At 42.1% G+C, this 288358-nt stretch overlaps 2 protein-coding genes and 1 non-coding gene across 7 annotated transcripts; 1 reads left to right on the forward strand and 2 right to left on the reverse strand.

Moving 5' to 3' along the window:
* Positions 1 to 10509: 10509 nt before the first annotated feature.
* TSC22D1 (TSC22 domain family member 1) lies at positions 10510 to 132269 on the forward strand. 4 transcript variants are annotated; one of them, XM_033104067.1, is made up of 3 exons: positions 10510 to 13607; positions 129678 to 129729; positions 130900 to 132269. In XM_033104067.1, exons 1-3 carry the CDS (start codon positions 10762 to 10764, stop codon positions 131155 to 131157), a joined length of 3156 nt encoding a protein of 1051 aa, XP_032959958.1. In that variant the 5' UTR covers positions 10510 to 10761; the 3' UTR covers positions 131158 to 132269. The 4 variants fall into 4 exon arrangements, 3 of the variants coding, with proteins under 3 accessions (XP_032959958.1, XP_032959960.1, XP_032959959.1); XR_004422819.1 differs by lacking the exons at positions 129678 to 129729; positions 130900 to 132269 and adding exons at positions 41071 to 41240; positions 42130 to 43234 and having other exon boundaries at positions 10555 to 13607; XM_033104069.1 differs by lacking the exon at positions 10510 to 13607 and adding an exon at positions 128499 to 128594.
* A 29559-nt stretch (positions 132270 to 161828) lies between these two features.
* On the reverse strand, positions 161829 to 183712 carry SERP2 (stress associated endoplasmic reticulum protein family member 2). 2 transcript variants are annotated; one of them, XM_033103828.1, is made up of 4 exons: positions 183364 to 183712; positions 178659 to 178731; positions 169009 to 169108; positions 161829 to 163296 (listed from the first exon to the last, which is right to left on the reverse strand). In XM_033103828.1, exons 1-4 carry the CDS (start codon positions 183445 to 183447, stop codon positions 163239 to 163241), a joined length of 315 nt encoding a protein of 104 aa, XP_032959719.1. In that variant the 5' UTR covers positions 183448 to 183712; the 3' UTR covers positions 161829 to 163238. The 2 variants fall into 2 exon arrangements, with proteins under 2 accessions (XP_032959719.1, XP_032959721.1); XM_033103830.1 differs by lacking the exon at positions 169009 to 169108.
* A 33491-nt stretch (positions 183713 to 217203) lies between these two features.
* On the reverse strand, positions 217204 to 217332 carry LOC117021861 (small nucleolar RNA SNORA31). Its single transcript, XR_004422946.1, has one exon. It is a non-coding gene; the product is annotated as a small nucleolar RNA SNORA31 (small nucleolar RNA).
* Between the last annotated feature and the right edge of the window lie 71026 nt (positions 217333 to 288358).

Below are 288358 nucleotides of genomic sequence, written 5' to 3' on the forward strand. Positions count from 1 at the left end.
ATGTATAGACAATGGACTGCCATGGAATAAAAGCATATGAGTTAGGGACATAACTTTATTCTGTGCATGGTTGTTTGCTATTATGATGTTTATGAGGAAACAAGTAGCCTCAGAATCCTTGAGTGTGTTTTTCTTGTCCCTGTTTTCTACTGTTTGGTGTATTTTCCTGGTTTTATTAGCACTACTGTTAGAAGTTCTGCCAGGAGCACAGGGTCTTTTCTCCTCCCAAATGTCTGCCATTAAAAAACAAACAAACAAAAACCCAACAACAAAAATTAAGACAACCAACCAAGCTCTTACACTTATTCAGAATCAATGATTATACTAAGCAGTCATAATCGCCATTTTTTACATGTGTACGGGGCACTCACTACCTACCATATGCCCTATTCCCTAGCCTATGGAAGCACCAATGAGGCATCATGGTTTCTAAACTACATGGCTGCTCTTATTTCACATTAAAATTATTATTGTCTAATTTCCGGAGACCTTGTGCCTATATGTAATTGCTGGATGAACTGGTGTTTGCAATGATTTGGAAGTCTCTGGTTACCTTTAACCTGGAGGAAATATGTCAGTGGTGAAACTCAAACCCAATTGTCACCTGCTGCTTTCCGTTCATCCTTTGTTTACAATAAAGTTATATAAATACACCTTTGAGCTGGGGCTGAGGGCTGGGGGAAGGTTACCTCCTTTTGTGCCCTTGTTGATATATAAAAGACAATGGTACAGGCAATTCTGTCTGCTAAAGAACAGGCAGTAGATATTCAATTAGTGACACTGAAGTTGAATCAATCTTCTCTTTCCTATTCTTAGCTCTTCTAAGGAGAACAAAATTCCACATTTCCCATCTTCTAGTCCTTACCAATATAGTAACCGACAAATTATCATAAAATTTTAGTTAATAATATTTAAAGTACTTTTCAGGGAAAACATAATTTAACCTAATGAGGTAAAAATATCTGTCACAGAAATCAGATGAGAGCAGCCATGGTTGTGAATACGTATTTGTGACATGTTGAAAGATTTTTTTTTTCAATTAGTCAATGTCCTTTTGTTTGTTTTTGTCCTCTATGTTTTGGCAGCAGTACTATTCATGAAGTCCAACTCATCATGTACTTAGGATGAATGGAATGGCAAATAGTATTATTAGTTCACTGTTCCTGCACGCTCATCACAAAGAGGAAAACGAAATACTACTGCTTTGGGGATCATCAAAGGGAAGATGGTTGTAATTTCAATTTCTGAGGTATGGTGAGGAAAATGGGAATGGAGGGAGGGGTACGGTAGAGCAGTGAATGGGAAGGGAAGAAAAAGAGGGATGGGGAATGATGTTCATTAGAAAATCTATTTAGCATTCATAAAAAAATTTGACTTGCCGATCAAAGCTATTTGAAAACATGTTAAGGTCTGAGTCTTAAATGAATGACTCATGTGGTACAACTAAATTAGTAAGTAACAAGATGAATGTTAAGTTAATGTCTTATTAAGAACAGAATTTGAACAGAATCATTGGAAACAGTGCCAAAGACCATTCTCTTTGGACACTGTAATAGGCAAAGCTGGGTGGAAATGATAATTTGCCTCCTCTGAAGATCCTACAGATCTGAGAGGCTCTGGGGCCAAAATCTCCCTGTTCTTCAAAAGAAATGGGTGGCATAAAGAAGTCCTACTTTCAGTTACTTTTATTCATTGGGAATAAACTACAGAGTCATTATCATTAAAAAAGAATTTATTGAAGACTTGCATACTGTGTTAAATGTTATATACTTAATTTAAAAACATACCATAATAATCAGCATGGTGTCTTTATTCTAACCCTAGTTATATAACTGAAGGTGGTTTAGGGGAAGAAAAAGCATTTTCCCTCTACCCTTCTAAGTTCTTAGCTGAGACTCCCACAATAAAAGACAGACTAACAAGAGAAAAACAAACAGAAGCTTATTAACATGTGTACCTTATGCATAGATGGGAGAGGCCCAGGAAAAATGAGTAACTCCCGGGGTGGCTTAGAACTCAGCATTCAGTATCCTCTTAATAGGGAAAGGGGAGGGGGGCAGAAGCCTCTTTAGGGCGTGGAAATGATTTTAACGGAAGACTGACTGGCCTGGTCCTTATAAGAACAGATGAGAGGTAGGACAGTTGGTGACAAAGTTTGTCTGAGTGTGGAGTCCACTTGTAGTCAGTCTCTCCCGTGACTTCTCTGGTTGATGAAATTGTTAGGGAGGGGATCTATGACAGCTGAGTGCCTTCTGGAGGATCTGTCTATAGGCAGATAAGGACAGTTCAGAGACAGTCTCTCCCTGCATTTGCTGATTTTTAAGTGCCTACAGCTCAGCATAATCAAAATAGCAAAGGGGCATATTTTGAGGTGGATCCTGCTACCCTTCACAGTCCTAAATAAGAAGAAATATTTCATGTGAGGATAAATGAAAAATAATAGCAGGACTCTCTTTTGATATTACTACTTCAAAATGAGATTTTGACTAACAGACAGCTAGAAACCTTTTTAGACATATTTACCAATTCAAGCTTTAGAAAATGGATAATTTTATCTGAAATTACTCTATTCATTGTAGGCTTTGTATGAACTCTGTGACCAGTCATGACAAGTAAGTTTCTTAGAAAATAGTTCTGGAGCTCCTCTGACTGGAAGAAGTACATGAATTCCCCGTATCTTAAGCCAGGATGTAAGAAATGCATTTCCAGGATCCACAAAAGTTAAAGATTACAGTTCTAATCAGTATTTAGCATAATGCACTGTCCCTAAACATTTGCAAAGCTATCACAAAAGGAGATACAGATTCAACTCATATCTTCTTACCATTTTCACTGAACTTTGCTTCTTACCAAAAAAAAAAAAAAAAAAAGTTTTGGGCATGCTGTTCCATGAAAAAAAAGTAGTCAGCAAGTTGTTATAGGCTTAGGTTGGGCAAGGAGAATTTTACAGAGAGCAAGTAAAGAACACAGAAGGAAATTTAATGTTGTTGGATGCCCTTGACCAAAATTTTAATAATGACCTTGTTTCCTCATGTCACAATTTCCGAACTGAATGTTCTTAAGAACATCTTATGAAAAGTCCAGCAGTAAAGTTCATTTGTCAAATTCTGTTGACAATATTATTACATAATGTGAGGTTTAAGGAATTCTTTACAAGTACTTACCTAATTCCTAGTGTATGCTGACAGAATAAAGAAAACATAGCTCCTTTCTCAAGATGCTTTCATTGGAAGTATTCCTTTCAAAACTTGTTACTTATCAAATAATTTGAGATCAACATTGGGGTAAGAGTATGACCCCATTTTATTCAAAACACGTATGGATATCGGTGTAATTTAACAATCATTTTTGTATGTCAGTTATGACTTGAATAAAGAGAGTGTTTAGAAACTCTTTCGAAATATCGAAGTTAAACTACTGAGTTGGCATTATCATGTGATCGCATTCCTGTCTGTAAATAACTGGGGCAAGAGGGCACCTGGACCTTCTCTCCCAATTTTTGATGGAAAGCTTTGTTGGCATCTTTGCAATTAACTTTATATTTAACTCAGTGAGGAGGCTGAGTAGTTATATATTTAATTTTCTTGAGTTTGATAAGTGTATATATTTACTACATGTAATAAAACAAATTAATTTCGTTAGACCTTTCCTCCTAAATTCCATATCATGCTTTTCTTTGAAATCCCAACATTTCCTCATTAATTATTCTAATTTTATCATTCGTATAGAAAGTGTTTACCTTCCATATGTAAACAGTACTATTGCCTTTAATGTTCTGTGGTCATGATATTAACAAGATATCATCTCGTGTTTCTGACTCCAGTTTCGGGTGTATGCACCTAAGATTTTCTTTTCTTCTTTGTTTAAAAGGTATTAAAATCAGAAAAGATTTTGGCCTTTAAAACTAATGATTTCCTGTTTTTCTTCTGCCATGTAATTAACTGAAAATGTCAATTTAAGCATAAGTTACGAAAAACTATTTTACCAATTTTCTTCTCCTAAAAAATAAGCCAGAGCAGAGGGAGAAAAATGAAAGACCAAAGGAAAATTTCATACTAAGGAATGACTTCAGAATGACAGCCATTCCTTTTCCCTTGAGCCTTGAAATACAACTAAGTATTCGTGAACCCAATTTTTAAATACAAAGATTTAAAGATTATGGCTGCTATGATTTGTTTGTACTTCTTGACCTGGTTTTGGTTCAGGTATGGTAAAAAGATTAAGGTCTTAAAATGATCATACAAACAAATATGACAAATATGTTTATTTCTATAACTTTTAAGTATTCAAACAGATGTGCAAATATTAATACAAATTGGTCCTTAAAACATGTTGAAAAGACTAGGTTATTATTGCCTCTATTCTACAGGCTCTCATGTTCAATAAAAGCTAATTGCTAAACTGGGAAAACATCTATATAGACAGCGTTCCTCAATTATGTGTGATTTTTGCTTTTTTTCAAGCATTCAACATCTGTGTTTGATCAGCGAAGAATCATCCAACTTATCAAATTGTTCTGTTCATTGGGGTCCCATTCCTATAGTAGTCTCTGAAATGTACATTCTTTCTTACAATGTGTCTGTAGCAGGAGAAACTGGTGCTCCTAGATTCTTTTGAAATGTCTGATTACAAAATTAAAATATGAGTACTCTGTAGAAATTTAAGTTGTGAGCTAGAATTGGCAGGAGATTGATTTAACAACATGACTTGGAGGCAGCTGAGAAGGGATAATTGCATTGCAGGGATTTGCATCTTAGCCCCGCTTCTGGCCAAGGTGTAAGACTTCAACCTCACTGCACCTCACTTTCCTCATTTATAAAATGGGGTGATTATAGTTCCTATTTTACACAGTTGTGAGTATCAAGTGAGAGAAAACCCTTAAAGCATTCAGAACAATGTCATATAGAGTAGGCATTAAATAAATAGTAGCTACCATCTGGGGAGATTTGGAGGGTTATTTGATTATGGACTTTGAAAAAAATCTAAATTAACAAATTATTTCTTTTTTCAATGTCACTTCACAGTTCTGTAGCAGAAGTTAAAAATGATTTTTTTACGTTGTGAGAAAATTCCCCACATCAACACATTCGTAAGTCAGAAAAGACGGACTATAGAAGAATCTGTAACATTTACTTTGGTTCAAACAAGAGAAAACGTCTTTCATCCTTTTCCTGAAGAAGAAACGCTGTAAAAATTTGTGTGTGTGTAGCCTGTCTTCCTTGGCACTCAAAAACATTAAAAGAACACTCATTACTTTCCAAGAGGTATGAAAAATGCTAGTCCCTAGAGTTCAGACTGCTTTTCCAGAACACTCCCTCAACACAGAGGCATGGGATGTGAAATGAAGACAACCTGAGTACCCAGATTGAGGCATAAACCTTGGACGCATCCTTTAACCTCTCTGCGATCACCTACTTCTAAAATGAGAATGATAAGGCCATCTCTCTCTGAGGGTAGAATAAATGAGCATGTATCAGGGTGTCCTCTGAACCATAAATTCAAATTTCTGTACTTTTTTGTTTTATAAGTGTATCTGCTTTGAGGATATAAAATTGTTCAGCTACCAGAAACATACTTATATTGACAATTTAACAAACAGTAAAAAAAAAAATGAATCAGTTATAAGCTAAACTATACCCACCGACATTTGAATGAAAAGTTTCAAAGTAAGTATTTTGGCTATTACAAAAGTCAAATAGCACATACCATTCCTGGTCTCATTTAAAAACATTTTCTGGAGAGCAAATCGATTTATAAATACGCTGCAGTATCCTCGTGCGTAGTTTCTTCATACGTCAAAATGTGTGACTTTTTCGTGTTTATATAACTCATTGTTAAAGAGATAACCAAAGGCCCAAAATGGTGTTACCTGTGCTAAAGCCCATCACACTGAACCTAGACTTAATATATGACGAAATTGCAGCTTCAGCCTTCTCAAGGAATATAATCTTAATGGGTCAGTCTGGAATCTTCTGGTCAGTACCAATGAAGTACTGTCATGTGACTTTTAATACCCCTCCACTCCCAGGAAGTTGAGGCAATCTGCCTGATAAAAAAACCCCCCTTCCCCTAAGGGAAGGTAATCTTGCCTGAAACAATCCTGTCTTTTCTTTTGCTGATAACCGTCCCACCCACTTTCTGCCTATAAAAGCCTTCCATATTGCACAGCTTCTCAGAGCACCTCTCTATTTGCTAGATGGGATGCTGCCTGATTCATGAATTGTTCAATAAAGACAATTAGATCTTCACATTTACTCTATGGAGTTTTTGTTCTTTAGCATCGTGTTTAAAATTCTGACTTTTTTTTCAGATGACATTTGAAAGATCCAGATAAGGAATACGGCATAACTGAAGCTCTGGTTAGCCAGAATAATTACTGGAGTGGGACAGTGGCATATTTTCTGCACACAATATTCTTCAATGTCTATCTTTGCTACTCAGTCATTCTGAGTATAAGTATTCCCTTCCTACTCTTTGAGGGGATTACTTCCGGAGAATTACTTGGCTTTAAATACTGAGCTATTTCACAGTTCTCACACTAGGTAAATTATGTTATAATGCTCAGGAAATTTTCTATTTTACATTAGGAAAAAACCACTAAACACAGCCAACTCTACATGCTGGTTTGCAATGTTGCAATAACTAGATTTAAGTGAACAGTGCACTACAAGGTAATCTTTTAGTCAACAGAAATTCAGGACTACACCTTCAGAATGTGACAGGTGAAATTCAGTCTTTCAAAAGGCAAAGGATAACTTTAAATACTGGCTTCAGAGGATTTATGACTTCATTGCACATAGTAGTAGGCATTTAATATTAATATAAAAAAATCCAGTTTTCTTATTAAAAAGCAGTAACGTGGTAACACCTGGTTGTTTAAGAGCTTCTGCTTGTTTTAATGAACTTGTATTCATGTGTTGCTGGTCATAGAAATGCTGGCAATGAGAGCAGAAAGAGAGAGAGAGAGAGAAAGAGCCGTTTTTTCATACTCAGGTATCCATAATTGTAGAGTTGTTCTTTGTCTTAGTAGGATGGGATGTAGCTGAAACAAGAATTTGGAAGAGATATGGCAGACAAAAATGAAAAACACTTGAAAAGACCATATTTTCTTATGTCTTATGTTATCCTGGAAAAGTTTTTTTTTCCTTCACAAAACTTTCTTTTAAAAGAAATAATATACCTACCCCCAACATCAAAACAGCCAAAAACAATACCCTTTCTTAGAACAAGTATCTGCTTTTATAGCGTTATTCAACAACTCATTCTGTCAACTTTGGGTAAGACTTTATTATGTGTTTTTCTTCTGCTTCTAACCTTATCAGCAGGATCATGGAGGGTATTTAGGTGCCCCAAGGGGTGTTGAGCTGTTGTTTAGGGTAATTTAAGACTTTGACCTAAGGCAACATTTTGAAAGATCAAGAGCATTTTCTTTCACACTTTTGCCCATCTACATTCCACTGTAGTTTCAATTGGTTAGAATAGTTTCTATTTTCCATTCAAAACTGTTGGAAAAACATGTCAGATTTGCATTTCAACAATGGATGGCAGCCATTACAGGCATATCATTTGAAACAAAAGCTTTTGGGATATTAAAATAGAAATTATTATTTTTCTAAAGTACACAAATGGTCAGTTATACAAAAATACAAATCATTCACGTATTAATTCATGAGTATCATAAAACAAATGCGATCTTTTCAAATGCATTTGATTTTTATTATCATATCACTTACAACTTTTGTTGAGCCCTAAATTTCGCACTTAGCACGGAGCTCCACATTAGCAATACATTTTAAAATTTAAAAAAAAACCACGTAGTTCTGCTTTTTGGATTTAGTGGGGTAGTCCAGAAACAGTAACAATGAATCATAGCTTCCATACAGGATATTCATGGGATACTGAGGATGCATTTCTATTCAAAAGGGGATAGTGACATTAATTTTTGAGAAATGGAATGAGGGAAAAAGTTTAGAGAAACCTAAAGGCAACGTTAATGAACAATTAGACGTCTATCAAAACTCTGCAAAAGACTACAGCTGTTTATGCTTTAACAAGCTTCTGAAATAAGATTGTAGATCGGTCAGTCTGTGCGTTTCTGAATCAGAGAGGTCTACCGATAAACGTTTAGTCCCCCAACAACCTAAGTGAAAAAAATAAAAATTTCTCTCTAGGGTTTGCCATATACTTTGTTGTGTTTTAATTCCCGGGCAAGAAATACATTCTCGCTTAGTCGTCAAAAATGCCAGGAGCTAGAACGTTTTGACATGTAATGCCAGGGAAGCAAGTTCCAGTAAGCTGCCTCCACTCAAACCTAACGTTGCTTCGGTAGAACTGTGCTCAGACTCACGCAGGTGTTTGTTTTTCTATTGGAATTGCAGATGGTTCTTTCTCTTTTCTAACCCTAAAAGGTAGCCTTCACTCATCATTGCACTCGTGTTGCCACCCAGACTAGGCCACTTTGTCTTTTAAGTCAAACCTATGGGGGCGACAGCCTGGACAATGGAAAGAAAAGACAGCCCTGCTGGAGATAAGCTCCACCTGTTGAGGTCAGTCTGTTCGCTGGGCCCGGCGGCTTCTTCCCTCCAGGTAGGGACGCTGCAAGCACTCCCTCGCCAAGGGCCCACCCGGGATGAGCTTAGGCAGTTAACTGCAAATAGCTGCAACATCTGCCCGGCTAGCTCGCCACTGCCCGTCGAAGGGCGAGGGGACCGCATGGCAGCCACAACTGCACTGCACAAAAGGCAGCACCTATTGTGAGGAGCCACCCGCCTTCCGTGGACCCCGCAGCTCCGGACGCCGGGGCATCATCCTTCGACCCGGCCCCGGCGGCGCGGGCCGGGGGCGAGCCCAGGTGCGGCGAGGGGGAGGAGGGCTCCGCCACGCGCGGAGGAAGAAAGCCTGACTCATGTCGTGGCGGTGGCGGCGGCGGGCTCCTGGGAACTGAAACCCGTGATGCTGTTGCTGCGGAGAAAAGCCTCATTACCCATTCCGCAGGCGGGGGGACACCACCCAGGGCGCGCACACCCGAGATCCGGGGTTCCAGCAGCCCCGCCGCCGCGCACCTCCTCGGCCGCGTGCCCGCGCGCGCGCGCGACGGCCGCGTGTGAAAACTGAGCGGACACACCTAACCTGCGCGCGCCCCTCATCCTGCCCCACCCCCACTCCGGCAGAATCTTGCAGGCCGCCCCGGATTCGCTCCCCCGGCCGAAATTCCCCACCCCCCGGCGTCGGCGCCGCCGCCCGCCTTCGGCAACCTCCGTCGGGAGACCCGGCGCTCGGCAGAGCCCGAAGCGCCGTCGCCTCCTTCCTCGCCGGAGCCGGCTTTATGTCTGCGGCGCCGGGGCGCATGCGCAGACGCCATCTTCCCTCCTCCTCTGCTGGCCGCCTCCCCCCGCCGCCGCCGCCGCCGCCGCCGCCGCCGCCGCCTTCTCTCGCCGGCGGTCGTCCCTCCTCCTCCTGCGCTCGGGCGCTGGTCCCTCCTCTCCCGATGCCGCGAGAGACTGGGGGATACGGCGGAGCCGGAGAAGAGCGCTAGTAACAACCACCTCAGCCCCCTCCCCGCCTGCCGCCCTCCCTCGGCACCCACCCACTCACCCGCCCCGTTCGCCGACACCGACCAACCCCACCTCTCGTTCCTTTGAACGGCGTCGGCTGCAGTCGCTGCACCAGCCCGTCTGGCCACCAACGCCGCCGAGAAAGGAGCCGCCGCCGCCTGCGGCCCCCACCCTCCCTGGCCTCGGGAGCAGCGGGGTGAGGACGAGCCGGCTGCGGAGGAAGAGGACGAGAGCGGCTCGCACCGTCCGCGCTAGCGCAGGTCCCGCCGCCCTCCGGGGAGGCTCGGGCGCCGGCCCCTTCCTCCCCGAGGACGTGTGCCGAGCCGAGGCGCCTGCCCGGAGGGAGGAAAATGCTCGGGCTCCATGGCTGCCAGTGATGGAGCGGTCCCTGGGCTCCCGCTGCCACCGCCGCCGCCGCGCCCCGGCCGTGCTCCGCGAGGACCCGGCGTCTCTGCGCGCCCGCCCGCGCCTCGTTGCTGGGCTCACCGTACCGGGCGCCCCGCCGCCGCCCCGCTCGGAGCCTCGTCGCCCCGGCCCCAGCCGCGGCCAGCGTGTCCTCCCGGAGCAGCCGCCGCGAGCCCAGGGGGTTTGAAAGGGTCCGCGGGGCGTGGGGGGAGGGCCGAGCGGGGACAGCCGGGCCGGGAGGGAAGGTTTGAGCGACACTGAGCTCGGGGCTCGCCGGCGGCGGCGGCGCCGAGGGTGGCGAGGGGAAGGCGACACTCGCTCCGCGCTGCCTTCGTGCAGAGCGACCGGGAGGGCTTTGCAGCGGCCGCCGCCGCCGCGCGGGGAGGAGGGGTTGAGGTGGCTTCGGAGTTGTCCGGAGAAGGTGGGCATTTCTCGGTTTTCCCACCCCCTTCCCGGGTCTCCCCCCTCTCCTGGCCTCCCCCTCCCTTCTGCCCCGCACCCCACGTGAAGCGGGATATAAAGGGGGGTGTGAGACTAGAGGGGGAAAGTGAATGGCGAAGGACTGAAGGGGTCCCCCCTTCGGGTCCCCAGCCGCTCTGTTCACCCTCGTTCATCCTCCCTTCTCGAAGCTCGCCCTCGAAGGCAGGAGCAGCGGCGCCTTCGGCTGAGGAGGAGGAGGAGAAGGAGGAATCGCGCCGGGCGGAGCGTCGGGTCCCGTTTTCCTCCCCGGCGTCCTGAATACAAAGATTACGGTGCAGAAGGAAATTGCCCTCGCCTCCTCCGCCCCGCGGTACCCAACACAATGCACCAGCCGCCCGAGGCCGCCGCCGCCGCGGCCGCTGCAGACATTAGTGCGAGGAAGATGGCGCACCCGGCACTGTTCCCTAGAAGGGGCAGTGGCAGCGGCAGCGCCTCTGCGCTCAGTGCAGCAGGTACCGGTGTCGGTAGTCATGCCACATCTTCCGAGGATTTTCCGTCGCAGCTCCAGCCGCCACCTCCTGCAGCATCTTCTACGTCGGGACCACAGCCTCCGCCTCCACAAAGCCTGAACCTCCTTTCGCAGGCTCAGCTGCAGGCACAGCCTCTAGCGCCAGGCGGAACTCAAATGAAAAAGAAAAGTGGCTTCCAGATAACCAGCGTGACGCCGGCTCAGATCTCCGCCAGCATCAGCTCTAACAACAGTATAGCAGAGGACACCGAGAGCTATGATGACCTGGATGAGTCTCACACGGAGGATCTGTCGTCTTCCGAGATCCTTGATGTGTCACTTTCCAGGGCTACTGACTTAGGGGAGCCGGAACGCAGCTCCTCAGAAGAGACTCTGAATAACTTCCAGGAAGCGGAGACACCTGGGGCAGTCTCTCCCAACCAGCCCCACCTTCCTCACCTGGCACAGCAGAATGTTGTGATCAATGGCAGTGCCCACCCACACCCCCTCCATCACCACCATCACATCCATCATGGGCACCACCTCCACCATGGGCACCACCATCCATCCCATGCCGGTGTGGCCAGTACATCCATTCCTGGAGGGCCCCCCTCAAGCCCAGTCTCCAGAAAACTCTCTACCACTGGAAGCTCTGACAGTGTGATACCAGCTGCACCAACTTCTGCTGTCTCATCGGGCAGCTCGCCTGCTTCTGTAATGACTAATGTCCGTGCTGTGAGTGCGACCGGCAGTATAGGTATAAATTCTGTTACTGGCAGTAATACAGCAAATAACGTTAACATTACTGCCGTGGGCAGTTTTAATCCTAGTGTGACAAGCAGCATGCCTGGTAATGCTAATATAAACGCAAGCAATAGCCCCAGTGCTGCTAGCGGGGGTGTGGGGCCTGGAGTTAGCAGCAGTGTAAATGTGAATATCCTGAGTGGCGTGGCCAATGGGACTATGTCTTCCTTGGCTGTTAACAGTGCCCCTAATGCGGCTGCAGGGATGACTTTGGGATCAGTTTCAAGTCAGCAGCAACCACCGACAGTGAACACGTCGAGGTTCAGAGTTGTGAAGTTAGATTCTAGTTCTGAGCCCTTTAAGAAAGGTAGATGGACTTGCACTGAGTTCTATGAAAAAGAAAATGCTGTACCGGCCACAGAGGGTGTGGCGATAAATAAAGCGGTGGAAACTGTAAAACAAAACCCAACAGACGTGACTTCGGAGAGGGAGAGCACTAGTGGGAGCTCAGTGAGCAGTAGTGTCAGCACACTGAGTCACTACACGGAGAGTGTGGGAAGTGGAGAGATGGGCGCCCCCACTGTGGTGGTGCCACAGCCAGCTGTTCCAGGCGCGGCCCTTCCGCAGATGGATTTCAGCAGCACTGGTCCACAGGGCGTTCCGGCAGTTAGCACAGCGCAGAGTGTGCCTCCGCCACACCTCTCCCAAGTACAGTTGCAGTCTCAAGAACTGAGCTATCAGCAGAAGCCAAGTGTTCAGCCTGTCCCCGTGCAAGCCGCGCTCAGTGCTGCGACTGGTATCCAGCCATCACCTGTTCATGTGGTTGGTGTAGCTTCAGCTTTAGGCCAGCCGCCTTCCATTGCTAGTTTGGCTCAACCCCAGCTGCCATATCCTCAGACGGCTCCTCCAGTGCAAGTTCCCCTTCCCGGGGCACAAGCCCAGCAGTTACAGTATGGACAACAGCAACCGACTGTTTCCACACAGATGGCCCCAGGCCATGGGACCTCAGTGACTCCGATCCCTCCTCCAGAGTATGTCCAGCCGCCACCGACCCTGCCGTCAGCAGTGCCCTCTGGGCAGCCCACTCCTGCAGGAGTGGGAGCAGGAACCGCGCTGATTCCTATGGCTCAGCCACAGAGTGTCCAGCTGCCAGTGCCGCCCGCAGCAGTCCAGGCTCCACCTGCAGGGGCATCTGGCCAGCATGTTGGTCAGGCTCAGACAGCAGTACCTGCCGTACCTCCTGGCAGCCAAATTGCAAATATTGGTCACCAAGCAAATGTGCCCACTGCTGTGCAGCAGCCCTCTTCCCAAGTCACACCTTCAGTTATTCAGCAAGGTGCTCCTCCATCTTCACAGATAGTTCCACCCGCTCAAACGGCGATTATTCATCAGGGAGTTCAAACTAGTGCTTCAAGCCTTCCTCAACAATTGGTCATTGCTCCCCAAAGTACCCTGGTCACTGTGCCTCCCCAGCCGCCAGGAGTAGAACCTGTAGCTCAAGCAGTCGTTTTGCAGCAGTTGCCTGCACTTAGTCCTTTGCCCTCTGCGAGTAGCATTTCTGTCACCAATCAGGTTAGCTCATCTGGTCCTGGAATGCCTTCTGCCCCAACAAACTTGGTTCCACCACAGAATATAGCACAAAGCCCTGCCACTCAAAACGGTAATGTGGTTCAAAGTGTTAGTCAACCTCCCTCGATAGCAACCAATATAAATTTGCCTTTGGCACAACAGATGTCACTAAGTTCTACTCAGTCCTCTGCACAATCATTAGCTCAGGCAATCGGAGGCCAAGTTGAAGATGCCAGGCGCCCAGCGGAGCCGTCCTTAGTTGGCTTACCTCAGACCATCAGTGGTGACAGTGGGGGAATGTCAGCAGTTTCAGATGGGAGTAGCAGCAGCCTAGCAGCCTCTGCTTCTCTTTTCCCGTTGAAGGTGCTCCCGCTGACGACACCCCTTGTGGATGGAGAGGATGAGAGGTAAGACCTGCCATGTTTCTGCAGACATTCAGCAGAGTCAGCGTCAATCTTTTCAGTAGCTGTGTGTGCATACAAATATGTGCACAAGATTAGTCTAAAGCATTATATACTTTTTCATTTTTGTACGTGAAAATGCATTTCTGCGGTAAGTTTTTTTAGAGCAAGAGTGTCATGGAATGGTTTCAGAGTGGATAGGAAATGGTGTAAGTAATATGTAAATATTATTTGACAGAATAGTTAAGTGTTAAGAATAGTTTTGGGAGCACCAAGTGGTTTTTGTTATTTATAGGATGCTTTTTAGAAAGATTAATTACAAATAGAAACTTAAGTTTGCTAAGCAGTATAATAGTTAATCTTTTCTTTTGAATTACTAAAATCCATGTGAGCATCTCTTGGGAGGGGTGTGGTTCCACATTTTCTTTCTCCTTTACTAGACTGGACAATCCTTTTCAGTTCTACTGTGTTTGATCTTAGTCTATGAAAGATAATCTTACCTGCTTTTCCTAGTCAGACATAGGAAAGATGACCTCATCTGGGTTATATAGGTTGCCTTCATATTGTAACTGACCAACTTTTGTGTGCTTATTTCATGGTCATTTTATCTGAACAGTAAAAGGAATGGGAATCTTAAAGTTTTTTGTGGGGGAGGAGGGCATACACTATCAAAATAACCAGATTTATCTTTGATGGTAGTATGCTGTACATTTTTCCTTTTGCGTAGTAGATCAAGGTGGTAGCCATTTTAAGAGTAAAGAAAGTCTTGGAGGGTTGAATTTATAGAGGTATGAAAATAATACTTTGTTCTGTTCTGCTAATCTCCTCCACCTGTTCCCTTCTTCCCTTAACGAAAAAAATACATAAAGCCTGAAATACATTATTAGTGTTTTCTTAATTGAATTGGAAATAATGTACTAATCACGCTTATTGAATCAAGTTGTGTCTTTGAAGCTGACTGGCTAGAAAGTTGTGAAATCTCATGATTCTACATTGTTTTAAATTAAGTTGAATTTAAAGGAATGTTCTTTTCCCTGAGTTGCCAGTCTGATTAACCTTGATCAGGATAATATCAGATGAGTTGACAAAGGCTATTCATTTTCACTGTGGAACGTTGAATAAGCTTGAAAGATAATTTAACTATTTTAGTGTTAGTTGGAGATTTTTGTGATTGAACTTGCATCTAACCAACTGGAACATTTCTATTCTAAACGTATATGGTTTTCACTTTGGAAAAATTGAGCATATTTCAAAAGAACTGCAATTTTAGAAAAAGGCCAGATGTTTCAGTAAGTTTTTCATGATTTTTTTTTTTTTTACTTAAAAGATAAAATAAGGTAAAGGCATGGTTTATTGAAATAATTTAAAATCTTGTCTTTCAAGATTTTTATCAGTTTTCTAATATAATTAAAATCTTGTTACCTAACCAAATGTATTTTGTACGATGTGTACAAAACTATACTTTTAAAAGGCAGACTTCTTCCAGGAGGTAGTTTCCTTCATAGCCCTATTACGATTATTGTTAAACCTTTAATTTTATCATACCATGCTAATATTCATCTGTAATTACTAATACTCATCTATAATTTTAAAGAATTACTTTTCCCAAATATTAGTGTTCTCTAAATCTAAAGTGTGTGAATTGAGTGAAGCCCCTATAAAAACAGGTATATATTGTGTGGATGGTAAATGTAGAGAAATGAAAGACGGTGAAATATACAAAGGAAAACGACACATTTTGAATCCAAACCTGCCATGATTTTTGTTGATTACCATTTGTGGTCTCCTGGCTTGACTTTCTCCTTTTTTTCCTCCTGGTGGTATGGTATGGTGGAGCTTTCCACAACTTGCTGCTCCAGACAATTAAAGTCAGATGTTGCTACTTACAACTAGGTTTTCCACTGTAGGGGCAGAGTCTCAGTTTAAGATATTAGTACAAAATCAATGTTTCTACATAGTTCTGAGATGAAGATTAATTAGGGGCAAATTTGTAGAAAGGTTTGGAATCAAAGGGACAAAAAGAAATACTGAGAAATATGATTAAATGGTGGTATAAAGTAACTTGAGTGGACTGTACCTGTTTTGAATTTACTACTATATTTAAGCCCTTGTTAGTTACCATCAAAGTTAAGTCATCAAATCCAGAAAATTTTTGTTTCAGAGGTGTCCTTTAAATTCTGAAAAATCAAATTTCACCCCTAAAATACCTGTAAAGGTCAGAAAGCATAAAGATGTATATAGTTGATGTGTTTTACTGCACATTATTTCTTTTATCACTATAGAAAAAGAAACGTTTTATTTAAATTTGCCCTTAGAAAGGAATTTGAGAACATCTACAAGAGAAGAAAGTGACAATGATTTCAAAAAATTCTTTTTACCTTTTCTTCCCATGTTAGCTTCTGTGTCACTTGCATCTTCTGGGCTTGGTCACCTCTTAGGTCTCTCATGGGAGAAAGGGGTCCATTATCGTTTAAATACTATGATTTAGAAAACATGTTAGCAAACTTTTGGGTGGTAGGACAAATCAAGGATAGTTATTCTTTAGTCAATCATCTTTTGAAATAATACTCTTAACCCTTTACAAAGTTTTAAAAAGTTTATTCGACCTGTGGAAAATGCCTTCACTTGGCCACTGGGAAAGCCTATAAAGATTAGAAACATGGATCAGGCTTATTAAGATTATGTATCTTGTTTTTAAAAAAAATCATTCTCATTAAAAAGGTCTTAATGTCATCTAGTCTTTAGCATGAACTTACCGTTATGGGAAGATTCAGGTATTTCATACCGCTGTGTAATCTTTTGTGTTTTGTGATTATTATTAGCACAGCCTCTTCCATGAAATTGTTCAAACTTCTCACCCTTAAGACTCCGCTCAGATGTTCCCTCTGAAGCATTCCCTTCACCCAGAGAATGGTGTTTCCTTAGCATTTTTGAGTGTTCTCTGGCATGGCACACAGTCAATTATAATTATGTTTCCCCATCGTCCCCGCTAGGAGTTCCTCAAGGGCAAGAACTAAGTATTTTTTGGAAGACTTAATGATCAGAATTTCCTGCTTTTCTTACCATGATTTAAAGTTTATATTGTCTCTCATCTTAGGCACAACTGTTAAAGATACAGGATCATATAATTTATGCAACAAATTGAAAAGAAGTGATTAAAAAAGATTTGCTTTTTTTACCTCATGATTCCTTGAGGTGAATTGATACTGATCTTTTAATTGTAGTGCCTGTTATATAGTTGGCCTTCACATATTAATTAAAGAGAAATGAGAGTTTTCTTATCTATAAAATAGGAGTAACATTCATTTTGCCTACGTCTGAGGATGGTAGCATCACATGAAATACTGTAACTGTAAAATACTAAATTACAAGTTTTAGTTTTTATTCAGGTTTGTACCTGCACAGTTTAAAAGTCAAATAGTTTACATGATTATCAAAACAAAACAAAAGTTTCCTGCCCCTTCCTTTCCAGTTTCCTTTTCCCAAAAGCAGTGACTTTCCCTCCTAGATGACGGTAAGATTTACCTTGTAGTCTCTAAACAACATGCTTGTGTTGCTGCTAGATATGCAACATAGCTAGGAGGTTAGGAGCGTGGACTGGAATTAGACTGGTTAAGTTTGATCCTTCCTCTGTTATTTACTAGTTTTCCTTGTAACATTGGGGTGCTTGACTTCTCTATGCCTCAGTTTGCTCTTTTAAAAAAATGGGGATAATGGTACCTACCTCATAGGTTTGTTATAAGAATTAAAGGAATTTGGAAAGCCCTTAGAACTGTGTCTAACTCCTGTGCCCTATTTAAGTGTGTGTTTAAAAAAAACTACTTCTTGCCTTATGTTTTTGGCCTTAACTAACTTCCTAGATAGAAAATGAAGATTTAACTTTGTTGTCATCACCTACTCAGCCGGTCCCCCTTTCTTCCAGTACCCCATTCCTCTTAATAGTTATGATTATATCACTATTGATTATTCAAGATTCTTGTGAAATATGATTCCTTTTTCTACACTGTCCTGCACTCGCCTGCCTCCTTCCATCCCATCCCAGCCATCTAGTATATAAGTATACTAGTATATATGGTATATGTGTGTATATATATACATATATATACTGTTTAGCATATAGAAATGTTAGTTGTCCTCATCCCCCTCCCTGAAGTTTCGCGTATCAGGGTAGTCTGTTTCCTCTAAATTCAGGTCTTTCCCCCCATTTTTGCATGTTTTGGGCTTTACCTTTTGTGATAGAGCCTTTTCTCAGATGTCTGGTAATTCTTCGTTGTCTGCTTGCACTTAACTGCAGGAGACGAGACATTTTTAGTGTGACTTGACTGTTCGTTAGCTTTCATAGGTGATCTGGCGGAAGTTCATTGTCATTCACTGGTCCCCCTAGTCTTCTCTATAGTTATCACTAATTTAACTGTTCATCAAATGTCTCTCAAGATGTTCAGACATATCAGGTATTGTTATCAATTTTATCTTCCCGAGGAAATCTCTTTTATTCCTCCAACCTCTATTCTGGACTGATAGCCTTCTAGACTTCTATTTTCTGGTGACTCATATCATGTTCATTCTTGGTTTACTTAATGTTTTAAAATGGTTTTAGTTTATTTACCCTGATGCTTGTTGATTTTTTTTGGCTAGGTAAAGAATACCAGATAGGAAATTTTATTATCTTATAATTTTGCTCTGTTGCTTTCTAGCTTTTCCATATTGCTTTTGAGAAGTCTGAAGCCATTCTGATTCCTCATATATTATTGCATGTGACCTGTGTGTATGTTTGTTTTTCCTTTTCTTTCCCCTTGTTTACGCGCCCCTTCTTTCCCCTCTCTCATTCTTTCAGTGGTCTCTGAAAGCTTTTATCTGTTACCAGGGTTCTGAAATTTTACAATGAAGGAGATCCCAGTGTGGGGTCTCTTTTTATCCGTGGTGCTGAGTGCTTGACATGACCTTTCAGTCTGGAAGCATCTTTTAATCCTGGGACTTTTTTTTGAATGAGGTTGTTGATTATTTTTTTTCTATTTTCAACACCCCCAACCCCCATTTTTTTTCTTTCTCGAACTCCTCTTATGGGGATAATGGACCTTCTTGATTAGTCTTTTAATTTTCTTATATTTTCTCTCCTAGTTTTATCTCCGTTTCTTTTTTGCTCTACTTCTGAGTTTTCATCTGTTATCATATATTTAGTTTCCAAAAGCTTTTGTTTTTGTCCTTGCTCCTTTTAAATAGTATCCTGTTCTAAAAATGGTAGTACTTTCCCTTAGCTGTGTGAATATAAAACCCAGACGGTGTTTTTTTGAAGATTTTTTTTCTCCCTGTGTGATGTGTCCTTCGTTTTCTTTTTTCTTTGGGTAAGTTTTTTATTTTTAATTTTTTTATTAGTTTCAGGTTCTTTCAGTTTTTATTTGCCTTAGTCTTTATCTTTCATGTTACAGCCTTTCCTTAGATGTTTGGTGGTTGTAAGGGTAGGCCAGTAAAATGCTGATTAGAAATTATCAGAAAGTCTTGTTAGCTTCACTGTGTGACTACCTGGCTGGGTTGTTTGGTTGGAGGACTTTTGATGTCAGTGTCTTCACGTTTTTCCTCCTAGCTGGTTAGAGTCCCTGTAGAAGGCTCTTCTGACTTCCTGCATGGCGGTGAAGGCCTATCTACGTTTTGGGTAGGGCCGGTGAAGTAGGGTTAAAAAGGTCTTGGGGGAGTCTTAGCAGCCCCATATGTATGTTTCTTCAGTCACCCTGTTTTTAGTATGTTCTGCCTCCTGCTATACCTGATTTCCTCAGTCTTGTGATCTCTTGCTTCATATTTTCCAGACAATATATTTTCAATTTTTTGTTAGGTTGGGGAGGGGCATTCGAGACCTGTGAGGCTTGTTGCTTCTTAAAGAGACTTTTAAACGATCTTCCTTGTTTCAGCACCCTCTCTTTCCCACAGCCCACATCAGCTGTGTGTGGTACTGCCAATTCCTGAGTCTTTTGGGGATTTTACAGTTTAAATTGGGTTTATTCTTGGCTTTCTCTACTGTTTGCCAAAGATTTGATTTTCTAGTGTTTGCTAAGTCATTTGTCACTCAGCCATCTGTTTTCCAGCTTCTGAATTTTTGTTGCTATTGTTTTTTCACCTGTTCTCTCAAATTTTTGTGGCCTTGTGTCTTTATAGCTTAAAAAAAAAATTCCTTTTATGTCATTTTAGTGGGGTTTTTAGGAAGGGAGTGTAAAATAGATGTGTGTGTTTATTAACGATTGCATACCTGTCTCAGCTGTAGAATACTGCACTGTTAAATGTAAGAACAATTTGAATTTTAATAAGGTAATTGCTCCAAGATTTCATCTGTAAAGAGTACATACATTTTAAGAGGGATTGTTGGGTTTGTATCCAGCAGAAATAAGAACAGTGTCTAACTCGGTATTTTAATTCGTAGAAGTGATTAAAAAAGTTAGAATTAGATTCAGTTAATATTTATTATCACATTTAACCAACTCAGCAACTTTGTGAATGAAGTTTTTTCTGTTTTACTGGTGAATAAACTGAAGCTTAGTTTATTACAGAGGCCAATTCAGTTGCCCAAAGTTACATGCATACATAGCAGTAAAGCAGAGCTAGGATTAAAAGTCATTTTTCCAATTCAAAATCTAGTGGTTTCTACTACTTAGAAAGCCAACAAGAGGTGAGGCTGATGTCCATATATAATATTAGAGTCACTGAAAACATGAAAAAAGGCAGGCTTCATTGATGTGTATATTTGTAAAGATAATGGAATTATTATAGAACATACAAACATTTACCTATAAGTCTTTGGTGAGAAAAAAATGGGTAAAGTCATCACAGTGGTGTATCTGGAATGCAGTAGATATTCAAATGTTAAGTGAAGTAATGTTAACTAACATTTTTTTTATTTTGAAAGTTGTATGAAAATTATCTTTCCGGGAAAATCATTTTAATTTTCTAATAATTTAAGTCTTTGTAACATTGGCTTCAGATTTGCAAAACAAGTAGATTTCTTTCTTGTTTAGAAAGTTTAATTTAAAAATATGAAGCTGCAAAGCGTGACCCGTTGTGTATGGTCCTGCAATATTAGGAGCCTGGTGGCTGGTGTCTGTTTCACTGTGCTGTTAGGGTTGAATACGTCATGGTAGGAATAGGCTGTAATGGCCCGTTAAAAGATTACATGCGGGAAAAAAATTCAAAGCACGTTTACATTATTTTAAAGAACTAGCGAGTTTTAGATTCTAGGTTGACTTTGTTTCTAGTTCACATATCTTCAGATGTTGTCGACATCGTACCATGTGTCATGTTCCGCCCCCTGCCCCAGAATTTTTTCCTGACCAGTCAGTTTGACCTGGAAATCTTACTTGACCTTTTGGTGTCATTAGGCCAGGTTGATCTTTGTTCTTCCTGCCTTCCTGAAAGAAACACTTTTGCTTTCAGTGCTATTTTTCTTAATGTCTTCTCACCTTTCTGGCCACCCCTTTCCAGTCTCTTTCAGATTCATTTCTTCTGTTTGACTCTCAGTGTTAGGTTTTCTTTGGATTTCTGAGTCCTCGCCCCACCACCTTTGCCCTCGGTAGTCATCTGTCCTATGGCTTTCAGTGCAGGCTGGATGCTGTCAGCTCCTGAATGCGTGTCACCAGCCCGCCCTTCTCTGAGCTTGGACTGATGCCGGCTTTTGCCTTCAGAACTCTCCTCTGAGGCAGGCTCCTCAACCTCAACAGATCATAAACTTACTCTTCTTTACCTCCTAACCTCTCAAATTTTCTCCTTTAGTCATCCTCGTTTTTGTTTTTTTTCTTTTTTAAATTTTTATTGGGGAATATTGGTGAACAGTGTGTTTTTCAGGACCCATCAGCTCCAAGTTAAGTCATTGTTTTCAGTCTAGTTGTGGAGGGCGCAGCTCACTGGCCCATGTGGGAATCGAACCGTCACTGTTGGTGTTAAATGGGCACCGCGCTCTAACCAACTGAGCCAACCAGACACACCTGTCTTCCTTGTTTCAATGAATATTGTTTCTAACTCTAGTTCTTCACTTTCGAAATCTGAAGGTTATTCTTGATAACTTGTTTTTCCTCAGCTTCTTCATCCTGACCATTAACCTTCAAAATACGTCTTGAGTTCATCTTTTTTCCTCCAGCTCCAGTGCCACAACTCTAAGATAACACGTTCAGCTCTCTAAACGTCAGGTTCTGCAGTGGCCTCTCACTAGCCTCCTGCAAACGTTCTTGCCTTTCGCTAATATTATAGCTTGTAGTCAGAATGCTACTCTTAAAATCACTCTTAAAGGTCACTCATTCACCCCAGGCCCCTTAAAGCCTTCCCATTTCTTTTAAGTTGATTACTTTTTGCTTTTGCTGACTTCTGGCTTCACAGGTCATGTTTTCCCTTCACTTTCTGCATTCCCACTGCCTTCTTTCAGTTCCTCACGTTGCCTTCTAGTCTTACCTTTTCCTCTAGGCTTTCTGTTCTTTTAGCCTGAACATACCCTATGGCACCTCCCCTCCTTTCCTCCTTAAAGCCTGTCACCTTTTGAGAGGCCTTCTCTGACACATCAGTCTAAATCTAGCTTCTTTATTAATACTGTTTAATAGCACCCAGTTCTTCTACAATGCTTATTACAGTTTGTAATTAATAATCTGTTTGATGATTTTAAGCCTCAGTACAGGGATGTTTGGTTTGCTACATCCCTACATCTGGTATATTCCCAGATATGTTACTGTACCTGTTATGTTCAGTTTTGTCCATGCCGCACAGACAGTAGGTACTCAGTAAAAATCTGCTTAATGAATAAATTAAGAAAATCTATTTTTAATATTGGCATAAGGACAGCTTTAAAAACACTATTATGATATATTTGAAAGGTAAATAAGTTCTTTATATGTGATCATGTGATACTACTATTTTCTCCTTTAATAGAGATGGTTGAGAATTGATTACTTTTTGCTGTTTGTGAGCCAAAAAAAAATCAATGCTTAGTTGCTGCTTTTAATAAGCATTTTGTTTTATGTTTATGCTCATTTTGTATTTACTTATGTTTATGCCAATAAAATTTCTCCAACTTGAATAAAACAAAACAAACCCCATTTATTTCAAAATTAGAATATCAGTGTTCTTTTTCTACTTTTGAGTGGCTCAGCTATTTAGCACATAATGATTCGTAAATACCTAAGTATTCCCTTGAAGTCCTTTGGTGCAGTTTCAGCTGTTGAAAGTATAAACATTTAACTACTCAAATGCCACTTGTTTGTGTTAAGAGAGTTTTCTTTATTAAACTGTTTAGTCAGCATTGAGTTAATGAATTATTTAAAATTCCTAACTTACTTATTTTACCTATTGTCATTGTAGTTACTTGTTATGAAATCAGTAGGTTATGGATCATGTAAAGGAGGAGGAACCGTGGGAAAGGTTTGGCAGTGCTTAGAATTAGCAATACATTTAATTGATTATAGGTGGGTGTTAAGTGGGAGTGAAAAAAGCATTAAGAGATGAGGCCTTTTGGGCAGGGAAAATGAATCCCTTTACAGAAGGGAAAATGGGGAATCTGACGTGGTGCAGTGAGCGTCAGAAGCCGGGTCTGAGTCTAACGGTTTTCATATCCTTTTTGTGGACATATCAGTGTTAAACCTGGTTGCCTGACTTAAAACCATATTTGTGTCGACTGTGGAGGAGATTTACTGTGGCTTGATTTTATTAAATATTAACTTTAGATCATGGTGAGTGATATTGCCCGTCCCCATCCACGGAGCCATAGAATAGTTACTCTGAGCTTCATGTGGTGAAGACAGATGAGACAGCATCTTATTTTTCCAGGTCTCCCAGATTATTTTTGTAATAGCAGCTCCCTAGTAAGGTTGAGGAACTCCTGATACCCTGTGTACATGCCGGAGGATTCTTTTTTTGAGTAAATTGTAGATGGACAGATTATAAAATTGCTCATTGTTGTTGAGATTTCATTCTCTCCCAGGTCACCTAATTATCTAATTTCTTCGGCTATTAGGCTTTGTTATGTATCCACAGGGTGAGAAACAGCATATTGACTGTGGTTCGGAATGCTTTGTGGGTATAAATGTACAATTGAAATACTATCTAGCATTATATTTTTGCCATCATATGGTTATGATATTATATCTGGTGCTGATAGTAATAAAACCTTATTCCTGTATGATTTTGGGGAGGGGGATTGTGTTTAATGAAGTGCTTTGAAATAGATTATCTTCTCTAGAGCCCTAGCAGTCTAAAAGTTGATAAAATGCTTCTGTTCAATTTTCAGAGGAAGAAAAGAGTCTTTCGTTCATTTTTTTGATCAATAGTTCAATACTGAGTTCTTGCTGTGTGTTACGTATTGTTTTTAGCTTGTTTATAGACTCTACACCAATTTAGTAATAATAGTAGTAGTAGTAATAGTTGTAGTAGGAGTAGTTGAAAGGTTTGATACTCACTGTATGCAAGACTGTTCTAAGCTCTTTACATATATCAACTTATTTCATTCTCAGAACAACCTCATAAGGTATAAGTACTATTATTATCCCCATTTTGCAGGTAAGGAAACTGAGGCATAGAATGATCAAGTAACTTCTTCAGGGTCACATTGCTAGTAAGTGGGAGCTGGGACTTAAACTGGGGTTTAAGTCCCAGAGTTTGTGCTCTTCTCGGCCTTTGTGATCTGTTGTCTCCAGCATATGATCAGAACCCAGGTGTTCTGTGGTTTCCTCAGTGAACTGCAATGCATTGGAAGGCGCTGGGGACGGCAGGTGTTTCTCACCTCCTTCCATCCTCAAATCCTACTGTTTTGATCTGGAAAGTGTGGGTGGGGATGCGAACCTTGCTCTTGTATCCAGAATCTAAACTCCCGAGAGCAGGGACCTTCCCCGTCTAGTTTACCTGCATTCCCAGTGGTGCAGTAGTGCTTGGCTGTCAGTATGTTCTGAAATAGTTGTTGAATAAAATAAGTGAATTCAGACGTGGCAGAAAAACCCCTACGAATATCCAGGACAGGGATATAATTACTGTAAATACTTTGCCATCCTGTTACCATTACACCGTGTCACAGCTGTTTTTGTAGAGTAAGGTTCAGTCCTTCCCAGATATGTTACTGTGCCTGTCATGTTAAATGCTCTCTGACTCCCCTGCACCAGTCTGTCAGATGGGTATAGTTATTGAGTAGGTGTAAATCCTTCTGCCTGGTAATGGTGTAACAAAGACTGAATCAAACTCGGTTCTTGTCCTCAAGGAGGACATGTAACGAGTTATACGTGGGGAAATTACATGACCACGTAAGTGCAAAATAAGTTTTAAACTACATGAAATAGGAAATTAAAGAATGAGAAATTTAGTGCTGGAAATCTTCAGATCTCATTCAACCCTTGGTTTATAGTGTAGATGGAGGAACGAGTTCAGAGGGGCTAAGTGCATTCTCTGACATAGAGCTATAAAGTATTTCTCAGACTGTCACTGGAACTCTAGTCTCCAAACTGGCAGATGGAGTGGCATTCAAAGTTCACAGATGGGATAGAATTGACCTTTGATAGGCCAGGAAAGCAGTGTTATTTCAACTGACTTTTCAAAGTTTTGGGTTGAAGGAGAATGTTTCAGGCAGGAGAATAGTAGTAAAAATGGGAGGGAATAAGAAAAACATTCTGGACATGAGTAAGGAAACAGGTGGACTTCCGAGAGTAAGTTTGTCTCAGAAGTGACTGAAGGTTGACTTGGGGAGTGATTTGGCCCTTAACCTTGTTGAGAGATGATGTTCAAGGAAGATTAGTGTAAGAGGAGACTGTGGTTTGGGTTGGGGTGGTGGGGATGTGCCTAGAAGCAGGAAGGACTAGCTAGGACATTGTTTTTCTTTTATTAATGAATGAAGGACATACATTAAGGGGCTAGTGATTTCCACTGTAAAATGATTCAGTACAGGCTCCCTTTGGTTAGTAAATTTCTCTATGTATAAAAATACCATGTTTACTTTCCTGGCTTCTCTTACCTTAAAGCAGTATGTTTCTCTTTTCATTTTAAAAAAGAAGAAAAAAATAACTTAAGTCCCCAGAAAAGCTATTATCTATATCCACAGCTTTAAAGGTCTGAAGGATAAGTGGTTATACTCTTCAGGTAGGATTTTTGGCAATTTAATGTTTTCATAAGGTTTATCTGTGTCTAATCCAAAGCAGATGTGTCCCAAGTATATTTAGTAGTGAAAAGACATCCAAGTGAGTGTGAACTAATATTTTAGGATTGGTCTTTACATTAGTGGTTGTAGAGACCTTTGCCTGCTTTGTTTTCATACTAACCAGATTCCATTGCCACCCTCTTCCAGATAATGGAAAGAGGAGGAATTATTTCTTCCTATCCCCTGAGCACTCCTAGGTTTCTATCAAAAAGGAAATGGTATCGGGTCAGATGGGCACTTGTCTCAATAGGGAGACCACTTGAGGGACGGTGTAGATGCCTGACCACTACAGTGTACACCTGAAGCTGAAGCTGAAAAACAATGACTGTCAACTATAATTTAATATACATGTGGTCACAGGATGTGGAGTCCAGCATAGGGAATAAAGTCAATGGAACTGTAACAGCTGTATTCGATGTCAGAGGGATAGATTGGGGGAGAGGGGTTATCGCTTTATGAGGGGTGTAAATGTCTACTACATTGCTTTGTACACCTGAAACTAATAAAAAAATAACATATATACTAAAAAAAACAAAAAGGTAATGGTATAAGTTTATTTAAAATGTGAAAAGCATTAATGCTATCATTGACACTAATTGTGAGTAATTTGATTATTTTATTGACATTCAAAGTGCCACAAAACTAACTCACTCCTTTATATATTGGTGTCTTTTTTCAGTTTGCTTGCCATTTTTTAATTTTGAGAATGTATGCACATATCTTTGGGTATACATATAAAGAGATATAGTTTTTTAAAAGGACTTTGTGATGTTGACCTTAGATTACAAAGTCTCCTAGGTATTTGAAAGAATGTAATTTATTTAATAATTATATGTATAGCATTGTCTCTATCCTCAAAGAGAGCCTGCAGTTGAATTCAAGAATGACTGTGTGTGTGTGTGTGTGTGTGTGTGTGTGTGTATACACAAATATAAATACAATATGCATGCATATACATATACATATATATGCATATACAGAAAAAGATAAAAAGTAACTGATTTGTTTTATCTTGTAATATTTATATTTATCTTTTTTATCTTTATTAGATTTATTGGGGTGACATTGGTTAGTAAAATTATATAGGTTTCAAGTATACATTTCTATAATACAGCATCTGTATATTGCATTGTGTGTTCACCACCCAGAGTCAGTTCTCGATATTTATCTCTAAGCTGCTTGAAGCATTTTAGAGAAGTACTTGAGATAGCAATCCAATAAATGGGAAAAGTATGACAAAGTAGGATATGATATATTATGAGAGATAATAAAGCAGTATTGGGAGTCAGAAGATAAAGGTCCCTTGCTTTTGGGGAGGTGACATTTGAGAGAAGTTTAGCTCTAGGGGTTAGTAAGTCATGTTAGTGGAGCAAACTTACACCAAAAAGGTTCAAGGCATGGGGAGTATTTATAGAAAAGAACACAGGACGCAGTTGAAGTTGGTGGGGGGTTGTGTCTGTAGGGGAATGGAGAAGATAAGGCTCGCTTTGGAAAGCCGAAAGGCAAGATGGCAAAGTCTGGACTTCATGAGACGTGGAATGGAAGGCCTCTTTTAAGTTTTGTGCTGTGTAGTGGCCTGGTCAGTGCTGTGTTTTAGGGAAGTGCTGACTTGGGATGTCAGCACTCCCAAGTTGCTTCCTTCTGTACTGGAGGATGAGAACACTGATTCCTTTTCTGTCAGTGGTGGAAATGGAGGCACGTTCTTTCTGTGGTTGCAGTCTGAGATAATGGTTTGAATCAGTGACCTTGGCCTCATTAGGAAAGCGAAGGAGCTGAGGACCCGGTCCACGCATGGTAACACTGCACGTTACAGAGGTTGAACACTGGTAACCTAATCCTTTGGAACAAGTTCTGGAATGTAAAGGCCTCCAGAACTGCTTGAAATTGTTAGCACAAAATAAAGCCATGTGGAGTTTTTTTTTTTTTTTTCTTGGCTATTTTTGCATTGCATTTCTGGTCCTTTTTTAGACTTTTTTTTTTTTTAAGTCTTATGTTTGTTAGCTTTATCATCTTAAAGTAGACAAAGGAGGGGAAGGAAAATAAATGGGATTCTGAGGCATTTAAGGTAACACTTGGAAAGTAGCCGTTTTATAGCCTGACAGCAAAGTAGGAGTTACAAATTTTAAGAAAACTTGAAAGAATCACGATATAGTATTGAATGTTTACCAGTTGAAAGTTAGATTATGTTTGCTGTATTATTTTAAGGAAGCATAGACATAAAGAACAAATTCCAAATGTTGTTATTTACTGAGCTGTGGACAAGTATGAAGAGATAATCTTTTTAGTTCTACCTGCCTGCACTGTATCATTTAACTATCGACAAATCACTTTACTGGACCACGTTGCTTTTTTTTGATTCTAAAATAAGACCAGGGCTTCATATTTTCCCAGCTTTCAGGCTAGTAAGGTTATTCTATAAGAAATTAATAACATGTTTAAATAAAAGCTAGATCTCTACAGATAGAAATTGCAGAGAATATTTTCCATAGCAAAATGAAAAGTCCTTAATAGATGCCAAGATTTAGGTAATTGTTAATAATGATTTTTATTTTTAGTGAAATGACTGATGTATAAACGGCATCGTAGTTACTCTGCACAAGGTATTTTGTAGATAATTACTAATTTAAATATTTCACTATAATAAACATTATTCTTGCAATTTTTTTTGAGATTTTTATTACCTTTCTTAATACAGTAAATCAAATAATTGTATCAAGAGAAGCTGATTTCTGTCATTTAAGATGTTTTTATTCTCTTTTTTAAGAAACGGATAACCCAACCCACTTTCTTTCATACGGGAGTTTTTTATTTAATATGCTTAATGTTAAATTAATTTTGTTTTCTTGGTTGTGTGCTTTTAGACAGTTTTGTTGTGGTATTTTCAACAGTGAAGGGTTCTCTTCCTGTTGAGGAAATACTCTTATTTTTTAAAATTACTTTTTAAAGATAGTATTCAGTGAAACTTTATTAACAAATTTATTTTGGAAAACATGCTGCTTTTCTAAGTCACCGCTTTTGCTTGATTTTTGTTTGTTGAGGAGTTTTGTTTTGGGTGCAAAGTGAGTGAGGTGAATGGAGAAAAACCCCTGGTTTTGGTTGTAGTGCTGTCCACAGCTCAGGTGCTGATAAGCCACCAACTGTCCAGGTCTTTCCTTTCTTCCTCTCTTAAAGGCTTTGTCAGTGTAGTTTGGCTTAACTTCTAGAGTCAAGCATGGAGCCATGTCTTATCTTTGATGGATGCTCCATGTTATTGTAAAACCTCGGAAGAAGGGATTTGGCTGAATCCTAAGCTGTTCTTCATCTTCATTGTGTTATTTTCCACTTTGGGGGGATCCACCAAACATTATTTACCAGTTATTCTCTCAAGTGACAGCAGGATTTGTATGTTTGTACAATGGTTATATTTTATTATTAGGAATTTGACGTATTCTGAGGTTCTAGGGAGGAAGGCTGGATCGAGAATGAGAAGATGGGATTGGTCCAAACTAGGTAGTATTAGTTTCTTGCCACCATTCCTGAACTCCAGTAATAATAAACCATGACACCGCATCCCAATCCTTCTAGGAACAAATGTATTTAATGCTTATTAAAGATGCATAGTATTTGAACTAGCAACCTCGTTAGATCTTTTGTTTTGGAAATTTACATAAGATTTATGACAAATTCATAGGGTGCTGAGGATTGTGTGACAAATTCTAAAATTTCTTCTATATATTATTGGCTGTTATATTACTATCGATGAAGTATTGTCAGGTAACTTGGTCACATAACTGGTGCTCCATTAGGTGATTTGATTCCAAAGCTTACACTCTTAACCATTCTGGTGATTGCCCTGGCCCATGGAGAAGCTGCAAGAGGTAACAGCTGACAGTGATAAAAAGCAGTTTCTAGTTGACTAGTCTGGAGGCATTTGGCTTTGCAGATTTCATTCGTTCCTCGTTAGAGAGTGGACCGTGATGTTCCCAATGATGAGCCTTTCAGTCTCAGTTATTTTCTCTTACTACATTTTGAAAGCGTTTTCTACCCAAAATGATTACATTTTCCAAATTTTTACTGAAGAAGAAATTTTAAATTTGGAAAATTTGCTTAAGTAGGATACAGTTTCTGAATAATAAGTGAATAAAGAGAGAGTCTTGTGACACGAACATTTCAGTAGATTAGATCTGTAGCCTTCCATTGGTCTCAGTGAGCTTTTACTATATCAGCTGTTGAAATTTGGGGTTTTTTTTTTTATGCTTAATGTGATCAAATTACAATAAAATAACTTTTTCAAGTAGAAAACTCACTTTATTCAGTTGAATCATGATAGTATATTTTATGACTCAGATCTTTAATTTTGAGTGCTTATAGTTCATGTTGCAGATTATTACTGAAACAAGAAAATGCTAATTTATATGAACTCTTTTATGTAAAGTTGAGAAACAAGATTTACCTTTGTCTTTTTGCTCACGGGAATTTATTGTTTCCAATCTAAGGCAGTTGCATTAGGTATTGTTTTAATTCAAAGTTTTTACAAGTAGAGCTGCTTTCTGTTATTTCATTATGTTTTTCCTGATTGATTTATAAACATTGGAGCTTTAGAAGCAATTGAATTTTTTTTGTAGTTCACAGTAAAGATCTATTTTAAAGGACATAATAGTTTAATTTATCATTTAATAATAATGTAATATGAGTCTTAGTCACATGTTACATAATTTAAATTCAGTTATATTATGCTTGCTTGTTATTCTGTATGTGGTGTGTGTGACAGCTTCTTTATTAAGTTGATTCATCTAGGCTATAGATTAGTGAGCACAGAGCATAGTGAGGTAGATTAATGAGCGTTAGCCTTGGCATTGACCTGGTGACTGATCTTGTTTATGCTACCACTTCATCGTATGAGCTTGGTAAATGTAAATGTAAGCCCAGTTTCCTTCCCTGTTGAGTGGGAGTAATAGCTGCCCTTGGCACTGTGGTTGGGAGGAGTCAGCCGATAGCGCCTGGAAGGCACCTAGCCCAGTTCTTGTTTTGTAAAGGAGAGCTGCTCTTACTCCTGTGCCACAGGAGAATGATTCCTTTCTTAAGCACTGTAAGTTACAATTCAAAGCTTGCCTACATATTCAGAGACTTTATACATACTCGAGCCTTCTAAGCCAGTGCTTCTTCATCTTCCTGACATTTTTAGTACAGATTTTCTCACCTGGGGCTCTGTAAGAGAATTAATTCCTACAAGGGAAGAGGGACTATGTTCTCACTTCTCCTAAGGACGGTGTATACCTAGTACTGCCATTCCAGATGCGTAAGAGAAAGTGAATTTATTACGTATAATGAAGGCAACAGGGATTCTTTTGTGGAATCCCAGGCTGCTAGGACTATGTTGTATCTTGAGTATTTAAGAAATGCTTCAAAATTCTTCAATTTACAGAAACAAAAGTTGTCACAAAGCACACCTTCCTCTCTTTTTTAATTGGGGGCAGGGGGGGACTTAGAAGGAAATGGAATGTCGTGCAGCAGTTTGTTAATACTCCAAAGTAGAACCATTTCCCTGATGAAGTGATATTTAAACTTTTTCCTTGTAAAGATGGTTATAGATGGGCAGGATGCCCTTTGGACCTTCTGTTCATACTCAGTCCCATGTGGGACTGCAGATTACCTCCCTAGAATGAATGGAATTAATCAGTTTGTTTTTAATAAGATAATGAGTCATTACCTGTTTTTAAGTTTGAAGGATTCATTGAACTGGATTTTCAAAAGTAGTGTAAAAGTTTCAAAACTAGTGACTTTGGAATACGAATTCAAGTGAAAAAAAAATAGTTCTAGAGCCCAGGAATTTTGGGGAATGCTTTTGTTAAATACATCTTGGAAGTTGACATGGCAATTTAGTTTATTAAAGACTGAGAAATTCTGCAGGAGACAGTTTTCTTTATTAACGCCAACTCTCTTGATTGTATAACATCTATTAATGTCCTGCAGAGCCAGTGTTCCTTGGAACACACTTTGGAAAATGTTAACCGGCTTCATTTCATATATGAGAAATGTTCTGTGTCATATATCTGAGTGATGGCAGTCTTCAGTTGGAGCCCGTCTTTACATTTATTCTACTCTAACAGTTCCTTTTCTGCTCTCCCACCCTATTGCCCGTAAGTATTTGATTTATATTGGAAATAAAAGTATAATTGTTGTCATGTGAAAGTACAGTGGTACCTCGGTTTTCAAACGTCTCCGTTGACGAACATTTCGGTTTATGAACGCCGTAAATTTTATGGAACTATGGTATCATTAGATAGTAAAATTCATGCTAAATTTGCAGCTGTAGGGGTTGATTTTAAAGGTCTGGAACGGATTAATCCATTTTGCATTACTTTCTATGGGGAAACCGCCCCTTGGTTTTCGAACGTTTCAGAACTCGAACGGTCTTCCAGAACGGATTAAGTTAAAAAACCGAGGTACCACTGTATACACAGTGAACCATCTGCCAGAAGTTTAAGAACATGTTTTGAGAAGTACAGCATGGACATATTTGCAGCCTCGTTTCATTGGCTCTGTTGTCATAAATGGTTTGCAGACCTTAGCGATAGACTTCATTCTAGTTAATGTATTCCTGCGGGAAATCCTTAAATTAAATACCGTAGGAAAAACTAGTTAACTCGTTAAACATTCAAAGAAAGGGAAGCTAATCAGTGTTTGTTCTATGCTTTGCTTGGCATAAACACAGAACATTTTACTAACTTTGTATTTCTCATGTTTTAGTTAAAGCTTGACATTGCTGACAAAGTAAAGGAGCCATTTGAATGTGCTTGTCTCCTATTTATCCATTTCCTATGTTACACTTACTTGAGAGATGGAAACAGAAAGAAATACAAAAAGGGATGTCAAATTCTGAGGAAAATGAAGTCTTTTGGGGATTAAAGATTTATCAAATGGGTGAAATGAATGGTTATTGTAGATGTTTCTGAAGATACATCGGTATTAAGAAAGGGATCTTTGGCTCTTTTGGGAAAGTCTGAAGATAGACCATCCTAAAACTGCAGAAGTTAGAATTTTTAAAATACTAGCTGCATTTGATAGTTTCAGAGATTTGATTCAAGTTTTGAAGGAAGAATAGAAAGAGGTTTTTTTCCTACTTGGAAGTACTATAATCTAGTATTAACTTCTGAATAAAATGTAAAGGACTATAATCTAGTATTAACTTATTAAAATGCGAGTGATACACATAAATGTTATTTTTTAATGGCAGTATATTCACATGTGAAGTTTTCTCATTTGTTAAATTGAGGACTTGAGATATTGTAGTTGGGGGTTTAATCCAAGATTTGTTGTAGCTTTTACAGAGTTTTATTGATGGCCGGCCATATGATGTTAACTAAACTTCACGTAGCTCTTATATCAAATCATGTTTCCTAATTGTTAACTTGACGGTGGTAGTGGTCTTTTCCCTTCATAACTTTTCACCGTTTTCTCTTTGGCAGTATTTTCCTTTTCAAGATGTGGATTGTGACTATAAAAATCTTATTCCCAAAATATTTGGAAATTAGAATCAGCTATGAAAGCTGTGAATGGTCATTAAAATACCAGGATAGCATATGAGGACGGGCATTTTTCATTTTTCTGGTTTGCAGTCTCATTACTGTGTAGAAAGAAATGGACTTGCTGAGGAGTAGTTGAGAAACACAGGCTTTCTTAATTTCTGACAGTTTACTGACATGCGCCCTAAAGTTCAGGATGCCATCTCCAACACTTGTGGATGCTGTGGACGGTCTGGCTTTCTTTTTGACACTGTGGACTCTGGCCAGACAAGTTTCATGTAATAGATTAGATGAAAGACGTTATTTGTAATTACATATCTGTCCTGTCTTTTAAGAAATCTACCCATTTTATTGATAAAGAATTGGAAATTACCCTGTTCTTACATAAAGTGTTGGGTGCTTCTACTACCATATTTGCATTGATATTATATTTATATTGATTTTTATTAGACTCAAATTGAGATGAAGAAGAGAAGGACCTTCCTTTGGTCTTGTCTTTACGTAGAAGAATTCTAGTAGATATATTGTAAGCTATCTGTAAATAATTGTAAAAATATATTACAATTCAGGACAATTGCAACATCTATGTAAATAAAGTACTGTATACTCGGTAAGAAACTGAAGATTGTTCTCTGGGTAGCAGAATTGAGCACTGAATCGGCAGAGAATAAAATCCAGTTTGTTATTGCCAGATTATTAATTTAATCATGTTCATAACAGAATGATGACTTAAATTTGTAGATGTAATGTTTAAATTACATTAAGATAATTGAATTTATAAGATTTTTATAATGTAAGAATAAGCTATGAAGTTGTCATGCATTTAAAGGACCATCCTATATATTCCTCTATTAGGCAAGTCATTAGATATCTAATATATAAATTAGGAATTCTAATTAGGAAAAACCTGGTACCATCTTGGTTTTATGTGGTACTTAAAAGATGAGAGGGATTTCTGATTACCATTTCTACATACTTTCAGATACAGTCATTTCAGGTTTAATAGAAGCATGGGTTCCTAGATTATTTATGTTGTTGATACTGCTTTGCTATGGTTTACTTCTAAGTTTCATTGCTTTCTCAAACTTTCATAGGTTGATAGAAATGGCAAAGCACATGACTGTCAACTGATCTGTTCAAATGAAATTGAAGGAAATAATTTCAAAATTCTACTTAAAACAATATGTTTATTCTAGCATTTATCATATACTAACTATTAAAAAGAAAATATTTAATTGTTAATAAAAATAATATGATTTGGAAAAGTATAAAATTAGTTAAAACTCAAGAGTCCTAGTGACAAACTGGTATTGATTTTCCTGCTCTATAACTTGCTACGCGTATGTTCTTTGGTGAGTTACTTCACTACTTTGTGCCTTAGTTTCCATTTCAGCGCAGTTGGGATGCTTATAATATTGTATGTTATAGAATTATTGTGAAGACTGAATGAGGCAATATATATAAAATGCACAATACATTACATATAATAAACTCTCAATATATTTTAAAAATAAAACAAAAGGTTATGAATATTTATTTGTAACTAATTTTATAAGGTAAATTATTTGGGAATTTTACTATTTGTTTTTTAGTAAAAACAAGAGGGCTATTTGTGGCACTGAACTTTGTTTCCTATGGAAATTTTTAAAGAAAAAAGCAGAATTTTTTATTCCGTCCATTTTTATGATGCAGGAATAAAGATTCATACATGATAATTTGAATTTGAAGACCTTTTGGTTTTTTAATCTACCTACTCTATCATATGCTTGCTGTAGTCTAAAGTTAACTTCCACATTAGTTGTTTAACGGAAACATCATTCAGTTTGTGTGTTTGTAGGTGAGATTTTCTTTTTTCATCTCTCAACATACATTCTTCTGAATCCAAGCTCTCTGTATAGAGAACTATTTACCAAAGAAATTAAACGTAAGCAAAACGATTACCATCTGATTACTTTTTTGATATTAGTACAGAACATGAGGTAATGCTGTCGTTTCCACTAGGATTAGTTTTTAAAGAAAGATTGGAGTAAACTTTTCATATCAAAAAATGTCGATTTATTTTCTTCTCAGTGGATATTACATAGGTATGTCAAATATGGTACCTTACTCAGAACCTTTGGTTTTATTTTTTATTTCCAGCTTTGCTTTAAAATAATTTGACTTACCAAAAAGTTGGAAAATAGTACAAAAAGTTCCTGTTACCTTCACCCAGCTCTCCCTAATGTTCATATTTCACATAGCCATAGAACAAATATAGAAATCAGTGATTAATACTAAGCAGTCTGTAAACTTTTCATTAAATGACCTTTTTGGCCCAGGAGTCAATCTAGGATCTCATTGGTGCTTAATAGTCACGTCCTCTGAGTCTCCTTCAGTCTGGGCTGCTGCTGCACTCTCTTGGCCTTCCTGACCTAACTCTTTGGAAGTACGAGCTAGTGGGAATCAATGCCTGATGTTCTCTCATGATCAAATTGAGAGGAGCATTTTTTGGCAAGGACACCAGGAGTTGATGTGTCGTTACTAGTGCATCATATAAGGATATATGTACATGATAGCGATTTGTCCCATTACTGGTGATCATTTGATCAAAAGTTTTCTTGATCATTTGGTTAAGGAGGTGTCTGGTTAAGGAGGTGTCAGGTTTCTACATTGTTAAGTGGCTCTTTTTCCCTTTGTAAGTAGCAAGTGTCTTGTGGGGAGATACGTTGAGACTGTGTAATGTCCTGTTTCTCATCATACTTCCACCCATTAACTTTAGCACCCATCGATGATTCTTGCTTTAATAAGAACCTTTTAAGTTTAGTTCTTTAACAGCTTTTTGTTGTTGTATATGTTATATTTCTTGTCATTGATGGATAAGAATCACAAAGGAATTAATGTAAAGGAAGCCTAATTCATAAACTATTAATTCTTTTTATAGTCTTTTATATTCATCTTTATCTGAATACACTCAAGAATGTAGCACAACACGAGATCCTGGAATAAAAAGTGTGGTAGAAATATGACCTTTTTGTTTTTCAGTACTTTATGTGTACTTCAGTATATGTCAGTCATTATAAGAAAAAAGCCAGATATTTTATACTTTCAAAATAAACAGGTAAAATGATGCTAGAGAGGTAAAGATAATGGGTTAGGAGGTTAATTATGAAAAGAACTTGCCAGAGTAATTTCCTTGAAATTACTTTCATTAAGGTTTTATTTCTGTTAAATATAGAAACTTTTTTTTCATTCAAAGGAGACAGTGGCAAATTTAATATTTTTGTGTTTAGTCTTCTTAACCCTGAAGTTGTCCTCTTAAAGGCAACTTGACCCTGAAGTTGACTTTCTTATAGTTGATATATATTTTTATGATCACTTTTATCTTTTATTTGTAGTGGATTAACTACTATAAAAATGTATTGTGTATTTCTTTTTTATTTGTTTTACTACTTCATCTTATATCTCAGTGGTACCTGAAGATACACTTGGGTTAGCTTCTATTATCTATCTTGTAACAAATATTTGACACTTAAACCTAGTGAAATAACATTTTTGGATCCTAATAACATTTTTTGGTAATATCTTTTCCAAAAGATTGACAAGAAAATATATTGATCAATCTTGGAATTTGGTTAGATGTTGAGTTCCTAAAACATTACAGTAGGGTTTTTCATTCTCATTACAACTTGCTTCCATTTTAGAAAATTGCTTTCCATGATTGTGTATCCTCATAATGCTATGCATTCCGCAAAGCTCCAAGCTTTTCCCCCTATTTTATTGTTTCTAAGGTACATTCCACTTGTCAGTATATACTAGATTGTGGTTTAGAAATCATCTTCTTTTCCTCCAGAGCCAATGTAATCCCTTGGCTAATTCTAAGGAAGCTGGGTTTTGCTTGTTTGTTTGCTTTTTGGCAATATCATTCACTTTTTAAAACTGAAAATTTGAAATTGGATGTTCTGGCAGTACCTGGTTTGCTTTCTTACTAATTTTATATCTAGAAAGAGAACATTAGAAAATCTACACTGGATGTTGTAATTTAGCTACAATTGGGGTCATCTGAGGGTAATATCTTTGAAGTTCCTGCTGACTGTACTCTAAAATTAATCCTAGACGCTGACCCCCTAAAGAGATTCATGAAAGTAATACTTTTGATAGCTTTTTATTTTGTTTAGGGTTAAAACGTTGAATTTTTCAGTCTACTTTAGATACCAGTCAGCCACTTAACAAAGTTCTCCTTTTTGTTTCTTCATCAGTAGACTTCATGTATTTGTAAACATGCACTGGGTTTACCTAACTCGGTGTGCCAAGCACTCTTCTAGGACTGGAGATACAAAACTCATTGCTGCTGTGAAGGATGTTCTTTCATTTTCTTCTTAATGCCAGCTGGGGCTGTTCTGGACACTTGGAGGCATTTGTGAGAAATTCTTTTTCTTTATAGATGTACCTTAGAACCAGCAAGAATGAGTGATAAAAGATGAATAGGAAAAAGATACTACAACATGCATCCAATTTAGAGTAGAATGTCTTGTTTTATGAGTAATCCGCCAATCTGTAAATTAGCACACTCAACTTCAGATGAGTTGTAACACAAGTGAATAGAAATCATAGTCTCTGTAAAAATGTGTTACCTTCTGTTTCATTAAAAATGATTAGGTGTAGCTTTCCCTTTTTCTTTAGTATTAGAAAATTTTAAAACTAATTAGTATATGCTCATTTAATAATTTAGTCTTGAGAACAAATATTGCAAATAGTCTAGTTTGTACATTTCAGGAGAATTTCTCAGAGTGGTATTTATATATAAAATACTTAGATTTTTTGCTTCTGGTTTGAATATAACTAGATTTTCAGTAAGAATCTTCAAAAATTTAAGTACTTATGGAAAATGTTAAAATGATTTTATTCAATAAAAGATGTGTACTGGAACACCCGTTTGAGTTCCTTTGTGGCATTTCAGCATTGCTGATTTTGTTGGTTTCCATTTGGAATTTATTCCCTAGTGGAGTCCTACAGTGGCGTACTGTAGGCGTACTAAGTGGCGTTCTTAAGAGACCCCTTCAGTAGTCGCACACAGATTGCTCTTGTTTGAATAATGATCTTGTTTTGAAAGTGTGTTTACATTTTTCTATAGAAATGGCACAATATCAAATCCACAGTCTTCATATATTATTAAGCCCTAAAGCAAGAGAGATACCAGCTCTCCTCAGTGATTCAAAATAATTTCTATTTAGGGATATGTTAGCTTATTCATTTTTGCATATGAATATGTTGAATCCACAAGTTTTGGTACTTCAGGCAATCTCATGAAGTTATATCCTGAAAGTAATCTGATTCGGGAGAAGTTTCTATGTGGACCTGCTTCTCCAGCCGGCTCACTTGCCCTATTACCTAACCTAAGGACATTTGTTGTTTGAAATCTAAGTTTGTTGTATATTTAATTTATATATTCTGTGGAGTGTGACAATCAAGGGTTTGGAGCTCCTACTGAAGGAGAAATTGTAAACTTAGCCCAATATTCTGAGCAAGATATGATTTTTTGGGGGGCTTTTATTTTCAAAGTGAAGTGGGCCTGTAAACTTAAAAAATAAATTACCAGGTATATTTCTTGTTCCAAATGGAATATTTCCTTTTTTTGTCTGTATTTTCAATCAGATATATTTTTACTACTGGTTAGTAGTCAAGAAATGAGGGAAAACTGGGAAATTTGGAAAATCATATCTTGTTTATAGTTTCTGAATATATCTGAATCCAGGTAATTAAGTTTTACTTAGATCTCATTAATTTGGAAATCTTTACTAATTTTTATGGTTTATATTGAAATAATAGACAGGAAAAGGAATGATTTGTCAAGGCAATTGATTAGAAAAGACTAGAGGATGATCGTTCAATAATTTTAAAAGCATGTTTGCAGCACCTGTTTGCTCTGTTATAGGTACAGTGAAAACATAAATAGCATAGCTCTGGTGTATTAATTTTAAGCCTTTCTTGTCTGTTAAAGAGTGAACTCTTAGGAACTCCAGCTGCAGAGGACTTTGTTAATCTATGTGGGATTTTTGGATTCTTGAACATACCTAATTAGATTGCAGTTTTTGAGATACTCAGTATTCAGGTCTTTTTCTAATTTGTGCTCCTTTCCTCTCGTCATCCCTCATATTACTCCTCAATGTGATTATACTGTAAAATACTGTTTTAACCTACTGCTCAAAAAAAATAGTCTTTTCAAAACTGAAAAGACTTCAGGACTTAAAATCTATTGGAAACTTAAAAAATAGCTGGCACATAGGCTCATAAAATATTTTCGTAGTTACTTATTTGATACCTCTTGCTATATGACAGTTTTACCCCTCAACTTCTTTTAGATTTCTTTTTTTCATTTCTCTTTTTAATTTTTGGAAGTTAATAGATTTGATGGTTAAATTTGTAGTTCCAAACTATTTTCATTTCTCACTTGTACAGAATTGAATGTATTCCTAAAGCAGAAGTGTTAGCTCGCTCTTTCATCTTTAGGCTTTTAAAAAGGTTTAGTCTCAATGTCGTTAGGTAATGGAATAACCGTTCCTTTTCAGCTATTGGTATACCCAAACTGGCCAGCAGAGCCAGGAGGAAGTGAAGGCATTAAAACATTAACTTTGGTTGGTTGCTACATTCTTAGTGCTGAGACTGTAACCTTTGTTGGTTGATTGATAGAGAACAAGAGAGCACAATCCTCGTTCCACTAACAGGTAAGGAACCCTTGTGATAACCAGTTGGTGTGAGTGAGAGATTACTTGATTGTATTTTTTTTCTTTATCCCCAAATATAATATGTCCCTGAAATAGGGTAATGTGACTGACTGTGTCCATACAGCAGGAATAGGCAGCACCTTTCCATTTAGAATAAGATCTGAAATTTAATAGGGATGTGTCACTCTGTACCACAGAGTAGAATTGATCTGTTTTCCACAGTTTATCCTGCAGTCCCTATAACTTTAAATACATGTCTGCCTATCTTATTCTCCTTTTCAGCTTTTCCTTGATCAGATGCTATGTGCTTTGTACTTCCTTCTCTTATTTATCTTATTCCTATAATAATGCAAACTATTTTCCAGTATCTTTATCATCATCTATTATTTGGGTATATCTTACTGCTTTAATTTCTGCATTGTAGCCATTAATGATTATTTCCTGGTCCTTCTTGACCCAAAACCAAATGATCCTATGTTTTGAAAAGATTTTTAGTGTCCACTATTGTGCCCTCCCACTTTTAAATCTGAGTGCTTGAAGAATAAATCTTTTTCAGAGACGGTAGTCGTAGCTTGATAAAATTCAGGTTTAGCTTTGTATTGCTATAATATGGGACTATAGTCTGATTAATTCTTTAAATTACTGAAGACTTAAGAACCGAGAAATTCAGCTTCTTAGACAATTCCCAAGGTTTAGTGGTATTCCTGTTAATATGCTTGATTATTCTGTTTCTACTTTCCAATCCATCGTCTTCTCTTTGACAGAAGAATTAACTGGGACTCATCCTCTGGTACATCTGAGGTCGAGTGCCTTTCCCTGTCCCTTTAAGACAACCGTGATCTTGTTTCCAGTCGTAATTTATCATTTTCTGATTCGGTCTTCACCACTTGAAGTAGAGTGGTTTGTCACAGAGTGTTTGGCTTAGACCAAGATAGGTCCCTTCTTAATAATTACTGAGGAATTAATCATTTGTGGGACAGATTTCTAAAACTCAAATTAAGACGGCACTAAAGAAAGTATGCCCAAAGGTAGCTCTTTTATATCCTGAGGATAAGTCATTACAAACTCAAATGACCAGAGAATGTAATTTCTTAATAAGAATTTTTTCTTAAATCTATATTCAGCTCTCTATTTCAGTGCTTCTCTCCTACCAGAGGTGCAAGGAGTGATCCTAGAACCACAGATACAGCCAAGACCACGGAGAGCTTTTGACGTCAGGGGTCCACTTTCTCCACTGAACCCTTGGAGGCAGAATATCCAGCTTCTGGAGAGAGTGGGAAAGGATAATAAACAAGTGGGTGCTTTCCATTATTTACTTGGGTTTATTTATAGATTGGAGTGTCCTTCCATTGCCCATTTGATTCTACTGGTAAACTCCTTGGGTTCATATTAGAACCGAGTGGGGCTGCAATCTGTTTGTTTTGCTAAGAATGCTAACTAGTGCCCATTCAAAAAAGAGACCTACAATTTATTTCATTTTTCTCTCCAGAAAATTAAAGCAGTGGGTCATATGGGGCACTGGATTTGGTGAATGTCTGTGTAGTCCACAGGAATTTAAAAAAGGAGTATTTGCCCGTTTTAGCCTTTACTGGTATTAGTGGACTTCTGAGTGCTCTTTTATATTCCACTAATGAAGACGTTTCTGTATTTCATCTTTGGGCAAGCTGGACATTTGCACTTTCCTAATTTATACAGTCTGATGTCCAGGTGTTATCCACCCTGTCAGTGAGAAATTTTTGGTCTGTTTCCTACCTCAGACTTTAGGCCTTCATATTAATTAGACCGTTTAGAAGATGCAGTGATAGTACTGTTACAGTTTCACTGTCAAATTGAGGCTTCATTCTTTAAGAAGAGAAATATGAACGAATGTAAGTTTCAGGATATAGTGTCCCTGAAAGCTGTATTAAATGTACTCACAGTAGGTTTCCAGTCCCCAGGAATAACGTTATTTGTGGCCCAAGAACCTTGTCCTACATTCCCCATGGCATTAAGATGGTTTTCTCTTAGTTTCTTTGATGCCACGGGCAGGATTGGATCCCAGGAAGTTCTTATCATCATCTGCAGCGGGTAGAATGTGAACTTGGTGCCTTTGGCAAGTTTTCATTTTTCCTTGGTGGATTCCTTCTGTGACTCCAGGTATCTTGATAATGGGAGACTGGTTTATTTGTTCTCTAATTGCCCAGATTTCTTTCAACTGGTAAACATCATACTTCAGCAAAAGGAACTCTTCTAGCAGAGTCTTCATGGATGATATCTGTCACACATGCAGCACCTGCAGTTTGGAAGGCAGTGGTGAACGGAGCCATGCACTATGTCTAGAAGACACAAGGATGAGAGAGAGAGCCACCTGATCTTGTCATTTATAAACTTTTAAGCTTTACTCTGGCGTACTCTTGGTCTGGAAATGGAAAGGCTCAAATAATGAAATAAGTTTTTCAGATTGGAATTTTACATGGCCATGAAAGTATTCCTTTCTATTCAGAAGACTGAAATAGAGGAAGCACGAGAGACTTCTTTCTCTTAAAAGCAGCTCTCTGTATCTGTTTTATTTAAAAGATTTGTGGGATTGAAAAATCACCTTAAGCAGGCAGACTTTTTTTTAGTAGTAGAGGAGATCCAAAACACAAATTGTTTTTTGTTGCCTGACACTGAAAGGAACTAGAAATAAAGGGTGAACTTCTGAATTATTCCCAAATTACTTTTAAAATCAGGATACGCTCTTTTAGCTTATCTTTTTCTGGTCTTGAGCCTTAATTCTTATTTGTCAAATCAACATAGATTCCATATAGAAGTCGAAGAGACACCTTTTGAGATCAAAGTAGCTGTTCCTTCTTCTAAAGTAGTAAATACCTATTAAACCTGAGGTATTATCCTTCACTGAAGGCATAGTAAAATTTGAGTGATACTGAAACAGAGGCATTTTATAGAGCAAAGGAACTCGTAGTACCTATGAATGAGTGTTGCAAAATAGTTACCCAAACTGTCAATTAATTGATGGCAATAGTTATCAAAATTTTTGTTTCTCTTTTTGGTATTTATTAACTGGTCCATCAAAGCTATTAAAGAAGTTTGTACAAGTTATCTGATGCTGCCAGTTTTATTTGGTATACATTTTAAGAGTAGAAATTTGAGAATTATTAGTATGGAAGCATCTAAAATGTTTTAGGAATCTAGAAACACATTTGCTAAGTTATAACCTGGCCTTTACTCTTTCTTGGCTGTCTTGTTAGACCTGTTTTTTCCTCATTAATTATAAATAAATTTTTGTATGTGTGGTACTTAAAAGTTTAAAATATCAATCTAAACTAAAATTTCTTCAGAGAGCTCTGAATTTTCATAAACAATTATAGCTTTTTATGTTTGATTTGTTTTCGTTAAATGTTAATATGACAGTTTTTACAAACACATATAAATTTAAAAAATAGCTATTAAACGTTTTAGAACTTGGGATTCGAAAGTGAAATTTGCTTGGAAATTAAGTTAGTTGAACTCTTTGAACCACAGTATAAACCAGTTTATGGCCTGTGAGATTATTAGCCTTTTGTTTCAGTTTTGAAAGATGGAAAGTGATTTAATCTCTTAATGCTTTGATTAAATTTTAGCTCTGTTCCTTTAAAGTGTGCAAAAGAAATGTAAGTGCATTTCTATTTACCTCATGCCACTTAAAGCTATTTAAAAGTGAAAATTTTTGTATATTTAATGTGAACTGATTTGTTTATTTAAACTTTTATTTTGATACATTTTCCTTTCAGATTTTTTTACTATTTTATGTCACAATATGCAATCCTATATTTTTCAGTGTCTATTTTATGAATATTAATATAAGCTATTTTTTTCTAGAATGACTGTAATATTTGTATTATGTGATCATTTGAAAACTAATAAATATTTTCTCCATGAAAAAAATGCACTTACTGATAAATGGCTTATTTTTGTTTCAGGAGTAGAAAATGAAAACTACAGCAGTATTTTTAAATGTATTTAAATTTTATGTGTCTTCCTTTAAATATTTCTGAATATATATCCTGTCCTTGTGTATGTTAATCTTTTTTTGAGAAAACAGTTTTTTGAGCTATTAAATTAAAATGATTCTTCATTGGGCCACCCAGTGCCAAACTTATAAAATAGGTGATCTGTTTAATCTATTTTTGCATTTTCCTGATTAGCTTCATGTTAGCTTTGTTTCCAGAAGGATTTTTTTTTAGATGCCATTTTTAAATGTCAATTTTGCAAACCATTAAAACTCTTGAGTCAAAATTACAAATATTATAAATATTTATAAATATAAATACCACTATGGTCAAACCTTTTAAAGTGAAATTGATCAAAATATAACTAACTCCTTACAAAATAGCATGCAAGTGACAGTTTCCATACCCAGAAGAACACATCTGAAAATAATGGCTGATTGGAGACTACCCAATTTATAAGAGCTGTTAACAGGAGAAGAAAAATATTTTTGTAGTTTTCTGCTTGAACAAATAATTGTAGAAGGGGAAATAATTGACTTAAGAGTCTCTTGCTTTTAACCTGATATCAAGACGACATGGAGAAGGATAAAATTTGGTTTTAATGATTCTGGTCTTTATAGCTACCTAAATTTAATCGAAGCCACAATTTACCTTTTCTATGCAAAATCTGCTAGAAGCAAGAGGATTTCTCTTTTAGTTTGAAGAAAACTTATATAAGAATGGGAAGACTAAAAATAAGGGGACGACTCCAAAGACTAAAAATAAACATTATGATGGGGTCCTAGGCAAGAAGTGAAAAGTTTTATTAGTGATAACTTGTGGATTAAAATGAAATAATTTTGCTCCTCAAAGAAATTATACTTTGGGGGGAAAAAGAATTAGAAAAGAATGTTAAAATTTAGAATAGCTACTGTATTTGCGGGGTGGGAAAGGAAACTAAAATTCTTGGCTTTATTAGTCTGGTAAGTTTGGAAAAGATGAGTAAGGATTCTGTGGATAAAGTTTTGTTTTTAAAATTAAAGCTATTAAAAGGTTTAGAGACATAATATATTTCAATGGAGGGCTGTATTTTACTTCGATACAAAAAAGTCTAGAATCCTTAACTACATATTTATAAAAAGGTAGGGTGTGGGGTGGCGGTGGGGGGTTAAATAAAAGTTTTGTACCAGAAACTTCAAACATATTGTAAAAATAATGGCAAAATGAGAGTTTTAACTAATTTTTATTATATGGACTCTTCCTTACACTATCAATAGCTTTAAAATAAAAATATGGAACGTTGAACAATGGCTTTCCTTATGTCTTTGAGGTATGAGAACATAGGCTTATTATTTCATCATCACTGATTGGATTAACTATGGTATAGACTTTGTTCATTAGTTTTTTAAAATAACTTCTGGTTTTAAAAAAGTAAATGTCACATACGCAGTGTGACTTTATAGCTTATAAATATGTGCACAGATCTTATTTTGTTTTGCTACATTGAAACAATTGAGCAAAATATCAATGCTTAGATGTCTTAAGCAATTTCTTACTGTCTTTTTATTTAGGTATTTTTTATTTCCCATTAAAAAGACTTCATACTAATTTAGTCCCAAAATGTGAAAGATTTGTGTTTCCAAAAATAAGCATATAGGTGCTCTAAAGTTTTTTTCCATTAATATGTACATCTAAGGTAATTAGATTACTGCAGTAAAAATGCTAGGAAACTTTGAAGTGTGCATCGGAGTTTTCAGGAATTATGATCAAAGGGATCTCTACTCAAGAGGTAAGGTATGGCATAGGTAGAAAAATGTTCAAAATGTGTTCAATGTAATGTCTGATGATAATGGAAACTGCAACAGATATCCTTGGATTTTTCAGACAGATGTAGAATTAGGAAAATAAGTTTTCTTAAAAGTCTCTCCCAGAGAAGAGAGATGGATAAACCACAAATGTGTTTTTGTGTGACTGGAGTACATTTAAAAACATACACCCACATTGTACCCCGTGTGTACTTGACCTCCTCTGTTCCCAGGCATCTCCTGCCCTCGCTCTCTTAGTGTTTATGATCCACATTTCATTTAGTATTTCCTAGGCCCTGAGCTCTATTAAAATACTGTCCTTTGCACAGAAAGTTAAGTACATATTCCATGAGATTATTTCCTGGCTTCATTTTTGCTGTGAATGCCTATTGTATTTAGTATATCTTAGAAACAAAGGAAACTGCAATACTCAATGCAATGAGCTAGGAAAATGATGAGGTTTTTTCTAGAATTAAATTACTAGTATAATTGACTCAATAGATGGCAACGTAGAAAACACAGTGTTCCATCCCATCTTTTAATTCTTTTTATAAGAACACAGCTCATGGACATTTGGCTTTTACTTAAAATAGTTGGCTATCTATTCCAGTTTGGCCTTTATGTACAGCAAATGATAATGTTGATGTGAACTAATGAGAACTCACTACTTCATGAGGGAGCTGGTGCCTTTGTGCAGGGTGCTCTCATGTCAAGAGGTTGATCCAGAATTCTCGTCTAGGTCATTTTTTATTTGAAAATTACCTGAGAGATTACCTAGTTTAGCAGCCTCATTTTATATACAAGATAACTGGTATCCAGCAATATATTCTTAATACCACATATATTTCTACTATCACAGTTGATAAACCAAATGTCTGTAGGACTCAAGGCTTGACTGCGAGTTCAGAGACCTGTACTTGCCTGAGCTTTACTGCCTGTCATGTCGATCCTAGTTCTGGATAATACGGAGACTGTCTCTCTTCCTTCAAACATGGCAGCTGTCTGGAATTTTAAGATGGCTGTTTTATACCCCATCAATTCCAAGCCAAGTGTTTTGTTTTTGTTTTCCCCCTACAAGTTAAGCACCTTCACTTTCTTGCTCTTGTTCATGTAGCATGGTTTTGAGATCTTTAAAAATTTTATAGATCATCTCTGAACATACTTCAGTTTATCAGTTTCCCTTAATGTGTGACACTGAACCAAGACAATACAGGTGTGCTCGTCCTGTGTTTGGCTTTGCAATACGCGTGCCACTTTGTTTATCCTGACATATTTATTCATTAAGGTGCATGTTGAGATTCTGTTGAATAAAGAGAGTTACATAGTAATATGCAGTTTTTAAAAAAGGTTAGTAGTATGTTTATGCAAAGACAGATGTTCACAGTTTAGTGAAAAAGGCAAAAAATTGATCCAAGGTAATATCTAACCTTGAGAAATCATAGTCAAAATTCTCCATTTCAGTTACTTTTTATACTCTTGCTTAATTCTAACTCAAATAACTATAATTTCGATGGTAAATGACTTGTAAAATATTTTCAGGTTGTCCTTGCTAATTTAATCAGGTCCATTGGAGCTAAACTCTTGACAAGTGAGTGACATTGAGAAGAAACTGAATTTGTGTTTAGTAACATAATTAAAATTAGAAATGAAAAGCAGTGCTTTAGTGGAAAAGCTTGGGTTCGTACCAAATGGCAGAAGATGAAGTAGCCCTGGAAGCCTGAGGCCGGGGCCTAAGTTCCTTCCCATGTAAGCATCTTAATGCGGCCTCTTGAATACAGTGCAAATACTCCGCTGGAGCAGCGTTGTTTTGGTGTAACAGCATTTTAAGTGACCAGTTAAAATATTTAGCTTTTTTCTCCCAGATTTTAAATTGAACCTCAGGAAGATACAAAGTGTGTATATATAAATATATATGTATATATATATATATATATATATATATATATATATATATATTTATATGTGTATATATAAATATATATATATATATATTTATATATATATATATATATTTTTTTTTAATTTTATTGGGGAATATTGGGGAACAATATTCCCAAATATTGGGAATATTTGGATGTTTCTCCAGGGCCCATCAGCTCCAAGTCGTTGTCCTTCAATCTAGTTGTGGAGGGCGCAGCTCAGCTCCAAGTCCAGTGGCCATTTTCACAGCCCACCGTCACATGTGGGAATTGAACCGGCAACCTTGTTGTTGAGAGCTCATGCTCGAACCAACTGAGCCATCTGGCCACCCCCACAAAGTGTTTATTTAATGGTTGTGTGTACTTCTCAGGGTATAAGTACGATTGTTTGAGAAGCACTGGCTGGAGCTGTTTGGTATATTGTACCTTACCTGAGTTATTAATAGAATTTTAGGGTAAATGAGGGAGAAATTAGAAAGGAACAAACATTTACATGCCTACTCTGTGCACCTTTGGCTACGTGTATGTACGTGTATTTAATCCAGCTGACCTGTGAGAAAGGTAATTTTTCTCTTTTACACATACACTAAAGCTCAGAGGTTACAAAACTTGCCCAAGGGAATGTAATCAGTAAGCAATGCAGATGCCATTTGTAGAAAATCTGTCAAAATCCAAATTATATTGCATCACTTACTGCCAAATGCCTTTGCCCCAAAGTGCATATTCTCCGGAAAATTTCATATAGAACCTCAGTGTTTAAAGAAAATAAAAGGGAACTTCTATTTAGTATACATGTCTTAATCGACCTTTATTTTTAAGAGTTTTACTGAAAAATTGACCAGAAAGTAAAGATTCACTCCGCACGAATACCTGTGTCCCCTCCCGTGTTTTTCCCCTATTACTAACATCTTGCTTTTCACTGGTGCACGTGTTAGAATTAGTGAACTAATATTGATACATCATTATTAAAGTCCATAGTTTACATTAGGGTTCACTCTTTGTGTCATGCAGTTCTATGGATTTTGCCACATAGATAATACCATGTGACAATTACGGTGTCACGCAAAATAGTTTCACTGTCCTAAACATGGCTGTGCTCCACCTGTCATCCCTTCCCTCACTCCCCACCCCGGCAACCACAGATGTTTTTCTGTTTCTATAATTTTGCCATTTCTAAAATGTTACATCGTTGGATATATAACCTTTTCAGACTGGCTTCTCTCAACTTGGCAATATCATCTTTGGCAAGATGTCCAGCTCTTTTGCCCATTTTTAAAATCGTGTTTTCTTATTGTTGAGTCTTAAGAGTTCCTTGTATATTGTGGATACCAGTCCTTTACCAGATAAGTGTTTTGTAGATAATCCGTGACTTGTCTTTTCATTTTCCTAACAGTGTCTCTTGCAGAGAAGTTCTAAATTTTAATGAAGTTTATTTCATCAATTATTTTCTTTAATGGATCATGCTTTTGGTGTTGTATGTAAAAGCTCTTCACCAAACCCACGTGCACCTAGATTTTCTTCTGTTATTTTCTGGAAGTCTCACAGTGTTGATTTTTACGTTTAGGTCTATGATCCATTTTGAAGTAATTCTTTTGAAAGGTATAAGGTGAATTTTGCGTGTGTGTTTATGTCCAGTTATAACACCATTTGTTGAAAAGAATCTCTTTCTGGTTTGAATTTTCTTTGCTTTTTTTCCTACGATCAGTTGACTTTATTTATATGGGTCTCTTTCTGGGCTTTTTATTTTGTCCCTTTGGCCTATCTGCTTTTGCCATTACCACATGGTCTTGAATACTGGATCTTTTTAAGTTTTGAAGTTGGGTAGTGTCAGCCCTCTGACTTTGTTGTTCAGTATTGTGCTGGCTATTCTGGGTCTTTTACCTTGTCATACAGACTTTAGAATCAGCTTGTCTATATCTGCAAAATGACTTGCTGGGATTTTGGTTGGGGTTGCTTTGGATCTAAAGATCAATTTGGGAAGAACTGGTATCTAACAATATTTACTCTTCCTATCTATGAACATGGAATATCCATTAATTTAAATCTTTGATATTTTTCATTAACATTCTGTAGTAGTTTCCTCAATTTATCTTACACATACTTTGTTAGATCTATACCTAAATATTTCTTTTTTTTTTTTTTGGTGCTAATGTCAATGGTGTGTTTTTAATTCCAAAGTCCAATTATTCATTGCTGGCATATAGGAAAACAATTGCTGTTATCTGTATTTTGCAACCATGCTTGTTAGTTGTAAGAGCTTTTTTCTTTGTAGGGATTTGCAAATAAAGACAATTTTATTTTTTCTTGTTCCCTATATTAGGTAAAAAACATCTAGTTTCTGATCAATAAGTGTGATGCTAGTTATAAGTTTTTGTAGATAATTCTTTATCACCTTGAGGAAATTCCCCTGATTCTGGTTTCCTCAGAGTCTTTTGTTTCTCTAATCATGAGTTGATGTTGACTTTTGTCAAATGCTTTTCTGCATTTATTGATACAATCATACGATTTTTCTTCTTTGGCCTGTTGATGTGATGGATTACATGAATTGATTTTTGAATTTTGAATTGGCCTTACATGGGATAAATTGAACTTGGTTGTGGTGTATAATATTTTTACACATTATTCGATTGAATTTGTTAATATTTTGTCAAGGGTTTTTATATCAATGTTAATGAGAGATACTGGCCTTTAACTTTCCTTTCTTGTAATGTCTTTGTCTGATACTGATATTAGGCTGGCCTCCTAGAATGAGTTAGGAATTATTCTCTCTGTTCCCATTTGTTGAGAGATTGTAGAGAGTTGGTTATGATTTCATTAAATATTTGGTAGAATTCATTAAATATTTGGTAGTGTCATCATTTCACTAAGTATTTGGTGAAACCATCTGGTCTTGGTGCTTTCTGTTTGGGAAGGTTATTAATGACGCAGTTTCTTCAATAGATAAACGCCTATTGAGTATGTTTCTTCTTGTGCAAGTTTTGGTAGATTGTATCTTTTAAGGAATTAGTATCATTTTAAATTGTAAGTTGTGAAGATAGAGTTGTACATAACGTTCCTTATTATCCTTTTAATGCCATGGGATCAGTAGTGATGGCTCCTCTTTCATTTGTGATGTTAGTTGTTTGGTCTTGTTTATTCTTATCTGTTGGCCTTGGTAGAAATTTATCAGTTTTATTGATAAAATAAAGAGATTTTGGTTTTGTTGATTTTTCTCTAGTTTACTGTTTTCAATTTAATTGATTTCTGCTCTAATTGCTTCTGCTTGCCTTAGGTTTCTTTTGCTCTTCTTTCTAAGCACTGTTTTTGCTACATCCTTGAATTTTTATAAGTTGTATTTTTACTTTCTTTTAGGTTGAAAATTTTAAAAATTTCTCTTGAGACTTCTTTTTTTCTATCAGTATTTTTTAGAAGTGTGTTGCTTAATCTCTGAGTATTGAGGTTTTCCACCAATCTATCTGTAAATATTTGGTATCTGTTATTGATTTTTAGTTTAATTTCATTGTGGTCTGAAAGTACACTTAGTATCATTTCCATTCTTTTAAAATTATTATGATGTGTTTTATGGCCCTTAATCTTGGTCATTGTTCCATGTGAGTTTGAGAAAGTATATTTTGCTGTTACTGGATGAAATATTGTTTAGATGTCAATGAGATCCAGTTGATTGACAGTGTTATTCTATTCAAGAATGTCCTTACTGATTTTCTACCTGCTGGATCTGTCTATTAACCTATAGAGCAGTTTAAGTATAATAGTGGATTCATCAGCTCCTCATTTCAGTTCTATCAGTTTTTGCCTCATGTATTTTGACGTTCTGTTGTTAGGCAAATAAATATTAAGGATTGATACGTGTTCACGGAGAATTGACCCCTTCATCATTATGCAATGCCCCTCTTCATCTCTGATAATTTTTCCTTGTTCTGAAGTCTGCTTTTCCTAAAATTAATGTAGCTATTCTAGCTTTCTTTTGAGTGATCATGGTATATCTTTCTCCATCTCTTTACTTTTTAATCTGTGTCTATATTTAAAGTAGGTTTCTTATAGGCAACATACAGTTGGGTCTTGTTTTTAATCCAGTTTAATAGTCTCTGTCTTTTAATTGATATGTTTCAACCATTTACATTTGAAGCTATTATTGCTGCAGTTGGACTTAATATGTATCTTTTTTGTAACTTTTCTGTTTGTTGCTCTTGTACTTCTAACATTCATTTTCCCTTTCACTCTTTCAATGTCTTCTCTGATACTATTTTATGTAATTGCATTTCTTCAATTATACTTCTAAAATATGTTTTAGTTGTTGCTCTAGAGTTTGCAGTATACTTTTACAATGAATCCACCTTCATATAACATGAAACTGTTTCATGGGTAGTGCAGGTACCTTGTAACAGTATTCCTGCTTTCACCTTCCTATCCCTTAACAATATCGCTGATCTTTATTTCGCTTTTCCATATGCTATAATCACCCAGTATATCGTTGCTGTCAGACCTGTGTGTTCGGTCAATGTAGAGTTTTAAAAGTGAAAGGTTTTGTTTTGCCTTCTTTTTGTTTCTTTTCTGATGCTCTCCCATATGGAAATTGTGTAGACCTTTTCTCTGGAGAACTTTTTTTAGCATTTCTTTCAAGGCAGGTGTACTGATGACAAATTTCCCCCATTTTGTTTGAGAAAGTTTTCTTTTCTCTTTCACTTTTGAAGGATAATTGTTCTTGATACAAGATTCTAGATTTGGTATTTTTTTTTCCTTTCAATGCTTTAAATTGTTTCTTACATGGTCTTTGAAGAAATATCTGAGGTAATTCTTATCCTTATTCCTCTATAGGTAAGGTTTTCCTTTCCTATTTCTACCTCTAACTTCTTTCAAGATTTTTTTGTCTTTGATTTTCTGCAGTTTGAGTATGGTATCAGTGCAAATATTTTGGTACTTACCCTGCTTCTTGTTCTCTGAGCTCCCTGGATCTGATTTATGTTTATTAATAAATTTTGGGACATTCCCACCCATTATTAAATATCTTATTTCTTCTGTTCGTTTTTCCTCCTTCTGGTATTCTTGTATCATGTGTTACTTATTTTTAAATTGTCCCACAGTTTTTGGATATTGTATTCCTTTTTTTTAAACCCCTTTTTCAGTTTAGGAAGTTTCTACTGGCGTATCTTTTAGCAGACTGATTCTTTCCTAGGCCATGTCCAGTGTCCTTATGAGCCCATGAAATACTTTCTTCATTTCTGTTATTGTGTTTTTGATGTCTAGCATTTCCTTTTGAGTCTTTCTTAGAATTTTTATCTGCTTACATTACCCATCTGTTCTTGCATGTTATCCACGTTTTCCATTAGAGCTTTTAGCATATTAATAATTATTTGAAATTGTTGGTGTAATAATTTTAAAATCTCTGCTATATCTGAATCTGGTTCTGATTGTGTTTTTTGGCTTTTAGCATGCCTTGTAATTTTTTGTTAAACACTAGACACGATACGATGTGTTGGGTAAAAGGAACTTAGGCATATAGGCCTGGATATGAGGTTGCTCTTGCCAGGTGTTAGTCTGTTTACTGTTGTAGCTATACGTGTCAAAGGCTAAAATTTCTTCTAGTGTCCTTTTTTTTTTTTTGGCTGTTATCTTTGGGATTCCTTAAGGATTCCTTCATAAACAGCATGTGAGCCTTGCTATTCTTTCAGTTGTAATTCCCCGTTGATGTGGTAAGGTGTGAAGGGAGGGGTCTTTTGTGATCCTGTCATTAGGTCTCAGTCTTTGAGTGCATTATGCTGTGGGATTTCACCTTCCCAAGTGCCCCCACAGCTCCCCCCACCTAGGGGACAGGAAGGTAGAGAAGGCCTGATTTGGGTATTTCCCTTTCTCCCTTTGGTTAGTTTTGGTACAATCCACATTGGTTAGCCTCTAAAATAGTTTTCCTTGAAGGCAGTCTTTTGTTAAGGAGAACCACATGTTCTGGGCACATTTCAAAATGATTGCTTTCCCTTTTTCTGCTTCCAGAGTCAGAGAATTTTGCATTGTTCTTTACCCTGTGAACTGAATGGTACTTTTGGAAGTAAAACTCATCAAAGTGTGGGAGGCCCCATCAGATTGGTTTCCCAGGAAGTTTTACTCTCTCAAGCTTATGCACTGTGAGTTTCTAGCAGTTAATCAATTCCCTTAAAATTTTTCTTTTTCAAAAAATATTTTTTGATTACAGTTGACACACAATATTATATTAGTTTCAGGTGTACGACATGGTGATTAGACATTTATACAACTTACAAAGTGGTGCCCCCAGTAAGTCTAGTACCCATCTGACACCATACTTAGTTATTACAATGTTTTTGACTATGTTCCCTATGCTGTACTTTGCATCCCGTGACTATTTTTGTAACTGCCAATTTGTACTTCTTAATCCTCTCTACCTTTATCACCCATTTCCTACCTAGTCCTCCTCCCATCTGATGACCATCTGTTTGTTCTCTGTATCTATAAGTTTGTTTCTGTTTTGTAGTTCATTTTGATTTTTAGATTCCACACAGAAGTGAAACCATATGGTATTTTTTTCTCTGACTTATTTCACTTAGCATAATACTCTCTACGTCCATTCATGTTGTTGCAGATGGTAAGATTTTGTTCTTTTTATGGCCAAGTAATATTCCATTGTATATATGTAGCACGTCTTTATCCATTTGTCTATTGATGGGCACAGGTTGCTTCCACATCTTGGTTATTGCAAATAATGCTGCAGTGAATATGGTGGTGCATATGTCTTTTCAAATTAATATTTTCGATTTCTTCAGATAAATACCTAGGAGTGGAATTGTTGGGTCATAAGGTAGTTCTATTTTTAGTTTTTTGAGGAACCTCCATACTGTTTTCCTAGTGGCTGCACCAATCTGCAATCCCACCAACACGGCACCAGAATTCCCTTTTCTCCACATCCTCGCCAACACTTGTTTGTTGATTTATTGATAATGGTCATTTTGACTGGGGTGAGGTGGTATCTCATTCTGGTTTCAATTTGCATTTCTCTGATTAGTGATGTTGAACATATTTTCATGTCTATTAGTCATCTGTATGCCCTTTGGAGAAATGTCTAGTCAGGTCCTCTGCCCATTTTTTAATTGGATTGTTTGGTTTTTTGGTTTTAAGTTGCATGAGTTCCTTATATACTTTGGATATTAACACCTAATCAGATGTAACATTCGTGAATATCCTCTCCCATTCGGTAAGCTGTCTTTTTGTTTTGTTGATGGTTTTCTTTGCCGTGCAAAACCTTTTTAGTTTGATGTAGTCCCATTTGTTTAATTCTCTTTAAGTTTTTCTATCCACTGTTGGCTCCAGTGGTGGTGGTTGCTTCTGATAAGCTGTGGTTTTCTGTGTTTGCCTGGTTCTTCAGTTTCTGAGGTGGCAACTTTGGTTGTCTGATGGATCTAAGAAGAGTTGTTGATTTTTAGTTTAGCTTTTTTCTTACTGTTGCATGGGAGTGACTACTCCCTGGACTGGAAACTGGAAGTCATATACATGTTTCAATATTTGAATCTGCCCTCAATTTAGTTTGAGTCTTAACACTTACAAGTCATGGTACTTTACAAGGAGCCTTCTAAACCATTCTAATTATTTAATAGGATTCATTGAATCCTACTGAGCATCTGCCTAGTAAATTTCATGTATTTCCCAAACTGGAAATATTAAGATTCTTCTATCTCTGGAGCCCTCTTTTCAAAGACCTTTTTTTCGTTGCCCTCTGGAGCCTGGATGTATCTGTTGTATCTTGTCAAGGACTTTGTGACTTGAGTGTTTTCTCTCTCTATGAGCCAATCTCCCTTCCCATAGCATCTAACTATGCTGGCATAGGTCATCTTATGGAGACCATCTTGACCCTTCTGCCACCCTCTCCTCCTGTAATCGGTGCTCGTTTTCATTACTCGGAGTTGTGTACTCGTTAACAATTTCTCAAATTCTGTTTCCTTTTCAGTCTATTCCACGTAGACCTGTGCTTCTGACACCACCAGGTCTGCTGGACATGTCCCTGCCCCTCAGACTTGACCTCGTAGTAGAGTGTTCAGTGGAGTTGAACACTCCTACCTCCGAAATGCCTTTTTCTTGACTGACTGCCGGTGTTCCTCGCAGCCTGTACTTTTCAGTTGTTGTTCCTGGTCTGACTCTTTCATCCAACTATGGAATGTAGTTCAGTGCTCAGTCCTTGAGTTTTTTCCTGAACCTCTTCTCCTTTTACACTTAGATGATCTTATCATCCATTCTCTTGGCTTCATACTTTTTCTTTTGTTTACTTAAATTTTTCTCTCTCTCCCAGCCACCTCAAAGTTTCAGTTTTGATGTCCTCTTGGATAATTTTTAAAACATTGACATATCCAACCCTGGACTGTTTCTCTCGTAGTCTTCCTCAGCTCAGGGCAGCAGCACTTATCTCATTGTCAGAGACCAGGGAGCAGTCTCTTCTTCTCCTGCCATATACAATCTGTTCATTTTTCGTTAGTCCAATTGTTTGTTTTGGGATTTTATTTTTTCAGTAGTTTTAGGCTTACAGAAAAATCGAGCAGAAAGTACAGAGAGTTTCCACATTAATTCCTCCCTATCCTATCCTATCCTATCCTATAACTATAGTATAGTTATACTATACTAATACCATGTTATAGTTCAACCAGTTTTCATACATTACTAAAGTCCATAGTTTACATCAGCGTTCGCTCTTTATGTCATGCAATTTTATGGGTTTTGCTAAACGCAATAAAATCATGTAGCCACCGTAAGGTCTTACAGAAAAGTTTCCCTGCCCTTAAAAAGCTCCTGTGCTCCCCCTATTTATCCCTCCCCACCCCAACCCCTAGCAACCACTATTGTATTCGCTCTTTGTTTTGCTTTCCCAGAATGTTACATAGTTGGAATCGCACAGTCTGTAGCCTTTGCCACTGTCTCCTTTCACTTAGCAACATGCAAGTAAGGTTCCTCCTTGTCTTTTTGTGGCTTGATAGCAAACGTCTTTTTATCACTGTGTGGACGTCCACCAGCCATTTGACTTTGAAGGACATCCTGGTTGCTTCTAGTTTTGGGGCACTTAGGAATAAAGCTGCTGTCAGCATTCACTGGAAGGTTTTTTGTGGACATAGTTTTCACCGCATTTGGAAAAATACTTAGCGGTGCACTTGTGGAGCTGACGGTAAGCCTATGCTTAGCTTTGCAAGAAACCGACAAACTGTGTTCCAAAGGGCTGCCATTTTTCCTTCTCACCAGCAGGTAAATGAGAGTTCGTGTTGCTCCACATTCTCAGCAGCGTTTGGGTTGGTCAGTGTTGTGGGTTGTATGTAGCCACTTGAATGGCCACTGTTGTAATTTGCCATTCCCTAGTGATGTCAGATATTGAGTGTCTTTTCATGTGCTGATTTTCCATCTGTGCATCATCTTTGGTGAGGTGTCTATTCAGATGTTTTGCCCATTTTTAAAATCAGTTGTTTGTTTTCTTATTGTTGAGTCTTAAGAGTTCTTTGTGTATTTTGGATACCGGTCCTTTATCAGCTGCGTGTTTTGTAGATAACCTGTGACTTGTCTTCATTTTCCTAACACTGTCTCTGACAGAGCAGAAGTTTCACATTTTAATGAAGTCCACTTCATCCATTTTATCTTTAACGGATCATGCTTTTAGTGTTGTGTGTAAAAACTCATCCCCAAGCCCATGTGCACCTGTATTTTCTCAAGTTATTTTCTGGAAGTTTTATAGTTTTGACTTATGTGTAGGTCTCTGATCCATTTTGAGTTAACTTTTTTGAAAGATCGGTGTGTGTGTGTGTGTGTGTGTGTGTCCGTGCAGCACACACATGTGTCCTTTCTGCTTCACATTTGCTCTTTTTTCAAAGGTCAGATTGACCTCCTAGGTCTTCTCAAACCTGCCCACTGCTCACGATGCTCAGCCACCAACCTCCGCTCCATCCTCTCTTGCCTGAACTGCTGCAATAGCCCTGTCGGTCTCCTTGCTTTCTCTTTTGACTTCCGTGTTCTTCATAGGCTATGATTCGTTACAGTGTTAAGGTATTACAAGAAAATGTTTTCTACTTTATGTTTCCTGCTTTATACGTACTCAATTGCTTTCCTCTGTAAAAACAACAAAAGCCGATTTTCTATGATGGTCTCTCAGGCCCTCAATGATCGATCGGCCTTACCGTTTCCTCCAACTTGATCCTCCCTCTTGCAGCCTCGGGCTTATTTCATTTAGTCTCTACATTGTTTACGTTTCGCAGCCGTAGACGATCCCAGTGACAGAAATGCCCCTTTCAGAGATGCTTTCTGTAGTTACTGTATCTAAACATCCAGATCTGCAGCTTGATTTTTCATTTTCTGTTAGATTGATTCCATCCTAGTATTTTTTTCAATTTAAAAGCACATATTGTTAGCCTATTTATTGCCTGATTTCTTGAGACCTGGGGTCATGTCTGTTTTATTTATATCATTTTTTTAGCACCTGGCCCGGTAGCTGCCACGTAGCAGGCACTGAACTGATGTGTCTGTGAGGAAGAGAGACAATCCCTGAGATGCCCGAATCTAGTGAGGGAGATCCACACAGAAGTCGGTCAGTTGCATCGCCCCTTGAGTGATGTTGGATAGTTATTGACGTCCTGGAAAATAAGTAATGGAAGATTGAAAAAGAAAGACAGATCTTTGGGATTCTTTCTCACTAGTGTGAACTAGTGATTACAGAGGTCAGTTTATGAGATCTTATTGCCTAGGCTTCTTGGCCATAAATAAGTGGCGTCAATGGAACTCTCATCCTAGCTGTCCCAGATTTTGGACGTTAAGTGTCCCAAGAAACCGTCAATCTATAGTGAGAATCAGGGTGCTCCGCCAAGAGGTTGGATGGTGTACTGACTGAGCGTGGACTGTACAGTCAGATTTGCTTTTGAATCCAGCGCTGCCACTCATCTTGGGCAAGTCATTTAACCACTCTGTGCCTCAGTTTCTTCGTCTGTGAAGGAGCTAATAAACATACCTCACAGGGTTGTTTTGAGGATTAAATGGATATATGTATATATACCTATGGGGAGAGAGAGAATCGCTATGTGCCAGGTCCTGCAATAAACATAAAAGTGTCCTGTCATCTAAAGGCTTTCTCATTTAACCAAGACTTGATTACATTAGAATATACTTACATTTAGTAACATGCAGCTTTCTCAACAGATAACCTCGCTTCCTATTGTACAGAGGAAGGAAGACTTCATTCTCCTGATCCCAAACATACCTACCTTTTCGGCACCCATCCTTTTCCACCTATGCTCTATGTCATATTACCTCTGCTTTCTTAGAAGTCTTACGGTTTTTTTATTCCTTCTTTGTTTTCATACTTAACTTCTCCCTTTCAACTAGATCCTTCTTATATGCATACAAACACGTAAACAAGTCTTGACTCTCCAAGTAAACAAAAATGACATCTAACTAGTTCCCGCCTCACCTATTCCTCTGTGTTCCCAAACTTACAAACTATTCAGGCTTTATGACGTCCTCTCCATTTCTTCCAACACCAGTCACTTGTCAGCCCACTCCAGTCTTGTTTCTGCCTCGTAAGAACTTGATTGAAATAAGACTATTGAAGTTTCCAGTGACCTTATCTCCAAGTACATGGACAGTTTTCATGGACAGTTTCGTACGTGTGCTCCGAGCAGCATACCCACGGTGGAGAGTGTTCTGACTTCACGTTTTTGGTTCTGTGCATCTCTCTCCTCAGAGTTCCTTGTATCTTTTTGGCTGGTTCTTAGTCTCGTTTGCAGACTCAGCTTCATTCTATCCCGACTTGATTTTCTATATTGGAGTTTCTAAGGCTGGGCCCTTGGATAGAGTGATTGGATGTCTCTTCATTCTGCAGATGAATTACAGTAGTCCCCCGTATCTGCAGTTTGACTTTCTATAGTTTTCATCACCCGTGGTCAGCCATGGTCTGAAAATATTAAGTGAAAAATTACAGTAAAAAATAATTCCTAAGTTTTAATGTGCACCATTCTGAGAATGGTGATGAACTCGCATCCCATCCTGCTCTGTCCCACCTGGGATGTGAATCATCACTTTGTGCAGCGTATCCATCACTTAGTAGCTGTCTGGGTGATGGTCGGGTATCACAGTGCCTGTGTCCAAGGGATCCTTAGTTTACTGCATGGCTGCAAAGTGCAAGAGTAGTAATGCTGGCAATTTAGATAAAGCAAAGAGAAGCCGTAGTTTACGTGCAAAGGTGAACGTTCTTGACTTAAGGAAAGGAAAAAATGGTATGCTGAGGTGGCCAAGATCTGTGGTAAGAATGTATTTTCTATCTGAAATTGCCTAATTTACAGGTTAAACTTTATCATAGGTTTGTATAGCAAAAGCCACACACACACACACACCCACCCACCCACCCACCCACCCACCCATGTGTGGCTCTGTACCAGCAGATTTGAGACATTCACTGGGGATCTTAGACCTACCCCTGTGGATAAGGGGGCACTCCTGTACCTTTATACCAGTGATTCAAGTTGAATAACACTGGTCTAACTTTATAGGTTGAACTACCTACTTGACATCTCTGTGTGCCCAAGAGCACTTCAAACACATGTTTATGAATTTTCTGATCTTTTCCACCTCAAATCTGGGCTTCCTGTAGCATTCCTCATTTCAGTAAATATCACCCCCATCTGGAAATGCAGATATCCTGAATATCTGTATTCCTTACACTTTTACCCAATTCATCATCCGATCCTGTTGAGTTTTTGTGTCTCAAATACCTCAACAACTTGTTTCTCTGTGTCCTCTACCCTGGCTTAGTTCATTGTTTAACTTGAACTATAACAGTTCTGGTTGGTTACACCCTGGTGCTCCCCGAGTCATTCCCACAGTACAGCCAGAGCATGTTTCTGAAGACACGGGTTTAATGATATTATTCCTTACTGAAAACACTCAGCTGGTTCCTCGTCGATCCATGAGGAGGATAGAGACAAAAATCCTGCAGAAGGACCAAGGTCCCTGTTTACCCTCCAGCCTCGCCTTTGGCCACCTTTTGGTGTTTGTCTCTCCCACTCATCCTTTGTCTCAGTTCGTGGTCATATCCTGACCTCCGGTGAATAAGTTAGATCACCACCGTTGGCTCTCGTAGTGCCATGTACCTACTGCGTCATTGCCCATAGGTCCGTTTCTCCGGTTTTGTGTGTCATTCCTCCTGGTCGCTCGAAGCCCGGGAGAGACCAAGGGTCTTGCTTGCTTGGCTTACTGTTTGCCCGTGCCAAGAATCGTGACTGGCTTCTTCCCTTCATTTCCTTGAAACTTAGGATGCCACTCTTACATAGTAAAAAACAGTAATCAACAAAAGATAAGCTCACAATAATATCATTGCAAGAATTTTCTGTAAAAGCTGAATTAACTTGACTTATGTAACATTCTCCAAGACCCCTGCCTTTCTATGATGGTAAAAAAAATGCTGTATGAGAAAAAAACATTCCAGGCTCTATTTCTAGACTCTGATACTTTATGGAAATAATTGGCACTTAATAATGGTTCCACTATTCAGGCCTTCCAAAACTGAAAAACTAGATCTGTCTCTAACTTTGCAAATCAGATATTCAGGCTAGCTAGCTTTGATTTGGCTTTAAGTGCTGGTTCGAGGCCTTTCTGAGCTCTCAGAGTGGTTTTGTCTTATGAACATGTCCAGGAAAGGCTATTTAGTCATAATACGAGTTTAAGACCATCACGAGAAAATTTTAATTTAGTGTCATTTGTAGTGAATCATTGCTTATTTGCTTGTCTAGCACTTTATTTCATTAATGTATTGTGTTTTTTTTTTCCTTATACTTTTGTTTCTTATAGGAAGATTACCCCACTGCCACTGTTTTTCTGTTTTCATTCCTTAGTTCAGGAGATTCTCCTCTGCACCTTTCCTATGGGGGTAGGGGGTGGGGAGTTGGGGCGTGGCCTAAGAGGTCATTTCCAAAACAGATTTAATTTTTATCTTGACTCAGTTTATGCTTTGTTTTAGAGAAATTTAGAATGGAAAGACTCAGCTTGCCGTTTAACATTGTATGTTTCTCAAAGGAAACTTGAAAGATCTAACAGGACACCTTTTTGTAATTTTTAGGGCCTGTTTTGCTAGGTTCTGAATAATAAACACTCCAGGTGGCCTGGCATTGCGCAGTTGGAATAAACTAATCACTTAAGGCTTTTTTAATCACTTAAAATGCTCATGAATTGTGAGTTGTTGTTTTGAAATAATGTATATTATACCTCTTGGTTTGAAATAATGTATATCATGCCTCTTTGCTTGATTGCCTAATGTTTTTTAGGACAGCTTTTTGGCAGTTGGGAGCTTTGAGTACATTTTTATTCTGAAAATCGGGTAGTGCCATTGCTTGGACCGCAAACTTTATTCCCAGCCAATTGAATTGGTAGTAAGATGTCCTTTTGTAGCGCGCAAAGGACACTAAAGTATAACACTTTTTTTTTCTTGCTGAGGTACTGATAAGTTTATTTTGACGAAATGTATATATTTGAATTAATAGGGAACTAAAGATGGAATTGCATTTCTTTATTTTCCCAATTAAATTTATAGTATTCTTTTGAAAGCAGAGAATAACCTTCATACGTGTTTAACAAGTTAAAAGTCATGAAAAATATATCTGTGTAAAATAGCTTATTAAAAGCTTCTTAAAATTTCTAAAGTTTTGGTTATAAGGACTCAGTAGTTTTTCTTAAGTATTTTTTTATTCAAGCCTTTTGAATATATAGTCTAGTTTTTTAATTTGGTGGCATTCTATCAATGTATATGTATTCTAATATGTACGCGTTTTGAGTGTGCAGATCGGAGAAGTGTTCTAGATCACTGTCCACATTTCAGTAAATTACAGAAGGATGAGGATGTTTCTAAACATCCATCCGTAACATGCGTCACTATGTTTTTTTCCTTTGTGTAATGATAAAATTTATTTCATTTTCCTTCACTATTTTTTAAAATCTGGATTAAACTCTTTATGACAGCAATATGCATCTGATTCCATGGTCAGTTCATTTCGACACTTTTTCTTTAATGTCTGTCAGAGGTGGTTCACAAAGATACATACATACAAGTGACAATGATTCCTAAATCATAATACTAAGATTTTAATACCATCCAGCATTCATGCAGAAGTTTTTGGTGATAATTTGGCTAGTTCCTGATTGTCTGTCCTTGCACCTGCTTGGAAGGTGTTAAATTTCTATCATTTTAAGACATGGATTAAAAAACCTGATAGACTTCTTTTGGAAGATTTTGAAACGGGTTAAAAATTTGGTTTCCACGTTTTTCAGTATGCAAATGAGAGGTTTTTAAAGTACTCTCAACGTTGTTAATACAAATCAGACAATAATGGAAATGTTTGGAAACACCCATCTTTAAATTCTTTTTCCTTAGGAAGTTAACTCTAGAAAAGCAGTCACAGAATCATGCTGTCCAGACATTTCCTTTACATCGAAGATACAGGTGCAATGTTTATTGTTTTGTGGCTACCCTCTTGTCACCACAGAAGAGAGCAGCAAATTTTGAATGTTTTTCTTTGTGTAAAAGAAAAATCTGTAGTCCATCTTTTAAGTTCTCTACAATAGGTAACTAGTGAACTGTAGAGGAGAAAAGAATTTTCAACTGTTCCCTATCTCAATTAAAAATATTTAAATGATTCCTCTAGTTTTATTTAAAATAAAATGAACCATGTTGATGATATCCTGGACCATGTAGTGCTCTCTTCTGTTTCAACTTCTTTGTGGCAGTAACTTGCCTATGACTGAATGACTTAAATTTATCTGAGAAAATAAATTTATCTGAGAATCCCTTTAACTGTAAATTTATCTGAGAATCCCTTTTCTAGTGAAAGCAAGCTGCTCTGTCAGAAGTCACACATACAATTTATTAAAGAAGAAATTTGCTATTGAGATGACGTTTTCTCTGGTCAAACTTTTCTTTAATTCTTCACATACCCACAAACACAATGTTTCTTTTATTTTGAAAGCAGAATCTAGCGAATACCATAGGCAGAGACATGTAAGAAATGTCTTCTTTTCTCTTAGATGCAACGAAATTTGCTCTGATTCTTCTTTCTTCAAACATGAAGCATTCTTTCCAGTAATTCTTCTGGCAGTATTTACTGATTAAGAATTGCATTTTAATTCGTCACTATACTGTTTTTTGTTGTTGTTGTTTTTTTAATCGTTTCACCCATTTTACCATAGGAGGAAGAGCAAGTCTTTTCCCAATGTACTCTTATGCGTATATAACTATTTGTTACTTGTTAGTGATATTTAGTGAGTGTTGTGAGATGTTGAAAGAACTGGATTGGATGTTGTATGGCTTTAAACATAACTTTGAAAAACATAGATGTTTGTCTTTATGTTCTGGGTGTTTAATTTTTAGATGTCTTGCTAGTAGTGGTAGCTTCATGTTCTCATTAATTATCATAGCACAACATATATTTAGGACTATGTCGGTTTTGGTAGTGGACATAAATCTACATATTCTTGATAGAATTCTTCTTTCTTTTTTTAAGATTTTTTTTTATTGAGGAAGGGGAACAGGACTTTATTGGGGATCAGAGTGTACTTCCAGGCCTTTTTTCCAAGTCAAGTTGTTGTCCTTTCAGTCTTAGTTGTGGAGGGCGCAGCTCAGCTCCTGGTCCAGTTGCCGTTGCTAGTTGCAGGGGGCACAGCCCACCATCCCTTGCGGGAGTCAAACCGGCAACTTTGGGGTTCAGAGGACGCGCTCCAACCAACTACGCGCTCCAACCAACTGAGCCATTCGGGAGGCAGCTCATCTCAAGGTGCCCTGTTCAATCTTAGTTGCAGGGGGCGGAGCCCACCATCCCTTGGGGGACTCGAGGAGTTGGACCAGCAACCTTGTTGAGAGCCCACTGGCCCATGTGGGAATTGAACCGGCAGCCTTTGGAGTTAGGAGCACGGAGCTCTAATCCCCTGAGCCACCGGGCCGGCCCTTGCTAGAATTCTTGATAGTTTTGTAGGTCCATTTTTCATGGATCTGATAGGTGTGATGCTGGTTTATCAGATAATGTGGTTAATAGGTTATTTGTGTTAGGAATCGTGTTTGGCTCTGCTGTTTTCCTTTTACTTTCTTGTGTTTACATTATAATCTTAACCCTGTGCTCCTTTGCAGGAATATTTTAAAGCCATTTCTCCACTTGGCGTGGGTTTTTTTATTTAAAACAGCGTAGCTCACTTAATCAGATGCCCATAAACAGCAGTAGAATTTAAAACATTGAAAGCAGCCAGGTAAGAATGCTACTGAAAATTCCTACACGTTTGTGGAACCCCTGAGGAAACCTTAAATGGAGCACAAGTTCAGTGCAAGTTGCTGGAGACCATCTAACAAGGGATGGGCTGTGTGTGCCAGTGTCAGTTTGCATCTCAAATATCAGCAGCGCATGGTGTCTTTCTTAACTTCTTTCCACTTTTAACATAAAAAGGAATTTTAATATTTTCTTCCTGCACCAAATAGATTTGTCTTTTATACCCTTTTGGAATTACTGGGTTTTTTTAAAAAGAGGTTTTTGCTCTCACAGCCCTTCAAAATTAAAATAATTTGCATGTCAATTAAAAAAATTCCACCCCTACTCAACAGTTTATGATTTTTTTCCATCACCCAATTCCCTCGCATTTTTTCATTTCCAAGTTTATTGAACTCTTTCTGAATTAAACCATTGTACCATTTTAGATAAAAAAGCAAAGTTTGATGACAGTAATAATGCTATATTCATGATACTGGAATAGCTAGATACTGTAATTAGGACTGTCTGTGAGAAAAAAGTAGTCTCCTTTTAACTTTGCCCTTTTTCTTAATTAGAAATGCTCTTTGTGAATTAACATAATTTGTTTACCTCCACTTTGAAGCAGCATATTTGTTTTCTTCTAGGATTTTTAACTCCTTTTTTCCTCAAAAGTATTTTGAATGTGCTGACATACTCTGGAGATTGATTTAATTTGAAGACATTTAAAGAAAATAACAGCATTAGGCTGTAAAATACTTTAAAATGCTTGGGTTTTGATCAAAGAATAACGTTCCTGCATGTTTGAAAGTGTAATGATTATTTTCTGTTATTAAAGTGTTTTAGAAATTGTAGGGTATAATAATTCTGAGAAATTTTCTAATTTATGCTCACTGTTTATTTTCTCCAATTTTTACTAATAGTGAGGAGGAAATAATTTTTTTACATTAATAATAATTTTTTTACATTAAGCACTTTTCATTCCTCTCCTATATTTTAGATGTAATGGTCATAGATTGGTACGCACTGTGTAAGAAAATAAATATTAGTTTGTGAAATCGGGTATAGCATAGGTTGAGAAGAGAAGTTTTGAAAATTAGCTTCCATTTTATTTCCCTCAAATGATTTAAAGGGGTGTGTGTGTGTGTGTGTGTGTGTGTGTATTTATGTATTCATACATGCTATCTGGATCCAATTATATTTATATATTATATGTATCCATGTATTTCTGTATATACACAAGCACATGCAACATGCATGCACACGTGTGTATATGTGTGTGTAAACACTTCATTGCTCCCAGACTAGAAGGGAGCATGATAGTCCAGACAGCTGTAATTCTAGTTGATCTTTTAGAATTGTTGGCATGTTAAAGAGCTAAGAGATCAGGAGGTGGCGGGAAGAAGAGGGATGACTAAAGCTGGATAAGACTGGGGAAGAGACTGGTATCCCTTTTTCCTTTCATCTTAGTGGGAATCAACCTGCTTTTGCTAAAATGTTTTCTACTTTGAGAAGCTTCTGTGAGTAGTGTTGCTGTTGCCAGAAATAAGAGGGGAAAGGAAAGGAATTATAGAGGCAAAACCTGACTTTCAAAGTCCTATCTAGGGGAGGAGAAATTGCGAGTGCCTTGCTCTCATGTTTGCTACTTAGTGGATTTTTACTGGAGCCTTTTTAGTGTCTCTTTCTACATTTTGATACTTGTAAATGTAAATCAAATGGTATTTCACTTGTAATAATAAGTTTTCCCTGATAAGTAAGGAAGATTATTTCTTTACTGGTTTAATGCAGTCACTAGGTATGTTTCGAAGATGGCCTTGGTATGTGAGATGTGTTGGGTTATCCTGGGTTTTTCTTGTGTCAACTGGCTACTGTATGGCTTGTTTTCATTGGCCATTATACCGAGATACCCTTTTGGAGCCTGAATCCAAATCTTCATGAACTTTTATTTATTAAGATACTATTGAAGACTATTAAGAGGCTTTCTTTTTTTTCTCTAAAAGTGGGATCATTAAAATGAAGAGGGGGGTCATGTACGGTGGAGGGGAAATTGGAAGAGGAGGTACCCATCACCATTTAGCATCCATTTTTAGTGCCTGAATGATTCCCAAGCTCACTGATGGCGGTCAACAGGAACACTTTTTAAAAAATAGCATTCATGCAAAAGTTCTGCAGAGAAAGTAACACATTACTCTCGGGTGATACAGAGTAGCTAAAACATTTAGAAACTACTGTGTGGAAATAGGATATGTTTTTGTTAAAATCAACATCACTTCTTATTTCAACCATTCATTTCAGTCAGTATTATAGAGTGGCAACATGAACAGTGTTTATCTGCTCTCAGAAATAGTATACTGGAAGTATGGATTTTGTTCATAATAATATCCTTATTCTTCCTCTTTGTGAAATAACTGCTTATTTGAAGTGAGGTGGTTTTGTTTCTTTTTAAAATTTAAAAATGGTTCATATTACAAAGTATTGCACTTACCTCTGTTCCAAATTCACCCAGTACTATCTATCTCCCTAATTCTAGCCCTAGGCAGCTGCTTTTAAATTCTTTATTATTCTTTCAGAACACACACACACACACACACACACACACACACACACACATCTGTATTTAAGCGATTCAGAATTTATATTATTTTTTCACTTTTTAAATGTTTACACACAAAAGTTAGCACTGTATGCACTGTTTTCTTCTGTTTCTTGCTTCTTTCATGTAGTAAATTTGAAATTAAATGTGAAATTAAAAAAACATGTATAGTACTGCATTATATAGCTATATTGTATTTTACTTACCCAGTGTCTAATTAATATATATTTAGGTTGCTTTTTATCTTTTGTCGATACCGTAATGAGTGACTATATATATATGTAGTCTGATAATATAGTCAGATAATTTCCTTTATGTGTAAGTATATTCATACTTAAATTCCCAGAAGTAGAATTGTAGAGTCAAAGGCTATGATTTTATAATTTTGGCAAATGCTGTCCAATTGCCATCCATGAGCATTGTACCAATTTATGCTCCCTCTAGCAGTGGATGAGAGTGACTCTTTCCTACTGTCTTGATGTTAAGAATATGCTACTGAATTTCTGGATTTTTGCCCATCTTTCAGGTGAAAATTGTATCTCAGAGTAGTTTTAATTTGCATGTTTCTTATGAATGACTTTATGCCTCTTTTCATATATATTTTTGTTCCTATGTAGTGCCAGTTCATATCTTTTGCCCATTTTTTAATTGATTTTGTTTGTTTGTTTGTTTTGATTAGCTCTTTGTTGGTGATATGAGGAGTAACCAATATTTTTTTCAAACATTTCTCTTGATTTTTCTGAGTGGAATTTTGTGTGTGTGGTGGGGAGGTGGCATGCAGCAGTTTTTGATATTTATATAGTCAAATTTATGAAAGTTTTCTTGTATGACTAAATTTTTGAGTCAGAATGACTTTCTTTACTCCAAGGGTATAAAGAAATTATATTTTAACGATTGGTTTCATTTTTTTCTATATAAATCTTCAACCCCTTTGGAGTTTATTTTGGTTTGCTTAGTAGATCCGACTTCATCTTCTTACAGATGGCTCCTAGTGATGCTGACAACATTTAATGAATAATTTATTTTTTCTCCAGATGATCAGATCATACTCAGAATGAATTTTAATTAGAATATCTTTCAGTGTTTTGAATGTCAGGGTGATAAAAGATGATTATGTCATAGAAAAGGTAACATCTATTTTGAGTTCCCTTCTTAGTTGAGTACCAACCTTTCAGTTATCTCTAGTTACCCACGTGATGAAAGGAACTTTCCCCAAACTTTTCTACTGTGTTTGTTAGAGTTTAGTGTAGGTTATCTTTAAGGTTTACCTATCAAAACTGTCTTTAATTGGTGTTTGATGTTTTTCATGCCTCCTGAAGTTAACTTGTCACCTGAATTTCCTTCTCCCAAAGATCTTAGTGAGCTAACTCGAGAGCAAATTTAGAAGGAGAGGGTGGAAGAGATAAGACAAAGTTTTCTCCTGTGGTTCAGCATAGCCCTGGCTGATGTTACTTATGGTAGCTGTAGTTAGATATGTCTCCTCTGTTAACTGTTTGAGTTTCCAGTGAATTATGCAAATTCCGAATCAAAATGAAAATGTAGCCCAGTTTTATAAGCTCTGTTCTGGTCAATTGATACTATTTCAGGAGTACTTTTTTATTGTTAAACACCTCTCTATGTTGTTAGGCTATTTTCTTCCTAATCCATTTATCTCCCCATTTTCAAATGCGAAGAAGACCTATTCCTAATACCAAAAAAAAAGAAAAAAAAGAAATCACAGATCTTTATGTTTTTTGTATACTAAGAAAATACATGAGAAACACCTATCATTTCTTGTAGTGAGATTGAAATGAACTGGTATTGTAATAGGTTCATGTCTGAGGTGTGCGGGGTCGAGGCAGTCATTACTATCAGTCACATGTTAGAGCCTATACACCAAGTCGTTTGCACTGAGCCCTGGATGAAGTAAGCGGGAGAGCATGAGACAGGCAGTCCCATCCCTCCTGTTGGAGCTGACCTTATAGGGCTGACAGCCATTACAGGGACATTTAGGAAGTGTTAGGACAGGGGAGGTAGAGGATTACTGTCTGATTGGTCACACTTGAATCTGACCTGGTCTGGGGGAGCAGGAAAAATCTGCCAGAGGTGACTTTCAAGCTGATCTCCAAAGAGGATAGGAGCTAGGACTGGAAGTGAGAAAATCAACTCACTAGGAGGCATTTAGGCCAGCACTAAGGTGGGCCTGAATTAGGACAAGGCTTCAGAGATAGGCATGAAGAGATTGATTTAAGAAAGATGTAGGAATTCCCATCTTATTAATTGATGGATGTAGGTGTAGGAAAGGGATAAATGAAGAATAACTTGGTTTTCTAGGTAGGAAGTGGTTCTGTTGCACAGAAATAGGGAAGATAGGAGGAACAGTTTACAGAGGGAAAAATCACTTTTAAGCATGTTGGAGTTTGAAACAAAATATCCAATTAGAAATAGCCAATGAGCATTCAAATTGGAGCCTGAAGATTGGGGTAAAATTCTAAAACAAAGATACTGATTTGAGAGCTGTCATCTTAATGCTGATAACGAACGCTGTGAGACCAGAGGTGATCACCCAGAAAGTGAGCATAGCATGAAACGATCAGAAGACTAAGGTAGAACTTCTGGGCTCATCAGTGGTTAGGGCGCGGGAGATTCTAATTACGGCCTTTCATTGAGTGGTCCCTTTACTTGAGTTGTTATCCACGCTCTTCACCTGACCACATCTGACCAGTCCGTCAGTGTGCGGATTAAAGCCTGTCCTCATCATTAGACCATTGTACAACTCCTCTAGAAATTAGAAAAAAAGGTTATTTATTCGTGGTAGCATCTATTTTTAACCATCATCAAATACTACATACAGTCTCAGATTTTTGGCTTGATTGGCTGGTTCTCATTATTAAAAAACAAAAGTGTGTGTGTGTGTGTGTGTGTACATTTCTTTTTGTTTAGAAAGCTGTCATTTAGATGGGTAGGTGTTCTCAGATTGTTATATTAAGCAACTACTATATCAACTAATTACGTGCTAGGTGTTAGAGAGAAAGGAGTAAGATGTAGCTCCTGGCCGTAGGGCACTGACAGCCAAATGGGGAAAATAAGACAGCTGGGTGGATGTTTTATGAAGTTCGTAACTTCCTTTATTTGTCCTCCCAAATGTGATCCAGAATTAATTTATTGCTAAATTGATTTTATTTCCTCCCACCTCCATCACTATTATGTGACATAAGCTCAATTGTAGAAAAGCTCAATTGTAGAAAAGTAGAACAATTCGAGGCGTAGATTTTTGTTTGTGTTGTTTGAAATTATACCTGGTATAGACAAGTTTTTATAATTTTTTAAGTTAACATTTTCCCATAATGTCACAAGTTCTTCAGAAACACTTTTATTTGCTGTATGCAAACATTATATGGGTGTACCAGACTTTGTTCTTTTCTTGCCAGATACTCATTTCATTTTTTTCACTATTTCATTATAAATAGTGCTTTAATAAACATATTTGTGCATTAATCTTTTTATACATTTAGGATTGTTTCCTTAGGGCTAATTTCACAGAAGTGAAATCACTGGGCAAAAGAGTACATATATTTTTAGACTCTCAATATATACTGACAAATTTGGAAAGGATCTTGACTACACTGTCCCTAAAATGTAGGAGAGTATTAATTTCCCTTGCCCAGATTATTATCTTTTACTTTTTTTTCCCCCGCTAATTTTATGGGCAAAAACAGTATCTTGTTTTTAATGTGATTATTAATGAAGGTAAACGTCGAAAGTGTAATTATATTTCTTTGTTCTTTTTCCCCTTTTAATTCTAGTAACTAGTGAGCAATTGCATATTCTTACTGAATCTTTCATGATTTAATAGACTTAGATCATATCCTTCTTAGCTTTTATGTTCTTCAGGACAAGGACGTACAGGTTTCTCAGTCTTAAAAGATGTATGGACTTTCCTACCTTTCGCCCTCCCCCGTAAATTGTGGTAAATGGCGCATGACACAAAATTGACCGTGGTAACCATTGTTAAGTGTACAGTTCAGTGGCGTCAGGTGCATTCATGTTGTAAACCCCTGCCATCCTACCCTCTTGATCGTTTTGGTTATTCCTCCAGCATAATAATGTTGGCTTTAAAATTGGCCAGTGTTGCCTGTCGCATTCTTACTGTTAGTGAGCCATTCTTTTGATTACTATTTTTATAATCATTTTCTGGAGATTTGTTGGCTCGCCTAGGTGTGGAAGCATACTGTCTGGGTGCAAAAGCTAAGATTTCCAGTTTATATTGGGTGTCGGGCGTTAATAATAATTGAGAGTCCCTTATGCAATGAGTATAGCTTATGAGCATTAATTTCAGTTTTCATTGAGCTTATTTTTTTCCGCCAAGAAGGATGCTTGCCAGCTACTTCCTGCTTACCGCATGAGGCCTCATGAGATATTTATTTATGTGGTTTGTTGTTGTTCTTTTTGACTAGACACTTTATTCCTCAGAAATTGTTACCCATGAGGAAGGGGCTGTGTGTCTGTCTCCACCTCTACCTACTGGTGGAGGGCACAGGAAGTACAAAGGCTCCGCTGGGCGAAGGAGCCAGACCTGCTCAAGGAACAGAAAGGAGGCCTGGGTGACGGGGATGGGGAGCCAGGAGGACGTGGGTGTGAGCAGTGGCAGAGGTACGGAGGGCCCAGGTGCTGGGCAGCCAGAGGAGTTCCGTTCAGTGTGAGGTGCCCCCTCCGTCCCAGCGCCAGTTCAGATCCTTTCAGACTACAGGATTTGAACTGGAGCTGGGACGGAGGGGGCACCATCGTCTAACGTTAGTTTTTTTCCTCAGAGATCACACTGGCTGCTGGATGGAGAAATGGATTATAGAGGAATAAGAGTGGAAGCAGGAGGTGTGTTGGGAGGCTAGTTCTGTGATCCAGGTGGCAGTGTCATACAGATTTACTCTCCGTGTCTCTAACTAAATCTATATTGTGACCATCTGCAGCAGACCGGAAAATAACTGGCCAAGTTAGCTCCGTGGAAAAGGGAAACTTAGGAAAACCTGTAAACATGGGAACAAGGGGTTCGTCACTATTGTACTTTAATCCAGCTAACTAACTCCAGGCTAAGGACAGTTTGCATATGAATACCAAAAGTTCACCGTCAAGTATCTTTGAACATCCCTGTGAGGTTAAACGAACTTGAAAGGATTTAGTGAATTCAGAAAGGTGTTTGTATTCCTGTTTTACACATGAGGAGTGGGAAGTACAATCATTGAAAGTACTGAAAGAAAAAGCAAAATGTTTGCCAGTTTCTCCGAACTGCAAGCGTCATCCTGTGAACATCATGCTTTCAGTTTAATTCCCTCCAAATCTATTAATACTTCAGAGTGTGGATGAAATTTGAGAGTTTAATGCACATTTTGGGCATTTATTATTTTGTGTCCCAAGTTCAAGTTCGTGCAATTCCTCTGGAAAGCTGCTCCGGATTTCCCAAGACTGGGAAAAGGCCCCTCTTACGTACCCGGATAGCACCTTATACCTGCGCCTATGTTAAGCGTTTATCGTGATGAATGATAAGGCTCATTGAGACCAGACGCAATGATGGGGGAGGATGAAGGCAAAAACAGGGATTAGGAAAGCAAACGGGCAGGGACTTGAGGCCCATGTGAATTTCTGTGAAGTCTTGTGACTCTTATTTCACTCCACAGTAAGCTTTGTTTTGATATGAAATAGTATTTTAAATCACGTCACATTGAGTAAAGTTGACGTTACCGGGACCCGCACAGGTTGTTTGCACTGTGGCTTCATCTGTTTTCAACATCCTGTGATCTCCTCCAGGGTGAGGAGTCAGTCAGTTTCCCTGTTGGCTTTAGGGGAACATCAATGCCTACATGTCTCGACTTTTGTAAGTTTAAAAACAATAAGGTAAACTTTGGACGAGAATTCAGCTCTCCAGTTCTTCAGCATAATATATTAATTACTCTCACTCCTGTCTCCTTAGACCTCTCTCAGCTTGGGCTTTCATTCCTTTATGAGCCTTTCTAGTTTTTTCTTTCTTTTGCTATTTTTATCTCCTTTCTTGGCTACCTACCCTCCCTCCTGTGAGCTACTTACGGGTATGGAAAAGTTATCTTTGTTCTGTTCCTTTTGGTCAGCCCACTCCGGAAGCATCTGCCTCGGTTCTTAAACTCTCAGCTCTGCGGGTGACTCCACAGTCGGGCCTCTTTGGCCTGGCCCGGTCCCGCGAGCCCGCTAAGTGCCTCATATCTGCAAGTGCATGTAGCTTCTCTTCACGATTGCCCCGATGTGCCGGTCATCTGGGCTCCAGACCTGTCACCTTCACCTCTGCTGTCTCATGCTTTCCTCGTGTTTGTTGGGTCCCCAGTGCCTGGGACACAGCACACACTGGGTCATGCAATTCTGTAATCTCTGATTCTGTGGGATGTTCTGCTTTTGTGTTCTTTTCCCTTCCATCTCCCTGTCACCACCCTCGTCCAGGCTATTACTACTTGGGACTATTTGTGGGACACACCTTACTGACCAGCCACCATCCAAGCCTACCCCCCCACACCCCAGTCATACGGGTAATCTTACTGAGACATTCCCCTCTCAATACCCACTTCAGAAATCTTGAGTGATTTGCTATCGTTCTTTTCTAGCTGACTGCTTCCTTACTCTTTCAGTATATTACCTTAACAGAACCCCTTGATTTTTCTTACACATCCTCTTTACCTAGAATTTCCACTCCACTCCTCCCCTGAAACTTACCCATCCTGGGACCCCATTTCAAGTTCTGCCTGGTTGGATGTGATGCCTTAGAAACCCAATGCATGTTTGTTTTTGTACTAAAAAAGCCTGCCACTCATCCACACTCTACCATAATCATTTTTTCGAGTCAACAGGGCACAGAGGCTAAAAGAATGGACTCGGGGGCTGCATTGCCTGCATTCTCATCCCAGTTCCACCTCTTACTAGTTTGCACCTTGAGCTGATTGCTTAACCTCTCTGAGCCTCATTTTTCTCATCTCTACTTGGGAGCAGTAACAGTACCTAACTCACAGGGCTGTGGTGAGTAATAAGTGAGTTAACGTGTTTGAATCACTGCCTGGTACTAACTAGATACTACTTGCTATTATTATTACATGTATTAGGTTGGTGCAAAAGTAATTGCAGTGTTTGCAATTGTTTTAACCTTTTAAACTGCAATTACTGTTGCACCAAACTAATAAAAAGCCGGTGATCATATTCCATAAACTCCTTAAGGGTAAGGAATGTCTTATTCTTTTTTAGAATGCCCCACAGAATCTATCATGGTACCTTATATTTAGTAGGCATTCAATAATTATTTATTGGATGAAACTGAAATTTATTGAAAAACCCCGTTGTCCAATAACAGCTACTTTTGGTGTTGAAATAAGGTTGTTCAAGCTTGTACGGAGTCGTTTTCAGCAGTCATGAAGTGAGGTCACAGTTTTTCCAGGATCATTTAATAGCAGGGTATACTGTTTCCTTGTTTAATTATATGGTTTGGAGAAAAAAAAACAAACCTAGTTTAAAAAAATATGTTTTAAACAAAATCAGACGAAGATGATGAAATAGTGAACCTTTGAAAACTAAGACACTTAACACATAAATTTTGGTGTTTTAAATTAAGAAAGAAAAAAAAATTAAAAAAGAATAAAAACAGCAGCTAAGAAACGTGTGTAATAATTTGTATGCAATAGAGATAAGCTTCTAAGTGAAAGCATCGCTCCGTAGAACTAGCTAGCTATATGTCATTTTCTTTCAAGAATATTAGTTTTCGGCTCCATTCTGGGACTTTTAACTTTTGTACGCACTTGGCTTTTCTAACATATTTAATAGAGGTTTTGAGTAACTCTTAGAATTGCATAAGAGATGTCCAGGACTAATATTTGCTATTGGCCTTGTATTTTAAACTTTAATACCTTGTGAATTGTGGTAATGATGTTTCAAGCTTTAATATTTGACATCATATCAGGTAGCAGTTTTATTAAAGAAATGGTGAACATTATCATTCTGTGGACATTTAATTACTTTTATCAGTCTGCTTGAGACTTCTAATAGAGACTTGAAATAGCTCTAAACCACAGGTGAAATTTAGAGTAATGTTTGGTTTCGATGGGAAAAAGGGAAGAAATATCATTAAATATTAGTTTAATTTTTGGCTCTAAGAGGAGAAACATTGACTTTTCGCCAGTAAAAAAACCTGACTAAAATGCCATAAGAAAGTAAAATTTTTTTTCACTTTAATATTTTATTCTATTTGGTGATATCAAGTAGTTTTTTTTCCTCTATAGGTTTTACAGGGATTTTAAAGCATCAGACAAAGAACCATTTGCAATGCCAATTAGCCCAGAAGCTCAAATTCCCATTAAGTAATCATTATTTATAATAAAGTCTAGGTATATTATCTTGCATGTTTAACAAAAAGTTAAAAAGAACTAAATTTCCATTTTTTTGTTAATTTGCTCTAAGATTTATATAATTAATGCCTCCTAATTTTGTCATGCATTTATTTAAAATATTTTTTAATGTTAAAGTGTTGTAAGTATTTCTACTTGAACTGAAAGTACAGATATATTCAAGAATGTATAAAGTTAGGTTTTGTAATGGATCGGTATTTAAATAAAAGGAGGAAAGGTATCAAGTAATTGTAATGAAATATTCATCAGTTGTACAATGACCTACTCATCCACTTGCCAAGTCTTCTGTTTCTGTTTCATTTGCCTTTATACACTTTGGGTTGAGACATTGAGAGTTTGTGCTGTAAATTTCTCTATTCTCTCTGCTTTAGAGTTGAAAATAACGAAAGATTCTTTTACTCTAGATTACACCTCCCCCCAAAATAAAAATTGAAAAAAATTATTGGGCAAATAGATGATTTGCAAACCTATTAGCAATGGAAATATAAAAATTCAAGGGTATTTATGTATGGCACCCTGGAGTTTCAGTGGAGATCATTTATTTTCCTTCTTCTGCCATGTAACTTTAGGCTAGATTTGAATATTCCAAAATAGATCCCCAACAGATTTCTAGAGACTTTCATCTTTAACTATATCACCTCTCTGCCCTCTGTTTTTTTTCTGTATACTTTAGGATATGTGCATGGGAATATTAGAAACTATCAGAAGGAACTGGGAAGTAAAATGGCTGAAATAGCAGCCTTCATGTTAGTAATTATATGATAACTTGAAAATGATTGGTTGTAGATATGTTTGTATTAATGTGAATCTTGTCCATATTTTTATCTTCAAATTTCATTTGGTTTAATATGCACATATTTATGTGTCTCTGATGACTCATGCAGTTTGACTCAAGTGAGGCTTATGTCAAGGAAGCTAGTCTCACCGATTTGAATGAACTCTTGTTTCTTGATTGCTTATGGCTGTTATGAGTTGCAATGATCAGTTAAACATTCTGAATATCTTTTTGGGACTTAGTGCTGTGGGAATACAAGGGAAGTTTGTTGTGGTTCGTATTTTAAGAACCACAAAGCTTGCAGTTTTGTTGTGAAAAATGTGTGCATGTGAAATAATTATAAAAATAACCAGTCATTAAGGATTAGGTCATGTGGTTCAGCCTACACATGGAGGAAGAGCTGAGTGGATTCAGAGCCACAGCGCTGGCCAAACTGAAGGAGTAAAGACTCTGGAGCTAGACTGCCTGGATTTGAATCCTGGTTCTACCACTTCCTAGCTAGGTGAGTTTGGTCAAGTAACTCAACTTCTGCTTCAGTTTTCTCATCTGTCAAATGGGGATGGTAATATAACTTACCTACTAGGATTGTTGACTTGTGTCCTTCCTTCACTGGGGTTTCTTGAGAAAGTTAAGCCCTAATGACCTAAGACATCTATTGTATGTAATGACGACTTCTCTACTATGCATCTGGAGTGACACTAGTTGTGAACCATCCTAGGGAGGTTTGAGAAAACAGCCACTCAGATATTCTTCTGTGTGCAGCGGTTCCAGTGTGGCATGCTAGTTGAGAATCAAATGAGTTAACATATAATGAATCATGTGGAACAGGGTTTGAAAGTGTTAGTTGTTATTGTTGGACTCTGTAAAAGGAAGAGGATTTAATTAATCAGAGGTAAAGAGCTTTTCAGGCTGAGAGAAGTTAAACGTTATCTGAAAGTGTTTTCCATCTCAAACAAGTATCCAGTTACTTTGTGTCTCTGGGAGCAAGACGGGACTTGGAAAATCAACAACTTAGTCATCAATCAAACAAGTGTGGAACATTTGAAAGGAGGATTACACATAGAAAAAAAAATGTTTCTTAATAAGCATGTTACCTGTATCAAAATCATATAAGTGTACAGTTATCATATTGAAACTGAGAGAACGATAAAAATTTTTAGTGAGCAACAGGTGGCAAATGGAAATTAAATATATCAAAAAGGTAAACTGCCACACCTTTTTTTTGTAGTTACCTTTTTTTTTTCCATAAAAGGGAAGTTGGAGAGAGATTTATCTAATTTGATCTATAGTGCCATGTGGGCCCAATTTTAGGTTGGTTAAGTGCTACCCTGTTTCCCTGAAAATAAGACCTGGCCAGACCATCAGCTCTAATGCGTAGTTTGCAGCAAAAATTAATATAAGACCCGGTATTGTATTATATATTATATTATATTATATTATAGTCTTATATTAATTTTTGCTCCAAAAGACACATTAGAGCTGATAGTCCGGCTAGGTCTTTTTTTTGGGGGGGAAACATGACAATAAGAACACAGGTGGAAGCCTTTTGTTTCTTTTGGTTGAGATTATAATTTAGAAATTATAAGATGGAATGTGGAGAGGAGAGTGAGGGAACTTAACTGACGGCTCTATTGTCTCTAATATTTAGGTAGAGATATTACCTGTTGATAGTGAGATAAATTGCAATGGCTCCAAGAGAATGAAAAAGAAAATATGTAATGGATTATATGGGGAGTAGACATATAGTCAACTGAGAGTGAATACAAGGATTGTTGAACAGCTGTGGAATAAGTCTGATTATGGTTTCTGTAACACTTGGGAGCCCAGAAACAGACTGGCTAATAATTAGTCAAGTGTGTTTAAAGTTTTTCTAGGATGATATTCCAGGATTAAGGGCAGCATACAAAAATATATCCATGATGACAAAGTAATATTAAGTATATATTGTGGCAAAGGAGAAAATGAGGTTAAAAAGAATAAGATAGAACTCAGAGTGAGAATAATATTCTGACAGCATATTGGAAGTCTACGCCTGGGCCATCAGTTACCAGCTGAGAGCTTTCTAGCACCTCTAGCAAATGTGTTAATTAGGCAAGCACAAGAATTGTTGGCATTGAGAAAATAATGGCTCGAGGTCTTTCTGGAAATTTATAATGTAATGAAAATGGGAACGTGCTTTGGGTCAGCAGAAATAGCCCAGGGAAAATCAGTCTTGACTCTAAGAAAGTAAGTTAATAGTGATGCTTCATTCTTTCATTTGTTGAAAATCTATACATGTTGTTTAGTGGGCAGATTGTATTAGACCAATTAGGGTAAAACTAACCCCATTAACAATGAAAACACATAACAACTATAGTTTGTCATTCAAGTGCTACTCTATGGGAGGTATTTATAAATATTAGATATTTCAAAATAGCAGTGTAGAGCTATGTTTCTGCCCATTTTGGGTTTCCCTGGGTACATTCAACTTCAGATTGTCAAAATATTCTCAGATACCAAGTGTTTTCATCAGAAACAATTACAAGGAAAGAGGAGAGAATACTTTCTGTGAAAAAATATTCTGAAAGAATCTGGTTTCTAGCATATTACCAAGTACCAACCGAATGATCTGGTGAGCTGAAGAACACAGGGCAGAGTGAGATGGTAGTGATACAGGGGGAGCATAACCATACGTCAGACTCTGAAGACCAAAATTGATTTGTGTTTCCAGTGAGAGAGATTTAGGTTTTTTTCATCTCAAAACTAATGAAGGGATTTTACCTTGACTGTGGCCTTATTAAAAAAATTTACATTTTCTTAAATTGACTTTGAGCAATTTTTTAATAAGAAGGATTGGAAAATATTCTTTCATGTATTAAATGCATTAATCATATTAGAAGCTCTTGTCTTAATTAGTCTGAGAATGGATTGCTTAGCAGAAACATTGCATAAGCAAGTTGCTAAACATTCTCTCAGATATTGGCTGGCAATGGAGACCGTATGACCAAGTAGCAAAGAGTGAGCAGATCTATGAATTATTTTATGTTTGACTGACGGAATAAACGGCTCAATGGATGAACATTTGCTGAGCGAGGACTTGAGATAAAAATATGATGAAGTGGCCCCTACTCTCAATGTACTACAGGATTATCTAGTCTGTAGGAAAGTCAGCCAATTACACTACAGTATGAAAAGTTCTCTGATTAAATGCTAGGCAAGCTGTGAAAGGAGTGAATTGGGAGCTGGAGAAAAACCTTTTCTAAAGGATGAGACATTTAGTAGAATTTTGAGGGAAGTGACTCGCTTGGGAAAGGATGTCCCAGTTTGCGGAAGTACAGAGACCTGAAACAGCACAGATCTTTGCAGCAGGAAGGGTATATATACCTTGTGTGTAGTGGGGAAGGCAGGGAATGGCAGAAGAGGCCAGAGGCAGAGAAAGGGCTAGTATAGGAGAGACCTTTTGTGATATGATAAGGAGCTTTGCTTTCTCTTAAAACCTATATGGAAGCCTAGAGGATTTTTGAGTAGAATTATATGACTAAATTTGCATTTTGGAACAATGGCTCCAGCAGCAATTCAGAGACCGGATTAGATGTGGGGAACCTACTGTTGCCCACCAGCTTCTCTGGGACACTTGTCATTAGGAGGTGAGAAGTGATGCTAGTCCGGAATTATGGCAGAGACTGTGGGAGGATGAGGAAGAGGAGACAGCCACATTCTGAAGTGCCGTAGAATCCGCTTTGATCAGTGCCAGACGGGCTGTGAGAGATGGTGGGAAAAGAGATTGAAGATAATTTGTGACCTGATTCAGGCCCCAGCCTTTGTTTTGTTTTTAATTCGAAGTGAAATTCAATTTACTGTAAACAAAATTAACCATTTAAAAGTGCACAATTCAGGGCTACTTAGTACATTCACAGTGTTGTGTAACCTCCACCTTTATCAAGTTCCAAACAATTTCATCACCCCCAAAGGAAACTCAATACCCCCTAAGAAGCTGTTCCCTATTGGCTCCTGCCCCCAGCCACTGTTTCTATGGATTTACCTGTTCTGAGTATTTCGTGTGAATGGCAGCATACAATCCGGGGCCTCTTTCGTCTGCTTTCTTATACTTAGCGTAGTGATCCACATTACAGCATGAGTCAGTACTTCATTTTTGTGGCTGAATAATGTTCCATGTGTGTATCTACTACGTTTTGTTTATTCATCTGTTAATGGACATTTGAGTTGTTTCCACCTTTGAGCTATTGTGACTGGTGTTGCTATGGACGCGTGTATGGTATTTGTTTGAGGACCTGTTTTCAGTTCTGTTGGAAATAAACCTAAGAGTGGAATTGCTGGGTCATCTGATAATTCTGTGTTTAACTTTTTGAGAAACCACCAAACTGTTTTCCACAGTGGCTGCACCATTTTACATTCCCACCAGCAATGTACAAAGGTTCTAATTTCTCCACATCCTTCCCAATACTTATTTTCTGTATTTTTAATCCTTGTGGGTGTACAGCGGTATCTCTTTGTGGTTTTGATTTGCATTTTCCTAATGACGTTGAGTAGCTTTCATGTGCTTGTTGACCATTTGCATATCTTCTTAATTCCACTCCTACATATATATACCCCAAAGGTCTGTTCATTATATACTGGACCTTTATCAGAGATATGATTTGCAAGTATTTTCTGCCATTCTGTAGGTTATCTTTTTCACTTTCTTGATAATGTCCTTTGATTCACAAAAGTTTTAATTTTGATGAAGTCCAATTGACCTATTTTTTCTTTTGTTGCATATGCTTTTGGTGTTATATCTTAGAATCCATTGCCAAATCCAAGGTCATGGAATTTTTCTCTATGCTTTACTGTAAGAATTTTGTAGTTTTAGCTCTTATATTTTAATTGCTGATGTTTTTTGAGTTTGTATATGGTAGAGTAGGAGTCCACCTTTGTTCTTTTGCCTGTGGAGATCCAGTTGTACCATTTGTTGAAGAGACTATTTGTTCCCTATCGAATGACCTTGGCACCCCTGTCTAAAACTAGAATTCTATGGCTTTATTTCTGTATCTTTCTTGTGTGTGATCTGTAAAGTGTCTGATCCTTTAGCTGTGGTCAGCTAGTATTTGACAGAGATGCCCTTGAATACCTGCAGCTCCCGCCCCCGCCCCACATAAACCCAACTCTTGGAGTCTTTGCAGATTGGCTCTGTGTTGGGACACTTCTGGAGCGCTTAGCGAGGCTGTTTACAGTTCTCCCTTAGCCTTCACTTCTGCTTGCACCGAGCCTGGGATCAGCCAGGGGGAAAAGTGTAGGGTGTTCTCACTCACATCCCACCCTGGGCTTTCGGAATTCCCCAGTAGGCCTGGTCGCTTTTCCTTGTGCTGATTTTTCTGAGAATTGCTCTTGCTAGGCTTTCAGCGTATCGTGTGTGTGTGTGTGTGTGTGTGTGAACTGCTATCTCTTGCCTTAGGCAACAGTGGGTTGTTCATTTACCTTTCAGTGTTTTCTAGGAATGCTCTGCTTAGACACCTTTCTGCCCTGAGACAGTTCTGAGTTAGGTGAAGCAAAGGCCAGCTCCTCGTCAGTCCTTCAGGTTGTCCCCAGATAGTTCAAAACAGACAAACAGCCCTTTGAGAACAAAGTCTGCTCTGCTCCTTAGAGATCCCCGGGGCCAGGGTCCCGCACTGGAATGTGGGCCGCCATCATCAAGACTGCTTCTGGAAAAGGGTGGGGGACAGGGCAAAGGCAAGTAAAAAGGGTACAAAGTTTGCCTACTTACCATTTTCCTCTTTCTTGATTCAGTATTTTTTCTTGGTTGCTGTAAACCTTTAACTATTTTCCAGAGTTCTAACAAAGTTGATTCTGATAGCTTTGCTTATTTTGGGGGATGTTTCTCTGGAGGGACAGGCCCTGGGGCTACCTGCTCCACCGTTTTGCAGACGTCACTCCCACAGGTGGCTGTTTGAAGAATAAATTTGATGGGAGAGGTGAAGAGTGCTTCAGCTATAGAGAGGGATTTGAGAGTTATCAGATGTAGATAGCTAACCAAGGGGAGTATATTTCTGGAGCAGTTTTTACTGGAAATATTAGAACTCATGTTTATATATTTTAAGAAGTTTTTTTTGTCACTTGATATGAGAGTTATATAAAAGAAACACATTACTTTTAAGTAAATTATAAAACAAAATCAATACCTGTGTATCAACTACCCAACTTAAGAAAACTAAAACATTATAGTATCTTTGAAACTATTTTGTATTCCAGCCAGTCCCATCCTCCACCTTCTCCCATCTACCCCCAAGGTACCTGCTATAGTGATTGGGGGTGGGGGTGCTTCTAGTCCCCTGTTTTAAAACAAAACAGGCCCCTAAGCAGCTTAATTAGATACGTGCATGTCCCTGAACGGTGTGTTGTTTAGGTTTGCTTGCTTAGAGCTTTATAAAAATGGAATCCTGTGCGCTTCATATTTTTCTTTCACTATTGTTTTAAGAGCATCCATGTGTGTATAGCTGTACACTGTTCATTTTAATGAATGTAAAACTTAGCTGTGTGAATGTCCTACAATTTATCCATTCTCCCCTGGACAGGCACTTAGGGTTGTTTTCAGTTTTTGTTACTATTATTATTACTGTGTTGCCAGCATGAATATGAACGGTGCTACTATGGACATTTGTATGCATAAATACAAGATGCATGTGGTGTTTCCACAGGAGTGGAATGGTTGAGTCGCGCGAGATACATGTGTTCAACTTTACGAGATGTCACATAGCTTTCCACAAGGATTGTTCCAGTCTGCCTTCCCACGGCAACACATACAACACTTGTACTGATTGATATCTTGCCAGCATCTGGTATTGACAGGCTGAGTCTCTGTTGCTGATGCAGTATATGTCTATGTCGGTGGTAGTTCATTGAGGCTTTCATTTGAGGATGAGAAGTTTTTATATGCTTATTAACCATTTGTGTTACCTCTTCTGTAAAATTCCTTTTTTCACTTGTCTATTGGATTGTGTGAATTGTATTTATTTGTGGAAGCTCTGGATTGTATTCTGGATACTAATCTTTTGTTGGCTATGTATGTTGTCAGTGTCACCTCGTTTGTGGTATACCTTGTCACGTGACGAAGTCCTTGGAATAGAAGTGCTTGATTTTAATCTAATTTGTGAATACGTTCTTTGTGGTTAGTGATTTTGGGGCTTAAGAAATCTTTTATTACCTCAAGGTCATCAAGGAAATTTCCTATAATTTCTTCATAAAATGTTAAAGTTTTGTCTTGCACATTTACATCTTTAACCAGAATTAGTATTTTTTACATTGAAACCTGTAGAGAGAAAGTGCACAAATTCTAATTATATTACTTGATGAATTATCACAAAATAATACATATATAAAGACCATCCAGATTTTTAAAATAGAACATTTCTAACACACTAGAATCCCCTCTCAAACTACCTTCTAATTAATTACTACCCTCATTCTTCTCCCTAAAGATACCTATTGTACAGATTTCTAACAGTATCAGTTAATTTTGTCCATTTCAAACTATATAAAATGAAATTATATACTATCTAATTTTTTATTTCTGGTTTTTCTTGCTCGGTATGATATTTGTGAGATAAATATTATTCTTGTTGAGTTTAACAGGAGTTTGTTCATTTTCATTGCTATATAATGTTTCATTGTATAAATATCCCACATTCTATTTTTTTATTCTATTGACAGACATTTGGGTTGTTGACACGTAGAGACTTATGAATAATGCAGCTATGAATATTCTTGGATATGTCTTTTGGTGTTCACATGTTTGCATTTCTGTCGGGTATATTCCCAGGAATCAAACTGCTGGTTGGTTTCTGTATATTCATCTTCAGTTGCACATTGCCAGGTTTCCAGATGGTTGTAACTATTTTTACACCTACCAGCTGTGTATGACTGTTCCAGTTGTTCCACATTCCATCCATCACTTAGATTTAAACCCACTAGTCAGTCTTTCTAATTTTAGCCATCTTGGTGGGTGTGTCGTGTTACCTCGTGGTTTCAAATTGCATTTCCCTTATTAATGAGATTGAACATAGATAGACAGACAGGCAGCTTGGATATATTATTTTATAAAATGCTTGTTCATGTCTCTTGCCCACTTTTCTACTGGATTGTTCATCTTTTTCTTATTGATTTTAGTTCTTTAAATATTCCTGAAATGAGCTCTTTAATGTATTACAAGTATCTTATTCCACAGTGTGACTTATCTTTTCATTCTTTTATTGAAGTTTTTTAATGAGCATAAATTCCCAATTTTGATGTAGTTTGATTTGTTCATCTTTGCCTTTACAAAAAGGTTACAGCTTTTATGTCCTGTTTAAGAAATCTTTGCCTATTCCTAAGATATTCTCCTATGTTATTTTTTAGAAACTGTTGCACCTTTTATATTTAGAGCTAGAGTCCATTTGATTTGATTTTCTTCTTTGGTATGTGATAAGATTCAAGAATAATTATTTTCCCCTATACGGACAGCTAATTGGCTCAGCATTAATATTTGAAAAGACCATTGTTTTCTCTTTGCAGTGCTCACTTTGTCATAAATTCACATTTTATACACACACACACGCACATTCAAACACACAGAGGGTGCCAAAAAAATGTATACACATTTTAAGAAAGGAAAACTATTAAAATTCTAATACTCAATATATACCGATACCAAAAGATGAATACAAGTCACGTTTGACGTCTGCAATTACAAGAGGTGCTCAAAGTGGTTACCATCAGTGACCAGATACTTCTGATTATGGCGAACTACTGCTTGAGCAATGTTGACCAAAGTGTCCACTTGTGTACATTTTTTGGCACTCCCATATGTATACCGTGTTTCCCCGAAAATAAGACCTAACCAGAAAATAAGCCCTAGCATGGTTTTTCAGGATACTCATAATATAAAATAAGCCCTACTGTATTTCCCCCAAAATAAGACCAGGTCCTATATTAATTTTTGCTTCAAAAGATGTATTAGGGCTTATTTTATATTACGAGCATCCTGAAAAATAATACTGGTGCTTATTTTCCGGTTAGGTCTTATTTTCAGGGAAACGTGATACGTATATGTGTATATGTATATGTATATGTATATGTATATGTATATGTATATGTATGGTCCAGTTCTGCATTATATTACATTTTTTGTCATGATTTTTATTAAAAAACTTTTTAATTGGGATATAATTGACATATATTAGTTTCAGGTGTACAACATAATGATTGGATATATGTATATATTGCAAAATGATCACCACAGTAAATCTAGTTGACATCCATCACCACACATAATTGCAAATTTTATCTCTTCTAATGAGAACTTTTAAGATTTATTCTCTTAGCAAGTTTCAAATATGTAATACAGTATTAGTAACTATAGTCGCCATGATGTACATTGCCTCCCAGGACTTATTTTATAACTAAAAGTTCATACTTTTTGACCTCCTTTACCCATTCAGCATCACCCTCAACCTCCCCCCTATTTGCCTCTGGCAACTACCAACCTGTTCTCTGAATCTTTGTTTTGATTTTAGATTCCACATACATGGTATTTGTCTTTCTCTGTCTGACTTATTTTACTTAGCATAATGCCCTCACAGTCCATCCATGTTGTCGGAAATGGCAGAAGGTCCTTCATTTTTCATGGCTGTATAATATTCCATCGTGTGTGTGTGTGTGTGTGTGTGTGTGTGTGTGTGTGTGTGTGTGTACACACATACATACCAGCCATATTTTCTTTACTCATTCATCCATCAATGGACATGTACTTTGTTTCCATGTCTTGGCTGTTATAAATAATGCTGCAGTGAATATGGGGGTGCATATATCTTTTCAAGTTAGTGTTTTTGTTTCCTTCAGATAAATCCTCAGAAGTGGATTTGCTGGATCATATGGTAGTTCTGTTTTTAATTTATTGAGGATCTTCCATACTGTTCTCTATGGTGGCTACACCAAGTTTATATTCCCACCAACAGTGCACAAGGGTTCCCTTTTCTCCACGTTCTCACCAACACTTTACGTTGGTCCTGGCAATGATTTCTCTTTCTGAGAGTTCATTATTGGTGTATAGAAATGCAACAGGGTTTTGTATAATGATTTTGTAGTCTCAGTCTTTACTGAATTTATTGATTAGTTCTAACAGTTTTTGGTGGATTTTTTAGGATTTTCTATATATAATATCATGTCGACTGCAAATATTGACAGTTATCAGTTTTGCAAGTTTTCTTTCCAGTTTGGATGCCTTTTTTGTTCTTGCCTAATAGCTCTGGTTAGGACTTTCAGTACCATGTTGAATAAAATGGCGAGAGTAGGCATCCTCGTCTTGTTCCTGATCTTGGAGGAAAAGCTGTCAACTTTTCATTGCTTAGCATGATGTTAGCTGTGGACTTGTCATATATGGCCTTTATTGTGTTGAGTTATGTTCCCTCTACACCCACTTTGTTGAGAGTTTTTATTATAAATCAATGTTGAATTTTGTCAAATGGTTTTTCTGCATCTATTGAGATGTCATTTGATTTTCATCTTTTATTTGTTAACGTGGTATTACCTAGTTGATTGACTTGTGGATGTTGAGCTATCCTTGCATCCCTGAAATAAATCCTGTTTGATCATGGTGTATGGTCCATTTACTGTATTGCTGAATTATTGCTAATATTCTGTGGAGTAGTTTTACATCTGTGTTCATCAGGGATATTGGCCTGTAATTTTCTTGTCTTGTGGTGTCCTTGTCTGGTTTTGGTATCAGGGTAATGCTGGTCTCATAAAGTGAGTTTGGAAGTTTTTCCTTCTCCTCTACTTTTTGGAAGACTTTGAGAAAGATTGGTATTAATTCTTCTTTGAATTCACCAGTGAAGCCATCTGGCCCTGGATTTATGTTTGTTGGGAGATGTTAAATTACTGATTCAATCTCCTTACCAGTAATTGGTCTGTTCAGATTTTCTGTTTTCTCCATGAACATTAGGTTGTATGTTTCTAGGAGTTTATCTTTTTCTTCTAGGTTGTCTAATTTGTTGGCATATAATTGTACATAATAGTCTTTTATGATCCTTTGTATTTCTGTGTTATCAATTGTAACGTCTTCCTCTTTCATTTCTGATTTTATTTGAGTCCTTTCCTCCCTTTTTTTTTTAGTGAGTCTAGTTTGTTTTGTTTATTTTTTTCTAAAAACCAGCTCTTTAATATCTAATTTTGTCTGCTTGACCTAACTAACAATAAGAGAAAGGTGATTTGACACTTTGTCCCTTACAATTCTATCAAAATTTGCTTTATATATTTGTATATATTCAGTGCATACAAGTTTAGAATTCTTATATAATCCCAGCGCATTGGAGCTGTTATGTCATGCCTCTCTTTAGTGCTAATAATGACTTTTGCCTAGCTCTATTTTGTCTAATGTTAGCAAGGTTATTCTACCTTTCTTCAGTTGGTATTGCCAATGATATATTTTTTTCATTTTCTGTCTTTTAGCATATCCATGCCTTTATATTTTAGTGTGTTTTTTGTAAATACGATATAGCAAGATTTTGTTGAGGGGAGGGACATTTCTATGTTTTTTCCCTTTTCTAGGGCCTATATATCTTACTTATGTTCTTTTAGTTTTTACCTTTTCTATAATCAAGTTAATAAAATCTAAGGTTAATCAGTATCTACAAAAAAACCTTACCACATTTTAACACCTATTACCACCTTCCCCATTCCTCACAATTTACAGGATACTATTGTCCATAATTTTAACTAAATTTTTAATAGTTCCACAAATTTGACCTTGTTTTCTACAGACAATGTTTGTTTAATTACATGTTTACTAGCTTCTTTGCTTGCTCTTCCTCTTGGTAACTCAGACCTTGTTAATGGAGCCTTTTCTTCTAAAGAATATTTTTTTGGAAATTCCTTTAGTGAATGTTAAATAGTGGGAAACTTTTATCTGAAAATGTCTTTATTTTACTCCAATTCTTAAAAGGTCTGGGTACCAAATTCTAGGTTGAATGTTATCCTAGTCATCTGTTCTTTCTGCAATAGCAGAACATTTTTGAAATATCTTTCTAATGAAAAATGTAATCAGAAGTCTAATATTTATTATGTGTGAGCTTAATAAAAATAATCTTACTAAGAAGCCTCTTAATAACCTTGTACAAAATTTTTATTAGGTTACTGGCAGAATTGCTACACATTTGAAAACTGAAATATGACAAAGAACTTTCCATAACACTTATGTGTGGTGACTGCCTTAGGTTTGGGGCTGGACTCACTATTTATAGTGCTTGTTATTATTTATGGCCTCGAGTTTTTGTTTGCTTATACTAAGGACCCCGTTTTTAGAAACTCATACTTTATTAGCTGGTGATACAAGGGCAGGCTGTCTGCATTTCAGTCTTTTAAAATCTCTTTTTGTGACTATTGCCTTGATTTAAGGCAGCTTAAATAGATTTATTATTGCTACCTGTTTTTTACTACTTCTATAATAATTATAATGAATTACTACTTCTATAATAATTATAATAAGGGGAGGGGATAGAGTCCACTATTCATTGAATCTTTATGTATCATTCATGTTATATACTCTACATATCTTTTCTTCTTTATCGATATAATCTCACCTTACTTCCATTTTGTAAATGGAGTTTGAAAGTTAAGTGACTTCCCAAAGTATCATAGTATTTATATACTGTGTTGGGATAGGAGTCAGAACACAAACGCTCATGTATTTTCTGCAGTTCTAGTGTCATTTAATTTAAAATATCCTATGGTGATCCTCTTTATGCAGTTCAGCAAACAGATTTGGACGACTGCTTGTGCAGCTTGATGTTAGACGTGCAAAAGAGCCCCCCCCAGCTAATAATGTTGCTGTAGTATTGTCCTGTGCTGTTCCGAAGGCCTACCATTAGATTTACTTCTAGGATTGGAGATGACTTTCTTCATTGAATATATTTATCATGAGTATCATTTGTACTTTTAACAATTTCTATCACTCCCTGCGTTCCCCTCTCCAAACTCCCATCGTGGACTAACAAGACATGTAGTAATAAATAACTGCGTTTTCCCTCTTCCAAACTAACTGAAATAACTTACCACATACTTATAAGCCTAACATTCAGAGACATTATTTACCTTTGGGTTGGGAAGCATTATTTATAGTGCATAGAAGATGGACTAGTTTGGGAACTGGGGAAGGACTGTATTCCATGGCTTGTCAATAGGAAATTACTCTGGGGACTCCCAAAGGATTTTGGAGAAAGAAATGGAAATCCCATTATTGTAGCTAGTAGAGACAGAGAGGGCTATTTGAACATTCCCATAGTTGGCTGTAGAAATAATTTCAAACTCTCAGTCTACTCAAATCTCAAAATGTTCAGATATTATTTGTTTTGAGTTTCTTTTACCGCTTGTATTCTTTTTCAATTTCTCACACTTGGTGATAGTTAGTCTGTTGTCAAATTTTGTAACTTTTTGTTCTGTATTAAAGTAATATATATTTTTAAATGGCCCAGATTTAAAGATGCCTGTGTATTCAGATTTTTTAAGTTAGGTTAGAAATTAAATTATATAGAATATTATATAAATGAAAGTTTCCTTAATTTAAGATAGCCTAGGTTGCATATGTAAAAATATTCTAGAATGGTATGGGCAGCTATTTTTTTAATAGGATATGATGTGTTAGTGCCATCTAGTGTTGAGTAAGGATAATCACTTCTTGGTGTATATTTAGATTTTTCCCAGTGCCATTCATATTCTAAGTCCTGCATGTTACTGTGGATATTCTCACTTAGTTGACCACTGCGTAGAATCTGGATGTTTTGGGATATTCAAATGATATTCTATATGTGCTCATAGTTGACCAGTTTTCGGAGATATCGTTTCATAATTCTTGTCAAAGTAACGGTGGGACATTTCCTGTAATCTTGACTGTTTCAGATTTTATGCCAGCTTTCCATATAGCATCCGTGTCTTAAAATTTTCTAATTGATTTACCATTGTTATAAAATTGGTAGATTAAAATTGGCACTTAAATTGAATGTCCAATTTGTAGTTGAAAGACTATCCATGAAAAATTGAACTAATTAAATATGTTACTTGTTATTTGATTAATGGAATGTCCAGATCTGCATAGCACAGTATCGAGTGCTTTGATAATTTAGAGGAAAATCCATGTCTAAATACTATAGTCATTTTCTTGGAGTTTAATTTGTTAATGGAAAGGACGTTGCACAAATAGGTTCATTCATCTAGTGTAGAGATTAGGAACATGGGCTTGACAGTTATACTCCCTGAGTCTTAACATTGGCTTTACCGCGTGTTCCACTTGTGATCTTGACCTTTCTGAGGCTCAGTTTTCTCATCTGTAAATGAGACTAGTAATAATAGTACCGACCTCTTGGGATTATTGTGAAGCATAAATCATGAAATACTCCTTCTAAAGCACTTACCATAGCTCGGGCACGTAGTAAACACTCAGTGAATGTTAGCCGCTATCATTGTTATCATTATTATTATTAATATTTTATCACTGTATATTCAAAGTGGATATAATGTTTCAATAAAAATATTTTTATCTTAGTAACTAAACCTTTTTTCAAACCTATCACATTTGAATAAAATATGTACCTTCAGAATATAAATGTTCAAAATATTTACTGTCTGTTTTTGCCCATCATTTAGAGTAGAGGATAGTATGGCAAAGTTGAAAGAACAGGCCTTTTGAGTCTCCAGTCTAGTCTGTCAGTTACCAGCAATGTAACTTGCAGCAAATCATTTACGCTTTCTAAGGCTCAGTTTCTTCATCTGAAAAATGGGTTGTTTTAAGGATTCAGTGATATAATGTGTGTATAAAGCCATCGTTCTTGGCACTTGGTAGACTAACAGAACATAAATGTTAATTCTTGCTTTCAATAACAACATATTAATATATACATATGTCTATAACTTTGCTTTATGTTGCTCATGCTATAGAATAAAAAGATACTAAGCATCCTTTATATCTTTTGGCATTTGAGAAGGATATGAAGAAATTGTGACATCCTCAAGGAGTGTAATTGAGGAGATGGGCCATAAAAATGTGAAGATTTTCACTGTAATTTGAATAATACAATATTTGTATGTCCCAAGAGACCTCCCGGAACTTCCTGCACTTGTGTCCAGGATACTCCACTCCAGTCCTATAAATATATCATTTTACTGCAGCAGAGGTAGGGATGCGGTGGGAAATGAAGAGAAGCACATAGCTCTTCATTTGTTTTTCTCCTAAACCATCTGCATGCTACTCCCTGAGGTAGAAAACGACTGATAAAATCAAAGGAAAGTGAACCACGACATCATAGCCGTGCAGATGAAGGGGGAGTGTTAAATAAATTATACAGAAAATAGGCGTTCAAAGGAGGAATGCTTTTTACACTGGACCTAACTTACCTGTCCCCCACTAACTTATTGTTATTATTTTGGTGGTGGCGTCTTGGGCATTGTAGGAGAACCTAAAGAAGATGACATTCACTCAGGGATTATTATTAAGTATTTATTGATTGCATGTTATCTACCAGCATTGTGGACCAAGGCTGTGGATGTGTCCACTCTTTAAGGTGGGGGTGGGAGGTTGTATGGTGGTAAAATGATCACCTGAGTGTTGTTCTCGAGCGTGGAAGATGCTCGTGAATACATGAATGAATGAAGGAATGCTTCTACATCACAGTTCTCATACTAGCTGAAGCTAGTGTTCTTATTACAAACTAATTTAAATTTCTGTGTATAATTATAAATAGCTAATTCCCTCCTGTGTCCCCTGGGACTTTGCTTCAACAGGATATGTCATCCCTTCTCATCTTTAATCTTTTCCTCTTTATTTGGTGGCTCAGCAAGCCCCCAACCTGACTCGAGCCGTCTGCCTTCCTCACTCTCCCTTCATCTGCACGGCTATGATGTCATGGTTCACTTTCCTTTAATTTTATCAGTCATTTTCTGCCTCCGGGAGTAGCATGCAGATGGTTTAGGAGAAAAACAAATGAAGAGCTATGTGTTTCTCTTCATTTCCCACCCCATCTCTACCTCTGCTGCAGTAAAGTGATATATTTATAGGACTGGAGTGGAGTATCTTGGACACAAGTGCAGGAAGTTCCGGGAGGTCTCTTGGGACAGGAAAAGCTGTCCAGCAGCTAGTTTCTCCATTTCTCTCTCAGACCTTGATGTCCACTTGCTTCAATTTTGCTTTTCTCCTCTGCTTGATTTTTCCCCCCTCCCTCTCCTTCCTTCCCTCATTCACCTCTTATCTTCCTTGCCTCCCTACTTCCCTGAATCCATCCCTTCCTTTATCCTTTCTCTTCAACTCTTCTCTGCATTCTTGAATCTTCATAGTTCCCCCATCTCCCCTAATCCCCCCGTGGAAAGATGTTTCAAACGTTGAAAAACCCCCACTTTGGTACTCTTGATTTTTGGATCAAGGAGAGATGATCAACAGAGGCCATTGTTAGGGACTTGTCATGCTCTAAGAAAACTTAAAGAAAATCTCCTGTACCCTTTTAAATCCTGGAAACACAGCAAATCACTAGATTCAACATAGTTTTGTTCTCCCCAAAGGGGTGAGTCGTCAGAAAGAAAGTGGGTCACTGCCCCTTTAAATAGAAACTGCCCTGAGGGATTGATGGAACTCTTCCTGAAGCACTGGGTCCACCAGCAGTGTCCGTTGGGCTTGGGTGGGAAGACAGGCCGCAGGGAGGCCACCGTGTGGGTGGCTCGAAACTTGTCATGCCTTCTAGGGACAGACCTGTTGTGAGTACTGCACTGTAATTCAGATAATTGTCCCTTGGGTGCCCTCAACTTTATTTATTTATTATCTTGAAAGGCAGTTGGCTTCTAAATACCCATCTTGGAGGATGGAATTAGGTTCAGTTCAGCCATGTTGGGTTTTTGTTCTGTTTTGTTTTTTCCTTCTGGTTGGAACATTATTAAAAGCTATTTTTAAAACCACTTGAAAGATTATTGGGAGATTATGAAGGGAGGGATTTTTTTCCTTCAATTGTTAACTGAGGTGAATTGTATAAAGGCCTTTTTTAGTTTAAGAGCGTTGAAAATGTAGCTGCATGATAGCTTTTGAATTTGTTTGATTCCCTTATGAATCGATTTAAAATTGTAAGTGATGTAGAATTTTTTGTTGAGCTTTTCTCTCAGAAAATATCGTCTCCATTTATCCATGCTTGAAAATAACATTAACTGTACTTCAGTATGTTTTCAACACAGAGGTCTTTAAATTTATATGTAAAGTATCAGTTGCATGGTTTTTTTGAAGTAATCAAAATCATTGTGAATGCTGCTTAGAGCTGGTGACTTCTAGCTTACTGTTTAAAATATATGTGCTTTTTTTTCTATCTACTGTCTCTATAGCTTAAACCGATTTCAGTGCTGGCAATTATATAGTTCTATATATATTTAAAATACTTCAGAGTAATTGGTGATAGGTGATAATTCTTCAAATTAAGAATTAATTTAGAATTATAATTTTAAAACAAGTTTCAAAACGAGCTGCTAATTGGCTTACAATTAGAGAAAACAATTCTAGGAATTTTGCAGTTTGCTTACTATTAAAAGAAAGTTTATAATTAGTTTTATTTAAAGGGAGGTGAATTAAAAGGGTAATGGACAAATAAACTTTTTAAATCTTCTATAATTAAATAAGTAGATTCATGAAATATTAACAGTTTGAAGAAAAGATATATCACACATTAGAGCTGAATTGCAAATAGGAAATTTTCTGCTTGGCATAAATGAAAATTCTTAAGCTGTATGCCTAAATTCCTCATATTGGTGCATATGGTGGCAAAATTTTCTAATTATTTTTAGTGAAAAATTAATTTTTTAAAAAAATTCTAATTTGTTTTTGATTTACGGGTCCCTGAAATGTTTGTAAGCTTTCTGATAAATAGTCACATAATTTTAGAGCAACAAGGGAATTAAGATATCATTGAGTATCTGATTACTAATGGTCAGATAATGTTTGTTTTTATAACAGTATAGGTGCAGATAGAAAGGTGGTTTTATAAAAGATCATTGAAATAACTTAGATTTTAGTTTCTGACAAACAACCAGGGGTGGTTTTTTAAGGTGTAATTTTATTAGGACTAGTTTGTGATGATTTTTAAAAAGACAAACTTTTGTTAAACTAAATAGAACTCATGATTCACAAGTAAATGTCTTGCTGAAATTAATAGTTAATTAAAAACATTTTGGATATATAGATACATTCTATCTCAGTTGTAGCATTAAATAATGTTATTTGCCCATCTGTTTTATAATGTGACTTGCCTCTCTGATTATTGGCTTTAGAAGTAACTTAATACTTTATAAGTGGTTTTACATGTATTGTCTGATTTGGAATAACCTGTGAGGGAGGTAAGGCAAATATTTCTATCCTTATTTTACAAGTGGAGAAATTGAAGTCTAGCTGTTATTACTTATGGAAGCATAGCTAGTCAGTCAGACTAGGTCCTACTCTTAGCTCCAGGTTTTGTTCTTTTTATATGTATGTGGTACGTATAAAGTATGCTCAAGAAGTATTTGTTGAATGAATTGACATAAATAATTTGTCATCATAAAAACAATATATACTCATTAAAGATTTAGTTAAAAATTTCTTTAATAAGAAATGTGAGAGATAAGAGAAATTAGAAGAGAAAAATCCTTTGAATCAGTCTACATTGCATTGGATGAAGGATAAAAAAATCTCATATATCATATATATGTGATTGTAATATATAAAACTAATTATATATCTGTTTGTACATATAAAATATCTGATTTTAGTGTATATGTGTGTACATATTTATGTGTATATATACACACGTGTATGTACACACATACACGTGTGTATATGTATTTATCTGATATCATCTTTTACTGGCAATTTAAAATCTGATATTAGACTCGGTCTAAGTGAAGAAGCTTTTCTAGAGGACTTTATGTCTACTTGCAGGGATTTAGGGAGAAACCTAAGATTATTTTATTAAATTGCCAACAGGGGAAATAGAGTAAAGAAAGGGCTGTGATAAAGCTTTAAAAGGTGGTGCTTTATTGCTTCTCAGCCTTTTGGCTAAGATCAAGTGTAAAAGGTGGTGCTTTGTGAAAACAATGGAATTTAACCCAATAATTTGCAAATTTTTACATCTTGGTTTTCTTTGATCTTCTATTTTTCTGAGTTTACTTTGGAATTTATATATAATCCTGATATCCTTGTTTCTCCTGTAGCCATTACTTGGACATTCTAACTTTTAGACAGAAAAAATAAGAGATTGTGAAAATATTTATTTACATAATTATCCCTGATAAAACCTTTTGTTCTGTACTTTTTTCTATTAATACCAATCTCGACTCTTTTTAGTACATTTTATACTATAAAAATAAACACTTAGAAAGCTACACAATTAAATGTGGAGGTTATTTAGAGAATGGAAGGAGTGGCCAAAAATAGGTACCTCAAAACAAAATTAGCTGCCTTTCTTCCAAAATTCCATAAATAGATATTCTATTATACTCTCTGCATACTGTCTTGAAATACTTATTGTACCACCCCTTTGTGTCTCTACTACTAAAGTATAAATTTTTGAGCGTAGGGGCTATGCCTTTTCATGTTTCTGTCATCAGCACCTAGTACACATAGCAGGTTGTCAAATGTTTTGAAAGAACGAATGTGTGAGAGAGAAGAGAGAAATCAGATATGCCAACGGTTATGGGTATCTGAGGGATTGATAGCAGCACACAAGGTAAAAAATGCTGGCTCATGTGTAAAAAGACCAGGGACAGTTCTGGGGTTGTGAGATAAAAGAGATGACCAGTATTTGTTAAATCAAAGAAATAAATTCAAATGATGCCTTAGAACAAAAATTACAACAGTCTATCTGTCCTCTCCTAAATATTTTTGTAGTGTAGAAGGGAACTTAAATGTTGTCGAAAAGCATCATTAATTGGAAGACAAAAATATTTCGCCAAAACGTTGAATTAATAATTGTCTTTTCAGACACATTTTAAACAGATATTCTATTTTAATCTATGTAGATATCCATCCTGTTGGATATGGGGTTAAGACCATGGAAACTGGAAGTAGACAGTCTTAGTCACTTAGGGCAGTTATTTGACCTTTAAGCCTCAGTGACCTTGTTGGTAAGATGGGGATAGTAATGGTACCTCATTCACAAGGTTAACACGAGGGATATTAAATGAGATAGATTAGGTAAAGTATGTAGCACAGACTTATAAGAAAGCTCTCGATAAATGTTAGTTACATTGAACAATATTCAGCCATTTTTGACTTACATATATGGAAGTTTCATGTGGTTCAACCATACTACCATCATATTTTTCTGTAATTGGTGTTCATATTTTCACAAAATAAGCTTCCAATCCTTTATATCTAAGGAGACTTAGTTACCATTTAATAATTTTCTAAAAGGAATTGTTGTAGATGGTGCTCTGAAAATGTTTGTGTCCTGTATTTTTATCCATTTTAGACCTAACCTTTTTTATGTCAACACGATGTTAAGAAATTTAATTAGTTTCATTGAAGAGTCTGAACAATCTGAGAATTATAAAGTACATTCAGTAAAGTTCCTATAGAAGTTTATCACACTTCATTTATTCCTACTTCATAGTTTAAAATTGATCACAAGCAATGCTATCTAGTGGGCAATAAACATTTTACAGTTACCTTTATTTAACATAGTTATTTAACTGCCAGAAAGGAAGGTGTGATCCATAATTGATGCTAAGGATTTAATGAGAGTTCCAAGTGCTCACAACTGCATTTCTACATCTTACATTTGAAGAGAGAATTTTGTTTGGACCTTAGAAACAATTTCATTAAACCAAACATTGACAATTTAATAAATGTCTATACATTTTAGTGAACAATAGCATCAATATTTAATATTTTTAAAATAATCGTTATATTATCTTGTTTAATATTTTTCTAAACAGCACTTTTTTTAAAAACAGAATTTGTTTTCAAGTATGAAGTGGTGAAGTACTTTTAAATAGGTACCACAAGGTGGCAGGATTGCATTTTGTACATTATTTGTGCTGCCATGGACAGCAAACCTCTCGTTATCTAAAATCGAAGTTTTCCATGCGATTAACTGTTAAGCATTTGATATATACCAGAGCTTTTAAATTTTAACTTTTCTGATGGGAAACTTTCTAAACTACATTCCACGCTTTCCTGACTTCTTAGAAGATCGTAACATAACTTTTATCGATGAGCCATTTGAATACCAGTTATTGGATTGTGATTAAGATAGAGGTGGTGGGGAGGGAATGAGGCTGCATATGGGTCCCAGCAGAGACTCTGTCATTTGTGCTCTTACAGGCTGTGCCTGACGTCGGCGTGCTTTTTGCTCATCTACATTTTTTTTCCTCTTAAAGTGAAGTGACTCACGTCAAGAGCCAGGCTCTGGTGTGGTAGAACATGGTTGCTTTCTGCAAAAGTAAACAGCAAACGCAGGCAGCCCTTCCTTGTCCCAGGGGGTTTGAACAGGTTGCTTGGGAGAAGGAAAATTAAATACACTGAGGCTTCAAATTCTTCCTGAAACGCCACTCTGTCCAAGGCAGCCCCAGACCCTGAGGCATGGGGATCTGGGGTGATGAGAAATGTTAGAAACTAATGTAACTGCTTGTAGAGCAACTTTAAGAAATGATTCCTATCATAATAGTTTCGACTCTCAATTGTACATAATTTGTATTGATTACTGCATTTCCCTGGTGAATCGATTTTCCTGATCTGGTCATTGGAGAGCTACTCCAAAACAGGTTGTACCTTCAGTGGGGATACCGGAAGCACTTGGGGAAAATCTTCAGTCTCGTGGATTTCTCAGTTTGTTCATTTATGGATGCTTTTGTTTTCGCCTGAGTCTTTCTTTCCCCTCTCATATACTTCTAGGTCTGGAGTTGTCCTGTGAGTCTGTTACAAAAGATTATGTCGCTTTCCTCCCCTCCCTAGTAATTGTCAGCTATGGAGGTTTGTTGTTGTTTTTTTCTTCCTCATCTTTCATTCAGCCCTCCTGGGTAATTGGGAAGCTTTTCTAAGAGCACTAGAAAAGCCAGGGGAAATGACTGATAAATAAGCTCCCCTTAAAATGGATATTCGAGCATAGGCTTTGATCCTTTTTTCTCAGTTCTCTTTGGTAGTACAAGTTTTTTTTTTTTTTAAAAAACTTATGATAGGTGAGGAAGTGGAAGTTTCATGACTAAAGATATATGGACAATATCTCTGGCTTGTAATTTTAGGATGTGTACATTTTCCTCTTGGCAAGGTACTCTATGTTTTTAAGTAAAAATAATCTTATTCAAGATTTGCGAACTGGTTTCGTGGCTTATATAAAAGTTGCATTCTTTGAGAAACAGCATAAACCCTCCCGATTGCCTTGGGGCCGTTTTTTGTGTAACTGTACACTCTGAGACTAAATTACCTCTAACTCTGAGATTACCAGAAAGATCAGATACAAGGGTTTAGCTTGTATTAAGACCATCCTCTTACACGTTCTGCAAAAAGCTTACGAACTATTAGCAAAACGGCTCGTTTGAAGTGGTACCCAACCTGAACATTTACCTCCAAGACAGCTCGGATCTCATAAAAAGGATCTAAAGAATTAGCCCACAATGTATGTATTTTTCTCATTTTAAATGTGGTTTTCAGGTATATTTGTTTACTTCTTGTTTTTATGAAGGGATTTTGGACTAAAAATGCATTATAGTTGAATTTTTTGAAAAAACAGTTGGTGACAGGTCAGAGGTAGTTGGTTACAGACCTTAAATGCGACACCAGAGCGAGGGGTTTTCTCCTACAGGTAGTCTGTAATCACTTAAGGACTTGTAATTGAATGGGTGACAGGCATGAAAATTCAGAACATTTGAAAATAATTAGCCTGGAAGCAGTATACAGGATGAATTTGCTTGGATCTGCCTGGATAGAGATTGGAGAGTGACCAGTTGGGATGATTTCATAATAATCTGGAAATTTTGTGATATCGGTCTGGATTAGGGTGATGTCAGAGGAATAGAAACAGAAATAAAAGGCAGAGCTATTATCAGGGAAGAAGTGTCAGGGCTGTGGTTAAGAAAAAAGTATGTTATATAAAGTTTCTGTGTTTGTCAGACACAAGCCCATCCGCTACGGGGAAACTATTTCTGTACATTCAGCATACAGCAAACTCTTCATCATAGAGGAGATAATGCTACTTGATTTGAAGCCCAGTAATGGAAGACTCTTACTTGATTTTGAGCCTGATTTCATAGAATGATATGGTTAAAAATGGCTTGAAAGACCATAGTGCAGTGATTCTTTAATCCGTGGTTTGTTGGGGACGCCCAGTGAGCACAGGGTCCCGATGGCAGCCCCCAGGTGCCAGCCCTACCTGCTGCCTCACTCACCCAGAAGCCAAGATTCGCGCCGCTTGGTCTTGGCTCTCACTCTCCAGCTCTGCTTATTTCCAGCCCTACCACCTGTGCCCTCAGAAATATCCTTGTAAACTTTGTTGGGGGAAATGAATATATACCGTGTTTCCCCGAAAATAAGACCTAGTCGGACAGTCAGCTCTAATGCGTCTTTTGGAGCAAAAATTAATATAAGACCCGGTCTTATTTTACTATAATATTAGACTGGGTATAATATAATATAATACCTGGTCATATTTTACTATAAGTAAAATAATACTGGGTCTTACATAATATAATATGTAATAAGATAATACTTATATAAGATATAATTACATAATATAATACAGGTAAGGTGACGAATTACAATTGCAGTTTTCTGAAATGCATAAACAATATCAGGTTTGGTTTTTTTGATTTTTAAATTCCTCCTAAGACTTCGTCTGCAATCCTCTGATTGTCGCTGGCGTTTTGCTCCCATCTAGTGGTTCTTAGCCCTGGCTTCACGTAGAAATCATCTGGCGAATTTTTAAAACCTACCAATGCTAGGGATTTGCATGAAGACCAATTGAATCATGATGGGCCCGAAAATCTGTATTTGTGAAGAGCTTTCCACTTGATTCTAAGGTTCAGCCAAGGTTGGGAAGTGCTGAATTAGTCTCAGTCTCATCACTGGCAGGTCCGCCCTCCCGACCCCCCCAAAGTCCTGTTGAAAAAGGAATGCTGCAACATCTCAAGTGAATGTAGTTTCCTAGTCTGGCGCAGTCTTTGAGGTAGATAAAGAGAGCTGACTAAGCCTGGGTTTCTTCCTGGAGGACTGTCCTTGTACTGCCGTCTCTGTGCTTTAAACCTTTGCACATGCTGCTCCCATATAAGGTCAAGGTCCTCTGTCACACACGCTCCCAGAACTGTAACGTTTTCCTAAACAGGGCAGGCATTTCTTCTATACCATGATGTGTATGTTCCTAAAAACCTTTTCATTTTGCAAAATTGCATGCAAACAATTAAGACAGCTTATGGAGAAAAGAGAGTTGGGGGGGCCAACCACTCAATACTTAGGCAGTTTGTGTAACCAGAGCACTGAGAAGACAAAAAAAATTGGTACCAGCTCTATCTAGCTGGAAGCGCTCATCATAGATACTAAAAACACACACACAACGAGTAGAGTGAAACGCTAGCAGTAAGTAATAAACGAGAGCAGAGGTGGGAGGCAGGTGCTGAGATAGCCCAGGAGGAAGTAGTGCCACACGGTGGGCTGTGGGGGTGCTGGGCACAGTATAAGCTGAAAGCTGCACCAAGCTGGGGGGACTCTGATGGAAGCGCTTACTTTTCAGTTCTGTTAAATACGAATGAAAGGGCTCCTGCTGCTGCTGTAGCAGCAGAGGCGACAGCTGTTTTCCTTTCTTGCTAAAGGTTGTAATTCACTGGCTGTTTTGGCTCCTCTTGTGTAGGAAACACCCCTGTGACCCCTCACAATTTTTGTGTTATACTAATCACTTATGAATTAATTTGCCTTCCAGAAACACATGCTATAGCAAAAAAAAAAAAAAAAAAAAGACTGTATATTACAATTTGTAATCCTAGACCAATTTGTGAAGTGACTTAATTAAGGCCTCTCTTTCCCCTAAGACGCAAGCTCTGTGTGGTCAGGAACTGTGATCTTTTTGACTTGCTATCCTCGTAGGCATTTGCTGAATGAATGAATGAATGACTTAGATAGAACTTCTCTAACGAAAGTCGGGAGAGCAATTAGTGATAAGAGCATTGAATATGCTTTTGAAAAGGGGAACAATGAGAGCGACATAACCTTACAGAAAGTTTAGGAAGTAGAGGAGGAAATCACCCTTGAACCTCTTCTACTACAATCATACTCTAGTACTACTACTATTGCTACTATTAGTATTATTACATGGCCTTTTGACACATATATGTGTTAGTTCTCTACTGCTGTAACAAGTGACCCTAAAACTTCGTGGCTTAGAAGAACAATAGACATTTCTTCTCTTACTCAGTTTCTGAGGGTCAGGAATTCAGGAGTGACTTAGCAGGACGGGTCTGTGTCAGGGACCCTGGTGAGGTCGCAGTCAGCATGTCAGCCAGGGCTGCGGTCACCTGACGGTGTGACAGTGAGCTGGAGGTCCTCTTCCAAGATGGCTCCCTCCCGTGGTCGGTGAGTTGGTGCTGGCTGTTGGCAGGATGCCCCTCCATTCCTTGTCCTGTGGAACTCCCCATCGGGCTGCATGAGGGTCTTCATGACGTGACAGCTGGCTTCTCCCAGAGAGAGTGATCAGAGAGAGTACGGCAGAAACCTTGCGACTTAGTCTTTCAAGTCAGATGCCATCGCTTGTGCAGTGTTTTTCTCAGGTCAGCACTATTCACTGTGGAAGGGGACTGACTACACGGGTGTGACCGTCGGGGGCGGAGGGGGGTCATTGGGCGTTGTGGGGAAGGCTGCCTACTGTGCACACGCATTCTTGTTTATTGTCACCATAGGGTATGTACAGTCTGCATCTTTTTGTTCACTTACCATAAGTATTTTCCTTGTCGCTTAGTTTCTTTCATTTTTTGGTGACTGTAACTCCCTCGTTTCTTTTATTTCTAAACATGAGACTATAAAATGTAGTTAGACTTAATTTTCTGTAAAATTCAATTCAGCAGGCATTGAGCATCTATCCTCTGTGTACATAGCTAAGTATTTTAATTTTGCCAAGATATTCCTAACTATAGGAAAACACAAGCGATGTACATACATGTGAAGTAACTCAACATGGGTACAGCAAACAAATGAAATGACTGATTTTTCTTTTCTTCCCCTTCATGATTCGCTTTACTATTCTGGCTGTCTTCTTTGGCAGTTACCTGGCTGGATTCCAGTTAAGGGTTCTTTTCAACGTTTTCTCTTTTATTATATCTTAAGAGCAACTGTAAGTTTTTCATGAAATTCTCTAATCAAATGCCACACATTTAAGGATTTAGACATTGCTTTTAAAAAGCCATCTTGTAAGAGAACTGTTCTCTTTACTAATGAAGAGTCACAAGTACAAGTAGTCACTGAGCTGTCGTTTAGCTATAGCTACAGTTTCTATAATTCTGGATAGACTGAAGATTAATACAGGTATGTGAGAAGTTTTGTGACTATGTCAAATGAGTTGAATTTGATTTACAGATATTGTTAGGTCATTACCATAATTCAAAGAACTTCCATGGACTTCTGTTTTGTTGTTCTTTGATATACTGTTTAATTCAACTTGCCAATATTTTAGGAGTTTATATCTATATGTATGCAACCTCTGTCAAATTTGGTATCAAATTATTTTAGCCACTTAGAGTGAATTAAAACACTTTTTATATTCCTATGCTCTATAGCATTGTCGTCAATGATCATTTCCTTGAAACCATAGAAAATTGCTTTAAGATATATTTATGTCCATGGACTTTGAAACTGAAATTCCATAATTTTAGTAAAGTGCATATAGTTTTTATCTCCATCTGTCCTTATTTTCCTCACGCTTTTACACAGATGGTGATGTCTATTTTTGTTACTTTGTCAAGTAAAATTGATCCCTTTGATGAAACACTGGAGAAACTTATGTGTAATATTTTCTGGTGATCAACTTTAGTTTTATAATTAGTGAGGGCAAGGACTAAATTTATTAAGTGGACCTCTTTCATTGAAAAGAGTGGCATCGTTTAGTTTTAAAATTTCCCAAGCTCTTAGTAAGTGTAACATGCATCTAAGATCTCGTTTATAATTATACATCAACTTGCTTTTTATACATTATGTATTTTATGCATAAGCTTTACTTTTCACAGATAAGTAAACAGAGTTTTAAAATATTTCCAGACCCATTTACCATCTTAATGGACGTGACATCATATCGTGTTAGTTTCTTTCCCTGTTTGCTATTCTACTTTAGTTTTATACTTCTTAAATTATTTTTTTGTCCTTTTGGGCTCTCTGAATTATGTATATCCTTTCTTTTGACTTGACAATAGAATCTATATCAAATACTTGAAACATCCAAATAAATAGAGTAACTTCTAATATCTTGTGTCTTATAATAATAGACTTCTAAATTCTATTTCTATATCTTTATATTGTACAAGATTTGTTTGTTTTTTATTTGGATTTTTGCGGTATACTTGTGCTCACTGCATTTGCAGGCTTGCGAATGTTTTCTTGGAGTTGATGACCCATCTTACTGAAAGTAATATGGCCCAGAGTGTATCGTGAATATTTGCTACTATAAGGTCATCACAGAGAAGGAATCATAAGGCTTATTAGAAATGCATCATTACTATTTACTTTTGTTGTACAAAGTCTGCTCTTATTTTCTGTACAAGGGATTAAATCATTTCATTGTGATACAGAGTTTACAGAACCATATTTTCTACTACCCAGCACATATTTAAAAGTATTGGTGTTCAAACAGATGTTTGATGTTATATGACTTGAACAAAATAAGTTCTTAATTAAATGATAGTAATTGTTCTTGTTATTTTGCTGAAATAGCAGTCATGGACAGTTTAGGAGTCACTAGTCTGGGTTATTCTAATTGTGTCATGGCTTCTGTGTAATATGTATACTCATTTGTTACAGGGATAGAATCGCTGGAAATGATGATTATATTCCGATTTTGTGGCTTCCTTTAAAATCCACTCCCCCATGTCCCAGCAGAAACCCTGTAACAGAATTTCTTCCTAGTATCTGCTTTTGTCCTCCTTTCATTGGGCCTCTGTGCTATCTCTGGAATTACCTTTCTAAAATCCGGTATACTCCCCTGCACTAAACTGCCAGTGGCTGCTACCGTTTCCTAGAGGCAGGGTCGATATTTAGCTGGTTTGGACTAGTTAGGTTAAACTGACTGTTTACAACCAGTATCTCCTCTGATTGCCTGGGGCTCGTGTATGGTGGGGTAAATTTCAGATTGTTTAGCAGTGTTTTCAAGTTTTCTGGGACTTGGAAGATCTGTGAATACTCCTCCATTTTCCCACCATCCTGTGTGTATTTCAGATGTCTCCACTTTGGGGGGACCTTCCAGAAAGATGCTTTGCCTGTCTTGGACACGTTCTTCATGTTCCTTGAAATATTCTTCTCTTTTGTCTGGTGTAACTAATGATTTTAAGATTATCCTTGAAGGTTTAATAATTTAGGAGAAAATTCCTCTGTGAAGTCTTTTCCGACCAGCTGACACCGACAGTACGCCCCGCACCCAACCCCTCACCCCCACCTTTACTTGGTTGCAGCCTCCTATGCTCTCTTGGCACCTGCCTGCCTAAGATATACACTTATTACTTTGCCCTATTATCGCCTGCCCTCCCCGACTATGGACCTACCCAGTGCTTAGCCCAGGTAGGCACGAAAGAAATAATTGAAGTGTAGTGGAAAGAAATTGCTTTTTTGAGTCAAACAAACCTAAGTTCAAATTCTCAGTCTGCCATACCAGCAAGGTGACAGTGGACAGAGTCTCTTTGCTGGGCTCGTTTCCTTATCCATACATGTGATGTGAGCAAAGGTGAGCTGGCTATTAAATGAGATTCTATGTAGAGTGCTTCTCGCCTTGCCTAGTGCACAGTTGTTCAATAAATGTTCAATTCTCCTAGTTACATTTGGTTTAAAAGTTTTGTTTTTTGCCTTTATTTTTCTCTCTGAACTTTCATTTGTAATAAGAAAGCCATTTTTAATCTGAAAACCTCTCTCTCCTCGTGCTCTGTGATAAAACTGGATACACAATCACTCCTGCTGCTGAGAAAAACCATTGTTTGCAAACTTCTACCAGCTTTTTTGGAGAAAAGGCTGTTTCTCTCTTCAGAGAATCCCAGTGGCTAGCACAATAGCAGGCACAAAATGTTTGTGAAATAAATATCTGTGCAATCGACACTTGTGGAAGGGAGCTCTAGTGGGAAGGTAAGAATATCTCACCTTCCTTGTGCTGGGCACAAGGTCACTTGATTTCCTGCTGGGGCGACAGACGTACCAAAATCACATGAAGAAACACGTAGATGCCGACAGTGAGTTTCCCTCCTTAGCTCGTCCTTGGGGAGAGACTAAGATGGACGTCAAATGAAGGAAAAAAGAGGGGATTCTCTTTAAAGACAAAAAAAATTGGGAATCACTGTCTGAACTAATTCATCATATCACAGAGATTAAAGCGAAACCTAAGTTGCCCGTTTACTGAAACAATGGAGTCACTTATGAATTGGTTCTTGGGATAATTAATATGCATTAGGGAAAAGGAGAGCACGTTATATAGGTGACTTTCTTAGTTGAAACAAAATTCTTTTGGTTGTAATAGATAACAATACAGTCTATATTAGGCCATCTTCCAGAAACTTTTTCCTTTAAAAAGTAAGTGGATAAAGTGCTAACCTCTTTCCATTAACCCCAGTTATGTTTGAAATCAAGTAATTCAGAGCACAAGGTCATAACCTTAATGGTTCACCTTATTGCTGCGGGAAATGCCAGGTTCCTTCCTTGTGTTGTCTCCCCACTTTGCATGTAAAGAACTGATGTTTGGAAATTTGAATTGAAGTCTGACTCCAAAGTGCAAAATCTGATCGTGACTCTTTAAAGCTGCATTAAAAAGCCAGCACCGATCAGGAAGTAAATAGACTTTGAATTTTACAATTACAGATCTGAACTTAAATGACGAAAACAACATCATGGATGCTTTTAAGAGTTGTTTGGAAGTGAAATTTTAATTGGAATTAAACAGGATAAACCAGCATCACTTTGGCTTACTTCTCTTAGGTCATATAGAATCTTGCTCTTAAGAGAATACAGAGAATTTTTGCTGATACCAGAATCCTAGAGAGAAACATTAAGAAGGTCAAATCTGATACAATATAGTGACTCAGATATAATCAAGTAATCACTCGTCTATTTAGTTTTCAAAGTCCATCCAATAATACAAAACAGTCACTAGACTTGGATCTTAGACTTACATACAAATGCATGCATTTATGATAGATACCTGCTTCATCGAAATTGAAAATTTGACCCACTATATGGTCTCCTTCTTCAGTTAACTTCTGAATCATTGCTAGAAGTTCTTTCACAGTTTTCTGGTCTGTACTCAACAGCTGAATGCTTTGGAAATTATAAAGATGGTGGAAACTACTACCAAACCAGCCGCTACTGGCACTAAAGAAGCAACTTCTGCAGGATTTGGTGATTTCCATTCCAGGGTTTGTATATAGATAGTGCGCTCTCTTTAATTGTCAGAAAGTTTGTTCCTGACGTTTTTTATTGCTATTTGCTATTCAGTCTGTGTATGTACTCATCAATCTTTCCATTTCTTCTGTAGCTTCAGAGTGTCGTAACTGACCTCACAGCCCTTGAAGTTCCTCTAGCCATACATGTTTTTTAGTCCACACGTTCCTTTTGACGGTCCACAACCACAAAATGGACTTCTTCATGCCTCTTGCTCCAGAGCTATCACCTGTTCTCCTGTTTCTTTCAAAGCGCCCTGTTTCCAGCTTCTCCTCAATACTTAAAAGCTTTTCTTTTGCATGAATTCCTTGGTGTTCGGAACCTGGGTGATGAGACATGTTTGGGATGCTGATTGCTTTTTTTTTTTTTAAGATTTTGTTGGGGAAGGGGAACAGGACTTTATTGGGGAACAGTGTGTACTGCCAGGACTTTTTTTTTTCTTCCAAGTCAAGTTGTTGTCCTTTTAATCTTAGTTGTGGAGGGTGCCGTTCAGCTTCAAGTTGTCCTTTCAGTCATAGTTGTGGAGGGCGCAGCTCAGCTCTAGGTCCAGTTGCTGTTGCTAGTTGCAGGGGGCGCAGCCCACCATCCCTTGCAGGAGTCGAACCGGCAACCTTGTGGTTGAGAGGACGTGCTCCAACCAACTGAGCCATCCGGGAGCTCAGCGGCAGCTCAGCTCAAGGTGCCGTGTTCAATCTTAGTTGCAGGGGGCACAGCCCACCATCCCTTGCGGGACTCGAGGAATTGAACTGGCAACCTTGTGGGTGAGAGCTCACTGGCCTATGTGGGAATCGAACCGGCAGCCTTCGGAGTTAGGAACATGGAGCTCTAACCACCTGAGCCACAGGGCCGGCCCGCTGATTGCTTTTTTACATAGAAAAGTTAATGTTTGCAAAAGAATAGCAAAGCATAATCGTACAGGCTAACAAACATGGTGAACTGATGTAGCTGGTATGTGTTTGAGGGTGTGTGTGTGTGGGTGTGTGTGTGTGTGTTTCTAGGCGGCTTGGTTCCATTGGGTGCCATTTCCTGCGTGCACCTCGTATTTCTCACAGACATACGCATAAGCAAAATGTGAAGTGCACATTATGCACAAATTGTCTTCTAACATATAAATTGTTGTTGGAACAAATTTACATTTTCCAGACAAGCTAAAAAGCTTACACAGATTGTACTTGGTAGGCTTTTTAATTTAAACGCATGATCTGCAGTTCTAGGATGTTTTCTTGAATTATTTTATACTTTCTTCCTCTCTGCGTTCTCTTCTGTTTCTGAAACATCTATCATTCAGATGTTAGTTCTTTTACACTACAATCTTTTTCTTTCCTGTTTTCCCCTTCTTTGGTATTTTGTTCTAGTTCCTGAGATATTTCTTCAACTTTCCATTTATTTTAATGCATTTTCACTTGTGCTCTTATATCAATTTTTTAATTTCCAAGAGCTCTTTTTGGAATTTTTATTTCATCTTTTTCTAAATGTTGTCCTCCTCTTCCCTCTTACTGTTATTTTATCTGCGTACCCTTTTAGGATCTTTAGTGTTTCCTTATTTCCTTACATAGTCTGTTTTCCCCCAGGTGCCTCCTTTTTTTTTCCCCCTGTGTGTTGGTTATATTAGAGAATAGTTAGCCCTTGCTCAGTTATTCAGTTGTGTAAGATTAGGGTGGTGATAAGGATCTGTGTTTTATACAGACTCATCTCGCCTGCATTGTGTACTTTGAGAAACACGTGGTTAAGAAGTATTGGGTTCTCCAATGTATATCAGCTATCTTCCAGACATTCTTTAATGCTTGCTTAGGTTTCAGCTTGATGAATTACCATCTTTTTGGCAGTCTGTTGAAATTGACATCTCTCCTATTTACTCTATCCTGTGTGTTTAAAACTTCATTCTCTATCTCTTTGTGGTTTGTGCTTAGAAACAGAGTGGGTTCAATCTATCATATTTACTCAGAAAAAGCTTTAAACAGCTTTGGGGAAGAAGAAAGTAAATTCCCTATGAAATTAATTCTCATGGCTCCATGAAAGTATACAAACTATACAAACCAAGCTCTGACCGCGTATTTATTGTTTAACCTTTGTAGGCAGATGACTCTACAGAAGGATATCATTTGGATATACTGCCAGACAGGAAAAGATTTTGAGGTTTTATTAGAAGATGAAATGCGCCTCGAAATAATTTTGGGGGAAGCTAGGGGAATACAAGGTGGTAAATAGTACCTGTTGCCATATTGCTGTCAAATGCCCAGCAGTGCTTCTTAAATGTATGTGCTAGGTATCCGAGTTGTGATCTCAGTAAATATTCTTCTCCGAGAGTATTGCAGAATACCAATTTACCAAAGCAAGGGAAACCCTGCAGCACATGTTGCTCACTGTATGATCCGTGATACTTCGTGATAGTTGGACTTTGTTGGGGCTCTTGAATATCAGATGAGCATTTCTTCTTCCCGGTTCATGACTACTTGCCTCATTTCTTTTGGGGCTTTACTCAAAACTCACTCTCACAGGAGTGAGTTCTTTGATGACTTTATCTGAAAGTTTGCCTTCTCTGATATTGCGTAAGCCTGCTTCCATTCTTTAATCAGCCTCCTCGGTGCTGTCACTGTCTCACATATTCTGTATTTGCTTGTTTGTCTTGTTTCCTTTTTCAACCCCACATGAAGGTAGGTTCCGCAAGGGCCGGGATTTTGTTTACTATTGAACCCCAGTGCCTAGAACAGTGCTTGGCACAGGACAGGTGCTCAGTATATACTTACTGGGTTTTTAGACCTTTTTCAACTGTTTCAATATTCTAGTGACAAGCAGTCTTTCAAGAGACTGAGGGTCACCCAAATGTGATGGCATCTGTTAAAATTGCAGAAATACTTTCTGCTTTTCATAGTGGTGAGAATGGGGCTTTGCTCAAGTCACGTAACTCGTTCGGGCCTTAGTTTCCTCACCTGCGCAATTGAGGATGGTGATGGTACCTGGATGAGAGGGTTGTTGAGAGGATTAAATGAGTCAATGTAGGTAAGGGGCTTAGAATAGGGACTGGCAAATAATAAGTGTAATTAGGTGTCTGCTACTGTTATTATCATGATGATTGTTATTACTCGTCATTTTCCTTCATTCAGCAACACTGTACAGAGCAGTTACCATAAAGCGGCCTCGGTTATAGGTACTCGGGACACACTGGTAGGTAAAGCACCCTTCCCCCCTTCCAGTGGAGGGAGCCAGACGATAAGCATGGCAACTGAATAAGTGGGAATGACTTTTAACATTTGCAGACTAGGGAGGAGGTGCAGGGTTGGGGGAGGAGGAAGCAGCATGCGGGGTTTCGATGGTGGGGGTCATGTTCTTAGTCGGGTGGTAAGTTCGTGGGCGTTTGTTCGTAACTTACATATACGAATATGTTACATATGTTTTGTATGCTTTACATACTTTACTTAAAAAAAGATATTTTCTGTCCCAAGCGTACTTCATTGTTAAACCAGGTTAATTACTTAACCTGTTAAGTAATTAACTAGTTCGCCTAGTTATCCTGGTTAGATAAGATAGTTGATTTTTTAAAATCCCTTAATATAACCTAATTGGTCTCCTTTGCCTGCTCCCAATTTATTAAAGACAATCAAAGTTGGCTATAAGTAACTCTGGTTTCACTCACGATATGTATTTGAAGTGTTCAAATACAAGTTTTATGTAACTTGTACAGAATTATCCTCGCTCTAGGTAATAGATGATAGGACTTAATGCCTTGTCGCTGACATCATGTTAATGGCCTTTGCAAAGCATCTTGTTTTATTTAAAATAATGATTGAACTTTTAAACATACGTGGCATTTAATTTACGTAATGGAATAAAGGATTTAATTTTTCTACATTAAACTAGATGAATCATTCTGTGTTTTAACTTGACCTTCAAACCAATTATGAAACTGTTAAAATTAAAGCGTAATCAATTAAGTGTATTTCTTTTTATTAGCGACACATCTTATAATCTGATAAGTCACTGTATTTAAGATGTAAATTGTCCCAATGTGTCTAACTGTAATGACTTTGAGTAACACTTACTATTTTAAGGACAGGCGTCAGATTTTTACTAAATTAACTGAATTGTGCATTTCTGGGTTGCCTAGAAACGGCCCACCTTTCCGTTCTATTTGATAGTTGAATTGTGCTCCCTACTTGAGTCAACTGACTTGACTTTGATCTTGGCTCTACTATTTATATAAGCATTACGTTTCCTTGTTTGGCCACTAAGGCCTAAGTTTTCTTTTCTTTAAATGAAGAAAATGATGGTACCTACTGCCTCAGAGTTATTGTGAGAATTAAATGTGAAAATGCATGTATAACTAACTTATGGAGAAGTCTTAATTTTTTTTTTTTTTTTTAAGATTTTATTGGGGAAGGGGAACAGGACTTTATTGGGGAACAGTGTGTACTGCCAGGACTTTTTTCCAAGTCAAGTTGTCCTTTCAATCTTAGTTGTGAAGGGTGCCATTCAGCTTCAAGTTGTCCTTTCAGTCTTAGTTGTGGAGGGCGCAGCTCACCTCCAGGTCCAGTTGCCGTTGCTAGTTGCAGGGGGCGCAGTGCACCATACCTTGCAGGAGTCAAACCGGCAACCTTGTGGTTGACAGGATGCGCTCCAACCAACTGAGCCATCCGGGAGGCAGCTCAGCTCAATGTGCCGTGTTCAATCTTAGTTGCAGGGGGCGCTGCCCACCATCCCTTGAGAGATTCGAGGAGTTGAACCAGCAACCTTGTGGTTGAGAGCCCACTGGTCCATGTGGGAATTGAACCTGCAGCCTTCGGAGTTAGGAACACGGAGCTCCAATCGCCTGAGTCACTGGGCTGGCCTGAGAAGTCTTAATTTTTCAGGGCTATAAATATGCAGCAGTTTTATTTTTTCTAATAATGGCTACCAACTTTGCCCTTTGGGACCTTCTCCTTTTTGTTATGTAGTGGGGCTATTTCACATATCTCACTTTAGTTCTACAAATTTCCCGTTACTTTTGGTTATTTAAACAACCTCATTTTGGTTCTTAAGACGTAGTTCTATTTCTTAATAACTTTGTCATATTTGCTTCAAAGCTCTCCTCTTCTGCCACCTCAAGCTAGGCTGTGTCTCTAGAAGTTTGAAATTCAGATGCGAAAGCCTGGTCTGTTCTCATGTCTGCCGAGCCCCTTTTCCCTTCCTGAACGAGGTCCCCTGAAGCGGGGCTAGTATATCGGGAGAGGGGAGAAACAAGTGTCCTTACCTCCAAGCTTGCAGTCCTCTCCTTGGTCAGCCATAATGACTGTTATATTTGTGGCCTGTGGGCTTGATTATGGAATGTAATGGCCCCAACAGGCCCCCCAGGTAAGGGCTGGTCCCTGTGTGACCCGTCTAATTCTTCCCAGCCCCTTTGAGGACATGGCCTCATCTGACAGTTGACCGTCAGTCGGTGGCTTCATGCTGCATTCTTCAGGACCCTCCCCATAGCTATGTACTGAGCTGTCTCAACTCATGTAATGGTTTTGTTTTATTTCTTCTAATTACTGCTACTAATTGTATTCTGTTGAATCTCCCTTTCACTTTGGTAGCAGGCTTCCTTATCAGCATGTCAACCCATTTCCATCACTTTGATAAATTTTGGTTATTTAAACAGTCGCAGTCTTTTAAAAATTCAGTTCTTCTCGTTGTGAAACTTGACTGTCCAATAATGTAATAACATTATACTTTGACAGATGGTTACTAGACTTACAGTGGTGATCACTTTCTAAGGTATATAAATGTCGAATCACTATGTTGTACACTTGCAAATAATATAATATTGTACATTAACAATAGTAAAAAACAAATAAATGCCGAATTAAAAAATAAATTAAGAAGAACCTTGATTCTCATGTTAGAATCAAAGCTCTATTCTCTGCCCACTCAGCCCCCCGGGGGGGGTATAAAACTTAGTCTGGATCCTGGCACCTTGGGATGGGGGTGTCATTCGGCTCTCACATGCTTCACGCATCTGTCTTCCTCTTCTCAGTAAGCAGGGCACTGGCGTTGGGTGGGTAGGAAGGACAGAAAGGCAGACGTCCCTGTGTTGGGTGTTGCAGTGTCCCCGTTCTTGGTGTTGGCTGGAGCTGCCTTTGTGTCTACCTCTGTCTGACTGGCTGTTGGCTCTTTCTGGGAGACAGCCATTCACATGTGGGCTCTCTCATAGGTCACACTGGATCTCTTGTTCCCCACCCCCTCCACACTCAAACATCTTCATCTTCTTGCTTCTTGGTCTCTTCATCCGGTAGGCAGCTTTTCTGGACAAGGTTCCTGCACAATGGCTCAAGCCCCGCAACCTTTGGTAGTGTTCACTAGACCCACGGAAAACTCAGGTGTCTTCACCATGCCAAATGGCTTCCCCAGTAGCACATGACCTCATACTCAGCTCCACCATGTCCTTCCAATATACGCGGTATAATCAAAAACTGTGGTGAATGTTTAAATTAAAAAAAATTATTACACTAAAAGACACATTGCCATTAATCCCCCTCAAAATACTCCCTCCTGCTTTGAACACATGTATTCCATCGTTCTTTCCACTTTCTGAAGCAGTTCTGGAAGTCCTCTTTTGTGAGTGTCTTTAGTTGTGCTGTCGCGGCTGCCTAGATGTTCTGAATTGATGCACAGCGTTTTCCTTTCGTGGTCATTTTGACTTTGGGGACAAGCCAAAAGTCACATGGTGCCAGATCCAGTGAATAAGGTGGGTAAGGACACACCGTAATGTTTTTATTTGACAGAAATTGCCATACCAGAAGTGATGTGTGACACGGAGGCTTTCCATTGTGATCACAAAATACAGTGAATGCTGCTGCCGAGTGCCATTTGATGGAAAGGCTGGGATCTTCAATACAGAAGTGGAGTGTCGAACCTTAGCAATAGTGTGTGACAAGTTTCAACTTTTTCAGTGCAGTCAGTTGGGTGTGAGCTATGGTTGAGAGAAGGTGTGTTTTAAAGTGTGCCATAAGTCACACATTGCTTCTGGTGTATCGCAGTTTCTGTCTAAAAACACTACAGTGTGTCCTCATCCACCTTATTTACCGGATCTGGCACTGTGTGACTTCTGGCTCTTCCCCAAAGTCAAAATGATTCAGGACATCGAGGCAGCCACGAGAGCACAATTAAAGACACTCACAAAAGAGGACTTCCAGAACTGCTTCAGAAAGTGGCAAGAACAATGGGATAAGTGTGTTCGAAGTGAGGGTGACTAATGGCAATGTGTCTTTTACTGTAATAAACTTTTTTTTTTTATTTAAACATGCACCGTGTTGTTTGATCACACCTTGTACATACCTGAAGTAACCTCATCCACTCTGGTGGGTATTTACTGCTATCTAACAACTTCCAAATATTTCTCTCAAGCCAGATCTCTCCTACGCTCCCAAACCATATTTCCCACAGTCTGGGGTGTCCTGTCAATGTTATTTCCCTGAACCAGCTCCTCCCCAAATTGCAGTGTCATCCTGGCTAACGGCACCTTCACCCATGCACATAATTCAGAAAGAAGCCTAGGAGTCCTAATGCCTCCTTTCCTCTCATAACCCAGTCCTGTCAGTTCTGTCTGCCAAATACCTTATGATTTCCTCCCCATTTTCTATCTCCCCTCCCCGTCATGGTTCTGGCCCTCATCATTTCCTTCCTTTTACTCTAGGTCTCATCTCCTTTAGTCTTGTACATTGTGGGCGGGGCGGGCGGGGGTGGGGTGACCCTGCCAAAACACAGATCCCCTTGTGTCACCTACCTCCTTAAAACTCTTTTGTGTGGACCCCAGTTGCTCTCAGACTAAATTCTGGTCTGTGTCACATGGCGTATGAGGCCCCAGCCTGTGTTCAACCATTTTTCCTTCTGTTGCTTCTCTTTATACCTCCCACCGCCCACCCTCGACTTCCTGCTTTCTAGGCACACTCAACTACTGATAGGTGTCCAAACAGATCCTGCTGCTTTTCCCTGGCCCTCCTCGTCTCACGAAGTGCTCTCATTCTCTTTGTCCCTTGTGGTCCAACTAGACACTCCACTTGGTTTTCAGGGCCCAGAGGGAGAGTGTTCTGTTCTCGGAAGCACCCCTGGCTTCTTTCCGCTATCCGTTACTCTTTATATATACGCAAATGACACCAGATGTCACATGTCTTTCTCTCCCCCACTCACCCAACTCTCCCTGGGTCATTGAAAGCAGGGACTATGTCTTATTTATCTTGGTGATTGTAGCGCCAAACCTAAAGTTACTGGCCTTTCATGGGTGCTCAGTGTTAAATAAATATGAATAAATGAATGAAACAACGCCCGAAGAGCTAATGTGCAGGAAAATTTGTGTTCTCGTTTGCCTCCTCCTACCTAAGATGTATTGCAGTGGCAGCAAGTTTCAATACTAAAAAGTGACCCTAAATGATCATTGTAAGTTTATACTTCCCACTCCATTGCCCTTAGTAGCCCACTCAGTACTTTGTTCTTTTCATTGTGGTGTCTTCTTACTCTTACTTGTGAATAAAGGAGAATGTAGTAATGCCAGAATCGCATTCTGGGTCAGAGCTGGGAAGGACATCCCAGGTGATTTACTAAAGTGAAGATGTGTGGGGACCGTGCGGGAAAGCGGGGAAGTGACAGAGGTTCTCAGAGTGACATGCTGAGAAGGCCCCTTTCTTCTCTTACTCCTGGCCACACCTCTTGGCGACGGGGCCTGCCCTCCTCCTTTAGGAGTGCGCTGCATTCTCTCTGGTCCACCTGAACTGCCCGTCTTCTCAGAGCTCTCAAGGGCCCTCCAAGGAACCATCAGGGCTTATGAAAGCAGTTTGAAAATCACTCTTAAGCATGTTCACAAGGTCACATGCCGTGTGTGTGTGTGTGTGTGTGTGCGCGTGTGTGTGCGCGTGTGTGTGCGCGTGCGTGTGTGTGTGCGCGCGCGCGCGGTGGGCCTTCCGCACTGCCAGGGCCTCCTCCCAGCATCTGCTCAGACTGTGGAGCTCGCTGGTGCTGGGACCAACCAATCTGAGTGCCTCAGCCTCTCCAGCAGCATCTAATCTAATAATAAGGAGCTCAGGAGCGCCGGCTCTCACCGGAGCTCAACATCTGCACTCAGGGCCTACGGACCCTGCAGCCAGCTGCCCGGCTCACACGCCTCCTGGGCCTCTGGCTTTGGTCTCCACCGACTCCGGCCAGTTCCTGCATCTGTCAATTGGGTGGCTTTCGATGGTTACTCAGGTTCCATTGAGATTGGCAGGACAGTTCTCCACTCTGCGATCTCTTTGCTCTTCCAGCTCTAATATTCCTTGGTTCAGATCCATATGTGCGGGTCTGGAATTCCTGGTCTGCTGGTCTAGAGGACAGAATATTGAATCTGAGATTGGTTCTATGCCTCACCCTACAATTAATTAGATAAACCCTGGACAAAACACACAATGTTTCTGATCTCCATTTCTAAACCTACAGAATAACGAAATTAGAATTTGGTAATCTCTAAAGTCCATTTCAGCTCTGACATTCTGAATACATCAATTAAAGGAACTCTCAGGCCCCGCTGAGAGGCCATAAAATACAAGTGTGTCCTTTGATCAAAGCAGGAAATAGTTCTTCAGTGCTCACTGTGTCCTCAGCACACAGAGTGATCTTTTCCAGTTTGCTTATGCTTACCTAAGTCTACTCTGCGTTCGAAGTTCAGCAGCGGTGAGTTACTCTAGATTGATCTTCACCTTGGTAAGTAAAATTGTTGAGTTTCGTCTTGTTTTAGGATCTCTAAAGGACCGACTGGTCCTGTAAGAGCAGAATAATGGTTAAGCTGGTTCATACCAGCTCTTTCTATGCTGCTCAACAGTGCTGTTGTCTTCGGGAATTTAACATGAAATAGCTTAAAGTAACTAGTTACTTTTGAAAAGTAAAAGCAGAACTCGAAGCATCTGTTTTCCATTGCTATGCAAAAATAAATAGAAATAGTACCCATTTTTGGTAGGAGACTTGCATGAGGTTCTTGAAATAGCAAATTATAATCAGGACAACTCTTCACTTCTTCACAAGTTTTACACAGACTATCACTGGGCTTCTAAATCTGTGACGCCCTCTTTGCCCATGGCTCCTGATATTCATAATCCACTGCTATTAAACACAAGTGGTGCTTTATGAAGAAATTTGGCTCCGAGGAACTTATTTTCACAAAGATAAAAAGTGAAAAAAAAAAGGAAAAGAAAAAGACTGTTAACCATTTGAATCCTATTGCTTAAAGGCACTGACTGAGTCTTTTTAGCATATAGACGTTCTTTTGGAATTAGTAGTTACATTAAATAAGGCAAAGAAGAAAGAAATAGGCCTGTGCGGACAGGTGTGGGAGAACTAGAAATCATTTCTAGAATTGTAACAATAATTTAAAAGTAATCATAAATGTTTAGAGAGAATATACAGAAAAATATATTTATAGAGAGCTTTGTAAACTTTATGTGTGTATAAATAAAGGAAAGGTTATATTTAAATTTGTTACTATTTTGTTAGGATTTTGGAAATTCTCACACTAAGCACGTATTTATTTTTTAAGTCTTTCAACAGTAATATGGGATTCAGGGAACCTGAAGTATCAGTATATCTTAGTTCTCTTGTAGATTAATCACCAAGGAACTCAAGAGCTTTACGAATAAAGCAAAATTAGAGTTAAAAAGTCAAACCCAATAATACATTTCCTATGGTTATATAGCAATTAATTGGTTATAAAGTAGGCATTTTTAAGTGTCTTCAATGAAACTGTTCAAATCCTTGAATTAAAACTTTTTTACTAGATTTTTTTTTCTTCTTTGCTTTTACTTTAAAATACTTTTAATCAAAATAATACATGCTTCGTGAAGTCTAACATAGTCTAATTCATAGAGAAAGAATGGTGATTACTCGGTCTTGGGAGGGAATTGTTTAATGGCTATAGTTTCAGATTTGCAAAATGAAAAAGTGTTTCACAACAGTGTGGATATATTAATGCTACTGAACTGTACACTTAAAAATGGTTAAGATGGTAAATTTTAGGTTATATGTGTTTTACAACAATAAAAAATATATGTGCATATATAAAGATCAAATAGAATAGAAAAAAATGAGCAGTTCCCTTTTTTCATCCTCCCCAATTTATTACCTATTTTCTCTCAGTTTTTAAGTTAATTTACATACAGTAAAGTTTCTCTTTTTAGTATACAGTTCTACAAGTTCAACAAACACAAACAGTGGTTATATACCATTACCTACAAAAATCTCCCCTCTCTTACGCCAAGGCTCCGGTAACTTTTGATCTATTTTCTGTCCCTATGGTTTTGTTTTTTCTAGAATGTCATATAAATGGAATCATAGTCTGCAGCCTTTTGAGTCTGGCTTCTTTCATTTACCATAATGTATTTGAGATCCAGTCATGTTCTTATTACATGTATCAGTAGTTCATTTGTTTTTATTGCAGAGTAGTAGTCCATTGTATAGATGGACCACGGTTTGTTTATCCATTCTCCAGTGGAATGACATTTGGATTGTTTCCAGTTTTGATTGATTGTGATAGAGTCACTCAAAACATTCACATACAAATTTTTGTGAGAACGTAAATTTCATTTCACTTAGATTAATAACTTGGACTGGGATTATTGGGTTTTATGGAAAGTGTGTCTAAGTTTACAGCAACTGCTGAACTGTTTCTCACAGTCGTTGTATCATTTTGCATTCCTACCATCAAAATATGAGTATTCTCATCAACAGTTGGTATTTTTAGGTTTAATTTATTTTTTCACCATTTTAGTAGGTGTATAGTGGTATCTCATTATGGTTTTAGTTTGCATTTCTGTAATGATGAATGATGTTTAGCATTTTTTCTATGTGCGTATTTACCATCCATATATCTTCTTTGATAAAGTGTCTTGTGCCCACTTTTTTTCCCTAATTGGGTTGTTCATTTTCCTGTTATGGAGTTTTGAGAGTTATTTATATAATTTGGACATAGGTCCTTTATCAGATATGTGACTTGCAATATTTGATAACAATCTATAGTTTGTCTTTTCATTCTTGTAACAATGACTTTCAAAGAACAGAAATTCTTCATTTTGAGGAAGTCCAGTTTATTGATTTTTTTTTTTCCTTTAGAGGTGCTTTGGTGTCATATCTAAGAAATCTTTGCCTAATCCAAGGTCCCAAAGATTTTTCCTGTTTTCTTACAGAAATTTTGTGGTTTTTTTATTTTAAATTCAGGTCTAGGATCCATTTTAAGATAATATTTCATATAATGGGAGGAATGGATCAAATTGGGGTTGTTTTTGTATATGGCTGTCCCGTTGTTTAAGTACTATTTATTGAAAAGACTACTTTTCTGTACTGAATCACCTTTACATCGTTGTTGAAAATCAGTTTGCCATATGTATGAGTGGGTCTACTGTGTTTGCCCAAAAATAAGACCTAGCCAGACAATCAGCTCTAATGCGTCTTTTGGAGCAAAAATTAATATAAGACCCAGTCTTATTTTACTATAAGACCGGGTATATAATATAATGTAATGTAATATAATACTGGGTTTGTATTAATTTTTGCTCCAAAAGACGCGTTAGAGCTGATTGTCCGGCTAGGTCTTATTGTCGGGGAAATGGTATTTCTGACCTCTCTTTTCTGTTCCATTGCTCTGTGTGTCTGGCTTTTCACCAATACGACACTATCTTGATGAGAGTAGCCTTACAAAAAGTCTTGAGATCAAGTAGTAAGAGTCCTTCAGCCTTGCTCTTCTAAAATTGTTTTTGTTATTCCAGTTTCTTTGTCTTTACATCTAAATTTTAGAAGCTGTCATTGTCTATAAAAAGTCTTGCTGGGATTTTGATTGGGATTACACTAAATCTGTACATTAGCTTGGGGGGTGGAGAATTGACATAAGAATATCGAGTCTCTTAATCGATGAACATGGTATATCTTACCACTTATTTCTTACCACTGACTTCTTTCATCAGTGTTTTTATAGTATTCAGCATATAGATTTTGTATATATTTTGTTAGATTTATACCTATTTCATGTATTTTTGTGATATTGTAAATTAAACTTTTTAAAATTTCAATTTTTAATTGTCTGTGCTAATAAATAGAAATACAATTGAGTTTTCTATATTGAACTTATATCCTGTGACCTTGATAAACATGCTCCTTATTAATTCTAGTAGTTTATTTGTGCATTCTTTGGGACTTTCTATATAGACAATCATATTATCTGTGAATAAAATAGAGATCATTTTATATTTTTCTTTCTAATCTGGATGGTTTTTATTTCTTGTTTTTTTTTTTTTTTTTTTTTTTTTTTTTGCCTTATTGTCTTCCAATTTTCTCCAGTATGATACTGAATAGGAGTGCTGAGAGTGGACAATCTTGCCTTGTTTCAGTCTTTGGGGGAAAGCTATTCATTCTTTTACTGTTAAGTATGTTATCATCTGAATTTCTTTGTAGATGTCCTTTATCAGGCTGAGGAAGTTCCCCTTAAATTCCTATTTTGCTTAAATTTTTTCTTTTTTTTTATCATGAGTGGATGTTGAATTTTGTCAAATTGCTTTTTTTTGCATCTATTGAGATGATCCTATAATATTTCTTCTTTAATCGGTCAATAGAGCGAATCATTAGTATGTTGATAGAGTGATTTTTTGAATGTTTACCTTGCATTTTCAGGATAAATGCCATTTGGTTATGATATATTTACTACCCTTTTTATATATTATTTGATTCAATTAGCTAAAATTTTGTTAAGAATTTTTACATCTGTTCATCAGGGCTATTGTCTATAGTTTTCTTTTTTTCTTTCATAATGTTTGTCTGGTTTCCGTAGAATAATGCTGGTCTCATAGAATGAGTTGGGAAACATTTTCTCATCTTTAATTTTCTGGAAGAGTTTGTGTAGACTTGGTATTATTTCTTCCTTAAATGTTTAGTAGGATTCTCCAGTGAAACCATCTGGGCCTGAGGATTTTTGCATAGGAAGATATTAAACTGCAAATTAATTTTAAAATAGATACAGAGCTATTTATGTTATTTATTTCTCCTGGAGTAAGTTTTAGGAGTTCCTGTCTTTTTAGAAAGTTGTTAAATTTATTGCAATAAATTTGATATATTGTGTTTTTATTTTCATTCAGTTCAAAATACTTCCTGATTTCCCTTTTGATTATATATTTGACCCATGGATTATTTAGATATATGTTATTTTATTTCCAATTATTTGGAGATTTTCCAGATAATTTTCTGTAATTGATTTCTGATTTAGTCCCATCGTGCTCATAGAGCATGCTTTGTATTATTTGAATCCTTCCAAATTTATTGAGACTTGAGTTATGGCTCAGAATATGGTCTATCTTGGAAAAAATTCATTGTGTGCTTGAAAGGAATATGTATTCTGCTGTTATTTCATGGAATGTTCTACAAAAACCAGTTAGGTCAAATGATTAACAGTATTGTTCAAGTGTTCTATATTCTTGTTTTCTGCTTACTTGTTTTTTAATTATGGAAGGAAGATGCCGAAAACTCTACTTGTGGATTTTTCTATTTCTCCTTGCAATTCTATCAGTTTTTGCTTCATGTATTTTGAAACTCTGTTGTCCGTGTTTAAACATTAAGGATTTTTATGACCTCTTGATGAACTGACCCTTATGTGTGTTATCAAGTGATCTTTGCTCGGCAACCTATTTTGTTTGAATAATATAGCCACTTCGGTGCACTTCTGATTGTTGTTAAAATGGAATATCTTCTTTCATTCTCTTACATCACCTATTTGTGCCTTTACATTTAAAGTATGTTTCTTATAAGCAGCATATGGTTGTGTCTTGCTTTTTTGACCCAATTAGACCATCTTTACCTTTTAATTAAAATGCTTAGTTGAGACTATTTACATTTAATGTGATTATTGCTATAGTTGGTTTAAATCTATTAACTAGCTATTTGTTTTTTATTCTGTTCTTTATTCCCCTTTTCCTTTTATTCTACCTTCTTTTAGATTGTGTGTTTTCTTATGATTCCATTTTATCTCCTTTACTGACTTATTAGCTGTAGCTCTTTATACTGTTATTTCGGTTGTTTATAGTATGCAGTTGACCCTTGAAAAACATGGGGGCTAGGGATGCCGGCCTTCACCCAGTCAGAAATCCACACATAACTTTTGACTCCACCAAGACTTACTTGTCCCTTGGTATCCGTGGGGGATTGGTTCCAGAACCCCCATGGATACCAAAATCCATGGAAGCTCAAGGCCCTGTATGTAATGCTGAGGATGAATGCGTACAGTTGGCCCTCCACTTCTGCAGACTCCCAACCACAAATCCAAAAACAATACTTTGGTATTTCTTGGGGAAAAAATCTCAATAGAAGTGGATCCGTGCAGCTCAAATCCATGTTGTTCAAGGGTCAACTGTACATCTTTAACTTATCAGTCTTCTTTCAAGGACTCTAAGAAGCTTACAGCAGAGCTCTTCCCATCTCCACTCCTGGCCTGTGTTCTATTTTTGTCATACATTTTACTGCTCCATATGTTATAGCTGCCTACCAAGTACATTGTCATTATTTTTGCTTTAAACAGTCAATTATCTTTTAAAAGAAATGTAAATAGTTAGGGAAACATTTTTGTTCTATTTAACCACCACTTACACATTGTCACCATTTCTGAGGCTCTTCATCTTTTGTGTGCAGGTCTAGATTTCCATCTGGTATCATTTTTCCTTCTGCCTGAGGGACTTATTTTAAAATTTCTTATAGTGCAGGTCTGCCAGTGATGAATCCTTCCAGCTTTTGTTTGTCTGAAAAAAGAATGAATTTCACCTTCCTTTGTGACAGATGTTTTCACTGGGCATAGAATTGTAGGTTGACAGGTCTTTAAAGTTTTTCTTTCAGTAGTTTAAAGATGTCGCTGCACTACCTTCTATCTAGTCCTCAATCAGAAGTCTGCTGCCACTCTTATTTTTGTTGCTCTCTGGTTCTTTATCTAGTTCTTTTCTCTGACTGCTTTTAAGATTTTTTCCTTTATCACTGGTTTTAAGCTATTTGATTATGATATGCCTTGTTTTGGTTTTCTTCACAATTCTCTTGCTTGAGATTCGTCTAGCTTCTTGGATCTGTGGATTTACTGTTTCAATAAAATTTGAGGAAAATTGCCATTTTTTCTTCAAATATTTTTCCTCTCTTGTTCCCTCTTCTTCAGGGACTTAACTGCATTCATTTGCTTGAAATTGCCCCACCGTTTAATGATGCTTTCTTCTTTGTTTGTTTTGTTCTTTTTTTCATTTTTTTCTCTCTGTGTTTTATTTTTGAGAGTTTCTGTTTCTAATATATCAGTAATATTTCTTCAGTCCTGTATAATCTGCTGTTAATCCCATGCACTATATTTTTCTTCTCAAGCATTGTATTTTTCTTCTTCATAAATCTAATTTGGGTTTTCTTTATATCTTCTACGCCTCTACTTAATATGCTAATATTTTCTGCTACCTTGAACATGTAATACATGGTTATAACAGTTTTAATATCCTTGTCCAGAAATCATCGTCTTTGTCATATCTGGGTCATTGATTTTTTCCTAATTATGAGTCATATTTCCCTGCTTGTTTGTATGCCTGGTACTTTTCACTGGATGCCAGACACTGAATTATTGGAGGCTAATTGTATTTTATTTAATACCATTGAGCTTTGTTTTGAGACAAAATTAAGTTTATTTGGAAACAGTCTGATCTTTTCAAGGCTTCCTTTTAAACTGCTTTACCTAAGACCAAAACACCTTTCCGTGTAGCACTGATTTTCCCACTACTTTGGCATCTCCTGAATATCCGGTGCCCTGTATTTACAGGGGTTTTGCTCAGGCTGGTGGTAACACCAACTCTTCCTGACCCCGTGTGATTTCCAGAAATTCTTCTGCCTGCTTCAGTTGGGTAGCCCTTTCCCCAGCCTACTCGCGGGGTTCCCCCAAGAGCCTGCTCATAGGTGCTCAGCTGGAGCCCCGGGGTAGAGCAACCCTCCCCTGGGTCCCATTCTCTCCCTTTTACTTGAAAATGTGTTTTTAATGTACGTCTACATACCTAGAGATCAAACAGTGAATAGAAAACAATAGTAGCGGTTCCCCTTTTTTCCACCCCCCGTTTTTTCCTCAGAAACCTCCACTTCTCGTTTTTATGTCTTCTCCTATTTACCTGCACATGTCTATGTAATAATATGTCTATACTGTTATTCCTTCATTTTTCAATTTTAGATATTTTGTAATAAAGCTGTGGTGGATTAGGTTTAGCACTTTTAAACCATTCTTACCACACATTTTCTCCTTCTCACAACCTTCCCCATTAAACTACCTTGTAAAAGTGAAGCCAATTAAAAATGAAGTCATGTAAATTTTACTTGTAAGCATCCATTTCCCCCCTTGCTTTTGTTTTCTGTAAAAGTGTCTTGAACTTATCTAATTGCTCCATTAGCTCTGTCACATGCCTATCTGTAGCCTCCTGCCCCTGCAAATGCTCAGATGGATTAGATCAGCATCTTTCTGTTTATTCCCACTAACCCCTCCCTCCCAAAGGCTCACAGCTTCCCACGCTGGTAGGGACCAGTTGCTGCTCAGGCTTTGCTTCCAGCTGTCATCCTGAGATTTCCTTCCCCATCATCCCACTGATTCCCTTCCTGCACTCCTCCAATGTTGCAGTCCCTGGTTTTTGAGTCCCATGCCTTTTTTTTTTTTCTTTTTGGAATACACAGTATTTCTTATATTTTTGAATTTTATTTTATTGTGGTTAAGCACACATCACCTAAGATCCACGCTCTTCACAAAGTTTTAAGTGTACAATACAGTATGGTTGACTGTTGGTACAAAGTTGTAGAGCAGACCTCTAGAATTGACTCATCGCTCATCCTTTTTGCTGGACTTGCTTCTCTGTTTTGGTATCTGAAATGGCTGAAAATGTTTTTATTCGACCTTTACACTTAGATGACGATTTGGCCAAGTGAAAAACCTTTTTCTCCCAGAATTTTAAGGACATTTTCTCCATTGTGTTCTAGCAGCCAGCAAAACCATTCTGATACAAGTTCCTGTGTTTGCAACTTGTTTTGTTTGTTTGTTTGTTTGTTTAGAAGCTTTTAGGATTATCTCTGTTCCAGTGGTCTTTAGTTTCATGATGATGTGCTTTGGGATAGAGCTTTTTTCATTTATTGTGATGGTCACTTGGTAATCTCATTTAATCTGGTGACTTATGCCTTTCTGTTCTAGAAAAATCTTAAATTATTTCTTCTGATCATTTCTTTCCCTCTGTTCTCTGTTTTTGGAATTCATCTTATTTTGATGTTGGACCTTCTAGATTCATCCTATTAGTCTCATACGTCTCAGTTCCACCTCTTTTTCTTTTGTTGTACTTTTTGGAAGATTTTCTCAACTTGTATCTTTTGTTGTACTTTTTGGAAGATTTTCTCAACTTGTATCTTGTATCTTTGTAACTTGTATCTCAACTTTTCTCTAGACATCAAAGAAGTTAAAATATGGTTGAATTTTCTGGTTTTGATTTCTTTTGAATTGCTTCTTGTTCCAACAGCATTTGAGACGCAATACTAAAACATTATTTGTTGCTTATTCGCAAGTCACCTTTAACTGAGAATCCTGTAGTGTCATTTGCTAAACCTGGGGACCCAGTGTCTAGTAATAGTAAATTAAGAAAGGGCGAGGGACCTGCAGTCCCTAGGCTACAATGATTTGGTCAGGTGCAGGGTGATATCCTTTGCCTCTTCCCTAGCAGTCACGTTAGCTTCATAAAGAGTTTGGACAGGGATAGACATAGGTTATCCTGTTTGAATGATGGATTCCCCAGCTGCTACCTGTATTGGCCACGTCAGATCAAATTTGGAAGAAAAGCGTGTGTTACTGAATTAGAAACACATAGTCCCCTGCTCCTCGTCTCATACCCTAGCATGCCTACTACAATATGCAGTCGTGATTGAATCGGCACCCAGGTGAAAAGGCTCTTAGGTAAAACAAAACAGAAGAACAAATACAACAACAATCTAGAAAAACACCCCAATCTCAAATGTCCAGGCTGTTTTCTGTGCTGCACGTGCCCCACTGGAGGGAGAGCTGACCTCTGCCCAGTGCCCAAAGGCGACTGCTAGCATTCCCGCTTTTAGGGGTCTATCCCGGAGGCTGGCAGTGCCCGCCCTGTCTCGTGGGCTAGAGCTCTGACTAGGCACTAGACTCATCGATGTTTGGTCTTGAAAAGAGAAGAATCTTTGAGAGTTAAGTCTAGCCATCTGTGCCTCAGACATGTTCGACCTGTGGGTTTTCCTCCATGGAGCTCTTCTCCAATTCCTTTGCCTTCCTTTTCAAATTGTTGTTTCAGTTTTCATGTAAAAATCTAGTTTTAAAGGAATTGAAAGATACAAAAAGAAATAGATTTCTAATCTTTTTTTTTTTTTTTTTGGTTGCCTATCTTTTGGCCTTGCAGTTCTCCAGAAGTATATACACAAATGTTCAAGGATGTATATACAATGATATTTCTTGCAATTTTATTTAAAATAGCAAAGTATTAGAGATGAGTATAATGTCCCTCTTCTAGGGATGTGGGTTAAACAGACTGTGGTTGCTGGTATTGGCTTCTATAGCTCAATGCAGTGAACGACCAGTCGAAATGAATGAAATGAAAACAAAATCAACTTATTTCTGTGTTCAAGAAGATCATGAATAAATGAAATTTGGTTAATTCAGTAATCTTAAACTTCAGCTGGGAATTTTAAATTTATTTCTTTATCTGACCTTAAAGTTTTGTTTTTTCAGCTCTTTTAATAGCTTTAGATGATGCTTTCTTTAATAACTTTTTCTGTGCAGTTCAAATATGTAAATAGACTCAATTACACAGATAGTCTTAGAGATAATTTTAATTTTCAAAATATGGAAACTATTATGGAGTAAATAATAATTCTGTCTAGCAGTCATACGCATAGGGAGCACATGCCTGCTTTCCAAATTTAAAATTTTAAGCTTCCACCTTGATTTTTTTTACTGTAAATGGGTGCCTTCCTCAAATTTCTATCATGAGATCATATATACTATATATATGTTATATACATATATATACTTATAAATTACAAATATGCTAACAAATGTTAATTGTTATTGAAAAACAAAAACAAAGCTTTAACATTTGGAGAATAATACGAACCTTACAATAAAAAAGAATGTTATTTATTGCTTTATAGTCAGTCACACTTTGGTTTTTAACCCAAAAGAGAATTTCCTTTTCCATCATTTACCCCATCCCCCGGATTTGGTTCCTAATCACTTTGGAAACCAAATGCTCCCAGCCGGTATTGGCTCAACTTAAAAGAATGTCTGCAAGGTGTCAGTGGATGAGGGAGAAAAGACAAGACAGCGTGTGTGTGTGTGTGTGTGTGTGTGTGTGTGTGTGTGTGTGTGTAAATAAAATATATACATATATATGTGCTATGGTCAAATTTTATGTTGGAGTTGTGATTTTACAACTTGCCTATGGATTAGAGAACGTAGTTTATTTGTTTCTGGTTTTATAGTATTGTGCCATTAGAGGGCAGTATTGTAGAGGTAAATTTGCCTTCTTAAATGTATTGAATTGCAAACTTCATAATTTATAATAATCAAGCAAATTTAAGGCCTTAGATGTTTAGTATATTAAATTGTAGTCTCAATTGATGCACCCTTGCAAATATTTCAAATTAATAGAGAAAATATATACTGGTTTAAGCTATTCTACACCCAGATCTCTTGATGCTGGTTTGGAGAAGGGAATTAATTTGGTCAGTGTGGCCAGAGTGAAATACATGCCTTGCAGTATATGTCAGCCCGTCTATGTGAGAGGGCTCATAGGATTGAGCTTATAGGAATTGCCACTTAACTTCCAAAAACTTGCCTGAAGGACTTATTGAAGATAGATCTCTGTAGGATTCAACCTGTGGATTCACTTTTCTACCTATAAATGGAAGAAGGGGAGATGCGATTTTAAGGTTTATGGCTGTACGGACATTTGGGGAAGATCCACCTGATTTTATCTGGTAAATTCCCTTTTGTCTTCAAATATATATGCCTAGCAAAGACTATGTAATAATTTTTGTTTTGTTTCTGCAAGTAATAAATTCACGGAAAGGTAGTATTTCTCAAAACGCAGATATGATTTTTCCCCCTAAAATTCACTGGCTTTTAAAAAGAAGTATTATTACAGTACGGTTATTATCTTTATAAATAAAACCGCCTATAAAATCCTCCCGTTACTGCTGCCTGGAAGAACTAGATAATTGAAATCGAGACGCTCGAGCTCTTGCTAGTCTTAGCGGTGGGACTGGGCATGCCCAGTAGCTCCGACGGGTCTGGTTGCAGATAGGCAGCTTTCGCCGTTCTGCAGCCGCGGGGACTGGCAGCTTCGGGGACGGGGTCTGACTCCCTTAAACGTAAGCACGTGCGGGGCCGCAATCGTATATTTCAGGGACCCTTGACGTTTGTTGCCGAAGCCGTGGTATGGCTTTTGGAGGCTTTGGAGGTCTCGGAGGCCCAGTTCCCTGACCCCCGCCAGTGCGGCCTTGGCCAGCCCACCCGAAGAGCGGGATCGGGAGGCTGGGGGCGGGGGAGGAGAGAGGGGGGAGGCGGGGGAAGCGGGAGGGGGGCGGGGAAGGAGAAGGGGCGGCTCCATGGCGTGCTGGCCAATCGGCGCGGCTCTTCCATGCATATATTTTGTCCCGAGCCCAGATCCCTGGTCTAGATCCTAGTGGAGCTGGGCTAGTTTCCTGGGATCTCAGCACAGCAGTGGGATCCGCATCTTCCCGGGATCGCCAAGCCCCAGAGGCCGGGTCTTTTAAAATTAGGGCTGCTGTTGTCTGTTTCTCCCTGGGCTGCAGAAAGCTAGAAGATTTTTATCTAGCTCAAAAGAGTCTGCTGGTATTCCCTCTTTTTTTCTGCGAGGGTGTTTTTGGCTACAATTGCATGAAATCCCAATGGTGTAGACCAGTGGAGATGGATCTAGGAGTTTACCAACTGAGACATTTTTCAATTTCTTTCTTGTCATCCTTGCTGGGGACTGAAAACGCCTCTGTGAGACTTGACGATAGGTAAATGTCGGCTGGGATAGTTTCTTTAAATTTACTCGTGAGATACTTGTAATAATGCAGGTGAAAGATAACCAGGCGAATTCCTTTGTCCATTGCTGAGACACTATGGTGACACGGATATTGCTTTTTGAAGTGTTTCAGAATAACCTTCTTCTCGCCGGCCTGGCCAGAGAACAGGCTTTTAGCACATTATGTAATTTAGCCCTTTGTGGCTCACTAAATTAAGGAAATGTCTGGGTATTCATTAGTAAAAGAGTAGCTTATGTTTCTGGAGGGTGATATATTACATAGCCTTAAAGAATATTTCAAAAACGATGATAGAAACATCACAGAATTGGGAAATCCGTGTGTGTGTATGTATGTATGTGTGTGTGTTGGATGTTTAAAATAAAATCCATTTATCGATTTCCCTCTCCCCCTCTTTTCCAGCTCCTCTGGTGCAAGTGTGGTAGCTATTGACAACAAAATCGAGCAAGCTATGGTATGTACTGATTAAAAATCATTTGTACTAAATGTGGGCACAGTACAAAAAGCGAGATGTCTTGGGATGGAACCAGTGCATCCATAGTTAAGATGATGGTTGCTCTTCATACATTTAGAAATGCCGGCACTGTGTCCCCTCTGCCAGCATGGAGCCACATACCACGGCTATGGCGAGAAAAAGGGGTTCTGAGGGTATCAAATGTTCTTTCCCAGACTGATTTCACACAACGTCGGGATTTTTACAGAGGTGCCCCTTTTTGCTGGAGAATTGCTAGGGAAGGGCTGGCCCTGCGTGTCCTTTGGTCTGGGGCACATCTCTAGCGATGTGGCTTTACTGGGAATCCTAAGGTTTACTAGGGAGCCCCGAGGTGGGGGTGGGGGGACAGAAGTGGGGATCTCGGGAAAGCGCCTTCTAGACCCGGCACAAATGGATCCCCAGTGATGTAGGCTACTGCACAATGAAAACGGTGGCGAGAAAAGTTTCGTCTTCCCAGTCTGTGCCTGGATTTCTCCTATTTTTTATTTCCGCCTTGGCTGTTCTTTGTTATTGGAGCAGCGCCTGTGGCTCTTCTCACGGGATTCTCTGCCCACTGTTGCTAGGCAAACTCAGAACCTTTAATTCGGAGCTATAAATAAATCGAGCTCCCATTGGCTGCGACGTCGGCCCAGGTTTTGTGATGTCAGCTTAATCACGAAAAGAGGAGGGTGAGGGTAGAGGGAGGAAAATGCGGCAACATGCTCTGTAGGAACTGGCTGCAGCCGGTGCTGAGGGAGGCAGTCCGGCGGCGGCGGCGGCGGCGTGCGAGCTGGCAGAGGGCGGGGCTTGGGGCGGGGAAGCGGCCCGTCGCCGCGGACCTGGACGCCCCGCGGCCAGGCTGTTGTCGGTGTCGGAGCCCCGGTGTATTTTGCCATCTCGAATAGAAAACCTGACTGTTTGCATTCCTAACGGCTGCAAAGAAAGCGTAGACTTTTCAAAAGCTTAATCACGCGTACTTTAAACTTGAGTATTGTACAGTTGTGATTGTATTCAATAGGTTTGCCCAAGTGCTGCTAAATGCACTCTAAAGGCAGGATGTGTAAATGGTTAGGGAGAGCCCTGCACAATAATGCTTTAGAATACAGCGTCCTAGTACACAGTAAGTTAAACCTTTGTCCCCCTCCCTTTCAGGATCTGGTGAAAAGCCATTTGATGTATGCGGTTAGAGAGGAAGTGGAGGTGCTCAAAGAGCAAATCAAAGAACTAATAGAGAAAAACTCCCAGCTGGAGCAGGAGAACAATCTGCTGAAGACACTGGCCAGCCCAGAGCAGCTCGCCCAGTTTCAGGCCCAGCTGCAGACTGGCTCCCCGCCTGCCACCACACAGCCACAGGGGACCACACAGCCCCCGGCCCAGCCAGCATCCCAGGGCTCGGGACCAACCGCATAGCCTCCTATGCACACGCAGAACTGGCTCTGCTGTCTGAACTCAACAGACCTGAGATGATGTACTAGGGGGAAGCCACCTCCACAGTCACCCATTTCATCGTTCGCTGCAAAAGAGACGTGAGACTGACATACGCCATTATCTCTTTCTTTCCAGTATTAAACACCCATATGCTTTTGGCTTGAAGAAATTTCCTAGTTGGGTGCACTAAAGGTTAATCAGAGAATTAGCATGGATGTACTGGGACCTCATGCAGCTTGGCAGATGTGTGAGAAGTGGTTTAATTCATCCTGAGGAGAGATGTGTGCCTTTCCATCCCTCCCCTGCTCCCCACCCTCACTTCCAAGAGTTCTCTCCTGCTTGCACGTAGTGTACTCCAGGGGGTTACGGAGCAGTGGAGCTCACTGGACTGTCGTCTCTCCTCTTGTCCCTGTGAGGAACTTGAAAGGGCGGTAGAAGCAAAGACTGGTGCATAGTCAAGGGGAAACAGTTCCTTGTACAAATTGACGACTGTCACCAGAATCCATAAAAAAAACAAGAGTACTATGTGCCTCATTCTGAAACAGTGGATGACACAAAACTGTTAGAGGGACTAAACGGTGACAGGTAACTGGCACCTAGGCTATCTTACCATGAAGGATGTTTTGCTTATTATATATTTGTGTATGTAGTGTAACTATTTTGTACAATAGAGGACTGTAACTACTATTTAGGTTGTACAGATTAAAATTTAGAGGTTTCATTGGCTGTCTCAAGAGGTGTGGATTGTGTTTATATAGGAATCTACATAAATGCTACGTGAGGAAAACCACACCTAAAGAAATTTGAAGAATTTGACACAGTTAGTCACTTTGTGTAATCTGAAATCTGCTAGCTGCTGAATACCTTGAAGTAAATCTCTGTTCACTGAAGTCTTTTGATTGAACTGGTTGAAGACTTTGAAAAATGATCAGTTCTAGCTAACGAGGTGAATTTCCCAGTAGGGGTTTCTGCATATTACCTGTATAGTAGTTATACGCGTACGATTCTGTGCATGTTCTCTACGCAGTTGTAAGGTGTCACTGTATTTAACTGTTGCACTCAACTTTCAATAAAGCATATAAAATGTTGATAAACAAGTGTTTTCATGTTACAGTGTTAACATCATTGCAGTCATTTCCACAACTATTTTTAGGTAGAGTTAAAACAGTTTGACTAGTAAAATCCCGAAGGGGGGGTCAAAGGGTTGGGTAAAATAGGGATGCTAGTGGTTTGACTATAGAAGTACAAGGAGATAGATGTTGCCTTATTTCAGCCATCACGAGCACAGAGCCATCGTGAGGAGATGAGCATAGTTCTTCGGAATAGTGTGACCCGGCTTCACCCCTCGGGGCTGATTGGGGCATTGCAAGAGAGAATCTGTAAGTTCCCCTGTGGCATTACATTTCTAGAAGTCTGTGAAAGTCTTCATCTTCCAGTGTTTACCCGCTGAGGGAAATGGCCTGATTCTGTATGTAATCCCAGTAAGCACAGATTGAAAGAAAAAACGGAAGTGAGAGAGAAGCTGGTTTTTACCTGAGGAATTCTGTCACCCTGGGTTGGGATGTCTTTCCTAGTATGGATTGAGTTTCTAGGTCCTGGGAATGTCACAGCAAAGGAAAGGATGAATCCAGGGGTTTCTTCTACTGGATTTCAGGTAGGACCGCCTGAGCAAGGGGATCCCTCCCAGTTGATTCCTTGAGACTGTAAAATAGGTCGAAATGACAAATGTGATGGACTCCTAAAGCAAACTGGCACCTGAGAAGTGAGACTGAGAGGCCCCACTCTGTTCTAGGAGCAATGTCAGCTCCTGTGACATTGACCAGGGCTCTGTAACCTGCCGCAGGACCTCCGCGACTGCCTCCTCCACCCAATGGGACTCGGTGGGGGGGACTCGGGGACATTCCCAAACTCTAAGGCTGATATAAGCCCTGGCAGGATAAGGACTTCACTTTTCTGAATCCTTCATTTCTCTAATGTGGAGATGGTGGGAGATGGATAGGTAAATGGAACATCAGAGCCCCCTGAAAAAGAACTGGATGGTGTGCATGTGTCACAAAACTCAGAGCGACCGGTGTGGCGACGCAGCTCCTGGTGAAGCGGAAAACTGTTGACCACCATAGGCGTTGCCACCAAGATGGTTTGGGGAAATTGGAGGGGACTTAAAAAAAAAATCTTTGTCATATTAGTGAAAGGTTATATATCACCTTGACTTAGAGGGTACTTATGTAGTAATTACATTTCCTTTGAAAAGAAAACTATAGTGAATAGAAATCTCGAACCATTTCATCTGTTTTTTGTTTTCAGTGAAGATCCTCAATACCAAAGGTGGTTAATTGTGGAAAATTTGACACATTTCAGGTCAATGTGTCATTAAGGTAACAGAAAACTGTCTTCTGGGTTATTTCATGGAATTTGGGGCCTGTTTGTAAAATGTGAGAGTCCTGTGACATTTTGGGAGCTGACTATTGTTGCGTGAAATAAGAATGAATTATCAAAATCAAAAGATGTTTTCCCATACATGTCCACTTTAGTTGTGATTGACTTCTATTTAAGGATGTTTAAGGTCACCTAAAAGGCATGTCACGGCTTGTCTACAGCCTGCTTAGGCCTTTGTGGCCTGTGGGTTATTATACAATTGATTATATCACACTTAGTGTTCTGTGCAGCAGGAAAGATTTAGGGGTGTTGGCACCTTGTCCTGGGAGGTTATGACATTGGCAGTAGCAGCAGGAGAGACCTCTGATCAATGAAGGCGAAACAGAAGGAAGGTCACGTGATTCTAATGAATGTCTACTTTCTGTTTCAAATTAGCAATGTTCGTAACTTGGTAATTCTGTGCTTTTGTTTTTCCATACTTTAAAAGCAAACCTTTACCTTTTGTAGATGAAGGTGCAAGGCCGGGTCAATTTTGAATTTACGTAGGAAATGTGTAAAAGTTCATCATCACTGAAACCAGAAATGAAAATCAATTCCCGTAGACACTTCTCTGCGCTTGCTTTGTGTAAAATAAGTCGTTGAGGCCACCAGGGGCCTGACAACACAACTGCTTTTAGCCGTCAACTTCCTATCCACTCCGACCGCCATGATGGCATTAAAGGTTAGAAACGGAGGCCGTGAAGATGAAGTTCTCTCCCTCCTAGATACAATGCCTGAAAATGGACAGATGTCCCCACCAGTGGGACATGGAAGCACATAATGTGGTAAGCTTCCTGCCAATGTGGGAAGGACTCAGAGCCAAGGGGGCCAAGCCTGGCCCCACGGTCAACGGCCATATGAGCTTTGGACCAGCAGTGGGACCTCGACCCTCTTTCTCGTCTGTGAAATAAGGATTTGGATCAGATCGCCAAGATTCTGTCCTGCCATCAGATGTAATCCTCTGCTTTTTATAATGACTTTATTCTAACTTTTTTGGGGTGGTGGGGACGGGGTAGTATGCTGTTTTTGTTCGTTCGTTACTTCTTGGGTTCAAATGAATTTGGTTTTAACCCTAGCTCTGCCAGCCTGGGTCCCTGAATGACTGTGGAGCGTCCGCCCCTACTAACCTGGAATCAGCCAGCACCGTCACCTGAGCAAGACTGTCAGCCATTAGGCGTTTTAGAATCAGCTCGCTGCGATAGCTGACCTGAGCTAATACGAAAACAGGGGGACCCTGAAGTGGGATGCTGCTGTCACAGAACTTAAAATATGTGGCAATGACTACGGGTGGTGGGTGCTGATGTAACTACCGGAGGCTTGAGAGAGTGACACCCACGTGTAGGGCGGACGTTTTCCAGAACTCTTGCCTGTGCTGACTTAGGAGGGTACCCATGTGCTTAGTGAGCGTGATGCTCTGATGAGCCAGAAAATCAGTGGCCTGTGGCTCTTTGACGAAGGCTTTCAAGAAAAAAAGTGAGCTCAGGAGGAACAAAAAGGGAATAAAATGCAGAAATTTGGGGATGTCTAGTATTGGGATGCCTATAGCTTCTGGATCCCTAGGAGTTGGAAATAAGACTAAAAAAGTAGTAAAGGCCCATTAAGACTTTTCGGTTAAACAAGGTGCTTCACCCCTTCAGCAAAGATGGGATAAAGGGTGTGGATGCCCCATATGTGCCTTTGGTTTCAGATGGCTTCGAGGTGCTCGCTGTTCAGCTGATGGAGTAGTCAAGACAAAGTACTAAAACAACACAGTCGTGTCCACAAAAACATTTTAGGTCTCGCTACTGACATTGAATTGATGGGATACAAACAGGAGAAGCCTACTTAGTCTTTGAGGGACTTTTATCACCAAGGAAAACACAAGCCAGCTCAGACTTAAACAACATGTTGAAACCTTCAAATGACCCCCAGGCCCCCAAACCGGCAGAACTGGAAGTAGGTGAAGTGGGCGTCGAAAGCTGTATAGCTCACAAGGAGAACGTTCTCGAAGCCCGCTTCTCGTGTGGCCGTGGAGGAGACCCAACAAGAAAACCTCCCAGAGGTAGGAGTCCAGAGTTTCTTCAGAGAGCAGAATCAGTCTAACCGGAACTTCTCCCACTGCCGGGTCCAAGGGGTTTCCTCCATGCCTGACCAGCAGGGTTTCATAACTGCTGAGGGCTGGGGCCTACCGTACGTCCCCTATGGTTCCAGTGGGAGTTGTCACAGTTATCATGCCTGGGCCGTACCACAGCGATAGTCAGTGGAGGGGAGGATAAATTTGTCTTAGTTCCAGAGTTTTAGGAGTCACACCCAAACCTGTCCTCATGAAGAGATCTTGGAGTTTGAGCTGCATAGGACGTTGGGCTGCTGCCTCTGGGGAGGATGAGTGTGTCCTGTGAGGGTAAGAAGATGAAATGTATATTAGAATCCAAGCTAGAGACTGGTGGGTGTTCACCCAACAAAATCTCCTCTTCCTGTGTTCACAGACTGCATTTCCCACAAACCCTTACAGCTGGATAAGCCCATGTGATTGGAACAGGGGCACAAATGCTGTTTTGTCATTTCCTGATTCATAAAACCATCCCATGGGCAACCACTCCATGCTCTTTCCCCTTCAGCCAACTGGTTGGAGACAACTCTACTACCATTTGTAGTGTAGCCCACATGTTGGAGATGGCGCTGCCTTGGCATCCTGGGGCCCTGAATGACTGCGTGGAGCAGAGCCCCTTGTTGCCTCCCTGCTCCCCAACCTGGAACTACTCAGAACTGTTATAAGAGAGCAAGAAACAAATGTCTGTTGCATTTCAGACATTGTTTTTTAGTCTATTACTTTAACTGGTACACAAAAGTTGGGTGACGTGGAGTAATAACTACAATGTAACAGACACATGAGAAACACGCCCAAGAATCAGTAAGTAGAGTTAAGTGAGTTGAACACATCACAGAAGGGTTCCAGGAAGAGGAGAATCTTGAGTTTGACTTTGAAGGAGCCAGAAAACAACACGAGAAAAATAACTTTTTACATAGTTATCGAAAACAATTGCCTTCTCATGTCATAGGAATGAAATGTCTTCCTAGCAGTTTGGAAAACCACTTCTATGCCATGAGAATTGGCCTGCCTATAAAGCATAACTCTTTTTGAAAAATAATACTGGCAAGGAGCCACCTGAGATCAGAGGTCACAAGTTGGTGATCCTCAGGCCATCCCAAGCCTACTGACCAGAGCTGGTTCTCAGACATATTTTTTTTCCCAGTGTTTTTGGGGGATTTGGGAGGGATGGTGGGAAGTGAACTAATGATATAATGCCTTCTGAAACTTGGATTTTGTTCCAAGTCCTGGCAACCTTGAGTCTGTCTATATTCCTTCATGACAGTAATCAGCGGATGCTGAGTCGTAGATGCTGTCACTTTAGACTGTACCCTGGCCTCCAGCCTGCCAGAGCCCCCAACTCCTGTGACAGATGACCCCACACTGGCATGTGTCACTCATCTGGTTACATACCTGGATTACGTAGGCATTTGAGGTTGTGTTCCAAAGCCAGACTGGAACATCTGATTCATACAGATTTGTGACTTTCTTCATTTTAACAATGTTTTTAAAATACACATAATTTCTCCTTAAAGAAAAAAACAGCTAGAACTTGTTCTATTATCTATTGGGTTTTACTTTTCCTCATAGATCCAAGATGCTAGAAATGAGCAGTTATGCTTTTTCCTTCATAGATACAAAATGGTTGAACTGGGCCACACGCAACATAAAGACCTGCAGTCTCTTGGGGAAAGGAAAATGGAACGCTTTTGTTGTTATTATTACGTGTATTGAGCAGTTACTATGTGCTGAGCAATTCAAATAACAGTATTTTTTCCTCACAGCAGCCCTGTGAAAACTGTATTACCCTGTATTACAGAAGAAGAGAGGATCCTTAATGCCCGTACGTGTGGTGCCAACCAGATGTGTCTGACACCCGGTCTGTGCTGTTAGCCACCATTCTGACCGCTTCCAAAACCAGGCAGTCCCACCCAGTGGAGTGTGTCTGGGGCCCGTGGCTGCCCCAGTGCTGGCGTTCTGTCCGTCCCTCAGTGTGTGTCCCAAAGAGGGGTGCATGGGGCCATGCAGGTCAGTGCTGGCACGTGAATGCCATCCCCTCTAGAAGACGGCGACAGACAACACCCTGCCCCAAACTCTTCCCAGTCTGTGAAGCTGCTTGGCTAGCAGGATGCAGTGACGTCTGTGTCCTTGTGAGGGGATGTTACACCGCAAAGGGAAGGGTGGACACTGACTGAATCAGAGTCCACAGGTGAATCCACAGCGCAAAGCCAAGTAGCCCCCCTTGTCCCTGCACAGCCTGGCATCAGGCCACCTTTCCCACTCTAATACCGTGGGCCACTTGACCCAGAAAAGCCAGTACTGGAGGATGAACTGTTCCTATAGAGGATGCCACTAGTCCTTCATTCATAATACCCACTGAGTTAATTAAGTGCCCACAATATGCCAAGCTTAGGGAGTCCCCCTAAATCCTGTGGGTACAGCAATGGAAACACTTCTGCTTTTGAGGTGCCCCAGTCCAGCAACAGATATAGTAAGAATTATTATAATGCAAAGACTATGTCCTTCAATATCATTATACATGTCAAGAGACAGCTTCGGAAAGGAGGTTTTGGTCTCGTCCCAATTTTGTTTTGAGAAGAGGTTGGAATATCATCTGCTGTTGGCGCCCTCCTTCCTTTAGGAACCCCCTGTGTGGCCACTGAAATGAACCCCCTTGACACCCGCTCCTCCCCTGGCCACAGTGACCCCACCTGGCCCAGTCAGAGTGACTTTAACCTGCAAAGGACAGAATCTTGTCCCAGCCTCTCTGTCTCTCTGTCTCTGCTGTGATTGGCAGTTTGAAAATGAAACACTTAAAAGTGCTGCAGCCATGAACACAGATCTTGGGGTTCCTGCAGCAGCCATTACGAGGATCCAGAAGATGGACACAGCTTAGAGGAAGCTGGGCCGTGATGTGGATCTTTGTGACATCATGTGAACCCTGCGTTCATCTGGTCTGAAGCCACATGTACCCCCGGACGTTGTTCTTTTCTCTGAAGCTGGTTTAAGTTAGGTGTCCTGTGGCTTGTAAACTGGAGCATCCCTTTCTCTGTTTCCTCGTCAACAGATTGGGATTCCGTTTATTCTTTCCCCCTGCAGGAATAATTGTTGATGCACATTTTGACTTTTAGAAGCAATAATTACTATTGCATACTTTGAATTCTCAAAGTTCCATAGGAGTGACGTCTAGTATGAAATAAAGCCAGAACGACAGCCCACCTCCTATGTTTCAAACGGAGTCCACTAGCGTGTGAAAAATCTTACTATTATAATACCCCAGGTGAGGGACAGGTTCCTGGAGTTCTAAACTGGTCCTCGGGGTGGAGACCATTCTGCAAAATGACCGACAGTAATGTCCATGGAGGCAATGACCACCTCTACCTGGGAACGTCATAGAGGGCTCCTGAGAAAGTGACACCTGAGCTGTGCCTTCTAGGATAAAATGGAGATGAAATGAGGGAGAGGCAGAAGGAGAGGGGTGGGGTGTGGGAGGCTTCCTGTGAACATGCAGAGAGGAGTGGAAACTAGCACAGGCTGATGGGATCTGAGGCGGGAGAGCGAAGGCTCTGGCCTGCAGGACCCTGTGATCACACGAAGGCGTTGTAGGGAAGGAACACGATGTAAAGTCCATTTTAGGAAGAATTCAAGAGGAATGAGACTGTCGCAGAGAAGTCTGTTATCGAGCTATTGAAATAGATCAGGTGCAAGAGAGGAACCTCAGAAACACTCCAGGAAGTAATGGGTCGGGGTGGGCTGAGGGAGGGGTAGGGGAGCCTTCCAGCCCAGGGAACGGGGTGGGTGACAGTGCCATCACCGGGCAGGAATAGGAAGGTGAACCCGTCTGGGAGCTTCACCACGTCCCGTTTTGAGTGCACAGAGTGAGGACCTGGAAGGCAGACCATCTAAGGAGATTTCTTCTAGCCTGAGCGACAGCTCGGGCTGGGGGGACATTGGGGCTAGCCAGCAGAGGGTCAGGCTCACCAGGGCCCGAGCTTTTCTCTCCTTCTGAGCACAGCCACACTGCCTTTCCCATCCTCCCCGGCAGTAACACGCAGCCACGTTCTGCCCCTGGATGTGAGCAGAACTGACCCGTGCGAGGCCCTGGAGGAACTTCGCACGGTCTCTGGGCATCCCCACACTGGGTGGGAAGACCATGGACCTGGGGGAGGGCAAAGCTGGGCTGTCTGAGTGACTGTGGAGCAGGGCACCGCCTCCCCATGCTCCCTCCCCACTCAGAATGAACTATGAGAAGAATAAAAAGTCAACTTGACCTGTGCTCAGCCCCAGCCGTCAGGGGGGGTGTTTGTTACAGCCGTCGGCCTGCCTTGACTAACCATCAGCCAAGGCTTCACCTGGGGGCTCAGGCAAAGTCCAGCCCAGGAGAAGAGGCGGAGGATGGAGCCCAGGAAAACCTGGCTGAAGAAGGAGCTGAAGAAGAGCCAGCCACAGACAGGTGGAGAACAGTCAGAGGTCAGAGAGGCAAGTGAGCCCCGGGAGGCAGGGAAATCCAGGAAAAGAGCGTGGGTGACATTGCAATGTGCTTGAGAGATGCCAAGACACAGAAAAACAGAAACACGTCCAGGGAGGTTGTCAAGTAAAGCACGTGATGTGCTCAGGTGGACTGGAGCAGAAACTTGGCTGTGAGGACCCGAATGGTGAAAGGGAGGTGAGAAGGAGTCAGTGGGTACAAACCAGCATTCTAAGGATCTTGTCTGTAAGACAGAGAAGGGAAACAACTAGACAGGAGATCGAGGGGATAATTTTTTTTGTTTTTTTATAACAGGACTTTATTGGGGAACAGTGTGTACTTTCAGGATGTTTTCCAAGTCAAGTTGTCCTTTCAATCATAGTTGTGGAGGGCGCAGCTCAGCTCCAGATCCAGTTGCCGTTGTTAGTTGCAGGGGGTGCAGCCCACTATCCCTTGTGGGAGTCGAACCAGCAACCTTGTGGCTGAGAGCCCACTGGCACGTGTGGGAATTGAACTGGCAGCCTTTGGCGTTAGGAGCACAGAGCTCCAACCGCCTGAGCCACCGGGCCGGCCCCCAAGGGGATAAAATTTAAATAGGAGACAATGGTAGAAATGACTGACACTCTTGAGAAGGCAAGAAATTGGAACCACAACACAGGTGGCAGAATTGGGTCTTCTCAGAGAAAGAGAAAGTAAAGGGGGAGGCAAATACAATCAATTTGCAGGTACAGGAAACAAAACATCCCCCTATTAACCAAATTCGTCCTCTGTGAATTAGGAGGTGGGGTCTGTGGGGAAAGTTCAGATGACAAAGGCTAGAAGTTTGAGAATAGCACTGAAGATAGAATTCACACCGAAGGTTTGTGGGAGGAAGCCATTCAAGTCCAGGACTTTGGATTCTAATAGCAAATCCAGACCCCACAGGGGCCTTGCAATCTCTGCAGAGGGCTCTGCCCCCAGATCATCAGGCTGCAGGACTGGGGTCTGGGACTGTCCAGAAGAGAGAATGCAGTGGGATGAGACTGGAGGACACTGAGGCAGTAACTAAACTAGTGCGAGAAAATGGAGGCCTGGATTTGAGCAGTGGTTTAAGGGAAAGGGGACGGAGACGGGGTTTGAAGACATGAAAGCTGTAGAATTGAGGGCCAAGTGGAAATGAACATCTGTGCAGAGGGATGGGTGCCCCGCCAGAAAGCAAGCTGTCTGAAGCAGCCCCCCAGCTGAAAGTGAAGGAGTGCGTCTTCTTGGCGATCGCGCTTTGATTGCTGTAGCCTGTGTTACAGCTTTGCCACTTGTTGGCCGGCTCAGTGCATATCAGCCCGCAGAGGGGGAAGGAAGTTTCCGTCCCTCCATCAGCTGAGAACTGGAAGACACACAGTTCAAAGCCCCAGCGAGCCCTGGGCTCCAGGGTCAGCTCCACTGCACCTCAAGTCGCCAGATACCACGCCGGGGGCTTGGGTCCTGGAGACAGCGAGTCAGGCTCATAAGTAACACAAATAAGAAGTGACAGTGCTAAGATTCATGAGCGAGAGTGTTGAAGGAGAGAGCGATTAACTCCAGCTGGGAAGGAAGAGCAGAGGGAGTATCGTCAGGAATCAGTGGGATTTTGATAGAGTCCAGGGAGTCATAGAGTGAGTGATTAAGAGCTATTCTGGGGAACCGTGCACTAGTCTGATGGCATTTCTGCCTCGGGGAGGAGCGTCCGTGGATTTCAAAGCAACGCACAGCTGGAATCTGCGTTCCCTGAGCCCTGGCTCCTGGGGTCTTCCCCGCTCATCCTCTCTCCTGCCAAGATCAGCAGTTCTCTTACTGTTACAGTTGGTGCAGTTTGCCTGGCACTGAGTGGGTGCTAAATAAATAAATGTCTGTTTGATGAATGAGAAAGAGCAATGAGAAAAGATGTGAAAGGGTCTCCTCTATGCTTCCACCAGTAGAGAGTCTTTTGTAACTGGGGTTATCAAACAGAAACCTTAGCTTCTCCACAAGGCTCAAATCTTCACTTTCTTCTCCAGGGTTCTTCATCTTTTTTGTGCCTTGAATCTTTTTGGTGTCCGGTGAACCAGTCTTAGAAAAAAAAAATGTATTTTTTGTTGTTGTTTTTTTACACTCTTTGTTGGGTAGTAGATTAATTATTTTTTCATTTGAACAAGGTTTTAAATATTAAAATAAAAACATGCAGGATCATAAAGAAAAAAAATTATATTAAAATACAATTATCAGAATATTAAAAAAAATTAGTAGTATGGTCATAGCTAATGCTTATTTATTAACATATCAACTAACAAGATCTAGTAGTAAGTCTCATTAATTGCTAATAATTTTTTTTTTTAATTTTATTGGGGAAGATTGGGGTACAGAGTGTTTCTCCAGGGCCCATCAGCTCCAAGTCATTGTCCTTCAATCTAGTTGTGGAGGGCGCAGCTCAGCTCCAAGTCCAGTCGCCGTTTTCAATCTTTAGTTGAAGGGGGGGCGCAGCCCACCATCCCATGCGGGAATCGAACCGGCAACCCTGTTGTTCAGAGCTCGCGCTTTCACCAGCTGAGCCATCTGGCCGCCCTCATTGCTGTCATCTTGAAGTAGCGATGAGTTTAATGACATTTAGAAATACCCGCCACATCCATAACAGATCTGCTCTGTCTATGATTTCTACTGGCAATAAAGTCACAGGAATAGCTAACACTACTCTGGTTTGTTGCCTGCCAGAGGAAGTGCTAAATGCTAAATTTATTACCAAAGGAAATGCTAAATGGCAATTAGAGGTTAGGGAAACAAAGATGCATTTTTTTCCCCGTTGAATGTTATGTGGCCCCTGGCTTCTCTCCCTGGTTAGGAGCTTCTGCCTACTGTTCTTTCCTCACCATCTTCATCTGCTGTTACTACCAAGGCGGTGGTTGCTAGGGAAGGGGCTCACCTGAGGACAGGCGTCGGTGCCAGAAACCACCGCAGGGAGCTCAATCAGGGAAGTGCTGTTGCTTTGGAATAATTTTGGTCCGTTCAATGAGGAAATGGTTTGTCACAAGACTAGGAAAAACATTAGACTCAAAAGCTCTAACAGGTTGAGTAGGCTGTTGGAATAACGTGTGCAGGACACAGGGGACACGCAGAAGTAGGCGCCTGACTTGGGAGCGTTGAAGCTGGCCTCAGCCTTGAATGCTCTCCTTTCTCCTCACTGGACGTAGGACTCAGTGAGACCCAGGGAGCTGCGTAAATACCTTTGAGCTACCAGAAGTCAGCTGATGATGCTTGTCTGTCTGTTGTCTGTCTGTCTGTTTGTTTTTAGCCCTCTTTACAATATTGTTTGTTTGCCAATATGTTGTAAAGAGGGCAAAACCAAACATATCCAGATCCAAGAGGGTATCACAGTTCAGTAGCAATTGGGAAAGGTAAAACGCACATCGATGGAAAATGCTAGAAGCACTTACACAAAATGTTAACAGGTGGGAGAGTTGACATCAGGACCTTCCTCTCCAGGCTCTTCCTGCCATTACCAGCGGCAAACCTGGTGGTGAGCCAGGGTCCAGGCCAGCCTCTGCCACATAGAAGCCAACAGGCTACTAGATTTAGGCTGCCATTCTGGCTGGGACACGGGAGCAGGAGCAGAGGCTCTCATGGGGTGTAGGGCCCCCTCCTCACTCCTGAGATCCCACTTCCTCCTCTCACCTAGAAGGGGTCGAGACTCTGCCAGGAAAACACACTCCTCTCCTTAAAACCTTAGCCCTCTGGAACCCTCTAATTTCACATGCCTGAGAATCCTGATGCTTTGCTCTGGCTTTACAAACTTGTTCTCTCAGAGACTGCATCTCGACTGGAACAAGTATGTATAGTGCATTCATGCCTTTGCTCCACAAACATTTACTGAGTGCTGATGTCACAGGCAGCCAATGCGGCTCCCTGCAGGGCCGCGGGGCCCCTCTGCCCACCAGCCATCTGCAGATTCCAACCATTCTTCCGTTTGGTTAAGGTAGGCCCTTGGGGTTTGGACAAGGAGCCGAGCAGGGACTCGGGTCCTGGGCTGATGGGGGCCTGGCGGGGGAGGGGGTGAGACCGGGCTTTGACGATGGTGGAGTTGGCCTGTGTTGTTGTGGGCTTAGCCACCAGGAGCCACGCAGGGCCACGGGCCCTGCAGAAGTGAGCGGGGGTTGTTACGCAGAGCTGATGGCAGGGCTGTAAGCCATTCATTGTTTCCTCCACTCCACCCATCCACCTGCAGCGAAAGAGAGCTTCTCTGTGGAACTACTGTGAGCGCCTAATATAGCTCCTGCTGTCTGTGAGGGGAGACAGGGAAGTGAGCTGCCTTAACCTAGAGAAAAGGCTAGGGCAGCCAGTTTAAAGGGCAGCCTGGAAGCAAAGAAGGATGTGACCAGCTCTGCTGCAGGAGCGGGGAGGAGGGAACTCCGAGGAAGGAAGAGCGGGTGTCAAAGCACAGCCGGTGCTGGTGGTGAGGTTTCAGTGAGATAACCATGTACTGTGCTCGGAACAACGCCTGGTGCCTAGGAATGCCCCCGCGGGTCAGCCTCTCTGACTATCTGGGACTCCTCAGGTTTGAAGGGCTGGTTGAAGCCTTATGCATGGATGGATGAGATGGCCCAGGGAGAGGTGTGAGTGAGCGAGCGGGGGAAGCCCGGTACAGCTGTGACCCTGAGCAAGCCAGGATGCGTTCTCGCTCTGTTTCTGAGTATCTAAGGCAGAATCGTGGCTAGAACCAATCACGGGGCTATGGCTTCAAATCTTTAAAAAATAAATTCGCACCAGACCTTCTACATATTGCAAACAACTTGGTTTTATGAGCAAGCCAAATTAAACATTTACTCTTCATGTTTCTAAATGAACAAAGTGACACTGTAAATACCACACAGGACATTTTTAAGGTGCCTGGGAACCACTGTTGATTTAAAACTTGCTGTTAACCAGCCGTGTGACCTTGGGGAGCCACCCACTGTCTCTGAGCCTGAGTTAATTCACCGTAAAATGAGTCGGTCTGATCAGAATCGTTACTCAGGTTTCTTCCAGTCCTAAAAATCTAGTTGTAAAGGCAACCATTAGGCGGGTGGTGGTTACTTGACGTACTTGAAAGTTAAATGATGGGTCTTATTAAAAACATGTATATGTAGAGGGCAGAGGAGAGGCTTCGTCCACGAGATGCCAAAGCAGGTGGCACAGGACAGAGTGATGGAGCAGGCAGGGCTCAGGTCAGCCCTCCTGGGTGTCCGCCTGTGTGCTTGAGGCAGGCACCTTCCTACACGCACGGCAGGAACGGTCTCTGCCTCCGTGTGTTAACACTCTGTGGGGGCAGTGAGACTGAACAAGTCCCATCGATGCATGAAATGACGGTAAGAGCATCAGGAAGGTTCTGAATTTCCTCAAGCTTCTCTACGAAACAGGGATACAAGTGTTTAATGCAAGAGGTATCATGAGAGGACCACACTGCGTGGTTTGTTTCTTTACATTTCGTGGGCTTGCAGAGATGCATGATGCACAGCAAAAGTTAATAATGCAGCCATGAGGATGAAGGGATAACAAGATGGAGAAAAAGTGAACCAGTCTCCAAATTGCACGCAGTGGCTCTGTCTAGTTGCCAGCCCTGGGCGGCCAGTTCAGTTCTGAGCTTCTAAGCTATCAAAGACAGAAGGAAAGGTGATCAGTCTGATCCTATCACTCCGGTTGAAAATCCTCAGTGGCTTCCTATTGCCCTTAGACAAAAGCCAAGCGCCTTCACCTGTCTCGCAGCCTTCTTCTCACAGCAGCCCCGCACGTTGTATGGCCTAGAGAAGCCCAACTTCTCCCTTTCTTGGCTCAGCCATTTTCTGGCTCTCTCTCGTTCTTTCTTTCCAGGCTCAGCTCACCTGTTTCTCCCTCTAGGAAGCTTCCCCCACCCTGAGGCTGCATGAGGGAGTGCTTCTGTCTGCTGCTCCCCAAGAATCCTGTGTGTCTTGCCTTGTGGGCTCTCCATGCCTGTAATCGCTGGTCTGCTTTCCTCCAGGCACCCAGCTCTTTCCCCGGGGCTTCGTCCCTCCCAGAGTGCTTGACACATTACAGGTGCTCAGTAGATGTCAGTAGAAGGAATGAGACCTCTGTGTCAGGCTCCCCCAGGCGTCTTCAGAAAGGGAGCGTCGTGTGGTGTGGGGGACACACAGTGTGGGCCACGGCCTGGCCGGTCAGATTCAATAAATGGTTTTCTAGCAAAAAATGGAAAGAATACAACAGTGTGGTGGTTACAGCAGGACTCTGAAGAAACTAATCTCAAATGATAAGAATTGAGAGGATTTTACTGAAGGGAGGGGAGGAGAGGGGGAAAGAGCCGGAGTAAGAGAGCTTACCTGGGAAGCCAGCTTAGGACACCTGCTTTCTTTTGTCACCCCTTGTGAAGCGTATCTGTAGAAGTGACTGAGATTTTGGAAATATAAAGAAAAGATCAACCCCAGGAAAGAGAAAGCAGAGGATGGTACAAAACCACAGACCCAGGGAACATGTTCTAGGGCAAAGGTCACAGAGGTGAAGGGCCTGTGACTCATCTGAATTATCCACGATGTAGATAGATAACAGGCAATCCGAAAGACGTGCAGGTGGTTAAATCTTTCAGACTTGCTGAGCTGTGATGGTGCTAGGGTAACCTCACGGTATATATTTCCAGAACCTCGAAAAAGCACATTCCACACTAACATTTCACAATGAGAGATTGATCCGAAGATTTGGAGTCCTTTGGGATTTTAGATATAGATATAATATATGTAATTAATTGAACTCTAAGCACATGTTCTTTTCAGGTGTTTTCCACAATATCTGTTCTAGAATCTTCACATCATACTCTCCCATTGAATTAAATTGTATTCCAAGGACTGGAGATGTATAGTTTTCAGATGCAGGGAAGACATGCTAAGCTTGACGGTATAGGCCTGCATTTCAGACTCGTCCAAAGAATTACTCAGTTGTAAAAATATTCACTACCCCGTTACAAAAATGATCCAGAGCCTATGGGAGAAAAGACTTAGGGTTTTAGACAGTAATGTATGCCCTGGGAGTCATCACTGCACAGTGACTTCCAAGAGAGCCTCAGGACCGATGGGCTGCATTCAGAAAAGTGTGCTGGTTTGCTCCCTTGGTCAAACCACATCTGGCGTGATAGGTTCTATTCTGGACCCATGTCTTCCCTTTGAGATCGATCAGCCCAGACTGTGTTCAGACTGTGAGAGGAAAGTGAAGACCCTCAGAGTTATGAAAGGCGGGAAGCAAGGGAAGTCAAGATGCCATTCATGCCATCGTTGACCTTCTCACCCAAAGTGGGACCTTGGTACTGATGCTGGACTCTTTCACCTCCTTCAGTCCCTCTTGGATCCCGGCACTGCTCTCTGTTCCTCAGTGTCCCCAGCTGCCTTCCAGAACCCCCTGCATCTCCCTGGGCTCTGCAGCAGCTCCCTTCCTCCAGGACTGCTCCCTCCAACCAGTATTCCACACGGCCCCTCGGGATTAGCTTTCTAAAATGCACACTTGTGGATGTCACTTCCTGCTTAAAGTCCATAGTGAATGCTCATTCATTTAGCATTTGACTCAAGGTCACTGTTACCGCTTTATCCTATCTTCTACCACCTGCTTCACAAGCACCCTTGGCTCTGGCCAGGCCACATAGCTAGCAGGTCCCTCCGTGTGCCACGTACTTCCTCACCTCCATACTTTTGCACGTATGGTTTCCCCTGCATGGTGAGCTAGGACAGAAATTCCACTCCAGCTAACAAACAAAAAGGGAAAGTGTCATCATGAATGCAATGTATGCCTCAGTCTAGGGTAACCCAGAATACAAAACATTGCCCAGGGAGAAGGTTCGCTGCTCTGTCTCAATTATTTTTTCCTAAGTTGAATATTTATCCTTATGGTGGGGAGGGGACAGATGGCAGCCAATTCTCTAACTGCATCCTCCCAGCACCCTGAATTCAGAGGCAAGAGACAGTTTTCTTCCCTAGCAGGGGATCCCTAAGGAAGACTCTGAGGGGCTGAGCTTTGGGCCTTCCCTAAGTCAATCACGGCAGCCAGGAGATAGAGGCTCACTCTGATTGGCCCCTGCAGCAGAGAGGGGAGGGGCACCATGTCTGGGACCTACTGGGACCCTCGGCATGGAGGGAAACAGAGAAGGTGGTTCCCAAAGGAAAGAATGCCGGGAGACAGACTACTATGTCTTCTCCCTTGCAAGCCTTCCCGAACCTTCCCTGAAGAGTCAAGTGCTTCTTCCTAGGTGCTTCCAGAAGTCCTCATTAATACTTCTGTCCCAGCATGGATTACCTTGCTGTGGTTTCTTGGATTACATGTCTTTTCATCTAATGGATGTAAGTGCCTGGAGAGCAAGGCTTTTGTTTGTATCGGTCATCTTCTGTCTGCCCTCCATATCCACTCTCTACTTTTCTTCACCCTGCTCGCCCTTAGGGACGGTATTACAGGGCCGCCGGGCCAGGTTTGGCTAGTGGAGTCCATGGCAGGAGAGGAGAGAGAAAGAGAAGGAGAGTGAGGCTGAGATGTTTATCCCTCTGGCTCCTTCTGGGCTGGGCTACTGTGAACTGGCTACCTCCCTGGACGGAGGGCAGCAGGTCCTGTCGCAGAGTCCTCGCCACGTTGCTTTGGGTTCTGGAAACAGTGCCCTCCCCTTGCTCCTTCCAATGACACTCTGTTGGTCATAGCCCCAGTTGTGCACTCGCTCTTTAGGTCTCCCTGTACGCGGCCACACCAGACAAATAGCTGCGTTATGAAACTCCCCTCGTGTTACCCAATTAGAGCATGCCACCTGGTTCCCGCCAGGCCCCTGCCTGACACAGTGTTCTATTCATCTTTGTTTCCCCAAGACCCAGAACAGTGCCTTTCACACCAAGGGCCCTTACTACATTCAGGAATTGAGGAATGATTGAACATCGGCTGGATATAGGAGTGTTGAGCCCTGTATGGAAATGAGGCCAGGCGAGTCGCTTTCAAATTTTGGGGGAGCCAAGACTCATAGTGAGAAACACAGCTCACACTGCAGTGCCGCGCACACAGATATATTCATATGTAACCAAATGAGAAGTTGCATGAAGTAATACTGATCTTGACTGTGCAACCACTGTGATGTTGCCTAGTTACTTCTGCTCTATTTCAAGTTCATTATGGGCCACTACATTGATTTCCTGGCCCACAAAAGGGTTGTACCCCATGGCGTAAGAAGCACTGGCCCAGTGGCCTGTGGCATTCCCTCCATTCTGGAAAGCCTGTAGCTCCAGTGGTCGAATTCTAAAGCATAATGAATGAGAATGTAATAATGTCGCAGTGATGATAACGTTTAATGGCAGTTGGCATCATTGCCTTGACAAATCAAATGAAACTGCCATTCTGTCTCCAGTTTTCATAGAAGTCTTACTCCACGTTGGCCCTTTTTAAGGTTTAGCCTAATTTGGAGGAGGGATGGATGAGAGATCTTAAAACACACTGATGGACATGAGCAATTTTAAGCATCAGGCTCTTAAAAGTCAGTACTGGGGACCATGGGCCCAAGTGGCCCGGAGGAAAGCTGATCCTATGTGCCCACTAAGGGTCCTTGGGCCTCTGTTCTGTGTCCCTACAGGAGCAACTTCTCCTCCTCAGCAAAAGCAACTTCTCCTCCTCAGGTCTTAGTGCCCTGGTTACGTATGAAGCTTGACGGAGAGGACAATCCAGGCCTGTCCGTGTCACCAGGGGCTGGTAGTCACTAGGACCATGCAATCCATTTGTCACTGATATTGTCTCACTGTTTCAAACTCAGCCCAAGTCTGTGGTCCTCTCCACCTCAGAAATAGTATGATTCTATTTTAAAAACTGAATTCTATGTCCTCTAAAATTAACTCTCCCCCCACCAATTCACCATCTGTCATTCTCCTCGTACCTGACCCATGAAGCCAAGTTAAAAGAAAGGTAGTAGTTATAATTTAACTGAGATTCTGAATCAAATCCTCAAACCCCCTCTTCAACTAGACCTGGACCCCCGGCGATATTCGTGAGCGCGAGGAAGGCAAAAAAGACAGGCTCAGGAAGGTGGGCATGAGACCAGATGCGGCTGTAAGGTGTGGGCTCAGCAAGCCATATAGGTGAGCTGTCATTCACTTGCTTATCCATCACTCTTCCAAAAAATTCATAGCAACACCTACAATTATCAAGCATGGGGGTGGGGGTCAGGAGGGGGAGAGAACAGTGAACAAAACAGAGTCTTGTCCTTATAAGTCTTGATGCTTATGTTCTGGCAGGAGAATCAGGAAAGAAGCAAATAAACAAATACATGGGCACCACCATAGGAGACGGGGGTAAGTGCTGTGCAGACAGCTCAGGTACATGCCAGGAAGTGTGTGCATGTGTGTGTGTGCGCGTGTGTGCATGTGTGTGCATGTGTGTATGTGTGTGCAGGTGTGTGTGCATGTGTGCGCGCATGTGTGTGTGTGCATGTGTGTGTGCGCTCATGGGAGAATTATTTTATTTATTTATTTTTCATTTTTAATTGCTTTTTAAAATTTATGTTTCAATTATAGTTGACATAATGTTTTATTAGTTTCAGGTGTGCAACCCAGCGGTTAGACATCTACATACCTTACGATGTGATCACCACCGTAAGTCTAGTTCTCACGGGAGCATTGTTTTAGTTCCTGGTGTCAGTGAGGGCTCTTTGAGGAGTGACGTTTGAAGACAGGACCGAGGGGCTTTGAGTCAAGGAGCTGTCTAGGGGAAATGCAGCTGGTGAAAGGCAGAACACACAGGGAGGTCTTGAGACGGGTCAGGAGACTCCTTCCGCCCAGGGGCAGGGGCGGGCCCAGGGCCAGAACGACCCAGGGAGCAGCGACCTCTGCGCTTCTCCACCCTGTGGCCACCTGTGCGTCACACACAGACTCATCAATTTTTACCATTATTTTTAATTTGGGTAAAATGTAGAATTCACCGTCTTAGCCATGTTTAAGTGTGCAGTTCAGTGGTATTAAGTACATTCCCGTTGTTGTGCAGCCATCACCACCTTCCGTCCACAGAACTCTTTTTGTCTTGTGAATGGGAACTCGAGCCCTGTTAAACACTAACTTCCCATCCCCCACCCCCAACCTCTGGAAACCATCCCACTTTTTGTTTCTAGGAATTTGACCATTCTAGCTACTTCCTATAAGTGGAATCATGTACTGTTGGTCTTTCTGTGGCTGGCTTATGCCACTTAGCACAATGTCCTTAAGGTTCATCCATATCACAGCAGGTACCAGAATTCTCTTCTTTTTTAAGGCTGCATCGTATTCCATCGTGCATACAGACCCCATTTTGTGTATCCATTCATCTGTGGGGGGACACTGGGTTGCTCTGTCCCTTGTCTACTGTGAATAATGCTGCCTTGAGCACGCGTGTGCAAATCTCTCTCTCACTCCCTGCTCTCAGTTCTTTTGGGTGTGTACCCAGAAGTGGATCAACAATTTTGGGTCGCTTTCCCGTTGAGTTGCTCTACTGTTGTTTGCATGTGGCCACCTGTTCATGGGTGCTGCTGTGGTCTCCCCTGGACTGGAAGTTACGGGAAGGCAGAAAGCCTGTGTTCAACAGTCCTGAACCCCGATGCTATGGAGGCACACAGGCTGCCCCCCAGAAGGGTTTGTGAAATGAACAAAACTGGACAGGGCTGTTGCTGAGAGCCGGGGGAGGCTGGGTTGCACTGAGCCCTCCCTGCTCCCCCTTGTAAGTTTTTTATATATTGGGTTTCTCTGATTTTGTTTGAAAGGAGGGTACTGCCCCTAAAATAAAAACTGATAAACTCTAAGTCCTTGTGGGAGAATGGGAAAGCCACTGAGGGTAAATGACCTGCCAGGCGTCCCTTGTAGTTAGTGGCCAGGCTCCGAACCCAGGCTCCCCACTCTCTGTTCAGCACGGCTGCCAACAGGGCTCTGTCAGGAAAGGAAATGGTCGGCTGCTGCTTCCGTGTCCCCGTGTCCCCGTCGGTCTCTGTCCCTCCCCTCAAAGTTCTGAGCAGTGCCAAGGGCAGAGAGAGGGCAGTAGCGACAGGAAGGGAAGGCGGGATGTGGGGAGGAACTAGTCCTTGGAACCCCAGCCATTTAGCAAGAAGGCAGATCTGGACACAGCTCCCTTATCTGCGTGTTCTTCCATAAAGTTGACTACTCTCAACTTCCTCCCTGTTGCGTTTATAAATTTTAATAACACAGCCTTTATTGCGTAAAGGAAATCATTTTCTGGATTCCCTGAAATACCGCAGCACAGCACATAAAAAATCTGCCTGGTACCAGCTATTGAGATCCCAGGGCCCGACAGGGGCGACGAGGACTTCGGTGGCCACTTGTTTCTCCTTCCCCCCCAGAAAGGGTTGCTGTGTACCGCAGCCCTCCCTGTCCTGCCTCCCTCTCCCCCCATAAATCATTTGGGCTTCGTCCCATCTTCAGCGGCAAGAGGGGAACTGCTTCCCAGATGTGTGAGTTTAGGGGTGAATCCCACACCGTTTATATCCCCCTGGACAGGGATGGGTCCTGGGTCCCTTTGGACCCTGAAAAGTCTTCCCTGGGGCAGCTCCCCCAGGGACAGGCGGGAGCTCACTCCCCCACCTGCGACTTGAAGGCCTCCCCCTTTGCGATGGCTCTGACAGACAAGGTGTCTGGGCCCCCCACGATGAGTATGAGGATTCACAGTCCAGGCCATCACAGGGGGACTTTCTTGTTTCTCCACGAGACTGACAAGAGGCCTCAGGAGTGTCCCTTCCCCAGAGGGCCAGGGTCTGGGCTGGGGCTGGGCTGGCAGGCTCAGTACACTGCTGTCCCCAGAACTGTCCCCATGCCTCGTGCCAGTGATGGCTGCACTAACTGCATTTCCCCTTCACCTTTGCACCAAGAAAAAGGCAACAAGCCAGACCAAATAATTGTTTGAATTTGCCCCGTGCCCTCGGGCTGCGGGAGGAGAAACAGTGAGAAGCATTCCAGGAGATGGGCAAGGAGCTGGGCTTCTCTGGAGAGAATTGAGAGCCAGCTACACCTGGGGAAGGAGGACGGTGTGACTGAGGGAGGGACGTCAGGGGCCAACCTGAGGCACAGCTAGTGAAGCCTGAACCGGAAATGCTATTGAATACCCCAAGCGTGGGCAGAAGGCAAATAGTCTTAGGAGATAGAGAGCGGCAAGCGCTGTTCCTTAGTCTGTCTGTCTGCGGGAGACAGACAGACAGACAGACAGAGAGACAAAGGCAGAAAGAGGCATCCAGACACCTGCTAGGGACATGTTGTCAGGAGTGGCTTCCAAGAGAAAAGCACAGGCCCTCACTGTGAGGCTCAGACTATTTTAACGACCCCACACCTGGCCGCCCAGCTCTGCATGGCTGCGCGGGGAAAGGCTGGGTGCTGGCATCACCCCCCTCACCCCCCCAGTTGCAGACAGCAGCAGATCCCAGCTTAGGTTATTACATCAGTGACTTTTCCCCCTCTCAGCCCCTGGGGAGCCCAGCCAGGTTGAAAAGCAGCAGGGACCTTTTCCAGCACAAATAAATGATGGTCTCAGGTAGCAGCCCTGATATTAGGAAAAGGGGAGAGACATCTTATGGGTTTCACTCAGACTGAAAAGGATGGAAGCCAAGCCCCTCCCCTTTCAGGGCTGCAGGCCAATCTGGGAGACCGGGAGCTGGAGAGATGGTCCCTGAAATACAGGTTTGGTGACTTCTGACAGTGAATGGCCCTAAGTCACGGGGGAGGCTCCTGTTCCATTGCCATCCTTTGCCTATTTGCAGCATTTGTTGTAAAATAGAAAGAAACACCCAGCCAAGATCTCCTTGTGCCGTATAGGCAGAGAACAAATGAAGTATTCTACTGTGTAAAAAAACCCACGTTTTCCCAGATGCAGAGCAGGGAACAATATCATCAACCTCTCCTCTCCCGTTTATTTTCCCAAAACACCTTCCAGAAGAGAAAGCAAACGCCAGTTTTGTAGATGTATGGTCTAATACACAGATACCTTTTATGTCACTGTCATATTGAAAGTTGTTTTGTGTTCTGGCAGCCCTTGCCCTCCTCAGGAGGAAAACCCCACTGTGAAAGGGAGGGGGCCCAGGATGCCAGCTGCTGCTAGGCTCCCCAAGGTGACGTCCTGCTTCTGAAGCCTTCAGGAGCCTGAGAGCCCGGGGAGGGGCCCCAAGCACCCCAGCCCACCCTGCTCTCTGCTTTCCCCGAGTTCTGAAGATCTACCTGGTTCACGGAATGGAGGGCTCTTTTCCTGTGCGTGAGTCCAGATACCTGACAATCCTATCTACACCTTGTCACCAGAAATGAACCTTTATCTTCTCTCATCCTCCCACACACACACCACCTCCAGATTATCCAGTCTGAAGGTGCTTTATGGAAATGCAGCAGTCCAATGACAAACGGGAAAAGTAATCCCTTTCATCATATAGAAATAATACAGGTCTTGGAACTGGACACGTTTCTACCATCCCTTCTAGAAATATTTCCCTGTGAGATGTGGTTCTGAGAGAGGAGATTGAAAATGTGGGAGGTGTAACATGCAAGCCCCTGTGCCCTGCGCCAGGCAAAACATACCTGGTGATTTATGTGGACGATAAAGTGGATCACCAAAATGTCAGAAAGTCCCCTCTCTCCCTCTGTTTTCTTCCCTCTTCCTTTCTTTTCCCTCCCTCCCTTCTTCCCTCCTTTCATTCCTTCCTTCTCTCCCCCTCCCCCCCAACCCCACCCCCAGCCCCATCTGTTTTGAATCTCAGTGCTGTGTGAGTTGGCCTCATGTCTTGTCTCCATTTTTTTCAGGAGCAACATAGGAGGTTTGAAGATAACATATAATCAGAAAGAAACTATCAGTCAGCCAGCCTCCTAAGAGATACCAATAGTCTTCTATAGCCCAGATGAACTTTGAATCTTGCCTCCACCTTCAGGAACTACTACAAATAACAATACTAACACAGCAAACCATGGCACTGAGTGTTCCCCACTAGCTGGAATGGATTCTGCTCACCCACCCTCACTCTCCAGTCTGGATATTGTTTGTGCTGAGAGCCTGTTATTCTAAGAGAGAGCCCTGGTGGAGGTAGGATCTTGTATATGAAACGTTTTCTTGTGTGTAGTCCCCACCTGTCCTGAGGAGCAATTATTATTATTATATTATTATATGATTGCCAACAACGATTACACATATAATTGTATACAGATACATCATTACGTAGATAATTTGTATGGCATTTTACAGTTTTTCCAAAGCAATGCCACATACATCATATCATTTGCTTCCCACAACAGCCCTGTGACGTGGGAGGACAGGATATCTTCAAATATCCGGATGAGGAAATCAAGGTCCAGAGACAAAGTGATGAGCAGAAGCCAGGGAAAATCCCAGTGGCCTGACTTCTGGTCCTGGGCTGTTTCTACGACTGTCTTTGTTTTCCAAAACTCCAGTCTTGCCCGAACGATGTACTCACTGAGAGGCTATTCGTTGTTGACTCATTCATGCGTTCATTTCATGAATGTTTTAGAGCTCTAGGCACCTTTCTTCCTCTTGGATAGACAGCAGTGAAAATCAAAACCCAAACCAGCTCTTTCTGTCGGTAAGATGAGGCCCTGCGAGAGCCAGGGCCGCGGTGAAGGGTACAGGCGCTGAGACCAGTCTGCGGGGATTAAACGACCCGATTCGCATGGGCACCTGAATCCTATCTGGCACACAGTAAGCCCTGCACAAGTGTTAGTCACGAGTGTAACCGCCCTTGTGGGGAGCCTGAAAAAACAAATGTGTGCCAAGATTATAAAATGCTTTAGAACACTTCACAGTACGTTTTGGGTGACGACTTTATGCTTATTTCTTTCTGGTCTTTTCTTCTTGCAGTAACTACTTATCTTCTCTCCTCCATACCCTACCTCCATCTTTCTCCCACCACAAAGAAATGAATTCTTTGTAAAAATCTCATGGCCAATTTAAAAGATATTCATTTGGGCTTCTCTTCCAGAGCTCTCTGCAGCTTTGCTCAGCTCTCATTATGTCCTTAGTGTAATATTTAAAATTTCTATCTGTCAAGGTGAGATAAAACGAGTCTTTGTATATGTAGGTTTAGATATTGGGGATTTTCACGGTGTCAGTGATATAGCCTGTGCCTCTGTTTTGACAAATGGCATTTTGAACATTCAAGGCTGAAACTCTCCAGTTGCATCTCACAAAGAGCTTGACTCCCCTGCTCCCCCAAACCATTAAAGTTTGCTGTGCCTTTCAGGTCTCTCTCTCTCACCCTGACTCCCCACTCCTACCAGAGCACTGATAGAATTGATATTCTTTGTATTCATCCCAGAAGGTTTCCTCACAGCTCTGCAGATCAATTACCTGTATCACTTTTATTATTTACATTCTAACTTTTTTCTTAGGAGAGTCTGCCTTCTGCCATGAACAAGGGGTTTGTGGAAGTGTAAAGCTTTCCACCTTAGCCCAGTGCTTCTCAAGAGGAGGGTTTGTGCATTGATCCATGGCTAGTTGACCATATGTCCTGATTTGTCAGGTTAATCACACTTTATGCTTGGTATCCTGATATAATTATTAATAGTCTTTCATGCTTAAAAGTGTCCTGGCTTGGGTGATAAATCCCATGGCTACCTACCCATGGTCCCCAGCAAACCTCTAAGCCACTGTGTGTGAGCTGTGCATAGATGAGTCTCTAGAGGCCTAAGGAGTGTGGTGCAATTAAGACCCTGAGAAAGGACGGCAGCTAGAAAATGGACCACAACCAAGGATTGAGTGTTACAATCGCATGACATGCTAAAAATACAGTTAGCAGTGTGGCAGAAACAGGTCACTACATATCTGTGTGCACCCCGACATTTCCCAGTTTTCCTTGCAAATTGGGACCAATGTATTAGTGTTGCCCAATAGAGGGGTGAGTGCAAGTGAAGTGTCACTTCTGGGCCAACGCCGTGAAGAGCCGCTGTCCCTTCTACACATCTCTCCCTGTTCTGTGGTGACATTGTCCTGTGATGGCAGCATAACCTGGAGACTGAGACACCCTGAGTGGGAAGCCCTCGCCAACCTGCCCCTGACTTGGGTGAGAGAAGTAAATGTCATTGTGCAAAGTGGCTGAACTTTTTGGTTATTACTAGAGCATAGCAGTGCTGACTCATACTGAAATGAGAACTATTACAGGTCTGTGTGTAAAGAGGATTATCTAAAAAGGTTGCATGCTCTCTTTTAGGTCATAATACAGGGGTCTTTTCTTGGCTTGACTCTGATCATCTGTTTGAAATCCCATCCACTCTTCCGGTCACCACCACGTTATCTTGCTTTGTTTTCCTTCATAGTACTTATTGAGGTATTATCAGGCAGGGACTCTGGTCCCGCTCCCCACAAGAATGCAGGACATGGTGAGGCCAAAAAGGAACACCCATGGAGCCATGGATATGGGAGTCATACCACTATATTCTTGCTGGCGGCTGGTTAAGACACAAAAGCAAACATCCACTAGTACCTTAACGAGGGGTCTTTCTGCACCCCCGTATTGCTGGTGGCCGGGTCAGACACAGGAAGCAGGATCAACACGATCCACAATCCACCGTCCGCTTCTCTGCCAACCAACCAACAACCAACCCCCTAGCATAGCCACGGCAGTTATGTTAGTGGCTAATGGCTAACTGGTTACAGCTGATGGCCACCCAGCCACAGCGAATGGCCATCTGATTAAAGTTGATGGCCATCTACTACCCGAGCCAGCACCTTTCCACGTGAGGCCGAGAGCCTGGAAACTGCTCTCTGGGACTCCGTCCCCACGCATATTTATGTGTGATTGTGTCTCCCCCACTAGAATGTAAGGTCCATGAAGACCAGGACCTGTGCCTTAAAACAGGGCACACAGTAGTCACTTAAAGTATAATTTTGAAAAGTGAATTGTGGGCTGACAATTCTGTAACTATCGTCTCTGAGATTCACAAAGGGAATAAAGGAAAGGCCCTCCCTCTGGCCATTATTAAATGCTTAAAATGAACCAATGAGGGGTGGAGCTAGAAGTCAAAGACAGACTCTACTCTCAAGGGATTTTCAATCTAATTGGGAGACAACACACAGAGGCGTGAAACAAGCAGGGGCAAAGTTCTAGGTACAAAACAGATAATTCCTAGGTGTGTACCTAAATTTGTGAGGGATGAAGGGGAAGAGACCCAGATGGGGGTGCAGCTGACCGGGGACGGCTCTTTGAAGCAGACAGGCTGGGCACAGGACCGAGGGCAGTGGATCTCTGCCTTGAGCGGGCATGGGAACCACCTGGAGGGCTTTTAAAACCTATACTGCTGGGCCCCACCCCCCAGAGTTTCTTACTCAGTAGGTCTGGGGTAAGGGCTGGGGATTTAAGTTTTTAACAAATTCCCAGATGGTGCCGGTGGTGCTGATGAGTCTGGAAAAAGGGGAAACCGCGATTTGAGAACTGCCACCTCATGGCCAACCATGGTTGTGCAAGACCCACTTGTCTTTTATTACGTTTTGTGTATTGGGGAATATTGGGGAACAGTGTGTTTTTCCAGGTACCATCAGCTCCAAGTCAAGTCATTGTTTTCAATCTAGTTGTGGAGGGCGCGGCTCACTGGCCCCTGTGGGAATCAAACCGGCGACCTGGGGGTTATGAGCACTGCGCTCTAACCAACTGAGCCAACTTGCCGCCCCCACTTGTCTTGTCTTTTAAATAAAGTTTTATTGGGACATAGTGTGTTCCTTGCTTTATGGATTATCTAGGGTGGCTTTCAAGCCACAACAGCATAGCTCAGCAGTCTCGAGACCATGCTGGGATAATACGATGGAATGTTGTCGTGTCTGGATAGAAGGAGAATTGTCCTAGAGCCAAGAGCAGCCTACATGTCTGTGTGCGTGCTGGCCTTCCCAGGAACCGCGTTTGATCTGTAAGTATGCCCTGGAGGGTGGGGTGGGGCCTGGACAGAGCCCGTGGCCCTCCCACCACGCACACTTCTTCCCTCCTTCAGAGCCGGGAAAGCCAAGATTCGGCACTGTGTGCCCCCGTCTGTGGTCTGCTTGGGACGACAAGTACATACGAGGCCTGGAGCAAAACAAGACATAATGTCTCATTGGAGCTGAGCTCTATGAAGCACCCTAAATACTTACAATGTCAAAGGAGGGAGAAACCCCTGTGGATCAGAGTTGGTGCACTGTTAGGCTTAGGGGTATTGCCTCTGGGTTTCTGGTTTCATTTAATTAAAATAAGTCTGCCTGTGAATAGGGTCTCAAATGCTAATGGTGGGTGGGCAGCATCAGAATCATCTGGATGGATTAAAAAACATACACACACACACATATGCCCATCTTTCCTGCAGAGTTTGATTTTCAGCAGATTCCTGCTTTTCCACTCTCCACCCTCCATCCCCACCCCAAGTAAGTGTGAAGCATAGCAAGTAAATGCTGACAAATGCAATTGGGGTTTATTTCACATCATTTCAGTGATTCAGGGGGATGCTAGCGCTCTCTCCGTGGGATCTGCCAATGTACCTTAAATTCCAAAAGAAGTCGCTTATGTGCCACTGCAGGTACTGATTGGCTGTGGTTGACATGTGGCGGCAGGTTCTCATCAGGATTCAAACTTTCTTACCTTATGGGTCTTGCTTATCCGTCTCCCACTCAGGGCTTCATTTTCCCCTGAAGAGCAGTAGTTTTCAAACTGTGGGTTGGAACCTATTCGTGGGTTATTAAATCAGTTGAGGTGGGTGCAACCAGCATTTTAAATAGAAAAAAAAAATAGACTAGGGAAAAAAACAATCAGAGTGCATAATATGTGTTGAAGATAAGAGCAGAGACCAAACTGATGGTTGCCATGGGGAGAATGGGCTGCAGATGGGTGAGAAAGATGACGGGATTAAGAGGTACAAACTGGTAGTTACAATATAGTCACGGGGACGTTGACGTACAGCATAGGGAATATAAATAATGTTGCAACAGCTATGTATGTAGTGCTGGGTAGGTGTTAGATTAATCAGGGGATCATTTCTTAAATTATATAAATGTGTAACCACTATGCTGTACAACTAAAACTAATATAAACTAATACCAAATGTCAATTGTAACTGAAAAAAATAAATAATAAAATAAAATTAAAAAATCATATATACACACAAAGGATCAGTGCTGCTCTGCAGAACCTGTTCTGGTGGGTGTGTTGTGCATTGGATTGCCTTGTGTTTCTTACTACGCCTCATGTCAAAAGATGTTGGTAAGTCTCCATTGTATAGCATAGATCAGCCACGACGCTAATTTACTTTGGACAGCTCCTCGCTCGGCTCCCAGAGGAGGACCGACAGCAGAAGTCACCAGGGAGGGCAGACTGTCCTGTACCAGCACTTCAGGGATGCCGCCTGGAAACTAATAGAAAACCGATTTGTGGACGATCACAGCCCGGGAAAGAAAATCAATGGCAGGCAGTTTTAGGGAGTGGCAGCGGACTCAGCCCACCACACCTATGGAAGCACGTATGGGAGCACAGACCGGGCAGACTTTTGTTAGAGGGCCTTTCTTCTTCCGGCAGGCAATGTGGGGTCTGATCTTTCACAGTAAACACTGGTCTTAGTGACCTAGCAGAGGACAGCCAGACAGAGCCAACAGGATGAGGGGACCAACTTGCAGAGCATGTGCTGTGTGCAGCCCTCGAGTGGTGGGAAATGGTTTTTGCCAGCTTGGGAGGAGCTTAGCCGGTAGGAGTAGCGGTGAGCACAGCAGTTGTGGTGGTTTCCTGGGGCTGCTAATTTTGGACCAGCCCTGGTACCCTCCCTTCTTAGTGAGAAAGAAAGAGACGGGAGGGGAACTTGTTGGATGGGAGAAAAGAAAGTCTTAAAGAACATCACTAAAGGGTCTTGGGTGAAAGACTCCAGTGGACAAAAAACCCTGCCCTCTGTTTTGAAGTGTGCCCCCGTCATGCAGGGTGTCATGCGGGTCTCAGCTCCCGCTCCCCTCACAAGAATGCAGGATATGGTGAGGCCAAAAAGGAACACCCACGAAGCCATAGGTAGGGGAGTCACACCACTATAGTCTCGCTGGCGGCTGGGTTGGAGACACAGGAAGCAGGAGCCACACGATCTGCAACCTGCCGTCTGCTTCTCTGCCAAACAACCTCACCCCTAACTGCAATCCGCTCTCTGCAATCCGCAATCCACACTTGCTAGCTCAGCCACGGCAGTTACATCAGGGGCCAATGGCTAACTGGTTACAGCTGACGGCCAACGAGTCACAGCTGATGACCACCTACTACCCGAGCCAGCACCTTTCCATGTGAGGCCGAGAGCCTGGAAACTGCTCTCTGGGACTCTGTCCCCACAGCCCCTTATAACAATGTCCCTTATGTGATCGAGAGAGGTCCTGGCCACTTCGGCCACTTCCACTTTTAAAGCTCTTACAATATTAAGGAATGAAAAAAATGGCCAAGAGTGCAAAGATGGAATTTTTTTTAACTTTTTTTTTTTTAAAAGGTGAACAGGACTTTATTGGGGAACAGTGTGTACTTCCAGAACTTTTTCCAAATCAAGTTGTGCTTTCAATCTTAATTGTGGAGGGCGCAGCTCAGCTCTAGGTCCAGTTGCCGTTACTAGTTGCAGGGGGCGCAGCCCACCATCCCTTGTGGGAGTTGAACCAGCAACCCTGTGGTTGAGAGCCCACTCTCCAACCAACTGAGCCATCTGGCACTGGCCCATGTAGAAATTAAACTGGCAGCCTTTGGCGCTCTAACCGCCTGAGCCACCGGGCCGGCCCACAAAGATGGAATTTAAAAAACAACAACAAATGTCTGTTTAAAGTTGCACGGTGAACATCTTTAATCCTGTCAGCGATGTCAGCAGCTGTCCCTGACCTCCTTAGGTGACATTAGAAGTCTCATGGAAACAGCAGGCCAAATCCTGCCCCCGTTCAATGCCAGGATAGACATTTCGTAAGAGCAAGTTTTGCCCGCCTTCACTGCTTGAGAATGGGACAAAACCTCATTCCCTCTTTAGCTGGGCTTTCTCAGGATTGTAGTTCTCAAAATTTGGAGTACGTAAGCCTCACCCAGGCTGGTACCAAACATTTCTTCTTAGCCCCACCTGTAACGATTTGGATTTATCAGGTTGGAGGTGGAACCCAAAAGTCTGCATTTTGAGGTGCATCTTCCCCACTCCCCACATACCCATGCAGGCAAACCGATCACACTTGGAGACGCTGTGGGGAAGGTTGGCCAGGGAGAGGGGGTCCTCACCTGCCAGACCTGGGCCTCACCCACCCACCCTCCCAGCTGACCATCCAGAGTGCACGACTCCTGCCTGCCTGCCCCATGCTCTGTATCACAGCAGGGCTAGGCTGAGGTCGGAGGGTTTTCACCAAGAGGCCTCAGGCATCTGCTTCTCGCTACGCCCTGCGGCAGACAACAGAGGAGATAGAGGTTCATGGGACTTTAACACACATTGTAGGTGCCTTTTCTGGATGGAAAAGAAAAAGAACGACAACAACAACAAAGCAACACAAAGGCCTGCCCCCCACTCTCCTAAAAAAAACCCAAAAACAAGAAGAGAGGGAATTGTCAAATGTGTGGAAAAACGCAAGGTCATTAGAGCTGCCCAGGGATTCCTGTCCAGCAAGGCCCTGAGGGTCACCCAGCACCCTGCTGGGTAAATCCAGCTCTGCTTCCCCAGCTCTGGGACCCTTCCCCAGATGGGGCACCCATGTCCCCACCTCCTGTCCCAGCCCTCTGGAGCTATTCTGACATTGTCTTCACTTCGGTTTTCTTACTGTAACTCACACATAGCATAAGGTTGAACAATAACATTTATTTGTAAAACCAATTCCCAATGGAAGAGAGATTTTATCCACAGAAAGTAAACCAGTGAGCATTCAGAGGGCCACATGCGTACATTCGTGAAACCAAGGGAAAAACCAAACAGCGCAGCTGAAGATGCCTGAAGCTACCAATCTGCCAACAGAAAAGCAAAAGGTTTTTTTTCCGCTCCAGAACGCGGATGTACCAAGATGTCCTGTGAGAGGCAATTTGGTCCGACATCCACGATGAAGGGATCAGGGAACAGTTGCGGGAGGCTTTTTTTTTTTTTTTCCTATTCTGTGGCTTGGTTGCTTCCCACAGATATCCCGCTAAGAGCTGAAGTGGTCCTCGACCCTGCGCCGGGAGGGGCCGTGTCAAATCCCGGGCCTTGTCACATGCCCATCCTTATGCTCTGAATGATCTGAAAGATGGCTGAAAGAAGAAACCAGAGCAGCTCAGATACCAGACAGCACACAGCTGGAAACCCAAACCCACAGCCCGCCCTGCTGCTGCTGACCTTGGACCCTTGACACAGTTAGCGCACAGCTGATTAGATATTTCCTAACAAGGAGTTAAGTTAACAAGAGGTCAGTGAACTTCTTGAAAAAGGCAGCCTTGCCGTGTCCGCTGATGGATGCCTCAGGGATTTATAGATAACTCCTGCAAATTCCACCAAGAGTCAAGGCCAGAAAGGCCCCAGGAGCGGAGAGATTTGGCCTCCTTCTCCAGAACCGTTCTGCTAACTGCTGGGGGCAGGGGTACAGGGCTTTTGTGCCAGGCCCAGTACTGATTTAACAGGTCAGTGAGGCCGCATTTTCAAAATGGCTGTGACCTGGAAAACAAGAAGCCCCTGGGCTGGGCAGAAAGGCAGGTGCTTGGAGCAGACTGGCCTGCAGCTGAACCCTCACTGTGATGCAAGCGAATCCTCTGGTTGCCTGTAACTTTCTGAAATGTGGCCGTCTCTCCTTGACAGCAACGCTGATTTATTCAGGGCTCAATCTTCAGGAAAGGGACCCCCTCCCCGCGATGGCGAGGGTGTGGGTAGCCTGTAAGCCCCACAGGGAATTCCTGGGACCTGCACTTATTCTGGTAAGAACTGCTTACATAGCTCCCAACCTGGTTCTAGCTATTGGGTTTAAATGTGTCCCAGGAAAAGAGGACCCCAGCTTCTGTTTTACACCCTCCCCAGTGGGCAACATTAGTCAGTTTTGATGAACACAATAATGATGATAATAGCAACTCCCACAGAGTGACTTTTTTTTTGAGAGGAGGCTGTGTATCATCTCATTTAATCACGTGTGGCAGCAAAATAAACACTGAGCTCTCAGCGGTCTTGTCCCTGTATCTCCTCCACCAAATCATCCTGGAGTACACCCAGGAATGCAGCGTCCTACGTGACTGGAGTGAAACAGGCTATCCAGAACCCTCAGGAAAAAACCCGGCGTTTGGCATTTCATCATCTAACGTTAGTGAGTACACGCTGTGTGCCAGGCATTGATTCGGGACACACAGGTAAATATCGCAGAGCACCCTGGGGAATCTCTGTTGGACAGCTAGATTTGAAGAGTAGATAAAGCACTAATGTGTTTTTTCCTAAAGAAAAAAAACAAAACTCGCACACATCATCTCTACTTTCCTCAACTGGATGGATATACGTGAAACACGAGGTCATGCGAACTTTCCATGAGTGTCCAGTGTGATCATAGTGTAAAATGGATCAGACTGCTGTAACATTGTTCTGGAGGGTGCACAGATCGCTCTGGTCGGCCGTACTTCTGGTTCTCGCTTCTGCTTCTTACTGGTTTTTGTCTCAATTATTCACATCTCCAGTGGTACTACACTACTCCGCAGGGCCCCTGTCTATTATCACATTGCTGTGGACTAAGCTGCAAACAAAGTCTGTTAGAATTACATGTAAACTCGAGCAAGCCAGTTCTGTATGACCATGGGAGTGAATTCACCAACTTGTGATATTTAATTCTGGTCACACTGGGGGTTAGCTTGGCCTCTTCTGGGTTTGGGGGTGCGTCTTGACAGAAGTTGCTAGGTGCATGAGAAAGCACCTTACCAAAATGTCTAAGCTCGTAGAAATAGCTGATATTTCTGCCCTCCCCTTCTCAGGGTCCACGAGGAATAAAAACTAAATAAACATTCAGTATTCTGGCTCAAGAGGAATGCGGGGAGGTAGCTGTAGAGTCAACATCGTTAGGAAAACAATATTTACATCTACGGTGCCTCAGGCTTTGGGATCAGGGAAACATCCCTCATCTTGATAAACAAGGTTACTGTAGAGTGGAATGTCAGTGCCAGGTGGAACCGGGTTTGAATTCCAGTTCTTACTGGACAGTGTGTGTGACTGCACAGATAAGTTAACCTCTTCAAGTCTGTTTCCTCTTCTGTAAAGTGAGGCCCATGGTACTTGCAGGGTTGTGTTAGGATTCGACAATACGACGTATCTGAAGTCTCCTCCCACATCCAGGATTGGATGCGTGGGAGCTGTTGCTGTTATATTATTCCTGCTGTTACGATCACTGCGGCTTCTCCATGTTGGAGTGCGTTCACCGGACCCCCGTCCTACCTGCCACCCTCCAGAGGGGTGAACTTTGGGAGGTGCCTAAACAGTTCTGAGCCCTGATTTTTCTATTTGTAAGACTATAGATAGTAGGTACCTTAGAGGATTGCAAGGAATAAATATAAAGACATAAGTAAAAGATCTGCCCATAATAGATGCTCAAAAATGTTATTTCCCCCTTAATTTTATCTCTAGACAAAAAAATCATTGTCAGCAGGATGTAGGTCAATGAATAGGAAAGAGTCTGTGCCTTGGTCCATCATCCCCCATTAGGTTAATTCATGACTTCGTAAGTGCTAGGTTCTGAAAAAGCCACACAATTCCTTTTAAGGAACTACTGCAAATTTCTCTAAAGGATCTTAGACAAAATTTGCTTGTCTTAGAGTAGAAACACATAGTAAAACAACCTACCTATTTCTGAGTCTGCTTTAAAAACTAAAGATCATTTCTAACCCTAATTGAGTCCATGAATTGACGTGTAAACATCTCACAGTCCTAACATGTTTATAGGTGACCCTTTACCATTGAACCCCCTTGGGGAAACTACTTTGAATAGTCTATTTTAAGTTCACCATTTGCGCCGACATCTAAGATAATGGAGAGATGGTCGTGTTTATTATTCCTTTTCCAGTTGTGTCAATGTGGTTAAGAAGCCTTCAACCTCCCGTAGCAATGCTTTTAATTGCAATTCTGCGTGTCCGCACAGTAACCCCAGCCTTCCCAACGCTGACGTTCTGAGGCGCGGAACAGGAAGGGAGCCAACGCTGTGTTCAAAGTGGGAAAGGAAATGGGGCGTCTAGACCCTGACAAGTTAATAACTTAACAGGGGGGTGAACAAAGCTGAGAAAACAGCTGAGTGGGGGGCAGGAAGGGGGCTGTGGGCAGGCAAGACAGCAGGGAGGAGAAATGCCAAGAAAGGGGGGTCTGGCCAGGGCAGGTCACAGAGGTTCCGAGAGATCCAGGCCAGAGCAGAATGTCCAGAATCCAGAGACTCTGCACCCTCCCACCTGCATTGAGGATCCTGGTCCTCGGTAACCTGGCATGGTCACATCTTTCTTATCTTCCACCAACCTCGTTCCATGAAATCCTGAGGCGTTGGCATGCAAGAACCACTGACACTCAAAAATCAAACAAACCATAACAATGCTGCTCACTCCACATTTCTCATCAACAGCTGTCTTCTCTTCCTCTTTACAACCATTTCCAAAACGCTGTCTATACTCACTTCCTCCATTTCCGCATCAATCTGCTTCATGTTAGCTTCTGCTCTCTTCACTCCATTGAAATAGCTCTTGCTAAAGTCACAGGTGATTTTCCATGTCACTTAATCCAACAGGCATTCTTCAGCCACCTCTAACTTTACTTCCCTGGTCACTATCACCAAGCACTCCCTCCTCGAAGTTCTATCTTTCTTTGGCCTCTGTGACACTGTCTTCTCCTAATTCAGAATTTCCTCCTTCTTTTCAGCTCTATACACTAAATGTGTTTTGTGGGGGTCATCCTAATTCCACCAGACCAGTAAACAAGAATGGTGACATTCCTCAGTGAGCATTCGGGCTTTCTTCTCTTCATTATACTCCCTTTCCATGAGCTATCTCATCCTGGCCTTCAATTTCGGTTGCCACTTAACTTTTGATGACTCACCCACATGTATTGCCACCCCATGTCTGCTCTGAGCTCTAGACCCACACCTTTTTCCATCTAATTGATGTCTACACGTATATGGCTTAAAGGCATGTCAAACTCAACAGGACCTTTTCACGATCGCTTCCCACTGCCAAGCTTGGCATTATTAACCTCCATCTTGCATGTCAGCCAAAACGCCAGAGTCATTCTTCATGCCTTCAACTGATAACTAAGACCTGTGGACTTCACCACCCTAGTCCAAGGGACTATCATCTTTCTCCGGGAGCCTGTGATGACCTCCAAAACCGGTCTACTCTTGCAACTCTTCAATCCTCTCTTCATTCTATAGATGGATTTATTCTTTAAATAAAAACAAATAAGATTACATCAGCCCTGTGTGTAAAGCACATCAAAAGCTTCCTGTTGCTCAATCCTTGATGAGGCCTCCATGACCTGCACATCCTGGCCCCATCAACCTGTCCAGACTCATCTTATGTCACTCTTCTCCTCTGTTGGGCAATTACTCATGTTTTCAAGAGTTCTCTGCATTCACTATAGGGCTCTTACACATGTCATTCTTTCTGTCTGAAATACTTTCCCCACCCAACCCTACAGCCCACTTTTCCTTCATAATTCTAAAGTGATGTCTTCAGAGAAGCCTTCTTTGACCATCTTGAGCAAAAGTTTTCAGACCTGAGTGTGTATCTCAATCGCCTGAGGACATATGGAGACACAGTTGCTGGACCGCACCCCCAGAGTTTCTAATCCAAAGGGTCTGCGGTGGGAAAGGAGAATGTGTATTTCTAACTTGTTCCCAGGTACTCCTGAAGCTGCTGGTCCGGGGGCCACACTTTGAGAACCACTTCCCCAGAGAATCCCAGCCGTGTACCACGTGCTTTCCTAGCCCTACATGCTTCTCCTTCTCCCACTTTCATGGCTGAAATTTTACGTGTTTTAGCCTGATTACTTGATTAACTCATCTTGCTTCCCCACCAGACTATAAGCTTCAGGACAGCAGGGACCCTGGATGATTTGGCTCGTGACTCTACCCTGGGCCTATCAGCACCGGGCATATAGTAGGTCCTCAGTAAATATTTATTGAAGGAATCCAAGGTGAATAACTACAAAATACATTTTAAAAACCTCACATGGTTACTTAGCAAACCAAGAGTCAGCATCCAATGGACACCTTTAGATTCAAATGTCCTTGGAGGGGAAGCAAAGTCATGACAGACCTCTCATTCCTTGAGGCCTGGGACTGTCGTGCCAACCCACTCTTACCTTGGGGACTGACCTACACCAGCTAATTGGGACTGCCAGAAGGACATAGGGGTGACAGAAATAGATCTTGAAGAGACAGTCAGAAAGCTGGTGACAAAAGGCTGCCAGAAAGCTGTCCTGTCAGACAATAGAAGACTTTAGAAAGCCACTTTTATTGAAAAGAAATAGTTGGTGATAAGAGAGCTCAAGAAAGTTGCTGAGAAGAAAGATTAAGACAGGCCCGAGGAATATCCTTCAGGAGGATAAGACAACTCTAGAAATCATAAAACTTGATTATTTTTCATTTAGAAAATGAAAAAAAGCATGAAAGAGCTGGTAAGAGAAGTATGAACCCTGTGAGAGACAAGTAGAAATATTAGGAGACAAGGCATTGAAAGTTAGGTCATTAAGCTCTCTAAAAGAATCGGCATAAAGAAAGTCAAAGGCAAGATACCATTTTTTGGTGGCTCCTCCAGAGATGGAGACGAGGAAAAAGAGAGAGGAGCCAGGGACAGGGGAGGGCAGGAAGGCACTGATAAAAGAAGGATGTCAGTAGCAAAGAGTGTGAGGCCCTCTCTCCACATTGAAATGGCAGACAGCCCAACCACTCTTAGAAAGAGACCATGCACAGACTCAAATGGGCACAGGGCAGAGGGTGGCACATGACAAGGGAGGCCACGAGTCACCTTGAGGGAGCCAATGGCTGATGAGATATCTTTTCCAGGTTGTCCATCTCAGATCTTACGGCAGGAGTTCTGGAGCCGACGCATGTCCTCCGTCTTTCCTCTGTAGTGAAACAGAAGGGCTTCTTCAGGGGTGTTCTATTCTTCAAACATCCCATTGCAGTCTCAGGGGGAGTGACTCCCCTGTGGGTGTCACAATTTCAAGAAGGTTCTGGTGGTCTCCAGGAAAGGCCAGTGTTTACGTGGTCAACCTGCAAACATGGTGAATTCAAATGTGTCCTGCAGCAAGTGTCCAGAATAGAGTAAGGTGATGGGTTGCCAAGTGGCCCAGTCAACAAGCAGCCATGGCTGGGTCAAGGCTTTATCCATCTGGGAGCAGACCCAGGATGGCTGCACCTCTGGTACCTCTGGATAATGTACCTTTTCTGAAAAGGAAAGTAGGAGATATTCTACCAGGCGTTCTATTCAATACCAGTCATGAGCTAATGGCCTACCGTTCCACAGTACTTTTGGGGAAGTGGTAAGAGAGAAGGAATGCAGGGTAATACAAAACAGATGGGTTTGGAGTTTGGGTACTAGTTGTTTCACTTTTTAGCTGTGGGATGCTGGCTAATTTCTTCTGTGAGCCTCAGTTTTGTGATCTGCAAAAATGAGTACCACAGTGTCATTGTAGGGATTATGGGACTAGAAGAGAAAAATCTAAGTGTAGACCTGGCATTATAAGTACTGGATAAATGGGAGCCAAAATTGTTGTGTGAACAGACCCTGCTCACCTTACTGGACTAGTTTATAGAGAATTCTTTCTAGAAATAGAGAAGAGGCTCCAGCTGGCCCTGCAGAAGTGACACCGCTGACCTCTGGCTGACAAACCCTGCCCTCTACCTGTCCAGGTGGGAGCTGGGGCTCATGCAGCTTCCTCAGCAACTCCACTGCAGGTGTTTTCACCACCGCAAAGCCATGTCACCAGAAAGGTCAAAATAGTGTCTTTCTTTCCTGGTAAGCATTTAGAATCTTGGTCAGAACCTTGCCAAAGAGGTCAAGAGCTGGGGAAACAGTGCAACTAGGTACCACAGCATAATGACAATAAGAGCAAACATTTATAAAACCATCACCGTGACTTCACGAAACATCTGACATGCATCAACCCTCAGGATTCGTTTTCATGAGGCTGCTCGGAGTCAGGGACCAGTACCAAGCCTTTTAGGAATCAGAGAGCTGAGGCTTAGAGTGGGCACGAATAATTTGGGGAAGGCCATACAGCTAGTAGGTGGCAAGCCAGTTTCAGACCCAGGGAGGCTGCTGGCCCCGGAGCTGGCACACACTGATTTAGTTCTTTGCCTCTTCCATACCATCCTTAACAAAAATGGCCAGTCTTCAGAAGGGTAGGGGCGCTGGCTCCTCCAGAAATGGACAGTCCTCTAGCAGGCACAGTGGACGACCTTAAACACAGGCTGGGAGAGTGGGGGGGAGTTCAGGCCCAGGCAAGAACAGCTCAGGGAATCACTTCTTCGTATCTCTTCTGAATGGGTTGTCCTGAGAAACGGACCTGTCTGTGACCTGTTATCTCTGTCCCCCTCCCTGCCCTGCAGGCACAGTCCCTGGAGGATTCAGGTGAAGAGTACAGTCTGTGACAGACAGACAAAAGGGATGTCCCTGCCCTGAAACAGTACAGCTACTCACAGTGGATAGTGCCACACAAACCAGCAGGCTTCCTGCTGAAAGGATGAACTCTGGTGGAGCAGAGGGGAGCTCTGGGCCGGACACCATTTCCTATTTGATGGTCCGGCTGTGTATTCGCTTCTGGGGATGAAAAAAATCAGAATATCCAGCCACACAGGAGGTACCCCCTACACACACACACACACACACACACACACACACACACACTACTTCAACCAGAACAGCTCCTGTTTTGTTTCCCTCTAAGATTTGAACAGAGCTCTGATGCTTAAAAAAAAGAGAGGAAAAAAAAAAAGACTAAAAACCACTAGTCTAGATGGTTTGTTCTTAAAAGGCACTTAATTTTTTTCTGAATATAAAAGTAATATATGCTCATTGACAAAATTGGAAACTATAGAAAAAGATGAAGAAAATAATAGTCACGAGTTACTCTTCTTACCCTACAGGTTTCCCTCTGATGAGAGGATAAGCTCCTGAGATTCAAGAACAGCCGGGCTTCCATAACAACTGAAATTCTCATCATCCATAACTAGGAAAGAATAACAGGCTTGGATAGATAGATAGATAGATAGATAGATAGATAGAGAAATACAATTGAAATCAGAATACATAGGGAGAAGTAGTCTGAGGGCGGGACCTGGGGCCAGGCTGGTACGGAAGAGTTCCCGTCTGAGAATCAAAGGCTGATGGGAGTTAAATGGTGACTCCATTAATCCCAGTTGAAACCTCCATGAGGGGTAAGGCCAGAGAAGGATCTAACCATGGTGCTCAGGATGCTGTCTCAGACTGCCACTTCATGTCACTGCAGAACGTAACACCAGAGCTCAGAAAAGGTAAACAGTACGATAGGACCACAAGAAACACGTGTATGCTGGCTAAATGACCAAACCGTCTGAACAACTAACAAGCGAAGGAAAAGCCCTAAAGTTTCATTGAGTCCAGGAGGCATTCTAGTCAAAGAGGAAAGGTGGACATTCTGAAGACGGTTGTCCCGTGAACACTGGGGTACTTCCATTATAAAAAGGTTAGGCCAGGGACAGGAAAGCTGAGCATAGGACTCTGCTGTTATGACCACGCTCATGACAGACATTACTAATCGCTTGCAGCACACTTTCCTACAGAGCTGTGGTGTGGCCTCAGAATCCTTCTCAATAAAGCTTTTCAAAGAGCCCAGGACCAACGGGGAGAAAAACCCAGGGGCGAGGGCTCTGAGCACAAAGTGGTGACTAGCTGCTTTAATGGTCTCAGGAAGCGCATCAAGACTGCGACTGTCTTGTGCAGATAACAGCTGGCAGGTCTGTGTGGCAGCATCTTTGCTGACAGACATTCCGGGTCACCCTTGTCTCTGAGTCTCAAGATAAAAATAAGCACTTTTCAGAAGCTATCAAACAGTTCTTCAAAGAGGCAGGTTTTGAAGGCGGGGACTGAGAGAAGCAGGATGAACTGCTTATCTGGAGAGGCCCCACTGCTGCAAAAACGGAAGATAATGTTTTTATAAAAGGGGGGTGTTTAAATCCTTTGGGCTTCAGTGTGGATCTGGGGTCCTAGGAGACCAAGTAAAGATAAATGCAACCAGTTAAAAAGGCTCCAGCAACATAAAGGCCCAGGTTAAGACTTGAACAAGGAAAGTTTCTGGCCTATTTCTGGCCCCCCACCAGCGGGGACCCATAACAGGTATTTGACTGAGAAGCAGGTTGTAGATTTCTGACAGGATATACATAATATAAATAACAATAAAGCTGGTTACCAACTTAAACAAAACACAGCCTGAGTTGGCCCTGAGATGGCCCATCTGGATAATACTGTGTCTCAAAAGAACGTACAGTTCCCAAAGCTTTTCTATCACGGAGCAAACTTTTATAGCAAAACAGTGGTGTATTCGGGTTGTGTTAACAAAATGAAACTTTCATTTCACTTCTGACATTCGACTTAAAGTACAAACCCCTATTCACTGATTATAGTCGGCATGCGGGTGCTTCCTTTTTCTTGCATGGGGAAGTCTGAAAGATTTTGATGCTTTCTCATAGGAAAACAATCTCATGCACCCAGAGTGTTACCACTGAAACCGCTCACACTCATCCTTGGGCCTAGTGTCTTCTGAAAGATCCAGAAAAACGTGACGGCTGAGCCTGCCAAAAAAGGCACAGCCTGGAAGGATGAAAGGTGAACGGAAGCCTAAGCACCCCATGGCCACCAGTCCCATCCATGGTGGCACAATTTTCCATGAGGGCGACAGGGACAGAGGTGGTGACCGAAGCTGCAGGTTTCAAGCTCGCTGTGGGCCAGCTCATACCTCCCTGGAACCATTCAATGCCAGGACCAACTTTGAGGGGCTCCTATTATCCCTATTTGATTGATAAGGAAATCAATAGAGAAATCAATAGAGATAAGGAAATCAATCAATTGATTGATAAGGAAATCAATAGAGTAAACAACTTGTCCAAGGTTATTCAGCAGATAAATAGCAATTCTAGGCTTTGAACCCACATCTGGAAGATTCCAAAATGAACCTCCACTCTGAGGCCTCTTGTCCTGTTACTGCCAGTTGGTCAGGTTTCAAAGAAGTATCTTGCCTAAGAGAACTTTTGCAATCATGGAATGTGGAAATTTACTTACTCTGAAGAGGGGTGTATTTAGATAAACCTCCTCCAACTGCCTCTTACCAGGATAATGTATTAGAGGCTACTGCCATGTCCCTGGGCTGGCCTCAGATTCTGGGGGTCTCTGGGCAGCCCCAGTGCTTTTCTCTGATTTCCTGGTGAGGGGTTGGCTGTTCCCTAGGTGCGTATTTGGGCCCAGGGTCTCTGGGTGCCTTCCTCCTGTACCCTCACTGCTCTCCTGGTTTTGGTTCCTCTTCCTTCCCTTCCATTATCTTGCTCTTTTTAGCACCGTAGGCACGAAAGTCACATGCAGAGAATGAGGACGAAAGAGACTGAGAAGCAAGGGGTCAAGGTTTGCTGTGACACGTCACTCCCCATAATAAAGGGGTCCTGTAACCTCCTGGAGGTTTGTTAACTTGTTTTTTTCCACATCCAATGGAGTAAGGGTGACCAATAAGTGAGCATGTACTTAAATGCCGACATTTTACCAGCCTGAATTCTTTCCCAGAATGCCGGTATGGAAACAGAGAAGATGTACATCCCTTCTTCCTTGCCTGCCCCAAATATTTATTTACCCTACGTCTGAAAAGAGCTCTTTGCCCACCCAATCATCAATCAGAAAAGTGGGGTAATAGCGTAAGGTCATAAAAGCAAGTGAGTCTTTCAAGAGACTCAGATCAATGACCAACATCTTCATTAATATTAGAAGATTTCATATGTTTTCTGTCTGTTTAAAAATATACAAAATAGGAACAACCAGCGACATGAACTCAGAGAGGACAAGTGACCTTGTAGGTACCACTGGGACTTGGTGACATGGAACTTTAGCCTGGGATACAGGCATGTCTTGTTCAAAGGAAAGAGCCCTAATAGAAAGACAGGCAGTGTGTGTGTGTGTGTGTGTGTGTGTGTGTAGACGTGTGCAAATCCTACCAGGAACCCCAGTGCATTTTGTGTGAGTGAAACAGGGAGGAGTAGGCGTGAGGGTGTGCACAGCACAGGTCGTTGGTCGGACTGGGGCCGTGGTGGGGGATCTCTCCTCCTATGGATTAGAGAGCTGGGACAGAGCTGAGCGAGAGCACGAACAGGGGGCTTCCATCAGCCGAGCCCCAAGAAGGCTTATTGCATAAAGCAGAGGAACTGGTAAGCGGAATGGCTAGGCCTGAGGAAATCACATTCTTTTAAACGCAGAGAAAAGATCGGTGGGAGCCTATGGCGTGTGACATTAACAGGGAGAAACTCAAGAGGGACGGTGGGTTCAGCAAAATGAACTGAATTGTGACTAATCCCAGAGAGGTGGCCGTGGGGACACATCCAAAGGAGCTATTGCACTTTTCATGGCATGTTTGGTTTAGAAAAGGACATGTACAAAGATAGAAGGAAGGGAACAGTACCAAGGACAAATTGAGAAGACTGACACATTTCTGTAAGAACAGTGCCCAACTTGAGCTGAGGATGCAAAAAAAAAAAAGAAAGAGAAAAAAAAAAAGCTAAAGCTGGCAAAAAAAACCCACCGAAAAACAAAAAAGGGTGGTGGTAGTGGATGATTCTTGGTTATGATTTAAAAAAAGATGAGACCAATTACTTAGGGATCATGAGAACATGTTACAGAAGACAGAGATGGTGAGACACCGCGACTCCCATTTTATATCTAGCCTTTCCATAAAAGCAAAATGGCCTTAACTGGGAAGACATAAAGCAGCATTATTAAAGGAGCCCCAGACACGAAGGCAGGGGATGGGACATCCCATGGGACACTAAGTGGGTTGGCCTCTTAGCCACCTCAAGTTCAAGTCTCCAGCCCCTGCAGTCCCCATCCTAGGGCCCTGGACTATCCTACCAGAGCTCTGAACTCTGAAAAAACCACTGGAGACGGGGAAGAGTTCCATAAGATTGTCATCAGCCTATGTCCTAATGTGCCCAAGGGAGAAAGATACAGTTCCTACTATATGGACTAATCCAGCCAGCAAAATTTTAATACAAATGTAATTTAGGGAAGGTTTGTAAGCCCTTTGAAAAGGATGGTCATTGAGAACTAGCACCGGGTTGAGAAAAACAAGCCAGACCAAACAACTGTATTGGCTACACCCCCACCTTTTGCTACCTAAGGGTGGAGACTGGGTAGGATCCCTGTTACCATGTGTCTTGAAGAAATAAACACCGGCTGTGGAACTGTTTCATCTGACCACATGGGCAGTATGATGACCGGGCTCACAGATCCCGTGGTTGGACCTTGGCCACTTTTGAGCAGGTGCCTACCTCAAGCCTCTTGTCATCTAGTGTTTCTTCATGGGGAATAACCGTCCCTTTGTCTGGCTGTTTGTCCTTCAAAACTCAGCCCAAACTGCTCCTCCTCCAGGAAGCGTCCTCTTCTTCCCAGTATGATTTACAAGTCCCCGCGATAGTCTGATTGTGTTCTTCCAAATTCACACGTTGGCACCCCCAATGCGAAGGTGGTAGAATGTGAGGCCTTGGGGAGGTGATTAGGTCATGAGGGTAGAGGCCTCATGGGTGGGGTTAGTGCTTTTAAACAAGAGACCCCACGGGGCTTCCCAGCGCCATCTGCCACATAAGCATGCCATGTGAAGATACAAGGAGAAATCTGTGACCAGAAAGAGGGCCCTACCCAGCCATGCTGCCACCCCAATCTGACTGCCAGTCTTCAGAACTGTCAGCGATACACTTCTGCTCTTTCTAAGCCACCCGGGCTGTGGTGTTTTGTTACAGCAGCCTGAATGGACTAAGACAGCTCCTTATCCATGCTCACCAAGCACTCCGGGCACTCTGCTTGCACAGTGCCCTTTTCCGGTTATGACTGACAGCTTCCTTATCTGCCTCCCCCAGTGCCCACAGGGCCTGATGGGGGTTGTGACTCCAAAGCCCAGCACAGAGCCAGGCACACAGGGGACACTGACACTCGATGATTGCCTGCAGGTGTTCTGTGGAGAGGTTCAAAGTCAGCCTGAAGGGAGTGTCTCTAATTGTGTCCCTCAGGCTTCTCCAGGTCTAGACTTTTATCAGTGACTTGGGAAATGATGTACTTTCAGAGACTATAAAGCTGGGAAAGAAAGAGAATTAGATAAAAGGCTCAAGGTTCAAGATCTAACAATCTGTGGGCTGGCCATAAAACCTGAAAACATAGATAACTTTTTTATATAGATTAATTTTTGATTTTTCTGTGGCATGCTAAAGCACAAGTTTTTTTTTTTTTTTTTGGGGGGGGTAGGGGTGGTGAAAACTAGAGACAGCTCATCTGAGGTAAAGCATCGCAGCTGAATATGCAGGCACGGATGGAAATGCTGCATTACTGTACCAAAGTCACTGCAATTTTGTACCGTGCTCTGAAGTACGCATTGCTAATGAGGGACAATACATTGACTATTATCATGTAATGTCATTGACCATAGTGTACATTATAAAGTAATAAGGGTAAGCCATTTATTATGTATGTTCTTCCATGTTGCCAAACTTTATAGCTTCTCTGTAGAAAGACAACTGACAACCAACAATAAAATTTTAATAAAAATATTTATGAAGCTTTATATTAAGTCTCAAAAAAGTGAATTGGATTTCTACAGTATGGGGAATATCTGTTTTTATCCATCCATCCATCCATCCATCCATCCATCCATCCATCCATCCCTCCCTCCCTCCCTCCCGAGCATTCACTCTGTGCTAAATTCTGTACTGGGATCTAAAAATTTAGTGGAAAGTAAACACTGCCTTCCCTGAGCTTCTCTCCTAGTAGATGGAAATGGATAATAAGTAAGCAAACGACATCATTTCAAATGCTGATGACAGCCATGATTAAAATAAAGAGCTTGGTGGCGCCCGGCTGGCCATTAGCTTGATGTGAGTCTAGGACGTGCTGTGGCTGTTCAAAATAAACTGCAAGCCGGGTCATATTAATAGAAGCAGAGTGCTGAGATCAAGGACAGTGACAATCCTGCTGCCTCTGTAACATTCACACCACTTGCAGACCAACTTCTGCAGTTACAAATGCTGTTCTTTAAGAGGGTCATGGAGTGTATCCAGAAGAGGTGTCTAGAAACCACATCTTATGAGAGGCCATGTTGAAAGACTAGGGAAGTTTAGTTTGCAGAAGGAACCACTAGGCAGTCATCTTTAAAATATCCAAAGATTCAAGATGTTCAGAAGAGAATGAGTCCATGCTGTGTGACTGCAGGAGTCCCCACCTGAATTATTGAGAAGACAACACAATGTAGTTCAGAAGACAGGAGACGTTTCTAACAGAATTAGACCTATATAGAAATGGGGCAGGCTTTCTGAAGAAGTGAGCACTCTGCCCTCAGGAGTATTCCAGCAGAGGATGGGTAAACTCTGTTAAAGATGAGGGATCCCCACATGGGACAAAAGATTCCCTTCAAGGACACAGCTTTGGGAATGGATACAGTTTTGTTTGAGAGGAAGACATTCTCATCCTAGAATGCCAAATCATCTTTAAAATGTTTGAGCCTCAAGCAACAGTCATGCCAAGTCCTTTAGGTCCCTCCTTCCTCTAAGAGCTTTTGTTTCCTTGGAAGAGTGGTCTCTTGAAGGTCAGAGGCACTGATCTAAGTTTAGTCATGGGTGTCTCTTGCCATTGGGGCAGAGTGACATCTTCATGGGAGGCCTAGGTGTTGCAGGAAGCTGTGGACTCCTGGCCTTCCGTGCCCTGAGGAACAGTGAGGTGATGGAGATGGGACCCTGTGAAGCCTTACCTTGTTGTTAGAAGCAACCTCTACTCACCAGTATTTCAGAGACGCAACCCATGGGGACCAGGAATTATGTCAAGATTCCTAATGACAGAATTCAACTAGAAACGACGGCAGGATCCTTTTGCTCAAGTCTCCTCTTTCTACGTGTGTGTTTGCATGTCAGTGTAAGTAAAGCTCTCTGAACTTGTCACCTTCCAGTATCAGGTGACCTTGAGGCTCAGGTCAAAGGCTCAGTTCTCTTTAGAAGCACCGTGGAGCTTCCCTTATAAGGCATAAGGCCTCACAGTCTCTCTGGAATGTGGATTGATCTCTGTCAGACAGGTGCTCTACTTTCTGTTCTAAGTGCCCATTTTAGCCTGTGTCTTCACATAAAGGTTTACTGAACTGTACAGTGTACACAGCCAGTTTAATTGCTCCACGCAATTATTTTATGATTACAGTGTGATAGCGTATCAGTTCTGTCTCTATCCATATTTGGTCTGCTAGAATAGAAACTCAATCAAAACCCATTAAGATGAAGGCTTTGGGCAGTGATTAACTTGAATCTCAGACTAATGTAATTTTTGTCTATTTGCCTTGTAAATAAAACATAACACATGTTTTCTTTCAAGGACAGAGGAGAACCTAGGGCATAAGGCCAGTGAAAAACCCATACCTGAGCCACAGACAACGAAAACAAACAGTGCCAACAGCCAGGGTCCCACAGGGTATTTCTCTTCCTGCGGCCTCTAAAAGAGAGTGGGGGAAAGGAAGGTTAGGTTCACGAATTCAGGAAACACTTGTTGAGTACACCAGTCACTGTGGGAGGGGCCGGGGCTACCACTGGGAGCAAGACAGGCTCTGTCTCAATGCCCAGCACGCAGGGAGAGACACATAAAGTCAGCTGTAAAGGATCAAGCTAGAACTGGAAACATTCATCCATAACCTTCTTTACACCTGTAACTCAATGAACTTGGTGGTCTTAGGCATTCTGGGGACAGGATGTAAATACATAAAATCAGTACAGGGACCGGGAGCCGGAAATGCTATTGCTAACAACCGCTTCCATTTGTAGAAAGCACACTCTGTGCCGGATACCACACGCGGCAGTCTACATGGACTATTTCCTGTGCTCACAACTCCACACAACTCCATTCTGTAGCTGAGAACTGAGGCTCACATTTGTTCACTTCAGCGAGAGCTGGGATTCAAAGTTAGTTAGGTCTGCCTCATTACAGACCTGGGTGTTTTCACCCACAGATTCGTCTTTAATTCCCGCATCTGTGAATTCCAAGTAGGGTCATGGAGTACATGGAGCCATGCTCTCAAAACCACCTATGTGCCAAAAACTTTGGGAAGGCAGTGCAATGGACATCCTTAGGAACACAGAAGCAATTGTGACTGGATGTGAGGGAAGCAGCATTTTGTAATCAAATTCCTAAGCGTCAGTGAAGCTGCCACTTCGGACAAATGTCTGCATTTCCCGGAGGCAGACAGGGACTGTTGTCCCCACACCAGCCTAGTCCTGCAGACCGCCTGCTCTTCTCAAACTAAAAGAACAGCTATAACAACATCCCTCTGCAATCCCTCCAGGTCTATTTGCAGGTAGGGCTTGGTCCCTAAAATCAAATCAATTGATGGAAAAACAGTTATTTTCCGAGTGGCATCTGAAAAAGTAGTGAAATTCTCAGAAAGGGAGAAGGTAGAGAAAAAAAAGTAGTCACTAAATATTTGTGCGTTAACATGAGCCAAAAATAGGCTATAGCCCATATAAGTTAAATAACTCAGTTTACTATAGATAAGACCACAATTCTTTGGTTCTTAGCTTACCTGGTACATTCTTAGAGAGCCCTCTCTCTTCTACCTCAGTTGGGTTCACTTGTCACTTGTATTGCCATGTCCTTTTTCTTGCTATTTATCACAGTTTGTATCTCTCTGTTTAGTCCTGTGATAATGTGTTGAATGCCTGTCTCTCCACTCGGCTGCAGGCCCCACAAGAGCAGGCAGTTTCTCTTTCAAGCATCAATGTATAGCAAAGCCGGGCACAGAACTTAAACAGTAGATGTTCAATCAATGTTCACTGTGTTCAATCAATGTTCACTGAAGAATGAAGAAGCATACAAGCTTCATTAAACATGATTTCTCATGCCAGGTAAAGACAAGGTCTAGGAAGGATATTGTCTTTTTTTTTTTTTTTTATCATACTTCCTAATTGGCGATAGGTTTATCCCTGCATTTCTCTTACTAGAAAAGTGTGGATTAAGTGTCAGTGATGGCTAGACTCTGACTAAGGATTGAAACCATTCACCTCCGTGCCCTTGACAAGCTTGTATATACCACCACTCTTGTGTGAGGGCAAATCACACTGCAAGGGAAGAGGTGCTTGCTCTTGACTAGACAAGGTCAAAATCAGTCTTAAATAATTACAGAAGGTAACTTTAACCAGCATTCTTATTGTGTCATTCTTTGGCTTTTAAGACCAGGTCAAGGTCAGATCAAGTACATAGTACCAGAGATATTAAGTAAAGTTACCTGGACAGAGTGTGACATTTATCCTGCCCCACCCTGTTGCACCAACTTCCTAAACAATTTGTTGTAGTTGACCAGAAGTCAGTTCTGTTGCTGCCATCCTACGGATGCTATATAAGACATTCATTTTGCTCTATCTCCAGCAAAGCCAACAAGTGAATGCAGAAGCCTGTAAATGAATTATTTGTCTAGTCAGATACCAGAAGTCCTTTATTTTTCCATTGCAGAAAAATTCATCATGCAGGGCTTGGAGCAAAAACGTTTTTGATGACATTTCCTAGTGAATCGATATTATTTGGGGACTTTCAGACTCAAGAACACCTGGATGATCATAATACCAGTACATCCTTTTCTGAGAGCTTCAAGTTCCTTTTGTTGGAAGTGGTGCCCAGCACAATCCCATTGAGACAATCCACCTCCACGTGAACCTATAGCTGGGAAAGGCAACAAAAGCAGGAGACTCCTGCAAATGAATTCATTCCAAAAAGGAGTTTGCCACTTCCTGAGGCTCCCAAATGTCAGGGGATGGCTTTCCCTGTGATAAGATAATGGCAGGGTAACTCAGAACTCTGAAATTTAAATTCCCTCTTCATTCTGGAAGAGTTACTACTGTATAATCATGAAATGATTATTCCTTTTCTGTTTCTTGGCTCTATCTACTATCTGGGAGAATAATATTGATTGACTCCATAGCTATTAGCTAATAATAATATACCACAGCATTTGCATACAATTAAAGGACTTTTATTTCGCAACGATTAGTCTGAATTTTCAGTTAGAATCTGTTCATCTGTCCCCATTTATTGAATTTCATCTGAATAAGTTATCCTTTACAAGTCAATATTTTCAAAGTAGAATCATGTTTAGCCTGTAATTAGGAAAATGAAATTTAGGATTAAATCATTTCTTCTTGAAAGAAAATTTCATTTTTCTTTTTGGATGCTGATCTATTTATAATAAAGTTAACCAAAAAGCCCTTCTCGTCAATAAAAATAAACCCTTTATTTACGAATTTAGTAGGGCCATTTAACCAGGCACTATTGAAGGACCCACTCCGTGGTATATCAGAACTTATTAAAATGCAGTCACACCATACATTAAACTTAATTTGAATGCAGCTCTGAAAGTTGAGTTGAACTGCAGGTAACTACATTTTCCAGATATTTAAACAGCTTTTTCTCTAATTTTTCCATTCTCTTTTCTTATTTTGGAGCCATTAATTTTTGTTTCAGGTTCCAAACATTTTCTAGTGGTCTTGAAAAGCTACAGGTGGCAGACACCGAGTTTACCAAGCCTAATAGATAAAACAACTCTGCAAATTAGTTCCTGTTTTGTTGTTACTTTTACAGTCAGGTAAGCTGTCAACTGAGTTCATTTAAAAACTGAACTCTGGTTCCTTAGTTCATTAAGAAGAACTGCATAACTACAGATATTCAGGACATCAGCTACTCTGCATATCCTCAAAAGAATTGATCTCCTACGGGTATAAAACCCTGAATGCTCAAACATCAATTGAAATTGTCAACATCAATTTGGAAAGCAAGTTTTGTTTTTGTTTTTTTCCTGAGTAAAATAAATAGGGCAAACATAGATCTATGTGAAAAATGGTTCCAATCCAATGGCACATTGGCATTTTGCTGGCCAATCATAACTAAATGATCTAACTCCCAAGTGAGAGAATTTCAAGCATGACGTAAACCTGAGGTATACTTAGAGCCCTGAGTAGAGCTGAAATTGGTCCGAAGGTTTCTCTGCCATAGTACTGTTTGGTTTTGCAAGAATTGTGGTGTAATGATTGTAGATCCTGCTTTTTTGCTCAGTTTATCAAACCAGCATCATTTCTTTGGCTAAAAGGAATTGCCTCATCAAGTCTGCAAACTTCTCCAGCCAAACCCCAAGCTTCAGTTGACTTCCACTTGTGCCTGGGATAATAGATTCCAGGCGCCTTTGCTCATAGACTTGGAGACTCACACTGCCCAACCACTCAGCGGAGGCATACATTTCAACGTCCAAAATCATAGGCGTGGCCTTTTCTGTCGAAGGTTATTTGCACTGCTAAAAGAAACCCCTGTGCATAAGGCACAGATTTTACTTACAAGTCGTCATAAAGCTTTAATCTACAGTTTTGGGGGCACAGAATGCCTGGCAATAAACTAGTCTCTACAGTTCTGGGTCATCCCATCAGATTTGAGCCTGAATTCACTGGGAGAACAAGAGGAAAGTTGCATTTAAACTTTAGCTCAGTGGTGAGATGCCTCACTGGAGAAGAGACAAAATAGGAGGATGGAGGGAAATATGGGTCTGAATCTCATTCCACTCTTCCAACTTATACAGGCAGACCACTACAGAGGGGCTGGAAAGAAAACCTTATCACAGTGTGTGTCCCTTGGAGATGGAGGGCAGGGGTGAAGCCTGGGAAGGGGAGATGATAAATGGCTTTCATTCATTCATTCATTCATTCATTCACTCATTCATCACTTATTAAACAAACGTTACTAGGGTCTGGGCCGTGTCAAGCAGGTGCCTTAACTGTTTCCGTCTTTCCCAGAGACAAAAGCCCAATTCTTTCCTGGGGAGGCTCTTCCTCCCCTCCGTGGTAGTCCCAAGCAGCCACTCCCACGGGGGTCACGACCAACCAGGGCCCTCTCTGCCGTCGAGAGCACCGAGGAGCCCGCGCCGCCGGGAGCCCAGCTCTTGGAGTCCACTCTGCGGGCCCCCGCAGGAGGGGCGGGCCGAGCGCGGAGGAGACGGGAGGCCGGGCCCCGAGCCCGCCCGCCCGCCCGCCCGCCCGCCCCGCCCCGCCCCGCCCCGGCCCTGCCGGCTCGGCCCGCTCGGCGCCGCCTCTGCCTTACCAGGGTTTTGGCTACGTTCCCTCTCTGGGTGATGTTTTTGCTGTGCTTCTCGTTAGCCATCCGGATTCGCTGTTTGGCCACCATGGCTTGGGCTCTTGGAAGTGCTCTTCACTTCCACCTGCAAGGATTCCCCGCGGGAGCCCCAGGCAGGGCCGAGCGCGTCCCGGCCGCCCCGGGCGCTGCAGGTGGCAAGGCGCGGCCCCGGAGCCTGGCGCACCCCGCTCCCCAACCCCCACCGAGCCGGCTCCAGAGAGAGGCCAGAGCCCGGAGCCCGGACGGAAGTAATCTTTCATCTCAGGAAACCCTCTCCTACTTCCTCGCCATCCTTCCGGTCCTCCCAACTACCTAACCAGCGCGGCCCCGAGGCAGCGCTGCCGCGCGTGCTCCCCGCACCCGGCGGCCGGAGCGCAGCGCGGAGCTGCCCTGACCCGGGGCTCTGCAGTGTCGGGGTCCCACAGCCCGACGCGGCGGGGCCAAGGGCTCCTGCGGCTGCGGCTTTGTGCACGCACAGGGGATGGGGGCTCAGCGGCGCTTGGGTTTCTTGGCCAGGGAACCATCAAGGCCTGGGGAACGGATTGGGGCAGCCCCACTTCAGCCCAAGTCGCGCGAGTACCCCTGCACCTCTGCCCTCTGGCTGAGGGCTAGACAGAAGGCGGCGGCCGGGGTGGGGTGTCCCCAAAAGACAAGCAGAACCAGGACAGGGCTGGGCCCTTGCTGTTGGGGTCAGTCCAAAGGAGCCAAGGCAAGGCCTGTCCCAACCCATCCTCACACCCCCTTATCCCTATTCCTGGGGGAGATCTGGCCCCTTTTGCAGCACTTGAGTCTAGATGGGGTTGGGACAGGCCTTGCCTTGGCTCCAAGGTAGTTGTGGGAATTACATGGGAGACAGGACAGCAACATCTGAGTGAAACATGGAGGAAGGACGAGATGTTGGGCCTGCAGCCCAGGGCACACTGAGTGGTTACTGCCCAAAGGTGGGCAGCTTTGATCAGCTTTTGATCAGTTCAGTCCCCCCCACCCCCACATGCTGGAGGAAGCCAGCACCTACCTCCTCCAGCCATCCTTGTCCCAAGGGGACTAAACTGGGAGTTGGCCTACTGTAGAGCGATAAGAACTCAACCGTCTCTGTGACTGGCAGCCGCTCCTATTAGGGCCTTACAGATTGCCTAGGCCAGGGCCAGGGGGAAAAGGGGTTCAGTCCCTTACTTTTCCACGTGCTGAACGGATTGGAGTTACCTCTTAGAAGCTTAGAAGAGTTAAGGATAAGAGGTGAAACCTCAACCTGGAAGATGTGGGGCAGTGGGAAGTGGTGGGGAAGAAGAGCTGTGGCTTTAGGCCCGACAGGCATGCGTGCAGCCCAGTCCTTTCCGTGCTGGTGTGTGTGGCTGGGTCCCTGCCGGGTTCTGTGTGGGCACAATTCCTCCGTGTCAGTGGGAAGTTAGGGAGAGCGCCTCTCTTTTGGGGCCCTTTGCTAAGCTCATCCTCATCCCTCTCCTCACTCCTTGTCATTCAAGCTTTAACGCAGACTGTTCTGGGGCTGCTTTTGGTATCCTAGAAAAAGGCAGAATCGACCTAGGGTCACTGGGAAAATCCGGTCATTTTTTCTTTCTTCCTATGCTAGAATTCATTTAAGTTTGCAAACTAGTTTCCGTCGGCTTCTTCACCAGTACCACCAACCTCACCGTCCTTATTGCAGGACTGCAAACCAAGTAGGTGCAACTCTAGTCCCGTGCTTTTAGTCATGATTGACTTTGGGGGGAAGGGTGAGGGGTGGACGGGACATCCCTACCTCGGTGACACTTGGCTGAGCCTGGCTGTGGTGTGTGAGGCCCAAAAAATGTCTGGGCAGCAGGCAGAGTTAGGTCCCCATCTGAGTGGACCAAAGATGTGGCTCTGAGATGTTTTCGAGGTTAAGGAAGAGACAGAGATGGTTTTCCCTTTGGGCCTGCAAGCAGGAAATCATTCTTAAATGGGAGAAACCTGCCTTCCTGCAGGCCCAGGGGAGCTGCTTTGCTGGGGACAACAATTGTTCTTGACCCCTGACTCCTGCTTGATAATGACCACTTTTACTCCTTTTCCTGCTATGCTTCACTTTTATCATATTTAAAATTAGTTTAATTGGAATCAGACTGTATTCTCACAGTAAACATTCAGACAGAAAAAGAATATAAAGTGAAAGGTAAATATTTCCCTTTCCTTGCTCCCCCACTAATTCCCACGGTTTCTAGGTTACCATTTTAGTATTTTTATTCATACACAAACCTACCTGTATATTCCCTAATTTTAAAAAAAACAAACAGACTTGCATTTCTCATTTAATTTATTGACAATGTGATCACATCTACTATCATGCGGGGTGTCATGAGGGGTCTCCTGTCCCGCTCCCCACATAAGAACCCAGGACACGATGAGGCCAAAAAGGAACACCCACGAAGCCATAGGTAGGGGAGTCATATCACTATAGTCTTGCTGGCAGCTGGGTTGGAGACACAGGAAGCAGGAGCCACACGATCTGCAACCTGCCGTCCACTTCTCTGCAATCTGCTGTGCTAACTATAATCCGTGCTAGCTCAGCCCCCATTTTCCTGCTAGCGTAGCCACAGCAGTTATGTTAGTGGCCAATGGCTCGCTGGTTACAGCTGACGGCCAACTAGCCACCGCTGATGGCCATTCAATCACAGTTGATGGCCATTTACTACCTGAGCCAGCACCTTTCCACATGAGGCCGAGAGCCTGGAAACTGCTCTGTGGGGCTCTGTCCCCACATCTACTAATGTCATCTCTTTTTTTTTTTTTGTAGTACATAATATCCCATTGTATGATTATATAGTAATATAGTGAACTTTTTTGGACGGTCATTTCTAGTTTTCTGTTTTTGTGGTTGCCGATAATGCTTTAATAAATATACCTGTACGTGTATCTTTATGTACTTGTACAAGTATGTATGTGAAATAGATTGCCAGAAGTGAAATCATGGCACCTTTGCCAGTCCTTCCAGTAGAAGCAGACTCCTGCTGTCACCTCCAATGCCCCCTCCCCTCCTTTTGTCCCTTGCAGTCGGCCTGCTTCTCTGCAGGTCTCAGTCTTGTTTATTGCCTGAAGGATCACCATTCTTTAGTAAGAAAAGTTTCACTTCCTGTATGGACTCCGTCCCTTCCTGTCCCCTGCCATACCCCAGAGGCAGCAAGGGAACTAGGACCCAGGTCTGGAGCTGTGTCCGGAGTAACCACTAGGTTAAGAATGAGCCAGGCGGAGAGTCCATTTGCTTTTGTGAGGAGCGAGGACTTCTGGCTGAAGCGGAGGGGGATGGAAATTTGATCGAGTTAAAAGTTCCCTTGGGTTAATCCGAGCTGGCAGCACAATTCTGTGACACCCCGGTAGCCTGCAGTACTCAACTGCAGCTTCTAAAATTGCTTTGGGTAAAGTAGCAGGAAACTGCTAACTGATTACAATTTAATTTTGGCTGGTAATTTTTTCAATTTTTAGAGCAAGAATTCCTCACAAGCCTCTGATATGAATCATGATTCTGCCCCACTTAGGGTGCTGTAAAGTGGAGGTCACATTAGGAGACTGCCTCATCCCAGAACAGCAGCAGTAACTCTACGGGAAGGACCAGCAAAGGTGTGACGATTTCACTTCCGGTAATCTACTGCACATACATACTTGCACCAGTATGTAAAGATACACATAGAGGGATAATCACTAAAGCATTATCAGCAACCACAAAAACAGAAAACTAGAAATGACTGTCCAAAAAAAGTTCACTATATTACTGTATAATCATATAATGGGGTATTATGCACTATAAAAAAAAAGAGATGACATAAGTACCAGTTCTGACAATCAAGTTCGCGAACTCATTGCAATGATGTTGCTAACCTTTTTTGATATCAGAGGGATTATTCATTATGAATTTATACCAACTGGACAAACAGTTAACCAAGTTTACTATTTGGAAGTGCTGAAAAGGCTGCGTGAAAAAGTTAGGTGACCTGAAGTTTTCACCAACAATTCATGGCTCTTGCATCACAACAATGCATCAGTTCACACAGCACTGTCTGTGAGGGAGTTTTTAGCCAGTAAACAAATAACTGCATTGGAACACCCTGCCTACTCACCTAATATGGCCCCCAATGACTTCTTTCTTTACCCAAAGATAAAGGAAATATTGAAAGGAAGACATTTTGATGACATTCAGGACATCAAAGATAATATGACGATAGCTCTGATGGCCATTCCAGACAGAGTTCCAAAGTTGCTTTGAAGGGTGGACTAGGTGCTGGCATCAGGGCATAGCTTCCCAAGGGGAGGACTTCAAAAGTAACTGTAGTGATATTCAGCAATGAGGTGTGGAGCACTTTTTCTAGGATGAGTTTGCAAACTTAATTGTCAGACCTCGTAGATGTGATCATATTGTCAATAAATTAAATGAGAAATCCAAGTGGCAGAAGAGTGTGTCCAGTACGATGTTACACTGTTGAGCTGTGATGAGTGGATACTTGTCATTTTTCTGTGGCTGAGCAGCATGCGCACTTCATTTCTATTTGGGTCCTCACCCTATGTGAGAGACTCAGGACCTTCCTTCCCACTATGGGAGCCCAATGGGGACAGATACTTGGCCGGGGGTGTGACCCAGTTTGGCCAATTAGATGCTCCCTTTTGGAACTTTGAATCTTGAGCAGGCAGTGCAAAGATGAAGGGACAAGTTAAACTTCACCCTGGTGGTGGGGTCCCCAGAAGGCAGGGAGTATTTAGCAGTGGAGGTGGGGTAGAGTTGGTGGTGATGGAACCAGTTTTGATATCCTACTTATTCTGCGGTACCTGAAATTCTTAACATAAATTCTTCTGCTTCTAGTGACCAGAGTTTGTTTGTGTTGTTTATGTTTAAGAATCCTGACTAATGTACATGAAAGCATACAAAAAACCAAAAACAAAAACACAATGTTCTCCTTGGTCATTTCCCCTTCCAGGTCTGGAATGATTCTCATGTGACTTGAAGCTTTCAGACATTGTTGGCTAGGAGCCTCTCCGACGTATCTCGCCAAGGGAAACTGAGGCTTTGGTGATAGGTGCTGTGGGTGGCCAGTTTTCTGTTATGGATGAGAGTGATTGACAGGCACAGCCCACATAAATAAAACCAGTAGGTCACTGACACTTCAAATTAATACTTTCAGTTTCCTCCTCATACAAACCATTTCTAATACTGCTAGAGAAGAGGAAAATTTGGCAGATCGCAACATCATCTCATTTTGTGTATATAACTTATATTCTGGTGGAAATGGCCATGAATGTGTCTCAACAGTGGGCAGAGAAAAGTAAGAAGAGGGCTGACAGCCGGTGTTATCTGCTGTATGCATTGGAATCAACTCAATGCACTAGATTATGATTTCATGGAAATATGCCATGTTGTGACTGGAAGGAAACTCAGAGAGTCATTTGTTCAGTGTTTAATGAGTGTCTACTATATGCCAGACACTGTTTTAGACACTGAGAATTCAATGATTGGTACAAGAGTTCTCGTCTTTAGGGAGCTCTCTGTAGTGTGTGGGGTGAGGGGGAGACAAAGAAGTAAACATTGGGAGATTGTCCTAATTTCACAAATGAGCAAAAGCCTAGGAATTGCAAAGGGAATTGTAGCAGAGCTGAATGCAGAATTGAGGCCCCTTGGCTTTCTGTTTTCTCAAAAGACACATATACCAGGTAAACTTGAGTGAGAGCCAGGGTGACGGGGCTGCCCCCAGGCTAAGCTTTTGAGTAGCTTATACATGCACAAAAAATAAATCACGCTCACACGCACACACACATGCATACTGCAGAACAAAGATAAACTGCATTCCAGACCTCTAAGGCTTGAACTTTGGTCCGTAAATGGTGGCGCAAGACAGACTTTAACCATTCTGAAAACCATAGTTCCTTGACCCTAGAGGTGATCAGATTAAGCTTTAAAACGCAAAATGTGACTGCTCCTCTCCAGTCTGTAATTGCCTGGCCACATCTGTTATTAATAACAGTAAAATCGTCATATCCCAAGGGGGAAAAAACATACTCTGCTGCAGTGCTTTCTCTAAGGCGCCCCCCCGGACCCCCCATGGCAATCCTCTTCATGGCTGAAATGATGTGAGGTGTTTCCACATGTTCAAACTCAGGTTATGGCTGTGGATTACTCATGACCATGCCCCTGCTATTTTCAAGGGTGATTTCAGGACAAAGCCACCTTGTTTCTGTTCAATTGGGTGCATGTTTTTAATGGCTGGAAGAGTTTCCTGGCAAGGAATAAATAACATTAGTAATAATATCTAACATTTCTTAAGCACGTCCTGGGGGCCAAACATTACTAAATACTCTACCTGTACTGTCTCACTTCTTTTTACACAACCCTGTAAGTACATGAATTCTGGAAATGGACAAATCCTGGCCCCTCCATTTATTAATTTTGTGATAGAAGTATCTTTCCTTATCTATATAATGGGGTTAAAGCAATAATGCTTAGTAGATGCTTAGTAGACAGGGTTGGTTTGAGATGAGATGAAATAATCCATGTTAAAAGCACTGAGCACAGAGGTTGGACCCACGGTCATCACTTAGTAAATGTCAGCTGCCACTATTATTACCTCCATATACCATTGAGGAAACAGGTTCACAAAAGTTCAGTAACTTGCCCAAGGAAAGTCAAGAGGATGAGCCATAGTCCCTGCTTTCAGGTAGTTTGGACTCTACCTGGGGTACTTAAACACTAGTGAATATTATAAGCCCACATGAGCACAAAGAGCCATTGAATTGAGAGACAGGCCTATGGACAATCTTTCCAGGTCATTTCTTTTAAAAAAATATTTTAAAAATATGGAAAAAAATTAAACATCACCATACCAAAGGGATATAGAGAAAAGTTGGTCTTTCTCATCGCTGACCCTAAGTTAAAGCAACCACTGTATGTCTTTCTATGTATATTCATAATATGTTTTTAATATATGTAGGTATACTATACATATATGCTTATTTATGTATATTTAAATAAGCTCTTTACAAAATTCTTTTAATCTCCCTTTAAATATCTTAAATAGTATCACATCATTCAATATGATCTGTACCTTAGTTTTTTTATCACTTGCTAATATATCATGGAGATTGAGTCATATTATTATAGCTGGATCTATTTCATTCCTTTAAAATGGCTGCATAATATTCCACTGTATGGAGATACCATAATTGATTTAACCAATCCCCTATTGATGGACGTTTAGATTGTTTCCAGTTTTTTGCTACTATGAATCAATGAGTAGCTTAGTGTATGTGTTTTTGCAAATTTGCACACATGTATTTGTTGGAGAACATCCTAGAAGTGTAATTACTGGGCCAAAAGTTATAGGCATGAAAGTGTCATAGATATTGCCAAATTATTCTCCAGAGAGGCTGTGTCAACTTACACTCCCTTCATAATGTATATGTATGTATTCAGGCTATTTTTTTATATATGGCTTTGGACAAGCAGCCCTGGGTAAGTGGCATTACTTCTTTCTGTTTCTTTATGATGTTTACTAGTTAGACTGAGTGCTATGCTAGTGAGGCGAAGGCCATCAATTTGTTCACTGAGTCTATTAGTGTTGCTCTCTCTTTAATTAAGGTTAGTTCTTCCCATGGTCTGTGAATCATAACAGGGACCAGAGGAGAAAATGCACGGGTAGGCAATATTTCTGACCATTTCTGGATTTACTTAAAGATGCTGCCTTTTTAATAATGGTGAGTTATCAAAAGACGTATTTTTAAAAACTGGTGATCGTCATACGGCTCTCTTTTTAAAGTGTCATTATTGTAGCAAGACGCATTGAGAGTTATTATAGAGCTCTAAACAATTTAGAGAAAGAGGGCTTGTATTTACGAGCAATCATTAGTGTATAGAAATTACTTTTAGTACTTTAGTAATTTAGCTTCTTCAGGGTATAGACCATGGATGTTCATCGTGATATTTTTAGAGGCTGTCTGATGATGTACCTATGTTAGGTATTAAGTGAATGTTGAATGAACGAGTAGTGGAGAACTGAAAGGATTTGGAGGATTCAGATGTTGATTACAATAATAAATAGCTATTCAGTGTTTTATGTAGTTTGTAGTTCACTCATTCAGAGGACACACCAACTGGTGTTAGGTACACAAAGCAGGTTTGTACTCCAAGTCGTGACTCAGGCATCTAAAAGCAGATAGCAATTTAAGCCCTCATTTAATTGCTTCTGTTGTTTTCCTTTGATCTAAATTGAAAGTTAAATTACCATTTAAAATAACTTAACATACATGTTTTATGGATCCAATTCACTTATTCCTCATTAGAGTTGTTATTTTTATCTCTGTCATGTCAAATTTAAAGAAAAGTCCAGTCCTTTTAATAACTGCATCACGAATTGCTTGAAAGGAGCTTGAATGATCAGGAATGCTTTGGTCTTTTGCAATGTCAGCACATTAAACCTAGGCTCCAAGCTTCTGGAAACCTGTCACATCTGATATACTTCAACAGGATTTTGTAGAGCTTATTGGCAGTGATATGTGTGGCTTAGTAAACCATCTGCAGAAGGCCCAGACATGGGCACGGAACCGTTTTCACAGAAACCACAGTGGCTTTTTAACCACACAGCATCCCTGCGTGACTTTGGGTGTGGAGAGCTCTCTGATTTCCCAGCTTCACCTAGGTGGACCTGCATGTAGGCAGCACTTGCCCTGAGGTTGTTAAACATCAAAATGAAATCTGAGCCAAAAATAGGAGACAGGTAAGGGAATAGAAAGAGGGAGCTTTGAAAGGAGTCCTTATTTGGGTCACTGTAGAAGCATTAGAACCCCCATGTCACCTAGAAATGTTAGCCTGGGGCCATAGGCATTGTTCCTCTCCCCCACCCACGGGCACACCCATTTCGTGTAGGAGCAGAAATCAGGAAAAAGCCAATCTGAGTGACGAAAAGTAGTGATTCAGAGCAGTTGGCAATCATCAGCACTAAACCGATTCTCAGGAATTCCTCTGAGCACGCTACCGAGTGTGTGGTTTAAACTACCCTTTGACTTCACAGCCCTTTGTCCAAGCAAGACAAAATACCAGCAGCGTGACAAGTGATGTGGCGTGGGCCCATGGATCTGGCCTACGGGGACGGGAATGATGTGAATTCTTTCCGACAGATAGGCAGAGTTCTAGTCTCCATTTTTTACGGCATTTTATAGGGGTTAATCAGTCCATCCTCACACCACTACTGGGGGACAGGTCAATGTTATTATTATTCCATGTATACAGCTAAGGAACTGGCACACAGATGGTGACACTGCAGAATTTCTATACAGGAGGACCTTAAGGGCAACTATCTAGTTAGAAGGAGGGTGGAGTAGACTGTGTCTAGCATAGCATTTCATATGAGGCCTGCCAATTATGTTCGCGAACTCATCCTAGAAAAAGTGCTCCATACCTCACTGCTGAATATCACTATGGTCACCTTCGAAGTACTCCCCTTGGGAAGCTATGCACTGACAGCAGTGCCTAGTCCACCCTTCAAAGCAATTTTGGAACTCTTTTTCTGGAATGGCCATCAGAGCTGTTGTCTATTACCCTTGATGTCCTGAATGTCATCAAAATGTCTTCCTTTCAATATTCCCTTTATCTTCAGGTAAAGAAAGAAGTCATTGGGGGCCAGATCAGGTGAGTAGGGAGGGTGTTCCAATACAGTTATTTGTTTACTGGCTAAAAACTCCATCACAGACAGTGCCGTGTGAGCTGGTGCATTGTCGTGATGCAAGAGCCATGAATTGTTGGTCGTCTAACAGTTGAGGTCGTCTAACTTTTTCATGCAGCCTTTTCAGCACTTCCAAATAGTCAACTTGATTAACTGTCCAGCTGGTGCAAATTCATAATGAATAACCCCTCTGATATCAAAAATGGTTAGCAACATCATTGCAACAAGTTCGCAAACCTAATTGTCAGACCACATTATAAAACTGAGAAAACTTCAAGCGTGTCCAGCCTCTGCCCCCACCCCGCACACTGTCTCCTTGGCACCACCATTGCCCACAGTGATAGCATGTCTTTGCAGGGGGCGGTTCTCACATAGATGCAGCAGTGATGGCATCGGGGGAGGGTTCAGACTGCCTTGCCCCCTTGCTCTCGTCAGAGCTCCCCGTTTAACAAACGACGATCCCACCTTCTTCATAGACTCATGGGACTTGAGAGTTGAAAAGGACCTTGGCGATTATCTAGTCCAACTCCCCACTTAGAGGTGATGCAAAGCAAACGTCAAAAGACAGAACATCTAATCAGGAGGGTTGCTAGGTCACTGAGAATAATTTTCATATGCAAAAACTGTATCCAACGAATTTGAATATGTGTGTGTGAGTGTGTCTGTGTGGGGGGGTGCTCATTTTCTGCTGCTATCTCTGTCATTTTGATAATATGTGGGACATGTGGTTAAAATAAATTTCTTCATTTTAACACAGCTAATTATCATTCTCTAGTGAAAGTCATAAACCGGGTTTGGCAGTTAAAGGAACAAAGTCTAGAAGGAAGAAACTATGACTAGTTTGACTGAGGGTTGTTTGTTTCTTTGCTCTGAAGGAACCAAAATACGCTTCTTTCAGATTATTGTGGTTAATGTTAGTGTTACTGCTTTCATAATAAACGTTCACAATTTTACTGGCAAGCCTGGTTCTCCAGGAAGCTCCTATGAGTGATTCCATCTAAACATTGTTTTCCCTGGTCGTTTAGTTCCTTGGTGCTTCTTTTGTGATTAATTCCTTTGTCATAATTGATATTCCGTGAGTGTATTCACTTGGTTCGTATCTGTAGGATCTGTCTTCTGTTTCTCTGTTCAGTTTCCGTAAGTTGCTTCTCACAGTGTTGTTTGTGCACAGTAGACAGACATTTCAAAGGCACTGACACTGAGGCTCCTGGATTCTGCATTGGCAACATTGTCCTTTATTAAATATAGTATTGCCTGCATGCACATTCCACATGTTGATTCCATATAATAAGGAAGAGCTGAATTTTAAAAGGGCAGGCTCGTCTTACAAACAATGCATGTAGCTCATTCTGCAGCTCTATTAATCTGAGAAAAACAAGGCCTTAATCAACTCCATCTGCAGTAAACCACACTGAATTTTGCAGGCTCTAGCTGCTTTTGTTCTTGGTCATGGCTCTGTGAAGAGCTCATGGAAAGGCAAGGCCCCCATGGGCCCCGCTTTATCTGCCGACGGCTAAGTGTGCCAGGGGCAGCATCTATTCACCTGTCCATGGTCCAGATTCCCTCCTGCATCTTCATCCTTCTTCCTGAGATGCTCACCTGGGCAGCCCATGGGAACCCCTCGGTGGGTGGCCATGTGGCTTTGCAGCCTCTGTGCTTGCTTTGGTCCGATTCTTTGAGAGTCAGTGAGACTTAGGGAGAGTCAGGGAGAAGGTGTCATGCCATTTTATCCTTTTTCCTCCCCTGCCCAAACCCACAGAGTCTAATCAGTAGCCAACGAGCTTTATTACAGACTTGGCTTTCTCAGTGACAACTTAATGAAAAGGGACCTTAACTTCCTTTCTTGTTTCTCTCCATCCATCCCCTTGACTTCGGCTCCACCCCCTGTGAACTCAGTCCAGTAAATGGTATGGTTTGCTCCCTCCATCCCTGGCCTGTTGAGATCTGGAAATAATCGACTCGTCTGACACTTATTTGCATAACTGAACATGTCTAAGTCAAACTGTGGCTCTCCTGCTTCGTTGGCCATTTGTTTTCTTAACTCTGCAATGTGCTTCCTCCTCACCACCCCCTTCATCCTGTGTGTTTTGTTTATCCAACGTGGGCGGTTGCCAATATAAAAGAAAGAAAATGACTGGTTAGGGCTCCAAATAGCTTAGGAGGAAGGGGACAGGAGGTCAGGGAGAGAGGGACTGGACCACTGGGGACACTTCTGGCTGACTAGGACCTTGCCAGCCAAAGACCAGAGATGGATTCTGCAGAGTAGACTGGCTAAACACTGCCTCACGGCGATAATAGCACTTTTTGTGAAATATAGTCCCCCCCCCAACCCAGTGACCACAGATTCTTTAGTAGTCTTTTCCCTTAGGATTCACTTTTTTTTTTCCTGGAAAGAATCTTTACTTATTTGTTATTTCAAGTGGCTGAAATCATCTAGCCTTTTTCTTTTTTAATTTTAGTTTTGTATTGTGGCAAAACATGCATAACACCAAATCTAACCATTTTAAAATGTACATTTCAGTGGCACAAACTATCACTATTTCCAGAATTTTCTCATCATTCCAAACAGAAACTTTATATCTGCTAAACAGTAATTCTTCATTCCTCTTACCCGCTTCCTCCCCAGACTCTGGTAACCTCTGTACTATTTCTGTCTATGAATTTGCCTGTTCTAGGTACTGAAAAAACAGTTTTAAAGTCTTTGTTTCCTTAAACGGATAGTAATTGGCTCCAAGCCTCAGTGCACTTGTATTAGCTTGCTGAGTGAGCGTCTGGTGGACTGTATTGTTCCTTAAACAATCCCGGAAACAACTATGGTTCACCTGAATTACTCGTATGGAGACTCCTAGCAAACAGTTGGCCTTTTCTTCACATTATGCTCTTCAAAAGCCTCATTTTCTAGCTTCCCTTCATTTATGGTATTTTTCAAATAGAATACTAAACACTGGTTTGTCATAAAAAGGTGGTAATACCATGAGGAGGTGATTCTAGTAACCAGTTTTGAAATAAATGCCCTTTACTCCTTTTTCAAAAAATTGTGGTAAAATACACAGCACATAAAATTCAGCATTTTAACCATTTTTAACTGTATAGTTCTGTGGCATTCACTACAACCATCACCACTATTCATCCCCAGAATCGTTCCATCTTCTCAAACTGAAACTCCATGCCCACTAAACACTACCTGCCTGTCGCCCGCCCCCAGCCCCTGGTAACCACTATGCTACTTTGTCTGTATGAATTTGCCTGCTCTAGGTACCTAATATAATTTCCTTTAATTGACTCAATGCCTATAAATCCCATTCAACAGCAGAAATGGGATTCCACATCAAGAGGAAACGGACTCGTTAGACTTCTGGCTGTTAGTTCAGGCATCCATTTTGAACCAAAAAGACTTGTAGAAATTTGCAAGTCTGGGTTCCTGGTTGTAGATCAGCTGTTGGAGATTCCTTCACGATGATGGGGAAACCACTTTAACAAATGTCCATATTGGGTTAGTTCCTTCTTAGGAATCGCATGGACTATGGTTCTTTAACTCTAGGTAGAGCCTGCTCAGTTATAAAAGGGAGATTCTATCCTTGAAGGAATGTTGAATTAGTTAACAGTTGGAGGGTGACCCTTGCATGTGCCCCAAGCACTTTCAAAGTCCTTTGGGATGGGAGCATAAATAAAAGGTATTCTTGTGGCACGGTCACATTAAACTCTTATAGCAAAGTGGTTAAGGGCATAGGCTTTGAGTTCAAATCCTGGCTTTCCACTGATGAGCTGGGCTACCTAAGGCAAGTTAGTTAACTTCTCTAAACTTCAACTTCATCACTTGTAAGACCAGTTTAATAATACTTAATCTCCTCGAATCGTGTGTAACTCTTGGCGTGTAGTAGGCATTCAGTGGAAATTGATAATTATTATTAACCAACTGTTTTGGTTGGAGTGTCCATAGAAGACAAATTACTCTTCTTGTCCCATTCCTGCACATGAAAATCATGCAGGATTGACCAGCAATGGGCCATAATTATAATCTGGCTGAAGATCAAAATCACTGCTTTAAAGAACTCTGGGATCTCACTTTCCTGGTTTGAAAATAAAAACACAGATGCCTTCTTGATTATGTATATCCTAATCCTATCTAGACTATATTAAAAAAAAAATCTACCCCATGATAAACTGCACACATATTGATGACGAAATTTTGTAGGAGCGGTTTCCATTTTGACATGTAGTTTCACAGATTGTGTTGCTGGAGAGTTTGGCAAGATAGACAATAAGACACCGATATGACATCTTGGATAGATGAAACCACAGATGAATGGGACCAGGGAATTCATTCAGGGCTGTAAGAAAGTATCCCGTAAACTGAGCAGTAATTTCATCAGAATATGCCAGAACACACAAGCAAGTTGTCAGGCTGGGACATGGCAGCAGTGAACACACTGGCTTTTGCTGTCATGACAAATTGTCACATGTTTTTAAAGAAACGATGACATGAGTTCGTAAAATGGAAGGAAAGAAAAAGAAGAGTAATTCCGCTGCTGTTGTTTATGAAATAGGTTGAAAGGATGATTAGAGAGCAAGAAATCTGATAAATTATTTGGCATGCGAGCTCATAGTAACAGACCACAGAATAAAATCTTTGTCAGTGGTTTCTTCTGCGTTGCTCTTAGAGTGAAAAGAAAGTAAGATTGAGAATTTGAACACTTGGATTTTATGCCAATTTCTCCTAGTTCTACTATTGTGATCTAAACAAAGCACTTATTTCCACGCCTTCTTTGTCTGATTTGTAAAATGAGAATAATATTAGAATATTTACTCTCTTAATTCATGATGCTGTTGTGAAGATCACCTTAAATAGGTGAAAATTCTTTGAAAAATATAAAGCATATTATGTGTTCTAATTGTATTCGTTTTCCAGACATTTATACCTTATTTCTCCATTACATTGCGGGTTATTTTTGTTTGTTTGTTTGTTTCAAAAGTTGTGCAAATTTCCCCTTATCTCTCAAAAATATTTAGCAAATACTTGTGCTGCTTATTAAGGAGATGGGCTCAGGGCTTGTTTATAGCTGTTTCTATGCACTTTATGCTTTCTGTGGAGACTGCTCTCCTCCCAGCAGTCCTGCAGGAGAACCGTGAAGTATGTTGAAGGTCGGCTGATTGATTTTAGGGACACATCCTGTCTAGGACCAGGAGGGAACCCCATATTTTTCCTAAGGAGGATGGGATGACTAGAATGAACTAAGTTGTTCTCATTAGCACTTTTCTTAGGGCTGGTACTATAGATTAGGTACTAGCCCAATGTTCTGATTTATCTTGGTCTACACATACCTACTATTTAAAAACAGAAAGATCACGAACTACTATATTTAATAGAATCTAAGACCCCATTGCTTATAAGACTTATCTTTATGTTATTTCCTATAAGAAATAACAACAACAACCCCCCCCCCCCCCGCCAATTATAATTTTAAGATTGTAGTGATATTAAGCAGGCCGTGATTTCAGGGATTTTGAAATGGGGGAAACTGTGATTTAGTGTTGATGAGCTATAGTGATGTTTATGAGTGTCTGTTGTGCCCAAGGAATGGGTAAGGGCATTCCTTCATTCAGTTGCCACAACAGACGCATGAGACAGGTTTTCTTTTATACATTTTATAGATAAGGAGACTGAGACACAGAGAAGCTACTCTGCTGAATGAGTTAAAACTGGTAAATAATGATCCTGAAGTTTAGGTCCAGGTCTGTCTGATTCCAAAGCCTTTTATGCCACGTTGGGTTTTGCTGTGCATTGACCTATCGGGAAGTTTGACTCTTGCTCTAACTGTATTACGGGGCTAGAAAACGTTTGGCTAGCAACATTGTGTGTCCTAGCTAGACGTTCCTCCTTTTTAAATCATGAGTCACGTTTGACTTTCACAAGATAACTGACCCCAGAATGGACTAGAGTGTTCCCTAGTGTGGATATACCACAAAATCTATTACTTCCCCTACTTTTGTCGATCAACTAGAATGTTGTATTAAATCTTTTTGTACATACCTCCTTGTGCGTATAAGGGCATTTCTTCTACAGGAAGAAATACACCTGGAATGGTATAGTTGGGTCATAGTCTGTGTGTATTTTCAATACCACCAAATGTTCCCCAATGTTTAAATTGATTTATACTTTTATGCTCTGTGTATGAGAATTACTATTTCCCCTACATCTTTGACAACATTTGGCATTGTCAAACTTCAAACTTTGCAAATCTGATAAGTGGGAAATGGTAACTCTGTTCTTTTAATTTACTGGTGATAGTTTGTTTCCGACATGTATTAAAGCTCATTGGAATGTGGACAGTACCACAATTCTTAGGAATTGCATCACACCATCCACCCTCCAACCTCACCTGAGTGTCCGAAGCAGACACAGAGGGATGAGCAGGCCAGGGCGTGTGAGATGTGTCATGCTCCGGGGCTGATAACTGCCTCGGCACCCACATCCTGTTAGTGTGCAGGACTGCAAGGCCATAACAAATATTGACCCCAATTTTCTTAAGTGTAGGCTTCTTTCTGTTTGCTTGTTGGGTACATTTAGGAGCAACTCTTCCTGATGAGCTTGCAGAGTAAAAAAATAGCCTCCAGCCAAAGGTCCTTGGCAGAAAACATTCTGCTTCTGATGTCTGCTAAGAATCTATGCCAGGTAGACATGGTGACACCTAGACATGGCAACAGGTAGACATGGTGACCAAGTAGACATGGTGGACGAATAGATGTGGTGACCACGTACACATGGTGACAAGGTAGACATGGTGGACAAATAGACATGGTGACCAGTAGACATGGTGACCAAGTAGACATGGTGGACTGACAGACATGGTGACCAAGTAGACATGGTGGACAAATAGACATGGTGACCACATAGACATGGTGACCAACTAGACATGGTGGACAAATAGACATGGTAACCACGTAGACATCATGACCAAGTAGACATGGTGGACAAATAGACATGGTGACCATGTAGACATGGTGGACAAATAGACATGATGACCATGTAGACATGGTGACCAAGTAGACATGGTGGACAAATAGACATGGTGGCAATAACTTGTTGATTAGATTCTCCCTGGGCCTATCTCCCTTAACTGTTCAAGTTCATTTGAGCATTAGACTTGTGGTGGAGTGGAGGAGACTAGGATTTGAGTACATATGAGCTGATGTCAGCTCCACCTCTTAACAAATAGATGATCTTATCTCTAAGCCACAACTTTCTCATCTGCAAAATGGTGATCATAATAATACCTGCCCTGTACGATTGTTAGGATTCGGTGAGGTCATGCAGGCGTACAGTAAGAGCTCATTAAATGGCAGCCATTTGTGGTAACAGCTATCTGAGTTATGTCTGAGAATCACAGGTCACAGTAAATGACACAAGTGCCACAGGGTTTGCATTGGTGTCCAAGTTCATCCCACTATGTAATGTATTATAATACCATTTGCATTTTTACCTTATATAGAGATTGCAAACTAGGGTCTAATGGGAATGTATTTTACTTGACCTTCAAAATAGTATTATGATTTATTTAAATTTGGTTGAACTTTTAAAAACTGGGGACTCTCAAATAAATATCTTGATTTCTTGCTTCTTTTGAAAACTTGAAGCTCTGATAACACCAGGCCAGAGACCTATGTATTTAAGATAACCCCGAGACGTCCCTCTCAGTGGGCACGCTTCCTCTTATCTGCCAGAGTCCACATGCCCACACACTGGATCTATTTACTTGTATTTCCCGCCTGGCCCGCGTAGGAATCTGAATGTACGGTTCCTGTTTTTGTGATTGCCAGTCTTCACGGTTCCTTCGTGATGATGAAACTGTCACTCTCTGAGCAGGGCCTGATGGTCCCTACCTAGAGCTTTCAGGGACAGAGGAGGAAACTAATGTTTGGTGTCAGGCCAGCTGTGTGCCAGACATTTGTGCTCTGCGCTTTACACACCCTACCTTATTTCATCTTCACAATAGCTGTGCAGTAAATACTATTATCCTCAAACACAAATTACAAAGTACATTATTGTAAGTGGCAAAACAAGGTTGGGAAACTGAATACCTTGCTGCAGGTCACACCACTACAAAGAGGCAGACTTGGGAAGGGAGTCTGGCCCTTTAGAACTCCTAACCCATTTTCACTCATTAGATTTCGCCAAAGGACAGGAAATTAGCTTGTCAGAGATTCTGGTGTCCAGCACTGTTAAGGCTCACCTAAATGTTCTGGCAGTTGTTAACTGGGTTTTAGGTCTGCCCTGGGAGGAGGGGGCCAGGGTCTCTGAGGAGGAGGTGGGCACGTGCGAGCCCCAGGGCATTATCTACTATGCCCCGTTTGGTGCCACCCCCTCCCTCAGTGGCCATCGCCCCGAAGGACCAAGGGACTCCTGTACCCAGGTGAGATGTGCATCTAGTCTTCAGGGATGGCTTTAGGTCTGGCTGTGCCCCAACACGCTAATGAGGCAGGGGTTTTGAGGTTAAAGAGGCAGGCCCCCTCTTTACCTGTCTGACTGAGACGTCCCAGCCCAGTTCTGGAAAGTCAGGGAAAATGTCCGACTGAGAGTCTGAGCAAGTGGAAACAGGATGTGTGCCACACTGAAGGTAATCACACGGCTGGTGTAGTAAATGGGAATGAGTTAGGAGACGTCTGGCTCTTAACTGGATAAATATTGTGTAGCAGTTACCTGGGTAAAAACCCGCTTCCTGTACAGGGTTGATTAAAAAAAAAACAAAAAAATAACCAAAGACTCTTGTGGGTTGAGTGCTCTGTACCATGTAATTATTTCCCAACTAATGATGCCAACTCAACTTCATGCAAAGGGAAGACTCAAAAACAATTCTTATTGGCCAAGGAATATTCCAAATTGTAGAACTATTGCTCCACAGCTTCAAAGTGAGAACCACTTGTTCCTTTGTTCTTCAAACAATTCACAGCTATAGAAACCTCCTTAAATATTAAAAAAAAAAAAAAAAGAAGGAAAAGAAAAAGAAAAAGTGTGTCATTTAATTTAACAGTCACAATTTCGTCGGAAGTCCTGTGTGTGGCCTTAGAAGCCAGAAGACTTTATGTCCACTGAGATCCTTGGTCAGGAACTTAGCTTCTAGCTTTGTTTTCACCTACATACATGAGATAATAATACATCAATTTCTACTTGGTGCTGTGACGTTCAAGTGAGATGATGTTCAATTCAGGCAACAGACATTTATTGAATGTCCATTATGTGCCAGGCACTATGCTGAGAACAAAAGATAAAAGCGTCCTTGAACCTCAAACACTCCCAGTTTGCTGCGGACCAACCCTTTAATGAGTGTCCTTTTTCATACTGAAGGATGCTTGTGGATACAGAAGTCCATTCTGTGCGACAGGAGCTCAGGGAAAGCCCCCGTTCCACTCTGGAAAGGCAATGGGTGGGAGGGGGAATGTGCTGGGTGTTGGAGGCGTATAGGGGTCCACGAGGAACAGAAAGGGGACCGCAAGGAGGGGAGCAGCATGCGAGACACCTACAAACCCTCTAGTGTTCCTCAGAGTTCAGCGGGACACCGGGAAGGAGTGGGGCAGGGAGATGAAGTTGGAGAGGTGGGTGGGCTGGGCAAGCCCGGCTGCAGAGGGGGGCGCTTGGGCTTCCCGCTGGACGTGAAGGGCCACTCCTGGAGGAAGGGATGCTGGCAAATGTTAGGGATGGGAGCAGACAGTGGAGGGTGTTGCAAGCTTGCCATCATCAGGTAGTGTGGAGCCAGTCCACGGCCATCTACTCAATGATGTAAAACAAGCCGTCTCTGGAACTTTATCACTCCAAAGTCTGCTCTTTTATGCAGTTGTGTGCCTATTTGATTTCTCCAGCCTTCCCTCTGTCCTTCCTGTCACACGCCCTGGCCCAGCCTTGAGCTCATCCTCAGCCAGGATTCCTGCATGTGTTGGACCTCGCCACCCTCACTGCCAGCCTGCCAAGTGCATATTTTCCTCTACTTTGTTCCTGGGAGAGAGTCCAGGCCCCACCAAGGCTCTCTGAGCATTCCAGGACCCAACTGCCTCCAGCCCTGAGATTCTGTGACCGCCTCCAGGCCAGACGCTTGCCCTGGCTTTGTCTCTTCAGCATAAGCTGGGGAGGTCTTCGGTCTCATCAGGGACTAGGAGCCAGACTCCCCCGACAACAATCTGCAAAAATAGCCCCTGGTCCCTCTCTCTTCCACTCCCTTCAGGGGCAAGAAAGCATGGTGCCCACCACCTTTGCCCACCTGGTTTATTGGGACTGCTTAGACAGGCCTGGTCCTGCCAGCACCAGCCCAGGGCAAGAGTTCTGACAGAGAACCACAGCCCAAACCTCTCTGTCCAGAAAACTCATCAACGGAGCTAACAGACTGGTAAATAAATACATTAGGTCTGTCTACCATACAAAACAGCAGCAGTTAAAGCATACGTGTCAAGCTGTAGTTTTCACTTGACTAAAAGTTGGTAAAATACTAAAGATGACAATTTAATTATCATTGTACATGTTTGGGTGGTCTTTTCATGACGTGGCAATGTTTGGAAAAATAATAAATAGAGGCCTAAATACTAGTAAGTTATTATATAATTATTACATACACTTCCTTTTTCTTGCCTTATTTCAGCTCAATCACTATGTTATAATCAAGATTACATTTGATAATGACATAAAGGATAAAATATATTGTAGTTATGTAAAGGTAACATGGGATAAATATATTTTTATTTAGAAAGTGAATTAAATTGAATGTGAAATTTTATAATTATTTTTATATGCTCTTTTAAATATCTGCTTTTCTCCCAAAATAATAAAATTACCTTTTAAAATTAAGAGGTAAATTATAGATTATAATTAATAAACATCAAAATTTTAAATCAAAATGATTTAAGTAGAGCTGTTTTTAATTTTTCTGAGTATTTAAATCCTATTAAATATTTTATCAAAAATAAATCTAGTTGTATTTCAAGCATTAAATATTTTTTTATTTGCCAATCTCAAGAATTGCTGTCATGTTTTATGCATGTCATGCGTATATTTATAAAAACACAAATCTAAGAGTAATATGAGTTGTTTAATATTGACATGGTTTTCCTGTCACCATGTTGTGATTGCCCTGATAATTTGCAAGTACCTCTAGAATCATACACTGGAACACAAATTAATCCTCTAGCACTCCTGTGAACCAATATTGTACTAAATTTTGGTACATTAAATTGGAAGATTCTATGTCTTCCACCCTGTCAGAAAGGGAGGTCTTGGCAAGTTAATTTGTCTTTTACCTTCATGCTTCTGTCACACCAACATTTCTGGCACTTTGAAGCAGTGTTCACGTCTGACTTTGGCGTGGCGCAGCCTACAAATCTTCACAGCATTTAGATGCAGTTATCTTTTCTTCCAAGGACAAAAGAGCAAGAGTAATAGACAAGTGATTCCCTGGGGCCTGAGTGGTGTTCACTACGAGAATAGGTTAGTTATTAGATAGAATGGATATGGTTACAGGTTATACTGTGTACCAATGAACACCAGATCTGCATAACAAATGTCAGAGGTACCCAGCTATTTCTTTACAACATTTTTTTGCTTGTTTGTGTTACGTGTATTTATATTGTGTAAGAGCCTCTAGAGCATGGGAAAAATAAAATATAGGACATACAATTAAGTTTAAATTTCAGATAAACAATGACTAATTTTTAGTATAAGTATGTCCCCTAAATTGCATGCGACATGCTTATTGTTCATTGTTTATATGAAATTCAGAGTTAACTGAACATCCCATATTTTTATTTGCTAAATCTGGCAACCCTAAGCATACTTTCTCCTGCCCAGGACTCAAGATAGTACTGAGCTAAAAGGCATGATGTGAAACACAAAAAAGAGAGGGGAATATACCCAGTATTCCAGAGTTCTACAGAAGATGATTTCTTAATATGCCATATTTGGAAAACAGGAGAAATCACTTAAGGAAGCTGCTAAACTCTTCGATTCTTATATTTGTATAACTGAAAAGAATGCTGTTAAGTTAAAATTTGTCCAGGATTGATTGAGTCATTGCCTTATAAGGGTTGATTGACACAAGCCGAGAAGATTGTTCTTTGCACCTGTGGTTCAGGGTGTGAAGACCTATTTTCTACCAAATATTACAGAAAAAGCTTATCCAACGGGAGTGCAGGATGTTCACAATGCAGGTAGATTATGAAGAAACTAGTAAGCCCTTGAAGAACAACAAGAACTAAGCCAAAACGCATCACCAGCTGCTGAGGTGGTACCTCTGTGAGGGTTCAGGCCCTCATCCTTCCTGCTCAAGAGGGTGAAAGTGGCTTCTTCCCATGGGCATTGTCCTTGGCAGCCCTCCCATAGGTAAAATCATTATCCTAATGGGCAATTTGGATCCTGTCATTCCTCTGTTTAAAAATTTCAAGACATCTGATTCAGCAGTTTCCCAAATTTTAGTCAAAAGCAAGTGGAAGAGTGAGCCACAAGGTATCCTGGGAAGAGCATACCTGGCAGAGAGAGAGTGGAGAGTGCAAAGGTCCTGTGGTTTAAGGAAGCTCGTGTGGCTCCAGGAGGGTGCCTGAGGGAAGAGCACTAACTGAGCTCCGGGTGTTGTAGTTCTGCAGCCCACTGCAGGGACGTGGGGGTTATTCCAAATGAGGTGAGAGGCATCACACACAGCATTCCTCCTTGATAGCATTCAAAGTTTTGAAAGAAAACATTTAAGAGAATAATGTTTTTCACCATATGATTAGACATCATTCCTCTCTGTTGGCGAACCACCCAAAGTCCCTTGGCACAAGCACACCAATCCCCTTTGGGAAACAGTGGTTCGTAGGGATCAGTCCAAACTCTGTTCCTTAGCATGACCTCTAGTGCTCTTGAGCTTGAATCTCTTTAGAAATTAAAATTCCTCCCATTGTACCTACACACATACACCAGAGTGTTTACCATTCCCCAGGCCCTTTCATGAAGCTCAAACGTCACCTCCGCTGCCAATGTTTCATTTCATCATGTTCCCTGTCTGCTCTCAAAGCACTCACTAGATATCTGAGTTAGTCAGAAGAGGTGGAGAGATCACAGACACTCCCTAAATCTTATAGATCTAAAACAGCAAAGATGTGTTTCTCATTGATGCAAAGCGTGCTGGGGATTTGGGATGCTCTCCTGGGTAACTGCCCTCCCACGTTGGCTCCCTGTTGCTCTAATCGCAGCCTACACTTCCACAATCACCCAAATATCAGATGAAAACTCGGATGAGCCTCACACGGTGGTGCAATGCTTCTGCCCGTATCATTTTCTCTAACATTTATTGACCAAAGCAACTTGGTCCCGCCTGGAAGGGGAACTAGAAATATTGGTGGATGGCATTCGTGTTACCGTAATCCCTCTTTAGGCGTGCTTGACATCCTGGCCGTGATTTTTTTCACTTCTGTCTCCCCCACCCCATCACGCTGTGAGTGTCTCTGCAGCTCATCATCTTACTCTGTCATGGCCTAGACTAGCACTGGCCTTGTACGTAGTAGGTGCTGAATAAATGGTTTTTTTTTTTTTTTTTTTTTTTTTACCAATTAAATGTTCACCATCAAAAACTCAAACAGATGGCTCAGAGGAACTGTGTGTTCCATATTTTTATATTTCACTTTCTTTCTAGGAAAGCATAGCCCCAATCCTGAAGTTTCCTGCATTTCTCACAAATTGGCTGGGCCAAATCATGAGGTTTATGAGTTTTTAAAAGTTACCAACAAAGACCATTAGTTTCTTAGTGTTGCTGGAATATTTACAACCGTATAATTTTTGCTCATGCCCACTCTCCAGGGAGCGTAGTCTAGTTACAGGCATTACCTAATGCAATCAGTTCTGGGGAGGAGAATGGGGGTACAATCACCTCCATGGTCCGGGAGGAAAACTCGGGGAGGTTCAGTGGTTTGCATAAGTACACAAGGGCGCACCAAGGGCTTGATTTCCTGACTTTGGGTCATACATCTCTCCATTCCCTCTGGTTCTGGCTTCATTTTTCAAACCCCCGAAATGTATGAAAGAGGCCAATTTTAATTGGTTTCTTTCAAGGTGAATACTGGGGTTTTTTTTTTGCAATATCTTTTTCATGTTTGAAATAACTTGGGTTCAAAATCATTACTGTAATAATAAATCCACCCAAATAGCAAACAATATGGCTCTGAAGCCAAGGCCACTTGCCAGGTTGAGCTGGATAAACTCAGAGCATAATAAAAAATGACCACACGGGTCCCATCCTTCTAAGATTTCCTCACTCTACACTTGAGAACATCTCGAAATGAAATCTATCCTGATTTAAACGAATACATCCAACCCGCTTCCCAACAGCTGTCTCAGGATGTTTGCGTAGCACACTGACGGCCTTGGGTGGTCAGTCAGCCACTCTATTTTCTTGGGAAAAAGTGGCTCAGAGATTAAAAAGACCCTCACCATAAAATGTTGCATGTCACCTCGCTTCTTCAAAGCCTTTTTCCTTCCACTTCGTTGGTTCATTCATTCATTTCTTTATCCATTCACCGAGCATTTCAGAGTACTTACTCTGTGCTGGACAACTGGCCTTACTGTAGGTCATTGAAAAGCACCTGGTCTCTGCCCTCTGGGACCTCACCATCCAATGCGTGCATGACTAATTGCAATCCAAGATGGTAAGTGCAATTATATGCACAGAATAGATTAATAGCCCTGAGGACAGGCATCTCGTGCAGTCTTGGGGTGGCCAGGGCCAGAGGTCCGGAGGGCTTCCCATAAGAGGTGACTGCTAACTTTTCCTGTGGCCACAGAGCTGGGAGGTGGTGGAATCAGGTCGCAAGCTCAGCTCCCTGAGAACCCAGAGCCCATCCCTTCTACATCTTTCATTCATCAGTCTCTTTTTCTTCCCTAGTTGTGAAGCAGCAAATGATGTTTATAAAAATGTTCCTGGTAGATGACGACCACTTTTAGAATTTGTTGTAAAGCTTTCTTTTTGTTGTGCAAAGTTTAAACCTCCAGAGTCCAGATTCTTGCTAGGACCGTGGTGTGGAAGTCAGGGGCTTCTGAATGTGTGGAAATGAAATCTAGAGTCTTCTCTGAACAGACACCAGCATTCTATCTTGTCTGCTCTACAGAACTCTGTTCCCTGTGATTTGTGAAGATGGCAACGGCCACCAAGAAATGATTCTACTGGGACACAGCCCTCTGGCAAGTATCTGCTTCATGAGTCTTTCCAACTGAGGGAAAGATGACACCTGTATACAAAGCCCCCATTTAAAACCATAGTTTAGGAAAAAGTATTTTTCCTTTTTTTAAAGCTATATATATATATATATATATATATATATATATATAAATATATGTGTGTGTGTGTGTGTGTGTGTGTGTGTGTATATATATTTGATCTTAATGTCAGTGATAGGTGCGGGGGCATTATCTGGTGAGCAGAAATCCTGTCAAGGTCCAGAATATTCTCTGCCTTCACTGTCTCTCTCAGCATTTCCTATTTCTTCTTGTGTGTCTCTAGAGACGTCGCATCCTGTTTGACCCAGTGCTACAGAATGGAGAAAATGTTCTAAGCTGTTCCAGGAAGCAGCCCGATTCTCTCTGAAGGTCACAGAATTTCAAGTCACATATGTGCAGCCAGATCCATGCTTTAAACAACTCCAGAGAGGTCCTTCTGGGCTTCTACAGTCTCCGGGGAAGAAAATGTCGTATCAGCTTCTATTCCAGGGACCGTGAGTTGCACAGCCCTGAGATTCACAGTGAACTTATTAGCTAACTGAAATCCCAGCTTTAGAGAAAACAAGACTCGGACCTTGTTTTCCCCTTGGTGTGGCTTGTTCTCTTGGATGTTCCTTTTCCCATAAAATGTGTCTTCTGGAAGCCACAACCCAAACACCATCAGCACAACCCACCTGTGTGCACAGCACACAGGTACGTGAGCTGATGCTGGCCCCCGGGAGCCTGTTCGCGTCTGGGTCTGTGCTTGTCAGTAAGCATTAAGAAATCTCCTTAGACCGACTTGTGAAAGCTCAGGCATAGTCCTGATTTTGATTGGCATCAGTAGGTGATCCATAAGAAATATGGGCTCTGGTTATTCCGTAGCAAGTGGAAGCAGGGTCTTGTGGCGGTTCTCCAACCTTGGCGTATTAGGAAGGAATATTGGTGTAAAAGGGCTTAGGCCTTTTTCCTTTTAGGAAGCTCCCCAGGAGAGCCTGATGCATACCAAAGTTTGAGAACCACTGCTGGAAGCACAGCACTACTTACGTATTATAAGTCTTCAAATTTAGTTGCATGCTAGTGAGATGCTTATAAATGAAACTATGTATTTCTTGAGGCTTATCTTTTACCAAATCGTTTCTTATTACATTTGGAAGGGAAGACATAGAAGGTACCAGAGGTATCTTCTTACAAGGCAATCACGAGAAAACCTGAATCATTGATAAGGAGGGTTACTAAGCAACCACTAGCCCAGTTAGGATGTCGAAAGTGCTTCAAAGAAAAACTCCGTGGCCTAGGGAGGGCACTTCAGGCCCCACTTACAGAACTGTGAGCAACTTTATTTTGCTTCTATTATTACTGCTGGTAAACACACCTGAAGACAGCATCCTTATCAAATACTTCAAGAAATTCGAAACGATATTTCACATGAAAGCTAAATAATTTATGCAAGACAGTAAACACAGAAGACTTAAGTAAATAGTCCTTGGTGAAGGGTAACCGAGTAAACTAATCTGTACTTGTGTGGTGAAGTTTTGCTAAAGGACTGTTTTTTCTAAGAAATGGGCAACTGTGTTGCTCGTTAAGAAAACTGAATTTTGCACACAGAGCTCTGCAGTTAGTCGCATGGCCCCACAGCTGCTCTTGTCCCTGCTGTGGGGCTGAGTGGCTGTGAGGCCTGCTGGGATTTGAACATTTGAACCTCGTTTTCTCGGTTTCTCAGAGTGTGAGGGGTTCCCATGCTGCTAATTGGCTCAAATACACCCTCACTGCCTCTCTATTAGTCCCATGACAGCACCCAACCAACTGGGTGGCAATTTAAAACAAAACAAAACAAAAAACAAAACATCAAAACCAAGAGGAAAACTGCTACTAAATATTCCAAGACTTAGTTCTTTGTTGGAAAATTTTTACAGGGGCCCAGTAACGACTGCCGTTCCCATAGAGAGAGTGTGTGTATTTTTTTTTTTTTTTTTAAAGACCTCGGCTTACAGCTCTGTGAAGACAGTTATCTTCAAAAGTAGCTGGTTACTGCTGGCTTCCTTAGTGCCAGCAGGACAAACTCTGAGCCGTTAAAGCCGGGACTGACGGGACCTCTAAACACAGTGGACTTACGTTTACTCGGCCACGTTTCTAAACTCAAATTTATAACCCGGGCAAATATTTGGTGTGAGGGCAACTGCATGGAATATTTGAAATCAGGACTGTTGTTAGAAATGGCAGACATACAAATATTTCACCTAATTTCAGGGCTGGGGTTCAACTACCATGTTCTCAAACACAAGGCATGTAGAAGATTGTCTCGAACAGTTTTCTCTACAAACATGTTCCAGCTGGGAAGGACTTGGAGGGGCTTACTTGAGATTATTTACTAATGTCCAGGCTCTAATGCTATAAAGAAAATGGGAAAAAGAGCCTCTTTTCTCTCAGCAGGCCTCTTTCCTTCCATTGGGACGAGAACACATTCTCTGGATTAAAAACTAAATATATTAACGTTTTGTCTGGTCTAAATAGTTAAGAATGTTGAACAGGGAAAAGTCACTTGTCCTTCCTTGCTTCCATTTTCTGCTTTCATGTGGTCAGTTTCTTATGGTCCACTCTACAGAGCCACGTAACGTGGACTGGGGTCCCTCGTTGTCGGGCTGCTTGGTGGGCACAGGTGGCTGTGAGCATGGTGTCCTGGCACAGCCAGGCCACTGGGCAGTGTGTGTCCAGTTGTCATTAGTACACCTGTGTGCCATTTGGATCCAAATCTCAGATAAGAGTCTTCCACTGCTGAAGGAAGGCTGATGTAAACTTGCGCGTGTCTACATATTGGCAGAAATCCCGATGTAGTCAGACAGGTCCAGTTCTGTTGCATGTACAGGAATCCCCAAGGAACACATCTAAGTTGTGAGTCACTGCTCTTTACCTATGGAAACAGTTCTACCAAGAGGCCTGAGTTATGTAGGCTGACGTAAGTACTGGGCCGCTGTTTTGGGTTTTTTTACTGTGCCTGTTTTATAATAAAAACTGTTTTACTTCTTAGACTTTTATGGAGCATTTTATACTTTCCAGACTTCTTTCAATTGTTATCTCATTTCACCCTCTTAGTAGCCCTGCAAAATAAACAATTATCGTCTCCCTTTGACATAGAAAGAAATAACGTTCAAGTTCCTCTAATGTGATGTTTAGAAAACTTGAGTAATGAATACCTTTAAAAAAGTTCTTATAGACGCCAAGTGTTGACTTAAATTATTTTTATGTAGCGTTACATAAAAATGTGCAAATATTCTGTATGTTTATATTCATTACACAACTATTAAAAAATCTACTGATTAAATATAAACAAGACAAAACTATCAACATTCAAGTTAAAAACATTCATTTCATGTGTTAGGTGATATTTTGTTGAAACCAAACTGCCAGAACTGGGCTTTATAATAGACCCATGTATCTACATTTTTCGTACTTCACTTATCAACATGATTGCTTTTATTAGTTTGAGTCATTATTATTTAATAGCTTACCACAATCGCTATTCTCCCATTTTAACCTGACCTCATTTTGAACCATGGATCCATGACTGCGAAGGACCATCGATTGAAAGGTATAAGCCAAAATTTCATACTCAAAGTTAAAAAAAAATCGGTATATAATGAAAAAGTCCTGATTGAGTATTTGTTGTAATACTTAGCATCGAGGACCTGTTGGAGATTGGTGCAAACAGAAACAGGATCCAACAAAAGAAAACCTTCACTCACTTAGTGATTTGACTGAACTGTGGCTCTGGGATGATGCCTCCATTCTCCCTCCATGTGTCTTCATTTGAATTACCCTCTGTCAGTAAAGCCTTCTAACACCCCCACCCTGCAATGTTAATGAAAACCTGTCCATTCCACAGGGTCCAATTCAAATGCTTCCTCTTCCGTTCAGAATTGTACCGCCTGTCCCCATACTCCACAGCTTGTCCCTTTGCTTCACTCTGCCTTGGTTTGTAGTCAGCAGTTGCATGCATGTCAGGTGTCCTCACTGGGCGGAAACTTTTAAGCCAGGTACCTTTTCATAATCATTGTGGTTCCCAATACGAATGAAATGTCCTAGTTTTAGGGGAAAGCCAAGTGAGGAATCCTCGTAGGATATGTATTTGAGCTCCACAACAGGCAGGACTCTCTGTCAATTGATGCTTTTCTGACAAAACGGAAGCCTGTCAGCATAGATTGGTTGACACAAAACTTTAAACTTTCAAAGCCTGAGCAGATTGAGGACTCTTCATCTAATCCAAATCTCTTGTTTTATAGAAGGAGAAACCGAGTCTCAGAGAAATGAAACGACTTGCCCAAGGAAAGGTTACACAGTTAAGTATATGTAGCAGCAGTAATTAACTCTGAGCTCAGCGTGCTCTGCTGTGTCAGACAGTTTCCCTGCCATCAAGTCTTCATTGATCCCTGGAGAAGCCATTCCAGACAGAAAGCTCAGATCTCAGAGAAGAGGCTCAATCCATTTGCTCATCAGAAGTTCCTGAGATTGATTCATACTGCCTGCTACAGTCCAACGTTTTATTTTCTTAACCAATTCTACTTACATCACCAAAAAATGCAGCCTTGGGTCATGTTTAACAGACAGAGACAGAGCTAATTAAGGACAGATTGTGTGTGTCCAGCATACAGTAGGCAACAACAAAAAAAATCCTATACGTTTGAATGAATGAGTCAACATCTGCATCCTAAATCCCATAAAATTATAAATACAGACACTGATAAAATGAACCAATGAGTTCGCAAACATAAATTACAGATGGCAAGAGTACAGAGTTAATAGTACGGTCTTCCATTTAACCATTCACACACTAGATCAGGGGTGGTTAAACTCTGGTCCTTGGGCCAAATCCAGGATTTCTTTTTGTTAATAAAGTTTTATTGGAACATGGTCATGCCCTTTTGTTTACACATTGTCTATGGCTGCTCTTGGGCTGGTAGAGTTGAACAGTTGTGACAAGGACTATATGGGCCACAAAACCTAAAATGTTTGCTACCTGGCCTTTTACAGAAAAATGTCTAGCCCTCGAACTCGATGTGTTTCTTAACCTGGAGTTTGCATTTAACTCTAATAGGATCTCTACACATACTTTTGGAATTCTACCAGAACTTTTCAATGTTGTATTTTTATGTCTGATAACCTGGAGTCATGACTACTCTAGAACCTACTCACAGTGTTTCCATGTCTGCATTGAGATTTGGGTTTAGAGTTGTTGGAAACATGAGAAGGTGGAAAAACCTCACAGTGGGCTAGACAAAGTCCCTTTAGTGGCCTCCAGGGCTGTGTTAACTACCTTGCCTGTTACTTAGAGGCATCTGCTCACGAGTCAGGTAAACTCAAAACCAGAGAAAAACACACAGCATTTTTCTACCCTCAAGGTACTCCTCCTGGCATAGCTAAACTTATTTTCCTTGCTCCAGCGGAAAAGGAGGGTAGTTATGTTTGCTATTTGGAAGAGGGGTCCACATTAAACTTTGCATGGGGTACATTTTTCTTAGTTTCTTCACCAATTCATGTCCCAGGTATTCATGAAGTAGTCAGTGGGTTTCCAAGGACCTGGGCTTTTGCCCAGGAAAGTAGTGTTACTCCATCTGGATAGAGAGATTGTACCACCTCGCTCCCTCACTAGAAATGTGTCTCTCACAGAAAATATGAAGTTGGGCTTGGTCATCCATTTAAAATGGTGTCCTTGAGCCATTTACACATCCTTGGGGGTCTATATCAATCCAATTGGATTCATGAAGAGAGAGAGGGAGATGAAAGCAGACAGGCTTTTAAAAGTTCATGGCCTGTGAAAAATAAGACTGGTTGGTTAAAGGGGGAGCTTTCAAAGCAAGAAAGCAGAACTTGACTTATAAAGCTTGAAACCCATGGCAAGGCAATCAAAATACTGATTTCCCCAAAGTACAAAGACTTTTGCGGTATTTCAAACCAAGGAACTGCTTAGAGGAACTCAATTTTAGTCTTGACTAGTTAAAATAAAGTTTACAATTGCAAACTGGAACAATCCTTTAGGAAAGAATTACATAGCAGGAGGTATAAAGAAAAGCCATGCCCCTAGGCCCAGTAATTCTACTCCTAGGAATTTTTCTTAAGGAAATAATTCACAGAAACCAAAGAATATATAAACAAAAATGTTCACTGCCACATTATTTTTAAGAAATAAAGTAAGAAAGTATTTATGTAAAAAATATCAGTGCTAGGAGAATGTTTAGTGAATTATGCTACATCAATATCATAAAAATATTAACATGAATAATTATAAAGAACATGTAGAAATATGGGGAAATGTGCTATAGGTTAAGTAAAAATAATAGTAAGCTAAGTAGAATGTTCAACAAATTAGGTTGGTGCAAAAGTAACTGCGGTTTTTGCAATTATTTTTAACCTTTTAAACCACAATTACTTTTGTACCAACCTAATAATTGTGGGTATGTAAACATTACATGCAAAGAATGAGGTAATAGCAAAGAATGAAGATAGTTTAATTAGGTAGTGTGACAATATGGGTGACATTTAAAATATTTTCTTTAACAATGTTTTGTTTTTTTTTTTTTTCCAAAAAAGAATGAGGGCAGTCACTAATTAAAAAGCCAGAATCTCAGAGACAAATATTAAGGGAACACCATATTTTAATTTTGACCTAGATTCGATACATCAGGAGAAAATAAAATCAGTTTATTCAAACATCATAAGGATTCTGAAGAGAATCTGGGTGCCAAAAGTCACGCTACGCCCTTTCTTGTGAGAGCTAATGGCCACTGAGCACTTACTGTGTGGAAATGCCTTTTCGTCTTCAAACATCTTCTGTGGCGAGCACTAATATCATTCACATGTTTCAGAGCAGGTAGTAGGCATAGAGAGGAAGGTAATTTGCACACCGATCACACAGATAACTAACCTGGGGCAGAGCTGGGATTTAGTTCAAGTTTGATTTCAGTTGAAAACACTTCGAGACTTTATGTGTACCAGAGGCGGCCTATCAGACTAAAAAGCTCTTAGAAGGAGTAGGTGCTTGGTCATCAGATAGACCTGAATTTGGATTTTGGCTTTTTGCATCAGCCAGGATGCTTTTGATGAAAGGAAATGGAATGTGATGCACGCTGGTGTGAGCACTTACAAAATTGATGATCTTATGTAACATGGAGGCCAGAGGCTGGGCTTGATGGGGTTGGTGGGGTTGGCAGCTCGGTGATGCCATCCAGGACCCTTGCTATCTTTCCCCCTTGCCCTTCTGCCATCCTTGGAATGATTTTTGCTGGGAAAAGAGTGTATCACATCCTTGCCCGAGATGGAAAAGACAGTTCCTCTGCTTGGGACGCTCTCTCAGGAGAGGACGCTTTCCTCAGAAGACTTCCAGCAGAAATGTGCTCCAGGATCATTCCCGAACTAGTTTCTGGCTGGGGATCATGGTAGCCTGATAGGTTTACACTAGTGTGGAGGTGTCGACGTCAGAGAGTCAGCCATGATGTTCACTGCACTCTTCTCTTGGTTACCTGACATGTTTGCATTTCCATGTCTTCATCTGTAAGATGGTGGGTCTGAGGATTCCATGATGAGGGTTGGATGTGCCTGGTCCATGGGGGACATTCAGTATTAGTTGAGTTTGTTAGTTGGAGGAGGAAGGAAGAAAGTAGTGGTTGTATAAGCTTGAGCTCTCCGGAGTGCAATCCTATTGTGCTTAATTCTTTTTCTTTTCCACCCACTCTCCAGCAATGGTAGAATGATAGTTTGGTAAAAGATGAGGTGCTAAAACTCCTAAAATATTTTAAATATTCTTTTATCTCCGCTTTTTTTTAGCAGCTTTATTGAGATAATATTGACATAAAAATTGTATGTATTTAAGGTGTCCAACTGGATGTTTTGCTGTATGTATACACTGTGAAAATGATCACCACAATCCAGCTAACTAACATGTCACCTCTGTCTATTTACCGTGTGTGTTGAGAAGATTTAATCTAAGATCTACCTTCTTAGCAAATTTCAAGAATACCATACAGTATTGTTAACTGTCATCACATGCTGTGCATTAGATCTCCAGAGCTTTTTGTATCTTGTGTAACTGAAATTTTCCCCTCTTCTTGTCTTAAGCATTCACCCCACTTCTCTGTTGAATATATAGTTGATAAGAAAACAACATAAATCCAGAGTTTTAAGATGTTATGAAGTTCCATTGTTTAAAAACTGGAAATTAGATTTCCTAGAAAACTCACAATTTTCAAGATCCATGCTAAGCAGGGTAACTTCTGCAGTTTCCCATCCCCCACCTGTCTTTGTTACTGGTGTTTCTCTTAGGCTGTTTTTCGTTGATACTTTAACCTTCAAATTTCCTTCTCTGCATTATTATTAATTTATATACTAAGTGCAAAAACAATGGGTGTTCACAAGTTGCAAATTCACGCACCTGAACATTTGTGGCTGTTCCCACCCTAGTCCCTTCTTGCAAAAGCAGAAAGCACTTTCTCAGTTAAGTGACCGGTTGGGACCAACTCCCCTGGAGGGACATCACGCCTAGGACCAGTTCACATACTAACGTGTAGGCTGTGCTCCTCTCACCCGTTCCATCTGCCCCTTTGCCCCCATCTCTGGTGACATGTGTGTGACAGAATGATCCCTGGAGGCAACACAAGGAGCTGTGACAAACAAGAAAGAACTGGTTTTCAGAGCCTGTTACGGTAGCCTGGCTATGCTCTGATTCTTTCCCTGTTTCTGGCCTTCCTTCCTCCTTCTCTCCCAGTGGCCCCTGGATAGAGCTCCTGCATATAACTGTGGTTCCTGTCAAATCAGACCCTAGGGTTTCAGGAATCATAAGCATGTTTCTTTTTTTTTTTTCACTTGTAAACTCCTCTTTTAGATTCTTTGGAGTAAAACAGGATATTCAACTATTCACAAGGTAGTTTGGAAACGCCCATGTTTTTTCACTGTATTCCCCCATTCAATCTTGGCTGCCACAATGGACAGACAGAAAGCGCGAGGACTCTTTCTCTTGCATCTGTACTGGGACCTCAGCAGCAGACAGTAACTGCTCCAGGTCTGTCAAAGATGCGTTAGCATGTTTCTTTATTTGGGTGACTGAGTGCCAGCCCCACGAGGAAGCCAGAATTCTGGTGCATTTTACCAGTATATGCAGATACAAAGATGCTGCTGATTTTGGCATCTCTAGTCAAACGCCGCAGGAAGGGTGATGTGCTTATCTCTGTAGCCAGTTCCTACTTAATTCTCCAGGCTTTATCCACTTATTGCAACCCTAAAACCCTACTAACACATTGAAAGCTATAAAATACCAACGGGTAATAGAGTTCAACCCATAAGAACCTGGCTGTAGAGTAATAAATAATTTGTGTGAACATCATTTATTATAATGCAATCATACAATACTTAATAAGTGATTTAAAAGGAAAGTACTACTTAGAATTTTTTTACCCAAACACAACCATCTTTATTTTTGTGTTTTTAGGTAGCACTGGCCATATGTCTACATGTTCAAATAGTTATAACCATAATGCATAGGTAATATTACATATATTACATACATGGTCAGATATCTAAGTTCGTGAACTCATTCTAGAAAAAGTGCTCCATACCTCATTGCTGAATATCACCATGGTCACCTTCGAAGGACTCCCCTTGGGAAGCTATGCACCGACGCCAGTGCCTAGTCCACCCTTCAAAGCAATTTTGGAACTCTTTTTCTGGAATGGCCATCAGAGCTGTCGTTGTATTACCCTTGATGTCCTGAATGTCATCAAAATGTCCTCCTTTCAATATTTCCTTTATCTTCAGGTAAAGGAAGAAGTCACTGGGGGCCAGATCAGGTGAGTAGGGAAGGTGTTCCAATACAGGTATTTGTTTACTGGCTAAAAACTCCCTCACAGACAGTGCTGTGTGAGCTGATGTATTGTTGTGATGCAAGAGCTATGAATTGCTGGGGAAAAGTTCAGGTCGTCTAACTATCTCACTCAGCCTTTTCAGCACTTCCAAATAGGAAATTTGGTTAACTGTTTGTCCAGTTGGTACAAATTCATAATGAATAATCCCTCTGATATCAAAAAAGGTTAGCAACATTGTTGCAACAAGTTTGCAAACTTAATTGTGAGACTATGTATATATTATAAATGGTAGTAGACTGTACGTTCTTGAATTTGACATTCTCAATTTCAGTTATTTGCCTGGGACTTCAAAGATCACAGTAACTTGTAATTTTGCAGGGGTTTGAGTTTGAAAGGGCTGGGTTTCAAAGCTGCTGTGCAAGAAGATGGGAATCAGACAGTCAGTGAGCAAGCATAGCCCACTGTTTCTGGAGCAGCATTTCAGTCTAGCTTTTGTGCACCTGGAGCTTGCTAGGGACTCTAATGAAGCGATAGAGACGGTGTTTGTTTGCAGACTTAGGTGAGTACACTAATGATGTGATATAATACTATGTAAAATTCGTTTTATTGGCAGAATTTATTTTATAGCTTTATGAGCAAATCCTGAGCTCACAGATTCATTAAGAATCTTCAGGGGTTACTTAACATTTTTAGTGACTGCATTTTAAAGGGGGACATTATATGATGCAATGGTTTTCACTTATCCAGGAATGTGCAAAGATATTAGGCCATATTCTTCACGCATGCCAACGGTGTACTGTAGTCTACTTTTTCACGTGACAATTTACATATAAATGTTTTCCCCTGGTGGTAGGTAATCCCCATAAAGATCAGGTCAAACGACTACACAGTATTACACTGAGTTGTTAGATCATTTGCCAAGCCACTGATCTCTCGCTCAGGTTTTTTTCAGTTTTGCACTATTAAAGATAATGATAAACCTTACATCTACTTTTGAACTATTTTCTTGGGACAAATTCCTAGAGGAGGTAAAAGGAGATGGATGTTTTTATGACTCTTGATAGAAATTATTGTATTGTTTTCCAACAGATTTATGTAAATGTATACGACCATCGATGTATTAATGCCAGTTGAGTGATGCAAAATAGATGTTTTCTGTTAGTTAAATGGGTACAAAATGATTCGGTATTATTTTACTTTCCAATGCTTTGATTTGTGTCCAGGTTACACATTGTGCATATATTTAGAATCCAAATTTCATTTTAAGTGCGGTATCTGTTCACATCCTTTGCTGGGTTTCTTTTAGGGGGTCATTCTGGGCTTTGGAGTTGACAGAGGGGGAGACAAGGAGTTTGGATCCCAACTCTGTCACTTACTAGCTGTGTGACTTTGGGCAACTTACTACATCTTCCTGTTCTCTGTTCCCTCAGCTATAAAGTGGGCATAACTGCATTTCTCAGGGAGTCTTGTTAAAAGAATTAACCAGGCTAGCACATGTGAAGAAGTACTGAGCACATACATTTAAAAAGTTCCATGAGTTTTCACCCCTCCCATGATATGGTTTCGGTTTGTTGGTTGGTTTCCTATCACGCTCAAGACAAGTGCTCCTTGGCTTCTCAGCAGCCTGAGCACCGGCCATCTCTGCGTTCATCCACCGCTCATTCTTCACAGGAAATGTCCTGACTATTTCTGAATTCTATCCATGCCTTCCTGCAAGCAGTTCTTCCCCTCCTGCCCCTGCCAACATCTCCATTTAGCAGACTCCTAATCATCCTTCAGAATAGCTTCTGGAACTTTCCTTGACCCTCCAGTCTAACTTTACTCCTCTCCCTCCCGTAGACCCCTGTGCCTGTCTCCATTACGGCATTTATCGCATTATTCTATAGTGTCGATTTACTTGTATTTTTTCCTCAAGTAGGCCCTAAGCCTCATGTGAGTAAAAACCATGTTTTATTTGATTTTACAGCCTCACTTGTAGCACAATGGTTAGCGTGAGGAAAGTGCTCAGTAAATATTTGTTGAATGAATGAATCGATATCTGCATTACTCATCGGGTGTGAATGCAAATGTCTTAAAAAGGAAAGAAAATCACTTTCACAGGCCAAATGTTTGCCCTCCCTTGGGTGGGTTGGACGGAGGGCAGTGTGGTGGGGGGAAGGGTTTCATTTTTCAAGGGACTGCTCCAGAGGTGCAGCCTGTGCGGTTACAGCATCCCCATGTCCTGCCACTAGCCTGCCATCACCCATCATGGTTCTGAACTGTTCTCTAAAACCCTGAGAGGCAGAGAACTGCTGTGGGTGACTGAGTTCTCCAGTGTGACCCGTGCTCTGAAGGCAAGCCCCAGAGAGGAATCCCCAAATTATGGTGGGCAGTGGCTGCCTGGCAGGAAGTAAGGAATCTCCCAAGATGAGAACTTGGGAAGTGATGACATCTATTTGGATGGTCAAGTTCTGATCTAATTGTCTAAAACGTAGAAACAGGCACATGTTTTGGCACATCTCTTAAGTGCTAAATACTCATGTAAGGGGTTTGGGAAGAATCTAAATGGGAGGCCTTAGAGTAAGTCAAACTTGAGTGAGATCTCGAAAGAAACAGGTAAGTGAAACGTAGTACGTTTTCTTAGCAAGAAGAACAACAGTGAAACATGAGGTGTGGAAACCCTGAGGGGGCAGTTCTGGGTGGAGCAGTTCTGGTGGAGAAAGTGAGGAAGGCAGAAGGGGCGAGTGGTGGCTTATGGGAGCTGGAAGGCTTCCCTGAGAATCCCCTGGCAGCGCATCTGTGCAGTGTTGGGGAGCCCTCTGCCACCTCTCCGGTGTCCTCCTTCAGGATGGGAGTGCAGAGGCCACAGCAGGGGACTCTGAAGGACAGGAATGAGAAGTCTCAATGGGCAGATCCCTTGGCGTCTTACTATTCTGCCCTGCTGGAGAGCAGTGGCCCGGGCTTCCTGTAGGGACTTATCACTGAGAATCCGGAAGGCAGGCTCAGAATTGCAGCTCAGGGGTCAGTCACAGCTGCCTGCACGCTTCAGCTTGTTGGATGTTTGCGGGGAAGGTGGAGAGCAGTGGGGGTTGGAAAGGAGCCTTTATTCAGGCAGGAGGGCGGCATTTTCTGTACACGTTCCTTTGGAAGAACATCCAGGATGGTATGTGTTTCATAACACTATGCAACCAGATACATCCTGGGTTGGTTGGATCCATGACTTGCCGTGTGTATTTTAATCAAGCCCAATCTCCTTAAAAATGTTATTGGCAGAGAGGGGGAACAGGTATGTCATACGGCCTCTGTGGCTAAGTGTTAGGGCGTTGAACTTTTCATAACCCTCACCGTCCAAAGACCAGACATGGCACCTGTACTACTAAAGAGAAAGAAATGATCCAGAAAAAACACAACGAACGCTGACTTGTTTTCTAGACTTGGGCCCTGCATGCACTCCGGTATTTTCCTTGAGCAAAAGTACTTGCTGGCCAGACAGATCATTAACCACAGGGACTGGGTGTGCATTTGGGACAGGCGCTGTTTGTGGTGATGGGAATAATTAACTCTGGAAATGGTGACCAGGTCACGGTGAAGGCCCTTTCCGAATTATGGTGCCAGGCTCACCCAGACCCTCCTTCCTGCTACTGCCGGATGCAATCAACCAGTGGTCAGATGGACCCAGGGGACACCACCCTGAAGTGCTGAAGCAGACAGCACTGTCTTTCTTCTCCCTTTTGTACCCTAGACTGTGACAAGTTCTTGTCCTTCTAAGGTACCACCACCTCCTTTCTATCTTCAGTCTAGTTAAACTAAAAACATTTCAGATGCCTCTATTTATTGAGAATTTACATGTTGGCTCTATCTATATTTTTTGATCGGCACTCGTTAATTTTGTCTGCCTTGGCTCTCTTGGATTCCCCTGGACATAGGATCCTTATGAATAAAGCATTCAAAGCCAAATGTTCCAGTGTGACAACTTGATGTGAGTGTTACCGGAGAGGCACATAAAACGCAGATCAGGTCCCAGAGGAAGACTGGAAGCTGCCGGGGCCCCATGTAAGGAAGACTCCACCTGGAGTCCGAAGAGTTCCTTTAAATACTGAGTCTGCCACTAACGAGGTGCCTGATCAGGCAGTTGCTCCACCTTGGTTTCTTTGTAAAATGGTGTGACGTATCGTACCAGTGTTCCTCATTTTGCTCTCTCTGTCTGGTGGAGGATTATGCATCCTTGCCCCATGGTGCCGGGCGTGGCCATGTGATTTTTGGCACCCCTCCCTCCTGTGGAAGGACTGTATATCGCTGCCCCATTGACGTCAGGCTTGGCTATGAGATTTGCTTTGGCTGATAAAAGTGAGGACGAGTAATTGTGTCATTATTGTGTGGATGTCTTAAGAGCCCTTGTGTGGCTGCCACATCTTTCTCAGTGGGTCCTGGCATGAAAAAGACCTGGAGCAGGGCTGCAGCTGACCCTGTAATATGTGACATGAGTGAGAAATAAATCTCTGTGGCCATAAACACTGAGATCTGGGTGTTGTATGTTGTTGCAGCATAACTTAGCTTAAGCTGATTAATACAATTGAGAAATTGAGAATAACATGATCTCTCTGATGGGCTTCTTGCGAGAATCAAATGAAAGAATTAACTCAAAAATGTGTTGTGCACTTACAAGGTGCCACCTACTCTGTTCTAGGTACAAGAGCTACAAAGGTGTGTAAGGCATGACACCCACCTGCTAAGAGCTAAGAGTTAATAGAAGAGACAGAGAGTTCTAAAAACTCTGTTAATAATGGATACATAGTAGACCTAGGGCATTTGTAAGGGATTCAGCCTGGGCTGTCACTAATTCCCAAATTCAGGAAAACCTCTTAAGGTGTTTTCCTCAGAAAATGCTTCAAGAATAGTGAGTTGAGAAGACCAAAACTGCAGCATGACGTGGCCACTGGGCCGCTGTGTGGGGTCAGCTGTACGGCTGCTCAGCACCCACCTACACCACCTCCGCCAAAGCACATTATTCATAGCCAAGGCTTATGAAAATATTTTATTTCAGTGGCATATGATCACTTGTAAGTAGTCAAAACCACGAATGGAAGTTATCCAAGAATCCAGGGTACATGGTATGTAGCATGGTAGTATTTGATACCCAGTGTGGTTTATCACTTGATAAATGGTTGGTCTAAAGTTAGAGAATGGAGCTCCTTAACGAAATCTACAGCATATTTGTTCTAATCAGGGGTGGTTCTGCGATCAGACAGAGAAACCCACTCCAACGAGTTCAGTTAAGGAGGGACGCGGGGAAAGGATGCGGGAGGGATCTGGAAAGCCTCAGGCAGTACCCTTGCCATTCATCACCTCCGCTCCTTCCTGAGAATGTCCACTTTCCTCTCTCCCACAAACTGGGCTTCCTCACTTGGTCTCGCCGGGGTCTGCTTTGCCACTGCAGACCTGGCCCCTCTCTAGGTGACTGCAATGGGTAATTTTATGTAACAACTTGGCTGGGCCCTGAGGTGCCCACATATTTGTCCAAACATTATTCTGGGTGTTTCTGTGAGGGTGTTTCTGGGTGAGATTAACATTTAAACTGGTAGACGGAGTAAAGCATATTGCCTTCCTCAATGTGGGTGGGCCTCAGCCAATCAGCCTTGGGACTGGGACGTTGGTTCTTCCTGGCTCTCGAGCCTGCCAGTCTTTGGCCTGGAACTACACTACGGGCTCTCTCGATTTGAAGGCCTTTGGACTCGGACTAGAACTAAACCATCAGCTCTCCTGGCTCTCCAGCCTGCCAACTCACTCTGCAGATACTGGGGTGTGCTGGCCTCCATAACTGCATAAGCCAACTCCTTCTCACAAATCTCTTTCTGTATCCACATACATCCTTTGGTTCTGCTTTGCTGGAAAACCCTGACTAATACAGTGATTGGACAGCTTCAGGCTCACAGACGCCTTAACTGTCCTTTCTAGATCTCAGTACCAGTGCTATGGGAGAGCAACTCTGACCTTTCTCAGGCGGGAGACGCTCCCTGGTGCAGTGAGTGCTGGGTGGGGATGGCGTGGCCTATGGGGCCAGCCTGTTCAGAGTGGGGACAAGGCTGGTTCTGGAAGGTGGTGTGGGTGAGGAACAAATGAATAACATTTCTCTCACAGTTTTCCTCTCCAGCTAATGCAACTAACTAAACCTCTGTGGACTCAAGAAGAGGCATTTACACTATGTGAGGACATCAAGGGGTTGTCCTTCTGAGTTCCACTTCCCGGAAGTCCGGCGCACTAAAATAGCTCCCTTCTGTCCCACACTTGCTTTCTAATAAAAGAAAAAAGCAACACTTTGCTCCTATGATCACTAATGTACGTTAGTCATTTTGGGGACAACACTATTATCCACCAGCCCTTCTAGAACACTGGACCAGGAGACACTAGAATGAGTGTGGGAATGAGCTAATTCCCTTCTGGGGCCTCACTTTATTCCTCTGTGAAATGGGGTGAACACCCATCTCTGAACATACGATGAGGTGGTGCTGTGCAAAATTCATTATGATGTAAAATGTTATGTTAAATCTATTTAAGAAGTCCATAACTAGATAGCATAACTAGAAGGTATTATAAAAAACATCTAGTCCAACCCCTTAATTGCAAAGGTTATGAAAACGAGGCTCAAAGACGTGTTATTATGGCTGTGGACGTAAATAGTGATTCTCACAATTCTATGGTTTATTCTCTGACTTCCCACCTGCTACCAGGTGTTTGTTTTCATAGCTGGGAGGGTCAGCATCTCCAGGCTGCCTCCCCTCCCTCTCCTTTTAAGGACTTTGCTTCCTCTGGGGCCTCTTATTGGACCCCCTCTGAGGGGAAGTGTGTGATCTTCTTCCCTAATCAGGAAGCCAGCGCAGGCCAGCTGCTCTTCTGGGGGCACACTTGCCAAAGGCCAACATCCAAACTCCTACGGCAAGAAGACTCGAAAGCCATAGATCCCAGTGAGGATTAAGTCATGCGGCAGAAGAAAACGGCCGCACACAGGCAGGTGAGCCCCGTAGCCAGGTTTTCTGGGAGGTGCAACTTGGCAGAGTCGAGCCTGAGTGCCCCGCAAACAGCTTTTGATCTAACGCCATAGTGGTTTTTGAACTCAGAGTGAGCACTTTAATCACTCTTGGCTCCGATTTCCCAGGTTAATTTCCTGACATCTAAGGAGCTTTGTTTAGTGTATGTAACTTCCTGCCTTTTATGTCAGAGCCTGTGAACTGACGGAATCATGGAATGAGCCAAGATAACCTGGGGGTGGGGGCAAGTATTTGAGACTCCTTTCCTAGCTTTATTTTCCTTAGTCACACACTTGCCCTTAGTCACTTTTTTCTTGATATGAACACAATAGGGGGCGCTTATGTAAGATGTCAGAGGAAGGTGGGGAGCGGCGGGACCTGTCCTTGCCCAAGTGAAGAGCTGGAGAGGTTTTACCCCGGTTTTATGACTTTGCACTGATGTCAGGGGCCTTTGGGCATCAGTCACCGTGGGCCCTTGTCCTCGGTCTGTTTCATTATTCTCTCCACCCTCCTTCTCCCCAATTCAAAGGCCCCTAGCAACCCTGGACCGCCAACAGGACAGAACAAGTGACCCCCCCAACACCCGGTTGTCTGGCCTGTACAAACTCGCCTCTAGCCTCCCTCACCCTCCACCTTCCCAAAAGGAACCTCTTCCCCAGTCTGCATTTGCGTCCCCTTTCTTGGTCTGACAGCACCATTTTATCAGAGTTGGTTCAGTTGTTTGTCCTTTATGTGGGTGAATGCCAGGGTTTCTAGAAGTTTCTGAACAGCTGGGCTGTGCCTCTTTGGCTTCATGCATATGGTGCCTCAGCAGACAGGAGACTAATAAGTGTTTTTGAGTGCGGCAGCTGTTGCAACATTTACCTCTCTCCAGGGGCTGTGGTGAGGCTTGGTTAGCATTTCAGACATCCACGTTGCAAGTGTGAAGTAGTTAAGTTTGGGGACACAAATGTAAAACAAACAAACAAACAAACAAACATGATTGCTTTTACTTAGTAGGGGCTGAATACATTAGCTCAGGAGATAGAGGGAAGCTCTCTTTGCCAGTAAGGCATTATCTAGAGCATAACAAACGAGAAGGGCCCTTAAAGAGCATGTCCAATAAGCCCACTGATGCCGGGTCCCGTGGGCTGGTTTGCGTTTTGTTTGTGTAACCCCAAGCAGTCCTTAGTAGGTGCTCAGGAAATGATTGTTGAGTGAATGGCTGAGACTGCCTACCTGCTGACATTTTACAGATGAGCACACAGCTCCACAGAAGCGGTGATGGAACTAGGAAGACGAAAATCTGTCTCTTGCCTCCCCATCTTGTGCGGCTTCTGCTCAGGTGACTTGTCTGTGTTGTGTGTCTGGTGTGGACCACTGCCTGCTTCAAAGGACACTCAAGCTGGGTCTGACTGCCGTTGGATCTCAGGAAACTCCTCAGGGCTTCACACCTTCAGGAGAAGGAGGGCCCAGGAATATGTCGGCACGACATTTTTGTGGCTATTGGAATCTGGGGGAGTCTTCTTCAGACTTGACTGGGTCCCTAAACCTGAATGTCTGGTGGTGTAGGGTCAGAGACAAATGCTCCCAAATGCAGTGCTCCCTGACCCTAGCTCCTCCCTCAGGGTAACCTCCAGAAGAAGTTGTTAAGGGGACACTGTGATATACGGATCAGGCTTGGGTGGAGCCCACGGTTCCCACCGGGAAGCGTCACCTTAAAAATCTACCCTCCCCCCAGTTACAAACAAACAAACAATGAAATCCTTAGGAACAAAAACAACTCAAGAAAATATTTTGCTCTAGAATTCCCACAGCCTTCATAACTCTTTGCCTCTCTCTTTTCTCAGTCTCTGTCTTTCTCAGTTTGCCGCTGTTTCTGACACACACAAACACAAGCTCACATACACACAGTTCAGTTAATTCTTTCACCCAGTTTTTACCAACAGCCACCTTGTATGCTCTGCTCTGCAGGTGACTGGAAAAAAATGCCAGCATTAAAGTTAAACTAACTTGTATTTGAAGGGACTTAATTATCCAGGGCCTCAGTGGGAGAAAAGGCAGAGGAGCCATTGGATCCCCAGTGGGATGAAGCAGCCTGCGCAGAGGGGACAGCAGTGTCACTGGCACGGAGCCCAGGAATGGTCATCACAGAGGCAGTGAATCACGCCGGGAGGATACCAGGCTCACACAGGTGGCTCCTGCCCGGCCCCCTGGGTAAACTCCCTAGGTCCTGGAGCCAGGCGGGCTTGGACTGCAAACTCATCCCTGACCCAAGTTAGGAGCTAGGGCCAAAACAGCAGGAGAACCAAGACACTGGGAGGTTTCCATGGCCATGCCCATGGAGAAATGCCAGCAATAGGAGTCTAATTCTAGAACCTTCTTAAGCAAGACACTTTAAAGTCCTGACGTCAAGGTTTCCTACACTGGGAGAAAAAAGATTGTTTATAGCACTGAGGCTAGGTAATACCCTGGTTTCTAATTTAACACTTCTTTTTTTCATTCCTTCCTATTTCCTCTACCAACTAGCTACCTCCCCAGGGTGTTCGTAGGAATAATGAGAACATGTGTAATTTCTGCGAGCTCCTTAAAAGGAAAGTGCTATATAAACAGAGTATTTTTATGTGTGCACGTAAACTAGATCTTCTCTGGCTAGAAGTTTCTTATTCATGGAGCTAAATGAAACAGGTTTATTTGGAAAAGCAGTGATCCCACAGGACCTGAGTAGGGCAAAGAGCTGGTGTTTTGGGGAAAAAATCAGTCAATATCAGAACTGTTCCTAGCTAGCATTCATTTCTTCCCCCTCTCTGTGGAGTCTTCATTCGTTTCTACCTTATTCTCTTTGTTTTACCTAATGAGGCTGCCAGAGCACACACAAGGGCTTCTCTGGGAGAATGTAAGGTGGTTTTAGGTAGTGGTGGGTCGGTAATTCTTTAACGACTGGATCTTGGTGGGGGGTAGCCCTAATTTTTAGTTTTTGCCAATTTTTACAATGTGAATACTCCCTGCTATAGCCAGTGTTAAGCTAGCGACGTGGCTGCTGTGCATGGAGTTGGGGAGATATGCACGATGGACCCCATTATGTGGTTTTTCCATCATTCAGATAAAATAGATGTAAATAACCTAAGAGCAACAGATCATCGCCAATTGTCGTCAAGTTATTAGGAAGGGATGAGTTTTGAGAATTTATGACATTTGTTTTTAAGATGATTTAATTATGAGTTTTGTGATTTGATTTTTAATAATGGTTGCATTAACAAGTGACATGCCAAATTTCAGAAAATTTGGTGGTTGGCTCTCCCAAGCTGGCATGAGCTGGCCCCAGCACCCCACCGTGCCCGGGGCTGAAGTGTTGAGCTTGGTGTAGTCTTGATGCTGAAGCCCCTGAAATGTCTGGCTCTCTTTGCCAGGCATCTGTTGGGTGTTTCCACCTGGATGTCACACTATAAGGGTAAAGGACTATGTAAATAATTCCGCATTTCCCCACTAGTGTCCACTTCTGACTTTATCCAAATTAAAAATCTTAATGTCATCATCTTTCGTCTTTCTCTCTTAGTCTTTACATTTGCTAGGCAACTATTGTCAATTCTTCCTTTGCGACATCTCTCGCAGCAGTGGTTCTCAAACTTGGCTGCATGTTGGAATCACTGAGGAGCTTTAAACAAACATAGCTGACCCTTCAACGAAGAGGCATTTAGCCCCCCTCCCACCCCATTCAAAATTTGGCATCTAACTTTCAAGTCCTGAAGAACTTAACTGCTAACAGCCTACTGCTGACCGGAAGCCTTATTGATAACATAAATTGTCAGGAAACGCCTATTTTGTATGTTGTGTATGTATCATATACTGTATTCTTACAGAGTAAGCTAGAGAAATTAAAATGCTGCTAAAACTCATAAGGAGGAGAAAATACACTTATAGTACGATACTGTATTTATGGACAGTGTACGTTTACGTGGTCTGTCTACACGATGAGAAGACCCACACAGTGCAAACCCATGTTGTTCAAGGGTCAGCTGTACTGCTACCTGGATTCCATTCGTGGAGACCCTGATTTACCTGGTATGGGGTGCTGCCTGGGCATCATGATTGTGAAAAGCTCCCCCGGTGACTGATGCTCAAACAGGGCTGAAAATCACTGTCCTTTCCGTTTGCCTTGGTGCCCTCCTCTAAGACAGTACAATGGAAACCCAGCTTGGAAGGCGAGCAGACATGGGTGTGAATCTTGGCTTTGCCTCTTACAAGGCCATGTTTCTTACACCTCTGAGCTTCACCTTCGCCAAACCGTCAGTGGGAATAATAAGCCTGATCATAGGTGGTTATGTAAACATACTTTAGTTCAGGGCTTCACTTAATGAAAGTCAGATTCCCACTTCGTATTTTGTGGTCTCCTAATTGATCTTGCCTTTCATTTACTCCCCAGACTACATATCTCAAACGCTACTGCTAAGAAGATAATTCTCAAAAGTCAAACCTCTGTTCAAACACCTCGTGGCTCCCCATTAGCGACATGAAGCTGCCTCCCCAAGACCCCTCAAAGATCTCACCCCAATGTACCTTTCCAGCCTCCCTTTCCACCAGGAAGCTGGAACGTCTCCCTCAGGCCTGCAAAGCCATCTGGGGCTTCCATTCTCTAGCTTTCCCCCATCCCACCCCAGCCCCCCAACCCTATGACGCTCTCTTGGGAGGCCCTGCCTGCCCCTCCCTCAGGGACCAGCTCACAGCTCTCAGGAAGCCTTTCTTTGCAGGCCGACTCCGATGGCCCTCTCTTTTCCCAGGCTCCCTTATTTCTTGCTCTCCTCTACTCTGTGCTCCCCCCGTTGAATGTAGACATCTGTACTTCATATCCTCAGAATGAGGCCTCCGGGATGACAGGAATCTCTCTTTACCCATGGCGAAGGCTGTCCCTGGGACATGGTCAGGGAGAGTGGCGAAGTATGCAGGCCTGCTAGCTCAGAGCTGCCATTTTCTGAAGTTGCTCAGTGGGAGGGACAGGGAAGTGACTAAGTAATTCTGAGGTCCCACGGCCACTCTTCTGGCACCCCTTCCCCACCTCTGGCTTTCCAATCTACCGCAGTGCACGTACTATACCTAATTGTACCTCAGTTTCTCCTGGGCATTCAGAATGATAATCCCTGGCCTGAACTCTCGTCCCGGCAGCTCTCCCCAGGGCCCTGTGAGCCCCAGACACTCAGCAAGGAGGGAAACGAGGAAGACAGTGAGAAGATGCAGGTCCTTCCTGCCCAGCTCTTGGTTGTCACCACCACTTACCCCTGGGAGCACTGCATAGGACAGGGAGAGGCCTCGTACCAACACTCTATTTACTTGTCTCCCCAGAGAACGCATGCCCAATACCACTCACAATAAAAGAAATGTTGATTTTAGAGCAATTGATTTAAAAATCATGTCTAGGTGAAAGTAAACTCCTTTACTTAGGCTGTTCGATATCCTATCACTGTCCCGTAACCATTTTGGATGAGCAGGGTGTAATTTCAGATTCTTGTTTCGACCTCTTGTGCTCAGTTTCCTAGCTGAGTAATCACCATCACCACGGACTCAGTTGGACAAGTTGGAAACCTCTGAATCCCCCTTGCCTCCCTTCCTGCCTCACCTTCCAAATCAAATTAGCCTCTAAGGGCTGTCGGTGCCTCAAAGGCCACGTCCTCAATGGCTGTCCTGTCCATTCTCACAATGGCCTATTTCAGGCTTCCATTTTCTCTTGGTTTCTCTGTGGTAAGCCTCTGACTTTCCCTGCGCATGTCACACTTTACTGCTGCCTAATCTGTCTTCCTAAACTCTGGTAAATCATACCCAAGTTTAAAATACTGTTTCACCCAAAGAATTAAGTCTAGACCCTTTCATGTGGTTCCCACACATTCATTCACATCTGCCTCCAACTCACCTTGTATCTGCCTGACACCCTCCCCATTTCCTCCACTTAACCTGTGTCCCAGACACATCACGCATCTCAGGGGGCTTTCATGCCTCCATGCCCTGTGTCTGCTGTGTCCCTTGCCTGGAATGCCTTTCTCTCCTCTTCCACCTGAATATTCCAACGCAACTCTTAAGTTACACCTCTACATAACCTTCCTTGATTCCCTCTGACAAAATTAATTATTTCTTCTTTGTGTTCTCATAGCCCTTAGTACACATCTTATTCAGCACTTGACTGCATTATTTTAATTGTTTGTTTTCGTGTCTGCCCTCATTCGACTGTAGCTTTAGTCATTTCGGTATTCCCCAATGGCCCCATGTGGAGGGAGGCGTCCCACAGATGTTTGAGGACTAAACGAGTGCATTTCCGGTCTCACGTTGCACATGCTCTCTCTGCTGTCGTCCTCCACAAGAGATATGCCAACAGACCAAGCGGACAGAGCCTGGACGCAGACCATGGTACCCACAAGTATCTTAAAACTCGGTTGTATGCCTGGAAGAAACTTCCTCCCAGATCCCATGTGGCAAAAAATATTGAAGCGAGCCATAGCAGACAGGTGAAAAGTCTACCCCTTCACCCTCAGAAAAGCTGTGTTTGGAAAAACCGTGTTGATTTTAACTTGAGTGTTAGCCACCCATAAAATGCTGCTGGAAATCTCTTTGGGGTTGGCTCAAGTCACAGAATTGTGCAGATCGTTTTCTAAGCTACGCTTTGCTCGAATAGCAATTCCCAGTTTGCCTCAGGTGTAGAGTTCGGGTTCATGGTTCACTGGATGTTTTAGGAAAATATGAGCAAACATTCCAAACCTCCTTTCCCCCCTTACAGTATGTGAGGCTTAGCTTGTTTGTTCACATGACTCAGACTTTTCAGAGAACAGATTGCTGATAACCACCATTCCATCTCTTGGCCCTCTCCCAAAAGAACCATATTTAAGCTCTCGATGGATTTGAATGTCCACAAAATATTACTCTCCAGGGTAAGCCTGGGGGGTGTGGGGGAACTTTGGAGTCACTGACAGAGCCAGAGTTCTGGACCCATGTTAAAGACAAGGCCACACTTGGCCATTTCCTGGGAGATCTAGCCAGACTGAAAGAATGAATAAATGAATCTTTTCCCATAACTTGAAAAAAGGCTTTGAAAACCCAAGTGCATATTTAATGTTGTTTTCCCTTCTCATCAGCCTTCCCCTGTCTCCCTTCCGCAGGTTCACCCACTTGCCTTTGAGCAGACTCGGTGAAGGCTCTTCACTAACCTTTACTTTGCCGGATTAGCCTTCAGCATCAAACAGTAAAAGAGATTATCAGAGACCATTGTGCAGGACTGGAGGCTGGATGATTCCCTAATGAATTCTGGCTAAAACAGAAGGAAAAGCACTTTTGAAACAAAAGTAGAATGACTGTAGGGTATAAAAATGTCTTCATTCCCTTTATTCAAGCAAATGGCATCTAGGCAGGTTGTCCCTTCTCATCAAGTGGGCATGTGTGCTGGGGGTGGTGTTGACAGAGTGCAGCTGGATGCTGGGATGCTGGTGGAGCAGCCAGGTGGTGAAAGGGAGGAGGGTTTAGCAGAGTCTGGGCTGATTCCTGTGAGAGCTCCGGCAAGGGTGAAGAAATGGATCCCCACTATGGAAAGGAGCAGCTCCAACCCCATGTCAGCAAGTAAATGGCCACGGGAGTCTCTGTAAATGACAGCAGTGCTGCTTGTGTCTGTCTGGGCTGGTATTGGTGGCATCTACTGTCAGTACCTTCAGGAATTAACATACATTACACTAAAATTATCATCCAGGGTTGAGCATGAACCTGGGAACAGTGAGGAAAGGAGAACCTGAGGGATCAGGTGGGTCTGGTTAACCCTGGAGAAGGATAATGCTGGAAAGCAACTGGGGACCAGATCAGTGTCTGGCATGTGGTAGGTGCTCAGGAAATACTTGCTAAACGAATGCATGACCCACGCAGAGGGCAAAGGACAACAGGCAGCTTCTGATGACCTTGGCTACTCTACTGGCTTCCCCATCAGTATAAAGCCTTGAGTTAATGTAGGGGGGAGAATGCTAACGGGGGGAGGAGTTAGCTTGCAAATAGGATGAAGTAAATACAGGGGCGGTACAATAGCCTCTGTTTATTGGGTATCTATGTTCCAAGAATTCTGCACATTTATCTCCACTCCTTACAAATACTCTGCAAGGTAGGTGTCTTTATCTCCATTTTATGTAAGAGTGCGTTGCCGAAAGTCACCTGGCTTTGTACAACCATCCAACCATGCAACCTTGGCTGCACGTCCAAGGTTCAAACCTAAAGTCCACATCTTCCCTCCATGCCAAGCTATCCATAAGCAGGTAGCATGTCCTCTCTGAGGAGGCCCGTGTTGCCCATGCTTTAATGCAAGAAGGTGCCACAGTCTTTAATCTTTAGGTGGACTCCTGACAGCCCACTCTGGCACAGTGTCATTTACACAAGGATTTCACAGCACTGTATGATCAGGTGTCTTGAACATATAAGAACAATAAAGTTGTCTCTCCTGGTTGAAAATGGAGAAACTGCACAAGGAAGTTATATGACTTGTTTGAGAGTCTAGAGAGTGAGTCATTGATGGAGTGTGCATGGCAATGAGGACATTTAGGAGGCTGTTAGAAAAACTGCAATGGATCTGTGACATATAATAGTGTATAACTATTGCTCTGGTTACAAGCTCGGACAATTAAGTTCGCGAACTTTCCACCGTGCGCTTACACAGTGGAAAGTTTGTAAACTTAATTGTCCAACCTCGGTAAGGAATGGTTTTTGCATTTTCAGTGCTTGTAATTGTATATCCTAGGATACAGCAAAAACAATGCCAAGATATTTTAGATCACATAGAGCACAGCTGTCATTCAGAGGCCATTCTGCCTAGAGATTGGTTTGTCTTATGTGAAGGGAGTATCTGGTCCCCAGATCCTATTTATTACCCATGTTTCCACCAACACCTTTGTGGACCCTCTACTTTCAAATCTCTATATGGTCCAAGGTTTGTAGGAGAGCAACAGCCAGACAGGTGCAAGGGGCGCCTCTCTACCAAGGTCCTTCCTGGATTTTCCTTTGACATTTACCACAGTTAGATGATGCTTTCATGTGTGGATGTGGCCCCATCCCTTCATGTTCCAATGAATGCCAGCCTGGAGGTCTAGCTGTCCTGGACAGGATCTCTGGGGGATGGGATACCCAGCTCTGTCCTGGGGGTTGCTGGAAGGAATCTGGGAAGAAAGACAAGAGAAACAAAATGGAAATCAATCATTTGTCCAACCTGAGTGTTCTTCAAAATGTGATACATGACACACTAGTTCCATGAGCTGGTCTGTGATAAAAAGGTTTGGGGGATGTTGCATATTATATTACCCACGGGGAGCTTCACAAGACAAGTCCGCCTATTAAAGGTTACAAGAAGCCTTACAGAAAAGAACCCATCTCTTTTTGCTTAACATATTTTTCTACAATTTACTTGAGTATGGAATGCTATCTCCTCTCTCGCCACCATCACATCTCTTAAGATCCAAGGAAATCACTTAGCATAGAGGGAGGATAAATATGCAGGTGAAGATGGAATCTACTGGCTTAAAGGAAGTGAGAGCCCTTTTTCCATTAGTCATTCCCAAATTCCATTCAGCAAACCATTAAGGTATCCGGAGGCTCACAAAACATTATGTAAATCCTGGAAAGATGCTTTCACTTTGACCGGAAAAGCACACACTGCCATATGCAGTGTTCGGCAGGAAGAAATGGGCCACAGGATTAGCCTCCCAAGTCCTGCTCATTTGCAGTCACTTCTTCGGAGAACTCTTGCCAACACCTTGCTTGAGCTTGGCCTCCTTCAGTTGTATACTCTCATAGAACCTGCTCCTTTCCTTCAGAGGACTCATCCCGTTTTGCAATTAGGCCCCCACTGGATTGGCTTATGGCTTCCTCTGGAATAAGAGCAAGAGAACAGGGACCAGTGCATAACTGGTGCTCAATAAATTTTGATCAAAATTTTTTATTCAATCCATGAGAGGCCATAATAAATTCACATCCCTTGGTACTCATTCAACCAGATACCTCTTCACACTCCAAGCAAAAATCTGTATTGTTTGCTAGGATTACCATAACAAATAAACACAAACTTGGTGGCTAAAACAATAGAAACATATTCTCTCCCAGTTCTGGAGGCCGGAAGTCTGAAATGAAGGTGTTGGCTGGATTGGTTCCCCCTGGAGTCTCTGAGGGAGAATTCGTTCCATGCCCCTCTCCTGGCTTCTGGTGTCCCTTGGCTTGGTAGTTGTATCAGTCCAGTCTCTGCCTCCATCCTCACATGACCTTCTGCTCTCTGTGTATCTAATCTAAGAGATGCCTGGGTGAAACTTTGGAATCCCTCAAACATAACAAGAGCCTATGGCTGTACCACCCTGTCCCACTCTGCTGCCAACAATTATATACCATATAATTGCTTTCTCACATGTCTTCAGTGTTTTCTAAAAACTAGGGGCTTACACATCTTACCATTGTTAATTCTGTCAACAGACATGTGTTGGATATCCTTGACCAGTGGTAAGATTTCTCTAGATGGAGAAGATAGGGAGACATTTCAGGTGGCAAAACCATAAGTAGTAAAAGTTCGGCCCAGGTGAGAAAGAAAGATTAATTTCCCTCTCTCTCTGACCCATTTTTCACCTTCCTTATACCAACAAGGCACAGTATTCACCAACTACCCATTCATCCATCTTGTTCTCAGCCATAGTGGTGCCGGTTGGTTTCACTGGAGCTGTAGACAAGACACTTGCCATGGAAGAGGTAGCTAAGTTGTGAACAGAAAAATGGGACAATAAGCAAAAGAACTACCGTGTTTCCTCGAAAATAAGACCTAACCAAAAAACAAGCCCTAACAGGATTTTTCAGGATGACATCCCCTGAACATAAGCCCTAACGCGTCTTTTGGAGCAAAAATTAATATAAGACCCAGTCTTATTTTTGGGGAAACATGGTAGGATTTCCATCTTCTGGGAAAATGCCTCTTGAAGGAACTACATGAGGTCTATGAAATCTTAGGTCGCTGCTGTCACTGAAAGAAGTAAGGCTGAATGTGAACTTGGTCATCGAGAGCTTTGGTTCTGCTTTAGATCCCCCTTCCTTCAGGGATAAGAAGAGAGCAGAAGAGCTAATCTGGATGACTGCTACTTCCTACGGAACCCAAGGTCCTCGTAAGGGGACCAGATGACCCGGTGGTCCACGATCTCTGGAAAATGGAACTAGAAAAATATCCTGCCCCTACCTCCAACAAACTGTAGAGTTCATGGCTTACTTTATGAATTAACATCTCAGGTGAATATATTGATGGAGCTTGGGAGGTGTTCCAGCTTTGAGTGCTAAAGCACAGAACCATTTGGAGTCACGGTCACGTGTTGGGCTAGGATTCCCCATGAAGGCCCTCCTCTTTGCGACTCCCTTGTATACCTTCAGCCTTCCCCCTCCAAACCCCAAATAGATACGGTTCTAGAGCAACACCACCAGACAGGCATTCCTGGTATCTTATTAGCCCAAATGACTTGACAAGAGGAATGAAGGCATAATTATATTTCTATCAATATATCAAAAAGAAGAATGAGGGAAGAGGCAGACTTTGGTCCTTTCCTGGTCATAAGGAAGAAGAGAGGTGATATATGTGAAATAATCCATTTTGCTTTTTCCATCTACTGCCTTAAACAAGAATAAAACGTGAATCCAAAGATAAGGAAGAGCTGGAAGAAAATTAATGAAATGCTGAGGAATTATCTTGATGAATGTTTAAAACATACCTCACCTGAAGAAGGAAATGTTTGCAAGATTTTTGTGGAAAAGGAGGAAGGCACAATGCAGTAAAATCAATATCCATTTCTGTGGGGGCAGGAAACACTTTCTGAAAATTAAATTCTAAACATATAGTGATGGTTTTGATATTGAGACACTTGGAGAGAGAAAAACCTGGATGAGTTTCAAAATTTTGCTTTCTAATATTCATCTCCTTTCCTTCTAGGAAGCAAAATTTATGAACTTCAGAATTAAATTCAAAAGATATAGAACTTGGCATGCTGGAAATATTCACTAGAAAATATGTCAGACTCTAATAAAGATGGGTCTGATGTATTTACCTAGGAGAGAAGGAATCTTGTTTTTAATTCTTTTGAGTCAGGCAAATGAAATGCATTTCATTAACCTCGATGCATTAGGGGCTCACATATTTTATTTAGTAAAAGGGCATAGTATACTTTTCTCTCCTAATGTCTGCTTGTTCTGAGAAATCTTTTTGCCTTTCATGCATACACTGGAAGTCCATCTCCAAGGTACATTCATTTCCAAACAATATCCTCCAGCAGGTGCATTGCAAAATGGATCACTCAGTCCTTCCCACGAAGAAGACAAACTGTCATTGGAAGTTTGCCTTCCCAAGGCTGGGATGTGAGTGGATGCTTGGGGAAGGAGAGTGGGCTTTTTTGGGGACAGTGATGGAAGCTTTGGGAGCCTTTTTGCCCTGTGGTTGATGAAACACTCTCATACTCTCATCTGAAATAATAGTCCTTTGACCAAGTATGTCCACTGAATTCTGAGATTGTACAATGTGAATGCTAATGAAAGCCAAGTGAAAGAAAGCAGTCAGAGAGGAACAAGAGAGGAGAGAGGATATTTCCAGATGAGGTTTGAAATGAGATCATGAGTTGATGAGGTGAAGACATGTAGAATGGCTATTCCAGATGGCAGGAACTGTAGAAGATGTCACTGAGTGTTTGTCTTTAGGGAAAGAGAAAAACATAAAGGGACAGAAACACCAAATAGTAAAAGTACTACCTATAGCACAGAACACTGTTTTAAAATTGGAAAATGCTAAAAGAATACAGATTTTATGTTAAGTGACTTTGCTGAACATGATTTTCAAGAGTAAAAGAGTAATTTTCTATGGTATGGTGGCATAGTGGTTGAATTGTGGCCTTCCAACAGATATGCCCACATCCTAACCCCCAGAACATGTGAACATAATCTTATTTGGAAAAAGCATCTTTGTAGATGTAATTAAGCTAAAGATCTTTAGAGATCATTGTTCGTTACCTGGGTGGGTCCTAAATCCAGTGCAAGTGTCTTTGTAAGAGATAAAATAGAAGACACAGACACGCTGAGGGAAGAGGTCCTTGTGAAGATGGAGGCAGAGATTGGAGTGACGAGGCCATAAGCCAAGGAACGTCTGGAGCCCCCCGAAACTGGAAGAGGCAAGGAAGGAGTCTCTGCGAGAGATTTCAGAGGGAGTGTATCCTGTACACACCTTGGCTTTGAACTTCTGATTTCCGGGACTGTAAAATAATAAAGATTTCTTGTTCTAAGCCCCCCAGTTTTATGTTATGGCTATTGTTATGGCCATATTTTGTTATGGCCGTTCTAGCAAACAAATGTGGGTGGACATAGCAGGGTCTAAACGGCCATATACACCGAGTTTTGAATTGCGGGCCTTCCTCTTCCTAAACGTTTGCATGTCCCTTAGCGTGTCTAAGGAGTAGCTTCTGCTTCTGTAAAAAACTGGTAAGACAAATAGTACCTGCCTCCTGGGTTGTGGGGAGCAAAGCACTCAATGTGTGGAAAGAATGGGACACAGTGAATGTCACATAGTAGGTACTCAATAATGGCCGCTGATATTATTATTATTACGGTGAGATTATCTCCCTCACCCCAAACTACTTGCACTGAGGCTTACATATAACCCACTCGTGTTGGTGAGGAGGCCATTCTCTCTCAGCTCCAAGCACACACTCCTGTAACCTGCTCTGCAGGGCTGGGGCCAGGACTCTGTTCACTACATACCTCCTTTGCCAATTAGCGACACTCCAGGGAGATTGGATGGACACCAGGAGGGGAGAAGGGACGTGTCCTTTCTGTTGGACTGCTTTTCCTGTCAGCAGTGACCTTGCATCCTGGAAGCAGCAATGGTTCCAGTTGTTTGCAGCCCCTTCACGTGCTCTAAGGTACCAGCACCCGCCAGGCAGAGCCTCCTCCTCAGAAGTCAGAGCCCCAGCTCCGAGGGCCCCTTCTCCAAGCTTCTAGGGTTGGATGACCCAAGCCCCTTCCTGGGTTCCCCCAACCCTAGAGGTGTTTGTTAGCTACTTCCTGTAGTTACCAGCTTTTGTCACCTCAGCGTCTCCCAAGGCTGTTCAACCAATCCTCTATATTACATTCTGTTAAATTCAGTGAAGTTCCTGTCTGCTGGCTGTCCCCGGTGGATCAACAGTCTGTGTGGGTTTCTTGGTTTATGTGTGTGGGAAATGGTTCAGCCGATGAGCACTGAATTGAAACCAGAAAGACTAAGAATTGTATCTTGGCTCCTTTACTTTCCAGCTGAAAAAACCTTGGCCAAAATACTTGGCCTCTTTGAGAGTCCAATTTTCTTATTTGTGAAATGGGATTAATAATGTTTATCTTGTAGGGTTATGTATAGTTGAATGAGATAATGTTTAAAACGTTCCTGGCACCTAAAGGATGTTCAAGAGATGTTGGCTATCATTTTATGGGTGTTAGAAATATATTTTCACATGTGTACATCTTTTATAGGTTCCTCTGCTTTCCACTGTTGAGCTTCTGAGCTCCTCTGGGTGTCTGGACTCTCTTATTTCAGCTTCCTTGGTTCATTTAGGGTTCTAGAGGAGAAGACTGCAGTTGTACTAATTAGCTTGACTCCAACGAACTTAAGAATGAGGAAGTGATAGCTGTGCGTGTGAAAGGAGTTGGCTTTAAAATGCACAATAAATGAGGATGAAAAATAATACCCCCATTGGGAAGCACCTTTGGGACACTTGATAGCCTGGTGCTCACTCAGCATTTTTTCTCATGTGGATATGCTCCTAACTTTTAGAAGGACACCCAGTAAGAGGCTGTGACACTCCTGGGGATCGCAGAATGTGAATTAAAAACTAAATGAATACAATCTGATGGGGACTATTCGTCTAAGACTCATTTAAAGCCACTCCCATGTTTAAAGACTATTTCAATATCAAAGAACCTGGTCTGCAAGTCACCACACATTCCCTGGGCACCTGCTGAAGCTAAGGAAGCATTCTGTAGGGGCTGTCAGAGTTAAAGGCAAACAAAACCATGGTTTTAGCCAGTGTGGGATTTCCCATATAATGGAGAGACCAAACTAACAGGCCTAACCACAAATATAATATCGGCATATGTGTCTTATCTAGATTCTAGAATTTTCTGTAACTCCCAGGAAGATTCCTGAACTGGCAGGTACAGGACTTCAGGCGTTGAAAAGTATTTTTCAGAGTCAGAGACAAAAGTATTTTTCATTGCCTCCATTCTCTCTTCCCACCCACCCCCAGCTGACCCAAATGCCCGACTCTGCTGTTAGACATCAATTCATCAACTCCCAGGAGGCTCGATCCATCCGCTTGTCTCCCAATGACTGCCCCTTTTCAAAGTATATCATCCTTACTCTCTCAGGACCCTGCCTTCTTTGTATGAGAACATTCGGTCAGCTAGCTGGACAAACCATATATAGCACCAGACACTGGGCGAGGCCTATTGACACAAAGGCACAAAAAGCGTAGATTCTGCCTCAAGGAGTTTACAGTCTCAGTAGGAGAGACAGACAGGTGAGCAATGCGTATGTTAAATGCAAATGATCTTGGCTTCTAGGAGGATGAAGCACAAAGACGGCATGGCCATTCTAACAAAGGCGCGACGAGAGGGGGTTTCGTAGACACTGTACGATGGGTGGTGGTACAATGCTCTCCCTTTGAGGAACTATGATTTTGGAGGGTGAGGAAATGGAGCTCGCAGGCACTATAGCAAAACAGAGGATGGGCAAACAAAACATTGAAGTCTCAAAATAGAGACACCTTCCAGGTTCGAACCTCAGGGGACAGAGAGGAGGGCATCAGGCTGGTGGTGAAGGGGTTGGTTTGGCAGAGAGCACAGGAGGACAACGCTTCCGCGCCTCACGGCCGGTCCTGATGTTTCAGTCAGGTGTTTCGCATCGCGTCCTCTCACGCCTGCTGCCCGCAGACTTGTAACTACCGCGTCAGGATAGTTGAAGTGGTGCCATATTTGGAGAAAGGGCTCAGGAGAAGCACCTGGGCCCTCTCTCCAGCTGGGGTTCTGAAGCTATGCTCATCCCCCTCTTCTATCCCAGGAAATGGGCTCTCTTATAAAAACATCCTGAGGGCACCTTCCGCTCCGTGATCCCATGCTGGTCGCCACCGGCAGTCACTAGTGCTTTTCAACATTTTCTGTTTTCCAAGTACTGAGCTGGTTGCCTTGGAAGCAAATAAACAGTGAGCATAGTCCCTGCCATTAAGACTTGCAATTTTTGTTGAGGAGCCAGACTTATACATAGATTTTCATATAATATAGTTATGGCCAATGGGGAGGAGTGCAGAGGGTGCTTTATGGGTTCCAAGGAGCAACACTCCACCCAACCTGGAACTTCTGGGAAGCTTTCGAGAAGTGACGGAGACTGAGCTGCATGTTCAAAGGTGAGTGAAGTGAAAGGCAACTATGTTAAAAAAAGATGGACAGAAATTGCAGGCTGAGGAAGGAGCAGGAGCAACAGCACAGGCCCTTGAAACAACCGAACGCGTGTTAGGAGGCCAATGACAGCATACAACATGAGACGGGGCGGGCAGAAGAGGACATTAGAAGGGTAGAGGCCGGTTCGTGTGGGACCCAGCTGGCTAAGCAGAGAGCTTAGCTGCTTTCTGTCACGTTGGGAAGCCAGAATGGTTTTCTGTCGGGAGTGACATGCTTAGATGTTGTCTAACTGCAGAATGGAAGATGGATTGAAGAGGTGGTGGGTGGAGGGGGGCAGTGTTAAGCCTGGAAGCAGGGAGTTAGGAGTCCTGTTTGACAGTCCAGGTAAGAGAGGCTGAGCTCCTGAGCTAGGAGAGGGGTGACGGGGTGGAGGGCGGGGGAAAGAGTCAATTCATGGGCCATTCGGAACCAAAGGAGCAATTGGATGTAGTGATGATTGGCTAAAGGAGAGAAGATAGAGGAGGAAGCTGGATGATTTAGGTTGAGTCTTGGCTGAACGGGAACCTGGACTTAGGTTGATGAACTCAGCCTGGGAACACAGGAGGAGCAAGACAGAGTTCTGAGGAAGTGGGGTCACTTGGAGTTCAGCTTTGGTTGCTCAGACAAGAAGAGCCTGGTGGGCCCAAGATAGGGTTTGCTCAGCAGGGAGCTGGACAGGTGACCCGAAGCTCCTGAGAGAGCAGAGGTGACTCATGAGCATATCAACATGTGGGTGGGAAACTCGACGGTGACAGTGGCTGGAATCACCCCTGTGATTCCAGGAGAAAAACAGGAGATGGAAGATTAACACATTATCCCTTCTTTCCAGGCAATATAGAGTCTCCTGGGGTGAGAAAGGCTTGGACCCAAATAACTAGAATACAAGGAACCATGTAATAATCCCTACAATTACAGCAGCTGCATTTTCCAGGTCAAATATTGGGTCATGTGGTCTCACCACGCTCTGACCACAGACATAATTTTTTTTTTAAATTAAATTTATTGGGGTGACAATTGTTAGTAAAATTACGTAGATTTCAGGTGTGCAATTCTGTATCACATCATCTATAAATTACATTATGTGTTCACCATCCAGAGTCAGTTCTCCTTCCATCACCACATATTTGATCCCCCTTACCCTCATCTCCCACCCCCCAACCCCCTTACCCTCTGGTAACCACTAAATTACGTTCCCCAGATTAATTTTCAAACCCCGTGCACAGACATAATTTTTGAAGGAGAGTTTTGTCAGAAATCCAGTTGCCTTAGTTCTAATAGAGGTACAAATAGAAATGTTTTTAAAGCATAGATTAAGAAGAAATTTGTGGAGAAAGAGGAATTTGAGTTAATCTCTAACAGTGGACTTGGGAAGTTTCAACTCTACCTATATTTAATGTCTTCATGGAATATTGTGTCATCCTGGAGCCACCAAGAATAGGGTGCCCTGGTGAAAACATTCGGGAGTCCCACAGGAGGTGCAAACTGGCTCAAGTCTTTAGAAGGGATGAGTTTTGGGGCTCTAGAGTTTCTTTAGGATTCTGGGTCCCAGTAATTTGTACTGGTGTCAGCTTTTCTCATCCTGTGTCAACCAATGGAAGAACACCTAAATGGATACAATTAATGTGTTCCATTCTTTGTAAATGTAGTGGGGTTTCAGTTATGTCCAAACTGGAATTCAGAGTATGCCTATTTGCAGGATAAATGAGCTATTGGCCAGCTAGCACTCTCAGCCCCCCACATCTGCCTCGTGAATTGTTTTGTATAAGGTTTTTTGTTTGTTTTTTCTCTCCCCTGAATCTTGCAGGGTAATAGAGGAAGTTTAGTGCATGAGCATCTTGGAGAGATGAGGGGTGGTAGAGAATTGCAACAATGTCTGCCTCCTCTGCTGGATGTTATGAACCTCAACTTTTTATTCTGAAAAATCCTCAAAACGTTCCAAGAACGGTACAGTACATACCCTTCACTTAGATTCACCAACATTAACATTTTGTAACATTCGCTTTCCCCCCATGTATGTATACACGTGTGTGCAGCATACACATTTTAGTTTTGTTGAACCACTTGAGAGTCAGTTGTAAGCGTCATGAGCTTTTATGCCAAAAGGCTTCATCATTGATATCCTAGGAAGAGGGATATTATTCTGTGTGGCTATAATACAACTTTCACATTCAGAAATTTCATGTTTAGACAATAGTATTATCTACTATGCAGCTCACATTCAAATCTCACTATTCCCATTAAGGTCTATTGTGGCCCCCCCCACCCCCCCGCTTTGTTTTCTCCATTTAACGTTCCAGAACCCAATACAGGACCATTCATTGTCTTTAGCGTTATGTCTATCCAGTCCCGTTAGTCTAGAGAACAGTCCCACAATCTTTTGTGATTTTCCGTGACGTGGAGATTTTTGAAGGCTCCAGGCCCGTTGCTTTACAAATCCTCATTTTGGATTCTTCTGATTGTTTCTTCATGGCTAGATTCAAGTTAAACATTTGGGCACGTCTGGTCTTTGAGCTCCGGCGTTGAGGGTCATGGGTGGAACTAGAGAGCTGTGTGATTGGCATCCTGGCCTAGGCAGGGAGCCCTTCCCGACCAGACGCATCTCAGGGCACTAAGGACAAGCAGGGTCGGTGGCCAGTTCCAGAGCTTTGCAGCTTGGATGTGACCAGGCTCAGCGCAGCAGAGCAAACATGAGACAGTGGCCTGGGACAGCTGTCAGAGACTTACGGGAGCCCAGAGAGAAGAAGCATAGGAGAGCAGCACCCTGGGAGTGGACACATCCATTAAACTCTGTGAGGCTCCCCTGGGGTTCCAGAAGTACTTGGGACTGCTGTCCCTCAGGGTGGGGATGTCTGTGTTGTTGATACTCTTCCTGATTAGACGGTGGGGTAGAAGTCCAATAGTCAGGTGAAGATTGGGGTTTGCAGTCTGGAGAGGAGGAAAAAGGACTGCTTAGCAGATGGGAAATGAATCAATAATGGGAAGAAACAACCAAGATTTTCCTCTTCCTGAGCGAAGCAGAGGCCGTTGTAATGGAGCGGGGAGGGGGATGGAAATGTACTGTAGTCCGACAGACTACGTAAACTCATTTTTAATAGACTTTCTATCATAATGAAACAGGAAAGGCACACATTGTACTTCCTTCTCAAGGAGAGATTTCCTGCTCTTGACATTTCCCCTGATCATTTTGAGATATGTGTGGGAGACAGAGCACCCGCTTCTGTGCCCACCTTTGAGACGCCGGGTCATACATCTGCTGCCCTCCCTCCTGACTTTGCCCAGTGCAGGGGGCATCCATGGCTTCCTTGGCAGGAAGGAAATCAAAGTAGAAACCAAGCTCGCTTAGGAACAAAGAGGAGGGGATTCTTGCCATTTCATGGAGCTGGTCCCCTCTTGGAGCTCTAGGGCCAGGCAGATCTGGGTTGTGAGCCTTTTGATCTTAAAGCCCCTTTGATCCTGGACGGATTCAGGCAGGGGCGGGGCGGGGGGGGGAACTCGGGGGGTGGGGTGTAGCTGGTGATTTGTGTAATTATTTGCTCACTCTTAAGACCAAATTTTACCTCACGGCCATTAAAACTGTGAACAAAATGTTTCAAAGCAGGAAATCATTTTTTTGTTAAATGTATGTATTTATTATATTAAGCAATGATGCCTTCTACTTGTAAACCATTTTACCATTTATAAAACATTTTCCTAAATGACGTTTGGCCTTCACATTAGCTTCCTACTGTAGGTGAAAGGAGGAAGTACCCTAGAATCCAGGAGCTCTCAGCCCAGTGGTGGGTCCTCTGCTCCTTGCTTCCTCCTCTCAGCAGCTGGGTGCCATCTAAGATGTTCGTTATGAGAGATGATTCATCCACCTTTCACCCTTCAGGCTCCTCTGAGTTCTTCCTTCCACCTGTTACCAGGTCTGCACGGAGAGAAGACCAGATGGCACTAGGGAAAACCCTGGGCCTCCTTGGGAAGCTGTTGACCCAGAGAGAGGAAGATGCCTCTGAAATTTCCCCCTTTTGTGAAAACACAAATTCTCACGCAATGTGGGAGAGTCACCCTGCCTTCTCATGAGACTGCTTGGAAGGAACAAATATGCTCTGTGAGAGTTATTTTCTTTGACCAACAGAAAGCAGGTCTGTGTTAAGATCAGCTTCTGGGTTGGCCCCTGAGTCTGGGATGATGGATTTCAGAAGGTCAGCAGGCCACCTGCCAAATTTCTGCGGGGTGTGTGTGTGTGTGTGTGTGTGCACACATGCGCGCTCAGGCAGCTATTAGATGGCAGCACTCTAAATAATCCTCCGTAGGTCATAGCTCATTTCATGTGTCACTCACAGATAACACATCACGGTGCAATGGCAGCCTCCACGTACAAGTTCAGCTAACGTTGGCTTGCCTTTGCCACTTTTGAGGAAGGTAGCTTCCACCAAACGTTTGTGAAATCCCTGAAAAGGGAAGGTAGTAAGGGGAGAGCTTTCTAACAGCTGCACAGCAGGGTTTTTCTGAGGGCCTACCAGGGTCTTTCCACACGGAGGTGAAGCCCTGCTGGTGGCTGAGAGTGACACTTGAAGACCTGCCCCACTTGGTTCTCCTCTGGGAAGCTAAATCAAACATTTGTTGATGCACATGTTTGCACGTTCCTGCCAGATGTTCTGGAGTCCAGCCCATTACGATGCTGTCTGTGAAGCTTAGTGTCTATGTCGGGAGGTGGAAAGCATAGGAAATTGTAAAGCGAAGGGGAAAAAAGCACCAGATCTGAGAGGCAAGCTTTTCTCAGGCTTAAAAGGAGATTAGGAAATCTAGAAAATTCGGAGGTTATTATGGTAGAATCAAAAAAACCAGCCAATTCAGGATAAAACAAAACAAGTCATGCTCGTGTTCATGGCAGCATTATTTACAATAGCCAAAAGGTGAAAGCCACCCAAATGTCCATCCATGGATGAATGGGTAAACAAAATGTAGTCTATACATCCACTGGAATATTATTCAGCCAAAAAAGGGAAGGAAATGCTGACATATACTATAACGTGGATGAACCCTGAAAACATTATGCTCAAGGAAATAAGACAGTCACAAAAGGACAGATACTGTATGAGTCCCGTATATGAGGTATCCAGAGTAGTCACATTCCTAGAGACAGAAAGCGGAGTGGTGGTTGCCAGGGACCAGGGGAGGGAGGGTGGGAAGTTGTTGTTTAATAGGTGCAGGGTTTCAGTTTTGCAAGATACAAAATTCCTTTCAAGAGAATGGTTGCACAACGGTGTGAAAATACTTAACACTACTGAACTGTACACTTAAAAATGCTTACAATGGTCAGTTGTATGCTCTGTGTACTCTACCACAATTAAAAAACAACAAAAAACCCAACCAAACAAAAATAAGGCACGACAAGCGCGTTGTAAAACAACTCATGGGTCCAGAGAGCTCTGTTGACTGGCTGCTCGGACTTCCTGTAGACACAGCCACATGCGCCCGCTGGGGAGTGGGCTCAGAAGGGGAACCTCAGCTGGGAGAGGAACTGCCATGGGGAGGGCTGTTCAGGAGGCAGTTGGCTCGTCCTTCGCCCTTTGCCTTCCTGGGAATTCTTCCCTCCATGTATGACTTCCAGAGAAAAACTTGTTTCTGAGTTTTACTCTAAACACTTTCAGTGTGCTGGGCAGGGCACTGCTGTCTCTTCAAGATTTCTGGAGACTGGAGTGGTTTGTCTTTCCTTGGGCACAAAGAATGAGCAGACTCATGGGTCAGATAGGAGAGATTTCTGCCTGGGTTGGTGGCTGAATTAACAGATGTTTCACAACCCAGAATACACAGGTTCTCTATGCAACTTTGGTAATTTAGAGGAGTCCAACCTGCATAATATAAATACAATTGAAAATTACACGTTTAACTGAGTAGTTGGAGCAGCCGGACAATCAGCGCATCCCTAGCACGCTGGCAGAATTCCAGCACCCACGTTTACGCTCAGATTCACTCCAGTGAAGGACAAATGACATCGTGAAGCTTTGTATGAATGGAGATGTAGCACCAGACTGCACTGAGGAGAGTCGTGGGGGAACTGCGCCATCCCACAGCGCGAGGTATCCGAGACGGGCACGCCACGCTCAAAACTGCTCACATTGTAGCCGCGCCAGCACCGGCTCTGTGCGATGGATTCGTTTCAACAGAACTTTATCGGTGCTATTAATTTAATGTGGTTAATTTGAATTTTATTGACTGTTTAAGTTTTGTTTCCAGTTCATGTATAAACTTGTGTTTCTTTTCAAGTTATGTCAGAGCCACAAGCACGAAGAGGGTATATCGACACTTGTGTGGGTATATTTTCAAGTGGCTGTATAAATGTTAATAATTTATGTGAACACTCAGCGCCCAGGATGCCTCCTCCTCTTTAGAAGCTCCTACAGGTCCCAGCGTGTGAGGAGTCCACCATCACGTGGGACGCTAAGAGCCTCCATCATATTTGATCAGACCTTTCTGGGGCCAATAAAGTGACTTATTGAGAGTAACCGAACTTACATTTAGGAAATCTACCCATAAATGCATAAAGCTGTAACAAAATAAATAATAGCTTCCTGTGTGTGCTCATGAAGAACCTAGCACTCTGGCTTCTCAGCCTCTTCTCTCAGGCTCCGTTGATGCTCCTCTATAAGTGAACCCTTCTTGACCTTTCTTGTCAGTGCTCTAGTTAGCTGGCTGGTTGCTTATTTTGTTCAGGATGCTTGTTTCATGTACAGAAATTCTAGCCTTGACATCAGCACATGCTCAGGTTTCACTCTTAACACAGTTCTGATCCAGCAGGTTCTATGGAGTTGGCTTCCCTAGGAACCATTCTGCAGGCTGCTGCTTTCTTATTGTGCTTGTCAGGACAAGACTGGCTTTGCGTTTTCTCTTGTGTTCACAGCAATTTGTGTCTCTCTCTGAGCATTCACTCTGCCCTCCTCTTGCACTCTCTGTTGAGATGTGGATCCTGCCCTGAGTGGTAAGAGGGGCCCTTGGAGCTCTGGGGGCAGGAAGTCACTTCCTGGGCAGGAGCCAAGTTGAAAACGGATTCCCACTTGGGACGGAAACTTGGGCGTCCAGACACGTTGTGAAACCATTAATGTTTTTGCTGTCACTCGTAGTTAGGGGCTATTTCTGGTTAACTTTCCATGACCTATGTCATAGAGGTGTCACACCTCCACTATTCATTCATTTGGTAAATATTTACTAGACATCTCCCATAGGACAGCCCTTATTCCAGGTTTTGTCAATACCAAGGTGAGTAAAATATAGTGTTTGTCATTCATGAGCTTGTGGTCTCTTTGGGATGCCATGTGCATTTAAATGGGTTGCCATTCATTGTGACAAATGCCCTACCATATAATAAAAGGCCATACCATATAATAAAGCCCTCCTGGGGTGAAAGGGAGGAGCCACCTAGCTGCCAGCGGATGTCAAGAGAGACATCAAGGGGTCAAGAGCATTCCATTGGAACCCCTCTTGAAGGATGAATAGGAGTTCCTTTGGTGGGAAACATGGGTGGGTAGGCATTCATGGAGGAGAGGAGTTTGTGAAAAAACTCAAAGAAAGAGAACAGCATGGAGTTTGGGTAAAATGTAATTTGTTCAGGATGGCTGGTGCACAGGTTTTTGTGTATGTATTGTGGGAGGGACGGGGTGGTGGCACTCATACTAGAAAGAATCAGGGTGCAGCGTCCAAGGAGGCGTAAGCTCCAGGCCAATCAGGGGCAACTGTAACCACTCCTCTGTCTTTGGGCTGTTGTGTTTTCCCCTTCCTTCCTCCCTCCTTTCCTTCCTTCCTTCCTTCCGTCCTTCCTTCCTTCCTTTTCTTCTTTCCTTCCTTCCCTTTTAACAGCTTTGTAACTCACCCATCATACAATTCACCTGTTTAAAGTATACAGTTCAGTGTTTTTTAGTATATTCACAGAGTTGTACAACTATCAGCACAATTAATTTTAGCACATTTTCATCACCTCAGAAAGCAAAAACACACCCTTTAGCTATCACCACCCCCCCACACACACACAACCCATATCTCCCTGCCCCCCATTTCCATCCCAATGAACCACTAATTTACTTTCTGTCTCCATGGATTTGTCTATTCTGGATATTTCATGCAGATGGAATCATACAATATGTGGTCCTTTGGTGACTGGCTTTTTCCACTTAGTGTGGTGTATTTTCTTTAGCAGCTGCAGAAGGGGCAGCAATTGTATTTCCCCTAAACCTACAAAGAGATAATGAGTTCATGAGAGAGAAAAAGAAAGAAAAGAAAACAGTGGTGGAGTAAAAAGGCCAAGCTAAAAAGGCATTCATTTCATTTAAGATATTTTTCTGGGACCACGGCTCCCCAGGTGTGAATACTTCTCTTACAAAGACTTCCTCTTGTTTTGAGCACTAGGTAGTTTATCTGGAACCTCGTGACCTGCAGGTGAGGCCTGTGTATACTAGGGGTAGAGACAATCCTTCTCTTTCCCACTCTCATGTTGCCATAGCCTCCAAGAAGACACCGCTGAATTTGGCATCTATGCTCTTTGCTGCTCTATGAGCCTCCTGCCTGATGATGATGCGTAGACACAAAATCGCTTTTTTTCCAGGACAAACTTGATGAAACACTAAGTGGCATAAGCGGTACCAGAACCGTTTTCAGAAGTGTCGTAAAATTCACATTTGCAAATTCAACAGGGCAGCCCTTGTCCATGGCACATGTCGCCGTGCAGAATTGCTGCGTTCTGCAAAGGGCTGTTTGCTTTCTCTGTGAGGCTTGCTGGCACGTTTTCAAAGACCACATCAGTCAGCATGAGCAGCCCTGGGCCTGTTCCATGCAGCTGCCTCGGGTTTTATAGACCCTGAGATGGAATTTTATAGATTGGCTGCCATTTTGGGTTGTAGGCTAGTGATTCTCACTCTTTCCCTGCATGAACATTTGATTTTAAATCTGTTTGTAAAACGACACCGCTAGCCTGAATCATCTTAGGCTTCAAGTGCTAAAATAGAACGGAATATGCAGTAGTTGAGTCATACTATTGTAGTTAAGGCAAAGAGCGTAGAACAACACACAGTGGGCAAAGAAAGTTAAACTACATGTCACTTATCACTACATGACTTTAAGGATTGTTTTAATTAATTTTTATAAGGTACATCGACGCCAGAGAGCATGTTCCCTCTTGCTCTCTTCTCTGGCAATGTGCTTCATTAGTACACTTCTAACAAAGACTATATTTTAAGAGCTCATTGTGTATAATTCTGCTTTATTTTTCTGTTTCTCTCTCTCTCTCATTCATATTTATATTTACCAAAATAGGATTATAAATCTTCCGCTAGTATTTTAATTAGGAAGATTTTGGCATGTGGCTTGAGGTTGTCCTTTAACGGTTTTAAAAATGTGCTAAATGAGAAAGGGAAATGGGAGAGGCAGATCTGGGACAGCAAGTAGAAAGAACGCTCGCTGCCTGTGGAAATCCCAGCCTAGCAAAGGGAAGCTTCTAGCTGAGGTTCAAGATCAACTTGCCTAATCATAGCAGCTGAGACCCAGAACCAGATCTTGGAGTTGACCTCTTCTAAGCGCTAATGCGGTGGTGTGGTGTGGGCCTGGAACACCACGACCAGGAGAGGTGGCGGCAGCACACTTTTCACCAGATATCAATGAGCTCACAATCCCTGACCAGCCTGGTATGATAGGAGAGCACAGGTTTTATAATCAGAGGGCCTACATTAGACTTTGGGGCCATTTACTAGCTGTGTGATGGTGGCCCAGTTATTCAACTTCTCTGATCTTCAATTTACTTCTTCTGTAAGAGAAATATGACAACACTTCTCTCCGGGGGCTTTTTGTAAAGACGAAATACGCAGTGAATGTTGCAGACACAGGGAATTTCAGATTCAAGATTTGTCCCTGTCCTTTGATCAGACAGTATGTGACATGACCCGTGGAGAGTCCCTGACCAGAGACTCAGCTAGAAAGGTGGCTTTATCCATTTTTCTCATATTTCTTTCCTGGATCCACTTGCTCCTTTACTCAGTGCTGAAGACTAACTAAGTGCCTGACCCTGAGCAGAGGCTGGGGATACAACCATGACAGATCAGACCTTGTCTTGCTCCTTCCTGCTGGTCTAGTGGAGATGCTGGCCGAGGAGGACAGTTACAACCAGTGTGGGTAAGCACCGCGCTGGGGGGCATTTGGAGAGTGAGATAACTTAGGTGGGGAGGGGTACGGGAAAGTGGAACCCCCAAGGAGGCAGAAGAGGTACAGGCAAGGGCGAGGCAAAGAGCGTAGAACAACACACAGTGGGCAAAGAAATGGGGATGATGAGGCTCGTGGTACGTCTGGAGTGTTGAGGGTGAAGGAAATAACAGAGTTCAGTATCGAGGGACAGCGACAGTGCGGGCTCCCTGCACGGGAGTTTTCTCCTTGCCTCCCCAGTGCACTTCCATTCCTCAGATGTCGACGCCATGGATGCTGGCATCCCCTAAGGCAGGACGCTGGGGCAGTCCTCACAGGTAGTGTTAGAAGCTGAAATGCATTTTTCCATGGAAACAACATGTTCAATGATAGTTTCATGTAGTTAGCATAGTGCTATAGATAACACTTTCGAGTGGACTTTAATTTTAACTAGTAAAATATAGAAAAATACTGGGGGATGGTAAAATATAGAAAAATACCTGTTTCCTGCCTAGGGGTCCTTTGAAACGCAGAGTGCTGGGCTTCTTTCTCTGGCCAGCTGAGCTCAGCTCAGATCCACAGGCTGGCTCTGCTGGGACTCGAATGTTTGGTCCCGTGAGGCTCTCCCCACAGGACTTCTGCTGTTGCACCGCTCTATGCTACCTGACTTGGTCTGTGGGGACCCTGATTTGGGAACCCTTCTCTAGGCAGCAGAGGTTAGGTGTAGCATCATTTTTTTTCCATCTGATTCACCATCTGCCTGGGGTTAGTCCACATACAAAGTCAAGCGTGATAGCTGAGGCAGTGTTTGGAGGTGACTTCTCACATTCCAGCAAGTGACTCTTTTTCTTTTCCCCTCTTCCAGTCCTCCTCCACGTCTCTTATCTCACCATGCTAGTGTTTTTCTAGCTCAATTCAATTCAATTCAATTCAATTCAATTCAATTCAATTCAATTCGGCAAAAGCAGATGGGACATCTGCTACGTGCCTGCCACTCTAGGGTGCAGGGCTAACACAATGCCGAGCTCTCACCCCCAAGGACTTTGCAGTCTGGCAGAGGAGGTGGAGGACAGAGGCCAGCTCTGCCTGGTGGGATAGCAGCCCTATTGGGGCAGAGTCTCCGGGAGCCTGGGGAGCTGTACCTCAGCCACGTTGGGGACTAGGAGGAGGCCTGAAGCACCAGCAGGAATTAGCTAGACAAATGCAGCTGCGTTCCAGGCACAGAAGAAAACAGGAGCAAAGGTGCAGACACTTTCTTAGCCTGGTGCACGCAGGATGTGAGCCAATGGCGGGGGCAGAGAGCAGGCGGAAGTGGAGAGCCGTGAGAGCCGAGGATGAGGAGGCCAGATTCAGGCTTTCCTGTTTCTCCCCAGAGGCATGGAGGGTGCAGCCCTCTGAGCTGAGATGGACGCTGACTTCTGCTCTATGGGAAGTGCGTATTTTTCCAAATTTCCTTAGAGGAAAGAGTCCCAGGAGAGGAGAGGGGCTGAGCCTGCACTGGCAGGAATAGTGGATTAAAAGCAAACCCAAAATAGCTCCTGAGGGTTGACCAGATGGAAATTAGATTGCTGGTCTGTGTGGGTGTAACCCTGGGAGGCCAGTAGAACAGTGAGAACCAGGGAGTGATCCATCTTCTAGAGAGTAGGGGCGAAAATGTTGCTGTCTGGTCCCTACTCAGCAAATGTCACAAAAGAATATTACCCAAAAAAAGCCACATAAAAAAAAAAATTCCAAGTGCAAAGGATTTTTGAGTGCCACAGGGGGAAAAAATAGCTTTATTCATGGATGACTGTCAAGATTACTGGCCCTGCTCTTTACAATAATACCTAGACTTGTTTGGGAAGTAACAATAGGGAGGCAGCTTTCTAGTCTTTCTTCCTGAGCTGTGAAGAATTCAGCCGTTCTCCTTAGATTGCTGTAATTAGGTGTGGGGTGTCCCATTTAGGAAAATGCACCTGGCCTTAGAAAGTGGCTGGTTTGCCGTCTTTTCTGCTGGTGTCTGTCTTTGGTCTTGACGTGTAAAGCCACGTACTTAAGAAGAGAAAAAGCTGGAGTGCTGTGAACATGTCACGTCTGTGCCCTTTTGGTTTCTTCTCTTATTGCTGCCGTGTTTGGGGGACTCGGTCCAGGGAAGTGAGGCTTCTGCCGTTCAGGCTGCCCTCGGCTGCTCAGCACCCCTGTCGGATGATTCCTCATCTTACAACTACAGGAAGTAGCAGCTCCAGGCTGAGCACACACCTCCTTCTCCCGAGAACGACAGGCTTCGGGAAGGGAGATTTAGATTTCGAGTAAACAGGAGGGAGGATTTCATAAGCTTCTCGGAAACGCCTGGACCTGATGCTTGTCATCTGCTACTAAATTTGGCCTTTTCGTTTTCCTCGCACAGGAGACAATGGCAACTGTGGCACAAATTCCGGGATGGATTTAGATAAACAACTTGGCTGCTGAGGAATTTTACCTGATATGGGTCCCAAAAATAGCCAGGGTTATAAGCCTGACTCAGGACTATTTCAATTAAAGTGTCAGGAATAGAAAAATTCAGTCTAGCTGATCACTCACTCTCTTTTGTTTTTGAGACTTATAATTTCATTACTCTTAATAAACTGCTGGAGGCAAAACTATTTTTGTCCTTTCAGCTTTTATGTCATGTGTAAGCTGATTCCTGCATTTGGGTAATGTTGTGGACAGATTCAGTTTCACCTCCCCCCTCTTCCCGGGCAGGCAGAACACATCTCCCCCACCTAGAGCATAATGCCGCCGGTACACGGCACTATTACAGCACTCGTCGCCGATCGCATATTATTTGTTTATGAGTCTGTTTCCCTCGGTGCTCCTGGAATCCCATAGGATCCATCTTGAATTGACTTTTGAATTCTCGCTGTGAGCACAGTGCCTGGCACCCAGTAGGCATGTATTTGATGCTCAGTGATCATCCTGATTCTGGGGGATGACGATTTTGGGTGCCAACTGACAAAGGAATAGAGCGAAAAGCTCATGGAAAGACAGCTAGAAGGAAGAGGAAAGAGCAAAGAATTTGAAAAGATCCAAGGATCCTTTACTTGTTTCCTAGCTGTTTCTATCACCTGGGGCAAATCACCAATTTGACCTTTTGTTACCCATGAAATGATAATACTGCTTTCCTTGTAGATTTTGGGGAGAGGATTAAATGATACAATAGACATGAAAATGCTTTCTCACCTGTGATGAGTCTTATGTAGAAACATCCTCATTCTTGGCAAGAAGTACCTGTACCCGGAATTGGCACAGCCGTGTTCCTGTATAGTTCCCTCACATTCTATCTGAATGACCCGGCAAGTAAATCACATAGCCTGTCATGGATGCTTCCTTGGTAAGGAAACTGTCAGTGCTATTTCCCAGGATCCAAAGATGTAACACACATTAATATGGTTTGAAGAATATTAAGGTCTGTGAACTAGAGCCATGGCATTATCAGATAAGGGGGTGGTTCTCCCTTCTGCTTGAGTTCCCTGCTATCATTCCTGCCCCTGCCCTCCTCCCTTCCCCCACCGATTCTGGGCACATGTGCACGCATGTGTGTAGTGTGGGGGCAGGAGGTAACAGCCCCTCTGCGTGCCAGCAGCTGTGCTCATCTTTCCTGTGCAATAACCCAGGTGGGCTGGATTCCTGGCAGTCTGCTACAAGGACACAAAGTCGGGGGCAGCAGAAGCTGCCTCTGCTGAAATTCACCTTTTGGGCAGATCCATCCAGATGTACAAACAGACACAGACATTTCTGGTATACCTGCCCCCAAACTGGACATCAATAATGTTTGTCACTCTTTTACAAACAAGGTCAGCTTTTCCCACCAGCCAGACAATAGAAGCAGTTAGGGTTGTTACCTGTGCACTGAAAATAAGGCATTTCAAAGCAGGATTAAGTAGAACCTTAATAAGCAGGACCCTCAGTTCACCAGAATTATGTCGTTGTGTTTAGTATTCATGGGAAAGGTTAGCAAGCAACACACAAAGCTGGTGTGTCAGGATGATGTATTAAGATATTAATTTGTGCATTGTTTGTGCTGCGATGGAAAACTGCAATTGAGTGAGACACTGTTGTGCTTTATTTTACCCCACATTCTCATTCTAAGAGAGTGGACAGTTTTTTTAGGGGCACTTGACTCTGAACTCCTTGGTCAGAAGGGGGAGATAAGGATCTCGGGTGTGCAAATAAAATTTGAGAGGGAGGTACAGTGTCCTGAGACTAGGGAGCTGGTGGAGATTGGGGGGGTCTGCTGAGTCATGGCACCATTACCCCTGCTGTGTCCAGAGGAGCAATGAGACCTTGCACAGAAATGGTTGTGTAGAGCTCCAAGGGCTGAAACCCAGGAAATGGGCCCCCCAGCCTTGGTAACTAGCTTTCTCTGCCCCTGGCACAGGCAAGGAAATGCCAAGCATTCGGACTTCAAGCGATCACCTGGCAGGTCAGGAAGCCCCACTGGGTCCTGAGACTGAATTTTGGAATCATTGTTCAGAGTCGAATTGAATGAAAAGAAATACATGTGATGTATTTCTTGGAAAGCTGACAGGAGTTTGCAAACTTACCCTGACTTGGTTGGTAGTATTTATTTTAGAGATGCAATTTCCAGTGAGCTCTACGAGGTCAACTGATTTCCAGTCCAGTTTCCAGCAGCTATGTTTTCAGGACTGTAGGGGCTTAGAGAGTTGAGGGAAGAACAAGCAGAAAGCTGAGAGCCAACTTTCAGAAGTCAGAGGTGGCATTTGGAGAAGACTGAGTCACTGGAGCCAGGGGCTGGAACGTCTCTCGTCTCTTCCCAATGGGAACCCCTGAAACCCCTAGAGTTTGTGACAATGGCAAACTCGGGAACCAGATACTGTGCTAAGCATATTAAACACATCAGCTCATTAAATCCCCGTAATAGCCTTGGGACGTGGGCACTATTATTAGTCTTCGATTTTACAAAGAAACTGAGGTACAGAGATGCTCAAAATCACATACCTTGTTTCCCCGAAAATAAGATCTGGCCGGACAATCAGCTTTAATGCGTCTTTTGGAGCAAAAATTAATATAAAACCTGGTATATTATATTATATTATATTATATTATATTATATTATATTATTATATAAGACTCGGTGATACAGGTTAGCTAGCATGTCTCTAGGTAGACAGGGAGGTCCCTGGTGGAATAAACAAAGATAGCCATATCCTAAAACTCCAGGTTTTGAAATAACTCCTCGCTGCTGGACATAATGTAACAAGGCCTTGAGGTTAATCATAAAATTCCTTTTGGCCTGACAGATGGAGCTGATCTGATAGATAAGAGTGGGTTACTTTGCTAATCCCTTCAGGATGGGCAAGCAGAACAAACCTGGTAGATAAATTTCTAGAAGGCGCCAGTTCCCTTCTTCAAACAGTTCCCTTCTTCAAACAGCAACCCTTCCCCAAACAGGCAAGGGAAGGTATAAAAGTAAGAGCTTTTGCCTCAGTCACGGGGCAACCCCCATTTGGGACACCCTCCTACTCGGGAGCTCTAATCCTTTGCTTTCAATAAACTATCCTCTTTGTAAAACTCTTAGACTCTCCTGGGTCCGTGTTTCCATTCTTCGGTCTCACAAGACATGATCCCGGCCCACACCCAGAAACTGCCAGCAGATCCAACATCATCTACATCATTTGGGGACTCACAGGAAAAATATTCCTCCATCACCAGTCTTCTATTATAGTAAGGGGCAAAGCCAGGAGTGAACCAAGCAGTCTGGCTTTAGAGTTCATGCTCTTAGAAACTATACTCTTCCGCCAGTTGATCTTGAATCATCACAGATGGGCTGGAATATTGTTACTGGACAGGGCTCATGGATCAGGGTGCTAATCCAAGCAATGATGGAGGGGATTTTTTGCTGTGAGTGAGTGCTGGGATTGTGTCTCGTGAGACCGAAGAATGGAAACACGGACCAAGGGGAGGCGAGGAGTTTTTAAAAGGAGGACAGTATATAGAAAGCAAAGGGTCAGAGCTCCTGAGCGGGAGGGGGTCCCAAATGGAGGTGCCCAGCGTGGGGCAAGGGCTCTTATTCTTATATCTTCTCTTGCCCATTTGAAGAAGGGAACTGACAACTTCTAGTGAAATTTGTCTACCAGGTTTGTTCTGTTTGTCCATCCTCAAGGAATTTGCAAAATAACCCACTCCTGTCTATCAGATCTGCTCCATTTGTCTGGCCAAAAGGAATTTTATGATTAACCTCAAGGCGCTGTTACATTTTGTCCTGGAGCGAAAGAGTGATTTCAAAAGTTTCAGAATATGTCTGTCTTTTGTTTATTCCACCAGGGACCTCCCTGTCTGCCTTATAACATGCTAACTAATCTGTCTCAGCAAGACTGTAAATCATCAAGGAAAGTCAAGTATGCCTATTCTTTGTGGTTCTGAAGAGGTAAAATATTTTTATTTTTTAGGATGAATTTTTACAAGTTCCGAAACAAAAAGAGGTTTCCGGCCAACCCTTGGTTGTTTCACTTCTGAAATACTGAGCAGTTCTCTTGCCAGCACATTTTGGTTCACCGGGATTTTACTTCAGCCAATAACTTGCTGTTACTGGGACCATCTTGAAGTGGACGAAGGCATATGCCTCCTGCGCTAACTTTATACCTCAACCAGCTCTGGTCTGGTCTGTGGGGCTCTTCTTTGGAAACACCTAAATATAAGGAGGGGCACTGGACTCTCGGGATGAAATCGCAAAAGCACTGGTACTTGCTTTTTGGTAAGGACACACTGACTTCTGACAGAGTGTATGGGCAAAACATAGAATGAACGGCTTCTTCCGGACCATGCCATTGAAATGAAATTTGACTGGGATTTGGAAAGCATTATTCCTACCTTTGGGGAATTCCTGTGTGGATGTAAATAGAGCTTCGTATTTGTCTATAGGTAAATACCCAGAAGGTCATAACAGGTGAGGGCTTAAGGATATCGCAACAACAGCACTTTCTTTTTGGAATAAGGACTTTATGTTTGGGTGCTTTCCGTGCAACACTGCTTTCTGGGTTTGAAGATGACATTTCCCATGATATTCTCAACCCATGGTCACATGGCAGAGTGCTCTTATAAAAACAGATACATTTATACTCTAGGCCAGTTTTCATTCCATGGAGTATAACAGTCAAGAAGCTTCCTTTGTTAGAAGCTTTGAGACCACCCCATTCCTCCCTCCCCCAGGGGAGCTGCCACAGGCCTGTCTGCCTCAGTCACAATGGGTCTCAGCAAGGAGGAAATCACTGAATGAAATCATCTGCGTGGCTCTGACAACAGTTTTATCTTTAGGGCCTTCTACTGCCTTTTATTTTTAATTTATTTTTATTTTTTAAATGAAATTTATTGGGGTGACAATGGTTAGTAAAATTACATAGGTTTCAAATGTACATTTCTATAATCTATCACCTATACATCACATTGTGTGTTCACCCCCCAGAGTCAGTTCTCCTTCCATCTCCCCTCGTCTACCTTTACCCTCGTCTACCACCCCCCGCCCCTTACCCTCCAGTGACCACTGAACTGTTTTCTGTGTCTATGAGTTTCTGTTTAAAAAGAGCATTATATCCCGTCTAATTGCAGTGTTACCTTTGTGGTATCAGGTGACTGTATATGGGTATAACATGATTCTTTCTACTGCCTTTTATTTCTGATCCAGCTTTCCCTTTGGACTTGGGTTTCTGACTCTGATGCAAAGCCATCTGCCCATCTGTCTATCCTTCTATCCATCCACCCATCCATTTGTCCATTCAGTCTTCTATTCAAGTATTATCCACTGCCGGCTTTCTCTGTGACAAGCCTCCCTCAGTGCCCCAGGTGACTCTGTTCTCCTCAGGGGGCTCTCATTGGTCCCTTTTGTCACCATGCATGGTGGGGAAAACCACCCTCAGGTTCATTTTCTCGGCCCCTCCCGTGGCCACACAGTCCATTGTAGTACCAAGTCGACTGGTCTGCGGTTCCCATCTAATTCTGGGGGAGGGAGGCCACAGTTCCACCCTGGGTCCTCTTCTTCCTGAGAAGTGCAACCCATCCTCATATCACACCCTACCATCTTTAGTGCCCTGCTTTCTATGGGCAACTCAGAAATTTTCAGATCTAAAGAAAAAGCTTTGATAAAACCTGAATCCTGGTAAAACCCTTTCTCTTAACAGCCTTACAAAGTCTCTTTCCTTTAGAGTGAAGTATAGTTTGAAATTCAGGGCAGGAGCAATGGTGTCTTTTCTCCTGTGAGAATATTCCCTTCCTGGGGCTGTCTGTCTCAAAAGCACGGTCCAGTTTTAAAGAGCTGTGGAGTAGAGGCCAACAAATGTTCACTGGGAAGAGATAGGGGGCAACAGTCAAGCATCCCTGGATAAGTGGGAACCTGTGTGGGCCCCGCCCTCCAGTGGCCCCCATTTTCCAAATCCGTTGCCCTGAACTGTGCTATTTCGTGTGACATGGAGAAACTGCCTTCTTCCTTATACTGGTTCTGATTTATGTGGCCTTTTTCAAGATCAAAACTTGAACTAGAGCTCCTGAGTTGAAAAGCCCTGACAGGGCACGGGAGGCCTCTGTGCTGCACTTAGCTGTCATACCGTGTCATCTCTGAACCACTAGCCCTGGGCAGTTGGCCCCACGTGGAGAAGCAGCAGCCCCAGGGTGTCACCATCTGTCAGACCAGCAAACCATAGAAGCTTCTCCAGTGGGCATCCCTCAACTTTCGCTCCCTGGATTTTGACTGGTGACCAATGCAAGCACCCTTGCAAAACGTAGGCAGCTGGAAGGTTGCTTTTCAAGGACCTGGACAACAAGGTTAACTCAAGGACAATTCTTGGCCCTGGCTGTGGCTATGACCTACTCCTTCTGTCTGACATCATGGCTCTCTTCCCAGTCATCTTAGCGGGAGGGCTCTACCCATGTACTTCCCAAATTCTTATCATTTTAGCTTGAAGATTCAAACCTTCTGGGCTCTGTCACGCTTCTGGGCCTTTATATATTTTATTTCTTCTAAGGATACTTTCTACTCATAGTCCTTGATTCAGTGGCAATCACTGAAGTAGCTTCTGGGCACGTCTCTGGGTACTGACGCGGCCCAGGTCCTAACGGTCTTGCCCAGTGTGCAATTCCATATCCTGGGATTCTGCCTCGAGGACTCCCTCTCCCTTTACATCCCTTTTCCCCCTTTCCTCTCAGTCCTCAATTAGGGGCTCCTCCTCTGCTCCCTTAGAATCCGACACACATTTCTATCACGACACTATCATGTATTGTAATTGCTTTCTTGGTCAACCCTTTTGCGACCTAATTACTTCTTAAAAGGGCAAAGATAGCGTCTTATTCACTTATAACACTGGCGGCACATGGAAGACCTTCAATGGAATTTACTAAATGAGTGGATAAATGATCGTTTGAATGCATTTTCAAAATCACATCTTGGTGAAGGGTTGAGTAAGAGTATATTCTCAGAACTGAAAAAACAAACCAGAGAAATTAAGTGTGATTTTAATTTTAACCTGACCTTAAAGCCCTAGGGTGAATAAACAAAAGATGAAAGACAAAATATTGGATTTAAGAAATGGCAATTTTCTCAATGTTTAAAGTTTTAAAAATCCCATGCAATGTTGCCCACAGAGAGGAACGAAAAATGTTGCCATGAGAGAGCTGTGAATTTCATCTTGTCTCCGGGACAACAAAGTGAATAATTTTAGAAAGAGATGGAGAGAAACTGAGACAGCTTCACAAAGCAAACTCACTGTTCCAACCCCCCACCCCCAAAAAGTCATTTCAAAGAAAGAAAAATGAAGACTATCAAAACAGAAGGATAGGAATCAAAACCAAAACCAAAGGAAATGCAAATTCTCTATACAGCACCTTCTCCTAGTGCAGGCCGAGCAGGAGATGGTGAAACAGTGGAAATGTTATGAGTGTTCATCTCTATTGAGACATCACTGCATCGTCTCTCTGACGTTTACATCAGGGAAGAAATGTCAAGTCGGAACCATGTGTAGAAGCTGTCTCCCAAGGTCAAAGGCGAAACCTGATCAGCCCATGGAAATCCTGACAGGCTGTCGGTGAAGACGCTGACAGGGAACAGAGCTGCTCAGAAGGATTGGCGCTCTCCTCTGGCTTTGCTCTAGCGCCTGGAGCATCCTCCTTCCGGCTCCATCAGGAGCAAATCTCAGGTCTGTTTCCTTCATGGTTGTTTGCCTCCTGATTCTGGCATTCTGCGAATCAGTTTGTTGTCATGGAGACAACCATTTAGACTATTCATCTGAACAGGGCCTTGCAAAGTGGGTGAATAGGACCCAAGAAAGTATCCACTTCAGTGCAGCAAGGCTCCCGTCAGGAATACAGTCACTGCTCGGGCAGCAGCGGGGCTGTTACACAGCTTCCCAGAGTGTTCTCGGTTCATTCCTTCATCTCTCCATGTACTCAGAACACATTTGTTTACTGCTTCTTAAGTGTCCTTAACATGTGCCTTCAGCAGAGATGTTTCTGACGTCAGTATCAGGACCCTCCCACGGTACCCGAGCTCCCACATTCGGTCAGCACATTCCCACAACCGTCCACTGGGGTCATGTCCACTTCCAGCACTTCATGTTTAGAATGTGGATGAGGAGCTGCTTCTGACTCACTGTCTGCGGCATCGATTGTGAGATCTCTGAGGGCCTCGGGCCGTCGGGGCAGGGCAGTTCCTTCTGCAGTAGGGCCCGTAGTGTGGCAGTTAGATGACAGCACCCCAAGTCATGGTGGGAGGAGAACCCACGGGTGGGAGCCTAGAGCTAGGGAAAGGAGTAAGAGTCATTGGGGAAAAGTAGCTAGCTCCAAAGGGCATTTTATTCCGTGTAGCAATGTGAAGCCATTCTGAGGGCCTCCCCCCCTGAAAACTAAGTGAAATGATACATTGTACATGGTTTGGGGGGCCATGAGTCACTTTCAACATAGAGAATAACATCTAATAGGACAATAGTTTGGAGTCATTTAGCACCCCCAAATGATACTGGAAGCAGAGTATTGCATATCGCAAACGCCAACGAAGGTCTTGTTCTGTGGGTATTCAGAATGACAAAACACATCAAGAAAAGCTAAACAGATATGACTATTCATGTATTTTTTTTTAAGGAGGTGAAGTGTGTAGTATGTTTCAGGAAGATGCCCCACCAAATCGATAAGATAAGAAAGGGAAGACAAATCAGTTTTATGAAAAATTAAGTCACGTGAAACATTTCTATGTGTATTCTATGTGAATAGAGCCACTATTTTCTATCTCAGCGCCATTGGAGTCAAGGGTTCTTCGACATGGATTCCACAGAAGCACAGCTAGCATGGGAGGGATCTTTGCGACCACATTTTACAGTGGTTGTTAAATAACGATTGGCCTTGGAATGCTTTCTGTGATGGAATCTTACACAGAGCCCCACCTGTATGTGAAAACCCCTCTGTCTGCCAGCTTGGGTGGAAGGAGCTGTAAGATGCTGGTTTCAGGTTCAGAAGGTGTCTTGGTCTGCTGGACTGCCATAACGAAAGACCACAGATTGGCTTACACTAGAGAACCTGACTCTCTCAGTTCTGGAGGCTGGAAGCCCAAGCTCAAAGTGTCAGCGTGGTCGTCTTCCTGGCTTGTAGCTGGCTGCCTTCTGGCTGTGTCTTCATATGGAAGCGAGAGAGACAAAGAGCTCTTTGGTGTCTCTTTACCAGGACACTAATGCCATCGTAGGACCCCAGTCTCATGACCTCGTCTACCTCTAATTACCTCCCGAAGCCCCCATCTGCCAATACTACCACGTTGTGGGGCAGGGCTTCGACATCTGAATTTGGGGGGACATAATTCAGTCCATGGCAGTGGAACGAGAAGGTATAGGGAGAGTCTGTGGTTCAGGTAGGCACACGGGGACTGCTGCCAGGTGATGCTTTCGAAGCCAGGGGCCTGGCTTCTACTGCACAGCCTCACCTTCTGGAACAGCTGCCCTGGGTACCAGTCCTCAGTCTCTTCTGCCCTTCTGAGAGCGGGGTGGGTTTCAGGAAGGATTTCTGGAGACTGCCTTGTCTAACGCTCACTAGGAGCAGTATTAACCATTGTATTAGAAGTAGTTGTCATGGACAGAGCCCTGGCTGAAGTCTGCACTGTTCACATAGAGTACCTCACTTCACCTTCACGACCACCTAGGCTAAGGTATCCTTACCCCTTTCCATTTCATCGAGAGGGTGCAGAGATGCTATGTGATAGTGCAAGGTCACACAGCCAGTGAGAGGCACAGCTGGGGATGGAACCCAGGCTGTCTGGCTCTGCGGCTGTGCCCTTAAACGGCACCACCCTCGGGGACGGACTGGACAAGCCCATAATCAGGCGAAGTGCGAGAGTAACCCCTCCCCTGGGCTGAGTGTCTGAGACGAGCTGTGTGGCCCTTGCTCAGGGCTTGGGCTGGCAGGTGCGGCCGACGGTGTGAAAGGCTGTAAGTGTCCTTGGCCTGTGGGTGTTTCCCAAGGTGAGAGCACAGGCATGGACTCAAACCCTCTGCTTTTCCCAGTGCCAAATAATGAAGTAGATAGCCTTATTCCAGTCCTATTCTCAATGTCCTGTCTCCTGGTTGGATAGAGGTCAAAGGGCTCTTTATGGAGGATCACAGGCTCCAGGCACTAAGCCAGGCCTGTGAAGCTACCTGAAACCTTTTGGTGCCATCGGACAGGACCACATGGAGCAGGATACCATTGTAGTGTGAGTAGTAACTGCTGGTCTCTCCTCCGGGGTGACCATCTCCCCTTCCTCGGTGGTACTCAGTCGTTACCACGGATGTTCACGTGCTGGCGGTCCGACAGCCCAGGTATGCTGTCACAGCTCTTGGATTGATGTCAGTGTGTCCCAGGGCTCTTGGCATCAGCTGTTGTTCCTGGTTGGATGGTCCATGTGCTCAGTGCCACAGGAAGGAATGGGGGGTGGTACGGAAGGGTGAGGATATGCAGGGGAGCAGGCAATATGCTTTGCTGCCGATGTGTAAGCAGTATGTCATATTTGGGAGTTATAGTGACAAGAGTTCAGGCTTGTCACTGGGTGACTTTGGGCAAACGACTTTACCTTCCCAAAGTCCAGCTTCCTCACTTACAAAGTACAGGACCTGCATTGCAGGCTGTTGTCTGGATTAATCTAAGGTGTGTGCCATCTAGTCGGGACTCAACAATGTTAATTTTTTTTCCCTCAGAGGCTGAAGGTTACGTACTTTGACTTAAAGAAATGCTTCTGCTAGAGTTTATTGATATGATATTTCCTCAGTAGATTGTTTGTTTGCCTTTGCCCACGGATCTTTTTACAACTGAGACACTTTCATGCTTTTGAGTAAAGAGCGGAAGTTAAGCCAAGGAAGAAGCAAAGCTGGGGTTTAAAGACAGTCAAGGAACAGTGAGGACCACCTGTTGGTAGGAAAGGATCACAATGACTTTGAAAGAATCACAAAGAAAAAAAAAAGGATATCCTGGGGCAAAACTGCATTGACATTCATTCCACTGTCTCAAGTCTTGGAGAGCTTGACAAATTATTATTTTATGTCACGCTCTCAAGTGTAACCTCGACAAAGAACCACTGTCTCCTAGAAAGACTCAAAACAAGTGAAATTAGGGAACTGGAAGAGCAAAACAATAGTAAAGAATCACCCACCAGAACAAGAACAAAGAAGGAAGCATCCTCACAAACTCAGAATAATATTTCAGACCAGATTCTGCCTGAGGTCAATATTCCCTGAACAGACCTGCCCCAGGTGACAGCTGGTTAGCAGAAGATGGATGGTTGAAGAGTTAAAACTCATCTTTTACTCTTCTTCCCTGCAGATCTTAATTTTCCAACACGATTTTCTGGCTAACTCTTCAGTAACAGGGAGCAGCTGATGCATTATGAGGTTTCTTTCCTATGGGAACAGGCACTTTGCTGGTGGAGAAACACAGCAAGAAAAAAACAACAAAAAGCCATGCAAGTGGATTGATGAGAGCGAAGCAATTGCAGGATTGGCCAAGAAAGAAGGTTAGGAAGTCCCCCATGGAGATGAAGCACACAGATGTCATTTAATATTGCTTTCAGTTTCAGGAGGAAGAAATTGCCTCCCAGCTGAGCACGTGGTGGTGAAGAAGTTTCTGTGTTCTCATTCCGACCAGGATGCTCCTCTCCCCCGCGGCCTCCCCAGATGCAAGCATCTTACACTGAGGGGCTTTGAAAGGCTCTTCATTCATCCAAGGCGGTGGAATGGAGAGTGGCCTGTAAAGTGCGGGCAGTCAAAAGCACCTCTGTGTAGACGACTTTCCGGAATAAGACGCTTCTCTTTCCTACATCACCAGGATCTTCTCCAACAAATGTATAGCTTATTCCTGCAAATGGCTTTTGAGAAACAATCGTTCCGATTTTGCCTCCTCCACATCTAGGGATTTAAAAATAACCAACGTTAGGATCAAACCCCGGCTTCGCTATTTCTGGTGCATGTCTTCCTTCCAAGTCATGAAGAAAATAACATCATTCAGGGCCATGGTCGCCTCACGTGGCATCTTCCTGTATCTCCGTCAGCATAAACACTCACCCATTCATCCCCTCACTGCCAGCCAACTGAAAGCAATGTGACTGACACATAAATTGTGCGAGGCAAGGGACAGGTGGGTTCGCTGAGCTCGGGGCCCTGCCAGCCCTTCTATCATTTAATAAGAAAGCTCTCAAATAAACACCGTATGATTTAATTGAATCTGAGCTAGGAGATATGGGTTTTACAGAAACTAATTATGGCAAGCAGCCTGACATATTAGTGCAGTAAATCTCACCGACGTGAGGCCCTTGAGCGGCTGCTGTGTTGGTTTATTCTCTCTCTCTCTCTCTCTCTCTCTCTCTCTCTCTCTCTCTGCATCTGTTTCTTTCATTTTCATCTCTATCTCCTCTTTCTGCCATGTTTAGATCTTGAATAGGGGTTTGGCACTTGTAACTCACTGATTCCTCCTTCAGATCAATAAACATATGGTGTGTGTGTGTGTGTGTGTGTGTGTGTGTGTGTGTCTGTGTTGGTCTTTCTGCTACAATGGACATGACAATTCAGGATTGAATGGTATAATAAATCAATGTGGCAGGTGGGGATGGGGGGAGGGGCCGTGAATAAAAAAAAGATCGACACTTCCTGCCTTCAAATAGCTTATTATGGGTGTCACTGGGGTGGTACTGGTGGCTATGGAAAGGGGAGGAAGAGAGTTATGTAAACAACTAGCCGTGGAAACATCAGGCAGAATAAGGTACAGGCCATTTGTCATGAGAGTGCAGACGGAGGCGTTTTAATTCTGACTAGGCTAACTTTAGCTCCTTTCCTTCAAGGATACCTTCCGTTTCGGCTAGGAACGGAATGCTTGGCTAAGTATTGGGACTGAATGAACTCATAATTGCATTTATTATTTACTTAAGAAGAATTTGTTCAGTCACTTGGTTATCCTTCCATGCTTTTCCCATCTTTCTTTGCCATTTTCAGTATTAATGGCTTTTTGTTCGTATGCTTCATGGTCTTAAGATAGCTGCTGCAGTTCCAGGCATTGCATGAGCATCCCGAGATTAAAGGACGGGGCAAAGGCCAAAGACCTTCTCTTCATTAGGCTTTAGATTTTTATTTTTAAGAAACAAAAGTTTTTTCTGAAGCCTCCAAAAAAATGTTCCTTGTACTCTCGTGGTCTGAGCTGGACGGCTAGCTTTAAGGAAGGATAGAAATGTGAGAGTCGGATAGCCATGATTTATTTCCTAGGGATGGATGCGTTGTCACTCTATTACAATTGAGATTCTGTGAGGAAGGGGGATGAGGGCTGGGGATGGCAGCTGGGTGGGCCAATCTATGATATCTGTCACACTGTCTTCTATGGTATTTGAGGAAAAGGACACTTGTCTTATATCAGTTACTGAGGTGCCCTCTCCCCCAGCAGATGCTTCTCATGTAAGTACCCTTCTCTGCCATTTGCCTTGCTGCTTAGTCACCAGTGGGATTCTTCAACTACAGTTCCCCTGAAACGATATTGCTTCCTCTACACATAGCTCCACATAGGATTTCAGATCAGACAGACCTGGGTTCAAATCCTATCCCAGACGTACTGCTCACCAGCTCTGTGGTCTGAGGCAAATTACTTAATTTCCACACTTGGTAAAAATACACGAAATAATTTGTTTCTCATTGCATTACTATGAGGATTAAATAACGAGTGTAAAGTGCCTTGCACAATAAACGGTAGTTTTCTCTTTCTCCACATTTGAAACACGATATTAGCTGGTGTTTACTGAGTGCTTACTGTATGCCTGGCACAACTTTAAGTGCTTCATACAAATTAATTTATTTGACCCTCTCACCAGCTTAGCGAGGTCTGTAATAGCATCATGAGCTTTAACAGCTGAAAGAATAAGAGAGGAAAGTATATTTGTCTAAGTTTCCAGACACAGAAACAGAATGAAGTCTGATTCAAGGTTGCTGGTCGGGAGCCTGGGCGCTAACCACTGTGTGCTACTTCCCCCCACACACAGTGTGTCTCTCCCGGGAACGGGTTCCTGCCCAGCCAGGACCAAATCTTCTCATGAGGCCACAGACTTTCGGCAGTAGGCAGCATGAGTAACCCCACTGTGCGGTGGTGGAGGATGGTGGGTCCTCCAAGGGCAGGGCCTCTGTCCTGTCTGAGAGGTGGCACAGCAGCAAAGCAAGGTCATGGGTTCAACAGCAGCAAAACAGGAGGGAGGGAGGAGGGGTAATGCTTGGCAAAACACATCAGGCTGTGCCCCACCAAAGGGTTTCCTTCCGCCTTGGCTCGTTTAGCCAATGTCAGTGTGCGTTCTAGCACCCAGCTCCTGACACACGGGGACTGCCCTCAGAGAAGCAGGTATGGGAAGGCTCCTGCTTCCCACAGAACCCTGAGCCCTTATACCACTTTCTAGTTGGGGACCCCTGACAGAGTGAAAAGATCAGCCTTAGAACCCAGCAGCATCAAGTCATTTTGATATTCTCTCTGGGTACAGTTTTTCTAAAGGCAGTAAGGCAACCTTGTTTGTTATATGGAGGAAAATGGCCATCTTCCCTCTGGCTTCCGAAAAACCTACTCAGTCGCACTGAATGATTCTAACAAATGGACATAGGCTGCAACATCAGAAGTTTAGGTACCCCACGGAGCTCCGGAGCTAAAGCACCTTTTGGTCTGAGATCCCAGAAACCAAGGGAGAGAAAAGATCTGAATGGAAAGCTGAATCTCTGCTCTGCTGGCTGCTCTGTCTAAGCAATTTCAGCTTCATTTTTTGGATGGTGGTATTTCTTTCCTAAGGGAAATATCAGTGCCTGCCTTAATATACATTCCATGAAGAGAAACAGATGAGTGGTACACAGTGCTGGAAAAGTCTTTGATGTGGATAGAACATTTTTCATTAAAAAAAAAAAAAAGGAATTATGCCAGAGTCTGTGAGGTTGGATGGAGGACGGTGGGATTGGGAAAGCGGAGGTGTTTCAGGACTGTACTCTGAGGAGATAAATTCCTCTGCACGTCCCCTCACCCCTGTGTTGTTGTTTGTTGCCTTTGCACTTGGTTTGCTTGAGTCAAGGACGAACACCCACAATAATGGATCAGACAGCTGCGGGGGCACAGGCCTGCCTAGAGACGAATGTCTGCATTGCATTGGTGAGTGACAGGTGAATTGTTTACATGCCAGGCATAGAGTCGTTGGTTACTTAGGCCTCTCTGAGCATTGCTGAGCCCTAGATTCAAGGTTGCCATTTTAAAAGTGATTTCCTGGTACCTTACGGCACACGATTTCCTAGTAACCTAGGCTGGAGGTAGGATAAGGGAGATTTAAGAGTTATCTGATTTTACGGAGGAAACCTGGGCTCAGAGCAGCGAAATGACTTGTCATGGGGGAAGGACTCTGACTTCTCTTCTTTGCTAGCAAACCCCACCGAACCATCGGGCCCTTCTCCTCTTGGTTGGGAGTTCCCCGCAAGACCTCCCTTAGATGGGGAGACCTGGGTTCAACGCAGCAGGAAGGTGCTGTCCAGCAAAAGAGGATGGAGACATGATGGTTTGGGTCACCAGCTTGCGGCCTCCATAGGGTCAGAGGTGCAGGTAGGTTCAGCAGGGCAGGTATATGTCCAAATTCTAGAATTATGCGCACACTGAATACTGGAAGGGGCCTCAGAGGTTTTCCAGGCTAGTTCTCACCAATGAGGAAAATGAGGCTAGTTCTGCATGCAATTCCCATGTGTGGGTTTTTCCCCCACACCACACAAGTCTCTGACACCAGCTGGATGTCCTACAATTCAACTCAACCCTGACACTACCTGGGGAAAGCACCAGATCCTACAGGTTAAGGTATCAGTCCCCCGAGACTGCCATCTCCTTTAGTTGCGGATCGCAAGGCCAGCTTCCAATGACCTTCTCCTTGGCTTCAATCAATTTGCTAGAGTGACTCACAGAACTCAGAAAAAGATTTTACTTACTAGATCACTGGTTTATTACAAAAGAATGTAACTCAGGAACAGCCAGATGGAAGAGAGGCATAGGACAAAGTTTGTGGGAAAAGGCTCCGAGCTTCCATGCTGTCTCGGAATCTCCCTGTGTTCACCAACCTAGAAGTTCTCTGATCCCCATCCTTTTGGGTTTTTATGGAAGCTTTGTTACAAAGGCATGAATGATTAAATCATTGACTATTGGTGATTGATTCAACCTCCAGCCCCTTTCCTTCCCCAGAGGTCAGGGGGTGGGACTGATTTGCCTGGCAACCAGCCCTGATCCTTAGTTACCTAGGGGCTTTCCAAAAGTCACCTCATTAATATAACAAAAGATACTTTGGTGGCTCTCGTCACTTAGGAAATTCCAAGGGTTTTAGGAGCTGTGGGCCAGGAATGGGACAAAACCCATATATTTCATATTATAAATTACAACATCACAGAGACTCAGATGGGTGACTAGACTGACCTAAAGCCACACAGATGTCTCTGCAGGTGTCCAGTCCAGAGCACTTTTCTCTGCCCCTCGCTGCCCAGCATTTTGGTTTCTTTCTGCTGGCTGTAATTTGTGGACCAAAGAAGTGATTAAAAGGAGGCTGTAGGACGTGGTGGTGAGGAACACAAGTCTGGGAATGGGTGAGACTCAAGTTTGAATTCCGCCTCGGTTGTAAGGTGGCTCTGCACCCTTGAGTGGCACGTTCAAGGTAGAAAGAAAGGGGGAATGGCAGGTGGTTGCTGTCTAAGACTGTCTCTTCTTCTCAGGAAAGGAAAATTTATTTTGGAAGATGCATCCAGGAGTCTTCTGCTTGCATCCCCTGGGCCAGGATGGGGTGCTCTGGCTCTCTCTGGCTTCAAGGGAAGAGAGCATTAAGCTGTCGTCTCTGTAGTAGGAGGTGCGAGGGAGAAGGTGGGTGGGACATGGTTTATGGGGTCAGTCAACATCATCTGCCTCAGATCACACCCTGAATTTCAGGGAGTGGGGGGATGGGACCCAGTCTACAGCCCCGACTCATGTGTAACCCCGGGAAGCAGCTTCTTACTCTAAGAACCAGGTGAAATTGGTTCCAGTGTCCACTTCTTGGTACTCCCAAGGTTAGCTCCATGATGTCTTCATACAAGAAGGAAGGTCGGCTCTGGCTCGTAGCTCCTTTTCAGGGCCATCACTTCCACTTGAGAACCACGTCCCTGCCTGTGGGAGCTCCCTTGTTCTCCCCAGTTGACCCAGACATAGATCTCAGAGATGTTGTTTTCTTTCCGTCAACCTCCCCAAGCTCTAGGTACAGGCCTTTTCCGAAGAAGTGAGTTTGGGGTGGGGTTCTCTGACCTCAAAGCCAAGGAAAATTCACTAGAAGAAAACAAACTGGTTATGCCATTGTTTGTACAATCGTTTAGTCAGAAGGAGCTCTTTTAATTGTGTTTTCCCCTGCTGGGGGGCAGGCTGAGTCTGTTTCCCAAAGTCCTGCCTGCGCCATTGTGTGATGCTGCCTTCCCAGAGCAGGGTGGGGGTTTGATAAATTCGCTACATAAAAGCAGGGGGACAATTAGGAATGAGGAAGCACCCACTCAAATATCTGAGCGCTTTGGCAAACGTTGGGGGACTGAGAAGTAACAACTACTTCCTTTGGTTAACTAGGGTTTCAAAAGGGATTTTTTTTTTGAATTTTTCACTTTCTCATGTGAAAATTTTTCTTATTGTTCTCTTGGTGGGGAAATAGGTTTCAGTGTGAAACTCTGGTCACCTCCAATGGGGTCAGTGGGATTTTGCTGCTTTAAAAATATATATCTATCCATATCCATGTCCATATCTATATCCAATCTATTTAAATATACCTGAAACTAATAATATTATGTCAACTGTAATTGAAAAATTAAAAAAAAGAAAATTAAATATGCCAAAAAAAAATGGATGTAAAAGAACCATCTATGGATTTATAAGAGGTTGGAATTTCAGCTCAGCAGTTCCACTTTGTGCCTTAAGAGGAATAGAAAGTGTAATAAAAGGAATCTCCTGTCTACCCCCAGAGAGCAGAAGAGAAAACAAACCTCTAGCCCACAGCATGGGTATTGTGCAAAGTTCAGGTGTGGAATTACAGCTTTAGACCACTGTCTGGGGTCCATGAAACTTTGCTTTGGGATGATAAATAAGGCACGGGTTAGATGTGACAATGTGATATGAACCAGCTCTCTGAACAGGCTCAGAAAATTGGTTCCTGTCTTGATTTTAATGTTAGAAAAAAGGACAAAAACCCCCAAAGAGTAGGTCATCACAGTAAAAAAAAAACCCCAAAACAAAACTCTATATTGATATGTCTTTATATCTATTTAAATATCTGCCTACAACTTTTGTAATGTCTCCCTTCCATCTACCCACTTTGCAGACAACATGTACTGCATTCCTGACGTTGCATTGGAGAAAAGCTCCAAGATCTTGGGTCAGAAATAAGGGCACTACATGTTTTTCCTTTTCCGCGAGACAATGTCTCTGGGTCTGGAACATGCCTGTGTATTTGCCGTGTCTCTGTTCCCTTATGTGAAGGGTGAAATGTCATTACTCGGATTCCTCTATGCCCTGAAGACATCCTGATGGGCGATTTTTAGGTGGCTTGTGTTGGAAACACTGCCTGGTCACGGCTTCCGGGAGTCAAGGAAGGGCATCGAGAGAATTTCATTGCTGACAGAATATAGAAAATGTCCTTCTAGGCCCAGAATGGAAAAGAAGCCACCTGTGTCCGTCCATTCTAGTTGATGAGTCAGATGACGTCATAGACCTGTCAGCTCCTCACTTAGGCTCTATTTATATATTCTTTTTTTTTTTTTTTGGTGGGGGTGGGAAGAGAGAGGTGGTGGGAGGAAATGAAGCACTTTTCACCTGTGCTAATGTTTCCTTCCCCTGAGCTGTAATGTGAGATCCCTTCTCAGAGGAATCAGAAATGGAAGCAATAGCTGAAGTTTGATAGCTCGTCATCTTGCAGGTGGGAGCAGAGTGTGACCTCAAACAGTCCTGTGGGGCCAGGAGGAGAGTAGGAAAACTTCATTCAGGATTGCTCATTACCACGCATGAGAAGTCGAACCGATTTTTACAAAGTTGCTTTGTAGAATCTTCTAGAAGGGTATGTTGAACAGCCACTTCATTCAAACACTGCCCCCAAGTACATTCATCAGTGGGTGAGGAGAAACTGAGACTCGTCTGAAGTTCTTTCAAAGGAAGAACTGTCACCCCTCAATCCCATTTTATAGATGGAGAAACTGAACTTTAAAAAACGAGAGTTGTTTACACAGCCCACATGAGCCGAGAGAACCATTTACATTGAGTTAAGACTTAACTATGGTCCCTATTACTGTCTTCCTCCCTCTGTGCCTGGGGTTGAGGGGGGCACTGAAGGTGGGTGACAGGCCAGGTTGATCGTGTCACTGGTGTTTCGTGCAGCAGCTTGGGCCAAACTGTCATAGCAGCCGAATAGATTAACCCACAGTTGGGTCTTTCCAGGTGACTCGCTCAGCCTTGTGCTGCAACCACAGAGGACTATTTACCATTCCCCACACATGGCATTCTCTTTGTTGTTTTTGTGCTTTTGGATGTTTACTCTGCCTGGAATTCCCTTCCTCATTTTCTCTTCTGGTTAAGTCCCTCTTCATTCTTCAGCCCCTTCTCCGTGGTCACCTGTCTAGGAAGCCTTCACTGATGGATCAGCCGCTTCAAAGCATCTCTCTCACAGCCGGCCACCCTGTACGCTGTCAGGACCTGAACAGGCACCTGCATCTCTCCTTACGCTGTGTGTACGACTCGAGGACAGTGACCTGGGCCTTTTTCGTTCTGTAGATGTATGCCTCAACAATGCCTGACACTTCAAATGCTTTTTTAATTCATCGATTACTCAGTCAATCCTGTTACCCTCAAAGCTGAAACAGTACCAGTGGCATAAGAACTCCCACAGAAGCCTGTATTAATTCACTCTCATTATACCTAACCTCTTGAGGGCAGTTGCTGGGAGCTCACGAAGCAAACCCAAGCCAGTGGGGGTGTAAGAAGGGAGCTTCGAGCCTGCCAGCATTTTCCATTCAGATGTTATTCTCCACGGTCAACATGTGTCAGGTGCCCCTTCCACCCCCATCTCAATCAATGGTCACCACAGCACTACAAAGTAGGTATTACGATCCTTACTTTACATGTGAGGAAACTGAGGCAAAGAGAGACTACGTCCTTGGCTCAAGGTCACAGAGCTCTCCACCATGGCAAAGCCAGATACAGACTCTGGTCAGCTGAAGGGTGAAGGTGGTGCTCTTGACCACTGAGTTGCACTGCTTTTTAACATATCCTTCCCAGCAGGTGTGTAAGTGTCACAACAGTGGCAGGAAGTGGGAAGGGCTGGCTCCGCCCCGGCTAAACGTTTGTTTTCACCTTCAGGCTTAGAGTGAGATTCCTAGTTGGGGCCGGCCTGGTGCTGAGTGTTCAGGTAATCTCTTGGGAGAGGCACCCTTGTGCCTTCCCGAACCGGGCTTCTGTGGTATCTACACCCATCACTGTCCTTGTTGAACACCAAGTGTGATGAGCTTCACACACACACACACACACACACACACACACACACACACACTCACTCCCCTGCACAGCTGCTGGTTGGAGGCCTGCACAGTCAGTATCAGGGGAAAGGTCCTGTGTGGGGCCTGGCAAGAAGCAGCTCAGCTGACTCCAAAACACCAGTGGGAAGAAGCCCCAGGGGCCCCAGAGGCTCGGCTGCTGCCCTGTACTTGCTCAGAGTTCTGGGCAGGGGCTTGGGGTTGGAGGGGAAAGGCTTCCAGCTGCTCCACCGCAGCCCCGGGCAATGGTCAGAGCCTGGCATCTGCAATCCTGGGGGGTTTCCCTGCTTGCTGCACACCCAACTGCTGCCAAGAGACCCCAGAAAAAGCTTGAGAACAAAGAGGCAATAAACACACTCTGAACCCTTTTACCAACTGGCTCCATCCCAAACCAAAATGAGAAATGAATTGCTGGAATAAGCGTGGTGTGTGTGTGTGTGTGTGTGTTTGTCTGTGTGTGTCTGTGTGTTAAACTGATGGGAAAGAAAACCCTGTTTTGGGAATACTCCGTTTGGACAATTTAAAGTTATGACCAAATTAATACAGCACATTTAATTTCTATAAATTGGCCCCCTGAAAAAGCTGACCTGATAAGCTATAAAATCTTAGCGTCTCAAATTTCCTAAGTTTTAACATTTCTGGGAGAGAGGCAAAGTGTGTGTTTACAGATATGATCTATCATTTTTATAACAACACTGCTGGGTTGCTATCCTTGACCCCATTTTACAGAGGAAAAAAGTAATGTTCAGATTGTACAAGTAATTTGTTCAAGGTCATGCTCCTGGTATTTAAATACGGGTCTTTCAGATTCCCCATTTCATGCTATTTCTGCTATACTTCTCTGTGTGCAAATATGTATTATTATTAATACAATGTCCCAAGCCGGATCCATATGCAGCAGTAGCTATGTGAGTGACTGTTTGCTCGATGTATTGGCTTTTTATAGACAACTTGTGGGTGTGTTGTCACCCAAGCCCTGGACCCAGGGCTTCATTTCTGACTCTCAATTACTTCCTCTGTTCTTTTCTTTGATGAAATAAATATGATGCCACTTGCCTTTATTCCTATTTCATAAGACTCGGTGAATTCAAGTCTCCAAGCTGCTGCCAATATCTTAGCCACAAGGTATCCACACATTTTGCTAGTTGTTGTTTTGTTTGTTGTTTGGTTAAAGTCAGACCATATCTACTTTGTCTGGAATAGAGCTGAAGGTTTTTGGAGCGCTCCAGGTGAGAGGCTTGACCTACGGCCTAAGGAGATGGCATGGTTAACTCAGCATCTGGAAAGTTCTTTTGAGCCCTTCCTTCCATGAAGGCCTTGCGTCTAGGGGACCATCAGCATGTCTAGAAGGTTGCAGTTTTGTAGGAATGGGATCAACCCAAGAAAAGTGAGCAAATGTAACTTCTCTTTTGCTATCAAGGTGAATCTGAATACAAAAATCACGCTCCATATAAAATAATGGGAATGAAACCAAACACCTATGCACGTCTGACCTGTTAACAAAAGGAATCAAAACAACAACGAAAAATCCTTTCAGGACTTTTCTGATATGATTATTTGACTGAAGTAATTTGTAGATAAAGCTGTTAAATTGCTGAATATCTGCCAATACTTGGGAGAACACAGAAAAAGTACGATCCATGGAAAGACCTATCCTCAAAAATATTTAACATTAATGAGCACTGATTTACATGATAAAACCAACAATCCGTACAACAATTCTATCCCTTTCAAGGTAAAGAATCTCGATGCAGAGAAGGCAAGAAACTTGTCCAGACTCACATACTAAATGGGTCTTTGACTCCATTGTTCATACTTGGCTCATTTACTAATTCACTCATTTGTTCAGTAAGTATTTTTTGGCTGTGCCGTCTGGGTGCTATTCTAGGCCCTGGGGGTGCAGCGGTCAACAAGCCCAAACCAGACCCCTCTGCCCGCGGAGCTTGCACTTGAGTCAGGGGTGACTCCCAAGCTGCAAGTATCACGTTTAGCGTAACACCCAAACCTCCTGAAGCTCCATGCATGAAAATTCACACCTCCAAAGGTGTGGCAAGTGCTGGGTCTCTGTGGCATGTGTTTGTTTTAGTGAACCGATTTTACACTGTGAATCCCAGAGGAACAAATGTTGAAGCCGCTCTCTTGTTTTGCGTCACGTGTTCTGGAGGCGGGGTGTCCTAAGATCAGGGTACCAACACGGTCAGCTTCTAGAGAAGGCCCTTTTCTGCGTCACAGACTTCTTGCTGCCTAGCACGTGGGGGAAGGGGCTACGGAGTGCTGGGGGGGGTCTCTTATGTAAGAATGCTAATCCCACCCCTGAGGGCTCCACCCTCATCAGGACGGAAGCACCTCCCAAAGGCCCTACCTTCTAATACCATCATCTTGGGGGTTAGGACTTCAACATAAGAACTTTGGGGGGCCACAGTCAGGCCATAGCACTTGCCTAAGCCAAGCCAAGCCAAGGTATGAGAGTAACTAGACGCTTTACACAAAGGAAGGGGGGAATGAAGGGTAAGTTAGAATCCTAACTAACTCACTAACTAGCTAACTAACTACCGTGTTTCCCCAAAAATAAGACCTAGCTGGACAATCAGCTCTAATGTGTCCTTTGGAGCAAAAATTAATGTAAGACCCGGTATTATATTTTATTATATTATATTATACCCGGTCTTATAGTAAAATAAGACCAGGTCTTATATTAATTTTTGCTCCACAAGACACCTTAGAGCTGATTGTCCGGCTAGGTCTTATTTTCGGGGAAACTCGGTAACTAACTTCTTCAGCCCTAAGAGTCTCACTGGTCAGGGGCATCAGTGCTCAGAGGATTCCCAGAGGGGAAACCGGGGCTGTTAAATCTTCTGAAAACTTTCTGTGAACATTAGTTCCAGTTGCTATAATACCCTTCCATAAAAAAAGACAATTTTCTCTCAATTCTTCAGTCTCAAGGTCATAATGATTTTCAGCTCAGAGGAGGGGATGTTCTTGGCATCACAAGGCCTTGATTTCAAACAAATTTGTCTTGCTTTCTGTTACCGCTGACAGAGCTGCCATGGACGGAACCGAGGGCATCAAAGCCCAGCGCACGTCCCCAGGCCTGGGGAGATTCAGCAGACGATGAATCAGATTTGAGAAACGGGCTCCGTGGGGAACCCGTCTCCAGTCTCTTTAGGGTACACCCAGGATTTCATTGTAAACCACCCATCCCATCTTGTGTACAGACGGCTCTGCGCAACTCACACGCACACAACTGCCTCTGCTCGTGGGACAGCTTTCCCCGGACAAGGGATTTGCTGTGCTTTTTCACAAAAGACACTCCATGAGCCAAAGAACTGATGTACGAGTCCATGTCACAGTCTGGCGGCGGGACTCCTTGGAGAAGGGCCCCCAGTAAAATCAGGAGACTGACGGTGCTGTGTTTGTGTCAGGTGTGGGCCCCATGCTGCACACCAGCTCACTCTCTATTCATAATACCTGCATCTGGGGTCCTTGGAGAGGCCCTCATGCCCCACCTACCAACTGAGATCCTTATGCACCTTTTCCCTAGGTTTTCAACATGCACTAGTTTACTCCGCTGCAGAATGTGCAAAACAACGCCGGTTTTATATCTCCGTCCGGCCTTTGTACTGCTGCGCCTAGGGCAAGCCCCAGTCAGTCTCTGCAGATCTGAGTGTGACAAGACCTGAGAGCTTGCCTGCTCACGTGACATGCAAGGATTTGGTGGCCCAGAGACCTTGAGCACCGAGCCAGGGTCCCGGCTACTTATTTTTAGAGTCAAGACCAGACACCAACTATCACAGTGCTTGGTGTTGGGATCTTTTCACTTATCCATTCAACATCTGAGAAGCACTTAAGCCAGGTCTTTGAGGAACAGAGAATAGGGAGATTGAAAGGAGGTCTCTGTCTCGATGAGTCCATGGTCCTGTTGCAAGAAGTTAACATCGAAGGGAGAGAGGCCTTTGGGTGCAGCGAGAAAAAGAGTTTTCCCACGGTTGCCATCTTCCACTGAATGCAACTCAAACCAAATCAGCACAAATCTGAGATTCACTAAATAAAACCACTGGAAAACAAGTCAACGTGACCAAGGCCAAGAGAACCAACACAAGTGCTTTTTCATCCTTCCTTAGAGGCGAGCTGAGCAGTGGCCCCCAGTGACAGCTGCGGGACTCATGCCTGGGCTTTGTACCCTACCCCAGCGCTGCCTGGGATGAATCACACACCAGAGAACAACGGGGCTATTTCTTAAGAGTCATTTGTCAAGTTGACATCCCTGCCTAGAGTTATTTAGGGCTTTCTAAAGACACCCCTTTCCCTCCCTGCTGCAGGAAGCACCTGTGAGGCTATGGAGCTGTGGTTTTGCTCAATAGCACTTTGATATCCCGTACGACCATCAATTACTCTTCTGTCCCTGCCTGCATGGACTTTGGCTGATACAACGATAGGGCAGCTCAGAGAGGAGGATGATGAGGAAGAGGATGGTGAGTTCCTCTGGGATCTCAGGTCAGACACTGTCTGGAGGTGCCCTTCTCGCTGATTTCTGCGGGGGCTCTTCCAGGCAAGGACAGACTGAGTCGTCAGCTGGCGGGACTTGGCATATAGCTGTGATGCTCCCATGGGGAGGTCTCCCTCCCCAAGCTGAGCTCTGCTCTTTGCCAGCGACTTAGAGAGAAAGCAAGACTAGTCTTCTGATTCAGGTAAACGACTTAGGGAGAGGGACGCTGGAGAGGAGTCAGAGGAGAAAAACACAAATAGTTAGAGGACTGGGTGATTGGACCTCTGAAAGCAGTTAGGGAAATTAGAGTTGCTGAGTCTGGGAAGGCCAGGATGAACTGAGAACCAGCTTGCTTACAGGAGAATAACTGTACAGGGATTAGTGGCCATTTCCACTGAGAATATGACGTGAGCTAGAGAGGCTTAAATTGCTGCCTGAGGATTTTGCTCGGTATAGATTGGCCTGTCTGCGTTACTACACTGTTCTTATTCCTGGGGTGGTGGGGCTCCTTCCTTGGAGATGTGCATGAATGAAATGACATCGTCCCTGCGGCAATGGTTTAGAAAACGGCTTAACGACACATGGGTCTCTCCCTTCACACTGCCCAACAGCCCAGCTGACCCTTAGATCTCAATCAGTTTGGCAGAGTCAAGAGTCATTCCCGACATTCTAAGATGCGGCATCTCTGCCTCTTCCAATCCATTTTGCATTTTGAGGTCCCACTTATCTTCCTTAGACTCATCTTGGGTCATGGCAATGTTCTCCTCAAAAAACACTGATGCCCCATTCATTCATTCATTGCACAAATATGGAGTATCCATTGTGTTGAGCACTTTTTATGTGCCTGGCACTATACCAAGCTTTGTGCATATTATGTGGCACAAAATGCAACAGGGCCTCAAAGAGGTCACTCCGTCTTCATATCCTTATCCTGGAATTTTTCAAGGCCCCCACCATCAGGTTTTAACATGTCTTTCTGACTTTGTGTCTACTACAAAACCTTCTCCTCCACCAGCCTAGTCTGTTCACCATGCCCAACCCACTCTGGGCCTTGGATCTTGCCATTACTGATGCATAGAATATCTGTATCCAAAGCCCATCTCTCCTTCTGAGCTAACACAGTTCCCCCTCCTTTAGGAGGACTTCTGTGGCCACTTGTGGGGGCACCTCAGCCCCCACATTGCTTACTTGGTACTAGGTATTTTCTGCCTGAGTACAGATTGCAAATCGGACAGATGCTGTGTCTACCATGACCATTTCTGCCCTCACTCACTGTGGATAAGACCTGAGAGAGCCATGACCAAGCAGCCTGAGAATTCCCAGGCTGAAAGGGCGTGGGCTTAATTTGCCAGAGTGGGGAGTTAGATGGGACACCTAGATGGAATCCAAACGTTTGCTGCTTCAAGTGTTTGCCTTGCAGTAGGCCTGTTGGTCATTAAAATCAGTTGATAAGAAGGGGGGAGTGTGAGAATATCTTGGACAATTTAAGGAAGGGATCAACCAATTACAGGTGGGGAGGGAGGGTTTCACAGGCTCGTGGCCTCTCGGGTCTAAAGTACCTTAGGAGTGCCCTTGTCCAGCCTCACGCCTAATGTAAGACCCTCTACGAGACCCATAATTGCCCCCTTTGTGGGTGTGAAGTTCTGGCCAGAGGTTGGACATCATTCAGACTCCCTTAGATCTTCTTTAATTCTTTGAGTCTATGATTTTCTGTGAATCCCGAATTTCATCTGTAATTAATTCTTGGTACTGGTAGAAAAATGAGTGCAGCTATCCCTCCTGATCTCTTCTCTGCCCGGATGGTAGGGTGTTGCCTATTGTTATATCTTCACTGGAGGGTCTGAGACCCCCGTTCCCCAGACCATGTGAAGTAATACCCTTTCTCCTGGGACTGTGAAGATAGGGAGGAGGATCCGTATGGCCCCTGGGGATTTCTTTCCACTCCACAGAGTAGGAGATCTGGTCTGGGAAAATGGCATCAGGCAAGAGCGAAACGGAGAGAGAGTGAGCCAGCCCTCAGGGTCGCCCTCAATCATACCACCCTTTTCTTACGGTTAAGCTAGTGTGAGGTGTGTCTCTTCCATTTTGTAACCCAGGAGTCCAGAATAATTTAGGAACTTTCTTAATTTTCCTGTTTTCTAGGTACTGTGAAAGGTGAAATAAAGATCAGAAACTGTTAGTCTCAGAGTCCAACATGTCCGTGATGGTTTGGGAAAGAATCAGGAGAAAGAAAGGGTGGGGAATAATGCAGATGAGAAGTGAAACATTCTCATGTGTGAGGTCCTGTGAGATGGGACCCGTAGGTGATTCATGGAGTCCAGGTACCTTTGCTCCTTTTAGACCACAACTTGGTTAAAATAAATCATGGCCCCAAACTTATACAGACTCAGGCCAACCTTGGAGTTCCAAAGTGTTGTTCCATTGTGTGGACATGGTGCCACTTGTTGGGTAAAAACCAGAAGTTTAGAGAGTACTTGGTAGATTCTCAATGTTTTGGCAGCCAAGGGGAAAGAAAGGAAGAAAAATAGAAGAAGGATCAGAACATGAGAAACGTAGACAGCAAACTAAGGAGAGAGAGACATGACTCCATCAATAAAATGCTGATTGAACATCTCCTATGTGTGTGAGGCTGTGCTAGTTTCAACTTGTCATTTCAAAGCAACAAGCAGAAACCTTATTTGTGACGACAGACGCTAAGAGTTAGGTGTGTCTGGTATAAGAAAAACGCACACCCAGGTATGAATAGCAAGCAGCAAAGACAATTACTCATGATGGCTGTTGAGGAAGGAACAACGGGTGAATGAACACGTGTTTAAATTAGAAGTTAACACCTATGGAAAATGTTTTTATGATATTCATTTAAAGCCTGGAACAGTGCACACAGAGAGGCTGTGGCGTTTCCCTTGGAGGAGGGCTGTGGAGAACAGTCCAGACTGCCTCATGGCTGCTTCTCAGGCTTGATTACAGGTCTGCGTCTCTGCCCGTCACATCTGTTTTTCAGTAACACTCTGGGGGAAGGCACGTTATCCCTTTGGACCCTTAAACAGAATCCGTCTAAAGCTTTTGCATTTTTTTTTTTCCTGGCAGAGTTAGTTTTCCATGTTTGTTTTGTCAAGAAAAGGCATAATATATATATTTTTTCTTCCCTCCCCCTCCGGTAAACAGTTGAACAAAATGTATACAACTTTGTCCAAACTTTTTAAATGCTTCCAGATTTGGATCAAGTGTTTATGTAGCTTTTAGAAAGTCAGAATGGATCTGAAAGGTCAGAAGCTACCTGAACTTTTGACTCTGCCCTCAGCTCACACACTGTGTGGGCATTGTTTTATCTTCCAAATGGGAAAACGAAGGGCCATTCTTTAGCCCTATCTTCGTCCCAGAGCCTTTCCCCTCCTGCAGTCTGTGCCACTACCCGCAAGCTGCAAAACACCCCAGGGGACCGTCACACCATTGTGAAAGAACTAATCGCCACATACCACTTGGTTTTCCTTCCTGGCCTGCGTCATAGGCCGTAGCCTGCGGTTCCTGCATTGTTTCTGTCATCAGCTCAACCACGCATAACTCTTGCTCTTGAGTCTGGGCAGGACAGCCCGTATCAGCACCAACTCTTATGTAAGTGGCTCTGGGGAGAGCTGGCCATAAACAAACATTTTTTTTAGCCCTTGTTTTCTCTGCAGCCTTGAACATTTTTTTTTCCCCCTCTGAGGCTGCTGCTGTGCTCCTGTGACAGGATGGCAAGTTCCCACCTTAGAAATGTCGTGCGCTGCATTTCTAGATTCTAAAATCAGAACGAAGTGGACCAAAGTGTTCAAAGAAACTGAATTAACGAGAATGGGGACATTGAGATGGATTTCTCTATAAAGGGATGTGAGGTAGCGTTTCAAAAGTGTGTCCCCACGTCTGTGCTGCTGGTCACCCTTGGTAAATCACACAGTTGCTACTGAGCAATGGATGTGGGGACCGGCAGCTAATCTGGGAGTGGAGAAGTGATGTCATGACTGCCGCACCCAGTCTCCCAGTGTCCAAGGCAGATTCAGTGTATGTACAAAGTACATACTACGAGAACAGTGGGACTGAGCGTTTGTAGAATCCATGTTTCCTTGGGCCACTCCATCTCAGAAACTCAAAGGAGGAACAATTTACAACACTCTTAAAACACTCTGCCTCTAACTCCCATTACTGCATTGAGTGGAAATCCCACCCAAGCAGGCAGTTCCTGGGGCTTCCTAATAGGGACAGTCAGACCGGGCAGACAGGCTCCCATTCACTGGGGACAACCCTGGGGCTAAAGCTGTCGCTCCTGTGGCAGACAGGTGGCTCTGTGAGGCTACCCTGGTGTCAGCGGCTTGTCTGAGGCAGTCACTTCCCCTCCCCTGTGCCAGTCTCATTGGGAGGCTCCCGCAGACTGACCCTGAACTCTCAGTCCCCCAGCAGTTGTCAGCTGCCTTGGGTAGAAAGCCAGGCTGATGTCTCTGTATCTCTGAGTACCTCAAATCATTTCACTACGAATTACTACGTGCTTTTGTTATTTTGGGGAGTGGGAGGCTGGGAAGCACATCCAGAGTTCCTGTTGGTTTTTCCTCGAGTCTACTGAGACCCCTGAGAGAGGACGTACTGCATCTGCCCGGTCACGTTGCTGCCCGTTCAGGAAAGCTCCATTCTGTTCCCTGGCAAGGCTGAGTCCGCGGCTGGACTAACCCCACCTCTCTCAGCACTGTCTCTATTAGCACCCGGAGAAGTAGGATAGAGCCACCGGGAAAGGAAGTGGCTCACCTAAGGCCACTTGGCTTGTCCTTGGTCACACAGAGCTGGGAGTGGTGGCGCAAAATCAAAGTGCGGGGCCCCTTTTAAAACCAGATTAAGAATTTCCAGGTGGCAACAGCTAAGCATTAAACTAAGCGTAGGCCCTATGCAAATGCACAAGTTGCATAGCGTCTCTAGTTTCCAGAGCAGAGTGGCTGAAAGAGGTAAGTACTTTGAGGGCTACGTACAAAAGCCTGCAGAGATACTTCTAGCAGGGTACTCTACCTGAGTAGTGCCTCGTGGGATCACCGTAAATAACAAACACCATTCTGAATACTTCCACATGTTAAACCATTTTATACACATACATATAAATCATTTACATCTATTAAATCATGAATCCTCACAACACCCATACTAAGTAGGCACTATTATCCTCCCATCCCGCTTTACAGATGAGGAGACTGAAGCACAAGAGAATTTCAGAGAAAGTTGATTTCGAATTTGGTTCTCAGCTTTCTGATAAAGAACCTCTATTGTTCAAGTCTACCTGGAACTTTCTAGACCTGAAGGGACTGAGTCATTCTAAACTCAGATAATTGTTTTATATGCCACCAAACAAATATTCCTGTGCCACGGTAGGCACTACCTTTCCAGTAACTGAAGCATTTCTTTCCGTGATCCTGGGCATTCCGTTGGGAATCAAGGTGCCTGGGATGATTGAAGTCATAGCCAGAGGGTTTCTCTCCATGAGCACAGAATCCAAACAAAGCTAATTGCCTGGTCTCATGGGAGACGCCAACGAGACTAACACAGCATCTGGGAAATCCTCCTCCTTGTGCTTTAATGTAGGTCTTCCTGGTGGTTGCAGTGCCCCTGTCTGCTGGGCACCGTGTCACTCCCACCAACTCATGCCCGGCCAGTTACAGGACAGCTGAGTGGGTCGTCCTTTTCTTTACATTGTTGCGTTCTAGTCTGGGATTTCACCCCAAACATCATGACCCCATGGTAGCTCATTTACAAACCAACTTCGAGGATGGTTGAGCCACAGAATGCCTGTTGATTTCTACCAGTTCCCACTTCCGAGGGCAAATGGAATCCGGGCCTCTGTGTGCTGCCTGCATCGAACATTTAAGTAGCTCTGAGAGGAGTAGATGTTAAGTGTTAAAATTACGTTGGTTCTGTCGTGAACGTAGGATAAAGATGCCAGGCTGGCCCCTTGGAAGTAAATTAACTCTAAAAGCGCCACCCGAGTGGCATTAAATAATTCAACAGTGAAACTGCACTTGGATGGCTTTCTCGTGGGACTCAGGAAGTAGCCGGAAAGTCAGTGAGTTTTGCATCAATAGAGAAGTAGTTTTGTGTTTCGTTTCGTTTGTAACCCTCCACTTGAAAGTTGTCTCCTCCCTGCCAAAAGTCAGGGTGATTCATAAAACCATCTTCTGATATAAAGAGAAAGTGCTCGAGGGATTTTGAAAAGCAGCTTCTGGGAGCAACTGAAAGAGTAGTGTGATCGGGTTATGAAGAGGACACTGGTGACGAGGGGGATGACAGCTAACCTTAAAAATATTTTCACTCTCTATATAAAAATATTAATTTTTAAACAACCCTATGAGGTGATTCTCATTTTACTGGGAGAAAATGGATTTTGAATCAGCAATGGTTCTAGAGAAAAAGATGAGTCTTAACCTCTGAACTTGAAGCGTTAAGAATTGGCTGAAACTGGAAATTTGTTCTAGATGGGAGATATGGTTCTAGGCAGACTAGCAGGTACATGGGGGAGGACCAGAGACCACAAGGAGATAAGCGATGGAGGTAGAAGAGGGACCTAAAAGGACTAGGGCGGGGGTGTAGCTAGATCAAACATACCTGGATAAAGTTCCCTCAGATCCTTTGCCAAGAAGGGATCCAAAAGCACCAGAAGCATCTACTCTCTAGTTAGGTGTGGATATTAATTGGAATTGATTCTATGTGTTTGTGCTCAAGTTAGCTGTCAGTAGACTGGTTAGATGTCATTGCACAGTGTGGATTCTGCCTTTCTTTCCCAATCACTTTTGCTCCATTATACACTGGGAAGCAGGAGCCAGTTGATCAGTACATAGTCACTTAGTCTTTTCCCGCTCCCTGGCAGCTGGTTTCACCATGTCCATTTGTAAAAGAGGAAATGGTGGCTCAGAGTTACTCGGTAATTTTTATCGCTAGGTAATTCACGGGGGAGGAGTTCAGATCTGGGTTTCGGATCTCTCCTGATGCGTCCCCTGTGGGGAATCAGGCAAACAGCAGCCCTCAGATACAAGCAGTCAGCCAGGCTTATTCCAGTCTGCAGTGTGTCTCCTGCAGAAGGCTGCTGGTAGCTGCTCCCTGCAGCCCCAGCTCAGGTTCAGGTCTCCTTTAGCTCATCCATCGTTTGCTTACTCACGTGTGGTAATGTGAGAAAAGCAAGAATATGGCTTGGGATTTCCTTACCTACTTTTTTATGTTCAAATCAGCTCTTTGAAAGCTTAGTCAAGCTACAATGACAGTAATAACACGAGTCATTTATCACGAAAGCAGGGAATCAAACTTCTAGAGCATCTACTATGGGCCAGGTACTGTTTTTAAGCATGTGACATTTATTTAGTTGGCCCCATATGTTCATAAAGCAGTTTCCTTGTGTGTGTGTGTGTGTGTGTGTGTGTGTGTGTGTGTGTATGGCAATGGATGCTAGAATTTGTTTTATCTGGCTCTAGTCTTTAAACTTTTCAAAATGAATTTGAGCAGGGCCTGACCTTCGTAGAATCTGATTCTTACATGAGGCTCCAAAAAATGGTCCCACGCTAAAGCCTGCCTTTCTGGCAAAGGGAGGGGCCAGACAAGAAAGCCAGGGTCTGAGACCTCCCTGGATTTCCCCAGGCCTCAACTCCCTGGGAGTGTTTCTCAGAATCTCTGGTTGCTTCCCTCCTTGCTCTTCTTTTGCTGTCTCCCCTGCCACCACAAGTCTTTCCTTGTCATGGTGAAGAGCCACATGCTGGCTACCATGTGCGTCAACCCCCACCCTCCTCTGGCTCTCAGGACCAAAGCCTCATCTTGGGACCCTCTACACTTTCCTGCTTCCTGGGAGGATGGAGCCTGCTCACAGCAGATGCCTGCAGAGTTGAGATGCCACACGCACCTAGTAAGCTGGAAAATTTGGCTCCAGGGGTCCAAAGACACTCTACACCCAGCCCTGTGCAGTAATTCCCCTCGTAAATCTCAGCTGTAACTGCAAATTATTTAGACTGTCCTGTTTTACTTACTTCTCCTTTCCCATCAGATTCAAAGGATTTGAGATTTAAGAGAAACATTGAGTCTGAATTAAGCAGCATGCTTCCCTTGATCATCTTTAAATCTCTCATTTCACGGGCTTGGGGAATCTCAGGCGTGGGGAGGGGTGGGGGTAGGGTAGGGGTAGGGGGTTCTGAGGCAGAGATCAGAAGATACCTACAGATAAAAAGGCATTTGCAAAGCCAAACCTGCTCTGGACTTTATAATAATGAAGGTGGTTCAGCCCAAAGGAAACACAAAACCAGAGGCCAGCCTACCTCAATGTGACATTATTGCTCTTAATAATTGTCCTCGGTGGTACACCTCCAGAATTTTGAAACAGGAAATAAACAAGATTCCAGGGGCTACAGCAAGACAGTAATGACAGTTTGGGGTTACAGCAGCAGCCACTTTCTGTGATTAGGACTCGTCCCTCCCCTTGGCCGTGGCAATGGGTTTAGGGTGCAATTTGATCCCTGTGGCTTTTCTTCCACCCCGTTCAAGTAGCTGCTTGCAGGCTTCTCCGGGCCTAGCACACAAACAAACTTTAAATAACAAAGGAAAACCCTGGCAGCATATTCCAGGGCAGGCCTGAGGCGGGGATTTCCCAGAGTTTGTCCTAAGAGGCAACCTGCTCTCCCCACCAGGTAGGGAGGAGCCAGGAATCAGGTGAAAAAGCTGTGAGTCAGGCCTACAGAATTTCAGTTTCAACACCCACTCTTCAAGACGCTGTTTAATTATACCTGTTAACTTCAATGAAAAGGTCATCCACTCTATGTAGCAAATAATTAATCGCTGGCAGCTTCACATACTGCTCTGCTTCTAATCCCTGTACATTTCTGGTTAATTTTTGTAGGAAAACCATTTGTTTTATGGGATGGCAACCACAGTCCATGGTCATTTGGTGAGCTGGCTCCGTTTGATGGCTCCTTTGTAAACAACTCTGTGTAGGATTGAAGGGTATGGGTGGGCAGCTAATTAATTACTCAATTAATTAGTTCAAACTCTGGTGTAAGTTGTCTCACCCATGTCAGAGGTTCACTGAGTGACTGGAAACCAGAATAATCGCTGTGGTCTGAGTAGGAAAGGAGGAAAGAATGTGGGTTT

The sequence above is a fragment of the Rhinolophus ferrumequinum genome, chromosome 4, assembly GCF_004115265.2.
Source record: "Rhinolophus ferrumequinum isolate MPI-CBG mRhiFer1 chromosome 4, mRhiFer1_v1.p, whole genome shotgun sequence".
Taxonomy (NCBI): Eukaryota; Metazoa; Chordata; class Mammalia; order Chiroptera; family Rhinolophidae; genus Rhinolophus; species Rhinolophus ferrumequinum.

Excerpts from the sequence above, each read along its gene's own strand:
- TSC22D1 (XM_033104067.1), top strand. The coding sequence starts at position 10,762 with ATGCACCAGCCGCCCGAGGCCGCCGCCGCCGCGGCCGCTGCAGACATT. Across the intron at positions 13,608-129,677 it reads GTGGATGGAGAGGATGAGAG|CTCCTCTGGTGCAAGTGTGG; the intron begins GTAAGACCTGCC and ends CCTCTTTTCCAG. Across the intron at positions 129,730-130,899 it reads ACAAAATCGAGCAAGCTATG|GATCTGGTGAAAAGCCATTT; the intron begins GTATGTACTGAT and ends CCTCCCTTTCAG.
- SERP2 (XM_033103828.1), bottom strand. The coding sequence starts at position 183,447 with ATGGTGGCCAAACAGCGAATCCGGATGGCTAACGAGAAGCACAGCAAA. Across the intron at positions 169,109-178,658 it reads TTTCGTTGTCTGTGGCTCAG|AGGAAAGACGGAGGACATGC; the intron begins GTATGGGTTTTT and ends GTTTCACTACAG. Across the intron at positions 163,297-169,008 it reads CAGCCATTGGCTCCCTCAAG|CCATCTTTCAGATCATTCAG; the intron begins GTGACTCGTGGC and ends TTCTTCTTTCAG.